The following is a 288358-nucleotide window of genomic DNA, read 5'->3' on the forward strand; positions in this document are numbered from 1 at the left end:
TTATTCATTATTATTTGTATATTGAATTGTGTAATGTGTAGAAAATATAAATGAATAGAGATATACGTACAAATAAAATGAATAATGACTTTGAAGAGAAGTAAATTGTAGGTGCAATTTGCCGGTTGTCCAGCAGGTGCCCTCATAACTCTGTCTCCTTACGATGCACTTAAGGCTTTACGATTACTCCAGAGCACTCGTAGATCCACTAAGATTTTCAAGTGCTACTTAAGTTACGATGCTTTTGGGAAACAGACCGTAATATTAAGATCAGTCGTACGATCATTTCTACGAACTTCTTAGGCTTACGATGCTTTTGGGAAACGCAGCCCTGACCAGTTAGTAATTTGCCTTCAGGTTACAGTTTTTTTTTTTTTTTTTTTTTTAAGTATAAACAGGTTTCTAATTTTATTTAGTTTTTTAAATAACGTATAATAAATTTGTATTTTAAAAATATTTCAGATTTTTTTTGTTCAAAGTGTTAAATTTGAATTTCTAATCATAGCAATTTTTATAAAACTAGTTTAAATGCACATTTGTAAATTAGCACTTTGATAAAATAGTATGGTAAGCATTTTCACAAAATTGCAGGAAATATTTTTGTTGCATCAAAGTGTTGTTATATCTGACAAGATTAGTTTTTAAAATGTCACAATAATGCAGTATTTGAACCTCAATTTAATAAAGAATGAAGCAAATAACAAAAACCAAAGGTCGACTTTTTTTTTTTTAAATAAAAAGAACCAACCCTTTCATTACGGACCTTAACCATAACTTAAAAATACGGATTCTGTTTTAAACTTTTTGTATAATGAGTGTATTCACAATATTTGTGGTAAATATTATTTGTGTTTGGAGCTCACAAGTTATGAGAGCGAGTGAACGATGGCAGAATTTTCATTTTGTGGTGAACTAACCCTTAAAATGCTAATCTGAGGCGAGCCGGTTCACCATATTCTCAAATTACGCCATTGCTTGACTGACAATTCATTTGCTAACTTTTAAATTATCATAGGTAAATATGTCGTCTGGGGAGTTTCCTTCAGATGAGATTCCTGCACAGTTCCTCGAGATGAAGGATCGTGTGCTTTAACAGTGTATTGGAAGGCCTCGTGTGGTTTGGATATTTGAAAGCAGGTTAACGTTGAGGTTTGTCGTTCTGTCAGTTATTTCATGTAAGAGGTGAGCACTGAGCATCGTATTTGCAACTTTTAACAATGAGAACCAGATTCATCCAAAGATAAAACACCTGCTCAGGAGGATTACAAGACACAGAAACACCGCATCTCTCAAACATGTCCATCACTGTGCTGTTAAAGAAGATATTCAATCTACCCGGGAAATATGACAGGAAAGTGGAATTGTCTTTTAGAGGTAAGTAATAAGCATGTGATATATAAATAATAACCGTGGGTCAAAGTCAGAAATGGGTTACATGAATCCAAACAAAAACTAACAAATTATGGTTATCTTTTTAATCTGTGGGTAATTTACTATTAGCCATTCACTAAAATGTTCAGTGTAACAATAGTTCACTTACTAATAAATATTGTCTTAAAGCCTATATTTAAATTAGATAAAAATCGTTTAATTATATGTTAAAGACTCCATTTAAAATGATAGTTCCCCTAAAATGTAAATTTGCTCACCTTAAAGTGGATTTTTCTTCTGTTTAACACAAAATACGATATAAGAAAAAGCTGAAAACCTGTAACCGCCATTAACTTCCATAGTGGGAAAAGCAAATACTATGGAAGCCAACGGTAACAGGTTTCCAGCTCTAGAAGAAAGAAACTCGGTAAGGTTTAAAATGGTAAGTAAATGATGACCGAATTTAGATTTTTGGGTGGACTATCCCAGGATCACAGTGCAGCGACAATAATTGTAAATTTTAATTTATATTTTTTTAAAATTTTGCCACTTTTCTTTGTCTTACATTAAGTACTTCAAATATATATAAAAAAATATTATGATCCTATGTTCATTTATATTTGTGAAAAGTACACTGGTCAGAATAATTATGTTTCATGTTTATATGAATATGTACCACTTTGCAATAGGGTTATATTACTTACTGAATGTACTAAAGAATGAATGATGCAATTACTATATTTAATTAATCTTTATTAACATTATTTAATAAAGGAAGTCATTCATTGTTAGTTCATGTTAACTCAGTGCATTGATGTTAACTAGCAAATTGGATTTTAATAATGCATTAGTAAATGTTTAACTATGATTAATAAATACTGTACAAGTATTGTTTACATTAGTAAATAGAACTAATGGGAACTTTTTGTAAAGTGTGACCAATACAGTGCTCAGGATAAAGGAGTACACCGCTCACAGATCTCTCTTTATTTATTTTTATTTTCTATAGGATACTTTACATGAATATATTAGTGCATACACATTAGATTAGTCAGTACCAAAGCCAAATCTGGATCTATGATCCAACAAAATAATATAAGATGTTGGGGGGACATATTAAATAAACATTTAATAAACAGGAAAAGTGAAGAGAAACAAAAAAATACATTGTTTAAATTTTTTAGTATATATATATATATATATATATATATATATATATATATATATATATATATATATATATATATATATATATATATATATATACATACATACATACATACATACATATATATATATACATACATACATACATACATACATACATACATACATACATACATATATATATATATATATATATATATATATATATATATACATACATACATACATACATACATACATACATACATACATACATATATATATATATATATATATATATATATATATATATACATACATACATACATATATATATATATATATATATATATATATATATATATATATATATATATATATATATATATATATATACTATATTTATACATATACTACAAATTTAATTGAATATTATTATACATTTCTTTTTATTTTATAGTATAGTAACATTTTTAATTTCTATAAATTTTAGTTTTGTTATATAAGAAACAATATGAAATATATATGTAGGAATTCACTTTCTTGAATGCCATATTAACTGCTAAATATGTTTGTTGTTGTTGTTGTTTTACTGTGTTTACAGGTTTTACTCACAAAACCAAGATTCTTCAGTGTGAGAATATAGCCATCTTCAATGAGGTAACTTGTACTATAGTGTGTTGTACTGTAGTTCATTTCACCACGGACTGTTTGCAAATGTATGTAATTATCACTACGGAATGGCTACAAAAAAACTCTACAAGTCATTTTAGCTCACATTAAAATGACTTTCAAACAAATTTAAACTTGTTCAATTAAAAAAAAAGAAAATGAACATTTCAATAACTTTACATATAACATTGATAACATTGATCCTGAACTACACGATCAAAAAAAAAAAAAAAGATTATTTATATACAGTTAAAGCCAGAATTATTAGCCCCCTGCATATTTTTTTCACCCAATTTCTGTTTAATGGAAATATTTTTTCAACACATTTAAACATAATAGTTTTAATAACTGATTTCTTGTATCTCTGCCAAGAGGACAGTACATCATATTTTAATAAATATTTTTCATTCATTCACTTATTCGTTCATTAATTTTCTTGTTGGCTTAGTTCCATTATTAATCTGGGGTCGCCACATCAGAATGAACCACCAACTTATCCAGCAAGTTTTTACGCAGCGGATGCCCTTCCAGCCGCAACCCATCTCTGGAAAACATCCACAAACACTCATACACTACAGACAATTTAGCTTACCCAATTCACCCGTACAGCATGTCTTTGGACTGTAGGGGAAATCGGAGCACCCGGAGAAAACCCACGCGAACACAGGGAGAACATGCAAACTCCACACAGAAACAACCACAGAGAGTCCAGACGTCAGTTTAACGTTTAATCCGAAAGGTAGCGCTTACTGAGCAGTATAGAGTTCCCTTTACTATTCTGGGGCATTAGGACCCATACAGACCACAGGTTGGGCGCCCCCTGCTAGCCTCACTAAAACCACTTCACGCAGCAACCTAGCTTTCCCATGTGGCCCCCATCCAGTTACTGACCGCGCACAGCCCTGCTTAGCTTCAGTGGGTGACCATGTGAGAGGTTCAGAGAGCTAGCTGCCAGCAAATGTACAGGAGGGTGAATCATTTTGACTTTTAACTGTGTATATATATATACAGTTGAAATCAGAATTATTAAACTCCTTTTGATTTTTTAAAAAACTTTTTAAAATCTTTCCCAAATTATGTTTAACAGACCAAGGACATTTTCACAGTATGTCTGATGATATTTTTTCTTCTGGAGAAAGTAAAAAAAAAAAATTTAAAACCATTTTAAGGTCAAAATTATTATCCCCTTTAAGCTATATATTTTTTTCGTTTGTCTACAGAACAAACCATGGGTATACAATAGCTTAATAATAATTACCCTATCCTGCCTAGTTAGCCTAATTAACCCAGTTAAGCCTTTAAATGTCACTTTAAGCTGTATAGAAGTATCTTGAAAAATATCTAATCAAATATTATTTACAGTCATCATGGCAAAGATAAAATAAATCAGTTATTAGAAATGAGTTATTACAACTATTATGTTTATAAATGTGTTGAAAATATACATAAACATACATAGTCAATATTTGAAGTGGATCAACGAGACGTGAACGGGTGTTGTTTAATAGTTCGATGTTTAACCTTTGATGAAAGATGATGTTTCACTTCAAACGTTGACTACTGTATATCTGTTACAGTTTTCATATATTTTAAAATATTATTTATGTTTTAAATAAGATTATTTTTCACCCATTACTTTAATCCGCAGTGAAAAGAATATATAAAGGAACATCATTTATTTATTTTTTTAAACATGTAACAATATTTATGTCTCTATTGCAAATTTGAGATCTGAGTGTACCCTTGATCGAAAAAAGTGTTCATTTCTAAAGAATTTCTTTGGACCAACCCTAAAATCATAAATGGTATATTTCCTCAGTGCAGCATTAATTTAGTACAGAGCAGGTGTCTCGACAGCCTTTTATAAAATGTTATATTTTCTAAATACTTTGCAAAATGTTGGGAGAAAAGCTGAAAGCAAAAACGCAGTTGCCCATTGCTATACATAGTGAAGCTGAAATCAGTGTTTGTGAATGTTGTGAGGAGATCTTCATGCTATCCCCACCTTCAGGCTAGTCACCAGTGCCAGATCTTGAACATTCCTCAAGACTTGTAAACAACCACTACTATGAGCTCAGATACAGTAATGAAAATAAAATATTTGACTAGTGGTCTGTCACGAGGTTATCCTTTAACTTAAGCTAACAGATATTATAATGATGGGAAGGACACGAAAGAAAAGCCGCTCATTCTGAGTGACGATAAATCAGCGCTGGCTTTATGAAGAGGAAGTCTTTTGGAGCTTTTCCTTTATGAAGAAATACATAGAACATAAAGAACGGAAAGACTTAACACACAGATGAATACAGGGCCAAAAATGAACTCAAGCAGCATCAAATGCGAGTAAAAATCTGGTTTTGTTGTGTATATAAAATGATGTTCTTCATCAGCAGGCTTTTTTTAGAAGTTTGTGCTTTTTTCTATTTTTTAGTATGTGAGTTTTATCGTGTCAATATAAAATCGCAAAAACTGTGATGTCATCCCGTAAACACATAACCAGTTGTGCAGGATCGTGATCTATTGACGTGAGCAGCTTATTAAAATTGTGCTTTCTGTGGCTCTGTTTGCAGTAAATCATCCACACTAAATACACAAAGAAAGATCGCTGTTGGACTCACTTACAAGTTATAACGTGGTTTTGAAAACTATTAATGTGTAAGTTATCATCCCAACTTTGAAAGGATGATATATAAATCTGTTCTTTTGTGGTTTCCTGCTAAAATAAAAGTAACAACATTACAAATGATATAAACAAAACATGTATTTTGTAATTTTACTGTTATAATAATAATAATAATAATAATAATAATAATAGTAATAATAATTTCATTTGATTTATTTTAAACAAAAAAATACACTTAACTAAATAAAGTGCTCAGCATAATTGAGTACACCCCATTTTGAAAATAAATATTTTTATGCATTTCTCAGTGAATATAGGCGATGTATTTTGGTGCATTTAAACAAAACAAATTTATTAAACAGATATATTTATTAAAATAATATTTTAGTCAACAAATGTTTAGAATTTGAAAGATAATCCAATTAAATTCAAGTCAAATATTGCAAAAATAACAAATTACAACCTACAAAATTTAAACTAAATTTTCAAATTGTTTGCTTCCCTTGATTTTTCCTATTTTTTAAAATTTGTATTTAATATTTTTCTATAACATATAATTTGGGCGTACTCGTTTTTGGACTGTTATCGTAAGTTATTTTGTTAGATAAGCTCCAGATTTGGCTTAGGTACTGACTAATGTAATGTATATGCACAAATATAACATTGTATAGCTTCCTATTAAAAATATGAATTTAAGATTTATGTGAGGAGTGTACTTATATATGCAAGCACTGTACATCAATCGTCTATGATTTTTTTACTCATCTCTTCTTTTTACATGTGTCCTCTTTCATCCTTTTGGCATCTTTTACATATTATATGGTTAATTCATCATCTCTTTTTAACACAGATCCAAAACATGCATGATACTGCAAACAGCCATCAACTGAAATTTTCTCATACCTTTCTCATTTTGTTCTTTTTTACAATCACATCTATCCATCAACATATTCCATTAATAATATATTTCATTACATTTAATACATTTTTGCAGTCACCTCTGTTAATCAATGCATTTCTATAATAGTATATTCTTACACAACATTTTAAATTGATTACTATCCTGACATAAAAATAGTAATACTAATAATTATAATAAGTAGTAATTTTTAGATGCTATAAAAATATTAATTATTTTATACATTGATACAAAAGGGGTATAAATATTTCCCAAGTGCTGTTTAACATAGAAATTTTAAACTTAAAAAAACTATTAATAATGTCAATAACTACATTTTGAATAGCTAAATTCTTTTGTTTTTGTCATAATGACAGGACACAAAATGTAGCTAGTTATGTTGCAAGATACTAGTATTCAGCTTAAAGTGGGGTTTCAAGGCTTAACTAGGTAAGTTAACTAGAAATGTTAGGTTAATTAGGCAAGCTTGTTCTGTAGACAATCGAGAAAAAAAAACGTTTAATAATATTGACCTTAGCAATTTAATATGTATTTTATTTATTCCAGACAAGCAAAAAAAATAATTCTATGATAATTTATACATAATTCAGAAATTCTGTGAAATGTATTTTGTATTTTTGTGTTAAAAACCACTTATTAATATTTGAAAAAGAATTAAAGAATAAAAATTTCACAGGAGGGCTAATTATATTGTCTTCAACTGTATGGTGCAAAAGTTTTTTTTTATTACTAATGAAACAAACAAAATAAATTACAAATACTTTATTGGCCATGAGTGTGTGTAAATTACTTTACATCACAAATATGATACATTATTAATAAGCAAATAAATACTATATACATAAAATATTTCAGATTGTTTTGACAGAAAAGCAATATGCCACAGTTCCTTCTTTCATTGAATGAATGAATGAATAAAGGAATGAAGGAAGGAATGGAAAAGCGAATGAACGAGTGAACGAGCGAACAAACAAGTGAATTTCTTTTTGTGTAGCATTTCAGATGGCCTCACTATGGGAAGGTGGAGAGGGATGAAGTTCTGTCCATCAGTGTATTCAACTGCAGTAAGATGTTCAGCAACAGGTCAGAGCATGAATCAGCCCTTACACTGAAAATATCCATTCTAGATTTTACAGCAGAAGGGAAATGAGAAGATTGTAAGACTCATAACGTGTAACACATGTTGTTCAATGTATAGATTAAATCAGAGTGCTGTATGTATGTGTGTGTGTTCAGACTGCTGGGGAAACTGGTGATCAGCCTGCAGCATGTGGTTTCTGTGGGTCAGCTGATCCTCCGAGAGCCTCTAACAGACGCTCAGCACAGTCTGACTGATGTGAGTGTCTCCTGACGCATATGGAGGTCCAGGAGTGCCAGTTAATGAATGAATAATTTAAGATTAAATTTAACAATATAAAATATGTAAGATAAAAAAAATAAAAGAGTCATATTATGTATTTAATTGAAACATAAAAATGTATGAATAAAAAAAATAAAATTACTGTTACCATCACAAAGTGTTGTTATTAGATAAAAAATACCTCGTCTACATTTTTATCTAACATTTTTAGAGAACTTGTATTACAAAATGTTGTTTTACCTGTATTCCTCTGCAGTGACTTCCTTAAATACAGCTGCTGATATTGTATGAGTGCGTGTTGCTCTTGTGCTGCAGATGTACATTGAGCTGGAGGTGAAGTACAGTCCTCTTCAGGGAGCAGCAGGAGGCTGGGACAGTCAAGACTTCATCAGAGAAGAGGACAGCGATGGGTTAGCAACAAACTACACATTTCAATCTATTCATCTGGTCATTGTTTTTTTCTGTATTTCTCTGTTTTGTCCCTCTTTTCATCTTACTTCGTTTAACATTTTTACTTTCCAATTTAGGCAAGTCTTTCCTTCCATCTGTTCAAATGCTTTCCTTTTTTCCTCTCTTTTCCATCCATTCTTCCACCCACCTAATCTCTTTTTCCAATCAATCAATCAATCAATCAATCAATCAATCAATCAATCAATCAATCAACTTTGCCTCCAATAGTTCATCCCTCCTTGGCTCCTTCCATTTATCCTTCTTTTCTTTTTTCTTTTAATGTATTATTACTTCTTACCTTTTTTCATGGTTTGTCAATTCATTTCATTTTCTCTTTTCTTTCACCACTTCCTTTTATTTCTATTAATTCATTACTTAATGTCTACCATTTTTCTTTATTCTAATTTTCTTTATTAGCATCCATCCATCCATCTGTTTATCTGACAGCTCACCTACACTTTTACCTCTTAATCCTCTATTTCCTTCCTTGTTGCTTGCTTCTTTCCTTCTTTCAATCTTTCCTTGTAAGAAGGAAAAAATCCACTGATCATTCTTGAGAAGTTTCAGCAGCTTAATTGGAGTTTACCTGTGGTAAATTCAGTTTATTGGACATGATTTGAAAAGGCATACACCTGTCTATAAAACGTCCCAGGGTTGACAGTGCATGTCAAAGCACAAACCAAACATGAAGACAAGGAATTGTCAGTAGACCTCAGAGACAGGATTGTCTCGAGGCACAAGGCATGGGGAAGGTTACAGAAAAATTTCTGCTGCTTTGAACGTTCCAATGAGCACAGTGGCCTCCATCATCCGTAAGTGGAAGATGTTTGGAACCACTAGGACTCTTCTTAGAGCTGACCGGCCATCTAAGCTGTGTGATCGGGGGATAAGGGCCTTAGTCAAGGAGGTGATCAATAACCCGATGGTCACACTGTCTGAGCTCCAGCGTTCTTCTGTGGAGAAAGGAGAACCTTACAGAAGGACAACCGTCTGTGCAGCAATCCACCAATCAGGCCTGTATGGTAGAGTGGCCAGACGGAAGCCACTCCCCACCTGGAATTTGCCAAAAGGCATCTGAAGGACTCTCAGACCATAAGAAACAAAATTCTCTGGTCTGATGAGACTAAAATTAAACTACTTTTAGTGAATGCTAGGTGTTACGTTTGGAGAAAACCAGACACCGCTCATCACAGTGCTAATACCATACCCACAGTGAAGCATGGTGGTGACAGCATCATGCTGTGGGGATGTTTTTCGGCAGCCGGAAATGGAAGACTAGTCAGGATAGAGGGAAAAATAAATGCAGCAATGTACAGAGACATCCTGAATGAAAACCTGCATCAACAAAGTATTGAGCAAAGGCTGTGAATACTTATGTACATGTGATTTTTCAGGTTTTTTTATTTTTAATACATTTACAAAAATAAAAAAAAATCTGTTTTGACATTGTCATTATGGGGTATTGTGTGTAGATTTCTGAGGAAATAGATGAATTTAATCCAATTTGGAGTAAGGCTGGAACAAAACTATGTGGAAAAAGTGAAGCGCTACGAATACTTTAATATTGTCACAGTAATCTTAAATTCAGGCGATGCAGTAAAGCAGTAAGTAGTGCTGTCACCTCACAGCAAGAAGGTTGCTGGTTCGAGCCTCTACTGGGCCAGTTGGCGTTTCTGTGTGGAGTTTGCATGTTCTCCCTGCGTTCTCCCTGGTTTCCTCCGGGTGCTCCACTTTTCCCCACAGTCCGAAGACATGCGGTACAGGTGAATTGGGTAGGCTAAATTGTCTGTAGTGTATGAGTGTGTATGGATGTTTCCCAGAGATGGGTTGCAGCTGGAAGGGCATCCGCTGCATAAAATATGTGCTGGATAAGTTGCCGGTTCTTTCTGCTGTGGCGACCCCGGATTAATAAACGGACTAAGCCGAATTGAAAATTAATGAATGAATAATCTTCAATTCATCCCTTCTCCTATCTTTTTCTATCCATCCATTTCATAACTAACTGAAAATTCATTTGTAATTTTGTGTTTTCTCTATTCTGTTGCAGCTCTGAGCTTGTCATTAGAAACACCGGCTTCACAGAACCGAGGCAGGACATCTCCAGCACATTCCATTTATATACACTATCATATCCTTTATTCAGTGCATTCAGATTGATTTTCTTTAAATAATTCACAGCTCTTCAGACGGTCTGCGTCCTCAGCAGCTGGATCGTGAAACCAGGATGATCGGTCGCGGACTTTTGAAAACCGAGGACGAGAACGGAGATGAAGACGATGATAATGACTATGATGATGATTATGACTTTGCAGATATGGAATGTGCCAATGTGACATTCACTCCCATTTTGAGGTGCCTTTCAATTCAGTGTAAAACATTCCTTTAAATGACATACACCGTTATACTATTGAATTTCAGTGACATACAATGAATCACACATTGCAGAACTCAATCTCCCATTATATTTTAATATCTAGATAGACGAATATACCTTATATTCTTATATTTGAAACCTAATAAGAATGTTCGGTCACACTTTATTTTAATGTATAATTCACACTATTAACAAACAATTAACCAAGATTTTTAGCTCAATAAACTACTAATTAATAGTTAGTAATGTAGTAGTTGGGTTTAGGTATTCTATACAATTGAATTCAAAATTATTAGCCCCCTTTTATTTTTATTTATTTTTTATATTTCCCAAATGATGTTTAACAGAGCAAGGAAATTTTCACAGTATGTCTGATTTTTTTTTTTTTATTCTAGAGAAAGTCTAATTTGTTTTATTTCGGCTACAATAAAAGAAGTTGTTATTTTTTTATGAACCATTTTAATGGTCAAAATTATTAGCCCCTTCAAATGGATTTCCCCCTCGACTGTCTTCAGAACAAACAATCCTTATACAATAACTTGCCTAATTACCCTAACCTGCCAAGTTAATCTAATTAACCTAGATAAGCCTTTAAAAGTCACTTTAAGCTGTATAGAAGTGTCTTGAAAAATATCTAGTAAAATATTTACTGTCATCATGGCAAAGATAAAGTAAATCAGTTATTAGAAATGAGTTATTTAAACTATTATGATTAGAAATGTGTTGAAAAAAATATTCTTTCCTGTAAACAGAAATTGGGGAAAAATATACAAGGGGGGCTAATGATTCAGGAGGCTACTAATTCTCACTTCAACTGTACTTTACAAGTAATAAGCCAATAGTAAAAAGTGTGAATTGTTATTTAAACTAAAGTGTTAGTAAATGTTTCACAAGTAATACTGTAAAACTTATGTCTGTTTGTGTGTGTAGTCGTTGCAGGGCTCTAGCAAAACATGAGCTTGCTATCACACCTAAAGTGAAGTCTTTCCAGGTAAAACAATTTGATGAGGGAAACCTACTTACTATAGACAAAGAGTTTTGTAATTGTTATTTTTATAGCTGACTCTGTTTGATGGGAATTTAAAGAATCTTTTATTTCACTCTTTATTTTCTTCCCCTCAGGTGAATGTAAATGTGATTGAAGCTCAGAAACTGGTTGGGGTGAACATCAACCCAGCAGTGTACGTGACTGTTGGAGACGAGAAAAAGCACACAGCTACTCAGAAATCTACCAACTGTCCATTTTACAATGAGGTAACCGATTACAAAGATTTCTAATTTAAGAATCTAAAACTTAGATTAAGCTTCTCTCTGATTGTTTGTCTCTTTGTTTTGGTCCTCAAGAATTTCATGTTTGAATTCCAAGAAACACAGGATGTCCTCTTTGATAAAGTGATTGAGATTTCTGTAAGTATTTGCCGAGACAAATTAAACAGGCAAACATTGTGTGAAAAGGATTTTATGAAACTCCCCTTTATGTTAAATGTCACTGACTGCTCTGTTGTTTAATCCTTTGATACAGTGCACTTATTGTGAGATTCATGTATTTAGATTGTACTTCCTACTCTCAAAAAAAGACATTTGCTGTTTGTTTAAACTACTTATTTAAATTGAGCTGAAACAACACATTATTGAGTTTTTGGAGGGACAGCTTAATTGTTTTATGACCAATCTACTTAAATTTGTAAAAAAAAAATAATAAGTTAACTTATTTCCCTCATGTTGTTCTAAGACAAATCGATTGTGTGGAACCCAACATTTTTTTACAGTGTATTTTTTAACAATATTACATTTTTAAACTTTTTGTTTTTTAAAGAAAAAGAAAATTTACATACAGTACAACAGTAAACATTACAGTTTTCTTTTTACTATTTTTGTTTTAACCAAAGCCCCACCCTCAAGACCTGAACATGCCAGGGCAGCTTAACACAATAATTAGGGTCAAATATAATAATTACATAGTCTGAAGTCATATGTTGTAACAACAGTGGTGATGAAAAAAATTAAATAAAATAAGTGGGCCCCAATAGCCTAGTGGTTAAGTGCGCTGACATATAGCACCATGGTGCTCACGGCGACCTGGATTCAAATCCTGGCTTGAGGACCTACGCCAGTCCCTTCCCTCTCTCTGCTCCCCATGCTTTCCTTTCACGCCCCAAGTCTGGGGGAAAACAACATGGGCATAATAAACAGAAAAACAAATGTGTTGGGGTTGTGGATTTCCCAAACAAAATAAAAACTTAAGGCAAAAGATCCCCTTCGGTCAACAACCAAACTCGGACACTGCATTGAGAGTTATGGAATAGGTTTTTTATAAAAAAAGTAAAATTTTAAATGAGCTTTTCTTCAGGGTGGCCACAGGCCAAAATAACAAAACGAATCTGCAAAGTAAATGAACTAAATTACCTAAAAATATTTAAAGAAAAATACAGGAAGCTTACCTTTCTCCCTAAAAATAAACATAGTCAAAAGTAATCAAATAAATAGGCAGGCCACCCCTACAAGCTCAAACTCTCAAAAGAAGTTAAACGTGTGAACAATGTGAACAGGGGTAAGGGAAATCCAGGAGCTCCACTCCCAGCTACTGTCGCACCACAAATGAGCTCCTCGAACTCTGCCGGAAGTTCCTTTTTATATAGGCCTCCGAGACCAGCAGCCAATCAGAGCACGAATCACGCTGGAATGGGAGTGCATAGGATAACAAAAAAAAAACAACGAAACAACAAAAAGCAGGACAAAGAAAAAGACACATGCAATGCGCAATAAAAAAAAAACTTTAGCCTAAGCACCTGGCTGTTCTCCACTATCCTATCCCAATAAAAGGTGAAAAAAATTTAATTTAAAATATCAATAAAGAAAAAAACTGGGAGAAGAAAACAATTTGCAGGACAAACTACATTAAAGACAAAACACAATGGAGCATGTACAATAAAATATAAATGCTGTACAATAAAACATGATTACAAATATTTTTTTTTCAGAAACTTACACTGAAAAAATGCAGAGTTCCACACAGCTCATTCATGTTGTCCCAACACAAATCGATTAAGATAACTTAACACTTTAAACAAATTTATTTGGGTCGAGCATTAATTAAGTTGTCTCAGTGAAATCTCAAGAATTGTGTTGATTCAGCTTATTTTAGTTGAATTACTTATAACTACTTAGTTATAAGTAGTTTGATCAAGCAAAAAAATATTTTTTTAAGTGTACAGTTGGTCAGTATAACAAATGTTTTCCTTGTAGTCATTAAAAAATAGGGTTTGAATAATTTGAATTACGTTAAATTATATAAAATTAGGTATTGTGTTGTCTTAAAATGAATATAAACATATGAATACATGGCATTTTTAAATTATTTGACCGATTGTCATTTCATCCAATGGTGTATATGCACTAGAATTTTTAATTTTAAATAAGCCAGCTCAAGTTCTCAGACCAGACAAGAAACACTGCATTAAATTACAATTTTAAAATATGGAAATTAGAAAAATATTTAGCAGTTTTCCTGCTGCTGCTGATTTGATCTTTCATCTCATTTTACACCTGAACTTCTAAATGCTGAAGTCATTTGAGTGCTGAAGTCTATTTAACTGATTATACTTTAATTACATTATAACATCAATGCTGTAAAAGGAACGGTCAAATTAACTGAACAGAACAACTGAACAGAACACATTAACAGAAGTTTATCGTTGGCTGAAAACCAACAGCTGTCCACATACTCCATTGATGCTCTATATGTGTTTTTACTTGATATTTAGAAGAAATATTGTCCGCAGAAAAAAAAAATTCTTTAATAATTTTTTATACAAATAATTTGTTTTCATCCCTGTTGTTATCACTAAAACAATATATGTACAAGGTATTTGTGTTCTCTTGATATCTTTCCATTCTTTTAGGTGGTTCATAAGAAAGTCCTTGCCTTTTTGATGACTCACATAGGATCCTTTAAGATTGACATCAGCACAGTATATCAGCAGCCAGGTACTGTAGCTTGATACTTATTAATATTTACCTAAACCAGCTTAGGAAACCATAAATTCTAATTGCTTTGATATACATATTACTACAAAAAAACAGCCTGAGTGTTCAGTGCACTGCTAAAACAGTAATACCATTCCCTAGGCATTTTAATGGCGATAATTATCTCATCACCAGTGGAGAAAAAGAATGATTATAGGTCTACTTAGAAACAGCAGCATTGATTGCAACAACTTAACACGGCTAATATATCTCCCAGATCACCGTTTTTACCAGAAATGGGCTCCACTCACTGACCCAAAAGATACCCGCTCGGGTATTAAAGGTTATGTGAAGTGCACAGTGAGTGTGGTGATGAAAGGAGACCCCATGGGCATGGCCAGCCTGGCACCAGCTGGCAGCCAGAACGATGACATTGAAAAGTAAGAGTTTGCTTTGTTTTACATGTCAGTGTTCCTCACTGCTCTTTACTGTAACAGAAACCCCCTGTAAATTCAACATAGCACAACATTAGAGACAGATTGATGGCTCCCTGGGTTAATCTGGGTTAAAACACCCACAATAGCGTTTCATTTTAACATTTATTTTCCTTATAGTCTGATGTAGAGGATGCCAGATTAGGTTTAGCTTAATACATTAAAATTTTGAGTTAATGTAACAGTAGTTCAACAAAAAATAAAACATTTACTCACTTTTTACTTATCATCAAGTGGTTTCAAACCTTTATAAGCTTATTTTTTTCATTGAAAGAAAAAGCAGATATTTTGAAGAATGTTGAAAACCAGTATGCATTGACTTCCATAGTTGTTTTTTTTACTATGGAAGTAAATGGATAAGACATTTTATATCTTCTTTTGTGTTTAAAGCTCAAACAGATTTGTGACAAGTGAATGAGGAGTAAATGATGACAGAATATTCAGTTTTGGGTCAACTATTGCTTTAAGTACAATGCACTTTTGTGTGAAAGTTAATCAATTGATATAATTTCATTGTTCTGTTTCACAGTGTTCTCGTAGACTCATTCCCCTGAAGTGAAGACATTAGTATTAAATATTTGGTTCTTAGGTTACTAGCATTGATGTGTTTGGTTTAATATACATTTTTACATGTCTTGTAGAAACCTTCTCCTTCCGAAGAGGATGCCATCCGAACGGCCCTGGGCTAAGTTTATCCTGAAGATCTACAGAGCTGAAGGTTTGCCCAGCATGAACTCTGGTTTCATGGGGAAGATAATGAGAGACAAGAAGGTCTTCCTTGATCCCTATGTTCAAGTTACATTCGCCGGCCAGCAGGTGATTATCTGTTTCTGCTCTTTATGTTAGCTATTTTGTTTGAAATATATATATAAAGGGTAGGTTTGGCTGTGCTTTATTTTGGTAGTCTCTTTTAGACATTCTGTTGACTGTAAAAGTAACTTCACTACTACATGTCATATAATACTAGAATGTATTCTGAACGTTTGACCTTCAAAATAAAGTGCTGGCAGATTTTTTAAATCTGTCAAATTTTATGTCTAATTAGAGCTGTAGAATTATAATATTATTAGAGGTTATCATCATTTTATTTAGACGTAAATTTAACAGAGGGGTGGCACGGTGGCTTGGTGGTTAGCACTGTTGCCTCACAGCAAGAAGGTCCCTGGTTTAAATCCTGGCTGTGCCAGTTGGCATTGCTGTGTGGAGTTTGCATGTTCTCCCTGTGGGAGTTTCCCAGTATTGGGTTGTAGCTGGAAGAGCATCTGTTGTGTAAAACAAATACCAGAATAGTTGTTGGTTCATTCTGCTGTGGCGACCCCTGATAAATAAGGAACTAAGCTGAAGGAAAAGGAATAAAATAATGAATGAATGAATGAATATTATTTAACAGTCAAAATTATTTTTAACTGGAGAAAAATTGTCGTAAGATCAACTTCTCATTTGTAAAACATTTTTAAAAAATTAAGTGAAATTAAAAGTTTGAAATGTTACTGTTTTTTTAGAATGGTATTTGGTTAATCCTATTTTTTTTGTAAATTGCACATAAAGTGAACCTAAAGATGCATGTAAATGAACTAAAAGGGTTATTATTTTATTATTTTTTATTACCAAATGCATTACTAAAGTTTTAAAACAAAATAAAAAGTTTTTATTTGTTCTAACATTCACATTATCATGGAAAAATAACAAGTTTTCAAAACTTTGAACTCAGATTTTCAAATACTATTCCTAAATGTGTTTTAAATGTGAAAAGGCTAAAAAAAATTATTATTAATTATTTTATCTGCCATTGACAGTAAATGATGTTTGATTAGATATTTTTTGAAACACTTCTATCCAGCTTAAAGTGACATTTAAAGGTTTAATTAGACTAATTAGGTTAACTAGTCAGGTTAGGGTAATTAGGCAAGTTATCGTATAACGATGGTTTGTTCTGTAGACTATTGAAAAAATATAGCTTAAAGGGGATAATAATTTTGACCTTTAAATGATGTTTAAAAAATGTAAAACTGCTTTTTCCAGAAGAAAAAATATTATCAGACATACTGTGAAAATTTCCTTGCTCTGTTAAACATAATTTGGGAAATGTTTTAAAAAGAAAAAATTCAGAGGTGGTTTAATAATTCTGATTGCAACTGTATATATCTTTAACAAATGTAGCACTAATAAACCTTTTACATAAAGTATTTTTGACATGTAAATGTACAGCTTATATACCCTGCTTTAAAATGTCCCCATCCTGAAAGATTTACGTTTTTTAAAATGGTTCTTACTTATATAAATCTAATAATTGTAAAATTTAGATTAATAAATTTAAAAAGCATATAAACATGTTTTTCATTAATTTTAAAGCACACGATAATGATCATTCCTATATTAAACACTGTCTGTCTCTATGGTCAAAGCAAACCCAAATACATTATGAGAGTTAAACAGGAAAAACCTTCTCACGATGTGTTTGCTTGTGCTCTTTCCTTGATATATGCCTAGATGGTACTATTTATACAGTCAAATGATCAAATGAAAACGCTTCCCATGGCTTTCTTTTCCTAATATTGTTCTCCTCACTGTGTTTTCATTCTTGAATTCATTTCAGCATAACATATAACCTTGTGAAATATCATTTGGTCAAACGCCACACACTTACACACACACCCTGATGGTGGTTTGTTTGTTAAATGGGCAGAGGTGTTCAGTATTTGAACTGTTCTCGGAGTCTTGCTACACAGGGAGTTAGCAAACATTTCAGCGCTAAATAAATCATTATGATGTCAGAGCTTGTCTTATCTGAGAAAAGTTCAAGTGAAGTCAAACCTGAACCCTCTCTTCCTCATTACAGCCTAGATAGATTACAGAACTACATAGTAAAATTAACTAAAGTTTAAACTGAATGTCTTTATATGTTTGACAGGGGGAAACGTCAGTCGATAGCAACACCAATGCTCCAGAGTGGAATGAACAGATATCCTTTATTGAACAGTTTCCTCCTCTTGCTCGACGAATCAAAATCCAGATCCTTGATGATGCCAACATTGGAGATGTGGCTGTGGCAACACACTTCCTGGATCTTCTTCAGATCTCCAATCCCAACCGAAATGGTTAGTTTAAAGGTAGACCAATGAAGTTTGAAGTGAAAGTCCAGCCAAAAATGCTAATTCCTTTACTAACTCATGTTGTTTCAATCTTAGATTATTTTCTTTCTTATTTTTAACATGTAAGAAGATATTTTGAAGAATGTTGGTCAGCTAACCCTGTCAGTTTTTATTCGCCTATTTTTTTTATATATTTTTTTTCAATTGTAAGGTCAAAAACATATTTAAAGCCAATGGGAATCCAAACTGTTTGGTTTACAACATTTAAATGATGTTGGGACAAAAGTAGCAGGATTTGCAATTTTGGTTGATCTGTCTTTTTCCATATTTGTTTCTGAATTTTTTAATTACTTATTCATAAAATGACAATTCTGTGAAAACCAATGATTCAGGATGTCCTTTAGTCAAAAAACAACTCAAAAATACATATTTTAAATGTGTTTTTGTTTAATTAATTGATAGTATAATTCTTAGACTTTTGTAGTTAATTTTTATATTATTATTGTTAATCTAATCTAATATAATTTACAATATATGAAGAAAAAATCACACATTTCATTTTTGAATGTATCAAAAAATTGGAGAGAAAACATTTTAGAATGAACTTAAAAATATTATTCCACATTTATAAGGAATAAAAACAATGTCATAAATATTTTGTCCATGCATCAAATCAATGGATGTGTTATGATAAAAACAGAAAAGAAAATGGAATGTAATCGTAATTGAATGAGGGGACAATTCCAAAATCAGCATTTAAAACAGGCAACATTTTTTTTTGTCTGTTTATTTTAACGTAAACTTATAAATGTTGCTATTTTTAACAAAGTCTAATGTAACTATCTTCTTTTTACCAATATTTAAATCAATATTATTATAGGAAAATTATAGCTTATAACTTACTATTAAATGTCTCTTGTAAATACAGAAATAATCACAGCCTATAAAACTAAAATACAGTCAAAAAAAGTTAAACTGGGTTCTCGCCTGAAACTAATGCGTTATAATTTTTTTTTAATCATTCATTCATTTTTTATTGGTTTAGTCCCTTTATTCGTCAGGGGTCACCACAGCGGAATGAACCGTCAAGTTATTCAGTATATGTTTTTCAAAGCGGATGCCCTTCTAGCTGCAACACAGTACTGGAAAAGATTTATTCACACACATACACTACGGCCAATTTAGTTTATTCAATTCGCCTATACCACATGTCTTTGAACTGTTGGGGGAAATGGAGCACTTGGGGAGCACACGAACTTGGGTAGAACATGCAAACTTTACCAACTGGCCCAGCCAGGAGTCGAAACCAGCAACCTTCTTGCTGTGAGGCGACAGTGCTAACCACTGAGCCACTGGGTTGCCCTTTAATTTTTTCTATATACTTGATACATTTTTTATTCTTGATGGCATTTTCAACTGAAAATAATCTGCAGCTGAAAAATCAATGCATCCCTAATTTTAGCATTAAATTCCTTCTGGTGACCTCACGTTTTGACTCTTTACTGAACAACTTTTACTTCATTACACATTATGCAACCTTCTTCCCATTTTCTTCCCCACCTACCAGGTTTCAATCCCACCTTTGGTCCTGCTTGGGTCAATCTCTACGGCTCCCCCCAGAACTCCACTCTGAGAGACATCCACCGGGACCTTAATGAAGGTCTGAGTGACGGCATCTTCTACAGAGGTAGAATACTGCTGTCGCTCAGCGTGGAGGTTTACTTCTCACCTACGGCTGTGGTGACGGAGAGCAAGGCCATCGCTAATGTCAAGAGCACAATCAGCAGGCTCAATCTGAAACGCAGGAGCCGGAAGTCCAAGGAGAAGAAAACGGGCAGCAAAGAAGGTAGTATCATACGATTAAGGAAAAATCAGTTAATTGATCTTAAAGTCTGCATGAAGTTGTAGCTGTGACCGTTTTTTTTTTTTTTGACATATTGTGATGCAATTTTTATGGAAACGGAAAATTAAATGCGAAAACAGTGGTCATGGTTTATTCAACTGGAAGCTGATTGGATGTAGTAAACATGGCATTTTATTCAGAAAGCTCGAAACCTGCTTCTCACCATTTCTGTTTGACAGTTGAAGGGGCGGGGTTAAGTATGTTAACCACGTTCAATACCTCAGACCGACATAATCTGAAAATTTTACTAAAAACAAACAGGAAGTGCATTTTCAGATTTTAATTTTAGATTACAAGGGGAAACAATCATTTTTTCTTAATGAGATGCACAGATGAATTGTTCACCACAAAACCATCAATGTGAGCTAACAAAATCATAATTTTGATTTCATTTTTTACTTTAAAGTTGCCATGAAACAGAAGTTAAGACTGTCATTTTTTTAATATTGTGACGTACATCCAATTGAAACGGTCCTGAAATTAGAAAAAAAATGTACGGGTGTTCAATATTTCATTAATTGGGAACTAATTGGATTATTGCATTAAAATGACCAGAAAAAAAGCTATTTCAAGAGTTTTGGTATTTGATAGAAGATTATAAACCTTTAAAAACATTTTTCAAAATAATGAAGTACACAGATACATCATTAATTACAAGCACTACTTTGTGAATGAAAAATAAAAAGAGTAAATTTTGATTTCATGGCAACTTTACATACTGACTGTAATCATTTAAATCTGAACCCCTAGTGGTACTAAAGTATTTTTTTTTGTGCTCATCGATGTTTTTTTAAAAGTATTGGCTCCAGAAATATATTTTCTTTACAAAGAAATTTGTTAAAAAATAGATTCATTTAAGCATTACAATCATAAATCAAACCAACTAACTATGAAATGAATCTCAGCTTTACAAACTTTGATTTAAAGCATAGAAGTACATGAAATTTGGACAAACATGTAAGGCCTAAGATAGAAATCTAAGGCCTAAGGCTTTAGGTACTGAAAGGCCACATGATTCAGAAGTTGCTGAGACTTTTATTTCAGCATATTGATGTATTTCCAACTGAAATTGAATATTAAGTTGTTCTTTTGTGCATCATTCTCTCATAGCAAACTAACGATAAGAGGGGCATGGTTAAGAATATTGTGACTGAAGTCGTCAAGCTGACACCAATAGAGAATAACCACCACTGCATATGTAGAAGCAGATGATCAGACATTGGTTGAAGATTACCAAAACATTTTTTTCAGTGAAGTAAATTAGACAGTGGGCATCACTGTGGCGCAGTGGGTAGTATGATCGCTTCACAGCAAGAAGGTCACTGTTTTGAGCCTTGGCTGGGTCAGTTGGCATTTCTGTGTGGAGTTTACATGTTCTTCCTGTGATCGCGTGAGTTTCCTCCGGGTGCTCTGTTTTCCCTCACAGGTCCAAAGACATGCTGTATAGGTAAATTGGGTACGCTAAATTGTCCGTAGTGTATGTGTGTGAATAAGTGTGTATGGATGTTTCCCAGTGATGGGAAGAGCATTCACTGCGTAAAACAAATGCTGGATAAGTTCAATCTGCTGCGGCGACCCCCTATTAATAAAGGGACTAAGCCGACAAGAAAATCAGTGATTGAATTAAGTTAGACTGATTATGTGCGCCAGCGAAATAAACATTGTAAATTTATATTTTACACTAACTTTTTTTTTATCAGTGAAAGACTGTAAATGACACAATCAAGTAAAAAAACTACAGGAAACAGTTTTAAAATCGTTTATTTTTTTAGTGGAAAAAAATAAGTACAGCTTTTCCATACACAATGTTGGACTTTATTGGCCAGGTGTAACAACATTAGCCCAGCCAGGCATGAGGTTTTGGGGCGGAGCTACCTGTTTGTTCGACCAATGAAGAAAGTGTGGGAATTGCATTTGACAGTGGTGAAATAACTTATAGGGCCAATCCCAATTCTATTTTTGTACCTCTACCCCTTCGCCTTGGTCATTGAAACAGAGTGCGAAGGGGAAGGGCTTCAAAATTTACCCCTAAGAAATGGGACACCACCACAACACCTGGACATGCCTTCATATGTCATTGTGATCTCTTACTTCATATGAAATCGACGATCGCGACTGCTGTAATTATTCCAGTTTTTTGGTATTCATCTTTAGGAAATCACTGAAGGCAACAATATCATGTTATCATTGTGATATATTATGTCAATAAGCTTGTAACTGTACTGTGCATTTACACAGTGGCTATATTCATTAATGTAACAAACCAAAAACTACATTAACATTATAGCAGACACGGTAAAAAGCTCATACCCAGCCACTAGACCTTTCTGACAGGGTATTCGAGTGTGGGATTACTGTACAGGAATTACTATTAGGGATTATAGATAGCGAAATTTAGCAGTTTTAATTTTAGCGTTTTTTTAAAGCATGATGATGAAACATGAACGCTGTTATTAATGTATTAAAACATGTGCCTGTTTGTTGTAAAAATGAAAAATAATGACCAATTTGTCATTTGTGCTTCTCCTTACTTCCGTGTGCTGCCATGCTGCTGTTGTGAAACTACTATACAGGAGTTATTATTAGGGATTATAGGTAGCGAAATTTAGCGGCATTTGTTTTAGCAGGGTTTTTTAAAGCACGTTTTTTAAAATGACGTTAAAACACAAACGTCTTAATGAATGTATTAAAACATATGCTTGTTTTTTGTAAAAATTCATAATAATGACAAATAATACTACTTTGTGCAATTCTCTACTTCCGCGTGCAGCCATACTGTCGCTGTAGATAATGTATTTTGGGAAATATTCTTACCCCTTTGTTTCAAGTGTGGTCCTGAAAAATCTCAGTTTGAGGGGTATCTAGCCCTTCCACTTAGCCCTACGCCTTCAAGCTAAAGAGAATTGGGACACCCCTACCACGTCACGTGAATGTGCAAACTGAGGGGTAAGGGCAAGGGCTAAGGGGTAGAATTAGGATTGGATAATAATATCAATATGTAAAGTCAACTGTTTTTCACATATTGGAATTATAGATTCATATACCCCAATAAATGACAAGCGTTCTTTATTTATCAGTGCAGAGTCCCAGCGGGCCGGCAGAGGAATCTGAAGATGTCGGTGCTGAAGTACCAGCTGCCGTGACTGTGGAAGTGGAAGAAGTTCATCCTCTTCCTGAGGTCTGTGACCACTCTAGCTTGTTTAATATAATTAAATTGCCTATTTTTACCATTTTTTTGTATGTGTTTGTTTGTTTTTTGATTTTATATTGATTATCTTTTTATTGAATTTATGATAGCAACATTTAATTACTGTAACTGACACAGTTTGGGAGGGGAAGGGAAAGGCGCCATAAAAAGCATGCTAAAATTTATAAACTAATGGTGCTGTTAAATTATTGAAGAAAATTTTAAAAAGTGAATCATAAAAAACATATAATTAAACTTTTTATACAACAGTTAGTTCTGGATTTAGAGTACACTGTAAAAATTTTTTTGAGTCATCTCAACTTACGTCAAGCACAGTGACTGAACAATTAAGTTTTAAATGTCATAAATTCATTTAAAACATTGAAATAAAAACAAACAAATAGGAGGATCAACGAGTGAGTCGTAGAATTACTCACTTGAATCTCTTAAAACAGTGAATAGTTCCATGATGATTCACCACTATTGTGTGTGTTGTTTTAAAACTTGTGATTGATTTTCTCACTTGACTTGATTGTCTATTTCTCCTCTACATTCAGTATCACACTTGCAGTCATGCTGATGTTCGATGTTAATCACTGCTGTATCTGTTATTTCCTCTTGCAGAATTTCACTGGAGAGAAGGATGAATTTTTGTTGTTTGCTTCCTTCTTTGAAGTGACAATGATAGATCCTTCTATTGGCTCCAAACCTGTCACCTTTGAGCTCTCTATAGGTAAGACTAATCCAGTGCTATTTAGTATACTCTGTGGTCACTTTAGTGTAAATAAACTATTATTTTATATTTTACACAATTTGAGACATTTTTGTATTTTTCTTTTTATAATTAAAGGCTTAGTTTACCCAAAAGTTCAAATTACTTTTCGCATGTTCTCCCTGTGTTTGCGTGGGTTTCTCTGAGTGCTTCCTTCCCCACAAGTCCAAAGACATGCGGTATAAGTGAATTGTGTAAGCCAAATTGTCCATAGTGTGTGTATAGCCGCTTTTCCACTATCGTGCTGAATCGTTCTTTAAACAGAACTGTTCCATTCCGTGCCAAACCGGGCCAGACAGCACGGATACGGTTTCATTTTCCACTGTCGTGCTGCGACAAAGCTCTTTAAAACATTACACAAAACGCATCAGTAGTTGCCTTGGTAACGCAATGTAAACGGCTCCCTTTGTTCAACTAAAGTTAAATAAGAGCCGAAACTATTTATTTTTTTTTTTTCATAAAAGCAAAAGCAACCATGTGACTAAACACTGTTATGCCGCTCTATGAAATAGGGGTGCTAAATGTGCACCCTTATTTATTTATATGTTGCGCAGCTCTGGCTAAATTTTATTTGGAGGGAAAATTACCAAAATGTAACGTGATGATTAAAAATAATTGGAGGGGATATAAATAATATTTAAAATCTCTGAACATAACAGAAAAATAAACAATGATAAGACAACAAAAATAGTGCATTTGTATTATAGTGGCAGAAATATAATAAAAAAAAAAAAAATAAAATAAAATAAAAACACAGCACATAAATTATTTCATTTTTAACAATTAATTAAATTACACTGCGTTTTTATATCAAAAGTTGATAATGATATAAAATATACTACATTTTGATGGTAAAATGAAACCAGTTAAGCGATGGCTGTTATTTGTTTTAGTATTCAAACATTAAATAACGAATGCAGCAAGTGAAAATAAAAACGAATATGAAACAACACGTATATTGCAGGATTTAAAGCATTTAAAGCACTATTATATTTAGCAAAATGCTGCTCTATTATCTTTTTATTTTGATCATTTTATTTTTATTATAATAATTATTTTTGTGTTCATATTAACTAACAAGCTGTAGGCGAATTATTGCTAGACGTTTTAGAAAATATTTGCGTAGCTAGCCTATATAAAGATCACCACAAAAAAACTAAAACACAGAAACATACATGCCTCATAAATGTCATATAACTTATGTATAATTGAATCATATAATTGCCTATAGCTGAAATGATAAAAATGCTCATTTTATTTTTATAAAACATTTGTCAAAACGTATTGATATTTTTTGAGGAAAAGCAATTCTGACATTTAAGAATCCATATTTATTTAATTCATTCATTCTTTTGACTTGTTTATTAGTGCATATGCTATAATATAAATCATACAACAGTACCTTGGACAGTTACAGTGCCGCTCCGAAAAGCTTTCAAGCAAAGTCTTTTGGACGGCCGACATTACAACACGACGTCCTTCAGGTGGTCTCGCCGGTATTAACACGCTGTCCTGGCTTTGAATTAAAAAGTGCAATTATTTCCTCGTTGTTAAAAGAGTCTGCAAGTTCGTGTTCCATGGATATATATATCGTGATGTTGTTGTGGAATTTGGACATCGACGATGCTAAGCGTGACTTTATTCGCTTTATTCGATGCGCAGCAGGAAAAAAAGTCAGCAGCGCAAGTCGCTGGCATGTTTCTCCCAGATCAGAGCGAGTTTTGTGCTGTGAAATACAGCGCTGCGTGCAATAAACTCACATTCAGCAGGCGAAGTAGGTCTGTATTCAAGTCAATAAAATAATAACGTTAATGAATAAAATATCTTCGTAAGAATGTGATGAGTTATTCACTTCTCTGCCAGAGACTGCTCTATGCTCTCATCCCATACGATCCCATACGAACCACTAACATCATTAATTTAGGAAATCATCCACCCTTTTCAAACTGTATCGTTTAGACCTGGATCGTTATTTTATATTAAATGTACTGTAGTTTATTGAGGATGTCTGATGACTAGCGCGCTTCTGCTGAGCCAGCTGTGGTAGCTTAGCAACCGAGTCGCGACGTCAACACACATAATCTGTCAGCACAGTTCAGCACGGTTGTCTAACCGTGCCGAGAATTCCGGGCTGAGAACGGTTTGTAATCGTGCCGCGCCGTTCCAGGCTCAGTGGAGAAACAACCGTAACCGTACCGAAGTGTTCTTAGAACGGTTTGGCACGATAGTGGAAAAGCAGCTTATGTGTGCGAATGAGTGTGGATGGGTTTCCCAGTGATGGGTTGCGGCTGGAATGGCATCCAATGCATAAAACAAATGCTGGATAAGTTGGCGGTTCATTCCGCTGTGGTGACCCCAGATTAATAAAGGGACTAAAAGGAAAAGAAAATGAATGAATGACTAAAATGAATAATTTCACATAAATGATGAATTGTTTGCAGTAATAAAGTAGAGGTAATAGCATGGTTAAAACATTTTAATTTAATTTAAAACATTTGATATTTACTCACAAATGAGAAGTTGCTGATCAGTCAAAATATGATTTAAGAAAAAAAAAAACGCCATGTCTGTTTTATAAAACAATTATTATTATTGCCCAAACACACCTGGAATAAACTGTATTGATGTTTCCCAGTACTGGGTTGCAGCTGGAAGCATATCCGCTGTGTAAAACATATGCTGGATAAGTTGGCGATTCATTCTGCTGTGGCAACCCCGGATGAGTAAAGGGACAAAACCGAAGGAACATGAATGAATAACAACAGCAACTATGTGTTCACAGGGAACTATGGTAAAACAGCAGAGGTGGTAGTGAAGTCCAGCAAGAGCGGCAGTCAGGAGAATCTGGCTGAGGACAGACAACCACTGCTGGAGTCAGATGATGAACTGGAGAGAGATGAACTTGTGAACCCTCGAGACCAGTCCATCACAGCACCCAGAAGACCTCAACCCACTGAATATGACAGGTCACATGATCATCTCAGGCTCGACTGCTAATCATTTCATGCAGTGCTGTAAACAATTCTTTCTATCATTCAGATCTTTTAGTTGCATTCCCCTTTTTCGAGAGAAACCGTGCATCTTTGTGTGGAGCTACTTTGAGGACCACACTTTCAGATTCCACAACAGCAACTGGTTGTCCAAGATGGCCGAACGACTGGCAAGTCCTATTTAGCAGATATTACACTCTTCTCGTTTATGAATACAACATTTTAATATTCAGTCCCTCCAGAATTTTGTGTCTTGTGATTGCAGATTTAAATGCAAAGTTTACTCTTGTGTATTGTTCAAATTTATTACCCTTTCCAACATAGGCTCATTCTGAAAACGTAGCCCCATATACATTTCTGAAGATTGCAAATGATGTAGCAAGAAGTATGTGTGGCTGCATTTCTTCTTTCAATCAAATGCTACGGGATGGTATGACGCCGTTCCTTTTCGCACTTACCAGCTGACCGCTTATCTTGGTATAGACTGCTTTCACGGTGTTACTAGTTTGTCCAGTAGCTTGCATGTATGTCGGCAAACTTGAAACGCAGAGAGGAGTTAATCACGACAACGGTGTTTGAGTCTGGCAAAGAATGGTTCCAGAAAGCAAGTAAGACAAAAACCGAAACCAAAAAATAAATAAGTAAATAAAAGGTTGAGAATGAGGTAAAATATGAAAACGTGGTAAAAAAACAGGCAAGGGTTTTTCTTTTTCTGGATTGCTTTTTAAAACTGTCGGTTGGGTTTAGGGAAGTAGATGGATGGGTCAATCAGTGCTTTTGAAAATACTTTAGGTTGGGCTCAGAGTAGGAGGAGGGTGACTCAGTCTATTAGTCGGTTGACAGCGGCCGCTGGTGGATTTTTATGTAAACAGCAAGTGCAAATGGCACTCACGAGAGAAATTTGAGATCTGAAAAAGCATACTCAGCGGCCTCTGGTGGATTCACGAATACAAAAACTGCTAAAAATGTACCTCCTCAGATGTATTTGCAGCTCTCCAGAAATGTATATAGCGGTGCGTTTTCAAAATGAGCCTGGGTTGACCTTTTGATTATGTTTGTGTCTGTTTTACCCCATTGACTTCCATTATAATGACATTTTTTGATTGGCAAGCCTGAAGGGGTAAAGGTGCCAACTGATGATCATCAGTAAAAATTGAAAATTGTAGCTCTTCTCAACAGGGAAAACCTGTTAAATAGTGTCATGGCTTTGCAATCCAAAAATGTCGTTATAATGGAAGTCAATGGGGTCAAAACAACCAGGAAAATAACAATATGGTTAATTTGCCCAGGGTTTATTGTTTAGTTTTTGAAAAATTCCAAAGCATTTCCCCAAAATAAATGTCTGATTTGTCACCAAAAATTATTTCATTTGCTGAAATGCAGAGAAAGTTGTGGCCAAATTAAGACTCAATAGCCCCAGCGTGGATGAAAACATCCTGACAGCACACAAGAGCTTATCAAATTCCACCAAATATTTGCTTTCACTTTGACATTTTTGGTCACACTTTGTTTTAATGTACCATTCACGCTATGTGCAATGGCCAAATACATGAATTTTATGTGCATGACCACAAACGGTAACCAATTATAAAAATCCAAAATCAAACAAAAAAGGCTCAGGGTTAGCTTAAATAATGCGTCGATGCTCTTTGGGTAAGGGATTCATCATAATAAACAACAAAGGTCAGTCCAAGGCACTCTAAACAGAACAGAACAGCCCAACACAGAAACAGTGTCTTCCCTCAGGCAATCCATCTCATAAACACTTGATGATAGTAATTGTGGAACCAACATTACTACTTGCTATACACTTTTTACAGACATATACACCTTTTTAACAACACACTTTACATGCCAGTTTGCACATAACAGTTGCACATATAACGTTGTATACAGTAATATACTTGTACATACGCTCGTCAATTTGTATATTTGCATTTACTACTTACTTCTATTTTTAAAATATATTTATTATCTGTTTTTTTGACCTGTTTCTGTAATTCTGTTGCAATGAAGCTCTGTCACCAAAACAAATTCCTCGTATGTGTGAACACATCAGGCAATAAAGCTTTGTAATTCTGATTCTGATTCTAAAAATGTTGAAGAATATTAAAAAGCCTTTATTGATTTGGCTATTTCTTAAAATTGCCTTCAAGTGTGTGCTAAAACGCGTTGCCTTGGACTGACTTTTGCTGGTAATCAATTATATAAATTTTTTTTATTTATATTTTAATTAAAGTTCAGATTGAAATATCTCTAACTTCTCGATTTGCATTGTCTATTATTAGTTTGAAAAATTGGTGACAGTTTATTTTGTATATTTTTATTTTACATTAAAACAGCTTACAGTATATCATATATGATACAGCAGGCTTCATACGCTTAGGAAAGAAACACAGCCAGGCCAGGTTCTCCCCACTCACAGGCTGTTTCTCAATTCCAAGAACGCAGAGAACGGACTTGCGTTCTTGTCAAGACCAGTATCGGGAGACCACAAGAACAGAGAATGTGTCCTGTGAGAAATAGGATGCTGCATTCTTCCTGAAGGTCACATGACCTTTACGCAATTTTTAAAATGAAAATTATTTACACATTACAGCATTCATACAACATTTTTTTCGTTTTTTCCTGTTTCACAATATATACTATGCATAAAGACTTTACAAATATACGTTTCACAACATAAATAAAACAGATTTTAATATGAATTTCAGCAAATAAACACCCTTAATGTGTTCCTTTTTTAAGATTTTCATGATAATGTTCTGTTTAATTTAGGGAAACTCCTGAGATAAATGAGTTATATCTCTGAATTTTAATAATAAACCCATATAAAATGCTGGGCTTTTTCCCCCTTCAGTCGCAATGACCTCATGGGACCTCTAGTGCGAGTTCAGTGCTCAAGTCTGCATCCAAGCATCCTCGATATCAAGAACACATCCAGGAAGTTTCACTCGTTCTCTGTTCTTGTGGTCTTGAGTATTGGAACTGAACTCTGGCAGTTGATGATGATGTTACAGGAGAACACCAGGACGCAAGATCACTGAAGAACGCATATTGAGAAACAGCCACAATAACCTCAATCACCCTGATCACAGTCACCTGTCTACTAATCAGTCACGCACCTGCACGCCAATAAAACCCCTCACTGTCCTTTACTCAGTGTCCGGCCTCATCGCATAAGGCTTCACGGTTATACTTACCTGTTCTGTTCCTTGTGGTCTCCAGTGTCTGAGTCTCTCCTTCTCCTAGTGTGTTTCCCTTCTGGTCTCTTCTGGTTGTGTGTTTCTCTATATTCTACTCATTCCTGATCTTTACTTGTTCATATCATTCCTTTTAATATCTAAAATAAACTGTTGTTCTTACTCACAGCTGTGTCATCCCCCTTATGTGACATTTTCTCTATTTGTTTCTCTCAGTTTCCTAAAGATAAAATACAGTGCCCACTGTTTTGCAAATTTGACAATATTGTGTATATATTTCACAGCAAACATCATGGGTCAAGTAATGCCTCAGACATGGGTCAAGTGTTGCCTCATTTTTTGAGTAAAACTGCCTCAATCATTTAGGCTTCGAAAGTCAGAAAAATGTCCCTCAAAACCCTGGAGGAGCTGTATATAATACTTGCAATCACATCCATTTCATTTTTATTCTTGGAGTTCTCCAAGATTAATCTCTGCCCTACTTTCTTCAAGGAATATGGCATTGATGAAGTGGAGATGCTGTTGAAAAGATCGAAAATAAAGGCTAAAGAGCGTCTGGTGGATGTTGTTCTGGAGTTCTTTTCCTCTTGCAAGTAGGACACATTTGCATGATTTTTGTGTTGTGCGGCTGTTTCTTCCATTATGGATAACACAAAGCCTGTTCTCAATGGTCCTCAGGCAGTACAGCAGCAACTTAGAAAGGAAGAGGAATCCACGCCAAAACAACCTGGATAAATGCCGCGTGGGGCTCATCAAGAGGAACATTGTGAGTGGCTGGATTGATTTTGGTATAATAGAAGTACACCAGTGATGCTGTGGTTTAAGTGGGACAAACAGAGTATATTGGGAATGTCATACAAAAGGTTTGGCATGATATATTATTTAATCACTATATTATTGGTAAATTTGTTAATTTCATATTGTTATTTTCTATGCAAGAATTATGTAAGTAGTCATTTATTTGTGGGAAGGCATAGCTGACTTTTCAGCATCAATACTTCAGGCTTCAGTGTAACATGATCCTTCAGAAATCACTCTGATATCCAGATTCGATGCTCAGAAAATGTTTATGATTCTTAATGCGGAAAATAGTTGTACTGCTTCATATATTTGTAAAAGCACTTCATTCAAATTCATTCAAATGAGACTTTCTTTTAAATTACATTAATATTTGGTAACACTTAGGTTAATAAGGTTGAATTAGTTCATGCATTTACAAACAATGAACAATACAATTATTACCGTATTTGTTCATCTTTGTTAACATTAGTCAATGGTAATAAAGTCGTTCATGTTAACTCACAATGCATTATCTAACGTTAACAAGCATGAATAAATTTTTTATAATGCATTAATAAATTTTTTCAGTACAAGTATTGTTTATTATTAGTTCATTTTAGTAAATACATTAACCAGTGAAACTTTATTGTAAAATATGATCTAATATTTTTATTTGACAAGGATGCATTAAAATCACCATAATGAATGAATGATTGAGTTAATGTATTTTCAGTTGTGCTCGAAAGTTTGCACACCCTTCAGAGAATTTGTTAAAATGTGAATAGTTTTAACAAAATAAGAGAGATCATACAAAATGCACATTCTTTTTCATTTAGCACTGTTCAGAGTAACATATTGTATTGTACAGGTTTACATAAAGTTCATCACACAAATATTTAGTTGAAATTATTAAAATAACCCCCTGCAAAAGTTTACATACCCCTGATTTTCAATACAGTGTGTGTTGTCCTGATGATCTACAAGTGCTTTTTCAGCGTTGTGATGGCTGTTCATGAGTCTCTTGTTTGTTCTGAACAGTTAAACTGACTGCTGTTCTTCAGAAAAATCCTTCTTCTGCAGATTCTTCTGCGTTCTGGCATTTTGAATCTGAAGATCAAGTTTAGCACTTAATTTGTGTTTCAGGATGAATCCAAGTATTTTCTGTTCCGAGGGGCAGTACTAAATTATAAAAAGAAAGAATATTATTCTTATTTTATCCCCAACCTCCCGCTTCTGGAGCATCAGTGAGGGTTTAAACCTTTTAAACAGTAGTGTTTGAGTCCCTCAATCATCCTCTGAGCGAAAAGATGAAAACTGAAGAGTCTGCAGAACATGGAGGATTTTTTCTGAAGAATGGCAGTTAGTTAACTGTTCAGAACAAACAAGAGACTCGTAAACAACCATCACAAAGCAGAAAAAGCACTTGTAAATCACACACAGTATTAAAAATTAAGGGTATGTAAACTTTTGCAGGGGGGTTATTTTAATAATTTCAACTAAATATTTGTCTAGTTAACTATATGTAAACCTATTTTATGTACAATATCTATCTATCTATTACTATATTACCTACCTATATACTATATATATATATATATATATATATATATATATATATATATATACTATATATATATATATATATATATATATATATATATATATATATATATATATATATATATATATATATATATATATAACATATTCATTAAAGATTCCTTATAATGACCACACTTTCCACATAAATATGTAATCAATGTAATTCAATGTAATAATAGCATTAATAATAGTTGTGCACCAATAATCAAAACATTAAATGTGCATATGCTTTCTGAAAAATCATTAGACACAGGGGTTATTGCTGCTAAAAAAACATCTTTTACAGGAATAAATTAAATAATTACATATTTCTTTTTATATTTATTTATTTTATTATTATTATTTTTAAATAATTTCCCAGTATTTTTTTTTCTGTAGGTTTGTGATAAAAATCTGAAACCTCACATTTTTTTCCCCTGACAGGTTTTGCTGGCCAAGCAGACACTAAGAGTGAGAAAACGAGTCACCAGAAATACAGTTAAAGACCGACTAGCAGATCTTAGAAATATCACCAAGAGACTCCGCTTTCTGGCTATTGAGGTAATTCCATCAGTTTTAATATAAACACACTCTACATAAGTCTATATTTGAGCAGCAGATCTGTATGTGAATGTCTGTGTTGTGATGTGTCAGCCTCAGAGCACTCTGCCTGATGTGTTCCTGTGGATGTTGAGTGGAGGGAGACGTGTGGCCTACGCCAGGATTCCTGCACCCTCTGTCCTCTTCTCTCTGGTGGAGGAGGAGAAAGGAAAAGACTGCGGAAAAATCACTGCTGTGTACATGAAGGTGAAGCATTATATCACACAGTCTTCCTTTCTTTGAAGCAGTTTATTTGCTGTTTTCTAAAATAAAACTCACTGGTAAAAGAGGCCAACCTGAAGTGTTTTTGTTGATCTGATCATAAATAGACATGCTAATTATAGATATAAACAGGCTCTGAAAGTTGAGCTTTTCCACTTTTGACAAAAAAAAAAAAAAACGCATGCAATGTTAAAACAAGTCAAATACTCATAAGATCAGATTGTTTTTATTTTAGTGTTGACACTCATATTCCTTAACAATACAGGACAAGATATTGAAGCACATTGATTATAAGGGATTAAATCTTTGGCTTTGTAAGCTGGGTTTTAAAGGGGAAAAATATAAAGAGCAAAAGTTTTAACACAGACTAGAAACATTTTTAGTTTTGTAGCTATTAGAGCAGAAGCAAAACATTATCTCCTTTCATGAATGCTACATTTTAACAGTTATTCAGTGTCTATAGAAATACTAGAATAATAAATATTATGCTACCATAATAAAATCTCTATATATCACTAAAATGATGTCTCTAAAATATTTATATACTGTATATATTAGGGATGGGAAGATTCATCGATATGTATCGATACGCGGTCATGCGCGTGCACGATGCGAGTGCATCGGTTGAGCAGCAGAGGACGAATGAAATTTTGGAAGCAAATCGAGATGCATCGGTTTTTGCGAGATGCATCGATTTTTCCGAGATACAGCTTATATTTTTAATATAGAATGTATTTTTTATTTATTAACAAGTGTTGTCAACCTGTTTTTGGCGCATAATTTAATCGACCTACATAAAGTAAGCCTTAGCAACGGATTTGCGGATGTGTACACTCACACTACAACTCAGTGTATCAGGTGTGCGGATGAAGCTAGTGGAGCGCCCTCAGAAAGCGCGAGAAGCAAAACAAACATTTTATTCCTCACTGAGTTTTAAATCTAAAGTATGGCAAGCAACATTATGGATTTAAGGATGGACGACATGACAGGACAGATGCAATTTGCAAAATGTGCCGCTCATCTGTAAAATACGCGGGCAGTACAACTAATCTGAAATCTCACTTGAAGCGGCGCCACGGTGTTGTTGTGAAAGCATATTCCAGTGTTCATACATCCCCGGCTTTCGCACTGCTTCAACCAGCTCCAAAAGTGGTGAGAAAAGCATTGCAAGTTTTTTTTCCGTGCGCAACAGTTTTGTGCGCTCTACGCCAATAACGAATGCTATTGCATTGTTCATCTGCAAAGATATTCAGCCTAGTGTCACGGAGAACGAAGGTTTTAAACATCTCCTCCTCTTAATTTTTCTTTAATTATAATAATTATATTAATAATAATAATAATATTAATAATAATGATGATAAAAATAATGGGTGTCACGGTGGCACAGTGGGTAGTTTGACCACCTCACAGCAAGAAGATTGCTGGTTTGTTATATTTTTATTAGCCTGTTGTTTACAGTGATAGTGATGTTTCAAAGCAGCATAACACTGCTAGTTCACAACCTTAAGTTTTGAATATTCAGTGGCAAAATATCTTTGTAAAACTTGTTTTCATAGTTGAAAAGTTAAATCACAATTCTTGTTGTGCAATGGTAAACCTTTATGTTGAAAGAGTGCAAATATATATATATATATATATATATATATATATATATATATATATATATATATATATATATATATATATATATATATATATTTAATATATATTGCACTTATACATTCTGTTTATCTTGAAAATACTTAAATAATATGTGCTATATGTTCTAAAATGGCCCTCTACTGTAAACTGACACTCTGGCTCTGAGAGAAGAGCCAGTTTGTAAAAAAAGTCTTGGTTTTGCTTGGTTAATAAATAATCAAACTCATTCAATGGCACAGCATCCTCTTTCACATCATCTCATAAACTTGATCTAATAAGTTAGTGCTGAAATATCGCATCGTATCGTGATATGGGTGTGAATCGTATCGTGTTGCATCGCAATATGTCACAAATGTATCGCTAATATATCGGATCGTATTCTTTGTATCGAGATGCGTATCGGATCGGCATTATAGCTTAGATGCCCAACCCTAGTATATATGTAAGGATACATTTATAGAAATAAATTGATATTTAACTACAAAAGAGATTCTTGCAATTTAGTTTTCTTTTATACTCTTCCTACAGCAATTTTTACCAAATATTTTAAAGCAGCTCTTAAATTGGTGCATTTCTTGATTTTTTTATTGCACACATAAAATGATGAATGTTATACTATACAAAACATATGTTGTATATTCAGATTTTCCACGTGATGAAAATGTATGTATGAGAGAAGAGATGTTGTTGCAAGAGGCATGGAATGTTATTTGGAATAAATATTAGAATTGGACTTGAATTATATAGATATTAAAAAAATATATTTACACTGATAATTTGTGATAAGCACTATTCTATAAAAAAAGAAATAAAATAATTAAGTTATAATTATTATATAAAAAAAATAATATTATAATGTTGTATTTATTAATAATATATACTATAGTGCTTTAGTATTTATTAATAATATATTATATATTAATAATTAATACTAATAATACATAATTAAATAATAAATCATAATAAAATAATAAAAAACAGTTTAATATTGCATGAGTGATTCTTTTTTTTTAATTTTTAAACTCTCAAAAATATATATTGTTTTAATTTGTGTTTCTTTTCATTCTATAGACCCCTGGAGGGCCAGTGGGGGAAATCTTCGCCAAGCTAGAAGTCTATATGTGGCTGGGTATCACAAAGTATGCCAAAAACTGTGTCACCAGTCTTCCAGCAGAGTTTAGACCCATTTACGAAGATGCGACATCTGGTGCATCAATTCCCCGTAACATGCCTCCCACCAAATTAGCAGTGGAAGGTACTTCATCCAATACAAACACACTTCTCCATAATTTACCTCAGGCAGCTTCGAAAAACCAATATATTTTTACTAGGATGACATTTGAATTCATTTGCCCGAAAATTACAGTCCTGCTCTCTGTCTTTTCATCCAGACAGTCGTTACTTCCAGTTACGTGCTCACATTTATCAGGCGCGGGGCATCATTGCAGCTGATGACAATGGACTGTCAGACCCCTTCGCCAAGGTTGTGTTCAGCACTCAATGTCAAGTCACACGGGTGAGTTTTACACACACACACACACACACACACACACACACACACACACACACACAAACACACACAAACACACACAAACACACATATACAGTTAAAGTCCAAATGATTAGCCCCCCTGTTAATTTTTTTTTTTTAATATTTCCCACATCATGTTTAACAGAGAAAGGATTATACTCGTTTCTTTTATTCCTGTCAACGTAAAGCACTAATTACCATTGTGTGTAAAAATGTGTTATATAAATTAACTTGCCTTGCCCTAATTAAGTACTTTAAGCTGAATACTATTGTTACGATTTATAAAGTTGTCTAGGGGGAGAAAACATAACATTTAGAATACTATATTATTACTAAAGGAAATGGATGGAAATAAACAAGGACACACAATATAACACTGAAATTGTTTGTTCCTCTATAAGGAAAAATTATAAAGCCAACAAAGGAGAGGCATGTATGAGCTTTGTACAGTGGATTTGAAAATAAATAAAAGCAATCATAGAAATATAATCAAACCAAAAGTTACAGGGGGGAAAGGAACTAGAGTGGTGCCAAAGCAAAGAACTAAACAAAACCAACAGCCACATAAATTAGAACTCAACATCCCCTCTAAACTTATTAATAAAAATAAAAATGTGAAAAAGAAACTGAAATGGACGCCAATAAAGTACACTTCCAGAAACAATAAACAAAATTTAAAAAGCTGCGCTGACCCACTTACATAATGTTTCTGAACAATTCAAATAACTACGGGCAAAGTGTATGTTGCGTGACTTGTTAACCTATGCCTTTTTCCCCAAAAAGGAATGAGAAACTTATACCATATTAAATTTTAGTTGCTTAGACTTATTAAGAGACACGAAACAAATACAGAAACAGAAACAAACGTACACAGCACTGAACAAACAAGGCCTGCTGGTCAAATTTAAAGTCAGTGGACAGAAGCCTGATTGGTCAACGAGGAAATGTCCTAATGAGGAGTGGCTGGCTCGGGATCCAATCAGAAGATACCTTTGAAGGAAAAAATTGCGAAACAAATGGTAGATAGGGTGAGACAAAGAGCAAATGATAGATAAGGAGAGAAAGAGCGACAGAGAGGGAGAAAGCGACAAAAATCCAAACTCCCACAGTCCATAAAAACTAGTATCTTGAAAAATATCTAAAATGTTATGTACTGTCATCACAACAAAAGAAATCAGTTATTAGAAATGAGTTATTAAAACTATTATGTTTAGAAATGTGTTAAAGAAAATCTTCTTTTAAAGAGAATTGTGTTCAAAAACATATAAGGGAGTTTAATAATTCAGGAGGGCTAAAAATTCTGACTTCAACTGTATATCACCTCATGTGTCCCCAATAAAAAGCACTGGATATTAAAACTAGCTCATTTTCAATTCCAAAGAGATTTATTGTCCATTCGTGACAGGTCCATTAAAGGATCTGAATGGGCAGTGAAATGAGTCTTTCAGCTTTCATTGATTGCAGTTTTGTGTCTTGAGGGACTGCTAAAAGACTTTATCGTTTGTAGGTGATGGAGGAAACTCTGTCCCCGACGTGGTGTGAGTTACTCTTCTATGATCAGGTTCTGATGGAGGGCAGTAAGGACGAATACAGGGAAGACCCTCCGGTGGTCATCATCAACATCTATGACTACAACAAACTAGTGGGTTCTGTGTGTTTACTGCTTTTAAATATGTGATTTTTTGAGATTGGCCATAGTGTGTGTGTGTGTGTGTGTGTTTATAAATGTGTGAGTATATGGGTGTTTCCCAGTACTGGGTTGCAGCTGGAAGGGCATCCGATGCATAAAACATATGCCAGAATAGTTGGCGGTTCATTCATCTGTGGTGACCCCTGATAAATAAGGGACTAAGCCAAAGGAAAATAAATGAACGAATAGTCCACCTGTGTGTTCACTATATGTAATCTGAAACTGTTGTACTTATGAATATTTACTATACGCTATAATTCATTTGCTTTATGTGTGATGTGTTTGATTGTTGCATCAGGGAAGTCCACAAGCCCTTGGTCGTGCATTTGCCAGGCCAGAGCTGAAGTTTGTGGAAGAGCCGTATAAAAAACCCCAGCTGCAGTTTTTCGAGATCACAAAAGGCAAGAGTAAAGCTGGTGAAATTCTGGCCGCTCTTGAGCTTATTGAGCTGGATTACTCAAGCTTTGGAGAGGTGGGACCTGATTTCTCTCTTTAATTATACTGCAAAAGAAGAGGATTTAGCTTAACACACTCATTAAAACATTAATTTGTCTGTTTTAGAGCAGTGTTTTAGTGTAAAAATGTCCATTGTCAATCGGCTTAACAGATATGTTTATGTGTAAAAACTACATTTTTCTTTTATACATTTTAATAAGTACAGGTTATGATAAGTAATCATACAAAAGTATATTATATTATATTATATTATTTTATATTATATTATATTATATTATATTATATTATATTATATTATATTATATTATATTATATTATATTATATTATAGTTTGAAGGATAGCTGCAAAGTATGAGGAATTGAAATGACTATTAAATAGAGTCTGTTTTCTATTGTAATATAGTGTTTTGTATTTTTATATGCATTATAGTAATACAAAAATTGAAAGTTAAAGAAACAGTATTTATTTAAAATAGAAATCTTTTGTAAGATTATAAATGTACTAAAGTTTATAACAGGGAACACATATTTTCTAAAGACCAAGAATTTTTTTTTTCTCAATAAAGTAAATTACTACAGTTAATTGATCGTAAGTAATGGACAGTAGTTGTGGTAGCAGTATGAGGTTAAGGGATTTAGAAGAATATGTTGTCCAGAAGAAAGTATTCTTTATAATTACTAATAAATAGTCAAAATGTTACAAAATATACATGTTAATAATCAAATGTATGATAAAATATATATGCAGTGGTGGAAAGAGTACTGTAAAATTACATACTCAAGTAAAAGTACCATTACTTGCCCAAAAATGTGCAAGCAGAGTAAAAGTACCTGTTGTATATTTCACTCGAGGTATGAGTAAAAGGTTACCCTTTTAAAAGTACTCAAGAGTAGTGTGTATTAGCCTGTGAAAGGTTGATGCCTTTACATGAAATTTGTGCATGTGTGTGAAAACGTAACATTCTGTAGTGCATTTAGTTCTTGTTTAAGGCCATTTGGCGATTTCAGTCATCATACAGTAAACGAACATGCATCATCTTCTCATTAGAGACATGCTGTCTAAACAGTCTCTAGGTCATTTCTCTATTTCTCTTTTTTTTTGTAAGCGCCCAGGCCTTGAGGTTGTTCGGTATGATGTGATTTTTTTCCTGTTTGTTATTTGACTGGACAGGAATCACAAGACAGATTTTTCTACTTTAGCCAATCCTCATAGACAAGAAAAAATAAACCAGTGACTGCAGGTTGATGTAAAATAGTGGAGTAAAAGTACAAATACATCAATACAAATGTACTCAATGCAAAGTAAAAGAACACATTTTTAAAACTACTTAATAATTACAATTCCTGAGAAAAAATACTCAATTACAATAATTTGAGTATGTATAATTTGTTTCTTTACACCATTGAATATATGTTGCCCAATCAGATTTGCGCAAAAATCTTTATAAGTAATTAGGCTGATCCTATGATAGCATATACAAACAGTACATATACTCCTTATATTTAAAAGAAAGGTCACAACGACTTAAAGCCAATCCTCTGCCAACCTCTCTCTCTCTATATATGTATCATAAAGTTTTAAAATATGCCTTTTAAATGTCATATTTATGTGCTCTGAATTGATCTCAGCCAGCTCTGCCAGTGGATGTTGACCCCAAGGAACCACAATACATGGAAGAAGAATGCTATTATATCATTCCTGAGGGAGTGCGACCCGTGCTGAGGAAATACAGAATAGAGGTACAACCTTGAGCAGATATAAGCTGATATCAAGTCTTTAACTTAACAACAACAACAATCTAACACTAGATCTACCAAGGTAGGCAGCCATTCTGAGAGAATAATTGCAGTCTAATAACTTTACTGAAATAAAAACCATATAACTCTAGAACCGCGACTTTTCAAACATGCGCACTGTAAAAACTATCTGTTAAATAACAGGTTCCATATTTTGTGATTCACAAGTGTTTTCTGTTTATTTCCAGTTGTTAATTGCATTATGGGTTGTTGATCTCTGCTCTGTCCAATTTTGATGTTGAAAATTCAATTCTACAGTTTAACAAAGAGACTTTTATTGACATTTTAGTCATTTGAAGAAATAATATTTAGAGAAACTATTTAGTTTGTAAAATAACAGAAAATGTACTGGCAGCTTATTACCAGGTTTTTGTAACTTAATTTACAACAACAACCCAGACATAAAATCACTTCAAACTATTAAAAATGTCAATAAAATAAATTTAAAATTGGTCAAATTATAGTTGCGCAATATAAACAGCATATTATTTCAGCGTAGGCTACTTTTTTAGATATGTTCAGAAAAGTTTTTACTGTGATTTGAAATCATATTGGTGATGTGTTGTTAATTTCATACAAAGAAATTAACAAATATTGACTTTGAATTTGTGTCTACATAGATACAACAACAGGTTATGTTGTGGACAGTAAATTAATACATTAATTTATAAACATTATATTATATTTATTATATTAAGACATTTTAAAATTATATATTATATAATAATAATAATAATATAATATAATTTATTATATAAAATTAAATTATATTAACCTGTCATAAAATATCACATCTATTTATTGAGGGACTTTTGATTCTAGTAAGGGCTCCAAATGGATGGATGTAAACGCAAACTGTTTTTATCCACCAAAATATTCTACTCCAATCCATATTTGTTGCCATTTAGACTTTCGAAAAAAACACTTTGCCTTTCTCAGTAGCTCTTACACAATGGGCTATATGCACAAGGACTTTTAATTTTAATCAGCCAGCCCCTGGGCATCCAGTTAATTGTCATGCCATACAAAATCATTGCGTTTAAGATCAGGTTTCTTTAAAAACAGTGATCTTCACTGCCTGGCTGAGATACGATATAAAGTGGGTATCAGTCCAAACAAAAAGCATTGCATTAAATTTTACCCCCCCCCCCCCCATGTCTTTAAAATATGGTAATAAATCTTACCCCAGTATTTTTAATGGCATTTCTCTGCTAGCCTGCGACTAATGATGGTGCCTACATTTAAATGGTCTTTTTACGCTTTAACAGCGAAACTACTTAAGTCTGTTTAACTGATTATATTTGAATTACATTTCAACATCAATGCTGTAAAAGGAACCTTATGAAATTAAAAATATTCACATTAAGCTCTCACTGGAGTTCATCATTGGCTGAAAACACTAGCTGTGCATATAGTCCATTTAAATATTATTAAAAAACGATCACAAAGTATTGCTAAGCTTCACTCTAAACAACACTGGAAGATTCAGATATAAGTATGACTTATTTAGTAGAATCTAGTATCACTGCTATGATTGAAAAAGTGTAAAAGATCTTGAAAGCACAACAATAAATCAATATAGTTTATTCAAATATTAGATCAATTTATCACACAAAGAGTGTTCAAAATAGCAGCACATTTTCACCTTTTCCACAAGTTTTTGACTTTTGACAGTGTTTTGAACTCAAACTCTTAAATGACAGGTGCTGTACTGGGGCCTGAGGGGCTTGAAAAGGGTCAACCTGTTTGAGGTGGAGCGTCCTCAAGTGAGGATGGAGTGTGCGGGACAGATGATCGAGTCGGAGGAAATTCAGAGTTACAAGCTGAACCCAAACTTCAGTGATGTGGTTAAACACTTTGATGTTGTAAGACTCCCTCTTTTTAAAGTATTAGACCTTATCTTAAGAGCTGTGTTCAGAACAGGCTGCTGTACAAGCTTTGATCACATCCCGTCTCAGAATTACCAAGTTAAAAGCAAAGCCGGTGAGATCATGCCTTCTCTTGAGCTTTTTCATTTGAAAGTCTGATGTCTTTTTTCAGCTTGATTGACTGTGCAATAGGTGGTTATTATTGCATGTTATTTGGTGTAATTGGCAATTGTTTACGTGAGGTTTTTCCACTTTATTTCTACAAACATTAAATTACATTTTCTTGTTTAAATGAACTAAAAATAAAACTAAAATTAATGAATTAAAAAAATCACAATATTTATTTTACAAACAAACTTTCACAAAAATGAAAACAGAAAATATAAATTAAAAACTAATACAGTTGTATTAATTAAAATACTGGACTAATACAATGACATTAAAATAAATAATAAACTATTTAATAAAAAAATAATAATATACTATTTTGTATTTATTTTATAAACTATTTTGCTGTTTTATTCTTGAAATTAAAAAGTGAAATAAGGTTAAACATAAACGCTTATTTTAATTCTGTTTAGTTTTTTTAGTTTAGTTTTGGTGTACTTTGAAGTAAAATCTGATGAATTAAAAATAACAATAAAATTAAAATAGTTTAAAAGTACAACAATTTTAACTCAAAAACAAATGTGAAAACAAAAGAGAATTTAAACTACTAATAAAACTATAACAGTTACTTAAAAATAATAAAATAATAAGTTAAACTAAGCTGTTATGATTTAGTTTAAATTAATAATAAAAAATGATATATATATGCATTTATAAAGTGTGCTTCACACAGTTGAGTAGGCTTGACAAACCACTTGTAGAAACACTCTTCCATCTCAATAAAAAAACTTACTATAGCACCTAATTCTCTAAGCACTAGCAGTTCCTTTGTACAATTAGCACTTATTGTGTGCATTGCCTCTTCTTGTTGAATTTCTGAGATTAAATTGCTTAATGCAAATGTCTCATTATAAACGGAACAATGTTAAACACAACATATTAAACATTTGACGAAAAATTGACCTGCTTACTTCAATTGCATGCACTTTGCTTGAAAACTCATGACTGGTGATGCGTCCTCAGGAGCTGCCAGAGCTTGTGTACCTTCATCCTCCTCTCACCATTTTCGTAATGGAGCAGAGGGCCTTCGGGAGGCTGGTGCTGGTGGGAACTCATGTGGTTCAAAACCTTGTGCAGTTTGGGCCCAGAGACCAGGAGGAGTGGAAAGACGAGGAGGAGGAGCCTGAGGGTATGGAAACTTCTACATATGTTTGGGGTTTACAGGTCATAATAAAAGCATCTGCTGTTCTGATATTCATGCATTAATATTTTACTTTGTAAAAAGTGCACCAGACTCTCATGTTTTATAAAACAGAATGGCACTAAGCTTCTAAAATGAGAAAAGATACTGAATGCCAAATATGGTAACGTGCTTGAAAAGGTAATAACGCTGTAGATGATTTTTTGTTTCTTGTACAGACTACTTATCGTGTTTCAGTAGACCCCATGTGTGTTCATTTTGCTTTGCCTGAAAGTTTTTTTGGACTCTCTAAATCCTAATAAATATTGACTTGTATTTTTATGATTCACAGGTAACAGTTTCAGCTAATAAATATTTAATGTTATTCTGAAGGAATAAGTCATTCAGAATAATAAGTCTTGAATGACCTTAAGATGGGTAAACTTACAGCATATTTTCATTTTTGGTTGAACTCCCAAATGAAAAAAACACTATAGTAATTTATAGGAAATACTATAGTGTTTTGAATCATAATAAACTATAGAATATTGCACTAAATTATGTATATTATAGTATAAAACACAACTTTTTCAGTGATTTGAACTTTTTATTGAGTTTTCTTATTTGCACTTATTTGTATTTTTTAAATTTGCTTAAATCACTATAGTTGTGTGACCATAGCAACTATAGAATTAGCACAACATATTAATTATAGTACTCCACTATAGTATTGTTCAGAAACAGTATAGTATTTACTATACATTACTATAGTATTATTTCATCTTTGTGAACTCATTTTGATCCAAGGAAAAATGAATATTATATAATTTATCCACCCTCAAGCCATCTTGGCTGTATATACAGTACTGTTCTTCTTTCAAACAAACACAATCAGAGATATAAAACATAATGGTAACACTTTATTTCGATAACCCATTTGAGTATTAGTAGACTGTCTGCTTAATATCTATTGATACTGCTCTTTAGTCAGTCATTTAACTGACTATAAGAAACTTTGCAAGTACATGTCAACTTACACTAACCCTAACTCTAACCCCGACCCAACAGTCTAATCATAATCTAGTGAGAATTAGATGGCATGTAGCTGCAATGTAACTTAAATTCAACAAACTGCCCATCAAAATAAAGTCTGACCTAAGTAATATTTCTTAGTATTGCTCTATTGAATAGTGTCCAATTTGTTTAAGCTACTAAAAGTTTTCATCAGTCATTAAAGCATCTGTCCATTACTAAAGTAATCCATGGAAACTCCAGTTGGTTTATTAGTGCCTTGTAAAGCAAAATGATGGCTTAAAAAAAAAGTAAAAACAGATTCAACTGCTGTAAATACATTGAAATGAGAGTTAAATGATGTTTAACACAGGAATAGAGGCGGCCAAGGTGAGATTTGATGCCTTTCTTTGGTTTGGAAGATGCTTTGGCTTTACTGTAGATTTGTATTTGTGTATATCTTAAAAGGATGTGTTTGTATGTCTACCTGACATGCTTCAACTTAAGTGAAGTCATATGTTTATGTTGACCTACATCAGCGAGAGATGAAAAATGTACATTTCACAAGTTCCCTATAAATTATCATGAGCGATTGAAGTTTTGTCTGCTCGCTTTTTGCTTGGATATGAATGCACTCTGGGTAAAAAAACAAGCTCAAAAGATCCAGGCTGTGCAGTAAACATTTAACCCCCAAGGATTACAAGTCTTCTGAAATCGTCAGCTGTGACTGTTTCTGTACTGTTTTTTCAACCAAAATAGCTATATTTTGAACTTTACTGGTTTGTTTGTTGGATTTAAGTTGTTAATAGTTAGACAACTCTTTAAAAGTGTAATTATGCTCAATCATCCACACTTTCATTTTCATCTTCATCAATTGACACCATAGCTTCTTCTGCACCTACAGTACATCACACTTCAAAACTTGTGAATGAGAAAATGGCAATTGATATAACTGACTTTTGGTGTAAATATGGATTTTTTCTATCCTACAACACTGTAGAAAAACTAAAACAATATTTATAAATATAAAAAGCATAAAAATCCTTAGAAACAATCAGAAGAATAGAACAGAATCTCTGAATAGCATTGCTTAACTTTATAGCCTTAAAAAAGCCGGAGGCTGTGCACATTTTAAATGATTACAATTAAAAAAAGGTAAAGCAATGATTTAATATTGGCGGTGTCCCCAAAGTTTAGGCAGCCAATTGGTTGCCTTGCAGCCCTATCTTGGACTCAGACAGACTTCTGAGACAGCATATATATATAAACAGAGAGATTTTTTGTGGTGAATAAGTTAATATTTGCTCACTACAAAGACTAACTTCTCACTAGAAATGTCATCAAAATTTGAAAACACTGGTCAAAAGTGTACGTTTACATACAAATTGACACCCAATTGCTGCTTTGAAATGTCATGAAATGTTTAGCTATTATAAAAAACTGAATAAACAGCTTTGTGGAAAATTTTAGATCAAATTTTGAAGGCAGCATACAGATAGATAGATGCAAATTCAATCAGAAGAATGTATCTCCTGAGACAAGAAGTTAAGCATAATTTGGATTCAGATGTCCCTTGTACACAGCCATTGATTAATATATCCCAGCTTCCTTTGTGGGCGGCACAGTGGCTCAGTGGTTAGCACCATTGCCTCTGAAGGTTGCAGGTTCGAGTCCTAGCTGGGCCAGTTGGCATTTCTGTGTGGAGTTTGTATGTGTTCTCCCCGTTTTCACATGGGTTTCCTCCGGGTGCTCCAGTTTCCCCCCACAGTCCAAAGACATGCTATAAGTGAATTGGATGAACTAAATTGGCTGTATGGTATGACTGTGTGTGGGGATGAGAGAGTGTATGGGTGTTTCCCAGTACTGGATTGCAACTGGAAGGGCATCCACTGTGTAAAACATGTGTGACGACACCTAAAAAATTAGGGACTAAGCTGAAGGAAAATGTATGAATGAATGAATATATCTTACTTTGAAAGAGTGCATAAGTGCTTCCCAGAACTAGATTGCAGCTGGAAGGGCATCCACTGTGTAAAACATATGCTAGAGTAGTTGGCGGTGACGACCCCTGAAAAATTAGGGACTAAGCTGAAGGAAAATAGATGAATGAATATTTCTTCCTTTAAAATTTTTAACATTTTCTTAGTTTTTGAGACTTATTTAAAGGGGACATCTGACCTCAAAATAAAAATAACTATTTACCATTTACTCACCATGTGTTTTAAGCCTTCAGGAGATTCTTATTTCTTTTCCGCACAAAAGAAGATATTTTGGTAACCACTAGCCACTGTCATAATCTCCACTATAAAATACTATGGAAGTTAATGGCTACTGGTTTCTAACATTCTTAAAAAATGTCTTCAACAGAAAAAAGAAACCTGAATAAGTTGAGTAAATGGCAACATTTTCATTTTATTTTCACCTATATGCAATGTGAGATGCAAGTGTGGTTTTCCCCACCCATTATATTGATTGTCAGGCACCATGTTTCTATAAAAATACTTATACACATGTCCACAGAATTTTTTTTGGAAAATAAATTTAAATATTTGTTACAACTGTGATTTTTAAAATATTTTTTGTAAGTTTAAAAACGTTTTTAAAATGTTTGTTATAAAGAAAGTAAAATCGAATCGCCATGTAATTCACAAGCGATATTATCAGTAAACGCTAATATATATATATATATATATATATATATATATATATATATATATATATATATATGTGTGTGTGTGTCTTTGTGTGAGTGTGTGTGTGAGTGTGTGTGAGTGTGTGTGTGTGTGTGTGTGTGTGTGTGTGTATACAGTAAACAGCATTTGTGAGACTCAGAAAGGCTGACACAATCTCAGGGCAATTCGTAATTTTTTTATTTAGTGGCGAATTCGTATGATCTAATTTGTACAATTTAGTACGATTTGCTCATCACCTAATGACGGTTGGGGTTAGGGGTGGGGTTAGGTGCCACGCCTCCTTTTTAAAATCGTACATTTTCGTATGACTGAACTGTTTAGTATTTATAGGCTAACTTTAGCCACTAAACTGACAAAACGTAAAATACTTATGCTTCCTCGTGAGATCAGGCTGGAAAGGCTTGAATAAACTCTACCACAAAAACATGAAATAAACTTACTTGGTATTTTTGACTAATGAGCTGCATTTCAGCTTCATCTGAGTCCGTCACTGTGCTGTTTATCTGACTTAAGCCAACTTTTAACTGCGCACGACATTTGGACACGACTGTCGAAATACACCCCCTTGTGGAATTCGCACAGAATTTTCAGTGTTGTCGTGCACCATGGGAGTGAAGCTGATTCTCATGGTCTCCGAAATAATTTGCCATGGTTGAATGAATTAATGAATGAATCAATACTAGAAACTCAAATATTATTAGAATAATATAATAATAAACTCAACTGTTATTATACTAGAAGTTCAAATATTTCAACGTATCCACAGCTCAAATCGGATCTGAAATTTCCGCATACGGAGATGATCAAAACTCCATGCAGCTCCCGGACTGCTCTCCATTGGAAATTTATGACTTCCGGTCTGTCGCTTGTTGTTTGCAGTCGAAAGGCAGCTTTAGCGCATGATGAGAAGCAGTGATGCATGAGGGAGCGCTAGGCTGGGAGAAACAGTTAATTTTCATTTAAAGCCACAGTATACAAAAACAGCTACAGTATACTCAGACATCAAAATGGGCTTTACAGACACATCTTGGCGACACTAAAGGCTTATCTTACATCTTGTAAAAGGGAAAAGGTTACTTTTAACACCTATGTACATGTTAGTTATGGTGAAACTCAGGCAACATTCACTTCTAGGGTGAGCCAGTTATGGGATAATTTTCATTTTTAGGTGAACTGTCCCTTTTAATGTCAGTCTTAGAAACATTGCAACTACCTTGTCTGTTTTTTAAAACAAAACAACTCCTAAACATTCACTCTCAACTTTAGAGAAAAAGCCTCCTAAGAAGTCCACTCCATTAACCACTGTGATCAACATGGATTTGGGAGGCCTTCCTCTGAAGCACACCAAAATTCCCATCAACCCTCTCAACTTAGTCACGGTAAGCTTCTCCTTATTTTTCAGTTCACTAAAATGACCATGTGTGCAGAACGGTTTTAAAAAAAGCTACCGTCTTCCAGCACTTTTCAGAGATTTTACTAACCTTTTTATTCACCACCACAGCTGCCGTGTGGTCTTGGAGTATCTAGTCTGGGTGCGATGACGTTAGTTGGCTGCTTTTTAATGTTTGAAATAGCTCCTAATGAGTACTCAGCGCACATGTTTTAACCATCCACAGTCTGCAGTTATTAAATGTGAAGCCCTTTGCACCCATTAACCTGTTGATTACAGTGTGAACGTGCGCAGTGTGTTCCTGTAGCAGTTTGAGCTCCTGCTGTTCGATCACTCTGATTAATTGGGCAGCCCCTGCATAGCCAAGACTCCTGCTGACATCCAAATGGGACGCGTTCAATCATAAGTGTGTGCGTTTGGCTGTTAAAAATCTGTGTTTGCGTGCAGGCTTGTTTGCAAATAAAAGGGACCTATTATGCAAAAATCACTTTTAAGGAGGTTAAACACAGTTTTGTGGTAGCAGTTTGTGAGTATAAACAGCTTCTAATGGTAAATAATTATACATTTTATTTTTTATAATTGCACTTTATAAAAACACCCTGCAGAATCACTTTGATTGACATTCTCCCTTTGTACGTGTCATCAGAGGGGGAAAGCCCCGCCCATCAGTGACTCTCTCGATAGCATAGGGCGTTAATCTTGTTTTTGAATCTGCTACTATGCTGACATGTAGGCATATCTAGCTCCGCCCACTTTTAAAAAAAGGGCTGGGAGCACAATCTCATTTAAATTATAAAGTGACAGTCACTAAAATGGCTTAATTTGGATCAAAGCCTAAAAGGGATTGATTTAGAGTTATAAAACGTTATTTGGGTCTTTTTTTAAGCTGAACCTGCAAATACACACTTATGAACGGTTGAAATTGACATCAGAGTGAGTGAATGTTGGTATTTTAATGTACAGTGTTTCGTTTTTTTCAGTCTCCAATTAAAAAGGTGATCAAAAAGGAGGAGGAGTTAGAGGAGGAGCCACCTGAAAAGGAGGAGCTTGATTGGTGGTCGAAATATTATGCGTCTCTGGCTGAACTCGAAAAACAGGTGAACACTTACATTAAAGGATATGTAATACTGATTTGGGTACTAATTGTTAATTGAAGTTGTAATTATAATATTGTATAATTAAGATTATTAAAAAAAGTTTCACAATTTCAGTTATTCAACATTTTATGCTTAATGAATTACTTTGTAATTAATTGTGAAATCTACTAACAACTTCTAAGGGGATTTTTTTTAGTGTGCATTACTGTTTTACTTAATTGAAGATTTTGCAAATACAGTTTTAATACTTAGACAATAAATTCAAAATTATGAGAATGAATTTGCAGTATTACAAGAATAAAGTTGTAAAAATATGAGATAAACTGTGAAATTGTGAGAATTAAGTTATTTAAATGCTTATTTAGAGTTAGAAAATTAGTATATTAGTAATTTTGAGTTCTCAAAATATGATTTTATATGATTTAATTACAATTTATTTAAATTATTATTTGTTTATTAATATTTTTTTAAACATAGCACTAAGATTGCGTTATATATTCCTCAACATAAAAGTCTTGTTTCCCTTTCTTCTTTAGGAAGAGAAAGAGGATGACTTGGAAGATGGACAGGATGGAGGTATTATACATGTTAGCAGGATTAAATTGTGATCACTACAACAAATTCAGCCAAAATGGAAAAAATTGAGGCTTCAAAACTTGTTTAAACAATTTAGCTATGCTTAAAATAATCATCAAGCTCATTACAAAACAAAACAGCAAAATTAAAAAAGCAAAACCCATTTACTCTCCTGTGAGTGTGTGTAGATCATAGGTCTCAAACTCGATTCCTAGAGGGCTGCAGCTCTGCACAGTTTTGCTCCAACCAAGCGGCAACCTCCCACTCTCCCTCGTGAAACAAATATTCTGCTAGCCCTGGCTCCATAATAGAGCACATTTCTATTGACCCCCCTGTTAAAATGGCCAACTTTACAGCAGAAAAAAAGGTGTTTACAGCCTGGTACAAAGAAAGATTTTGTTTCATATAGCTTCATGAGAACTGTGAGAGGGGTTTTATTTAACTCATCCGTTTCCTTTATAATAAGTTATATTAAGCCTGCATATTGAAGGGCGTGGCCACTTGAGTGACAGCTAGGTACCACTGCTTATCATCTCAGCTGATTCCAGCTGATTAGCCGCTGAACTCGGCAAATACTGTATTTTTGTATTTTTGTTTCGTTTTATGTAGCTTTACACAGTCAGTTGCTTTTTGGAGTTATTTCTTACAATTATCAGATAATATGGCATGCTGTGTGCACTTAATTGTGCTCACAAACCATTTACATGGCCTCCATTTCCCAGGTGAGTAAGATTATACACTTATACCATCTCTATAAATGTATTTGTTTTATTTTATATAATTTATAATTTACTTTAGACTTGTAATGCACTCCAGAATCTGACAGATGGATTAGCTGTAGGCTCTAGAACTGTCATCTGAAATGTTGTCATACAGTGTTATGCCTGGATTTCATTATTAGCCTTGCATTTACTGACACAGACTACATTTGAAGCACTTTGAAGCAATTTGCGTTTTCCTCCTGTAGAAAAATGTCATAAGAGCATCGCTTAGTGGTTCAGTGAAATACAAAAGTGTTTTTAAAAGTCTTAACACTTAATTGATATATTATACAACCAAGCACATGTGGTCAGAACACAAACGAGTCGCAGATAATAAAGTATTAAGCAATTCTCCCTAAGAAAAGCCTGTCTAAACAAAATGCTAGCAGGCGTCTGTAACTCCTCTCATGCTCAGCCTCTTTGTTCTTATTTGGTATCCCTCGGTTGGTGCGATGAAGCGAACTGAAATGGCAACGCTTGGCCACGCCTACTGGTAGCTTCTTTTGCGTTCTTCAGAAACCTATGGGTGATGTCACGGATACTACGTCCATATCTTTTACAGTCTATGGCTCCAACCCTAATCAAACACAGCTGATCCAATTAATCAAGGTGTTCAAGACTGCTAGAGACTATTAAGCAGGTGTAAGTCTGAGGTGGTTGGAGCTAAACAATGCAGCTGTGGCCCTCCAGGAATTGAGTTTGACATCATTGGTGTAGATAAAGATAAGCATAAAGATAAAGATGAACTGAAACACAAAACAAAATTGCTTTAGAAATGACAAATTTAGCCAAATTAACACTGCTATATTTTTATAAGTCACCACTCTGCTGTCTTCTGCAGACCTCTTTGTAGTTGAATTGAACCTTTGCTTAATTAACAAACTTAACAATTATTGAATTGAAATTAATCAACACCAAGTTGTCTTTACATAAATAATGGCACTATATCGAAACGATAGGTGTTGTAGAAAGTGCTATATTAATTAAGAAGACTTGACTCAATGTATTAGTTAGCATGAGTTTAATGTCTCAGATGGAGCGCCGCTGACCATGTCTGCACTGGAGACAGAGGATGATGAAGGTGTGACTGAAGTAGATTCTCCTGCTCCAAAAAGGAAGAACATTTGCACCTTACAGGTTTGAAAATGTTCTATAAACTGCTACTTTTCAATTAATATGTGTTTACAGCGCTTCAACTCTTAAAGCATATTCCAGAATTCATTTCTGATGCTTTTTGTGCAATTTTAATTGCGTTCCTTCAGCTTTACAAGTTTGAACTGGAAAACGACTTCAGTCAGTTCATGGACTGGTTGCACATATTTCCTGTCTACAAAGGCAAATCTAGTCTGGAAGATGAAGAGGAAGATGAAAGTTCGAGATATATGGGTAAATATAAGGTAAGATGCGCGAGCTCACATGCCTTAGATCAACAGTGTGACAGCGTGCATGAAGGAAGCTGTGGATTAGAGGTTAAACCACAGCTGTGCTTCGTTGCAGGGATCGTTTCTTATATACCCCATTGCTCCTGAAGACGAGGAAGCGGACTGTCAGATCACTAACGGGATTCCCAAAAATACACCTATCAAAGTCCTTGTGAGGGTGTATGTTGTAAAAGTGGGTATAAAAGTTCACATTTTACAGTTCTATTTTGCATATACATGTTACATACTTATCAGGGATTGAAACTGCTTCTGAGCCAAATTTTAAAGTGTATCTCTTCTTAAGCCTCTCAAGCTGTAACAACCAAACTCTCATCAGAACTTCAGATTATTCTAACTTGGCTTGCTATAGCTTTTTTAATTAATCCGATGTACAGTTTTCTGACGATAATAATAATTATAAAAACTCCCCTTGACTTGCCATTGGACTAAAGTTTTTGAGCTCATACCTCCACGTCAAACTGTTGTACAGACTTGTGGCTGGGCTCATTTTACTCTGTCAAGAGAGCAGCCAATAAATGATGACTTTTTAACTTTGTAACCATACCCTAGCAACTAGTTACGTCACCCTATCAACCCACCGCATAGACTTTTATTGTAAAAATTGTAAAAACAAATTATTGTCTATTGTAAAAAAGTTTTATTGATCCGATCTTTGAATCAGAGTCACGGCTAGGTCAGTTGGCATATCTGTGTAGAGTTTGCATGTTCTCCCAGTGTTTGCATGGGTTTTGTCCATGTGCTCCGATTTTGCCCAGTCCAAATACATGCGCTGTAGGTGAATTGGATGAACTAAATTGACTGTTAGTAAATGAATGTGTGTGTGAATGTAAGAGTGTATGGGTGTTTCCCAGTGCTGGGTTGCAGCTAGATAGAGCAACATAGCTAGAGCATCCGCTGCATAAAACACATTCTGGAATAGTCGGCGGTTTATTCCACTCTGGTGACCCCTGAAAAATAAGGGACTCATCCGAAGGAAAATGAATGATTTAATAAGATCTTTAAATCAGAATATTGTCTTAAAGCTGGGCTGTTTGAACTGCCAACAATATTTTCAAGGCAGCATCTTAGCCACGCTTTAGCAACCATTTAGACAACAATAGCAACCAAAATGATTATCTTTGAATCTGAATAAAGGCAGTATGTTTGTTTTCTATCATTTGAAATGGCAGGCAGTTGTCTAGAAACCACCTTCAACACCCTAGCAAACAAGTAACCACCAAGAACAGCAGAGCAACCACTCTGAATACTTTTAGAACCACAAAACAACACCCTGTATCGTTTAAAAATATTCAGAGTCATCGAGTTGTAATAAGCAAGTGTTAATCTGCACCTTATATATAATCATACCTCACGTAGTTATAATTTCCAGATAATTTTATATTTCCGGTAACCTTTTTTTTTTAAAGATATACATGAAATACTAAAGAAAATAGCTGTGTCTAATTCTATACTTTTTTTATTTAGTTAGAAATTATAAATTTCTTTATCCATGATCCCTCAACAGATATTTTACTGACGTTAGGTAAATTTGCAAGTACTTTATTTACTAACATTAAACTTAACAGACTAGTAATACTCTATGTGTATTTTATTTATAAACCAATTTCAAGAAAAGTGCATGCTTATGTTTGAACACGGCTGGTCCAGCATTAGCTAATACATAATCCACCAATCAGTCAATTCCTCACTCACCATAATTAACCAGAATTCCTTACCTCAGTGTCTTCGTTTTTAAGAATCCTGCCTTCCACCCCTACTCATTTTTTCTTTCTTAACATGGTGGCACGGCGGCGCAGTGGTCAGCACTGTTGCCTCATAGAAAGAACGTCACTGCTTTAAGTCCTTACCAGGCTAATCGACGTTGCTGTGTAGAGTTTACATGTTTCCCCCGGGTTCCCCGGTTTCCTCCCACAGTTCAAAGGCATGCAACATAGGTTAATTGAACAAAACAAATTGGCGCTATAGATAAGCTCTAGCCAGCAGTATACTGTATTTCCACAGTAATTGTGTGAATTATAGCAGGGAAGTTCTTGAGATCCACCCGAGCTCAAACTTCCCTCTCACCCTTCAATCGGGAGGTAGCCCCGGGCTCTAGGATCTTTTGAGCTCAGGGCTCTCTCCCGGGACAGCATGTCAAATATGCTTTTTTATCAATCGTCAGCTGAGTGTGAACTCCTGAATGATAGTTGACATGTTTTTGACAAGTCACTTATAATCAAAATAATGTCTTTAGGGCACTATCAAAATAAATGTAACCATTTTCATTGATACTTTCTATGCATTTGTTAGAATTTGAACTTTTTCTTCTTGTGAACTCAAAGGCAACCAATCTGGCTCCCACAGACCCAAATGGAAAGGCAGACCCCTATGTGGTGGTGAAAGTTGGCCAGCAGCAAATGGACAGCAAAGAACGCTACATTCCTAAACAGCTGAACCCAGTGTTTGGAGAGTAAGTGCCATCTGTTCACAAGACAAATAGTAGACACCATTAAACCTTAGTATGTTAATAAGCATCAAGTAGTAACTGTAAAGTACAGATCCTGAGGAAAACTACTCAATTACAGTCATTTGAGAGTTTACAATGCATTACTCTACATCACTGACAATACCATATCCTGGTCTTTCCACAGAGTGTTTGAACTGACCGTGTCCTTCCCTCTGGAGACAGAGCTCACGCTGTATGTGTTTGACCATGATCTTGTGGGATCTGATGACCTCATTGGCAAAACTCGCGTGGACCTGGAGAACCGTTTCTTCAGCCGCCACCGTGCCGGGTGTGGCCTGGCCCTTCATTATGATAAGTGGGTAATGGTTGTGATGATGGTGCTGATAATGATTCTAATGATGATTAGTGCTATTATCTTTGTCGTGACCACTACTATCACTGTCATTATTATTTTTGTCAGATTCTGAAATTTCTAAAAGTTCATCAACTGCTTACTTTCACAGAGCTCTCGGCTGATTGTTTGCAGCTGCTGCGTTTTAAAAGACTGAGACAAATCAAGCAGTTTTTTGGCCTGATTTTCGTTTGACTCCACAGGTTAAATCAGATTAAGCTGTCTTGTGATTTCAGGGATGGCTATAATAAATGGAGAGATGCCAAGAAGCCCACTGCGATATTATTGGAGCTCTGCCGCAAAAATGGGATTCCTTCTCCGGAGTATCGAGAGTCTGAAGTTAAAGTGCTCAACAAGATCTTCAGAGTTCCCAACGAGGCTTTTCCAGAGGGTAGAAGTGCTATTTTATTCATTCAAAATAATGATTAGGAAGTGCCTTTATGTAAAACAAAAAGTAATGTTGTGTTCTGTTTTCTGAAAGGAAGTTTAGTTTTGGTCAAAACAGAGATACAGGAGCTGTAAAAAATATTCACATACTTTTATTGTTTTATGATATTGTTGAAAAAGTATAAATGATGGAGGGTACGAAGAGAGAACCAGGTCCAGGAGACTCAAAACAAGCAGAATTCTTTAATTGAGAAGTGTTGGTTAATCTGCAGTCATACAGCGTCTTTAAGTTGTCCATGTGTCCACAGAGCCTACTTTAGGTCTGCAATCTGCAAGTTCTATTACAAGTCTGAATTAAGACAAAGCTGTTCTGTCTATAATGTGTTCTTAAGAGGAGAGTAAACTGCCTTTTCAGGCCTGATCTCATCATGTTCTGGAGACAGAAACCGCCTGACCAGTTGACTGAAAAGAGAACACTTTGCATTACTTTGGAATATAAATTTATATTCCCACAATATTCACCCATGACATTTGCCTTTAAACTACTTAAAAGAAAAATATTTTTTATTTATATTATTATATATTTTTATTCTATTGTATATGCAGCAGGCACTTTATTTGGTACCCTACATCAGCTGTTCATTAATGCAAGCATTTAATATCTAATCAGTTAACAACTGATGGATTATACTGGAATAACTCAATGGATTTAGGCACAACATAGTCAGATGTTGCCAATATCGTACAGTATATGCTTGATGTATACATTACTAACATGATTTACCTAATGAAGGAATATACACACAAACTAGCCTATATTTAAAGTGGATCAAAAGTTTTTTTTTTTAATATTGTAGTAAGACAATAATCTGTGTTGTTCCATAGTCCACTCTAATCCGCTTCAAATGATGACTAATATATAAATATATATATACACATACAATAATTGTAGAGAGTTGTTTACTTCTCTGCTTCACTCTATGTCGGTGAAGTTAAACAGAAGAGTATAGAAGAGTACAGAAGAGGCTGTACAAGTCAGCCAATCAGATTCGAGAGCCAGACAGAACTGTTGTATGTATATACATTTACCGGCCACTTTATTAGGTACACCTGTCCAACCGCTCGTTAATGCAAATTTCTTATCAGCCAATCACATGGCAGCAACTCAATGCATCTAGGCACGCAGACATGGTCAAGACAATCTGCTGCAGTTCAAACCGAGCATCAGAATGGGGCAGAAAGGTGATTTAATTGACTTTGAATGTAGCATGGTTGTTGGAGCCGGTCTGAGTATTTCAGAAACTGCTGATCTGCTGGGATTTTCACGCACAACCATCTCTAGGGTTTACAGAGAATGATCCTAAAGGCTACAGTTTGCACAGGCTCACCGAAATTGGACAGTAGAAGATTGTAAAAACATTACCTGGTATGAAGAGTCTCAATTTCTGCTGCAACATTCAGATAGTGGGGTCAGAATTTGGTGTCAACAACATGTAAGTATGAATCCATCCTGCCTTGTATCAACAGTTCAGGCTGGTGGTGTAATGTGTGGGGGATATTTTCTTGGTACACTTTGGGCCCATTAGGACCAACTGACCATCGTGCCCTTACCTGAGTTTGTTGCTGACCATGTCCATCCCTTTATGACCACCGTGTGCCCATCTTCTGATGGCTGCTTCCAGCAGGATAACGGGCCACATCATAAAGTGTAAATCATCTCAGATTGGTTTCGTGAACATGACAATGAGTTCACTCTAGTCAAATGGCCTCCGCCGTCACCAGATCGCAATCCAATAGAGCACCTTTGGGATGTAGTAAAACGGGAGATTCGCATCATAGATGTGCAGCCGACAAATTTGCAACTGTGTGATGATATCATGTCAATATGGATCAAAATCTCTGAGGAATATTTCCAGACCCTTGCCATGAAGGATTAAGACAGTTTTGAAGGCAAAAAAGGGTCCAACCCGGTACTAGTAAGGTATCCCTAATAAAGTGGCTGGTGAGTGACACAAACTTGTATGTGACATGGGTATGACCTAGGCATTAAAATGATAAGGTAGTATATGAAGTCATTCCTGAGTCCTTGTAATTCAAATTTTCAAATTTCAAAAAAATTCCAGTCAAATTTTGCTACAGGTGTGTTGTGAAAGTTGGGTTTGGGGGAAGGGATACAGTAGGGTAAGGACAAATAACCATTTTTTTACAGTATAAAATACATAATTCTTATAAAGAGTCCTCATAAACCACCTAAACCAACATATGTGTGTATAAACAAAATGCTTCTGATGGAACACCATGTTTGATGTACTCTATCTGATGTGAGGTATACATAATTATGAATATATATGCTGTAGAGTTGCTGAAGAAGAATAAGAAGACAGAGGAGGACTACGCAGAGCTAGATGAGCACAAAGCTCTGAGTGTCCTGCATCGCTGGAAGGAGATGAGAGAGTTCTGCGAAGGAGCCTGTCCACTGGTTCCTGAGCATGTGGAAGTTCGCTCACTGCTCAACGCGGAGAAGCCAGGCCTCCCTCAGGTCAGACTCCAACACAACATACACAGCGGCTGGAGAGCATCCTAGGTCATAGCCTTTTTTGTCATAGATGTATTGTTTTTTGTTTTGTTTTGTTTTACTTTGTTTAGTTTTCTGTTTTCTTTTGTTTTTCTTTTCTTTTTGTTTTTTTGTTTTGTTTTGTTTGCCTTTGTTTTGTTTTGTTTCCCTTTTGTTTCGTTTTTATTGTTTTATATGTTAGTTCTTATTTTATAATTTTTTATTTTCTATTTTGTTTAATTTAAAAAAAAATCTTATGTTTTATATTTCACTTTTAGATATTTTTGTATATTTTATTTTTATCATTTATTTTGAAATAAAATAAAATAAACAATTAGAAAATAAAATAAAGATCATTGGAATGGATATATTTAAAATATAGTTCAAAACACTCTTTTATACGGTGTATTGTAAATTTTATGTCCTCTATTTTACTAGTTTTTTTACTGAATGTCTTTCCTGAGGTAAATGTAACTCGTTATATGACATTCTGCATTTGAAACACTTATTCAGTGAAAAAACGAGGTACAATATTTCAGTAATTTGTACTGATTCTGTCAGTATACCTTCTAATGTTCATTCAATTTTAAAATCTTGTCATAACTATAGTAAATTTGCTCTTCGTCTAACTTCATCTCCTCCCTGTTCTTTTTATTGACACTGAAATCTGATGTCTGATGCCACAGGTCTCGCCTTCTCTATCTCAGCTTACATGAAAAAGTGATTAGATGATAATTTCATAGAAGATTGGCTGACATTGATTAGACAATAGACTTTGTGAGACAGAAGACCTCTACTAGCAATCATCAACTAAGAATTGTGAAATACAGGAAAACACTGATTTTCATGATATGTTGGAAAATTAAAAATAGAAGTGGAATAGGACTGTTTTTGAAAGGAAAAACTAGATGTGCGGTCACCTTATTTATGACCCATGCAATGTGTTAATAAGTGAACTTTTTAGGGTTATTTTATAATTAATCAACAGCCTGAAAGCCCCGCCTCCTTCACTGTATGGTTAAATCACTTGAGTACATGTCTCCCATACTTCACACTTCATTTTTTTCAGGTTATTTAAGTGCATCATTTGGGTATTTAAAGTGCCTTTTTCACTTTTTTTATGTGAACACACCACTAGCACTATTTATACCTAAAAAATTAAAGTTCATAAATACGTAAACATCTTACGTTACACATCTTATGGTCACATCTTAAGGTCACTTATCTCTGTTTGTCTTTTGTATGACAGGGTTATGTGCACATGTGGATTGACATGTTTCCTGTTGATGTTCCTCCACCACCACCTGTTAATATTAAACCTAGACTTCCAGAGAGGTAATCAAGATTATTTCCCTCATTATAATGAAGCGATACAGTGAACTTTTTAAAAAGTCATGCAATGTTACCAGAAAGACTAACTACAATGAATTAAAGATCTGATTTTCGTTTTTTTAACACAAAAGAATATAATTAGTCTGGTCTTTTTAATTAGCATCTTGCTGATGTGCTGCATTTGTGTAATGAGAGAATATTTATCCCCATGTGTCTAGTTATGAGCTGCGTGTGATCATCTGGAATACTGATGATGTCGTGCTGGATGATGTCAACCCTTTCACTGGAGAGCCTTCAAGTGACATCTATGTTAAAGGGTCAGAATAAACAAGAAATAAATAGCAGATTTTAAGATTTAAAATCTCTCCATTGCATTTAAAATTTCTTCAATCATTTTGCAAGATACTAGTATTCAGCTTAAAGTCGAATTTACTAGGTTAATTAGTTAACTTGGTAAGTTTGGTTAATTAGGTAAATCATTGGCAGAGCCAGATGGAATCTGCGGACGTTTTTTGCTATCTCTGCAGAGAATTTTGGTAAAAATCTGGATTTCTTCTGAATTATTTTGGGAGGATCATAACTAAAACCTTAATATGTGAAATTAAAAATAATACCTTTTTAACTTTTATTTAATGTTTAAAATGCAAATCCAGTTAGATTCACTTTATTTGGTAAACAAAGCAAGTCTCTTACACAATATCTCTACTAAAACACAGAATATATATACAGAATTTATATATATATATATATATATATATATATATATATATATATATATATATATATATATATATATATATATACAGACTTTACAGACTGTATTGTACATAAATCAGATGAACATTTTCATATTAGTCAATATTATTACTGTAATTAATTAAAAAACTGAATAAATATGGATTTACACACATTTACGCAATTAAATAAACAGAATTAATAAAGGGCTAAAAATCTGCGGAATTCTGCAGATTCCTTGTGGGCCTAATCATTAGACAACAGTGGTTTGTTTTGTAGCCAATTTAAAAAAATCTTAAGGGGTTTAATAATATTGACCTCATAATAATTATTGAAAAAATATTCCAGTTAAACAAAAAATAAAAAGACTTTCCCCAAAAGACTTTTTCCAAAATATTATAGAAAATACTGTGAAAATGTTCTTTCTCTGTTAAACATCACTTGGGAAATATTTGAAAAAGAATACTAATTTCAAAGGAGGCCTAACAAGTTTGCCCTCAACTATACATATATATACAAACTGATTAAGTTAACTTAATCGTATTTACTAATTCAAGTAGATTGAACATAAAACAATTAGCTTGTCCCAAAAAAACCTTATGAATTGTAATGTTTCAGGTCATTTTAGGGTGTTTTCACACCTGCCTTATTTAGTTTGGTTAAATCGAACTGGAGTTCGTTTTCCCTTTTGATGTGGTTTGTTTGGGCAGGTGTAAATGTAGCAATCGCACTCGAGTTCTCCTCAAAAGCAGACAAAAAAAAACGTACCAAGACCGGTACACGTACACTCGGTACACTCTCAAACGAACCCTGGAGCTGTTCGTTTGTAGTGTGAACATGATGCGAACAAAAACAGACCCAATCGCAAAAAGTGCTGCATTTTTTGGACTAATACAACTGCTGTAGTCCAATGCGCTGTCCTATCTTATGGGGTGTGGAGAAAAATACTTGCTGACAGCGCTTTACCAACAATTTAAACAGTGAAAGAGAGAGGGAAAAACATTACCTGATGGATCGTTGGTAATATTTTCGGAAGATGACAATGTCGCAGTTTAGCTAAATTAATTCACACCTCCTCCTGAAGTGAATTGCGATGCGCCTTCGTTGTTTGCAATGCATTAAAACATTGTCTTCCAGCTGCAGCTGCAGCTTCATTCTCGAAATGTATAATTTATCTAAAGTAATTTATACGAACTATATTGTATATTATGACCAGGGATACAATCAGCCAGGGCAGTCGTCCCTCCAAACTAAAAAGCGACATTTTGTGTCTGCCGGTTTGTTTACTTGCAAGAGTTCCATTGGTATTTTCTCACATGGTAATTCTGACCAATCGAGTTTAGGAAATACGTTCAATAACATCTGGCCAATGAGTGATGTGGATTTTGTCACATGACTGCATTTTGGTTCTTTTCAACTGGTTCGGACCAAAGCAATCTATGTGGTGTGAAAAGAAAATGGCAGAAAAATGCTACAATGGATCATTTGGTCCTGACCAAATAAACCGAACCACAGATGTGAAAGCACCCTTAAATAATAAGTTTGAACAAACAGCAGTACGTCAATTGTACGTCAGTGCTACTAAAAATCACAATATTTGTATAAATATATCATGCATGATTAATTATATGAGGGAAATATAACATTTGCTTTATATTTTATATGCTCACCAGCTGGATTAAAGGTCTGGAAGATGAGAAACAGGAGACAGATGTGCATTTCAATTCCCTGACTGGTGAAGGCAACTTTAACTGGCGCTTTGTCTTCCATTTTGACTATCTTCCCACTGAGAAGGAGGTCATTTACAAGAAGAAGGAGTCTCTGTTCGCCCTTGAGGAGACAGAGTTTCGCCAGCCGGCTGTTCTGGTACTGCAGGTCTGGGATTATGACCGCATCGGCTCCAATGACTTCTTGGGTTAGTAATGTAGTTCATACACGAAATCTATGTATTGTCTATAAAAACATAAATTAATGAAATTCTTGTGGCTTAGGGTCCATAGAGTTGCGTCTTAGTGATATGGTCCGTGCGGTGAAAACTTCAGAGCAATGCAGTGTCAAAATGGCTAAAGACAAGGCTGGCCCTCGCTTCTCCATCTTCCGCAGCAAGAGGATGAAGGGCTGGTGGCCACTCATCAAACTGAAAAGCCAAGAGGATATCGAGAGAGAGGAGAGGGAGGCTGAGCAAGAGAAGAAAAACAAGAAGAAGAAGAAAAAGAAGTCAAGCAAACGAAGCCAAATGAAACCGGAAGATCTGCAGTTTGTGGACAACAGCGGGAACACCTTCCTCTTAATGGTACAAGCACTTAAATAGTAGCACATATAGTTTCTTTTTAAAGGTAAACTCACAGTTTTTCATTTGTTTTGTGGTTTTAGGGTAAAGTAGAAGCAGAGTTTCACCTTGTGACCCCTGAGGAAGCTGAAAAGAACCCTGTAGGAAAAGCGCGCAAAGAACCTGAGCCTCTGGACAAACCAAAGTAAGGAGATAAACATATTTGAGGCAAAAAAAGCTCTTGAAATTTCATAACAAAATCAGGCCAAAACAAGAGTTTTGAAACACCCTTTGGACAGCCATTGGTTAGATGTAGTAATACATGGGTGTGGGTCTGAGTCTCTGCCTTCTTTGATAGGGAAATCTTCTCTAGTTCATTTCAATTCAGTTTGATTCATGTTTATTTCTAGAGCGTTTTTACAATGTAGATTGTGTCAAAGCAGGTTAACATAAAAGTTCTAGTAAACTGAAACTGTGTCAGTCCAGTTTTCAGAGTTGAAGATCAGTTTAGTTCAGTTCAGTGTAGTTTAAATCCATCGATGAGCAGCTCCACAAGTCCCAAATCATGCAAGGAACAACCTTTACCAATTGATGAAAGTGAAGGAAAAAAATCTTTGTTCTGTTGTTATGAACCACAAACTTGTTTTAGGACTATTTGACATGAGAAGAACATTGAAATCAAGTAACTGTTCCGTTATCTTTTGCTTAATTTCAGCTTTTTGATTCTGTCTGATAACTATCAGTTTTAAATGATCAGGGATCAAAACCAAGTCCTGATTTTGACAAACGTTAAGCAGTTCAAACAAAGCACTCTTAAATTCTTCTAAACTGAACATTTTAAATTAAAGTGTAAAAAATAGTAAAAAACGAACAACAGAAATTTCAGCGTCCAATTGCGTCGAATATAGTAAAATAAAGCGAACAAATGACCATGTTTTTACCTACGCAGTTTGGAACTTTATTAAACTTTTTCGTAATGCTGGAATCAGAAGGAAATCAATTAAAAGATTGTTACAGTGTTTCAACTATTCATCCTAAATGATATATTCGAAAATATAATTATTATATAAGTCATGGTATGTCGAAATGAGTATTCCAATTTACCAAAGTTACCCGGATGATCTACTATTTCCGTTACAAATTCGAAATGCAGATTCGTGCGTAATCTAACCACTAATACCCACAATATATTGCGTGTTGGATGTAAATAGAGTGGAGGAACTATGACATCTCTTTGTAGGATAATCGGCTGCTAGTATAAAACTGGTTCCCTCGACAAAATCCCCATAGGCTTTTTAAAGATTGCAAATAATAAACTGTGTTCAAACACTGTTCATGACACTTACACGTTTTGTCTAGCCGGATAATCCTCACACGAAAACACAACTGTAAGCACTTTTGGATCTTAAATGCAAACGCAAGAACTAAAAAGCTAACATTAGGCTATAAACGGACTACAGTGCCCTCGGGGCGCTCGCCTGTGACGTCAGCACCACCCTGCTACAGACAACTTTCCAAGCTTATTTTTAGAAATATGCTCCATGACAAAGAGTTAATCTCTCTGTTTATTATATTATAATCCACGCAATATATTATAAACAAATAAATTCGCAAAACACATAGACCTACGTGCCTTTTGGATCTTTTTTTTACGTGGGAAATACAGTACAGTTTTGCATTACGGTTGTTGTAAAAGTTTTAAAGCTGTATGCATAAATGTGCCTACATAGTATTATCACAAGACATTTAAATAAGTGTATCGCTTGGTGCATACAGCCCCCTTACCTTAACAGATGACAGAAATGAGGTGTGTGGAACAGGTCTATCAAATGTCTGCAAGTTCCATCATTAACACAGAGCAACATTCAATATTCTTTTTATGTCACGAAGTACAGCGAAAAGCAGCCCATACAGTTACATCTGCTATACATTTTCAGGAGTTAAATGTGTTCAGATAAAGAAAAAAATGATGAAAAATCACTTGATCAATATAAAATGACAGGTAATATGTATGTAAAAACACAAAAAACTATAAAATACTATTCATGAAAATACTTAAATAACACAAAAATCCAAATACCCAACACAAGCGAGCTCGATGACGTATAATGTCTCTGACACTGCCTGTAGCCCTATTTAGCAACTTGATAGCAACCGTCTTATTAAAGAAGCGTAACCGATTTAAAAAATCAAGACTGTGCTGTAACTGATGTGTTTTATGTCGTAGAATAAAACGTGAAAGTATCTTGAGTTAGGGTTAGGGTTAGAAACCTTATTTAAACACTTTAACTGAAATCCCATTCAAAAAACCCATTGATTTTGGGACGAGGGAACCGGAACTGCTAAAATGCTAACTCGCTTCCGGGTTTTTGCATACAAATTGATGTCATAGTTCCTCCACTCAATTGTTTAGAACTACAAACATGGTTAAAAAGTGCTAACAATCTACAATCATGGTAGACTTGCGAGATTGACAATTCAGCGGGGAGGCTTTGGTAAGATGTTTGAATGGTTGGTAATTAATATCTTACCCAATTAAAAACATTTATTTTAGATTTTCTACATTATATTCCATCTGTAACGACAATGTGAAGTTTTATAAATACAAGTTTGGTCATTAACTTCTGAAGGCATAATAATTATGCAAATGCCTGAGGAGATTTCTATGCATGAAAACCCCCAAATGGCAGATTAACATGCTGCTGAATCACCAGTATGGTAGGGAATTAAATATGGAAGAAATGTGGATGATGTGACATGATGATTGACAGGGTATGTAACTAAGCAATAGAAAGGTTTGTTAATGAGGAAGTAGTCAATCCCAAAGCTTGCACAAACTACTGTTACACACTTTCTTCACAAAACATACCTTTAAGATGTTGTATAAATACGCTCAAAAGAGCTGAAATAACACATTTTTTTGGGGACAGCCTAATTGTTCTGTCTTCAATCCACTTAAAGTTGTAAAAACAATTAAGTTATCTTAATTGATTTCTGTTGGGACAACATGTATGAAACATGTGGAACCCAGCCTTTTTCAGTTTAGGCAAATTGGGCAAATCATAATTTTTATTTGGTTTCAGTGTAGAGCTGCTGTGTAAATCAACTTGAATCAACAAATTAGTGGGCGGAGCTAAAGAGACATGGCTTTTTCTTTTAAGGTGGAGTTTAGACACACTATTACATAATAAAGAAGCACATTCACAGTCTGTTGGCAGATTGGCTTCAGCATTATCTGGTTTTAGAAGAACGAAAAAGTTTTTAGTTCTGAAACTTGCAGGATTTTTTTTTTCTTATGTATTGTGGCCAGGGTGCGAATTACAGGGGAGTTTGAGTGGGATTGACCCCCTAATAAATGCTTGATCCCCCCTGAAGGACATCAAAACAACATGTATGGGGGGGTCAGCTCTTTAATACTGAGAAAAAAATTCCTCTGCTTTGTGTTTAAAATAATAATCTAATAATTAAAATGAATATAAAAAAATCAATTAATTTATTTATAATTAAATTAATAGCATAAATATACTTTTGACCACCCCTATAATCGTTCATACCACAGTGAATGCATAATCGCGCCAATCAGTCTGCAAGAAAAAAACACATTTAACAGTCAGAACCTGGCAGATCTAGAGCACCGATAGACAACATACTGTAACTATTTTTTTTTTTAAGTAAAGTCAAATTAGATGCATAGTTTGACGTACAGCAACCTGAGAAGACACAAATCATCCCACAAAATTCTGAAAACTTAAATACATTTTATTAATAAATGAGATGTAATTTAAATAAATACATACATTTGATTCACTGAAGCATGTTACAAATACTAACATTACCAAAAAAAGTTATAATTCACACCCTTACTGTGACCACTTGCATGTGAAAAGATGAAGTGAGTTTTGATTTCTCAGTTCATGACCCCTTTAATTGTAAATATTGTAATTTTTATAAATATGTTTTTGTTTACTTTAGCCGTCCCAAGACATCCTTCAACTGGTTTGTGAACCCCATGAAGACCTTTGTGTACTTCATCTGGAAGAAGTACAAGAAGTACATCATTGCTTTGATCATTCTGGTTATCCTGGGGCTCTTCCTCGGCCTCATCCTCTACACTATGCCGTCACACATCAGCCAGCTCATTGTTAATGGATGAGAAGGTGGAAACACACAGAAACACAGACAGACATAATGATGCCTGTTTTATGTGCACATAGGAATAATTTACATTCAATGGAAAAGCCATAACAAATAGAGCAAGACTTAAATTGTAGTTTAGTGCTTGATTTAGTGTACATTACAGTTCAGGTATTTTTTCATTGCATATGTTTTACACTGCGGATGCACTTCCAGCTGCAACACATCACTGGGAAACGTCCATACACTTTCACATTCACATTCATGCACTACAACCAATTTAGTTTATTCAATTCACCTATACCACATGTCTTTGGACTGTGGGGACAACCAGAGCACCTGGAGGAAACCCACGCGAACACGGGGAGAACATGCAAACTCCACACAGAAATGCCAACTGATCCAGCCAAGACTCGAACCAGCGACTTTCTTGCTGTAAGGTGACAGTGCTAACCACTGAGCCACCATGTTTCCTGTCATTAAGATCTTTTTAAATCAATAATTTTAATTAGATATGACAAAATATAACTTTAAAGTGTACTGTAAAGACTTTACAAAGACTTGTGTTCTTTTAAAGAGCCCTAAAAACTAATTATATTGCATAAATATTGATCACAATAATAATAATATTAATAATAATTATTGTTTCTTGACCACTAGCTTAGCATATTAAAATGGTAAGAAGTAATGGAAATTCAGCTTTGAATCACAGGGAATTTGTTCCCATAGAAAATGGGTTTAAATGTAAATAATATTTCATAATATTATTGTTTTATTGTGTTTTTATTTCAATAAATGCAGTCTTAACAGAAAAACACAAAATCTACTCCAACCTTTAAACAATAATGTAATTTCTAATGACACTATTGTTTTTATGTATAAATTGTTATATTTTAATATTGTTTTGACAATAAAATGATTTTATGATTATTAACTGTAATGGACTTATTACATTTAACACCATTTTTATTATTATTATTAGCAAAGCATACAGACTGAAATAACACACTTTATTAGGTACACCTGTCCAACTGCTCGTCAATGCAAATTTCTAAGCAGCATATCACATGGCAGCAACTCAATGCATTAAGGTATGTAGACATGGTCAAAACATTCTGCTGCAGTTCAAACTGAGCATCAGAATGGGGAAGAAAGGTGATTTAAGTGACTTTGAACACGGCATGGTTGTTGGTGCCAGACGGGCCGGTCTGAGTATTTCAGAAACTGCTGATCTAATGGGATTTTCACACACAACCATCTCTAGGGTTTACAAAGAATGGTCAGAAAATGAGAAAATATCCAGAGAGCAGCAGTTCTGTGGGTGCAAATTACTTGTTGATGCCAGAGGTCAGATGAGAATGCCTAGACTGGTTTAAGCTGATAAAAGGCAACAGAAACTCAAATAACCACTCAGCACAACCGAGGTATGCAGAAGAGCATCTCTGAACGCACAACATGTCCAACCTTAAGGTGGATGTGCTACAGCAGCAGAAGACCACACCTGGTACCACTCCTGTCAGCTAAGAACAGGAAACTGAGGCTACAAGTTGCACAGGCTCACCAAAATTGGGCAATAGAAGTTTGGAAAAATGTTGCCTGGTCTGATATGTCTCTCTTCGGATGGTAGGGTCAGAATTTGGCGTCAACAACATGAAAGCTTTGGGATTTGGTGGAACTGGAGATTTGCATCATGGATGTGCAACCGACAAATCTGGAGCAACTGTGTGATGCTATCATGTCAATATGGACCAAAATCTCTGAGGAATATTTGCAGTACCTTGTTGAATCTATGCCACAGAGTATTAAGGCAGTTCTGAAGGCAAAAGCAGGTTCAACCTGTTGCTAGTAAGGTGTACCTAATAAAGTGGCTGGCGATTGTATATCAATTCACCACTCTCCCCTTTACTCTCTTTAAACTAGGTATCCAATAAATTAAAGTTAACAGTAAAACTGGAGTACAATATCAAAAATAAGAGCTCAATAGAATACAAAATACACATAAGGCAATCATTCTGGGTCCAGATCATTGCTTTGTGCACTAAACATGGAGATTTTGTCAGCAACTGACAAGTCCATATCCTTAATGTACACATTTGTATCAAGTTCACTGGAGCTGTAGATAATTCCAACATTATAATGTTCCGAAGTTGTACCAACTGTTCGTACATGTCCAAGTTATGTGAAGGAAGCCAATGCTGTGCTACATAAATAGCTCTCTGTAGCTTGGTAAGATTCAACACAGAATCATCACTAAGTAATCATATGGAAGGATTCATCGGTATACCATCGGTATATTAATATCAGGATAATCAATAGCATCCAATTAAGATAGGATAGGTTAACGCACACCTCATTACAAACGTTTTGCACTGATATATCTGATATAACATTTTTCATATCTGTGAAGCCATTGTGCTATTTTAGATTTATGATTCATATTCTACATTCACACCTTGCAAACAATTCGAAAAAAAAAAGAGATCCAAACTCATTCATATAACCAGGAACATTTCTCCAGCATCATTAGATGACATTGACCAGCCTGCTACAACAATTCTGTTTGTCTCATGCATAGTAATAATATAAAACACGATACTAAGTGCCTTAATGATAGTAAATTATGTGTTTGACTGTCTTCACTCCAGAAAACAGCGCTCTGGCTTACACTGCAGTACATCTAAACCCACTCGTGTGAGATAATTGCCTGTGATATAGAGAAGGGTAATTATATAGAATGCATCATTGAGGCTTGACTGTCACTTGGGAATGAAACTAAAAACAGCTAATGGACATGCAAATGATCTCTTAATTTTAACCACCGTTTCCATGGTTATCCTCAAAAACTGAACTGACGAGTCTATGTACATCTGTAGGCTATATAGCTTAACATTTGGAATAGATGTAACGATCAACCTTAAGACATTGTTGAAAATACTGTATCACGTGAATTAATATGGAAATGATCTGAATTGCCATCAGCATGATGTGCCGCAGGACTTTTTGTGAGGAGATCCACTTGATGTTCATCTCAGTTGTAATTTGACTGTCAGTTTCATTTCATCAGCTCTCATCAGCTACTGTAACTTTTAGGGCGAGTGAATGAATTTATGGAAAAATTTAAATAATCTGGCTGATATTATATACGCTTGAGAGATTCAGTTTCTTTGTCACCCCTTTATTCTTACTATAGCCAAAGTGTTCATGAAATGCAGTTTTTGAAACTTTAGTTGGGCAAATTTCAAATGTTGTGCAATTTTTTTTAGATGTCTGTGTTTCTGTATGATAACCGTCTGATGTTGTTTAGTAAATAGTCACGTGTGTTGTGTGTGTGTTTTAATGAAGGTACTGTATTTTGGGCTGCTCAGTGTTTAGCGTGGTGACCTCACAGCAAGACAGTCTATGGTTGGAGTTCACACTGGGCCTATTTATATATACATTGGTATAACATACAATAAACATTTGCAATAAATGACAAAGATGTCATGTTTTTAAGATGTTTATATTCATTTGAACTTCAGAGGAGTTAAGAAATCCATAGTTGTTCGAATAACCATGATTGTCAATCACAAGAAAATAAAAACATTTTTTATATTGACCAGCTTTAAATGCTATAAATGGCAACATTTTTATAGAAATTTGAAGTTTAAGTTTTTTTTTCAAGTATATATTTTTATTTGCTTTTTCAAAAGTTAACAATACAGACTCCTCTCTGAACCACCACCTTATTGTGGTGGAGGGGTTTGAGTGCCTGAGTGATCCTAAGAGCTATGTTGTCGGGGGCTAATGCCCATGGTAGGGTCTCCCAAGGGAAACAGGTCTTAAGTGACAGGTCAGACAAAGTGCGGTTCAAAAACCGCTTATGTGTTCGATAACATCAAGAACTGTGACGTCGCCCGGTATGGTGCAGCCGGGGCCCCACCCTGGAGCCAGGCCTGGGGTTGGGGCTCATATCCGTGGGAAAAAACCTGGCCGGCCCTAGCCCGAAGGAGCAACATGGGACCATTCTCCCGCAGGCCCACCACCTGCAGGGGGAGCCGTAAGGGGCCGGTGCATTGTGGAATGGGTGGTGGTCGAAGATTAGGACCAAGACAACCCGATCGTCGGGCACAGAAACTGTCTCTTGGGACATCCACATCGAAATAAGTCAGCTGAGGTGGCTCGGGCATCTGTTTCGGTTACCTCCTGGGTGCCTACCTAGGGAGGTGTTCCAGGCATGTCCCAGCGGGAGGCGGCCTCGGGGAAGACCCAGGACACGCTGGAGGGACTATGTCTCTCGGCTGGCCTGGGAACACCTCTGGACTCCCTCGGAGGAGCTGGAGGAAGTGTCTGGGAAAAGGGAAGTCTGGGGTTCTCTCCTAAGACTGCTGCCCCCGCGACCCGGCCCCGGAAAAGCGGCAGAAGATGAATGAATGAATGAATGAATGTATAACAATACAGAACATTGAAACTAAGTAACAAACAAACAAACTAAAGTAAAACATACGCACACAGTATATAAAAATAAACAAATAAAGTAAAAATATATACAGTTGAAGTCAGAATTATTAGCTCCCTTGTTTATTTTTTCCCAAATTTCTGTTTAACAGAGAGGATTCAACACATTTCTTAACATGATAGTTTTAATAACTCATTTCTAATAACTGATTTTTTTTTATCTTTGCAATTAAAGATGTTATCAGATCTTTATAAAGCAAAACAAATATTAGTATTTTATACAAACCCTTACATACAGTACACTGTCAAAAGCGCTTAGTTACTTTACTTAAAAAGGAAATCCTTTGTCTTAAAGGGATAGTTCATCTAAAACTGAAAAAAAGTTTGGAACCACTCAAGGGTGGGTAAATAGTGAGTAAATATTGATTTGTTGGGTGAACTATCCCTTTAAAAAGGACAGGTTAGTAAGCTTAATAAACGTTCTCCCACTTCTCTTTCTGTAAAACTACTGTCCTGTCAAATAAAGGCAAAAATGATTTGGGCCTGTTGGTATGTGTGTGCCGTTGTGTGCAATGTTTTGTATATTTATTACCACCTCAGAGAATATTGGGGGTCGCGAGTTAGTGGCATTGTTATTATGGGGGTTACGGTCTGAAAAGTTTGGGAACTGCTGCTTTAGATTAATGAAAAAAAAATATTGAACTTAAAATGATTAAAAAATTTTTAAATCTGTTTTAATTAAGGCCAAAATAAAACAAACGAGACATTTTCCAGAAGAAAAAATATTATAAGAATTACTGTGAAAAAATTCCTTTCTCTGTTAAACATAATTTGGGAAATATTTGAAAAATAAAATACATTTTCACTTCTGTAGATGGCTGTAAATGTAAATGTACCTTTTCATCTGAGTCATTCACAGATGTGTGGTCTTGCTAAAGTTATCAGGTTTCATACCATTCTGACGAACTTAGGATTATAAAAAAGATTTATTTTTTGTCTGAAATGGCCAGACAACACCAGAGGGTTACGCTAGACACTTTTGACAGCACACAGACAGCAGGCGTCCCGCCAGCACGATGTAAGGTAGCGTTTCTGTTGTGAATGAACAGCTTGGGAATGTGCAGCGGGGGTCACATGGCTCTCTGCAGGGCCGGTTTGGGCTTTCTCGAGTAGAAGCATGCCCACGGCTGACTGAGTGAAACTCTAATCAGAGGTGACAGCTGGGATAGGTGACTTCCAGGCTTTATTAATGATGCGCTATGGTTATGCTCTTTTCTACACTCTTAGACCAGGAGGAAGGGAGTATGTGGCTTTAAATGCCCTTATGAATATATATATTTTTTTATTCTCTGTTGTCTTAAATATCAGCGGTCACATTTGTTTCATTTGTAACTGGATGAATGAAAACACATTGACTGAATGCATCAAAATTAGCTTGAAGTGAAACAAACAGTACTAACCAGGAGTGGACAAAAATTCAATAGTATCTGGATGCAGCCTTTATGATGCAAGCTGAGACTGCATTACTCAGCGATGCAATGTCAGACACAATGCACTCAAATGGAGCTAGTGACGTCACTGTGACGGGTAGGGTTAGGGGTGGGGTTAGGTGAGCCCATTAAAAAGCATTGGATGCAGCCCAGATTGCACTGCACCAGGTCTGCAGCCAGACCCCTCTCCAAAAAAATTGAAAATGTATTAATTCATTCATGTTCTTTTCGGCTTAGTCACTTCATTAATCAGGGGTCGCACAGCGGAATGAACCGCCAACTGGATAAGTTGGCGGTTCATTCTGCTGTGGTGACCCCTGATGAATAAAGGGACTAAGCTGAAAAGAAAATGAATTAACGATTTGACCAAAACACAAACACACACAAAAACAACATTTGTAGCCACCTACTGGTATAATGTAATCAACAATCACTGGATAAATCGTAAACTAAAGATTGTAACAAATCTGTTAAATCATGAACAAAGAATTCAAAACAGGAACAAAGAGCATTTAGCACCACCTACTGGCAAAACTGGTAAATGGATAAATGGGCTATATGCACAGCTAGTGTTTTAAAGCCAATGGTAGACTTCCGGTGAAAGCTTAAGGTGCCTTTTTTCAATTTTAAAAGGTTGTTTTTACAGCATTGATGTTATAATGTCATTAAAATACATTCAGTTAAACAGACTTAAGCATTGATTTAGTTGTTCAAGTGTAAAAAACTAGATGTATGACCGTTGTAACCACTAGCGCCCGTCAGTACCAACAGGCTATAGCTCAGAAATTCCATTGAAAATACTGGCGTAAAATAAACTGTCATGTTTTAAAGAAATGGCGGGGGGTAATGGAATTTAATGCAGTGCTACTTGTCTGCTCTGAGACCCACTTCATATCGTATATCTAACAGGCAGTGAAGGTTGCTAATTTTTAAAGAAATCAGAGCGTAAACGTGACAATTTTGTAATGGAAAGACCGTTCACTGGAAGCCCTTGGGCTGCCTGGCTAAAAAATTAAAAGTCTGTGTGCATATACTGTAGCCCATTCGTGAACAGACGTATCCAGATGTTATTAGTTTGAAAGATACTAGTTATTCACTAAGACGTGAATAAAAATACTTGATGTCTCAAAGTCTTCAATGGTATTCTGTACATTTAAAGTCACCTGTACAGTCATACAGCGTATTTATTTAGTTTTTTTTTTTTTTTTTTTTTTGACTTATGTGATTAATTACATTTAGAAAAATGTCAACAAACAGCAAGCAGCAAATGTCATTTGTCATCTACCAGGTCCTACTTACAGTTTTTCTCAGTGGCTTTGGTGCATTTCTCACAACACTAATTACATTTGCACAAGAGTTAATGCATTTCTTAAAACAATACAAACTGCAAAAGCACGTCACTTGCTTAATATGGATAGCTCATCCCTCAAAAACAAGTATTCATGTCAATGAAAGTGTCAGTGTCATCAAGATGAAAAGTCCTGACACCATTGTTTATAAACAAGATAGTCAAATGAAGTTTAATGAAGTTTAATGTCCAATGCAAAAAAAGTCAGATTTTGGTGACACTTCCTGAAAATGCTCAAGACAGCACTATATACTTATTTACACAGCCATTTGAAAACTACAGTAAATATTGACATCACTGCATTTAGTGAGGTATCTGAGTACAAGACACTGAATATGTATGTTTCACATTTTTACTTCATTTGCTCTTTGCAATTCTAATTTATTCACAGCATTGAGCAAAAGAATAAATACACCCTTATTTATAATAAGCAGAAACTCTTTGGGTAGAGCTGTGCACAACAGTAAACAATATTGCAGTACATGTTGAAACTGAACCTACAACATACACAGGTCTGTAAATCATGAAGTTGATCAATTTAGAAGAAATTCTCAGGAAAAAAAAAAAGATTTTAAAAGTTTTATAAAATTTGCTTGACAGATTTCAACAATTTGTTGAACATTTTTCTATAATGACTCAAGTAATGAAACAAGGACTACACTGCAAAAAATACTTTTCTTGCTTAGATTTTTTGTCTTGTTTCAAGTCTAAATATCTAAAATTTCTTATATCAAGAAGCATTTTCAAAACAGGCAAAACATATTATCTTGTTTTGAGAGATAATATGCCAATATTAAGTGAGTTTTACTTTAAAACAAGCAAAATAATCTGCCAATGGGGTAAGCAAATTAATCTTGTTTTTTCTTTTGACGTAAGATTATTTTGCTTACCCCATTGGCAGATTATTTTGCTTGTTTTAAGGAAAAACTCACTTAATATTGGAATATTATTTCTCAAAACAAGACAATATGTTTTGCTTGTCTAGAAAACTCTTCTTGATTTAGGAATTTTTAGATATTTGGACTAGAAACAAGACAAAAAATCTAAGTGAGAAAAGCATTTTTTGCAGTGTATTAGTTTTATATGGAATGACTTTTCAGCATGAGGTTTAGTTAATTTTGACTGACATGACATAAGCAAATGATTATGTTATAAAACAGCAGAGTTGTATGAAAGCAATTGATGCATGCCCAAAAGCATTTGCAATTTGTTGGAAGGAATGGGAAACTGCTACTATGATGTGCACAAATGACTAATTGTTTTGAGAAATGTATGTGCTGTTGTGCAAATGTAAATAGTGTTGTGAGAAATGCACCAAAGGCACTGAGAAAAACTGTAAATTCATACACAAAAAAGAACATTTGCTGTTTGTTCAAAATAAACTGAGCTGAAACAACACAGTTCTTTAATTAATTAATTTTTTTTTTTTTTTTTGTGGGACAACTTAATTGTTTTATGTATAATCTTACATGTAAAAACTAATCTGTTTACTTAATTTCTCCCTGTTGTCCCAACACAAATCAATTGTGTGGAACCCAGCTTTTTTACAGTGTATCCTGTAATTGTTTTTTTTAGAATTTTATTTGATGTGAAATTATGAATCTTTATCTTTAGTTATTATATTATTATTAAATATATAGTACACTGAAAGATGATTCAAATATTTCAATGACCACTGAGATGATTCAAAGTTAAGTGGCTGTAAACAATATTATGTGTGTTGAATTTAAACAAACAAATGAAGTTATACATTACTCAATTTCATTTGTTTAAAATAAACCCATATATATTGTTTGCAACTTTGCAGAAATTAGTTTTTCAGTGAATTATTGTACATTGTCAGTCATTGCAAAACAGAAATGTCTAGTGGTGTGCTTTTTATGCATATAATTTATTGGTCACACTTTACAATAAGGTTTACTAGTTAATGTTAATTAATGCATTTACTAACATAAACAATGAACAATACATCTACTACTGTATTTGTTCATGTTAGTTAACGTTAGTTAATGAAAATAGAGTAGTTCATTGTTAGTATGTTAACTCATGGTGCATTAACTAATGTTAACAAGCATGGACTTGGATGTTAATAATGCATTAGTAAATGTTCAGTTATGATTAATAAATGCTGTACATGTGTTGTTCATGATTAGTTCATGTTAGTAAATGCATTAACTAATGAACCTAATTGTAATGTGTTACCAATTTTTTTGTCTCTACCCTACCACCATATCCGGTAGCTGCCAACATATTGACCACAGGAGATGCTTATAATAGTTCCACCGCTGTTAACCATCCCAGCCATTGATGTGCTTTGTGGGGACCGTGGACCAACTGCGCATGCGTACTATCGAGCACTCAGCGCTAGACTGACACTAAAACCCTCCTGTTTCCTCTTTATGAGCTTTCGCCACTATAGCCAAACACAAACACTGCCGCACTTTACTTTGCTGTCGTGTGAACTTTTCAGACAGCCTGACATTCTTTTAGCGACACACTTCCTCACCGACCGGACCATCCTTTTTAATGGGCTTGCTGTGAAACATTTTTCCTTGTAATTAGCGTTTTCCTCATTTTCCTCCAAAATGCCCGAGTTCATATCAGTGGATGAGTTTATCGCGGAGACTTTGGAGGACTACAGCTCTCCCACCACCTCTTCCTTCTACACCAAAATGACAAGTTGCCGAAATTCTGCCAACAATATCGAGGAGGTATGAAATTACGCTTGTATTATGAGCCTCGCTTCTTATTATGTCTTTGACAGTTGAGTTGTACGTCATGATGAATGAAACGAAGCTGTTCAGCCTTGTCCAGCATAAGAATCAGTTTAATGTGCTCTGTTTTATTGAAGAACTGCTTCGTCCACTGTGCATGTTGTATTATAAATGTTTTTTCTTGCTTCAAACATCACTCCGGCAGATACTGATGCTCTTTGTCTGGTTGAATCATCTGGATTGAGCGCAGTCTGTTTCCAACACCCCAAACCATGTGATTTCAAGCTAATCCTCAATTAGAGTATTGAAAATGGTTGTGGACATACAATAAGCGTGCTTTATAAATAGTAAAAATGATCAAATATCGCATATCCTCTCGTTTTCCTGTGGTGCAACTGAAAGAGGAAGAATATCGCATTACATTGCCCTTTTATATATGCATTTCCTTGTCGTTATTAGAAATTAAAACGTAGTTGTTTTGTTGTTTTGTAGTAACATCGCTCTTTACTCTATATGCAGTGCCTCTTATCGCCTATCCTTTACCCGTGCGTCAATACACGCTACTGCTGTATTATCACAAGCACGTGCCTTTCATCAGTGTTTAATGAGCTGCATAAACAAAAGCCGGCTTATGATCCATAGATCTTCTGGAGCTGAGAAACCAAGCCATGAATATGACCGTCATCATTTTTTCCTCAGTCTGGATCAAGCATCCTTTGTTGTTGTTGTTAAATCAGCCCCCCTGTCAGCCAATCATTGGCTTCTAGTTTTAGGGTTAGGGGTGGGTTGATTGGTTGGTAGAGATGTTGCTCCAGGACCAACAAAGGATGCTGATCCAGAACCATGTCCCGTTAGAGTAAATCACATTTTGCATGTGACTGAAAGCATAGTGCGTTTCACAAAACTACTGCATGCAACAAACACCTACTGTTAAATTCAACAGAGGTGTTGATAGTGCATAATAACAGAAAACAAACAAACAAACAAACTAACAAACAAACAAACAAACCAGCAAACAAACTTTAAATGGATAAATAAACAGATTGATGAATATATATTTTAATATACACACATTTTTTTCTTTTCATATATATTTTGCCAGTGGGGAGATGTGATATGGATTGTAACATTATCAATAATTTTTATAATTTTACATGTGTGTGTGTGTGTGTGTGTGTGTGTGTGCATATTATAATATCACTAATTAATTATATATTACAAATAATTATAATATTTAACCTATATAGGATATATGCTATTATACAATGTGTGTGTGTAAATTAATATATACAGTATATACAGTTAAAGTCAGAATTATTAGCCCCCCTTTGAATTTGTTTTTACTTTTTAAATATTTTCCAAATTATGTTAAATAGAGCAAGGAAATTTTCACAGTATGTCTAATAATGTTTTTTTTTTCTGGAGAAAGTCTTATTTGTTTTATTTCAGCTAGAATAAAAGCAGTTTTTAGAAACCATTTTAAGGTCAAAATTATTAGCCCCTTAAAGCTGTTTTCTGAAAGTCTACAGAACAAACCATCATTATACAAGAACTTGCCTAATTACTCTAACCTGCCTAGTTAACTTAATTAACCTGGTTAAGCCTTTAAATGTCAATTTAAGCTGTATAGAAGTGTCTTGAAAAATATCTGGTCAAATATTATTTACTGTCATCATGGCAAAGATAAAATAATTCAGTTATTAGAGGTGAGTTATTAAAACTATTATGTTTAGAAATGTGCTGAAAAAAATCTTCTCTCCGTTAAACAGAATTTTGCTAAAAAAAATAAACGGGGACTAATAATTCAGGGGGCTTATACTGAATTTACTGTGTGTGTGTATTGAAAGGAGTGGCTTTCCTTTTTTTTTCTGAAAAAGTTTTTGCAGTTATTCGCCTCATTTTCTATTCACACTCTAAAAAACAGATTATTTTAACCCAATTCTGGGTGTAATAGGGACTAACCCAACTGCTGGTTTAATTAAAAAAAAAAATTAACAAGACCAAATGTAACCAATGTTTGGTTAATCTATAATGTATAAATAACCCAGCATCTCTTAGAGTGCAATTATGCATTTTGTGCTCAATGTACTATTTTACTACTAAGTATTTATTTAAAAATTTGGATTTAAACTGTAAGTTAATCCACTTTTATAAATATTGTTATAGGATTAGTCATTCATTCATTCATTTTCTTGTCAGCTTAGTCCCTTTATTAATCCGGGGTCGCCACAGCGGAATGAACCGCCAACTTATTCAGTAAGTTTTTACGCAGCGGATGCCCTTTCAGCCGCAACCCATCTCTGGGAAACATCCACACACACACTACAGACAATTTAGCCTACCCAATTCACCTATACTGCATGTCTTGCAGCACCCGAAGGAAACCCACGCGAAGGCAGGGAGAACATGCAAACTCCACACAGAAACGACAACTAAGCCGAGGTTCGAACCAGCGACCCAGCGACCTTCTTGCTGTGAGGCGACAGCACTACCTACTGCGCCACTGCCTCGCCTTTATAAGATTAGTGTTTAAAAAAATGAATAAAGAAATATGAAAAAACACTTATTTTTAAATACAATTATTTTATCATACACCATTTAAAAAATAGGAATCTTGTAAAACTTGTTTTAAAATAAAAACTGTAGCCTATGGGCAAATAAAAACTATCCAGCTCATTCAACTTTCTTCAGTCAAAATGTTGCCACTTGACTAATTAAATTTTTCTTAAAGCCATATATAATTATTTATAATTTTCACAATTTATAATGGGATAGCAGTCAAAAATGAGATAAATGAGCTAATATAGGGGTCCAATTCTGGACTTTGTCAGTTGGGGTAGGGGGATGGGGGATTTTTTGAACCTGAACCCACAGGCCTGTACATATATTCTTTTCATATATCTTGCTGATGGGGAAATGTAATATGCATTGTAATAATTATCAACGATTTTATATTATTATCCATAATTTCTTTGAGTCAACATTTTTCAAAGCTACTTTTCTTTGTTTTACGATGTAGTTATTTTTATCTACTTTATATTTTATGCATTGTTTATTATAATTCTAAACTCTTTATTGAATGATACAAATATTTATCATACATATTTTATTTCTATATTTATTTTTTCCACAAACTATGTGATTAATGTCCCATCACAAATCTTTGACACATCATTCACCCTCTTCCTAATAGACTTGCTAAGTATTGTCTTGCTCATCATTGTATTTTATACATAAAGCTGGATTTATGCAAATTGGCTTTTGGTGGTATCAATTTTGGCTTTCATGTTTTGCCAATTTAGAGCATCCAGTGGGCTGCGCGTGGTAACAATTGAATGATGACTGCTTTAATAAGAGTGACAGTGGAATGTGAAGTAACTATGGTGATGACCTGGTCTGCTCAATACACAGCCATACAAATTGAACAGCACACTGAATTACATGCTTGATTGTTTGGGCTTCATGTGACAGGAGGAGACCCTTCATATATAGTGAGCTTTTACACACACACACAACCTCAGGGGGATTCAGGACAAAAGAGCTATAAGAGAGTCTAAGCAGTGGTCTGGTAGAGTCAGTATTTCATCTGAATCATTCATTAGCTTTTATACTGTAGCAAAAAAAAAACTCAGCACCATTCTCACTCTAGAATATTTTAATAAAGGATACCTTCATTTCATCAGCCTTATTCTAGATTTACAGCACATCTTGCTTCTTAGACAAACCCCTTAAAACGACTTATTAAGAGGGAAAACAGGAAAGTTAATACAAAAAATGACATTTGTCTGTACTTGTCTGCATGAGTTTATTTATGTATTGTTAGTATTTTTTTGTAAATAAAACATTTTAGGGCAAAACATAATTAAGATGCAATGCAAAACACTTAACTAAAAGTATGTAGTTATTTAAAGAGTGTGTGTGCGTTTAAATTTAAGTATATTTATACTTTATTGATAGTCACTAAATATACATTTGGAACTGTTTGTAGAAAGATAGATGTAATAAATATTAATATCAAAACATATACCTTAATATACAGTATATATATGAGCAATATCACACGAGTAGCAGTGCGATATGGCTGTTTAACGGCACTGGTGGGAGGCGTGCGTGTGCCCCCACCAGTGCTGATATACAGCCATATTGCACTGCTACTCGTGTGATATTGTGTTTATACAACAGTTTGACGGCATAATTGTGTATAAAAAACTAAATCAAACATGGAGAGTCTCAAAAACCCTTGTGTATGAGGAACTACTTTCTTCCGCCTTGGATTCAAATCATAAGCTGACAGTTAAACAGTTGAGCAAGCATCTTTTAAACTTTAGATCTGTAGTGTCTGCTTTTTCCTGATTATATGTGGGCAGAGTAATATACAAAGGGTAAAGAGGCTTTACATCACGGCTATCAACCAATCAGATTCAAGAACCAGACAGAACTGTTGTATAAATGAGCAATATCACACAAATAGCAGTGCGATATGGCTGTATATCGGCACTGGTGGGAGGCGTGCGTTGGCACGAGGCCGCAGGCATGTATGAGGACTACATTCGAGGCCGCAGGCCTGTATGAGGACTACTTTCTTCCTGATTCAAATCATAATCTGACAGTTAAACAGGTGAGCGTGCATGTTTTAAACTGTAGATCTGTAGTGTCTGCTTTTTGCTGGCTGTATGTGGGCGGAGTAATACACAAAGGGTAAAGAGGCTGTAGGGGTTCTGATATTGCAGAATACCGCACGGCTATCAGCCAATCAGATCTGAGAACCAGACAGAACTGTTGTATAAATATATATAATGTTTAGACTGCTTGTTTATTTTTTCCCCAATTTTTGTTTAACGGAGAGCAAATTTTTTCAACACATTTCTAAACATAATTAGTTTTAATAACTCATCTCTAATAACTGAGTTATTTTATCTTTGCCATGATGACTGTAAATAATATTTAACTAGACATTTTTCAAGACACTTTAATACAGCTTAAAGTGACATTAAAGGCTTAACTGGGTTGATTAGGTTAACTAGGCAGGTTAGAGTAATTAGGCAAGTTATTGTATAATGATGGTTTGTTCTGTAGATTATCAAGAAAAAATATAGCTTAAAGGGGCTAATAATTTTGTCCCTAAAATTGTGTTCAAAAAATTTAAAACTGCTTTTATTCTAGCCGAAATAAAACAAACATGACTCTCTCTTGAAGAAAAAATATTATCAGACATACTGTGAAAATTTCCTTGCTCTGTTAAACATCATTTGGAAAATATTTCAAGAGTTCACACTTAGCTGATGATTTATAAAAGCTTGTTTGGCATGCTGTCCCGGGAGAGAGCCCCGAGCTCAAGGGATCCGTTGGCAGAGCGAGAGGGGAGCCTGAGCTCGGTGGATCTCAGAACTCCCCGACTGCGGTAGCTAAGGGAACAGAGGGGTTAGACAAATGCTTGATTGTTATACGTGTTGAATGTCTTTGGATGGTGGGAGGAAACCGGGGGACCCAGGGAAACCGGAGAACCCAGGGGAACCCACGCAGACATGGGGAGAACATAAAAACTCCTCACAGAAACACCCACCGGTTCTGAGGGACCAGGGCCGGCAGTGTTCTTGCTGTGGGGCTCACAGTGCTAACCACTGGGCCGCCGTGCCGCCCAATCAGAGGTAAAGGAGGAGAATAGAGGAGGAGGGGGGTTTCTTCCAAACGAAGATAAAATGAGCTGAAAACTGTGGTTATTTATAGTAGCTTAGGACTCATATGATTGAAAGATATTGATTAGCAAATATATATATATATATATATATATATATATATATATATATATATATATATATATATATATATATATATATATATATATATATATATATATATATATATATATATATAATAGCATCACACAGTTGTTGCAGGTTTGTCGGCTGCACATCCATGATGCGAATCTATGGAACAAAATGAAGTGTCAAAAATATGTGATAGTACAAAAACACATTTCTTTTGGAACAAATAAATATATCTAAATAAAATGCATACAATTAATAATATAATAAATTCATATAATATAATTAGAATTTTATTGCACAATGTTTATACATTTTAAAATGCCCAAAATGTCACTGGGGCAGTACCTTTTCAAAAGATACATATTTGTAGTCAAAGAGTTCACAGTGGTGCCTCAAAGGTGCATAAAAGTGCCCAGATGTACTGTACCTAAAAAGTACCTTTGATGGACCATTATGGACCCTTAAGGTTAAAATATGTAACAGTAACAGCTCCAGTACCTTTATTTCTGAGAGTATATACTGTATATGATTAAATGTACAAATTAGAAACAGCTGTATTTCCAAGTATGTTTATGTAAACAAGGAATTAGTTTTTTTTTCGTGTCAGAAGTTTCCACAATGGAAGAGAATGACAGTGACGGGACAAAAACAGATAATAAAGGATTTTTTTAATAGACCCTTTTCACATTTCTGGGTTTCTCAGCAGCAGAAGTCGCCATGGTTGGGTAAACTTAGAGTGCAGTGAATGGGAGAGTACTACAAAAAAAAAATTTTTTTACAGTCCCATTTGCTGAAATAATAATAAAAAAACGCTCCACAATTGTGTTATCAAGACTTTCAGAAAAAGGAAAAAAATAGTGTCAGACTGATGATGGCAGCCAGAAAAGAGAAGTACTTCAAATTTACTGTCCTGTCCCATAGATGCTGCATTAGAAACTCCTCGCACAAGCAGTAAATCGTTTTTTGTAATTTGATGCAAAGATTATATAATACAGAGCAAATCCGTGCAAATGTCAACCTTGCCATGAAAAAAAAATGTTTTCACCAAAAAATGGAAACCATGTCTGGGTTTTTTGGGCAAGCAAGTATTTTAAAGCACTTTAGAAATACTCAAACATGCATCTGTTAATGTTTTCAAACTAATCTATTTGATTTACCAAAGTCACACAAGTGGCAATTTCACATCCGTCACATCCATAACGGAGAGACGTCACATCCATAACGACACTTTTTTCTCATAAATGTAAAAAATATTAAATAAAATAAAACCAATCATTTTTGTTTTATAGAGAACCAACTCTTATCATTTTGATTATCACTGTTTCTTTTGGTGTTGTGCAGTTTCATTCACAGATTTTCTACTTAGTATGTTGTATACTGTAAACTCACAGACTTTTTTTGTCACATCCATAATGCATGTTTATTTTCCTCGTTTTAAGTACAAAACATGTTTACAGATTGATATTTTTCTGGTCCTTTAACTCTGTGGTTGGTTATTCTGGAAAATATAAACAATATAATATTAACAAATACTTTCTCTGTGAATTTATGTTTTAAATTTATACAGCAAATGTCACATCCATAACACTGGAATTGCTCTTTTTTTAAATCAAAATATTTAGAACTTTAAGGTTATGATGACCAAATAAACATCATAACAGTCTTGTGAAAAGGGTCCATTATCATAAACCGATTTGAATACAATTTGAATAATTTTTGTTTTTTAAGTTTTCTCCCCCTAATTTTTGGGTTAACTGTGCCGTCTATTTTAAATCTTCTTCACCTACTCATTTAAACTCACAATAATTTTGATGAATTACCAACCTGATATTTGATCATACGAAAGAGGATGAATCGAGAAGAGGATAATAAAGCACAGATGCTTCGCTTTAATCTGCACTGACCTCAAGAGAGACAATGGGAACCCCACGCAATAATATAGTCAGAGTTTAGGTCATGTGACTTAATGACAAAGCAGGAACTGGACAGATTTCCCTCTTCTCTCATTAATACATCTAACACCTCTGCGATATCTCTCTTCAGCACAGCATGGTGCTTGAGCCTTCCCATTGTTTGTTTGCTGAAAGTAAATCGAAATGAGGGGCGATGTAGGATTAGCAGAGGCACCAGAGAGGAGTAATGAAAGATAATTGGAGTACTCAGATAATCTGCTGAACTGAAGTCTGTTGTGTTCCGCTTGTTTTTCCGTATAATGTAATCCAGGGTTACCCATTCATTTATTCAGACACCTGATATTACTGTTATCTTTGTTCTTGGAGAGTTTGGTGAGAGTATAAGAGGAACAAAAGCAATATGCTGTAGTAGGGTTTTTCCTCCTGCTCTGGTCTCTTAAAGAAACACACACATATTCTTTTACCCTTTATTAAAGTTTTACACAAAAGTATTTACATCAAGATGGCATGCAGTGAATCATATTGAACTTGTAGGACAATTACACTTCTGAAAGTATCTCTCTATTTTTTTCCTTTATTTAGTTTTACACAAAGTATTTACATTAAGATGACGTGAAATTATTCATATTAGACTTGTAGAACACTTATACTACTGAAAGCATCTTGTTCATGCACTTTTTAGTGAGCTTTTTAGCCTTTTGTACTGTAAAGGAAACATCCAGAGTATTATAAATGTTCTTTTGTCGCACTTTTTAATTACCTTGTGTCTGTAGATTTAAATCACAATACATATTTTCTGTTTCATTATACAATATATAAGTCTGTTTTCTCAAAAATGATTTTATTTGTCCTGGAGTGAGCTGTATACAGTAAATCTTCACTTCAGCAGCACTTGCATCAGCTTTCACATTTTTATTTACATCTATATTTAGATTTTTACCAAGGGATATGTGTCGCACATGTAATTAAGTTTATACAATTTATTTTCTTTTCAATTTATGTGAATTTAGCTGGCGGTTCCTTCCACTGTGGCGACCCCTGATAAATAAGGGACTAAGCTGAAGGAATATAAATGAATTTATGTGAAATTATTTCAGGCTGCTTACATTATTTTCATGTATTTCATGGATTATGGAGTGATTCACAAGAATTTTGAAGATTTTTGTGTTAGAAATGTGTTTTTAATGCCATTAAATAATGCTAAAATTGCCCATTTAAACAGCATATAAAAAGTTTTCAATGCTTTATGTAGTCAACCAACTGTGGAACTCTGGGGATTATTATTAAACAATTATTTGTATTAACCTGCAGTGACTTGCCTTAAAATAAAATGAATAGGTAGAAGTAATTGATACCCTATTTAACCTGACCCTGTAGCACTGATTCCCCAGAGATCCTGCTTTAATGCATTATTGTGAATTTCTGCAGCACTTAGTGTGATAAAAGCCAATTTGAGGCACTTAGTGTTTTTACAAACATGGAGCCCATTTTCTTTTAGATGCACAGGGTCTGTTCAACCTAAAGTTAACATTCTGTTATTGTTATTCACCCTTGTGCCACGTTAAACCTGTTTGACTTTAGTTCTGTCTGTTCTGTTGTGGTGAATGATTAATTTTTGAGGCATGCAAGGACACTGTTTTTCTCCCAGGGAAAAGAAGCTTTTAAGATTAGTTATGATTGTAATTAAAATGTGAGAAGCAGCTCAGAGGAATATGTTTACTGGCACTTTACACAATCAAGGGGATTTTTCTTTCTGGTGAACTGTTTCTGTAAAATTTGATAAATAACAAATTTTATGTGCTCTATAATATTGTGATGTGATTTTAATGATCACAAATAAAGATGATTATTTGAGCAATCAATGTTATGTATATATATATATATATATATATATATATATATATATATATATATATATATATATATATATATATATATATATATATATATATATATATATATATATATATATATATATATATATATATATATATATATATAAATAAATATTTTTTTGTAAATGAACCTGAAATTGCATGTTAGATACTTAATATTATTTATTATTATGCCTGATCATATATTATTAGAAGATTATTCATGCTGCCTGATGATTTCATTTAGTTTTTAATTTAATTGTAACCCTCTGAGTCACAATTCACGGTATTAACAAACTGTTAACTAACACTACTACTGTAGCTTAATAAACTACTAATTAGCTGTTTATTAATAGTTAGTGAGGCACAGGTTGGATTTAGGATTTGAGTGGGATTAGGGATGCAAAATAAAATCATACTTTGAATGAACTACTAATGAACAGTTAAAATCCTAATAATAGGCAGGTGTTAAGCCTGTAGTTAATAGCATAAATTTCAACCAAAACTAAAATGTTACCGATTTAATTTAATTTAATTTAATTTGCAGTAATTTAACTTAATAAATAAGAGATTTTTTTGATGAAAGTATTTTTGGGCATTCAGACATTTAATTCCAAATTTAATTGGTTATTATAAGTTTATCCCATATAAAAAAATTAAATAGTATTAGAAAAAATCTATTTATGTATTGAGACACACACACACGGCTAGAGGAAACCAACTAATAATATTAATTAGGGTTAATAATAATAACTGAAATAAAAAAAAATGTATTTGTAAAATCTAAAATAATCTCATATAAATTAAGGTCTGTGGAACAGAAAATACATTTATACAATACCACACAGAAGTCAGTGGGAACCCAAAGTATTTGGTGACTAGTATTTCTTAAAACTTGTTTTTAGTTTCTTAGATCCTTAGAAGAACGGTATGCCATTTCAAAACAACATGATGGAACAAAGATAATAATATTCATACAGAATTATTATATTTTTGAATATATATATATATATATATATATATATATATATACATTGCTGAGGAAATGGCATCAGCATATAGTTTTATTGACATCATGATAGATTTATGCTGTTGAGTTCATCTGAGTGGGTTTTATGCTATTTCTGAACATGTGCGTGTGTATGCTTGCACCCTGTCTGTCTTTTGATTACCATGAACACTATAAATAGCAGTTACCACTTTATATAAGCGGTCAGTTTTTTTCTGTGAGATAAACCAATGGGCTGTCCCAGATGCAAGTGAGAAAATGTGTGCGCTTACTTGCACATTCATAACCAGATTTGGATTCACAGAAGGCTATATTAAGTTTTACATTTAGATTTGCACAAATACACAGCGATACAATTTTTTTACAACAATCAAAATACTGAGAGTATCGTGAAGAAGATGTTTTAATGTTCGATTCAAGATGAAAACCAACATAACAAATAAAATACTTTGAATAAATAAAAGTATTATTATTTTCTAAAAATATTTCTCTCATGATGTTTAACACGGCGAGGAATTTTTTACAGTATATTCGATAATATTTTTTTTTCTGGAAAGTTTCATTTGTTTTATTTTGGCTAGAATAAAAGCTAATTTAATTTTTTTAAAACCATTTTAAGGTCAAAATTATTAGCTGGTGTTTTTAAGAGGGTAAACTAAAACTCTTCAAGTTAGAGAAGAACTGAACAAATCTTGTGAGATTAAGTATGCTGTACAACTAATGGATGGATTGCTGATGTAGATGGCAGGAAAATAAGACAAACAACATTAAAATAAGTCCCTCACCTACAATACTCCATTGGCTGTTTCAAATGCCTGAGAACCTGATCTGCAGGTGGGGTGAATAAGAGGAAGGATGTCTGCCTAAAGATGTCAAAATGTCACAATATATGAAATACAAATATTTAATAATACTCCAGTCTATACAGACAGGTCAAAAACTCCAGACTCCCGCTACACGGCAGCAGCAGGATATATACAGTATGTGTTTATTTGCAAAAACAGATATTTTTGTACTTAATATCATATTTTTATGTTGCGTAGATTATAGAAGTTTTCAGAAATCATGTTTTCACATTGAGTAAAAGGAGTTTAAGTACAAATTCTGTGAATGAAAAATTAAAATGAAGTCTTCCTATAGGCCTATCGCCCTTTTAAATCTAAGATTGCTAATAGGTTTAATAATCATTGAACAGGGATGATAGAAATTTAACTGGCCATGCTATAAATGTTTATATGGTTTATATTAAACCACAGGTTATCATCTTTAAGCAGGACTTTCTGTATGAACGTTGTGCAAAATGTATACTAAACTCAAAGAGAAACACAAGTTACCTTTGGGTTACAAGTCCAACTCACTAACCATTAGGCCACAACTTCCCCTAAAGGTGAACAAAGCTGCAGAGAAAATGTGTTGTTATAAAACATTGTTTACTTCGCAGAGTCAGTTAATGGTGAAGGGATTGATCCAATAGGCTCACTGATGCATTGTTAGCGAAGAAATTTTATGCTCCCTTTTAAAGAGCCCCTATTTTGCATCATAAAAGGTCATATTTTGGTATTGGGGTCTCCAACAAAAGGCTGATATGCATGCAAGGTCAAGTGAAACATGTGAGAGCCCAATGCAGGAATACAATAACGCAATGCAGTTAAACAGCAGCAGATTACTCTACTCTTAACGCTAACCCGAAGTCATAACAACGACAAACATTCAGTATTAATCCACACAGTGGCAAAAGTTGAACTATTTTGAAAATTGATCGCTCCTTGTGTGTGTAGGAACAGCTAATGGTGGCCATAGCAAAGACAAACGGCAGGGGATCGCGAGTACAGAAACGTATTTAAATAGGTAAAGGCAGAAGCAAGAATCAGAATTAGAAGCAGAATCAGAAGCAGAATTTGATTTTGGACACAATATGTGAATAGGTCCATGAAGGTTTAACCTGAGAGATACAGTACCAGCACTGATCTATAATAGATAAGTGATTACAAGCGGCGCAGGGCGATTATAACTTACAACACACAATTAAACACATATTTTGCAAACTACACAAAACAAGGCAATAATTTTAATTACACTTACATGTATGATTTGGAGGAAGAAGAAACTGGTCCATATGAACTGTAACAGTTACCGATAAAGTTCCTGTCAAAGTCTGACAAAGTCCTATACAAAATAGTCTCTGCTGCTCATTCCTCTAATAGCAAACAGTTGGTGAATCCCACGTGGCAGCGTAAATTATTGTATTAATCATCAGAAAAATGACATGAGCAAACAGCACTAGGTTGGCTATACTGTTGTATTGTTGTAACAATGAACCCTTTATGCCCCGCAGCGAAATTTCCATCTGTCAGGGATCATCATCTTTGTGTCATGATCAGTCCGGTGATGTTTTTATTCACTTAGAGCTGTGTACAACAGCTAAACTGTATGGTGGCCGAGAGAGCTTAACGCACTGCGATTTAAGAAAACACATGCAATTACACAAAACACCAGCAAATAAAGAAACAATCTTCTGACAACACACTTGTTGCAAATTGGTCACAACACAAACAACTGAAGAAACCTGCAGCAAATTGGTCAAAACACTTGCAAATATGCACTAACACAACGGGAATTTTTCTAAGAGACCCAAAACCATGACGGACCCTGCTGAGATATGGATGTATTATGCCTTGACTGTTGCTGAGTGAAGTGATTGGTGGTTTTTGAAAGGTGAGCTGTTTTTTGTTTATTTTAATATCCTGATTACACAACATAAATAAAAAAACACATTAATATCTCAGCAAGGTCTGTCATGTTTTTGGGTCCTCTTGAAATATTTTCGTTGTGTTATGTGCATATTTGCAAGTGTTGTGACGGATTTGCAGCTCATTTCTTCAGTTGTTTGTGTTGTGACTAATTTGCTGTGCGTTTCTTCAGTTGTTTGTGTTGTGAGAATTTGCAACACGTGTGCTGTCAAACTGATGAAGAACTGATGTTTTTTGTAATTGCATGTGCTTTCTTAAATTGCATCGCGTTTTGCTCTCTCGGCCACTGTAAATTTGACCATAGTGCATGTGTGTGAATGGAAGAGTGTGTGGGTGTTTCCCAGTGTTGGGTTGCAACTGGTAGACCATTCGCTGCATAAAACATATGCTGGATACGTTGGCAGTTCATTCTGCTGGGACCACCACTAATTAATAAAGGGACTATGCCGAAAAGAAAATGAATAAATGACTGAATGACTGAATGAACACATGAATGAATGAATGAATGAATGAAAATTTAAATGTATTTTTGCCCAGTTCCTGCTTATGATAAGGTTTGACGTCACTGTCATTGGCCATCAAATGAACTGAATCATTAATAGTCATTTTTGTTTGTAAGCACAGTTTGATTGCTTTGGCGGATTACTGATTTGCATGTAAACTAGGATAGCATGATTTTTCTTTAAGCTGATTATTACTAGTATTAGCATATTATATTGGTGTAAATGTAAACGTGCTCACGGACTGTTTCTGCTCATCTTTTACTCTATTGTTCTAGAAAGTGACAGTTGATGAATGTGAGGATGTGAATTCTATCATGGTTGTGTGGTGTTAGTTTGACTTTCACTTTTGGCCTTCTTGGTTAATGTGCTGAAATCCACAGTAAAGTGTGTGTGTGTGTGTGTGTGTGTGTGTGTGTGTGTGTGTGTGTGTGTGTGTGTGTGTGTGTGTGTGTGTGTGTGTGTGTGTGTGTGTGTGTGTGTGTGTGTGTGTGTGTGTGTGTGTGTGTGTGTGTTCATTAAGCACAAAAGATGGAGATAAACATCTGGTCGTGCTCCTCAATTATAAAATGCCTCCAAGCTCCAAACATGATTACTGCATGTCTTCTGGTGGATTCCTGGCATGAAGCTGTTATGTGTCAGTTCAAGAAGAAGCATTGTGTCTGCTTTGTTGTGGGGAAAGAATAAGATAGAGTATGAGGACAATGTTTTCTCCAGTGGAAAAGAACTAGCTTTTAAGATTAAATGCAGTTTTAATTAAAAAAAGGGAAGCAGTGCTATTGTCAGAATACTTTTGTTATGAGCACTTACGACAAAAATACTTTCATACCGACGATGGCATCCTTTTGTCTATGTGAACAACAGTTTAGTCACAGCTTTTACCACTATATCCGTTTAGATGAGTATTTATGGCTGGTCATCACTGGTCTTGTTCGATCCTTTCTATGTGTTCTGTGGGGACTTTCACAAGCGTTTTCATGTAATAGCTCTAAAAGCACACAAAGGCCAGTCAAACAGACCAGGCACCTCTGCTACCATAAAGAACAAAAGATGTGTGAGGTTTGCCATGCTGAGTACAGGTTTCTCACTCTGCCTAGTCAGGGGAATGTGAATGAGTTCCAGGTGAACCAGCACATGGGTGAATTGTTATTGGCACGGTGTACACATAACCGAGCTGACTGGAAGAGCTAAAAATAAGACAAGTCAAACATCCTTCATGCAAAATAAGCAGTTTGCCAAAATAAGTGTCAATATTCACACACCCTCATGTCCTTCTAAACCTGCATGGGTTTATTTAGTGGAATGCATTTGTATTGAAAGAGAATGGTGATTAAGTGATGTTTCAGGGATGATAAAATAATATGAACTACATAAAGCACACTGCGGGCGATGCAGTGGCGCAGTAGGTAGTGCTGTCACCTCACAGCAAGAAGGTTGCTGGTTCGAGCCTTGACTGGTTCAATTAGCGTTCTGTGTGGAGTTTGCATGTTCTGTTCTTCCTGTGTCCGCGTGGGTTCCACCAGGTGCTCCGGTTTCCCCCACAGTCCAAAGACATGCGGTATATGTGAATTGGGTAGGATAAATTGTCCGTAGTGTATGAGTGTGTATGGATGTTTCCCAGAGATGGGTTGCAGCTGGAGGGGCATCCACTACATAAAACGTGTGCTGGATAAGTTGGCGGTTCATTCTGCTGTGGTGACCCCAGATTAAAAAAAGGGACTAAGCCTAAAAGAAAATCAATGAATAAATGAATGAATGAATAAAGCACACTGAAAAATTAAGTTTTTACTTTAGCGCAAATGTTTCCTAAAAGGATAGTTCACCCAAACTGAAAATTCGGTCATTATTTACCTTCACATGCCACAAACACAATGCAGGCTCATTCTGATTACGTACAGCTATATACATTTTTGAAGAGAGCAAAATAAGTCCCAGGAGCTACGTTTATTTGCAGTATTTGTTTTTGCGAATTCGCTAGAGATCGCTGTGTATGCTTTTTGATGTCTCAAATTTCATGCCTGCTGTTTTCGTGTAAATCCACCAGTGGCCGCTGTTTACTGACTGATCGACTGACTGACCAACCTACCAATTCCCCCACCCTCCCCCTACACTAAACCCAACCAATAGTATTTTGAAAAGCACCTATTTTGATCCGCCCACCCGCTTCCTTAAACACAACTGCAGTGTTATGAATAGCAAGTCTGAAACAGTAAAGACCCCAGATTTGTACTACTTTTTCAGATTTTACCACATTCTTACCATTATTTACTTGTTTATTTTATTTTTTTGCCTTCTGTTTTTGTCTTACCCCCTTTCTGAAACTGTCACCAGACTCAAACCTCGTTGTCACTGTCAACCCACTCTGCAACTCAAGTCCGCCAACATACATTTGAAGTCAGAATTATTAGCCCCCTTTGATTTTCTTATTTAAATGTTTCCCAAACAATGTTCCAACAGGGCAAGGAAGTTTTCACAGTATGTCTGATAATATTTTTTTGTCTGGAGAAAGTCTTATTTACTTTATTTTGGCTGGAATAAAAGCAGTTTTTAATTTCTTAAACACCATTTTAAGGACACAATTATTTGCCCCTTTAAGCTATTTTTTTAATAGTCTACAGAATAAAACATCATTATACAATAACTTGCCTAATTACCCTAACCTTCCTAGTTAACCTAATTAACCTAGTTAAGCCTTTAAATGTCACTTTAAGCTGTATAGAATGAAAAATATTTAGTAAAATATTATTTATTGGCATCATGGAAAAGATAAAAAAAATCAGTTATTGGAAATGAGTTATTAAAACTTATGTTTAGAAAAGTGTTGAAAAAGGGCGAGGCAGTGGCGCAGTAGGTAGGCCTCACAACAAGAAGGCAGTGGGGTCGCTGGTTCGAACCTCGGCTCAGTTGGTGTTTCTGTGTGGAGTTTGCATGTTCTCCCTGTCTTCGCATGGGTTTCCTCCGGGTGCTCCGGTTTCCCCCACTGTCCAAAGACATGCAGTACAGGTGAATTGGGTAAGCTTAATTGTCCGTAGTGTGTGTGTGTGTGTGAATGTGTACTGTATGTGGATGTTTCCCAGAGATGGGTTCCGCTGCGTAAAAAACTTGCTGGACTCAGCAGTTCATTCCGCTGTGGCAACCCCAGATTAATAAAGAGACTAAGCCGACAAGAAAATGAATGAATGAAGTGTGGAAAAAAATCTTCTCTCCGTTAAACAGAAAATTGGGGGAAAAAATTAACAGGGCGGCTGATAATTCTGACTTCAACTGTATGTGTTGAGCTAACTGGACAAACTGGTAACAGTGGGAAAGCAGTCCACATGCAGGTCAGCTGGTTAGCAAGAAAAGGAAAGACATTACACCATCAACGGCCGCTGCTTTGCTCATGTAGCAGAAGGGGTGAAGCTTTCTGGCACTGATGTTGGATTACTTTATTCATTTTGGATTGTGAAAGCAAAATTCTCCTAAGAGAGAGATTATACCACCTCCCGATGGTGAATGCGGTTGTACTCATGGCAGGTATTATTTAGTAGTTTGGTCATTTATTTAGCTATTTTGGCTTAGTTACAAAAACATAAGTGTTCCATTTGGAATGACACTACATACAGTACACATACTATGCTTTTGAGTGTGTAGGTGCGTAAGTACATAGTGCATAAGTATATAGTGTGCCATTTGGAACGCAGCTATTTTGAGTATGGTATAAGTATGGAGCAGAACCAAATTTAAGATGAGCATTGCTTTTTAGGATGAATGTATTGTTTTGTGTCCTGCAGAAGAAAGCAAATCATAAGATTCTTAGGGTGAGTAAATAATGCCAGCATTTCCCTTATTTTTGGAGCAGCTATTCCTCAAAGTGTTGGCGAAATGATGGTGGACTCTTTCTCAGTGTCGTATGATTTCACATCCTGCCAGAATGTTTCTCAATTGTGCTATGTGAGGAGTTCATTACGGGCTCTCTGAACTAATAGCAGAGAATTACATTTCTGCTTCACACTACCATGTGTGACACCAATGAATATTAATTGCATATAATCCTTTTATGCTGGCATTTGACAGGCCTGTTTCCTCAGAGAATAAAAACAGCAAGATAAGACACGAGTGTCAGAGACACGGGTCTTGAAACAGGAAGAAGTCACCATAGAAACTGGGATTTTTTTTATTTTTAAAGGAACTTGATTTCATCAAGGCTAAGGAGAACAAAGAATCTAGTTAAGCTCAGTTTTCTGCATAGTTATGTTGCTGAGGTTTAATCATGTTATGGAATGGTGATACAGTAAAAACAACATGAATGTGATGATGAATGCAGTCAATATTTGAGATCAACACTGTCCCCACAACAGTTTTTATACAATATTCAAATTTCTACTATATAAACAAATATCACTTTTTCACTGTGATACTTTTTTTTATATAACCATGGCCTGGATGGATTTACATAACCACTGCGCTTTGTGGACATTTTCTGGATTTGTTTGTTATCAGTATATCGCTGCAAATATATTTATAGTTAGTTTTCACTAAAGAAAAAGATCTTCTCTGTGAGTTTATCTGAGCATTGAATCATCTTTAGTATATTACTAAGTGAACACAAGGAACAAGTTATGGCTGCCTGTTCTATTAATGGATACTGGTGAAACTATTTGAATTCTTTATATTTCCTCTTTAAATTAAGTTTAAGCATATCAAGATCTTGCATTGGTTCCACTACATAGCCCTGTTTCCTGTATTTTCCATACAAATAAAGAAAGGTTTTGCATTCCAATGTACTTATCTGTTGTTACTTTCAGTAGGAATTGGTTAACCAAAGTCCCTTTCAAGGAAAACCTAATCAGCCCTGTTCAAATGTGCCAAAATGTATCTCCAGCTCTGCCTCTACAATGAAGCACAGTGATTGATGGTCACTTTATGCTCATATTTAAATATTTGCTTACATGTGCATATTTTACAATACTCTTACAATATTCTCCACTTTTTTAAATTCGATTGTGTCATTCACATTGCTTTGTCTGATTTTGTCTGACTTCATATCAAAGTTTGCAGTGTTGTGATTTTCGTTGTACCTGGTTGGGTTCATGCCATGGTGAAATATGAGTGAAAAAACATGGTCCAGAAACAGAGCTGCTGATGAGCTCTAATATAATTTGGAACAATTTAGTTCTTAGTTCTAGTCTTAATTTTATATGGGAATCCAGAGCATCTAATTACAGCTTTTGTGGCGTGATGACTTAACCCATAGGCCAACAATTTATTCTAAAATAAAATACAGAGCTCACCTCTAATAAGCTCTGTATCAATCATATAATAGGCAATTCTGACTCTCCAATAATGACTGGCCAGCTTTAACTTTCAGAATTTAAATGTGCTAGTTGTCAAAAGTCAGAGTCAGTCAGGAGATTGGAAATGACAGATTCCACAAAATAAGTAAGGGATAATCAAGGAATTGCCATGCATTAAATTATTTTAAATGCATGATGTGAAAGAAAAGAACCAATTCATGGTTATGTGCCAACTTATTGACAAGTTAAAATGAGGTTTGCTCTTTGCAGTGCAATACTTGACCGAATTTCCATCAGTTGTGAAATGTTAGATCTCCTATTCCCCTTTTTGAATCAGACACAAGCAGAGAGAGAGAGAGAGAGAGAGAGAGAGAGAGAGCTTTCTAATAACTTCTAGTTGATCATTTGAAAAAGTTTCAGAAGGTAGATTTTTCCAAAGAATCATCTGTTGAACTGCATCCCAATCATCACAAATACTGCAGAAAACCTATTGGAACCCACATGCAGCCAAGATTCCCATAGAAATCAATCAAGTTTGGTAAAGGAGTTAAATGGTTTGGGGTTACATTCAGTACGAGGGTGTGCGAGAGATCTGCAGAGTGGATGGCAGCATCAACAGCCTGAGGTATCAAGACATTTGTGATTCCCATTTCATTACAAACCACAGGAGAGGGCAGGTTCTTCAGCAGGATCCTTCTCATACTTTAGCCTCTACATCAAAGTTCCTGAAAGCAAAGAAGGTCAAGGTGCTCCTGGATTGGCCAGCCCAGTCACTAGAATGAACATCATTGAGCATGTCAGGGGTAAGATGAAGGAGGAGGCATTGAAGATGTATTCCAAATAATCTTGATGAAATCTGGGAGTCCTGCAAGAATGTTTTCTTTGCCATTCCAGATGGATTTTTTATTATGTTATTTGTGTATTGCAGATATGTATTGATGCAGTTCTCCAAGCTCATGGGAGTCATACACGATATTATTATTTTTTTCACTGCACCATGGCTTTATATTCTATGCTGTACATTATTTCTGTCAAGTGACAAAACTTTTGTCTAAGTAGAGTCAGACCTTACTGTCCTAATGAAATAATTAAAAATCAAGGCATGATCATATTTTATTTTGGTAAGCGTAATCTAGAAGACTTTGGCTTTAATATAAGCCACTTCTGAACTAGAAGTCAAGTTATTATTTGTTGTTTTTAAAACTTGGATAGGCGACAAGACTTTTGTCAAGTAGTGTATATTGTAACACTGACTCTTCCAGAAAAATCTAAGTTGTAAAGTGGATTGCAGTCTTTAGTGGGTGTTGTTTTTATTCAGTTCATGTGCAATATAGCTTTTCCATGCACTGAATAATGGTTATTTGAAGTGGGAGTACTGAAAACACTGTTTTGAGTTTGAGTTGTGAGATTTACATTTTGCACCACTATTTTCCTGGAACAAGTGCAGCACTACATCTAATAAATGCACTGTTGTAGATAATAGGCTTCCCAGTTTGATTCTCAGTGGCACAAACACAACATGACAGCTGATCTCTCTCCATTTTTCTCAACTGGAGCAAACAAATGAACCTGCTTAGCCAAAGCCTCTTTTGGGGACATCCTCGATTCTTCAAACCAAAACCTTTGTTAGTTTAAAAGACTTTGGAGATTCTCTCTTGGAAAAGTGATTATGTTAAATCACCTGAATAGTAGATGGGTACCATTTAGTGCACTGCTAAACCAATGGGACATGAGCTAGAGAAGTGTTACAATCCTCAGAAAGGCTTCATTCTACTCCCGGAGGAATAAACTGTTTATCCTGAGTGAAGGGAGGGATAATTGGGATGGACATCCACAGGAAATACTGTTTCCCATTAAGCTGTGTTGATACAGGATTTTCATAGACTGTCACACTGTATGAAATAAAACCTGGAATCTTGTTTATAGGGCTCCAATGCCAAATGTTTTAGTGTGCATGTGTGTGTTAGTGTGTGTGTGTGTTATAAAAATGTGCCCTCACTGTTGTGCTAGGTGTAAATAGCTTCTAAAAAAGTGTCAAATTAGTGAGATTTTGCCTCAGAACAACATACACACTGTTGTGAAGCACACAAAGCAATGTATCATGTTCTCAGACGGCAGCCTGTAGACATGCTACTATGATGCCGGTAATTAATTTTTGCTTCTTTGCTCTGGCTTATCTATTGACAAAACAAACATACTTCATGCTTCAGCTGCTGCTTTATGGAAACCCAAGTGTCGCGTGGTACAAGTTTAGCTTAGAAAGTCCTGTTTCAGAGGGGAAACTCTTTCACAAGCCTTTACACGATTTTACAATCATTTCACGATTGCGTGTAACTGCTGTTTTTAAACAGGAAATGTGCTTCTGTAAGGAACTATTGAAAGTTCTGTGTCATTCTTTCTATGTTCTTTTATTGTATTTAAATAACATTGTATTTAAAATTTGAAATGTTTGCCTAGAATACACTGATTTGGGGTCAAACATTTTATGCTCACCCTGACCTTAAGAACAGACATAATGTATTCTTGTTAAATTAAAATAGACATTTCTTTTAAATAATGAAAGTAAACAAATAGATTTTTTAGTTTATGATTTCCTTGGAAATTTCAGCCATTTCACTTCAGACTACTCAAAATGTAAATAAACGTATGTTTGTTTAACTACCACAGTGCAAGTTTTTTAATGATTTTAAGAGATTCTGTCACATCGGAGATGCTGACAAAGGAAGTGCGGATCCAAACGCAGGTTTAAATGCAGAGATGGTCAGGCAAGCAACACAGGGGCAAACAGATGTACACAGGGAATCCAGAGTCGTGGTCAAATAACAGGCGATAGGTCAATACAGGTAGGCAGCAGGCAACGTAAACAAACAAACAAACATCAGTACACGGCAGGACAAGGCAAGGAAACTGCGTCGTAATGTTAACTAGACAGATAAACAAGACTCAGCACAGATATGTGTAAGTGCTCTCTTTATAGTCCATGTAATCAGTTCACGAGCGGCTTCAGCTGTGAGTGTTTGCAATCAGACAGGATCTAGGCCAGATGTGTGAGTGGTGCATCTTGTAGTTCTTTTGAGACAGGATTGTAGTCTGTGTTGTGAATGTTCTCCAGCAATCTATGAAGATTAGATCGCTGGTAATTGTGACAGATTTAACCATTCATTCATTTTCCTTCGGCTTAGTCCCTTATTTAACAGGGGTCACCACAGAGGAATGAACTGCCAACTATTTCAGCATATGTTTTATGCAGCGGATGCCCTTCCAGCCAAAAACCATTACTGGGAAATTAAATAATAAATAATAATAAAAAAATAATATTAATGCAATTTGAAAGCATTAATACATTGATGAACACCAGTCACCAGCTACAGAAAATTTCTTACTATTGTTATTTATCAGATATTTCTCAAAGTTTGACTCTAAATTATAAGCTTTATCATTAAAATCTGCGTTTTATTCACCAGTCCGGATAAATGTGCTGATATCTGCCGAATATAGTACATGAATCTCAATTTTTCCCTCAATGTTGATGACACCTTTATATTTTATGTTTTTTTTCTTTTAAAAGGCTTTGGATTCCGACCGCACAATCTTGCAGAAAATGAAGAAAGCAGCCAAAGCAAAGCATATCTCCGGTCAAGGTATAGCTTAAAATAACATTGACTCCACTGGATGTATTTGTGTTTAAATGTCTGAAAAATACCTGACAGGGTATCATTTATCGTTAAAGATACTTGGGTCAAGCCATTTAGTCAGAAATGCCAGTCTTCACTGAAATGCAGTAGTTGTTTTGTTTTAACGTCATGCACATCAGACTGTAAGCGGCATTCGTTAGTCTTTTTGATTATGTGTTAGTTCATTAGAAAGATTGACAAGGCATGCAAAACATTTCCTCCAGCCCAGGCACATATGAATATGTATGAAGTGGATGGCAAATGCCCTGTTTTTACAGTATGTGTGTGTGTGGGCCTGGCATTCATTTTATTGTACAATACAGTATGTGTCCATACAAGTGTACTGTACTAATAGCAGTATGTTTCGAACTTGTGGGGACATTTTTTCCTCATGAGGAAAACAGCTCATAAATCCTACAGTTTAAGTTTTTTCAAAATGTAAAGTGCTGAATATTCTTTTAGGCTAGGGTGTAGGGTCGGGGTTTTTTTGTGTAATAGTAATTTCATTTTGTTTACGGGGAAGGGTTGGGAATAGTATTTGTTTCTATTTTTTCTGTAAAACTATCCTGTTATTTCCATACAATTTTGATAAACAGATAAGAAAAAAAAAAAAAAAATATATATATATATATATATATATATATATATATATACATACATACAGTCTATACCGTATAAATATATTATGTCTAAAAAAAGTCTCCATAAACTTGAAAATCTCATGTGTATGTGTGTCATGTGCTTTTGAGTCAATACCCATGTTTTCTTCTCTACATTGGGTATATTTACTGTATGTAAATATAAAATATTCTCGCTCCAGACCACATATCACATTTGGAGTCATACATCAATTCCATGGAGAAGCTGGCAGTGAATTTCCGCAACAATGGAGAGCAGGAAGTGGCCTCTGCCTTTAATAAGTTTGCCGAATTCTCCAAAGAACTGCTGACGCCAATGAAGAACTTGGTAAGAGACACATGAAGCTCCGGGAAGGGTTTTCCACTTTCTGCATAATCCCGAATAGTTTTTAGCATTACTCACAGTTTGGACTTATAAGATAGGCCTTATCTGCAAACAGCTCGGCTTCTGCCCCAAAGTTTGTCTCAGTTTTCTGTCCTCAGGGCTTTTTTTTCTGGCAGGTTCTGTTCAATTGATTTTAAAAGTAACAGCATGTGTAATGACTAAATGTGTTTTGCCAGCTCACACACTTTCCATTTGAATATTTCTGTTTTATCAGTTGAAGAGCATGTTGCACAACGTCAACTTCTTCTTGGACTCGCTTGTAAAAGGGGATCTGAAAGAGGTCAAAGGTGTAAGTTGAAATCTATAATATAAGTGACTTATATATGCAATATCACACAAGTAGCAGTGCGATATGGCTGTGGCTGTATATCGGCACTGGTGGGAGGTGTGCGTTTCTCTAGCGTCCCACCATTGATGATATACAGCCACATCGCACTGCTAGGAGTGTGATATTGTGTCTATACAACAGTGTAACAGCATACTCGTGTGTTTATATATATATATATATATATATATATATATATATATATATATATATATATATATATATATATATATATATATATATGTATGTATATATATGTGTGTGTGTGTGTGTGTGTGTGTGTGTGTGTGTGTGTGTGTGTGTGTGTGTGTGTGTATATATGTATTTGTATATAAAGATTCTCTATAAATAAACTTCATCATGGTGGGGATTTCAGTGACAGCTAGAGTCATTTTAAAACACTGGAAAACTCCCAAAAGTTAAAAGAATGGGCCAGTATAATGACTAAAGCTTCGTATGAATGGTTACTTTACAAATTAGATAATAAGAGCAAAGCAGGGTTCCCTGTAGGTATCCCAGTGTGGGAAGACTTATGGTCTTATGTGACTTTGTCTTGTAAGACAATTTAAAACTACTTACCAGGTTATTTTAATAATATTGTACTTTTGTCCATAGTAACCACTGTATACATTCTGGCTTTACATTTAGTAGGCCACTAGTGATCATTTGTAATGTGTTTGTATGTGTTTGTATTATTTTGTCGTGTACCAGAAGAAAACAATAAAAACTTTAATAAAAAAAATAGTAAGATATTTCAAATAGATACTGATATTTCATTAGGGAAGATATTTCAAAATTACTTTTGTTGGGAATTTTGGAAAATACTGCTTTGTATACTATTATAGTGAATGATAATGGCAATAAAAAATATTACATAAAAAAGTACTGTAAAAGTACTGAAATAAATAAATACAAAAAAGTAGTTCTTTATTTAAAAACGAGATACTCTTGGTCCTTTATTATTATTCCTAGCATATCTGATGCAAATGCAGATGAAGTGTGCAGGTTATTTTCCCCAGAAGGCAATAAAACATGTGTTTTCTTCTTCTGCAAGATGAAATCTATTACATAGATCATTACCATAAGCACGGTGTTTAATGTGAGCAGATGGTAATGAGACAGATGAAGACTTCTCTCAGTTCTTTACCTGGCTTTTACTGTCGGATGATTTTGTTCTAACTCTGTTTTCATCTTTTCAGGACCTAAAAAAGCCTTTTGACAAGGCATGGAGAGATTACGAAAATAAATTGTGAGTGCTTTTTATAACACTTTAAGTGAGGAGAATTTCTAGCACTTGTGCCTTTGTTTTTGTCTTTTTAACATCCACTGTTGTGGTTTATTTTGATTCATAATGCCAGAGATACTGCAAAAGCTTCAAAATAAGAAAGAGAAAATTCATTGATTTTGATCATGACACACTCTCACTGTTTGTGTCAAACAACAACCAGTTTTAGAAACTGTGTAGGATTTATATTCTCTGTGCCTCATGTGTTGCATATTCTCTGTAGCATCACCATCACTTTCACCTTTTTTTCTAGTTTTCTCATATTTTTTCACAGATTGGTGGTTGTGTGGATCAGTATTTCACAACCTTTTTTTTTTGCAGTTTTTACCCTTTTGAAAGTAGAGTCTTATGCTCATTAATGCTGCACTTAAGTGTTTAAAATACAAAATAAGTACTTTTTTATTATTATTACAATTTCAAACAGCTGTTTTATGTCTATGCTGGCAAAATGTAATTTTCTCTAGTGTCACATGTCCATCCTAATTATTTCAAAATGCTTTTTATATTTGTTAGGGTTATTAATCTTCTAAACAGTTGTACAGATCTTTTTTTAAAGACTTTCCTATTTAATAGAAAGCATTTTAAAAATATAAATGTATAACACTGTAAATATCTTTACTACCCTTTCCCTTTGATCAATTGCATTAATGCATTCTTGCAGAATAAAAATATGAATTTCCTAAATGAGAAAATAAAACTGCAACCAAACATTTGAATAATCAGCCAATTCAAATGATATCTCTCGATTGAATGGGCATTATCAATGGTTATTAACTGATAGATATGGGCCAGTAGGGGCCATCTGCATCTACTTGTAGGCTCAGAAGGCTGTTATCATCTATTCACATGGTTAACCAGCTATTGATCACATATGGTTGCGGCCAGAAGTTAACGAGAATTATTTATATTATAGTTAAATTTCCCATTAATTGTATTTTATTAGATTCTACCCCTACCCCAACCCTAAACCTAATCATCACAGTAATGTAAAAACAGATCTAGATCTATCTATCTATCTATCTATCCATCCATCCATCCATCCATCCATCCATCCATCCATCCATCCATCCATCCATCCATCCATCCATCCATCCATCCATCCATCCATCCATCCATCCATCCTGCTTTTATTTATTTTTGCTTTTTTTAAAATCAAAGACTTTCTCCAGAAGAAAAAATATTATCAGACCTACTGTGAAAAATGTCTTGCTCTGTTAAACATAACTTGGGAAATATTTAAATAAAGAAAAATAAATTAAAAGGGGGGCTAATAATTCTGACTTCAACTGTGTGTAAAAACCAGATAACAAAATTTTAATCCTTAAAAAGCTTTTAATACTTTGTCAGTCATAATATATTCAATTTTCTTTTCAGAATTAACTGCACAAAGTTGAAACCCCCCAATGACCTTCTAACTTCCTGATCCCTGATTCTTACCACAGACCCTTTCAGAACTTCCTGTATTGTTATTTTACTCCTGCTAATTTCTGTTCTTCATTCAATTGTAATTCTAATAAGTGTCTCGCTTCACTTCTCTTATTATTCTTTTAAACCATGTTTCCAGTTTACTGTAATCCTGAATCAACCGAGCAACCATTGGTTTGTGTATCATATGCAACAGTTTGCAGTAGATCTGACCTTTACTGTCATGTGCTTTCTGAACCCTCCAGCACTAAGATCGAGAAGGAGAAGAGGGAACTGGCCAAGCAGTACGGTATGGTGCGCACTGAGGTTAGCGGAGGAGAGATTGCAGAAGAGATGGAGAAAGAGCGCAGGATGTTCCAGCTGCAGATGTGTGAAGTAAGAACCGCTCATGTTTGTGTAAACTGCTGCACGTGAACTTTCAATTGTTCTTCACCTTATTTTGAATGTCTCCCACAATTGCTTTACCTCCATTTAATGAAAAAATGATTACATTTTTTTTAAATGTACACTTCAGAATCAGCTCTTTACTTGTAGCATCTGAAATGGTTCATTTAAAGATTCAATCTCTTTAAACTCCATCCCTCTGAGAATTTCCTTTGTTCTGATTGGCCAGATTACAGCACATGTCAGAAATAAGACCTTTTTCATTGATAGGCAGCTACATTACACAATTTATGAAAGGTAAACTCTGGAAAAAGTTTATTAGGGACAATCAAAGTGTGTTATTTTCATATTTAGGTTGCAAATCAATTGTAACCTCTTCATTGCAGTGTATACTAATTACCAGTTATCCTTATATTAATGTTTTAGGCCCAGTTTGATTTGATTAGTATAGGCAAATTCATATTATTCATTCAAAAAGTACAATAAAAAGAAATACTGTGTTTTGTTATTATAACCAATGCAAATACATGTTTTAGTAAGCTGCTATAGAGGAACTTTTAAAAATTCCTAAATATTTCCCACTTTATATTGTGACCTTAACTAATATGTACTTACACTGAAATTAATCATTTGTTACAATGTGTGAATGCATGTTTTACATTGTACCTATGATTATTTAAATATCTGCATGTAATTATGTCTGTATTTAATTTCTGTTATTAAACTGTTGATCATATTTTACACCTTAACCTTCCCTTAAACCCACCTACTGTATATCACCAAACTTGTCCCTAACCCTACTCGTAGTTCACCTCAAGAGCACCACAAGTGTTCTGTGATACATTATGAACACATTTTTGATGCCAGTACATAGTAGTTAAGGGCATCTAATATAAGGGGGACCTCCATATCTAAATATCAGCTTCCTCAGCAATCTTGTGTGTCAGTTTGTTTTTACATCAATCAAAACTCTTTTGTTGTTTAGACGTGCATGAGAACTGGATTAATTTTGTGTCAAACTCAACGACAAGCACCAAACTTATCCAGGCCTCATTTATAACAGTGGCTTTTGAGGGTCAAAGATGCTAATGGGAAGCCAGTGAAGAGCGTAGTCAAATTTATGTACATTTAATACAAACCAACATAGGTTTGTGAGGGAAGTAAGACTGGGAAATACCACCGTCATTTCAGGATGTTCAGAATCAGTTCTTAGTTTTGGAAGACAATAACTCTTATTTATTGTGCTTTTTGAGTTTTGAAACTTTACAGACCGTTCACATTCACAAAAATCTGTATGAGATATTACATGAAAGATATCATCCAAAAAGTTTAATGGGAGAAGTTCAAGTTTAAAGGGACACAGCCAAACAGCCTAACAGCCATTGACTTCTATAGTATTTCTATAGTACTTCTATTGTATTTTTTGGTCCTACTATAGATGTCAATAGCTGCTTTTTAAAATTCATTTGTCAGTAAATCTTCCTCTGTTCTCAACAGAAGAAATTCATACCACTTTAGAACCACTTGAGTGTGAGTAGATGGTGAGAACATTTTTGCGTAAACTATTTTTTTAAATAGTACATAACATAACCTCTCCATTATAAATATAAATTGTTAACAAATTGTACGTATAATAATGATTTTGACCCCATATTGTACAGGTGATAAAACTAAATTTTACAGGTTATTATTATTATTTTTTCTTTCCTTTTTTTTCTTTTCTTTTCTTTTATTTTAAAATTTAAATTAAATTAAATTAAAAAATTATTTGATTAATTTTTTAATTAAATTAAAATAAATTAAATTTATTTATTTTTTTCTTTTAGAAATATCAGTGATCAATATCTATATCTATAACTATATCTATATATATATATATATATATATATATATATATATATATATATATATATGTATGTATATATATATATATATATATATATATATATATATATATATATATATATATATATATATATATATATATATATATATATATATATATATATATGTATATATATATTTTTTTCTCATTGCAACAATTTAGTTTTCACTCCCACTTTTAGTCAATTTCTGCTACATAAAAGTGTTAATTTAATCAAATTTCATCTGTTTTCCTCCCAAACAGTACCTGATCAAAGTAAACGAAATTAAGACCAAGAAAGGAGTAGACCTGCTGCAGAACCTTATCAAACACTACCACTCTCAATGCAAGTGAGTCTGTCAATAAACTGTGATTTGTAACTTCATCATGCATTTCTATGACTATATAAGAGTTCTTCACGTGAACAATTAAGTCAAGAAATGCTGTCCCCCACATGTCAAATAAGTTTTAATGAACCAAAAGGAGTTATAACATTGTAAAAAAACATGGCGGTCATAAATTTGTAAAAACATGGTATCGTAAGATATTGTATATAGATATATAATATTTAATGCGATGTTGCTGATGTTAAACATAATTTGCATATGTTGTCAAATGTTAAGGTGAGACACTATAGGCAAAACCACAAATATTAAGTGCAATTATTAATTTTGAGATGTTTGTGAAATATTGTCTATGTAAAAAAAAAAAAAAAAACTCCTATATTGAGCCATAAATCTTTACTTCAACAGCACTTACAGACTCCACAGTTCAGTTTTTTTCCCATATGTATTCTAAAGGGTTTTGCAGAGAGATTTGTGCATGCATAATATTATATATACACAACATTTTATTCTACAAAAAGACCAAAGATGTTTACAGATGATTTTTCACAGTCTCTTTTTATTATTTCATAATTCTGGAAAAAAACTGTAAACATCCAGAAAACAAACAATTTTTCTTTTTCTTAATTAATATCAACAAAATGAAGCAAGATTTTTAAACCTAATTTAATCCAATGTTGCAATGTATACAAATATGTACATTTCTCATTAATGTAAATATACATTAATGTATATTTTAATCTGTATAATAAATATAATCAATTAACTGAGGAATTATGGTGATGTTTTAACCATTCCCCTGTGTCTGTTACTTTAAATACTGTTATGACTGTTTTAGAAAACTGTTCTTCGGATCTGACCTAGAATGCAAAAATGATTTATAACTTCATCCTGCATTTCTATGGCTATATATCAGACCCTCAGACAAGAAAAAGCCATCATAAATCAAGAATATCAGTCTTTCACAACAGAGCAGTCCAGTGACATGAACTGTAGCACGACGAAATGAATAAAGTGATCCGTGTGCAGAAAAATCTCACAGCTGGGCTTGCTGGCAGCTTCAGAATCATGTGTGGCTTGACTGATTGCATTGCTTTATAGTCGCGTCCCTCCACGCTCGAGTCTGTCATGCTTTTTTGAGTCTGACTTGAATTTAAGAGTGAGGAAAAGCGTTGAAAGAAAAGCGGTTTGTTATGGGACCTGTAATAAATAAGGCTTTCTTGTGTCAGTTTCTTTCAGGAGTGTCTGGCTGCTACAGAGAAGCTGAAGCAGTACATTGATGCCCTCACAGGACAGCTGAGCGCAGTGAGTGATTCTTGCATGCCAATGATTGTACAAATGTATTCTGTGAATCGAATCGTAATTTAATCTCAATAATTAGCCACAATCATACTTGGAAAATAAAAGCTTAATTTGATTTATTCTTTTGGTTTGTTTAGGCTTTTGATTTTATTTATTTAAGGTTTGATATAAAAAATATCCTAACCTTAGGTGGTGGCAGGTTTCAACAAACCACACAGTGAAATAGATATAGAAAAAACAAAGTAAATAATAATAATAATAATAATAATAATAATGGTAATACTACTACTACTACTACTACTATTACTACTACTAATAATTATAATTATAATTATAATTATAATTATAATTATAATTATAATTATAATTATAATTATAATTATAATTATAATTATAATTATTATATTAATGTTATACTTCTTTTTCTTCTTCTTCTTATCATTATTACTATTATTATTATTATTATTATTATTATTGCTATTATTATTGCTATTATTGTTACTATCTATTATTATTATTATTATTATTATTATTATTATTATTATTATTATTATTATTATTATTATTATTGCTATTATTATTACTATATTATTATTATTATTATTATTACTATATTATTATTATTAGTAGTATTAGTATTATTACTATCATTATTATTATTATTGCTATTATTATTATTATTATTAGTAGTAGTAGTAGTAGTAGTATTGATATTATCATTATTTTTTAAAGGATATTTTAGTATTAGTAATATTAAATGTGAAAATAATGAGGGGCATTTTACTGACAATAAATATTATTTATGAATAAATGCAATACTTATTCAAAATTAACAATAATATTTAAGAATTGAACAAAGATTAACAGTTTGATATTATAATTGTTATTGTTCCGCTTCTTGTAAAAACAGTAATAGTAGTAGTTAAAACTAGATATATAAAATAAATATATACATTTAATAATGTAAATTGTTATTCTTTGTAAATGTTGCTATTAGTAGAATATAATAATAATAATCATCATCATCATAATAATAACAACAACACTAATAATGAAATTAAAAGTTATAATATTTTGTTATTGATTTATTGCACACCTCGCCCTGTAGTTCAAATCATAACGTGAAACCTAAAAGCAACACAGGCTCATTCTGAAAATGTAGCCCTATATATGTTTCTGGAGCTCATGAATTAAGTATCCAGAAGTATATATGGCTGTATTTCGTCTTTAAAACGAATGCTACGGGCGATATTACCAGCTGACTGGTTACCTTCGTGTGGACGGCCTTCCCGCTGTTACCAGTTTGTCCAGTTAGCTAGCCATGTACGTCGACGGATTTGAGACGCAGAGAGGAGTTGACCACGATGACGAGGTTCGAGTCTGGCGATGAACGGTTTCAGCAATTAAATAACAGGGTAAGAATGTGGTAAAATTTGAAAATGTGATCAAAATCAGGTGAAGGGTTTTCTTTTACTGGGATGCTTTTAAAACACTGTGGTTGGGTTTAGGGATGGGGGAGGGTGGGGGATCGGTCAGGTGGTCAGTCAGTTAATCAGTCATTCAACAGCGTCCTCTGGTGGATTTGCGTGAAACCGCAGGCATGAATGGCACTCACGAAAACAAAAACTGCAAAAATCGTAGCTCCTGGGATGTATTTTGCTCTCTCCAGAAATGTATACAGGGGTACGTAAATAAAATGCTCCTGGGTTGGTTGTTTAGTTCAAATTATAAAGAGAAACATAAAAATAGTTGAAATATAAATACAGAAGTAAAATACATTGTTATTGCTTGCTTGACAGCTCTAATTAATAGTTTTGCATTATTCAACCAAACTGACATTTCCATCATAAATTCAGAGAATTGACCATTTAGCAAGCAACAGCTCACTCGAGGAAAGGTCAGAATACCCAAAAAGGTGCTGAAATCCAAACTGACTTGAAATAATTCAGACAGATAACCTGTACATCATCTGTCAAGCCATATAATGAATTGTCCCCTGTGCGTGAGTGTGTGTGTGCGTGTGTCTGTTTATAGAGGCTCATCTGTATTCAGAGCACATTTCTCTAAGCAGCAGTGAAGCTCAGGATGAGCATGACATTGGCCCCAATCGCTCAGTCCATGCTGTCGGTGTATTCATATTTCTTCATATACCATCCCATAAGCAAGCTCTTTATTTCCAAATTGAAAAGTGTCTGGGATCTTTTGCATGCGTCATTCATTCCCAGCAAAACTGATCTTAGTTTCTCAGTGTGCGAACAGTTCATGCTGAGCAGTGGATGGCTTTTGGGCAATATTTCTGCATCTTTATGACATCCCATCATCCCTCAAGTCAACACAATTTTAGACATGCTCTGTATAGTCACTCCAGATCAATAGCTGTAGGGTAAAAATAGATGAGCTGATCATTTCAGTATGTGAACAACCACACCAGTGACTCACATTGCAGTACTAGGGGTGTTTGCTAACATTAAAGCCCCAGTAGATATTAAACTCCTTTCTGGTTCTTCCTTAAACCATCCTAACTTGGATTAAACTGTTTTAACTAGTTTGGCAAACATGCTGGTTAACTGATTTGACCTGTTTTTATTAGCCACCAATCTTCTAGCTCAAAAGTGTTTATAATTACACATAAACATAAAAGTATCTATAGGGTTTTTAATTATCATCATTCAAAGCAATCAAACATTTTATGCTTAAAATCTTGAACTAAACAAAATTTGGATTGAAATTAGTGTAATGTGAAACATTGAAATTAAATTACTAACTGTAAAATACTAACTGAACTGAATAAAAACTGGTCTGAGATAATACAAAGCATTTAGCTGGCTAATCTGGGGTGCATATCTGAAAACCATTGATAGTCAACTAAGGTCGCAAGTTGCATTGTTACAAAAATAGTTTGTTGATTTGGCGTTTCCCAAATCCATTGTTCCAATGAACATTCGCAAACTGTGTCGCAATTTTGTACGGATGCAACTACACCTCTCGGGCTGCAGTTAGAGGCATACAGTAGTTCTTGTTCTATTCCTAGTTATCCCCTCTATGGTCTAATCCTTTCAAGCGTTCCAACATTTAAACTTGGAATGATTAAAGAAAAAAACATCAAAGTCATCTCTCTTAGGTGTAATTTAGTTTCAAAGTATTTTTACAGTTCAGCTTTAGCAATATGTGCATCGCAGTGGCGCGGTAGGTAACACGATCGCCTCACAGCAAGTTCGCTGGTTCGAGTCTCGGCTGGGTCATTTGGCATTTCTGTCTGGAGTTTGCATGCTCTCCCCGTGTTGGCGTGGGTTTCCCTTCGAATGCTCCGGTTTCCCCCACAGTCCAAGACATGTGGTATACACTCAAAAAAAAAAAAATTGTTGAATGAACATGATTTAATCGTGGCACCCTTTATGCATCTAATCCAATCAAGTAAACCTGAACTGCTTTGAACATGTTGTATGAACAGAAAGCACATTTGTAGATAAAACATGGTTTTATTATGTCAGTCTAACTTCTTTGCAACTAATTGACTCAAAATGTTTGTATTGTGTTATTCTAATTAAAATGATTCTAATTTACTCAATTACTAAAGCTTTACTTTAACAAAATTATGTCTTGTTAAATCAGCTAGTAAATTTCTTGTTCAATATTGTTGTTTAAATTCATTCATTCATTCATTAATTTTCTTGTCGACTTAGTCCCTTTATTAATCCGGGGTCGCCAAAACAGAATGAACCACCTACTTATCCAGCAAGTTTTTTACACAGCGGATGCCCTTCCAGCCGCAACCCATCTGGGAACATTCACACACACACCCATTTCACACCCAATTTACCTGTACCACATGTCTTTGGACTGGGGGGGAAACCGGAACACCCAGAGGAAACCCATGAGAAGGCATGGAGAACATACAAACTCCACACAGAAACACCAACTGAGCCAAGGTTCGAACTAGCGACCTAGCGACCTTCTTGCTGTGAGGCGAACATGCTACCCACTGCGCCACTGCCTCACCCTGTTGTTTAAATTACATTTTTTAAATTACAATACTATGAAGCAAGATTTAAAATTAAGTAATTCAACACAAAATAGACAGAAAACATGTTATATATATATATATATATATATATATATATATATATATATATATATATATATATATATATATATATATATATATATCTTTTATTATAGCCTTTAGCAGGCACCAATCACATTTAAACAAATTTCTTCTTTAATATTCTGATAAAAAATGTTATATAATATCCAAAATTGTAAGATGTAATATAACATGTATAAGAAACATTTAGCCAACAAAATAACCTTGGCTCTTAAGAAAACTGATCCCCAAGCAATACCTGTAGGACGTTAACATCATTTTTTTTTACCAATTGAGTTTAAACAGCTTTCTTCACTTTGGTACTCCTATTCAAAATGTAAAAGTATAAAATGTATAGGAAACATATAGCCAACAACATAACATGCATAACATTCAAGCTCTTGGGAAAACCAATTCCCAAACTGTGCCGAAAACACGCGGTGATACTTCTTCTTGTTGTTTTCGTATGGTGAAATCTAAACGCACTACCGCCACCTACTGATATGCGCGAAGTGACTCTCCAGAGTGAGAGTTGTCGATTTGAAGCGTCTCAGTCTCATTGAATCAACATGTTCCGATCAAATTCATTTGATTATGGACTTCCGGTTTCGATATGAGCGGATAGCACGCGGTATAAAACAGCTCCGCACTAAAATCTAAATAAATTAAATCAGAGCATCTTTTAGTAATCCTTTGTCGTCAGGGAAAGGAACACAACTCGAGTTACAACTGATACACACAGAGTTGTTGGCTTTAACGTTATATTTGGAATTAAACATGCCAGCTAAACCTCGTAAAGCAACAGACCAGGCCGCGCCCGCATCGGACTCGGCTGCAGATGATACACCGGCCGAAAATACTCACGACACGGGTAACGCAGCAATTCTTAACGCAATTTCTTCTCTACGCTCAGAAATACATGCTATCAAAGCGGACATCGGCGAAATAATAGACGCCAAAATTGAACAGCTTGCCGTCTCGATACGAGGGGAACTCTCTACGTTCCAACAGGAGGTCAGCTCTGAAATTTCAGCGGTTAAAATAACGATGGATGAACATGCTTCAAAGCTGGCAAGCCTAGAAACCAACGCGTCTACTTCTTCTGATACGGTAATCAAGCTTGAACAAGATGTGGGCCGTTTGAAACAGGTGATAGAGCAACTCACGGAGAAATGCATGGATCTTGAAGGACGTAGCAGGAGGCAAAACATCCGTGTCCTAAATATCAAGGAAGGGGCCGAATCTGGGAAGAAACCGAGAGACTTTATCGCACAACTTCTAAAAGAGACATTATCGCTGGATAATCTACCACTTGTCGATCGTGCCCATCGTACATTAAGAAATCGCCCAGGAATTGAAGAACCGCCGAGGGCTTTTGTGCTTCGGCTACACTACACACACGAATTAGAAGAAATCCTGCAGAGAGCGGCTAAGATGCAGCAAGTTACGTTCAAAGGGCAGAGAATCAACATCTTTCCCGATTATCCTCCAGCGGTGGTAAAGCGCCGTGCGCTTTTCAAGCGAGCAAGGGAGCTTCTGAGGGACAAACCCGGTGTCAAGTATGGTCTACAGTATCCAGCAAAATTAAGAGTCACGTATAACGGCAAGGAACATTATTTCACGGATCCAGATAAGGCTGTTAAGTTTGCGGAAAGCTGCTTTGGGTCAGAATGACTGTTTTGAAGTTGTAAGGTGAAAAACAGATAAGTGTGATCACTCGTTAAGTCAACATACTCGGTTTTTACTCCTTTCTACTATTCTTTGCATACACTAAGATGTTCTGTAAGTCTCCTTAATGTGGAGCTGTGATAATTTTATGTTTGAAGGTTAGTGAATAAGTTATCTATGTAAGGTGTTTTTTGGATTACTTAATTTGTGTGTTTTCACTCAAATTACAGCGGTTCTGAAACGTTATATATTTAATTCATTAATTTATAATTTTTCCTTTTCTTTAAGTGTGTAAAATTTTAATTTATTAGACTTAGTCTTCGTCGCCGGTTCTGGTTGGATGGCGAGAGATTTATTTGAATTAGTGGGTGGGTTTGTTGTGGGAGGCCTGTTTAAGATACTTCTAAATGGTAAAATGTATGGTGATAATTATATAAATCCATTTAGTTCTTAATGATGCAGAGTAACACTGTACCAATAGGTAACAAACCAGGGCTTACTTTTGCTTCCTGGAATGTGAAAGGAATAAACCATCCTGTTAAAAGAAGTAAAATATTATCACATCTAAAATCACTTTCAGCAGATATAATTTTTTTACAGGAAACACATCTGAAATTAGACTCTAGGGTTAAGTTGAGGTGTAGGTGGATAGAAAACGTATATCAGTCAAATTTCTCTGTCAAAGCACGAGGAGTTGCCATTTTAATACGGAAAGGTGTGCCATTTAAACTTAATACATTAAAAACAGACAAAGATGGTAGATATATTATCTGGTGAAATTCATTCTCTCCCTATTACATTATTAAATATCTATGCCCCAAATTTTGATAATCCAGACTTTTTTAAGAAAGTATTTGATTTTATCCCAAATTTATCTCAAACAAATTTAATCATAGGAGGGGACTTTAACTGTGTTCTTGACCCATATCTGGACAGATCATCCTCCAAAAGAGCCCCTCAGTCTAATTCCAGAAACTTTTTAAACACCTTTATTAACAACTCTAATTTAGTGGATATATGGAGACTTTTTCACCCTGTCGAGAGAGATTACACTTTTCACTCACAAGTCCACAATGTATATACTCGCATAGATTACTTTTTGGTAGAAAACAAATTAATCTCTAACGTGGTGGATAACAAAATTCATGATATACTAATTTCTGATCACGCCCCTATAACAGTAAAAATTGAACTTGATGATTTAACATTATCGCGTCCTGTGTGGAAAATGGATCCTAGTCTAGTCAGCGACCCTAAATTTCATGACTACCTGATACTACAATTGGAAATATTTTTTGAAAGTAATAATACTCCTGAAGTTTCACCAGGTTTATTGTGGGAAACACTTAAAGCCTTCTTAAGGGGTTGTGTGATCTCCTACCAAGGGTCTAGAAATAAGTTGTATAGATCAAAACTTTCCGAATTGGGGAAACAAATTCACCAATTAGATAATGAAAATGCTCAAAATCCTTCATCAGAAACGTACAAAAAGATATTAAAATTAAGATACGAGTATAATAAAATTGTCTCAGATAAATTAAGTAAATCATTTCTTTTTATCAGACAGAGGTATTTTGAATTTGGGGACAAACCACACAAATTACTTGCAAGACAGTTACGTAAATTAGAAAATGATAAGACAATTCATTCGATCAACACAAAACTCGGAACTAAATGTACTTCATCTAAAAATATAAATAACTGCTTTAAAGAATTCTATTTAAATCTATACTCATCCGACCCCCGCATAGATTTGCAAGCTATGGATAAATTCTTAAACAAATGTAATCTCCCTTCTCTTAACCAAGATGACCGTAATCTCCTTAATAGAGATATTTCCCTTGAGGAGTTAAAAAACACAGTTAAGTCCCTAAAGACCGGTAAAACGCCGGGTCCAGATGGTCTACCCTCTGAGTTATATAAAACTTTCAGTGATATACTCTCACCTTACCTTCTTGAGACATTTAAGGAGGCATTAAAGAGCGGATTACCACCAACGTTCAATGAAGCAGTCATCACTGTTATTCCAAAAAAAGGTAAAAACACAGAGGAGGTGGAAGGATTTAGACCAATTTCTCTCCTTAACGTAGATCAGAAAATTCTGTCAAAGACACTCGCCAATAGATTAGCTAAATTAATCAGTGGTCTAATTCATACTGACCAGAATGGATTTATTCCTGGTAGGAATGTTTCGCAAAATACAAGGCGCCTTTTTAATATAATGCATCACTCCAAAGCTGCTCAAGAAAATCTGGTAATAATCTCACTCGATGCAGAAAAAGCATTCGATCGAGTAGAATGGCATTATCTATTTGCAGTATTAGAAAAATTTGACATGGGAGATAACTTTATAAATTGGATAAAGATTTTATATAAATGCCCTACAGCTCAGGTATTAACTAATAACACTTTGTCTGGTCCTTTTAATCTTCAAAGGGGGACCAGACAAGGATGCCCTCTATCTCCCCTGTTATTTGCATTGTCTATAGAACCCCTTGCTCAACATTTTCGTTCGGATCCAACTATACATGGTTTTAATACTTTAGAAACAGTTAATAAAATATCTCTATACGCAGACGACATTTTACTATACATAACAAAACCCCATATTACTATACCAAACGTTTTGAACACTATTCAATCCTTTGGCACATTTTCAGGGTTCAAAATCAATTTTGATAAAAGCGAATTAATGCCCATTGGACTAAAAGATCTGTCCTCAATACATTCCTCTCCATTTAAAGTTTCAATGGAAAAATTTACTTATCTTGGAATTGTATTTACATATAAATATTCAGCACTCATTAGTGCCAACTACACCCCCCTAATTTCCAAACTGCAAGCAAATATACAATTTTGGAAGACACTCCCAATATCTTTGTATGGTAGATTAAATGCAATAAAAATGATATTCTTACCACAGATACTTTACTTATTTCAAAATATTCCAATCTTTCTACCAAAATCCTTTTTTAAACAATTAGACTCAACCATTCTTCCGTTCTTGTGGGGATATAAAAATCATAGAATTAAAAAGACACATCTTTGTAAGTCTAAACAGGTGGGAGGTCTGGCACTTCCAGACTTTCGCCTTTATTACTGGGCTTCCTTCTTAAGTCTAATTTCAATATGCTTGGATAGCCATGAAGCCCCACCAACATGGCTCCAACTAATGTATGATCAGTGTCATTCATATAATCTAGGGGCAGTAATTCTCTCACCTGTAACTTTAGAAGGTTCGATTTTTAACAGCAGTATCTTAATTCGGAATATGCATCGCATTTGGAAACAGATGAAACACCATTTTAAGATAAAGTCAATTTCTCTTCTAACTCCCATTGCTAAGAATCCATCATTTATACCATCTACATTAGATGGAACTTTTACGCAATGGAAGGAAATGGGTGCACATACTGTAGGAGATCTTTTCGCTGATGGAAATCTAGCTTCATTTAACCAATTACAGCAGAAATTTAAACTCCCTCAGAATAATTTTTTCAGATTTTTACAGATAAGGAACTACATACATACCCATACGTCTTCATTGGATAGTACATCCCCTTCCATCCTTGACAAATGCCTAGATTGGTGTAAAGGTAGTAAAAAACCATTATCAATAATTTATGAACAACTACTATCTGTTACTTCCCCCTCCACAAAATGTTTTAAGGAAGAGTGGGAGAAAGAATTGGGAGTGAAAATTTCAGAAGAAATGTGGCAATCAGGTTTGGAGGATATTAATAAACAATCTATTAATTCTAGACATTGTCTTATTCAATTTAAAATAATTCATAGGTTACATTATTCAAAGAAAAAATTACATAGAATTTTCCAAAATATTTCACCTCTTTGTGACAAATGTAATTCATCAGATGCGGATCTATCTCACAGTTTTATTTTTTGTTCTAAGATACAGAATTATTGGAATGGAATTTTTGATGTGCTTTCCGAAGTGTTGAAGTTGCAATTACAACCAGATCCAATGCTTGTAATTCTGGGATTCTCTGAACAAACACATTTGTTGTCAAATGCACAACATAAAATGCTCTCATACTGCTTAACTACTGCCAAAAAGCTACTGCTACTGTTTTGGAAAAAAAAGGAATCCCCTACATGTAAACTGTGGCTTGGAGAAATTGCTTCTATGTTACATTTGGAGCGAATTAGATACTATTTGAAAAGAAAACTGGAACAATTTGACAAAATTTGGAATCCCTTTATCTGTTACCTTGAAAAAAAAAACTCATAATAATGCATCATTTCTGTAATGTTTTAACATGCTTTGTCATCATACTCTATTTTTCAAACAGGTCTTTGTAACAAGTTTGCTTGTTATGTGGGTGGGTGATTTTATTTTTATTTTATTTATTTAATTTTTAATTTTCTCCTTTTAATTTTCCTTATTTGCTGTGCCTATGTTATATGTGGACAAAATATGTAAACAGAATTAATTTTGTCTTGAATCTGTGTCTTCATCAATAAAACTTATTTAACAAAAAAAAAAAATTCATTTGATTATTTCTTGATTCAGTTTCAAATAACATGAATTAATCATTTAACATACGTAAACTTGATTTGTTCTTTTCAATCTGACAAATTTTTATTTTGTAAATCCAATACATGCCTAGTTGATTTTTTTGAGTGTAGGTGAATTGGGTAGGCTAAATTGTCCGTAGTTTACGTGTGTGTATTAGTGTGTATGGATGTTCCCAGTGATGGGTTACACCTGGAAGGGCATCCGCTGCATAAAACATACGCTGGATAAGTTTGTGGTTCATTCCACTGTGGCAACCCCAGATTAATAAAGGGACTAAGCCAGAAAGAAAATGAGTAAATGAGATTTAGCTGTCTTCATATTAACAATTGCGTTCCTTTATTAATGCAATTTGAAAACATTTATGCCATTTTGAACGCAGCCGTGGTTCATGGCGAAAGCTATAGGTGACCTATTAATTTAAAAGTGGAATTTATATTAGGTCTCCAAAGCTTGCGAAAACAAAAATATATAACATATGTTAATGCTTTTAATTTATAGTAGGTTATTTATTAAGAATTGTATCTGTACTGTATATGACATGGGCATGTTGGTTAGAACATTTTTGCAGTGGTTTGAAAGTTGTAAAAGTGGACTTAAAAAAATAAATGAATAAAAAAATAAATGAACTATCCTACTTAATAATAATAATAGTAATAATAATAATAATTATTGCTATTATGAAGCAGGATTTTTTTAATAAATTGCCTACACTCTCAGTAATAATGGTACTCAAACTTAACTTAACTTAACTTAGCCTTTTAAAACAACTTTGTTAATTGAAATAAAGTTAAAATAAAGCTAGTTTCCTGTTCTTAGCTGACAGGATTGGCACCCAGTGTGGTCTTCTGCTGCTGTAGCCCATCCGCCTCAAGGTTCCATGTGTTGTATGTTCAGAGATGCTCTTCTGCATACCTCGGTTGTAGCGAGTGGTTATTTGAGTTACTGTTACCTTCTATCAGCTCGAACCAGTTTGGCCATTCTCTTCTGACCTCTGGCATCAACAAGACATTTGCGCCCACAGAACTCCCGCTCACTGGATATTTTCTCTTTTTCAGACCATTCTCTGTAAACCATAGAGGTGGTTGTGTGTGAAAATCCCAGTAGATCAGCAGTTTCTGAAGTACTCTTACCAGCTTGTCTGGCAATAACAACCATGCCATGTTCAATGTCACTTAAATCATCTTTCTTTCCCATTCTGACGCTTGGATTGAATTGCAGCAGATTGTCTTGACCTAAATGCATTTATTTGCTGCCATGTGATTCGGTGATTAGACATTTATATAGACATATATTTATTTATACAGTTAAGGTCAGAATCATTAGCTCCCCTGAATTATATATATATATATACTTAAACTTACAACACTTACAACAATTTCTTGAATGTACAAATAATTTTTCTTTTCTTTTAAAATCCTTGATTTTTCACTGTTGAGCACAACAGAGTGCTTCTGTTTGCTTGGATCAGGCCTCATCAAGGTTACCAGCCTCCACCACACACTGACACAATCAGGGGTAAAATCAGCAGTGTAAGCAGCAGCTAACAGTAAATCCCGGTTAAGGACGAGTTTGTGTCTGATAAAGCAGATGACTTCTTTCAGCTGCACTGATGCTCTGAGTGACAGACGACTTAATGAAAGCACCATTGTGTCTCCCCAAAGCCACAGTAATCACGCTTAGAAAAACACGACTGAAGGAGCGAACATGGAGGAGAGGATGTGTAGGATGTGTTTGGAGGAATTTAAGTGTGTGTGTGTGTGTGTGTGTGTTTTACAGATCAAACATAAGCAGGATGAGGAGAAGAGACAGCTCTGTTCTCTCCGAGATCAGCTCAGACCGGCTCTGCTGCCCGAATTCAAAGAGGTAAACGATGACACTGTCTATTCACACCTCATTTCTGCTCCGTTTACACACACATTTTTCTGCACACAAATTTCACATGCCTGCTTTCCCTTGCTACGCTGCCAGCTGCTCAGTTTACAATTTCTAAACACGTTTTTCTAACACTTTCTTTGTGCTTGATCTCGCATGGTTTAACTGATTGCTTTTACTGTATGTAGGTTAAATGAAAAAAGGGTTTTAAGCATAAAAGTGCAGTGTAAATATTTACAGTATAAGGATTTTTGGGAACACTTTAGTTTAAGTTCCAATTCTCAGTATTAACTAGTGGCTTATTCAATGCCTATTATTCAGATTTTGGCTGATTGTTTGCACTTATAAAGTACATATATTATGTATGATCTTATTCTACCTCCCTAATCCTACTCAATATTCATTCATTCATTCATTTTCTTGTCAGCTTAGTCCCTTTATTAATCCGGGGTCACCACAGGGGAATGAACTGCCAACTTATCCAGCAAGTTTTTACGCAGCGGATGCCCTTCCATCCGCAACCCATCTCTGGGAAAAATCCACACACACATTCACACCCTATGGACAATTTAGCCAACCCAATTCACCTGTACCGCATGTCTTTGGACTGTGGGGGAAACCGGAGCACACCCACCCAAAAGCAGGGAGAACATGCAAACTCCACACAGAAAAGCCAACTGAGCCGAGGTTGGAACCAGCGACCCAGCAACCTTCTTGCTGTGAGGCGACAGCACTACCTACTGCGCCACTGCCTTGCCCCCTACTCAATATCTACTAGCTAAATAACTATTAAAAAGCAACAAATTAGTAGTTTATTTAGCTTATATTAATAGCTTATTACTTATTAGATAATACCAATAGTTTGGTATTTGATATACAGATATTAAAAGACTGTATTTAAGGATCACAGCACAGCCCAAAATTACAAATTAATTGTCATTTTAAATCTTAGTACTATGGCATATTTCAAAATGTTAAGCTTTCAACAATTTTTCAGCAGTACAAATATATAAATGTAGAATAAATTAGGGATGGGCGGATTGATCTTGAAGTATCAATATTTTTGCTACTGGGAATTCATCAAAAGGATCGATACTTAAGTAAAAGTCTTGATCTTTTCTGGGGGATTTTCTTACTGAGCGATCAGAGATTTTCGAATATCTCAATAATAATAGCGCCACATATTATATACATATTTATTTAAATAGAAACATGAATGGGAACTATAATATTCTTCCGCTGTATCTCCGCTAATAGGTCAGCGTTAGCTCACAGCACAGTAGTACAGACACCACACACACCCAGCGCAGGCTGTAAAACTCGAGAGCGGAGCTGTGGTCAACATGACTGTATGTAAACGAAATATAATCTAGAGTTATTTTATTTATATATTTTTTGTAGTTTAGTTTAAATAGTTTTAAATAAACTTGTTTATCAAATAAAATACAAAGTTTAGGTACACGTAATAATTGGGAGAGATGTACTATTATATATTTTCAAATGCCTGTAAGAGACCTTTAAGAATATATATTATATTTCTTAGATGACTCCCAAAGAGCATCAGCAATTAGAAAAAGAGATTTTTTTAATAAATGTAAAAAGAAATCATGTGTCTTGTGTTTTATTTAATAATAATAATAATAATAATAATAATAATAATAAAGGTGATAATCATAAATAAATCACTATAAAATATTTCATTAAGCCTAAGTATTGGTATTGATATCGATATCTGTATTGATGATAGTTGTCTTGAAATACTTGATATCGGATCGGAAACAAAAATATTGGTATCGGCCATCCCTAGAATAAATATGTAAATTAGTATATCTGTTATGACCAATGACAATGGAACAATATCCATATTTTGATTTCATTTTCACAAAAGTTGTTTAAAAAAATGCTTTACCTTAAAATTACTTGTTATAAAAATCAATTATAACATTCATTCATTCATTTTCCTTCGGCTTAGTCTATTAATCTGGGGTCGCCACAGTGGAACGAACCGTCAAGTTATCCAGCAAATGTTTTATATTATACAATATTTATATACGTTATTGAAAAACTGACATTGCAATATTTTATTTTTCTATGCTATATATTGCGATATTGGCTATATAATTTCACCAGATAAAATGAATATGTCTATTTGGAAAGAATTAATCATTTTCAATACATTGGAATGATTTTGTAAGGAAGTGCATGTAGTTGTATATTATATATTGTGCAGCATATCTTTGGACTGTGGGGGAAACTCGAGCACTCAGAGAAAACCAAAGTGAACATGGGGAGAACATGCAAACTCCACACAAAAATGCCAACTGGCCCAGCCAGAACCTGAACCAGTGATCTTTTTGCTGTGAGGTGACAGTGCTAAGTTACCACTGAGCCACTGTGTTGGCCCAAATCATAACAATACATAACTAAAAAATTAATAAATGATAACAATGTTCAATACTCATTTTTATGCAATGCATTTCACAGCTTTCCAGGAGGTTGTTTTGTCTTTTGCTAGTTTTGAGTAAAATGTAATATTTGTTTTATTATTCAAGAGGTTCAAAAACATTTCTTCCAAATTTTAAATTGTCATGTTAAGTTATTTTTTTTCCTCAGAAAATTACTATTGGTCAAATTAACAAATGTTTCCAATGTTTTAAATGAGAGTTATTCCGCTAAATTTATATAAAAAAAACATTGGTACAATCTCAGAAATAATGGTACGCAAGCTGTCACTGTGGTGGTACCTTTTCAAAAGGTAAACATTTTTACTTAAAGAGTACATATTGGTACCTCAAAAGTCTATATTAGTAACTAAAAATTTTAAAAGGAACACTTTTCTACTTTTCAGGTAATAATATGTACCCTTGAGGTATTAATATGGACTTTTTAGGTCCAATTTTGTACTTTTTGAAAAGGTACCACCAATGACAGCTTGCGTACATTTCTGAGAATGTACTGTGTGGAATATATAAAATAATTATAATCAAAAAAAGGCTCTAAATGACCGCAAAGTTATTTTACATTTGAACTAATTACCATCAGTAGTTGGCAGTTCATTCCACTGTGGCGACCCCTGAAAAATCACGGACTACACCAAAAGAAAATGAAGATCATCAGTTTACACAATAAAAAAGTCAAACAAATTGTTGTGGAAAAACTGTCCTGGCCACCTTTCCGACAGTATTTCTGCAGTGAAATATGAGTAAAGTGCAGCTCTGTGTTCAGTTGTTCATGGTATAGGACTGCAGCATATGTTAAACCCACTGCTGTGCTTTTTTTCTTTTCTCGAGGTCACACACCACTATTGATTCACTCCAGAAAAATCAATAACATTTTATGTTGCAGAACATGGCGGTACACATTATGTGTCAGGGTAATAAATAGATGGGATCTTATAGAGTTATTTGTTACTCCTATTTAAGTATTTACCATAATTTACCATAGTATGATGGACAGGGAACAGTGTATATTTGCAATCAAAATATTTTCTTTTTGCTTGGAAGAACGCCTGTTAACATATTAATGTTTCTAAATGCTTCACTGGCAAAATAGCAGTCCAGAAGAGTAAGTAGAGTTTTTAGAAGCATGTTACTGACCTAATTTCCTATAAACACTTGCATGTGAACTGTTTCTCACTTTTGTTGAAAAAAAGAGCGTGTGAAATATAGTGTGACATTCTCAAGAAGAATATAACAGTTTTCTGTCAAATCATGCTGCAGAAATGTCCAATTATCATGCATTTGTTTCTGAAAGCTGTTGATATTTGGAATCCTTCACGCTAAGTACAAGTTAGCCTGTAAACAGCATGTGGTCATCTTCCAACCATAATACACACTACATGTACACTTGTCACATAGACATCCATTGTTTAAATGCGATAACCACTGTGTATACTTGTTTGTGTGTGTTTTTAATAAATGTTTAAGTATAACTTGATATTGAAATTTTAAAATGTCCCTAAATTGTATTAATTTGAAATTTGAATTTATCACTGCATGCGTGGTGGTCAACTAATGTGCATTTCCTGCATGCGTGTGGTCCATTAATTCTTCTTCATAAGTGTGAGCCAGTTCTTCCTCTCAGTGTTTGCACCTCTTTGCATGACTGACCTTTCTGTGACCTTTTTTTCTTCTCAGCTTTGAGTAGTTTTGACTTTTCATTAACTCAAAATGTGACCTCTGTCATCATTGCAGCCCTTATTTCAGTGTAAAGTATGACATTTAAAATATGAAGTGTGCTTTATTACTTCCATGGAACACAAAGCAGATATTTTGTAAAATGTTCACAATGCTCTTTTTCATAGCATGAAAGAGAACTCTGATCTTGTCTTTAAGCTGGGTTTCCATCACCCTGTGTTAGTGCACATTTTGAAGTATTGCATGAGAAACCATTGATGGAAATGTCAATGTTTTTTATTTACAAATCATTTTTACGCTTTCTTGAGGTGGTTTTGGAAGAAAAAAGGTTCATGTGAATAATTGGAGATGGCAATGCATGCATACTGTATCAACATTGCACCCAAGTGAATAATAAGTGAAGTTTATTTATTAACTAGTTTCGAGAGAATCATGTGCTTATGATTGACAACGGCTAGACCCGCAATAATTCTCCAATCAGATGCTTCCTAAGTCACTATAAATGCCCATAGTCTTCCTAGCACAGTCTTAAGAATCCCCCCTTCCTCCCCGATTCCTCCCCCTTCTTCTTAGATTTGGCAGCACGGCGGTCCAGTGGTTAGCACTGTTGCCTAACAGCAAGAACGTCACTGGTTCTAATCCTTACTATGGATTCTTACTAAGGATCATGGAGGAGTGGAAAGCATGAGACTGATTCCTGTGACGCCCCATTGTCAAGTTCTTAGCCATCATTATTTCTTCCTCATACAGCAATTTGTCATTAGCCACAAATAAAACAAAATCGAGTTCTACCTGAACTCAATTTCCCCTCTCGCCCTACAAACAGGAGGGAGCCCAGGGCTCGAGAAGCTTTTAAGCTCAAGGATTACTCCCGGGAGAGCATACAAACCAAGCGTAAAATCATTCATCAGCTAAGTGTGGGCTCTTGAAATGTTGGTAGTTATTATATATATATATATATAAAGCAAATAACTTTTTGTTATTTAGTGCTTTCATGAAGGATAGTTCACCCCAAATTTAAAATCTCCCTACTATCTACTCACTTATAAGTGGTTCTAAACTTTTATGAATTTCTTTCTTCTGTTGAATGCAAAGGAAACTCTGCCATAAACATATAGTGTATAGAAACAAAAATGGAGTCAATGGCTGTTTTTCCCCCAACATCTTCCACTATATCTAATACTGGTAAATGAAAGAATAATAATATAACCGGATTGTGTTCAACAGAAGATAGAAACACAAATGGACAGAATTTTTCTCATAGCAGTAAACAATCCCATTTTTATCCATTTATCGACCAGTAATATTAGTGATATGACTGATCTAAAGTAGTGCATGGGACAAAATCTATTTTCAAACCAACAATATTTCCAGCAAAAAAAAAATGTTGAAGATGCTGTTTTAAATTGTAAAGAAATCAGTGTTTTTGAAACTAATGAAGACAACAGAAGTCAATGATTGATTTGAATTATTTAGCCTGACAATCTAAAATATATTGTGTTCAAAGGGGAAAAGGTTTTAGTTTTTTACTCAGACATTTAAAAAGAATATATTTTAGAACAGAAATCACAATACCGTAAAACCGTGATTTTTTTCCCCCCAAGGTTATCATAACATCAGAATCTTATACCAGCCCATGCCTAGCTGAAGTCCTTCCAAAGGATCTGTTATGAGCAATGTGAAACATGAAGCAGAACAAAAAAAGAAACTGTTTTAAAAGCAAAAGTTCTATTTTATCTGTTTTAGACTTCTCATCCTCTTTTATTGTATGAAAAAGAGCAACGGGAACATTCTGTTAAACTTCTCCTTATTTTTGTTCCCACAAAAGAAAGAAAATGATACAGGAACTACCTATTGTATGCAATTTTTCATACAAACAAGCATTTAAATTCCGTTGGGCATCATACAGTAAACAAACCATGAATTCCCCTTTTTCATCTTTCTGTTGTGCAGGATTCTCTAAGCAGACAGACCGTATACAGCATGCATCAGCTTCAAGGCAACAAGCAATATGGTACAGAGAAATCCGGCTACCTCTACAAGAGGAGTGATGGGTAAATGCATTTATGTTGTAGTTAATGGCCAAGATATCATCAACTTTGTGTTCCCAGATACAGCATTCTTCAGACATGACATACAATCCACACATTCATTTAGATTTTCTCTGATAAATCCCTTTAGAAATGCTCTGTTAGGCCTTCGTTTCACATTATTTATGTTTGGTGGGACACATAGTCCTGGTATTCTCTGTATAGCATTGTGCTGATTGAGGAGAATGTGATGTGGATGCTCATTTGTCTGCTAGGTTGAGGAAGATGTGGCAGAAGAGGAAGTGTACTGTGCAGAACTGCTATCTCACCATCGCTCATGGAACTGTGAGTGCTCACATCACCCTATAGCGCAGTTTCTTTCCTCTGCTTCTTTCTGTGATAGAATGGGGATACATCCGAGATATGAATTCTGTTCCTTGCTCTATAACAGGCTATTATGGACTGCAGCAACTTATTTTTGATAGGTACCATAATTAGTGCCTTTATTTTAATTTCAGGCATCAACTCTTTAGTTTACCAAACAAATATTCCCATACATGTTTGTAAACCATCTATGCATCTATTGGTCTATGCATACCAATACATAAAACATGCACACTATATTTAGCATTTTAGTCCTGGACTGGAAGTATTATACTTTTCTTATATACATACATGCTCACCGGACACTTTATTAGGTACCCCTTAATACCGGGTTGGACCCCCTTTTGCCTTCAGAACTGCTTTGATCCTTCATGGCAGAGATTCAACAAGGTACTGAAAATATTTCTCAGAGTTTTTGGTCCATATTGACATGATAGCATCATGCAGTTGCTGCAGATTTGTCGGCTGCACATCCATGAAGCAAACTCCCGTTCTACCACATCTCAAAGGTGATTTATTGGATTGAGTTCTTGTGACTGTGGAGGCCCTTTGCGTACAGTGAACTCATTGTTATGTTTAAGAAACCAGTCTGAGATGATTTGCCCTTTATGACATGGCATGTTATCCTGCTGGAAGTAGCCATAAGAAGATGGGTACAGAGTGATCATAAAGGTATGGACATGGTCAGCAACAATACTCAAATAGGCTGTGGCGTTGACCCGATGCTCAATTGTTACTAATGGGCCCAAAGTGTGCCATGAAGATATCTCCCACACCATTACACCACCACTACCAGCCTGAACCGTTGATACCAAGGCAGGATGGATCCATCCTACAATCCGAATATCAAAGCAGAAATCGAGACTCATCAGACCAGGCAACGCTTTTCCACTCTTCTACTGTCCAATTTTGGTGAGCCTGTGCAAATTGTAGCCTCAGTTTCCTGTTCTTAGCTGACAGAAATGACACCCGTGTGGTCTTCTGCTGCTGCAGTTCATCCGCCTCAAGATTAGACATGTTGTCCCTTCAGAGATGATTTTCTGCAAACCTCGGTTGTAACGAGTGGTTATTTGAGTAACTGTTGCTTTTGTATCAGCTCGAACCAGTCCACCCTTCTCTGCTGACCTCTGGCATCAACAAGGCATTTGTGCCCACAGAACTCGCTGGATATTTTCGTTTTTTCGGACCACTCTTTGTAAACCCTAGAGTTGGTTGTGCCAGTAGATCAGCAGTTTCTGAAATACTCAGACCAGCCCGTCTGGCACCAACAACCAAGCCATGTTCAAAGTCACTTAAATCCCCTTTCTTTGCCATTCTGATGCTCAGTTTGAACTGCAGCAGATCAGCTTGACCATGTCTACATGCCTAAATGCATTGAGTTGCTGCCATGTGATTAGCTGATTAGAAATTTGCGTTAACAAGCAGTTAGTCAGGTGTACCTAATAAAGTGGACATTGAGTGTATGTGTGTGTGTGTGTATATATACCTACAATAATTACATTCTAAACATTGGGGTGTCTACTGGTATTACTGTTTATGTTTATTAAATGTGTCTACTTCATATTTTAAAATGTAATTTATTTCTGGAATAGCAAAACTGAATTTTGAAGCTTAAAAACAATATTTACTAGAAGTTTTTTTCCTTAGTAAGTAAAATTGTGAATTTATATGTTTCATTCATTCATTCATTTTCTTTTTGGCTTAGTCCCTTTAATAATCCTGAGTAGCCACCGCGGAATGATATCCAGTGGTTTTATGCAGTGGATGCCCTTCCAGCTGCAATCTGTGGGAAACATCCATACACACTCATACACCCACGTACACTACCGACAATTTAACCTACCCAATTCACCTATACCACATTTCTTTGGACTGTGGGGGAAACCGTAGCACCCAGAGGAAACCGAGGCTCGAACCAGCGACCTGCTTTCTGTGAGGCGACAGCACTACCTACTGCGCCACTGCGTCGCAAATTTATATGTTCGTAATCATATATTTTAATATTTTAATTCAAGCATTTTAAAATCATTTGTTTATTTAGAGTCTAAGCTGAAGGAAAATGAATGAATGAATTTATGTATTTATTTTATTTAATTTTTAATTTTTATTTTTTTAGTTATTTGTTTTAATCACCTTTCACTTACTCATTTATGTATTTATTTTATTTTATTTATTTTTTTAGCTATTTGTCACCTTTTCACTTACTCATGTATGCATTTATTTATTCTACATTTTTTGTATTTTTGCTTATATATCTATTCATATTCCCATAATTATTCATATTTATTTTAATATTTTGATTTTACCTATTTGCATTATGACTGACCATAACCAAGACTGTTATTCACACAACAAAAACGAACGAGACATACACAAAGCTGGCAGACAGGCCTTTAGTCATACCATGTAAGTGATTATATTCTTCCTCTTCACTGCAGCCCAATAAATCACCAGCTAAACTCAACCTCCTCACCTGCCAAGTCAAGCCCAGTCTAGAAGACAAGAAATGCTTTGACCTCATCTCACGTAAGTAAACCACACACTCGCATCTATCCCACTCTTTTAAGTTATATAATGGACAAAAAAACCATCAGAGGTAGATTTTGGGAGCTTCATGCAGAGCTGAAGCGTAAAAACCCCAGGCTATTGGGGAGTGCATTGCTTAATTGTATCTTCATGCATCCATGCATTATTCAGGCCTCAGGTCTCCAGCGTCGTTATGACATCATACAAAAATCCAGACATATTTTGGGACACAATACCGAGGTCCTTGAACTTAGAGCAGGTTGTTCCTAAACACTATTTAAAGATTTGGTATTTGCACTTGAGCACAAATGATTTGTTCTTTCCTCCCACTTGTGTTTTAACAAAGGACCTCAAACCTGTTTTTATCTCCTGATTGTTTGCTGATTACACGTTAGCTGGTGCCAGCTGAGGATGAATTGTAAATTTGCAAGGAATAATGAGGGTTGTTTTATTTTCTTTCTTTTTTTTTTTAGATAATCGCACTTACCATTTTCTGGCTGATGATGAGTGTGATTGTGTGGCGTAAGTATTTCTTTTGTTTATTCATAGCAATAATTGTATGACACACAACCTGTTCAAATAGGCTGTTCCACCTTAGAGCATTAATGTACCTGAATGAGTCATTAATCATTAATGTGCAAAAATCCAAACAATAAATGATGTATAGCTGTCCACAAAATGTGTCATGAACTAGTACAGAGACATTATAAGTATATATGCATATTATGCGGGGCGAAGCAGTGGCGCAGTAGGTAGTGCTGTCGCAAGAAGACAGCAAGAAGGTCGCTGGTTCGAGCCTCGGCTCAGTTGCCGTTTCTGTGTGTGTGGATGTTTCCCAGAGATGGGTTGTGGCTGGAAGGGCATCCACTGCGTAAAAACTTGCTGGATAAGTTGGCGGTTCATACAGCTGTGGCGACCCCGGATTAATAAAGGGACTAAGCCGACAAGAAAATGAATGAGTGAATGAATGAATGCATATGATGCATAACATATTTCCTGTTGAACTAGAAAGTTTGAACTCCAAGTGGTTCATCGAGTTTTGTTTCTAGCTTTCTAGTCATCAAAGAATCCTTAAATGTTTGTTCTGCACAAAAATATTAATCAGCACAACTGTTTGATTATAGTAATCAGAAATGTTTCTATAGCATAAAATCAACATAATCAAGAGGCTTCTGAGGGATCATGTGACACTGAAAACTGGATAAATGGTCCTGAAAGTTCAGTATTAAATGAATTACAGAGTAATTCAGATGCAGTGGTGCAGTAGGTAGTGCTGTCGCCTCACAGCAAGAAGGTCGCTGGTTCGAGCCTTGGCTCAGTTGGCGTTTCTGTTTGGAGTTTGCATGTTTTTCCTGCGTTCGCGTGGGTTTCCTCCGGGTGCTCCGGTTTCCCCCATAGTCAAAAGACATGCGGTACAGGTGAACTGGGTAGGCTAAATTGTCCGTAGTGTATGAGTGTGTGTACGAATGAGTATGTGGATGTTTCCCAGAGATGGGTTGCGGCTGGAAGGGCATCCGCTGTGTAAAAACATGCTGGACAAGTTGGTGGTTCATTCCGCTGTGGCGACCCTGGATTAATTAAGGGACTAAGCCGACAAGAAAATGAATGAATGAATGAATTTTAAGGTGCAGTATGTAAGTGTGACACCCAGTGGTTGAACTAGGTATTGCATTCCTGGATCAGAAAAAACAAAAGCTCAGGTTATCAGATTGAGGACCAACAGAAGTGTGCCTGAATATCGAGCCTAAACGCTGATTTAAATCATGTTATATATTAAAGCAACAATATATCTCTATTGGGCGACACAGTGGCGCAGTAGGTATTGCTGTCGCCTCACAGCAAAAAGGTCGCTGGGTCGTTGGTTCGAACCTCTAAAAAATATAGCTTAAAGGGGCTAATAATTTTGACCTTGAAATGGTTTGAAAAAATTTAAAATACTTTTATTCTAGCCGAAATAAAACAAATAAGACTTTCTCCAGAAAAAAATAATATTATCAGACATACTGTGAACATTTCCTTGCTCTGTTAAACATCATTTGGGAAATATTTAAAAAAATCAAATGGGAGATAATAATTCTGACTTCAACAGTCAAGACATCTTTATTCCTGTAACATTGTTAGCACTTAATGTAGATTGTGTTAAAGCAGCTTTACATAGATGAAGACGAAAAAAAAAAGAATAAAAAGCCACAATATTTCACACGGAGATCATTTCCACTTATCTTGCTACACATACTCAGTGGTCAAGATTAGAAGTGGATCAAAACTTTTCATCAAAGGTTAATGAAAACTATTGAACAACAAACATTCCTCAGGACAATTTGGAAAAACATGTTGATCCACTTCCAATATTGACTACAGTATGTCTAAAAATAATAATAATAAAGTGTTATTCTGTAAAGATAACCTCAAAGATAACAGCCCGATCAAAAAGCCACAAAACTCTAATAGTACTCATGATTGTGCAGGCTTTTGAAAGAGAAATGCCTTCCTCTGCCAAACACTGATCTGTGTGCGTCTCACTCCACTCATGTGACTGTCAGATGAGAATGTGTGGATCCTTGCAGATAGCAGAGAGCTTGTATAATTTTCAGTTCACACACACACACATACGCACGCACGCACACACACCTCTTCCAATCTGACCTTTCCATCCTGACAGAGGAACAGAGCCTCTTTCTTGGAGAGAAAGAGAAATATGCAGCATTTCTTCCTCTGATACTGTACGTCTGTCCGTATGATGATTGAAGTGCATCTCATATCAGATCACAACCCAGCTTTCTGACTTTAGCTAAATGTCACAACTGAAGAGGAGCAAAGATTATTGATTTCTGCATTATATCACACCTTTTTAGAAATGAGGCTATTAACTGAATAGATGTGCTAAAAGTCTCTCCACTGTTTATAAAAGTCCCTAAGCTGCGAACTATGGGGTTTTCTCATTAATTGCTGATAAACACTCATATCTGGATCATGTTTAGTCACAAACAGGGCTGAGGAACAGTAACAAAATACATGTAATGGCTTTACATAGCCAATTTAAAATATTAAATTTAAAGAACTGTATATTGTTTTAATTGCATTTTAAAAAAATAGTAATAAAAGATCACAAGTTGCATCTGAAAAGTATTGTAGATTACTACAGGGATTACTTTTAGTTTTATTGTAATTTCTTCTAATGTTGTTAAAGTGGAAACAGCAGATTTCCATTCATTTGTGTTTCATGTCCTGTGAAGTGCTTTTGAAATCTGTGTTTGTTTAATGTTTGTTGTAATTTTAACTGGTGGCACAAAGAGTAGCTCCTCCCCTTTAAAAAACAGCCAATGGTATTTTGTTTTATCATAGCTCTGCCATTGAGAGGGGTTGAGATTAAGCGCATCCAATGAAAAGCAAATAAGTAGGCCTTAAAATGGGCGGGACATGTCAGATACTAGAAAGCCTTTGATTGGTCAGAAAATTTGATGAGAAACTAAAGGATGAGGTGACGTTAAAAAACAATCGTTGATCCATTTAAGTCAGGGGTGGCCAAACATTTTCTTGAGGGTTGATGTTGAGGGCTATGGGCCAAAGATAAACTGTATTGCATTAAATTTACCATGGGTAATTTCCTAATTTATTTGTGTATTATTTTAAAAATAACTAGAAAACGTTTTTTAAAACATTAAATAATGATGCAGTATAATGCAGTATATAATGTTTAATAACGAACTAATTATAGTAAAAACAAAAACTATCCCATTAATAACACAATGGAGTTCAATGCTGAATACACTAGTCAGTTTTATTCTTGATGCCACATGAGAAGGGTGATGCTATTTAGATCTGAAGTGTCTTGTCGCCATCTAACGGTTGTTTTTTGTTATTGCATCTTTCTAAAAATATCAGCTGGATATCGGTGCTGACGAACAGTAAGCAGGAGGCTTTAAATGTGGCTCTGGATGAGCGGAGGCCCAGCGGAGAGAACAGCGTCGAGGATCTGACACGAGCCATTACTGAGGATATCCGCCGCATGCCTGGAAACAGTGTTTGCTGTGACTGTGGCGCGTCAGGTGACAAAATACATTAAAGTAACATATTTTTCATATGCACTACGAGTAGTGTTTTTTTTTTTTTTTTTTTTAAGTATATTGGAATAATATGCAAATGCAGTGACCGTCATAGGTAAAATCTCAATATTAAATATTATTGAGCTCACCCAAAAAATTAAATTACCTGTTTGGAATTCACTCTCAGGCCATCAAAGATGTAGATGATACTTTTTCTACAGTGGTGCTTTTAAAAAAGGAATTTTTAGATGAAAATGTGGTCCATATATGCTCAAATAAAATATAAATGAAACTGTAAATCTGTGCAAGAAACAAAACATTTATTACAACTTTTATTGAATCAACTGATCGTTTTTCTTCCTAAGACTTTAATGTATCATCAGGAGCCAAAGGTATTCATTTTGTTTTGCATGTATTTGTTTTTTTCCCTCTCAAAGTGCTAATAGCCATTGAGCTAAAACTCCTCTTTAACGCTCTATACAAAAGACCCATATCTTATGTCTTTTCGGTGAGCAAATGAACAACAACAATTTCCATTTTTGGGTGACGATCTCTTTAGCTTTTGATACATTTTTGTCCTTGTACCTGTAAATTTGCAAGAAATCATCTATATACACATACTGCACTATAATATTATTTTTGCAAGCTTTAAATATTTGGATGCCTTCAATAAATACTCTATTTAAATAAAGAAACCAGGATCCTCTCTTGAATATATTTCCTAGCAAGTGTTTTGTTTAGGACCATCTTTTGTAATATTTTTCAAGGAATAATTTGCTTCATACCTTACTACAGGTATCTTGATGGGTTCTACGTATGAAGCCAATGTGCTCTCCAGGAAGAAAATTAATAAAAATAGACTTTTATTAATAAAATAAATACAGTGAAAAAAGAGAATAAAACAAATACAAGAACAAAACAAATCCTTTACTTTATTCTCTGTTAAGAATAAACGGCTTGAGACTTATAGTCAGGGCCAGACAGAGTCTGCGGATTTTGGGAGTATCATAACTAAAAACTTAATATATGAAATAAAAAAAAAATACCTTTTTTATTTTTATTTAATGTTTACAATGCAAAGTCAATTATATCCACTTTATCTGGTAAACAAAGCATGTCTCTCCTATAATATATCTACTAAAAGACGGAAAATATTACTTTACAAACTGTATTGTAAACAATCATATGAATAGTTTTGTATTAGTCAATAATATTACGGAAATTAATAAAAAAACTGAATAAATATAAATTTACACATATTTACAAAAGTAAATAATTAGAAAAAACAAGGGACTAAAAATCTGTGGAAAGCTGCGGAATTCTGTGAGCGCAGATTCCGTGTGGGCCTACTTATAGTATACAAAGTCTGATTACGCACCCTGCTTTGTATGTTCAAGCCTTTTTTACACTATTCAAACTTTTGACAATGGATAAACCTTTGATGTTATAAGTTCCATAAATATTTACTGCAGATTATATTCAATGTCAGGATAGCTAGTAGTATATCTCTAAACATGCAAATCAACATTTGGGCGGTTCTTCAGGGTTGTCCTCCAAAGTGGTAATTTTTAAATGGCGAATGAAGTCTTCTTTTAAAGAAAACGTTACCATGCTTCTTCTAGGTTGCGATTGTAGCAATTTGTTTGAAGTGTTATCTGGACCAAATCCTCCTTTGGCACTAGCAGATGGCTGCACTGTAAAAATTCCCTGTGAAAAAAATTCCCTCTAGATTTTACTGTAAACATCACCTTAGTACGTCACCACTGACCTCTTCAAACTCTCTGTCGAAGACATCTCTCGAGTCTCCTACGCTTTCTCTCTTTGCTAATAACTGTTTGTGTAAGCATAGGAATATCTGAATATATAAAAGTCAAGTTTTGTGTCTTTCACAATTAATGTCATTAAACCAATCAGACACTACAGCTTCCATAGTCCAAAATATTGCATTACATACAGATGATTTCTTGCAAATTTGCAAATAAAAGTGAGGTCAACTATCAGACATTAAGGTGTTTTTAGCAGACATTGTTTATAAGATAGCGAACTTAATATTTATTTTAAGCTGTGGATTTGGAGTTAAACAGGGTTATAAATGAAAATTAAGCAGCTGCTTTGAAAATGGCCCATTCTAGCATCCTGAGCTTGTCCTCTGTTCATCCTGTTTTTTTTTTTATAAATGCCTGTCCATAAATCAGGCTTAATTAAATTAAAACCTACTACATGAGAGAACAGCCTGCAGGATTTATGGCCATGTTTCCATTAAGAAGTGCTGATAATTTGGCTGGAGACTTCAGATTCTCCTCTGATGCACCTTCTGTCTGCAAAATACACACCGACCATTATTATTTTAGTTCCATTTGTAAATATCATAGTATTACACTTTATATACAGTTGAAGTCAGAATTATTATCCCCCGTTTGATTTTTTTTTTCTTTTTTAAATATTTCCCAAATGATGTTTAACAGAGCAAGGAAAATTTTACAGTATATCTAATAATGTTTTTTCTTCTGAAGAAAGTCTTATTTGTTTTATTTTGGCTAGAATAAAAGCAGTTTTAATTTTTTAAAACGCCATTTAAGAGACAAAATTATTTTATTTCGATAATCTACAGAACAAACTATCATTATACAATAACTTGGCTAATTACCCTAACCTGCCTAGTTAACTTAATTAACCTAGTTAAGCCCTTAAATGTCACATTAAGCTGTATAGAAGTGTCTTGAAAAATATCTAGTCAAATATTATTGACTTTCATCATGGCAAAGATAAAATAAAAAACTATTATGTTTATTAATGTGTTGAAAAAATCTTCTCCCTGTTAAACAGAAACTGGGGAAAAATAAACAGGGGGCTAATAATTCAGGGGGCTATTAATTCTGAATTCAACTGTATATTTATATACACTATATACACCATACATTTCTATATATTATATTTGTATATTTGGAAATGGTAAAAGTTTAGCAATTTTTTAAATTTCTATTTAATTTTAAATTTTTTAACAAGGGTGCATTTCTAAAAAAAAAATTACAGTGCATTTAGTTTTACTTAACAATATGAAAACTACACAGGAGTAATATTGATAAGGCTTATTTTTCTCAATTTCGGACTGTCTGGCAGCTGTTCATGAATTTTCTTTACACTCTTTTCTTTCAGATCCGAGTTGGATCTCTATAAACCTGGGAATCCTGACATGCATTGAGTGCTCAGGGATCCATCGGGAGATGGGTGTACATTATTCACGGATTCAGTCACTTTCTCTGGATAAACTAGGCACTTCTGAATTGCTGGTAAGGTTTTACAGTGATCGACAGATGAGAAAAAATCTATTCAGTTTTACTGTTTACTGTCACAGGGTGTCATCATTTTTGCATTTATGTGTAGAGAGCTTTTCACAGTTTGACAATATTGACAAGGTGAGATGTTTTACTGTAGGATAGAAAAAAATTCTGTAAAGTTGGATATTTTAGGCTTTTCAAATCCTTTTCAGTAAAATACAAATATTAATTAAAACATCCAAGATACACTTTGGAGGTTTTATTTTCTTTCATCTTTTTCAGTTTATCAACGTGTTTCTGTAGATTCAGTTACAGTGCAAATTTTTAAAGGCTGTTTTCTCAAAATGTTTTTTTCTCTTGTCCTGTATCATAAGTCTGCACTTACTGTACACTAAACTTCACATTTATATAAGGTATATGTTCATATATTACTTGTTTGCTTATGTACATCATTTTATTTTAGGTTATCTTTTAGAACTAAAAAAGATTCAGATTTTTCCCCAAAATATGTTAGAAGATTTTATATAAAAGACTTATAGTGTGATAAAAAGAGAATTCCATCTGTAAAAACATTTGACAAACAAGAATTTTGTACCTGACTTTATCAAGTTTTGTGCTAGAAATGTATGCAAACTAATGCATGTTTAATTATATAATACCTCATTTGCATACATAGCATTTTAAAAACCTTTTAATACAAAAATGTGTGCAATTAATACATTAATATAATCAGAAAACCGGGCAAGTATGCTGATGTCTATTAGTTATTTTTTAACTGTTCACTTGCATGTCTTACCTTAACCACAACCTGCAGATTTAGCCTTTTTTCTGTTTTTTTTCCCCTACAGCTGGCGAGAAACGTGGGAAATTTGGGTTTTAATGAAATAGCAGAGGCCAATCTCCCGAGTGTGAGTGTGAAGCCTTCAGCAGAGAGTGACATGTGAGTGATGAGCGACCTGTAATTGCTCTTCAAACGCCTGACAGATGATTCCTGCTACTCCCTTCCTGTAGCACCAGGTCTTTAGCATTTCCCATAGCATTCAAACCACTCATTTCTCTCTCAATCTTGAAAAAAAATCACCTGGACCAGCCGTGACCTCTCCTTACACAATTAACCTGTCTGCAGTTGGCGCTGAGCTTTTCAATTTGATTTAAATTGATCATTCATGGGAAGCATTTGAAAGTACAGGAAATTTCAAATGACTTTAACCCTTTAAGCTGAATGCTTTTTGATTTGCCCTGCTGGTTGTTTACACTACCATACTTTCCTAAATGAATAGTGATATTTTTTGATTCTGACTTAAATAACATCCATATTTCTGTCAACTGCTAACTTTGTTTTACTTATATGGAAAAACAAATTGGTGACCACATGGAAATTCTCTGTTCGTTTGGATTCATATATTATGTCTTTGTTTAGAACATTTTTTTTAACATTTCTGCCTAAAATGAAAATTGGCCAAAATGACAAAAAAAGATGTTTATTAAAAGATGTAATAGTTTTTAGACTACACAATACCAATCTTTACAAAACCAAGAGCTAAAAAAACATTTATTCTGATCAGTTGTCTAAATAAAATTTATTCTGATCAAATATTATATATATTTGAAATTCATTTCCATTGCATACATATTAGCACCTGTTTTAATTGGCAATCATACATTTTTCATTGAAAATCATACAAATATAAACTAGAAAAGTATAAACTGGTCAAAAAAATGTTTTAATTACTATTATTTTAAAGATTTTTGTAAATATATTGGAGAGGAATATGTTTGTTCGATTTAAAATAAAAGCAATTACAATATAATATAATATAATATAATATAATATAATATAATATAATATAATATAATATAATATTCATTCATTCATTTATTCATTTTCCTTCATTCATTTATTAGGCTTATTCAATTCACCTACACAACATGTCATTGGACTGTGGGAGAAACCGGAGCACCTGGAGCAAACCACACAGAAACATAAAAAGCGCAGGTAGTACTGTCGCCTCACAGCAAAAAGGTCGCTGGTTCGAGCCTCGACTGGGTCAGTTGGCATTTTTGTGTGGAGTTTGCATGTTCTCCTTGCGTTCGAGTTGGTTTCCTCCAGGTGCTTCGGTTTCCCTCAAAGACATGCGGTACAAGTAAATTGGGTAGGCTAAAATTGTCTGTAGTGTAACGTGTATGGCCTCACAGCAAGATGGTCACTGGTTCGAACCTCGGCTCAGTTGGCGTTTCTGTGTGGAGTTTGCATGTTCTCCCTGCATTCGTATGAGTTTCCTCCGGGTGCTCCGGTTTCCCTGAGATGGGTTGCAGCTGGAAGGGCATCTGCTGCGTAAAAACGTGCTGGATAAGTTGGCGGTTCATTCCGCTGTGGCTACACCTATCAATAAAGGGACTAAGCCGACAAAGAAAATTAATAAATGAATAAACGTTTATGAGTGTTCCCCAATTCTCAAATGAATGAATGAATGATTAATCAGTAATTATAAACAATCCTTTGCATAGTGGTTAGTCTTAAAGGTACAGTAGCAAAATAGTGGCTCAGATTTTATCACTCAAAAAAAAAGCTGTAGATAGTAAGCTAAAACTATCTTGAGTTGACTTCAGGAAGACAAATAAACAATGAAATGTATGCGTAGCCCCTTTAAGGGCTCTGTCAGCTGTTGTCTGCTGGTGTCTGACATGGAGGCTCAGAGTTGGATTTTTCCAAATGTCAGTTGTCAACCCACATCTGTCCAACACACTACAAGAAACGAGATGAGAATTGCACTAATGAGAGCTCCGGAAATGTTGTCTGTTACAATCTGTAGCATGTAATGAGCTAGTAAGCATTCCAAAGATGTTGCTTTTTACAATTTCACTGGACGAAAACCAGAAACATTTTATTGCACATATTTTTTGCACATGTTTAATTTGACTACCACTTTTGGTACTCAATATAACAGAGGGTGTACTTAAATATGTGGTGTTATTCGCAGGGCTGTACGCAAGGACTTTATACTCTCGAAATACATGGAGTGGCAGTTTGCACAGCGCAGCGGCGGCTCACTGGAAACAAAGCGCAAATATCTGCAGGACGCTGTTCGCAGTCGGGACGTTTTCAGCCTGTTACAGCTTTACACCGAGAGAACAGACTTCAGCCTGTCACTGCCATGCCCTCTACAGGTCAGCTGTCTTATCTTAAAGGAACAACTCAGCAAAAAATTAATATTAACTTTGGTGTTGTTCCAGTGCCATATGCCATTCTTTCATGTTTTGGACCACAAAGAGTGAAATTTAATTAAATTTCCTGTCCATATAGTAGCAGTGAATCATGAACGGTCCCATCTGACGTGTCTTTTTATTAGAAGTGCTTAAGGAATAAATGAATAGTGATTTGAGAAAAAGAAAGCCAATTATAATGTAACATATTGCAAAAATTATTAACTTGATTGTCTGTGAATAAATATGGCTCGCTAAGAATATAATCACACAATTCCACTGGTTTAATAAGCCAAAGATGACACACAAATCTTTGTAAATACTCTATAAAAATATTTAAATTTCTTAGAACTCATATTGTCAGAATGGCAGCTCACAGATCTACACAATACAAATTGTACTTCAGAGTAGAAAGTAAATGGATTGTACCCCAGGCACAAGACCAAAAAAAACCTGCTCTGAAAGTTCCACTGAGCACAGAGGCCTCTATCATTTGTAATTGGAAGATGTTTGAAACCACCAGGACTCCTCCTAGAGCTGGCCGGCCATCTAAGCTGAGTGATCGAGGGAGAAAAGCCTTAGTCAGGGAGGTGATCAAAAACCCGATGGTCACACTGCCTGAGCTCCAGCGTTCTTCTGTGGAGAGAGGAGAAACTTACAGAAGAACAACCGTCTGTGCAGCAATCCACCAATCAGGCCTGTATGGTATTGTGGCCAGACGGAAGCCACTCCCCACCTGGAATTTGCCAAAAGGCATCTGAAGCACTCTCAGACTATAAGAAACTAAATTCTATGGACTGATGAGACTAAAAAACCCACTCTTTGAAGTGAATGCCAGGCGTTAATTTTTTTTAGAAAACTAGTCACTGCTCATCACCAGGCCAAAACCATCCCTACAGTGAAACATGTTGGTGGCAGCATCATGCTGTTTGGATGTTTTTCAGCAGCAGGAACTGGAAGACTAGTCAGGATAGAGGGAAAGACGAATGAAGCAATGTACAGAAACATGAAAGCCTGCTTCAGAGTGCTCTTGACCTCAGACTGGGGCGACAAGGACTAGCAGGACAATGACCCAAAGCACACCACCAAAATATCAATGGAGTGGCTTCACAACAACTTGGTGAATGCCCTTAAGTGGCCCAGCCAGAGACCAGACCTAAATTCTATTGAACATCTCCGGAGAGATCTGAAAATGGCTGCACACAGTTGCTTCCCATCCAACCTGATAGAAATTGGGCAGTACTGCAACGAGGAATGGGCAAAAATTCACCAAGACAGGTGTGCCAAGCTTGAGGCATCATATTCAAAAAGACTTGAGGCTGTAATTGCTGCCAAAGGTGCATCCACAACGTATTGAGCAAAGACTCATGTACATGTGATTTTTCAGCTTTTTTATTTTTAATAAATTTGCAACAATTAAAAAAAATCTTTATGGGGTATTGTGTGTAGAATTTTAAGGAAATAAATGAATTTAATCCATTTTGGAATAAAGCTGTACTGCCAATGCACTTAGAAAATGTCCCATAAAAATATTTCATTCTGTTAATCACTGCCATAATAATAATAATAATAATAATAATAATAATAATAATAATAATAATAATAATAACAATAATAATAATAATAACAATAATAATAATAATAATAGATCAACACCAGGGTTTGTGTGTGATGACTTTATTTTCTTTTTTTGAACTGTCCTTTTAAGCACATGAATATTTTACCTACTAGTAGATGTTGGCTCTTTCCTTTTTTAATCATTTAATTGCTTATTATGTTGCAACAGGAAAAGGGGGAAACTGCACTACACCTTGCTGTCCTATTGGCTGACAGGACGTCCCTTCATGTGGCTGACTTCCTCTTCCACAACTGGTACAACAGCTAGAAATAAATAACGGCATTGTTATTCAGTAAACGTGTTGGTTATCTGCATTCATAGCATTTACAAATAGGCAAGATGATAGTTTATTTGTTGTTTAAAGTAATTAAACCGCCTCAGAACTGTTACAGAAGGCCCCAAGTGGCATGCTAGAATATTAGCATTTTTATTTGTCTAAGTCTTATTATCATGTATTATTGTATTATTATTATTATTATTATTATTATTATTATTATATATGACTTTTTCTAAAGAATAAGATTAGTATTCAGTATTTACAATATTTATAGTATTGCATGTAAATGTTTTCCATTAATTACGCTTTTAGACTTATTGAGTTAAATTATAAAATTTGCATTCGTGGTGTTGCTATTAAGTCAGTATAATATTTAATTAAAATATATGTAATTAAACATACAGTTGAAGAAGATATTTATAGCCCCTTTTTAACCGTCTAAAGGAGAGAAGATATTGCTCCACACATTTTAAAAATGATAATTTTATAAACCAATTTCTTATAACTAATTTATTTTGCTATTGCCATGATGACGTTACATAATATGTTTAAAGTGGAATTTAAGAACTTAACTAGATTAATTAGTTTAGCTAGGCAAGATTGGTTAATTCGGCAAGTCATTGGCCAACAGTGTTTTGTTCTATAGCCAACTGAATAAAATAATTTTAAAAGGGGGCTAATAATATTGACCTTAAAAAATTATTAATCCTAATTATTAATTGACTTATATAAATCTAGTGTGTGTGTGTGTGTGTGTGTGTGTGTGTGTGTGTGTGTGTGTGTACCCAGCAGACACACAATGTCATATGATTTAGGTATTTGGTTATATTTTGGTTGCAATGACAGGGGAGCAAAATACAATGTCAGTTTAACGTCAAAGGACGTCATAAGATGTCCATATAACATCAGTATAACAGTAGAAGTTGATCTTTGGTTAATTTTAGATTGTGGAATTAACTTACCATAGTCCAAAGTCATCTTAAAGTCCATGCAATGTTAAAGTGTAACATCAGTAGACTGTGATCTTTGGTTGGTTTAAATTTGTGGCATTGACTAACCAAACATCATATTAATGTCAGGATATGACGTCCACAAAACGTCAATAGGTAGCATCAGTAGACATTGATATTTGGTTGGTTTGAGGTTTTGGAAATAACCAACCAAAGTCCAACATCCTGATGACGTTAGGGTACAACGTCAATCTGACGTCGTGTTGACTTCCTGTGCCTGCAGGGTATATATATATATATATAATCTGAATAAGTCCTGAATAAGAAAATTATCATTTCAGTTTCTAATAATATTCTTACCATCCTACACTAAACTTACATGTAAATGTTTAAAAGTGCAGGCACATTGTTCATCCTTCCCAGTCTTCTGCAAAAAATATAAATTAAAGATTGTTGTTTGTTCAGACGTGGATTATCTGCATCACAAATGCCTTTCGTGCTTGTTTTGTATTTCAGTAATAATCTGGATGTTCAGACTATGAAGGGGAACACTGCTCTGCATTACTGCTGTCAGCACAATAAAACCGAGTGCCTTAAACTTCTGCTCAGAGCCAAGGCCAACACACATATCAGTGAGTGAGACCCTGAACACACAGCAAATAACTCACTGCCTAAATAACTTGTATACGATAATTAAGATTACATGAGCTGCATTGGCTGAATGAAATCGGCTTCATTATGTTTTTCTCATTCGGCTTGAGTTAATTACAGATGATGATGATGATGATGATTGTTGTTATAATTGCTCTTGTGTGATAGAGAATGATAATGGAGAGACAGGGCTGGACGTTGCTCGCAGACTCAAGCACTCGCTGTGTGAGGAGTTGGTGAGATAAAGAGCTTTCTGTCATGTTTGTTTTTCAGGGATTTTAAGTCCAGAGTTTGCCTTCTTTTTGTCTTTTTATATCAATTATGGTTCTTAATTGTAATAATAAAAGATATAATAATACATTTTATAAGTACATTAAAAATATTAAACATATTTAAAATAATGCATATTGATTAAAACATGAAAAATTAACATTATGCAATATTTTTTCTACATTTTCTGCATATTTTGTTATTTTGCTTCACAAATTTTTTTAGTCATATGTTATATGCTTATTCAGTCAAATTAAAAAAAAATTTCAAATATTTATCAAGTGTTATTTACCAAAGAGAAGATTTTCAACACACTTTATATATAACTCTACCAACTAATTTCTAATAACTAATTTATTTTGTACATTTTTGTGATTATGGAAGGCTCTCAGATATCTCATCGGCGATCAGTTGTGGCAGTCCACCATGACTGAATGAAGCATCCTGTGTGATTCATTAGTCTGCAATGTTAGCAACTAAAAATCATATCCCCAGAGACTGAAGGGAGAGGCTGACTCCAGCTACACATTTGAATCTCATCTGACTATATTTAAAATGACAATAGCTGTAGTTGTTTAAACTGGTTAATTATTGCAACTGTCATCTCTACAAATTGCAATAAATGTCATAGAACATTTATTGGTTGTGGTTCATGTTGTGTTCAGATCCACCAATCACAGAACGACCAGTTCAACATGCACGTGCACGTGGAGTATGACTGGAGACTCAGACAGGATGATCTTTACGAGAGTGATGATGACCTGGAAGACAAGGTGACTTTATTAACCACACCAATAATATCTTTATAAAACACTTCACCTAAACGACATTTGCTGTTCATTTACTCATTTACAGGTCAAACAAGACGAATACATGATTACAAGATGAATGCACTAAAGATACTGTGATACTGTGGTTCTTGGGGGTTCTGTCACTTTGAGAGTCAATAAAAACATCTAAAATCAAATCATTATTATGATTTAAAGAAGTAAAACGAAGATTATTTACAGTTGAAGTCAGAATTATTAGCCCCACTGAATTATTAGACCCCCCGTTTATTTTTTTCCCAATTTCTGTTTAACAGACATTATGTTTTCTAAACATAATAGTTTTAATAACTCATAACTAATCACTGATTTTTTTTATCTTTGCCATGATGACAAAAAATAATATTTACACTAGATATTTTTCAAGACATTTCTATACAGCTTAAAGTGCAGGCTTAACTTGGTTAGATAGCTTAACTAGGCAGGTTAGGGTAATTAGGCAAGTTATTGTATAATGATTGTTTGTTCTGTAGACTATCGAAATAAAATTTTGCATAAAGGGGCTAATAATTTTGTCTATAAAATGTTGTTTAAAAATTTTTTAACTGCTTTTAATACAGCCGAAATTAAACAAATAAGACTTTCTCTAGAAGAAAAAAATATTATCAGACATACTGTGAAAATTTTCTTGCTCTGTTAAACATAATTTGGGAAATATAAAAAAAAAAATTCTAAGGGGGTTTAATAATTCTGACTTCAACTGTATATACAATATTATTACCTTTACACCACAGCTTCAGCAACTCCCGAGCAAATTCACATGTTCCAATCTGGAATGCAAAGCAATAATTTTTCAGAATGCTAGTTTTTCATAAAATGTGATATATTTTACATGTATTATACATTACCAACAAAAAAGTGTCCTGTTATTATCTCTCAGACAATACACTGCACATTTCTTTGTCAAAGTGATGCACTCTTTATCAACTAAAAATAGCAAAGATCAGTGCGTAAGTACACAGAGTTGGACACACCTATAGACATCTCTATTTCGTAACATTCGTTAAAAACACAGAATACATGTGACCTGTAATTCGAAAGTGTATGTAAAATTGGACGTACAGTACATTACCTTACATATTAAAGGATAGTTCTCCCAAAAAGTAAAATTTTGCTATCATTTACTAGCCTTTAACTTGTTCAAAATCTCAAGTGTTTTTTGATACTGCTCTACACAAAGGAAAATGCTTTGAAAATGGCTGGTTGCTGACTTTCATGGTCATTTTGCATTTCAGAAGAAAAAAACAGAACAGAGGAAAGACTCAAAACCACATGAGGGAGTGTAAATAATGAGGTCATTTTTGGGTGAACTATCCCTTTAATATGTGAGGTAAACTTTAATTTGTGCAAATATGCACAATATCATTGTTATATTTTATAATCGTTATATAATTTTAATGAGGATGGGGCATCCTCAAAATACACATATATAATTGCTGCTGCCAAGCATAGCTGTTTAACACTGTTCTAACCTCTTCTCAAAATCTCTCATCTACTAAAGCATTCCATTGTTGCTGAAGCTTGCCCTTGTTATTGTTTATATTGTTTTTCTTTGATTATCATTTGAAGCCGGACAGAATCTGCTGACATTTTTTTGTTATTTCTGCAGAGAAAAAAAAAAAAACTGTGGATTTATGTGGAATGATTTTAAGAGTATATAGGAGCTAAAAATGTAAAACATAAAATAAAAAATACTTTTATTTAAGATTTTACAATGCAGGTCCTATTAGAAATTTTTTTTTGGTAAACAGGGCTACAGCTCTCATAAAATACATCAACTAAAAGAGACTATATTACTTTTCAAAATGTATTGTGCATAAGTTATCGAAACAATAGCATATTATTCAATAAAATGACTGAAATAAATACAAAAATGGAGTAAATATGTCTTTACACATTTACATTTGCAGTGTTGGTTAAAGATACTTTGTAAAAGTCAAATATTACAATCTCAAGCATATCCTAATCTTGTTAAAGAGTAAAAATAACATAACACATACTTTCACACTATATTTCTTAAAAAGTAACTAATACTTTGTTACTTAAAAAGTTACTTAAACTTGTAATATATAACTTTTAAAGTAATCTTTATCCAATACTTTACCTAAGTAAATAAATAGATTGAAGGATGGAAATCTGCAGAGATTTATTAGGCCAAAAATGTAAATGTTGATGTGTGACCTGCACATACCAATTGTATGTAGTAACAAAAATCTTCCAATTCGCATATATTATGTTCATACTGTTCCCATGATAAAATTCACATCACACACACAGGAATCATCTGGGCCCAGTTTGCCAGATCAAATTGGTCCAGATTTGGAACTCCCATGTTCTGATCTATATTACTTGTATGACAAAATTCAAAGTTTTGTAAAGGAACATTAGGTTGGATCACTGTGATCCAAATACCAAATTTCAGGATTACCAAATCCTGTTTACCAGAACCTTAAATGGAATCTACAGTGTAGCCTACTGGCCTGGCAAAGAACAACAGGTAGGCAAAATACCAGCGGCCAGAAACAGCTATTGTTTATCATAATGATAAGAAACAGAAACATTGTAATCAATAAATTGTTTGTTCTAATGGGCTGCACGGTGTTGCAGTGGGTGGCATGTTGGCCTCACAGCAAGAAGGTTGCTGGTTTAAGCCTCGGCTGGATCAGTTGGTTTCTCTGTGTTTGCATGTTCTCCCTGTGTTCACGTGGGTTTGCTCCAGTTTCAACCACAGTCCAAACACATGCGCTATAGGTTAATTGGTTAAGCAAAATTTTCTGTAGTGTATATGTGTGAATGTCTCCCTGTGTTCACGTGGGTTTGCTCCAGTTTCAACCACAGTCCAAACACATGCGCTATAGGTTAATTGGTTAAGCAAAATTTTCTGTAGTGTATATGTGTGAATGAGTATGTATGATTGTTTCCCAGTGATAGGTTGTGGCTGTAAGGGCATCCACTGCGTAAAACGTATGCTGGAAAAGTTGGCAGTTCATTCCGCTGTGGCGACCCTAGATTATTAAAGGGACTAAGCCGAAAAGAAAATGACTAAATGAATGAATGAGTTTATTCAACAAAATTCTGCTTTGTTATTGTTTTGTTGTTGTCGTGACATACTTAATTTAGGCTTTAAATATGAAGGAATTTATATATCATTATTATATTATATATAATATTATATATTATGTTTGTGATATGTTTGTCCAGAAAAACTGGACTCTGGGCGTTATGTTGCAAGGCCACAAAATATTGCTTCAGCACCCTCTGCTGTTTACAAAGTATATTTTAATTTGTCTACCATCTAAGTACACATAATTGTAGTGCTTATTAAAAAGCTTGCTTATTAAAAAGCTCAGACTGTATCATTACATTCCCAGACATGGAATTATTTATTTTTTTTTTGCCTGCATGTGTAATTTGACTCTTAGGCCCAATCCCAATTCTATTTTTGTACCCCTTTCCCAAATAGAGTGTGAAGGTAAAGGGCTTCAAAATTTACCTCTAAGAAATGGAAAAGGGTCTGTCTGCAGACTCGGTGCAAATGCACAAGCGTGCTTTGACCTGGTTCAAGGCAACTGTACATAATGTGAGTACGCCCTTTATGTGCTCACCCTAACCCTAACCCTCACAGTGACATCACTAGCTCCCCTGAGTGCATTGCGTCTGACATTGATCTTTGGGTGATGCAATCACAACTTGCATCTTAGGCTGCATCCAGATACTATTGAAGAAATGAGACAGCACTACAACACCTGCACACATCATCATATGTCATTGTGATCTCTTACATCATATGAGATTAACGATAACTACTGCTGTTGTTATTACGGTTGCGTTATTTTTTGGTATTCAGAAAATCAACGAAGACATATATCATGTTATCATAACGACCTAATGTGGCAATAAGATCGTAACTATACTGCGCATTTACACAGTGGCCATATTCATGTAAACACACAAAAACAACATTAACATGAACATCATAGCAGACACTGTAAAAAGCTCATTCCCAGCCACTAGACTTTTCTGACAGGGTGTCATCAAGTGTCAGAATGTTGAGGGACTGCTAAATAGGAGTTAATATTAGGGAGTATAGATAGCGAAATTTAGTGTTTTTTAATTTAACGTTTTTTTAAAGCATGACGAGAGAACACAAATGCGATTATGAATGTATTAAAACACGTGCTTGTTTGTTGTAAAAGTTTGTAATAATGACGAAAAAAAACTAATTTGTGCATCTCTTACTTCCATGTGCAGCAATGCTGTCGCTGTGGGGTAAGGGGTAATTTTCTTACCCCTTGGTTTTGTGTGTGGTCCTGAAAAATCTTAGTTTCAAGGGTTATCTAGCCCTTCCTCTTAGCCCCATACCTTCAAGGTAAAGAGAATTGGGACACCCCTAACCCTTTACGTGAATGCACAAAATGAGTGGTAGGAGAAGGGCTATGGGGTAGTATTGGGATAAGGGATTAAAGTACTGACATTGTCTTGCATTTTATGAACCATCAAGCTAAATATTTAATTTAAAGAGATAGTTCACAGGAACCAGAAAATTCTGACATCATTTACTCACTCTTCACTTGTCACAAACCCATGTGAGTTTCTGTTCTACACAAAAGAGGTTATTTTAAAAATTGTTTGAAACCAATAACCATCGACTTCCATAGTATTTGTTTTTCTGACCATGGAAAACAATGGTTACTTTCTTCAAAATATATTGTTTTGTGTTTGGAACCACTTGAGGTTGAGGAAATAGTGAGTAAGTTTTCATTTTGTGGGTGAACTATCCCTTAAAAGCTGTACTTATGAAAAAAGACCTACATTTTAGTAACTTAACAGCAAATCTCTATTTTTGGGTGAACTGTCCCTTCAACATACTTGCATAGAGAACGTAACATAACGTTTTTAATCAGGAGATGCATGATTGAGGTATAACATTAATGGACTCTGTTTGTAGACGGGCCCGGTGAAGAAGGAACGTTTAGGACGTCCCTTCAGCTTGTACCACAGTAGCTCTTCTTCTCATGCTGGAGGAGGAAGTGGTGGAGGAGGGCTGTTCAATGTGGGTCGTAGACTGGCGTTGGCCAGAGGAGATAATCGGAGAGAGGTTTACGCCAGTCCAAACTCACAGACGCGCAGCCTGGACAGTCCACCTCCACCACCTCCTTCATCACCCGCACCACCACTGCCACCCCGGGTCAGAGGTAGGAAAAAGACCACCTTAATCTCTGCTCTTCTGTCCTCTTCTCTTCTCTGTGGAAGCTTGTTTAGAATAACTTTGTTTTTGGATAATTGTGGGTTTTTACACTGTATTACAAAATATTGAATTCTATTTCACCATCTCAACTTTTTTACTTTTTGTCAGTGATGATTTTATTCATTTATTTATTTTATATAATTTTATTTATATTTTTTTATTTGCTATTAAATTTTTTTCAATTTGCAGGTTTTAACATAAAAAAATCTTGAGTTTACATATAGCGATTTTAACTCTTTATTTATTTATTTATTTATCATCTTTTACATATTTTTATTTGAAATTTTTTTAAATCTCACCATTTTGCAGATTTTTTCGTAGAATTTTAATTTAAATTTACATATAGCAATTTTGATTATTAATTCATTTATTCATTTTCTTTTTTAACGTTTAAAAATAATCATGAGTTTACATATAGCAATTTTGATCATTTATTTATTTATTTTATTATTTTATATATTTTTATTTGCTATTTTTAAAATCTCATAATTTTGCTAACTTTTTATTTGACAATTTTACCTTTAAAAATGAGTTTACAGTGCAATTTTGATTGTTGATTTTTATTTTGTAATTTTTTAATTTTTTATTTGCTATTTTTTTAAATCTCATAATTTTGCAGATTTCTTTTTACAATTTTAATGTTTAACAATAATCATGAGTTACATAATGCAATTTTAATTATTTATTTATTTTGTCTTTGTTATTTTTTGTTTGCTATTTTTAAATCTCATAATTCTGCAGATTTTTTGTACAATTTTAATGTTAAAAAATAATCATAAGTTTATATATAGCAATTTTGATTATTTATTTGTTTATTTATTTATTTTATCATTTTTATTTTTATGTGTTTAATTTGCTATTTATGACAATCTTATAAATTTGCAGATTTTTTTAACCTTTAAAAAATAATTATGAGTTTACACAATGGAATTTTGATTATTCATTTATTTATTTTGTCCGTTTTTATAGATTTTTTGTTTGCCATTTTTAAAAATTAATAATTCAGCAGATTTTTTGAACAATTTTAACATTTAAAAAATAATCATGAGGTTATGTGTAGACATTTTAATTATTTTTAAAGACTGAGCTTACACTTAGCAGATTTGATAATTTTCTTATAACAAATGTAATTCCTGAGTTTACAATTTAGCCTTACAATTTTGACACTTTTTTTCAGATTTTTAAAAGTTTTTTTGGAGTTTATCTCTCAATATTGGCATTTTCTCGCAGTTCTGAGTTAACATCTCTTAATTGTGACAACTTGCAAATTGACAAATTTTGAATTTGTATGAAAAAGGGTCAGAATTGTGAGTATATATTTATAAATACATGTATTTGCATCAACACCTTGCAATTATTATTTTTTTCTCAGAACTGTAAGAAAAAAAATCTGAATTGTGTTTCTGATCAAAGATCTGAGAAATATTTACTCAAAATTGTAAAAAAAAAAAAAGTCAAAACAGTTAAAAACAGTTGAATTTTTACATTTTACAATAAGCTTCCAGGCTCTTCTCTTCTCTTCTCTTCTCTTCTCTTCTCTTCTCTTCTCTTCTCTTCTCTTCTCTTCTCTTCTCTTCTGTCTTGTTTACACTCCTCATGTTCTTTCCAGCTCCAAACGTCCCCCCTCCTCCCCCTCCCATGAGCTCTCCTGACGGCTGGACGTCCCATGAAGTGAAGAGCAGTAAGAAACGCACCCCTCCTCCCCCTTTGATCATCCGACACAAGCGCACCTACTCTGAACCTTCCCCTCAGGTGCCCCCCAGCCCTCACTCCACGCGCCAGGGACCCGCAGGTACGTGCCACTCCTCCAAAGAAAAAGCCATCGAATCTTCTGTAATTAATGAATTAAACACGCCCGCCCCACCCCCAGACCAATATGTGAGTCATTTTTCATTTCACACAGTTCACTGATGAAGAACATGAACAACTCACTGTGTGATATAGTTTATATTGTGGAGCGATTTGCCCCTAAAATTCAAGATATTGGGGCAAAAATGCCCTCAGTGATTTTCTTATTTGCATAATAGGATTTTGTTTTACGCAATCTCTAACAATGGCTGCTTTATCCTGATTAACACGAGTGCAGATGTGATATTGACTTTATACAACAGCTCTACAGATGAGAAGTAAATATTCTGATATATGTTTGACAGTATTGTCAGTTTCTGGGAAGCACAGGGGCTCTGTGGTTAGCACTGTCGCCTCACAGCAAGAGGGTTGCTGGCTGGGCCAGTTGGCTATTTCTGTGTGGAGTTTGCATGTTCTCCCTGGTTTTCCCCACAGTCCAAATAAATACAGTATAACTGAATTGGGTAAACAAAATTGACCTTAGTGTATGAGTGGGTGTGTAATATGAGAGTGTACTGGTGTTTCCCAGTAATGGGTTGCAGCTGTGTAAAGCATATTCTGGAATAGTTTGAGGTTCATTCTGCTATGGCAATCCCTGGTAAATAAGACACTAAGCCAAACTTTTCAGCTTAGTCTATTTTTAGTAGTCAAAGGTCGCCACAGCTGAATGAACCGCCAACTTATCTATTATATGTTTTACACAGTGGATGCCTTTCCAGCTGCAACCCATCACTGGAAAAGTTTATAAACAGTTTTGTTAAAAATATTACCTATTAATCAGAAGTTCATCTCAAATCATCACACTGCAGTTTTCTTTCCGAATCAGTCAGTCAGTTTTGAACAAAGTGAATGAACAAATAAATAAGGCAACGATTTACTCTGTAAATATTCATCATTTATATTTTGTGTCTTATTTAAAGGATTCTTTAATTGAACAAAATAATGTCATATTTACATATAAAGAAAAATTAAAGACAGGAACCTCTGTCATCAATTATTCATCTTTATATTGTTTAAAATCTGTATTAATCAAACTGTTTTACAGAACAATTTAATGTTACAGGAAAATACTTTGAATATTTTTGAATTTACAATAAATAATAAGTAAATATGTCTAAATACCAATATAGATTCAACTTCTAAAAAAAAGAGCTTGGTCATCATAGTCTAAACTTTGGTTCGTATTATTTATTTTTAAAACTATTTTTAAGTGTGGGCGTCACGATGTCGCATTGGTTAGCACGTTCGCCTCACAACAAGAAGGTCAGTGGTTTGAGCCCCAGCTGGGTCAGTTGGCATTTCTGTATGGAGTTTGCATGTTCTCCCTGTGTTTGCGTGGGTTTCCTCTGTGTGCTCCAGTTTCCCCCACAAGTCCAAAGACATGTACTACAGGGGAATTGGGTAAGCTAAATTGTCTGTAGTGTATGTGTGTGAATGGGAATGTATAGGTGTTTCCCAATGATGGGTTGCGGCTGAAAGGGCATCCGCTGCATAAAACATATGCTGGATAAGTTGGCGATTCATTCCACTGTGGCGACTCCTGATTAATAAAGGAACTAAGCCAAAAATAAGTTTTCATGTGCAATTTTTTAAAATAAATTGCATTTTATTGGATGGATTGGAATTGATTGGATTTTATTTTATGAACCCTGCAGAGATGTTATTGCCAGTATTCATTATTTCAAATTTCTTTTATTAGGTTTTCTACATGTAATATAAATTACAACATTCATTTATAGTATAATTATCCTTCCATGTTGTTGTTAGCACTACTCCAAATAAACACTTCCCTCCCTTAATAGCCTATAACTTACCATTGAAAAAACTTAATAAACATAATTAATTAGTAAAAGAAGATAAACAAAAATGAAAATGAATAATACTGTACATTTGTATTTATATATTAATGCCCAGAATCAAGAGAGGCATTCCCACAACATGTGGATAAAATCCGCTGTTGATTGCTTGCACCTATTACATGCATCACTGACAGAGGGGTTTATTTTGGCAAGTCTAACATTAATATAGTAATTTTTTTACATTATAAAGTTACACAAATTTATTTTTCAATCCCTTTTTGCTTTCTGTATTAAGACTATGGAGTACCAACAGGTCCGAGAAGCTTCGGTGGTCCAGACTCACCTTTCCAGAAGTGTGTGTAAGTGCTTTTTAAAAACATAAATGCTGACCTTGATATCTGCTGAAAGACCCAAGGAAAGAAGAAACAACAACAACAACAACAACAGTGTTTTTATAAAAAGGCAACTAGTTATTTTGTAGACACTTTTACAGATACTTAAAGAAAGTGCCAAATGTGAGCTAAAGTGGCATTAAATAAAACAGAAATGCACACCATTTGGCTGGTAGTTTTATTGCAAAAAGCAAACATGAAATAATTATTTATTAATATTATCAACCCTAAAATAAATAGTCTGCCATTCAAATGTTTTGTGGTGAATAGGATTTTGAAAACCTTTTTAAACACATTTGAATGGTTTTAAATCATTTTTAATCTTGTTGTTTTTATTTTCTTACATTGATTATCTTTTATTTTCTTATCTTGTTTATGTAAAGCACTTTGAATTACCATTGTGTGTGAAATTTGCTATATAGAAACTTGCCTTGCCTAAACCGTTGTTGTTATTATTTATAATGAAAACTGTGATGTAATTTTTGACATTCAGACATCCATGTTGTTAGTAACTACCACGCTAATCATAACAATTTTCTGTTTCAGCTCAGGGTCTCCCAAATACCCCACATCCACTCTGAACTCCTTATCTGAGCTCCCAGAGCGAGGTGATTGTGCAGTTGTCTCGCAGTCTTTTCAGTCAGGTTATTTTAGCTTATCACGGCTCCATGGTGTTGTTGTTAAATGTGTCGTGCTCATAATCTCTGTCAGCAGGCTTTCGAGCAGACGGGGAGAGCGGCTCCTCGCACTTTCTGTACCAAACCCCTCAGCCCATGGGCAGTGCTGGACATCACACCCCGGGCCTATCGCCCACATCGCCTCGATCCTTCAGTCTGGAGGCCAACGGAGGCTCTTCCTCATCCTCCTGCCACTCTGCTCCGCACCCGCTGCCCAGAAAAAACCTGGTGAGGAGAATGACCTTCAGCACACAGTAAACACCATTGCTCTTACTTCTCTGCAGGAGATACACTCTTTATACTCTCCATATGCACCAGACACTTTCTTATTAATGCTCCATGCTTCTAAGAAAACATGGGCAATTCTGAGTGTACTTCACACTGGGGAGTGAGATGGATAAACCACCTGTAAAAAAACACACTCTGCCCTTTCTGTGTTCATGTACTTGTCTTTATGTGTGTATATTGATGCTCTCTGCCAATCTGTAGTGTTTTTTTTTTTGGATAAAAGTGTCTGCTAAATGATTAAATATATAATTTTTTATAGATTGCACTTTCAGAAATCAGGTTTTGTAATGAGTTCTCAGCTATATTTCATGTGCTGCTCCATCCATAGTAGTCAAGGCATGTTTACATATTGGTAATGATTTTCACATGATGATCACATGTTTATGATTGACCATGGCTGGTCCTGCATTAGATAACACGTTTCTCCAATGAGATGATTCCGAAGTCACTAAAAATAACCAGTTTCTTACTTCAGTTATCTTCGTTCTTGAGAATCCCCCCTTTCACTCCTATTCATTCCCCCTTTTCCTTAATAGGGCGCCATGGTGGCCCAGTGGTTAGCACTATTGCCTTACATCAAGAATGTTACTGGTTCAAGTACTTACTGGGCCAGTCGACATTTCTGTGTGTAGTTTACATGTCGACGCGGGGTTCCCCTGGGTTCTTTGGTTTCCTCCTGCAGTCCTAAGGCATGTGACATAGGTGAATTGACCAAACCATATTGGCTTCATAGATGAGCTCTTAACGAGCTGTGTATCTCTCCATAGCAGTCTCTAATTTGTCATTAGCCATAAATAAACAGCGGAGTTCTCGAGACCTACCTGAGGTCAAACTCCCCTCTCGCCCTGCAAGCAGGAGGGACCCCCAGGCTCCAGGATCTTATGAGCTCAGGGCTGTCTCCAGGTACTGCATGCCAAACGTGCTTTATAATCAACTATTAGATAAGTGTGAACTTATTATATTTATATCTTGAATGGTTTAAGCCAGAAATGAAAGTTTACTCACTGTTTATCATTCATTCATTTTCTTTTTGGCTTAGTCCCTTTATTAATCCGTGGTTGCCACAGCGTAACGAACCGCCAACTTATCCAGCAAGTTTTTACACAGTGGATTCCCTTCCAGCCGCAACCTATCTCTGGAAAACATCCAAACACACACTCATTCACACTCATACACTACAGACAATTTAGCCTAACCAATTCACCTGTACCGCATGTCTTTGGACTGTAGAGGAAACCAGAGCACCCTGAGGAAACCCACGCGAGGGCGAACATGCAAACTCCACACAGAACCAGCGACCTTCTTGCTGTGAGGCGACATCACTACCTACTGCGCCACTGTGTCGCCTACTCACCATTTAGTAAACTTTTAAATTATTCCAGCCCTTTATTACATTATTTCAAGGATTATATTATTTCTTTATTATATATTTCCAAAAATGTTGGTGAGTAAATTATACAATTTACATTTTTGGTTGAATTATCTCTGTAAGTTTGGGTCTGTTTTGAAAGAATATTCAATGGGTAGTTCTCCCAAAACTTAAAATGTTGTCATCAGTTACTCGCTCCTCACTTTCTTTCTTCTGCTGAACCTAAAAGTAGATTTTTCAAAGAAAACTTTGACTTGAAACAAATAATATTTGAGTAAATGATGGTAGAATGTATGTCTTTGGTTGAATTATCTCTGTAAGTTTGGGTCTGTTTTTAAAAAAGAAGATTCAAACGATAGTTCAACCCAAAACTGAAAATGTCATCATTTATTCACTCTTCACTTTCTTTCTTCTGCTGAACCTAAAAGAAGATATTATGAAAGAAAGTATTGACTTGAAACAAATAATATTTGTTTTTCCCCCTATGGATGTCAGTGGTTACTGGTTTCCAGTTTTCTTTAAATTACCTTTTTTTTAGTTTTAGCAGAAAAAAAGAAAGGTTTAAAACCATGTGAGTGTAATAGTGAGTACATTTCCATTTTTAGGTGAACTATCTCTTTGATTGCTATACATTATAATAGAAAATAATAAGTTATATAACAGTAAATAACTGTATACTATATATATATATATATATATGTATATATATATATATATATATATATATATATATATATATATATATATATATATATATATATAATATCATATATATAATACAATATATATACAATAGTTTTTATAACTTATTTCTAATAACTGATTTATTTTGTCTTTGCCATGATGACAGTAAATAATATTTGACTAGATATTTTTCAAGACACTTTTATACAGCTTAAAATGGCATTTAAAGGCTTAACTAGGTTAATTAGGTTAACTAGGCAGATTAGGGTAATTAGGCAAGGTATTCTATAACGATAGTTTGTTCAGTAGATTATCGAGAAAAAAAATAGCTTAAAGAGGCTAATAATTTTGTTTTGTTTTTGTTAAAATGTTGTTTAAAAAATTTAAAATTGCTTTTATTTTAGCCGAAATAAAACAAATAATACTTTCTCCAGAATAAAAAATTTTATGAGACATACTGTGAAAATTTCTTTACTCTGTTAAACACCATTTGGAAAATATTTAAAAAAGAAAAAAAACATTTGAAGGAGGCTAATTATACTGACTTCAACTGTATGTATATATATATATATATATATATATATATATATATATATATATATATATATATATATATATATATATATATATATATATATATATATATATATATATATATATATATATATATATATATATATATATATATATATATATATATATATATATATATTTATATATATATAATAACAAGCTATAAGTCATGATAAAAAAGTTAGTTATTTAAAAGTAAAAAAGTTGAAGTAGTTTGTTGATATGAAAAAATGCACATCAATAGTATTATCTAAATGTATAAATTCTATTTTATTATTTATTTTGCTCTCACAATTTACTGTAATATTCTTACTTATTATATTTGTATTTTTCTTTGTTACCATCACACACACATACTTGTTTTCTGTGTTGTCAGTTTGACCTAACTTTACCTCATTCTGTTTCCCGCTGTCATTTAAGTCCATTAGTATCCACTGTGTGTATTCAGTTAATTAACAGCCTGTCTATTTAGTTCCTGTTTTCCCTCTAATTCTTGGTTCCACGTCTGTGTTTCCAAGAAGTTGGATGTGTGTGTGTGTTTGAGCGTTTTACTGTAGCTTATTTAATGAGTGTGAAATCATCTTAGTATTTCATTTTTATTCCTGCAGCACATCTGTGACGCATACAACTTTTATTTAATTTTTATCTTTTAGTATAATATAAAAAATTCCTTTGGTCGCCAAAAATGATATTAAAAAAAGCAAATATAAAGTAATAACAACACAAAAAAACACAAGAGCAGTTTTAAATATTCCTTTACTAATGCAGTATTTATTACTACAGTATTTTAATCTGCTTATTTTTAGCTTAGAATTTCTTTACTCGCTTAACTAGAAGTCAGGTATTTCACCAGCTGTTTTACACATCTGCGCTGACCTACCAGCCCCAAACTGGCTGAAACTAGCCTAGTGTCCCCATGGAAATGCATGCTGGTCTGGAGGAATGTTATTTTACTTTATGTGTCTTTGGCTGTTAGAAAGACCCAGATTAATTTGGGCGGTTCTTGACATGTTCCACATACTTGTGGTTTCCCATCAACTAGCTGACAGTTTATTGGAAAATCAATATTGGTGTGTGGTTTTGAAACTTGTTGTTTTTGTCTTGTTGTTTAGATGAAGCCGAAGCTGAGGCGCGTTAAAGCCATGTATGACTGTGTGGCGGATCATCACGACGAGCTCACATTCAATGAGGGAGACGTTCTGGTGGTGCTCGGAGAGGACGATGCTGATTGGTGGGTAAGTATGACAATGAAACGGCTGATTGGAGCTCAGTTCAAAGAGCTAAACGGTGAGATTGACCAATCAAATTAAAGTATTCCAGAGATTGTTGTTGTAATAGAACGGTAAAGTCATAACTTTAGGTTTAAAATGTATTTAGTCACCCTCAAGTGGTTCATAACCGATCCCGATATAATTTGAAGAATGACAACCATAATAGGAAGAAAATGACTGCTAAATGACTGAATGTAAATAGAAGCCAATGGCACTTGTGAATGTCTGATATATATTTTTTTTGTTTATGAATGAACAAAAGCCTTATGGGAAAAAATATATACAGTATATAATAAAAAACTTAACTGATGCATTCTACAAAGGAATGACAAAATCATATCAGAAACAAAATGCTACATAAGGATGAGTTTTATTTTATTATTAGAAAATAGTGCACATGTATTTGTATACTTGTATTTTGAATTGCGATTAATTTTCATATATATTTTATTAAACTTATGTGTTTTGACAGATTTTGACTTCTATAATCAAACCCGTTATATTAAATTAATAGAAAATAATATATTTTATTAATGTAATGTGTATATAAAAAATATAATCAAACATGGAGAGTCTCAAAAACCCTATGAGGAACTACTTTCTTCTGCCATTCATTCACATCTGCAGCTGACTGTCAGAACAGCAGAAACCGTTGCTCATTTACTGTACTAACGTCACTTTAGAGCTAGTATTTGAATGATTCTCTAACGTAATGTCTAAAGTGATGACAAAACAGGGGGTTTTGCTTACATTTTAAGATTATAAGGCTGATTAGCATAAAATGACATCAGTCTAGAGACATTTCCCAGTATTTCTCTGATCCAATCAGGATATCACAATAATTAACCCTGAAAAAGCCAAAGCAAAACAAACACTACAAGTTTCTGTGGTATAAATATAGCACTACAACATACAGATGAAAGAATGTCACTTAACTGCCTTATAAGGATTTGTTCAGCTGTAGTTATTATCTTGCGTTGAAAAAAATGCTGAGTTTTTTATGCAGTCTACCGTCAACCGTCACTTTCTTTGGTCTGCTTAGACAGGCTGATGACAGCCGATGAACTGAATCTCCGAAATTATAAATATTTAAAATAGGCACTATCCTTATAAAGAACTGCATAGTTGCAATCTAAACAACTGCATTTTTGACTAAAAAAGCATCAAAAGTACATTATATTGTCCAACAGCATCAATATTTGTCAAACTGTAGAGTTTCCTCTGCTTGCCGCTGTATGTGGGTGGAGTAATACACAAGAGTAAAGGGTGTAGAGGCTGTAAGAGTGCTGTTATTTGCAGAATATCGCACAGCTATCAGCCAATCAGATTCAAGAACTAGACAGAACTGTTGTGTATGTATATTTATTTATTAATGAAATAAAATTAATAATAAAATTAATAAAATTATTATAAATATATTATTCTAAAATTAAATGTAAATATTAAAAAATTCTGAGGGAATCAATGGGATTTAAGGATTAAAAGCTGAACCGCATTATACATCCTTGTTTTACATGCCAGTAAATATAATAAATGTTTCATCTTTTATTCCGGCCATTATTTTCTTTTGTTTTTGCTCTTTGATGTTTCGCTGGCATAAATGTCTGGAATTCCTTGTTACGGTTTAAGATGGTTTTGATGAGGAAGCGGCAGGAATCTTGTTAGCCTTTGACAGACTCATGCTGTGAGTGCAGATGTAGCCCAACATCCCATGGGAGCAGATGGAACTGATCAGAGTAAAGCTCTCAGGGTCCATGTTTTATTTGGTCTCCATATCTGAGTCAGAGGGCCGTCTATACATCTCCAGCAGCCTTGCCTAATATCCTGCAGACGACTGTACAGGAAAAAAAGTCTCTGGGTGGCACATCAAAAGAATACATTACTATGGAGATTCATAGAGAAGCACTTTGCATTAATAGGGTGACCGGGTTTCTCACTGTGGAATATGTTATGGACACGTGGGACAGAGATAGAAATACTTTCCAGTCTTTTCCATTTTAGAGTTTTGAATCCTGTGGTATCTGTTTTCATGCTACTTGTATTTATTTTATTCATTACACTCTAGTATTAAAGGGATAGTTCACCCCACAAATATATAAACTTATATACATTTCTTTCTTCTGTTGAACACAAAACAATATATTCTAAAGAATGTTGGAAAAAAGCAGACTTTGACAATTAATGTAAGAATAAAGAATACAATGCTGTTGTCAATTCCAACATTCATCAGTATTTCTTCCCTTGTGTTGAAAGAAACAGATGAAATGACCTCAAACACTTTTGGAACAAGTGGAGGACGAATATTGAATTTTTTTAGGGGTGAACTGTCCCTTGAAATTTTTTCCAGAACAGTAATATTGGTGATATGATTGGTCAGATTGCCTGTCAATCAAAGATCCTCTGATGGGTCAGATATGAGTAGTGTGAAAAAGGAAGCAAGATAACCATGAAAAGCCTATTTTAATGGTTTTGGATCACTCATTTATTTTCTGTCATTACATAAAAAAGGAGTAGTGTAAACATTCTGCAAAACGTCTTTTCATTTTTGTTGTAAATGACGGCTGAATTAATTTTTTTGGGGTGAATTATCCCTTTAATTTACATGTTCTTGCACCTATTCAATAAAGACTAGCATACATTTTCATATTTTTTGATTTACCAGTAAAACTTTTAAACAATTAAGATAAAAATGAGATTTTTAAATAAAAATTCTGCCATTTTTTACTCACCTTCATGTCGTTCCAATTCCATGTTACACCTTTGTTTTTTTTTTCAAAACACAAATAAGGATATTGTAGCTGAAATCCAAGAGCTCTCTCTTTTCCTCCATAGACAGCAACGGTCCAGAGACATTCTAGAAAAGAAACAAAAAACAATGTGAAAACATTCCATGTGACTTCAGTGGTGGAACTGCAATTATACGCAGCTCCATGAACACTTTTGTGCGCTAAAAAAACTTTGTTGGCCTAAATCTTCACCGTTAGATTAGTGCACTTAAGTGTTCTTGCAGCTTTATATGATTACAGTTCCACCACTGAAGTCACATGGAGTATGTTTTTGGTTCATTTTCTGGACTCTCGGAATTGTTTCTGTCTATGAAGGATGAGGGAGCTCTTGGATTTCATCTAAAATGTCCTTATTTGTGTTCTGAAGATTAACAAAAGTCTCAGGGAATTAGAACGACATGAAGGTGAGTAATAAATAACTGAATTTTCATTTTAGGTTGAACTAACCCTTTAATTAAATCTCACTGGTATATTAAAAAAAATATCTTAACTGTAGTATCAAGAACATACGGTATAACTTGGATAACTCTTTCAAACATTTTTATTCTGTCATAGTTTATAATAAAAAGAAAGAGAAGTTTTGCAAAATGTTCACACAATGAAGGGCTCAAGGAATTAGAATGACACGAGGGATTCATTTTTAAAAAACTTTTATTTTAAGGTTTTTTTTAAGTACAACAGAAAAAAACAGACATTATTGCCACAGAATATACACACTTTGCAGGTAAATATAATAGGAATTGCCATACACGTGGGTTTAGCTGTTGGAAATACAAAATGTAGTGTTACATAGTATGTAGACATCAAAAAGTCCTAGAACAGTGGTTCTCAAACTATTTTTACCAAGTACCACCTCAGAAAAAAAATTGTCACTCCATGTACCACCATAATCACCAGTATTAAAATAAAGTAGCATATCAGTCGGTTCTTGTCACGTGACTCGCCGTGCAGCATTCTAAAAAGACGTTTTCAACTCGGCACGCCTGGAATATACATGCGCGTTGTGCTGCAGTACTCATCTTGCTAATCAGTTGGTTAAATTTTGGCACTCAAGTGACTAAGATGTAACAAGAGAAATTGGTCATATTTCAAAATAAAAGTTTTTTTCCAATAAATGATCGTACAGACTCAGATTATAAATAAAACGGAAATAATTAATGATTTTTTATGCGACCTGGTACCAATTGACCTATAAACCGGTGACGGTCTGTGTCCCGAGGGTTTGAGACAACTGCTCTAGCAAGTATCTTCTCTCCAAGCACCACGCACCTCTTTCTCTAGTTCTGCGCCAATTGAATTGATTTTTTAGCAGCTGATTATGCGATGCACGAAAGTAAACATTTTATGCACAGCGGTTTGATTGTAGGCTTACAGCCAATGCTGATCACATTGGTGCTATTGTGCAAATTAAATTCATTACTCAGTGATTCCTCCACGTACCACTAGACGTTAGCCCGCGTACCACTAGTGGTACACGTACCACAGTTTGAGAACCACTGTCCTAGAAGGTAGTGTGACAGTCAGTTTTCATGGCTGGATTTAGAATGAGCACGTTTCAGGTCTAACAATTCAAGAAAGGGTTCCCAGGTAGCAAAGAATCTTTGTTAGAATTGGACCTAATAAATCTGAGCCTTTCCAAGTGGATAACGGAGGCCATATCTTTTAACCAGGTTAGAAATAAAGGAGGTAAAGTACATTTCCAGTTTTTTAGTATGACCCGCTTGACCACAGTCATGCCTAGAGTAAAGGCTTGTTGGAGATGTTTTGGAAGGGTAAAGGAGTGTTCTGAAACAACAAATATAGCAAGCTCTGTGTCCTGTTGGAGGGAAATACTATAGACCTTAGAGTATAAATCAATAATGTTTGTCCAAAAATTGAACAAAGAGGGACAAAACCAAACTGTGTGAGCTGTGGTGTCCTCTGTAATTTTACACTTGTCACACATAGGTGAAACATTTTGTGTAATTTGGTTTTGGTATAGTGCAGGCGATGCATAACTGTGAACTGTATTAACTGGTGCCTACTGTTTACTGAACAGGACCGTACTGTAGTCAGCAGTGGTGAAGTCCTAAAAAAATAAGTGGTGTACTATTACTACCCAACCCAAATATTTAAAGTAGGCAAAGAAACGATTAAAGTTGTTTCTTTAATTCATTAGCTATATATATATATGGATGGATGGATGGATGGATGGATGGACGGACGGACGGATGGATGGACTGACAGACAGACAGACAGACAGACAGACAGACAGACAGACAGACAGACAGACAGACAGACAGACAGATAGATAGATAGATAGATAGATAGATAGATAGATAGATAGATAGATAGATAGATAGATAGATAGATAGATAGATAGAAATATATATGTAGATAAAAATAAACATACACACTAGCCTATACTCAAGTATTTTTCCATGTATTAACACATTAATTAGGGAAGTTTAATCAGCAAAGCAAGTGAGTATACCGAGGGTATACGGAAAATTGATCCTCAGAAGTCGTAATACCCAAACAGCTCATTGAAAAAAGTAGGCATACAGAGTATATGTGCGTATAGCCCCGACTACACCACTGGTAGTCAGGCGTTTATCCTATAGTTCCTCTGATATCTCAGTTCCAAGTTCATCCTCCCAAGCCAGTTTAAATTTCAAATTAGAAGTTGAGGCAAAGGTTTCAAATTTAGAAATAAGATGAATGGACTGGGGAGAATTCAAGAAGACATCAAAAAATACACGTTTATCAGGAATACATTCAAAATGACTAAATTTAGATTTGACACAGTGCCTTACTTGCAAGTAACGATAAAAATATTAATGTGAATGGGGTAAATTACATGAGGGATTGAATAAACCCTTTAAACTTTACTGTGAAATATGGGAAAAGCTTGTTTTCATTATTAGTACTGGTCATGATGGAAAGAACCAAGAATTCACTTTCTATTAGGTTTTGTAGGTCTTCTGTCATTGGTCAAAAATGCTTTTATTCAATCATTGCACTGCATAATGAACATCTTCAAACCTCCGTCTTCATTGCATTTACAGCTCATTTTCAAGAAAACCATTATAACATTAGGTTTGCATCCGCCAGCGTTTTCTTCAAATGAAACATTTCCTCCTTGCTTCTGATGACTTTAAGCAGAGCCTGTAATCTCTCTCTGTTTCAGCACGGCTACATCGAGGGCCAGCCAGACAGAATGGGCTTATTTCCAGCATCGTTTGTCTCCATGCTGGCCGAGTGAAGGCTGGAACGCCTCCCGCACAACCATCGGTAATGAAGAATCAGCAGAACAAAAGCAGCACTTACAGGCCTTCCTGCCGCACCGAGGAAAGAGTCTGCGGTTGTTCGGGCCCTCCGTGTCCCATGATTCATCCACAGTCCCATGATGTCCCATCCTGGATGCTCCCGAAATGTTCCAGAAGCACACACAGACACAGCATGAAGCGCATGCCGTTTATTTCATTCAGCTCCACTGAGATGTGAGTAATGGCTTCTGTCAGGTGGGGATTGAGGAGGTGTAATAGCAAGATCCTGTTGGAGAAATATGTTTAAAGCACAATACTTAGCTTATTTAGAGAACAACTTTAGAAATGTGAATTATGAATGTTGTGTGCTTGGGTGAATACCATTGGAAACACTCCTGGCTCTTGTTTTATTTACATTTGAGTCTTCTTTTTATACCAAAAACTTTTGCATTTGGCATTTTCTCCGCAATTTAGTTTTTTTGTCATCATTTATTGCTGTTGTTACTGTGTTTATGACTGTAAAAATTAAACAGTGCTTAATTTGGAAATAAACCATTCCCGGAACAAAACCAGGAAATAAAGGTTACCGTGACCGACGTCCTGTTCTCGGGAAAACTGAAATTGTTTGGTTGACGTCGGTCATGGTGATAGCGCAAAACAGCATCACATTTCTGAACGGTCTTTAATTATTCTGTTCCATATAAAGTTATAGGTCAGTCATGGATAATGAAAACATGAAGCTACAAACATAAATCGTTAAAACAATCACTTTTTAGTTCACTTCTCTATGATGTGCCAAGTGGAAAAAATAACTAAACGACTCACTCAGTCTAATTTTCAAGAAGAGCACACAATTACCTCTTCTGTCATTTTTCTGGCTGACTTGAGATTTCTTTGCTTCTGTCTCCTGCTATCCTGATCCATTGGCGCAGATTCATCTTCTCTTGATCAGGCTCATTATCAGATTTACTCGTGTTATTAAAAAATGAAATATGCTTGACTGCCATTTCAAATTTCTGTTAAAATAAATACCAGAATGCAAAACACGAATATCTGACATTTTTCAGAACAGTATCCAGCAAGATCCGGCTCAAATTAAGCACTGACATTAACCCTTATGTGCTGTTCGGGATGTTTTCAATTACTCTCTTTAATTTGGCCACAAAAGCAAATGGAAAGATTTTTGACGACAAATCCATTTTTGACACATCATAGAAAAATGCTTTGAAATAAAAAAAAAATTGAACAATATACTCTGGACAAATTGACTACCCTTTTGTTATGTTTGTTACGTTCTGTTTTTGCCCCATTGAATTTCATAGTAATGACATTTTTTGATTGCAAATCTCTGACACCATATAATCAAGCATTCTTGATTGTTGCCGGCTTTCCCTGTTGGGAAAAGGTACATTTACTAATTTTTTACTTTTGATCATCAGTTGCAGTGCAAAAAAAAAGCTTAGTTTCTGGATAAAAATAATATAATTATATGAAGTATAGTGTGTGTGTGTGTGTGTGGGCATGTGCAAGTGTGTGAGACAGACCTTTGCACGCTTACCTTGATATGTTTGAGAAGATAAAAAATAAGCAGCTCAGCTCTCTGAACATAGTAAACATAGTAAGTGTATTTCTGCACGCACACTATAATCTGCTGTTTTACTCTATAGAACTCATTAGAACTTTTTTTGCACAAGCCTATCTAAAGGGTTAAAGCTGACAACTGATGATCAACAGTGAAAATAAAAAGTTTGACTTCTTCCCAACAGGGAAAAACTCCAACAGTCAAGAATGCATGATTATATGGTGTCATGGCTTTGCAATCAAAAAATGTTGTTATAATGGAAGTCAATGGGGCAAAAACAGCCATGAACATAATGAAAGGGTAGTCAATTTGAACAGTTCACAAGGGTTAAATAAATAGCACAAAACACATCAGGATAAATTTAATCTCCATTATAGAACATCAAATAAAAGATATTATTGTGGCATTTTCTGAACAGTGAGGCACATTTCACTACAAATTCGCATCTGTATTTTAAAATGATTACTAAATTTGAATTCTCATTATTTCTTATTACTTCATTCATTCATTTATTTTATTTTCGGCTTAGCCCCTTTAATCCAGGGTCACCACAGCGGAATGAACCACCTACTTATCCAGCATATGTTTTACGCAGCGGATGCTCTTCTAGCTGCAACCCATCTCCATACACACTTATACACTATGGACAATTTAGCCTACCCAATTCACCTGTACCGCATGTCTTTGAACTGTAGGGGAAACCGGAGCACCCGGAGGAAACCCACGCGAACACGTGATAGAACATGCAAACTCCTCACAGAAATGCAAGCTAACCCAGTTGAGGCTCAAACCAGTGATCTTCTTGCTGTGAGGCAACATCACTACCTAATGCGCCACCTCATTACTTTATTAAATACAGTAATTTTTACGTAATAGCAGAATTAAAATCAAAAGATGACCTATAATGGGACATGCATAGCACAAAACACATCTGAGTTATATTTCACGAGATATAAAAAATGCGAAATTGAAATTTTAATCATTGTTTTTACACTCACCTGCCACTTTATTAGGTACACCTGTCCAAATCTCTAATCAGCCAATCTCATGGCAGCAACTCAATGCATTTAGGCATGTAGACACGGTTAAGCTGATCTGTTGCTGTTCAAACTGAGCATCAAAATGCGGAAGAAAAGTGATTTAAGTGACTTTGAACGTGGCATGGTTGTTGGTGCCAGACGGGCTGGTCTGAGTATTTTAGAAACTACTGATCTACTAAAATCTCTGAGGAATATTTCCAGAGCTGTGTTAAATCTATGCCATTAAGGATTAAGGGAGTACTGAAGGCAAAATAGGGTCCGACCCGGTAGTAGTAACATGTACCTAATAAAGTGGCCTGTGAGTGTATTTTGTACACTGTAAAATTGCAAACAGCATGACTTTTATTTATTTTTTCGATAATCAGGAAATAATTAATTATAAATATTGTTAAAAAAACTAACAAAACAACAGAACCAGCTCTCATTTCATCTACATTTAAATAAAAAAATATTTTTTTAGACAAACAATTGATGTTTTTAAACATTTCGATGTTTCAGAACCCAAAGTCTCTTTATCATTTATTTTTCATTATTGTATTAAATACCCAAAACTGTATTTTTTGCTTGCATAACAGAATAATAAAATACTTAATATATTATTTGTATATTAAAGTAATAAGAATGTGACTTTTTTACAGTAATGACAAGTTTGATCAAAAGTGTTTGAAACGTCAAAAAAAATAATAAATTGGGGGGAAAAAGTTCAGATGAAATAATGATGGAATAAACAGTTAAGTGGTTTATTGAAAAAACAGACCACAGATTAATCACAGGTTCAGACAAAACAATGTGAACACAGAAGCTTACGATGTGCACAGACACACACACACACACACACCTAGCTAATTTGGCCATTGAACTCACATTCAGCTGGACAGTCTTTGAGCATCTACAAACTCCTTAAAGTGCTTCGAAAGTACACAATTACACGTGGCAGAAGACATTTTCCAAATCATGTCACACCCAGGGAATATTAAATCTGTGGTCACATCTTGAAAACGTAAACAGAATCATAAAAATCAATTTGGCCACAGCTTTTCTTGACGTTAGCGCTCAACATAATCAGACTCCTCCTAAACAATTCTCCCAGATAAATTGGTGAAACTCTTCTCTTTTTGCATTATGTAGTCACTGTTGTGTATTAAAATGTTTCAGCTGAACATGAATGGGAAACTAGGGTACTGTGAGATATTTATGTATTGTATAAAAAAGAAAAATATATCTCTATTATAGGCTGTTTTTCTTGTATTTTTTATTTATGCAACTCTATAAAATATTTGTATTTTTAATACTTCTCTGGATTGCCAAAACTGTGACTTTTGAATTCAGTTATTTCTTATGGTTTATCCTTTGGTTTTTGTTTTTAAATAGATTATTAAAACACTCTTCCATGTCAAATTCTGTCTCGATTATCTCATTTCTGTACAAACTGTAAAAGCTGCTGATTGACGTGAAGCAAAGAACGCAAAGCCCAAATACATTCGAGAACATTAAACAACAGAACAAAAGTCCAGCTCAGCACATGTGTGAAAACACTCGGCAACAAGCATCGAATTTACAGCTCAAGTTTCGACATTGTCAGTCTTAAACCAAAATTAATTCGGAATAATCTCCCAACACAGTGATGAACTGCATGAAAATACAGCATCTGCCATATGCTGAAGTGTAAACCAGATGACAGGTCAATTAAAGGCCACAAAGACCAGATGCTTCACCCTATAGCCAGCTTTGGTCTAAAAATGTAAGAAAATTAAAGTGGTAACACACATACAGCACATTCACAGGAAACGCCACACTCTCGACTACAATCAAAATGTGTTTTCACAGCTCTATGTGATAAATAGCTCTTCCAGCATGTGCACCGGTTGATATTATTGACAGTATGGTTGTGAATCCTTCAACTATTGACGCAGGAAACATGTGGTGACCAATGGTGTCAGTGCATCTCTGTAATTGTCTAAAGCAGTGTTTCTCAACCACGTTCCTGGAGGCCCACCAGCTCTGCACATTCTCCTTGACCATACACACCTGATTCAAATCACCAGCTGATTAGCAAGGACCGAAAGACATGTAATGGGTGTGACAGACAAAGGAGACATCCAAAACATGCAGTGTGGGTGATCCTCCAGGAACGTGGTTGAGAAACACTGGTCTAAAGTAGTGTTTCTCAACCATGTTCCTGGAGGACCACCAACTCTGCACATTCTCCATGTCTCCTTAACCTAACACACCTGATTCAGATCAGCTGATTAGCAGAGACCGAAAGACATGTAATGGGTGTGAAAGACAAAGGAGGCATCCAAAACATGGAGTGTTGATGATCCTCCAGGAACGTGGTTGAGAAACACTGGTATAAAGCACAGGAGTCAAATCCAGCTCTTGGAAGGCCGCAGCTCTGTACAGTTTAGTTTTAACCCTAATTAAACACAGGCTTGTTTTAAAACCTACAGGTAAGTGTGCTGAAGCAGGATTGGAGCTAAAAGGTGCAGAGCAGCGGCTCTCCAGGAACTGAATTTGACACCTGTGGTCTAAAGCTAAATGAACATTTGTGAATGTCTTAAATACGCTACTCTGACTTCTATTGCTTAGTTGAGATTTTGAAAATGTATGCTGGGTTCACACCGAATCCAAAGTAAAGTATGTGCGAGCAGATCAAAGTTAATACAAACACACAAATAAAGGCCGTGAATGTGCAGAAATGGTCTTCAGCGCACATACAAGAAAAAAAAAATCTACTTAAGTGAAAAACAAAATCCCGAGTACTCTAGAACCCAGCAATACATTCCACAAACTTAAAATATGACCCATGCTGGCAAAATGAGACAAACAAATTTCAGCATGTATGATTGAACAATGAAGTTTTAAACCAGTACCTAGTAGCCATCTAATGCAGTGTTTCTCAACCACATTCCTGGAGGACCACCAGCACTGCATGTTTTGGATGTCTCCTTTGTCTGTCACACCCATTACAGGCCTATCAGTCTCTGCTAATCAGCTGGTGATCTGAATCAGGTGTGTGTGGTTAAGGAGACATGGAAAATGTGCAGAGCAGGTGGTCCTTCAGGAACATGGTTGAGAAACCCTGATCTAATGTGTTTCTTCAATATCATGGATAGAAGAATGTCAGTCTGTAGTAATAATAACAGTGTTCTAAAACAAAGGAAGATCATTTTGGATGTGCAATTACTTTTTAAAGCATATACATCATTAGGTGAGGGAATAACCTCAAATTAGGCATTATTTTGCCAGTAAGGGTCAGAAATCTTTCAATGCACTGCAGGTTGAGTTTTAAAGTCAACATGAAATTTTGGCCTACTCCTGAATGGCACACTTCAATGGTCCATGGTGCATTTCAGTTAAGATGTTAAGCCCAAAGTATACTTCAGCCTCATGCGACTGTCGATGCACATGGCCAGTTTTACAGTTCACAATGAAACACAAAACAAGTGTACTTGGTAATACTGAACATGGTTTAAACTGGGCCCTAAACTGACTTCATGTGCTTACATTTTATTGTTTACTCGCACTCATGTTGTTCCTAATTAGAACAAAAAAAGATATTTTGAAAAAAGTCCCAGGATTGGCCTCATTTAGTCTATGAATAAAAGCCATTGGGGTTCAAAAAGGTTTAAACCAAAGTGTTATTTTCTTTACAAATAATAATAAAGTATACGTTTTGGGTAAATCATCTTATTAATACTGCACTTTTAGCCCAAAATATACTTTGACTATCCGCAATGATCCACGAACTGTCCTTTTGACACAAGGAGTATCAACAGACCTCTATGCACACCTGCATACATGCGCAAAGGGATCGCCAAGATAGAATTGTCTACTAGACACACATTACAGCATTAACACTGAAACAGAATGCAAAAAACAAACCAAAAAAAAAAAGTTACATAAATGGACGGCAAACGACATCCTGGAAGACCACCAGCACTGCATGTTTCAGACGTCTTCTTTGTCTGTCAAATCCATCACAGGTCTCTCAGTCTCTCGATCCTGAAGGGCTCTTGTCCTGGAGAGTTTAGCTCCAACCTTAATCAAACACACCTGAACCAGCTAATCAAGCTCTTATTAGATGTATTTGAAACTCCCTGGCAGGTGTGTTGAAGCAAGTTAGAGTTAAGCTCAGCAGGACACCTATCCTCCAGGATCGAGTTTGGACTCTCCTGCATAAGGAGACCTGGAAAATGTGCAAAGCAGGAACGTGGTTGAGAAACACTGCTGTTAATGACTCAGTGCTGCCCCTGGAGTCTGGTCGAGCACAAAAAGGCATTTGTGCTACACATGTAGAAACTTATTTTATCTTTAAGCAGTAATGTGTGAGGTGGAATGAAATGCACAAGGCGAAGTACACCTGGGCCTTTAGTCAAAAAAAAAAAACAGAAGAGAGAGAGAGAGAGAGAGAGAGAAAAAAAAGTCAGTTTTCAGATTTTTTTCCATTCATAAAGCTCTCTTAAATGGTCCTTTTTGGATCACCGAACTGTATTCCAAATAGTCCGATCTGGTTATTTAACAGTTTCATGTTCCAATAAATAATAATAATAAAGTCTTGCATCTTTTTATCCCTCTAACTGTTGCAGAGGGCAAGTGGGACGCTTATTCATGTTGACTAAGATGTTAATGCCCTGAAATCTTTGTTGAAACATTGTGTTGCAGATTTGCAGAGCGGACACGGTAAGGCTTGTCAGAACACATTTAATAAGAAAGAAACACAAAGAGGCTCAGATCAAGCCAACTGGCTAACTGCTCGTCTTCTTCAAAAGTTCCAATGCCCGACTTGGGAAGAAAGGCAACATCTGTCAGTATTTTAGTTTTTTCCAGGCACATAACGGGTGAAATACTGTAAGAGTTCATTTGGTCTTGGACTACAGCTTGATGTCTGTGGGTTTGGTTCAGTGCAGTTCACAGTGGTCAATTAACGGCAGGGTGGATCACAGATCTGCGTCTCTTTGGCTTTCGTTCAGCTGCTGCGCATCCAGGCCCTGCATTTACAAGGCTTTAAGCACTACCGAGTCATTAAAGGCCACAATTACAGGCTCATCTGTACAGCTTGATTTTGCCCTCTGCGCTGAGTCTCTGAATGATCTCAGTCTCGAAATCAGCATTGTGGACGCCTGTTTTTCGAAAGGCACCTGCGTATCTGTTGTACTCCCAATAGTGGTGCCAATTTCCTTGAGCGTCCGCCCCGTATCCAAACACTGACACCTGTTGGGATTGAACACCGTGATTAAGTGTCTGGTGACGCACAATTGATTGCCTTGGCTGTAAACTCAAGTACAAACCTCGTCACAGAGATGCAGAGCAAATATTATGGCTACTATCCCAGTGGACGGGTATCTTCCATGACGCTCTGTCCACTTGTCGTGTGTGTACTTAAAGAAAGCTGGATTTACGACCATCACCTGGATGACACACAGAGGACGAAGAGTTAGGTGGATTCGTTTATAAATTTACGAGATCCAGCATGATTTATACTGACCTTGTCTTTATCAGCGTCTATACGGTTTTTCACTCTCATGTACGTCCTGTTTGGAACATACAAACTGGTTTAGCGATACGTTTTATGGCATTTGGAGTCATTTTGGTAACGTTTCAGAAAGAGTTTACATTTTAATCTCTCCAGTAGAAAGGGCGCTGGACAACCACTGCATGTCTTTCAGCTTGAAGGGAAGAAGGACGAGATGGACTCCAGGTCTTAGATTGATGGCGCTCTCTGGGTACAAGAAGTGGTGGGTGGTTCGGTTACCAACATCCTCGTCATAACCCACAGTTACAGCCTTATTCATTCTGTGAATAAACACAACAACTTCACTTATTGGTAAAGTAACTCAAAATAAAGATGAACCCTTTTTAAATGTCAGAGTAGCCCTGATTACGCCGGGTAATTGCATGTGTTTTCATCAATCTGATCACAATTGATCTATTCCACCAGATAATGTTTGTGTATAAAATATGGTAGCACTGTAGATCAGTGGTTGGCACTGTCACCTCACAGCCAGAAGGTTGTTGGTTCAAGTCCCAGCTGGGTCATTTGGCATATTTGTGTGGAGTTTGCATGTTCTTTTAGTGTTCACCCGAGTTTCCTCCAGGTGCTCCGGTTTCCCCCCCACAGTCCAAAGACATGGGCTATAGGAGAATTTAATAAACTAAATTGGCTGTAGTGTATGAGTGTGAATAAGTATGTATGGATGCTTATATATATATATATATATATATATATATATATATATATTAGTAATAAATTTTTATATATATATATATATATATATATATATATATATATATATATATATATATATATATATATATATAAAAATTTATTACTAATATATATATATATATATATATATATATATATAAATTTTTTTATTACTATTTATATATATATAAAATTTTTTTATTACTATTTATATATATATATATATATATATATATATATATATATATATATATATATATATATATATATATATATATATATACATATAATTTTTTTATTACTATTTATATATATATATATATATATAAATTTTTTATTACTATTCATATATATATATATATATATATATAATTGTTTTATTACTATTTATATATATATATATATATATATAAATATATATATATATATATATATATATATATATATATATAATTTTTTTATTACTATTTATATATATATTTATATATATATATATATATATATATATATAAATATATATATAAATAGTAATAAAAAAAATTATATATATATATATATATATATATATATATATATATATATATATATATAATTTTTTTTATTACTATTTATATATATATATTTATATTTCTAAATTATATATATATTTATATATGATTTAGCCTTGTTTTATCCACAACGTATTTGTTTGGATGTCTATTAGACATCTTTTAAACAAACAATGCTTGCTAGGATGCTAAATGCCAGTATAAATGGAGTCACTTCTAGAGGGAGTCAAAAATGTGAAGAATAAAGATAGCTCCACAGAGATTGTTTTCATGGGCACCCGTTTATCCTTTCAAACTTGACTAAATTGTTTGCCAATCAGTGTAGTGGGATTCATTCATTTTCCTTTGTATTAGTTCTGTATTTTTCAGGGCCAACTATTTTGGCATGTGTTTTACACAGCACAACCCAGTACTGGCAAACACCCATACACTTTTAATTTAGTTCATCCACTTCAATTATAGCGCAAGTCTTGGGACTGTGGGGGAAACCAGAGCACCTGGAAGAGAACCTCTGCAAGCACAGGGATAACATGCAAACTCCACACAGAAATGCCAACTGGCCCATCTGGGACTCAAATTATTGTTGTTGTGAGGCAACAGTGCTAACCACTGAGCCACCCCTGTAGTGGGACAAAATCTATCAACACCTATTCAAATGTTTTTTAAAGAGGAGGGTTCAAAGCAGGAATGAACTAAATTACAAGTAAAAAGTCTAAATCTTGATAACAGTGCAAGTAGGTCTCAGAGAGAAGTTTAAAATAAACACCACAATAGTTCATGACCCTTTAAATACCATTCTGTGGATAAAAATAAATAAATCTGTGTGTTAGTGGGAACTAAGTTTAAACACAAAAGAGCAGAAAACGCACCTAATAACTGTTGAGTGAGAATCTATCAAGGCTCCATATTTGGACTTTAACAGGTTCCCCGAGTTCCCAACAACTGCACACTTCCGGCACTGGTTCTGCCGTGGTGTTTCATCCTCATGTGGAGGGGAAATTATCTTAAACATCTTCTGAGTGACGTCTTTAATCGTTCCATCAGATGCCTGCAGAGACTATGCAAAACAACATCATAAACAAAACATACAGTTTAAACCAAACGATGCTGCTAAAACAAGGTTCCAAATAGAGCTTGGCCGATAAATGATATTATATCGAATCGTAATAAAATTTGTGTCATTATCAATGATAATCTCTGAACCTTTTTTACTCTATATTGATCTAAAAGCCAATCACACAACAGAAATGTGCAACAATGGGAATCTAAAGATGTGTTGATATTAGAGATGTACTGAATTTTTGGCCACCGAAAATTTATCAGCCAAAAATGTTATGCCATTAATTGGATCCTCTATTTTTTGTGGCTTCAGTCATTGTTGAGGGGAACTCTTTTAAATCTGAAAGCATTATCAATTAATATCGAAATATATATTGTTATTGTTCAATATGAAATGTAATTATTGAGACTGCATTTTTGCCATATTGTCCAACCCTAGTTAAACTCTCACTTAAAGTCTAGAAAATTTATATAATAAACATCTTCAAAACAGCCCATATGCCTTCAGTGGTTCAACTGAAATATTATCAAGTTACAAGAATACATTTGTGTGCACATTAAACAAAAATAATGACTGCATTCAACAAATGCTTCCCCGCAGTTTCAGGGCTCACATTCAGAAGAAACGGTTGAGTAAAGTTTTTTTTTATAAGTATTTTTGTAGCATAATAACATTCAGATTGAACTACTGGAATATGGTCTATTTTGAGGATCCAACATGTCTAAAACTTGCTGTCTATGGAGTAGTGCTGCACAATATATCATTTTAGCATAGATATCATAATGTGAGCATTCGCAATAGTCACATCACAGGAGTCTAGATTATAATACATAATTTTGCAAGTGTTTAAGGCCTTTGACTATGAGGATTTTAAAACCATTTAGGCCAAAGAAATTGTACCATTTGTAAATTTAATAACGATTAATTTTATCAAACTGTTTATACAATAGTGTTAAGGAAAACAAAACACTGTTTTTGTGTATCTTTGTCTTTATTTAATCTATAATTGTAGATTATTGATTACATTTTTGCAGATGCACTCTTACAAAATAATCTCAATCTAAAATTATTAATTATTTCCAAATAGAGATATTCAAGTCAAATTATAAATTATATTAATTATAAATATATTAGAAATGTTATATATATATATATATATATATATATATATATATATATATATATATATATATATATATATATATATATATATATATATATATATATATATATGTGTATATATATTCGCAATGTTAGATTTTTCTAATATCATGCAGCCCAAGCGGTAACATCCCACTCTCCCTTGTGAAGCCAATACAGAATTTATGCACGTAAGAAATGGCGACGGTTGGCCACGCCTACTTGTAGCTTCATTTGCGCTCTTTAGAAACCGATAGGTGATGGATAGTACGTCCATATATTTTACAGTCTGCGCTGCAGCCCTGCTATGGAGGATGAGGGAGCTCTCGGATTTCACCTAAAATATCTTTGTGTTCTACAGATGAAAGAAAGTGGCGGGTTTGGAATGACAGAATGAGTAATTAATAGCGTAATTTCCATTTTTGAGTGAGCCAACCGTTTAAAAGAGATAATCCCCCAACTATGACCTTTATATTATATAATTAAAAATATTGCTTTGTGCTATACAGATGGAAACTTGAGACGCTTGAGGCAGACCAACATCAGGCTAATTCAAGTGTGCTCTCAGTGCCTGCAAAAGCCTGAAAGCCTTTAATTAGGCTAAATTAAACCTTACTGAAACACATGGCAAGGCCGACAAACCTATTTGTGCCCTTGCTCCCAAGGGAGAATTACTTTTTTGTTTAAGGAAACCAGATAATGGCTGGATTTCGGGGGGGGGGATCCACAGTCATCGCTTTAATGATGTTTGGCAAACAGATACGATGGTAGTAAGTAAACTTGAGAGGTCTGGAATGAACCAGCTGTTGTCTTTCCCTGACGTGTCCGTTTGCCAGAGAAGTGCAAATGATATCTACAGCTATGATGATATGACTTTAGAGGCATGCCTGAGAATCCCGAGAGCTATTCTGTGCCTTGTTTGGAGAGGCCAATGGCTATCTAGAGACTTAAGAATAAATCTAAATCGATCTTTTTCATTCAAAGCAGAAACTGCAAAACAGATCCACTTCAGTGAGATCTATACACATTGTGAGTTTATTTTCTTTTTTTGCCCAATCATCATTCATCACGTATTTATCTGATCAGGTCTATGCACTTCTACCCAAATAGGATGCCAATACTGAGGCCTGTGCTCATTCTGACCTTTTCAACAGTTTCCATTTTAATCTCCAGTTTGAAAAGGTGAAGTGCAAACATACTTATTCAAACAACTATTCTTAATTCAATTCTATTAGTCACATGCTCTTTTAAATAGTTTTATTGGTTTAATATTTACTATTTTTTTCTCAATGTCTCAAAAACTTGATCAAAATCAACAGATTAACATTTTTCTCTCTTTTGTCCACACATTTTGATGAATAGGGTAAATAACATGGCTTGTATTTCTTCCTATACCAACAAACTTCTGGTGAATGATTAATGTGACTTTTTTACAATTTTATAAGGTTCCTTTTACAGCATTGATGTTGTAATGTAATTAAAACACAATCAGTTAAATAGACTTCACCATTCATTTAGTTGTTCAAGCAATAAAAGAAATGAAAAGCCATCAACATGGACGTGCCAGTCGGGATTAGCAGGCTTGCGCAGAAACTCAATTGAAAAGAACTGGAGTAAAATAAATGTTCATATTTTAAAGACACGGCGGGGAAATTTGGAATTTAATGCAGAGCTTCTTGTACAAGGGAGTGAAGATCATTGATTTTTAAAGAAAACACAACTTAAACGTGCCGAATTTGTAACTGCATATAGTTCACTGGAATCAGCTAATCATGAAATTAATCTAAACATTTCAAATGGTTTTTAGCCTTAGGGTGTATACAAACTTTAAAATTAAAACCAACTCTGGTGTTACTGCTCAGTTAAAAAGAAAGACAATTTTGTCATCATTTACTCATCCTTCACTTGCTCCAAACCTGTTGGACTAATTTTTTTCATCTGTTAAAACCAAAAGAAGATGTCTTAATTAGGCATGGGGCGATAATCCTTTTCAAGGTATACCGTGCTTTGGAAAAGTCAAGGTTTTAAAACTGCCAAAATTTCCTGCTATACCATTCCTAGGGTATGCATAACATTTTTTATTCACGTTTTTTTTGTTTGTTTTTTTAGTACAACAGCATCTCCAGCAGAAAAGATGTCCAAATATGTCATTTTAAATGTAAAGATATCTGTGTTTTTGCAACAAATGAAGACAGCACAAGTCAATGATCTGAATTATTCAGCCTGACATGTTTACTGCTCCAAAATAGTTTAAATGTTTGCCAAAATAAAATATATTGTTCAAAGGGAATTTTTTTCACCCAGACATTTAAAAAGAATATATTTTAGAGCAGTATTCACAATACTGTCAAACCGTGATATTTTTGTCAAAGGTTCATATACCAGCCATATACTGGCCCATGCCTAGTCTTAATTACAGCTAAAACCCTGTAAGTACTCTGACTTCTACAGTATGTGTTTTTCCTAATTTGAAAGAATGGTTGCATGTTTGCAGCTTTCTTTAAAATATCTTCTTTTGTGTTTAACAACCAAAGTAAAATGTAACTCCAAGATTTGGAACCACGTGTTGTGAGTAAAACGTAATTTTTGGGTGAACTATCCCTTTAATGCAGTTCATCTAAACAAGAGTGATTGTTTGCCACGCACTAAAGTTCAAATTGCATCAGACTAAAAAGATAGATCTCGGTTCACTTCCAACAGAGTTCTAGTCAAGTTTGGTTTAAAGACTAAAAACATAAACAAACAACAAATGACATGTCGCAAGATGCAACTATAGAAAAGGACAGAATGCTTAATCATAACTATTTCTTTTGTCAGAGTTACGTTGCCCATTGCAGTTAAGTAAAGGCATCAGAATGTCCTCTTCTAGCAGCAGATGTTTCTTTACGCAAGTCTTGAGTTTTTGTTTGGTTTTGACACCTTTACACATTTTATACACTCTTTACAAGTTCTTATCTTTAAGTTTGGCCTTAAAAATAAGTGAGAGAGCTAAACAGAACTTAACATAGTATTTCCTTTTTTACAGCAAAGGTTCCAAATTTCAACTGAACACATTCTTAGATTAAAAAGATAATTCACCCAAAAAAGAAAAATCTGTCATGATTTACTCATCCTACACTTGTTCCAAACATGTTTACGTTTCTTTCTTCTGTTAAACACAAAGATACATATACTGAAGATGTTGAACAGCCATTGACTTCCATAGTATGTTTGTTCCTACTTATATATATATATATATATATATATATACACACACACACACACACACACACACATGTATATATATATATACACATTTGTATATATATATATATATATATATATATATATATATATATATATATATATATATATATATATATACACACACATGTGTGTGTATATATATATATATACACACACACACACACGTATATATATATATATATATATATATATATATATATATATATATATATATATATATATATATATATATATATACATACACACACACACACACGTATATATATATATATATATATATATATATATATATACACACACACACACGTATATATATGTATATATATATATATATATATATATATATATATATATATATATATATATATATATATATATATATATATATATATATATATATATATATATATATATAAATATATAATCATTTTAATTGAACAACATAATTAAAGCTTAAAGTTTATACATCAATTAATATTTTTTATTTGAATTAAATTGCATTAAAATATTTATTTTAATGATTTGTGTTTGTTGGCATGAATTTAAGATTTGCATTATGAGTTTTATATAATTTCATATAATTTTGGTGTTTCATTTTTAATTTTTCGACTTTAACTGCAGTTTGACAGTTTCACTTTCACTCAGGAACATATTGTTCATTTCCCCGTGACAAACTGAGTTACCAGATGCAAATTACCAGCAAATACTGGTGGAAGAGTGTTGTTTTAATAGAATTTGATACTGCACGCCGAATGAAAAAAAAAAAAAAACTTCACTTCGCAGTTTGTGATGGTCCTTTATGGCAATCAAAAAAAGTAAATAAAAATTACTGTACATTGTAGATTCTTAATCAAAATATTTTTCTTATCATATTTAAATCGGAATACTGGTGTTCATTTAAACATCCTCTGAAAGTGCCACATGATGTCGCAAGCTGTCAAAGACAGTGCTTTAATGTGCCATAATGGCATTAAGTTTCAGAACCTAACCCTATCCAGAATGCCTTGTTATGTGTACAACTGAAGAAGATTGAATGCAAGTAAATGATAGGACATTATCATTTTGGGGGTGAAATTACAAATTATCCCTTTAAAACTAGCATTAACCATCATGTGCCTCTTACCAGCCACCACTTCAGAGAAAGTGGATCTACGTCATCATCTCTGCCGGTGAGGTAAGGTTTCTGTTTCTGATCATAGCGTTGGTCAAACCACTCTGACACACCTCTGTCTGCTATACATGATGTACAGCTACAGGAATGACCTCGTCTTGGCTCAGTGACGGGGTGTAACAGAGTCTGGTTCTTCACTGGTATCCTGACATCATGGTGAGTGGGTAAATCCGTGATGGGCACAACACCGGCCTTCTGAATGGTGTGAGCAGCTATCATTAAAAACAGAATAGCACCTAGTAAAGCGCCTAAGCACAGTTTTCTTCTAGACATCATGGTTAAGGCAGACTAAACCTCAGGGTGGATTTTCAGGAGGAAAAGATTTTAAAGAACCACCACAGTAACCGGAATTCACGTCTGGCTATTTCCTGTCAAATGGATTGTGGGTTTTATGGTCTGTAAGGAGTTGCTTTACAAAAACAAAATGACATGTGAGGTGGGAAATGACATGATCTTCAATCAATTGAGTTCATGACTGGATCTTAAAGGCTATTCAGTCCATTATGACCTCGTTCTGTCTCTCCGTCCTTTCATGATTTTGCAAAGTCAAAGCACAAGTTCTCACAGTGGAACATGCTAAAAGGAGACAGGCATGATATTTCTCGATCTTCAAAACAGGAAAGAAAATGAGCCGGATGACGAAGCAGGTTCACTTCCTTTCTGTTCAGCTGTAGGCGTCTCTGCTCAGATTTTAATCCTCATTTTAATGATTACCCAGTTTTGTTAAAGAACCCTGAAAAAAATTTAGAAAATCAAAAGTTAGATATACTTTTGTCGTGATCTCAATCTTCACTTTTTTTGACATTCATTTTACAAACCTGCTCTAAACGGTTCACTCATAAATCAAATTTTTGGTAACAAAAAAACAACTTAAATACTAGTAATTTTCTCATCCCAATATTGCAGAAGGGCTACTTTAAGAGGTTTTGGATTAGTTTTTTTAGCCACAGTCCACTTTAAATTAAGAGTGATTATTACACAGCTGTCTGGATTATTTCATTATGATTGGTCAGTAGCTACATTCCAAGGCATGTTAATCTGAGATGACAACCACTAAACTAATTCCACCAGCTCATACAGGTACTTTGACTGTCAGTGAATATGTTCATATCTATAATTATATATGCCTGTCTGTCTCACGGCTGTTTTTGTTTTGATGTTGTGACTGAATATGTAGGGTAGTATTTGCTCCATTCGAGACACAGTTTTCTTTTCTGTCAGCATTATATTTAAGAATTCATAAACTATTACGGCTCAGAACAATTTTTGTGACAAATTTTTATGTTTTGTGGCAAGTAGCAGTAAAATAAAGGGGATAAAGAACATCAAGGCAGTAGTTTTTGCAGAATAGAGCAATTCAGTCTTATACAACAGCTATCCAATTTGGACTGTCAGGCTTTATTCTACGATAAGACCAGTCTAGATGTACTTTATCCCTTATTGAAACAGTGTGCATGTGCAATGCAATGACACTACTAAACAAAATTAAATTCTATGGTGCTATTGGCAAACTTTCAGAAAAACATTTTTCAACCAATGCGTGTAATTTTTTCCCTGATGCCCTGTGATGAAATGGGCTGTCCAGTGAGATTAGAGATTTAGCTCACATGACTGGAGCTGCTGCAGTTGCTGAAAAGGATGAGAATGTAGAAGCGGAAGAAGAGAACTCAGGGAAAATGGCTGTCAAGTGTTTGTTATATATGGTGTCTGAGAATAGAGAATTGATAAATGTCACAGCAACTACTTCAACAAGAAGGTCGCTAGTTGGAGTCCCAGCTGGGTCAGTTGGCATTTCTATGTGGAGTTTGCATGTTATCCCTCTGTTTGCATGGGTTATCTTCCAGGTGCTCTGATTTCCCCCACAGTCCCAAGACATGAAGCATAGGTGAATTCCTAATAAAAATGTAAAAGTGTGTAAATGTAAAGAGTATATCTGTGTTTCCCAGTACTGGGTTGTGGCTGGAAGGTCATCTTTGCATAAAACATATGCCGGCCCGGAATAGTTGGCGGTTCATTCCGCTGTGGCGACCCCTGATAAATAAGGGACTAATCTGAAGGACAATGAATGTAGCAAACATAGCAAGTTCAATAATTTACTGTTGTCATAAGTATGATGCTGTAGATGGTTTGCGTTTATGGTGTACAATGGTCTCTCTTTATTTCCAGGTGTTACTTTCTAAAAATAACCCGCAATAGGCAAAATCCATTTAGTATTCAGCTTTATTTTCTACAATTATTAAAGAAATTGTAATGCTGTAAAGCCCTCACTACATACTTCTCTCATACAGGCATTAGCATTTTCACACTTTTCTCTCGTTTAAATACAAAAGTTCAAAGCTCAAAGTTCTTCATAGAAAATTGATAAGTCCAGTATTATAGAATGAAACCAAAGTCCAAAACCATTTTAACTTGATTTATTTATTTTGTAATGGCACCCTACAGCCGCATAACTTCTACCTTCCTTTAGCATGTCCAGAAGTTAAACTTTTCGTGCAATGGTTAGCATCCTCCTCTGCCTTTTGGGTGCTACCGCACCCAAAATCAACATCAATGTTGATGTTTCATCAACATTGTGTGGAGAAAACTTGCAAACATACAGTACAGCACTTCAGAGTCACACTGCTAGCAATCAACAATTTACAGTATGTAAATTTGGCAAGCTGAACACATTCTGACAATGGTCTACTACAGCCAGTAAGGATGTAGAGCACAATGCACTGTAGAAAAAAAGCAAAATTTTTTGCATGAAAAATATCCGCTAAACTGTGAGGCTGCGAAAAGTGAACCGCGTTATAGACTAGCGAGGGATCACTGTAGTTCCAAAAGCTATCTAATGTTAGTTATTTATATTGTGGGTGAGGTTAAAGCCAAAAGGAAAAAAAAACGATAAGACACATATGCAAAAATAAGAATGAGTGTGTAAAAAAAAATTAAATTTAAATTAAATTTAAAATTAAAAAAATTAATTAAAAAAATAACTGTTGGGATAGGCACATCTCTTGTACAGGCATAAATTTGCATCTGATAATATAGATGTGAATATATTTGCACAAGATCTGGAATTCTGCATAATTACACAATAGATTGCTGTACTGAATTCATCTTTACAATATTTAAGCGTGAAATTACTACAACATGGAAGGACTAATGGTAGTTCAAAATGAGTAACTTTCGCTGTTTAATTAAATTTTCATTTTAGTTTTGCAGTCTAATTTTATTTTAATTTGGCTTAAATTTGTTCAGACCTAAAATGAAAGTGCAAATGCTGTCAGTTTGTTTATTCCTCAAACTCACAGAATATGATAACATCCTAAAACAAAACCAGGAAGCGGTAGAAAGGCCACAGATGTTGCCTTCTGAAACAGCAGGAATGAGGCTAAAATTCACACTCCTCACCACTTCAGTGCAGAAGTTTAGCATAAATAAAACTGCACTGACTTTTGGTCCAATCGCACAAATGCAGCAATTATATTGCTTTGATTGAGTGTCAAACTGAGCTACTTCCACAACTCTCAGTCTGAAGCTCTGGTGCTTAAATAGTTTTCCTTGACAAGCATCCACTGAATAGCCACTTTACTATGAGAGAAAATAGCTACCCAGACCCCACAACTGATGTGACCGCAGAGCTGAAATATTATCCTGAGAAGGAAACAGGAAGTCCACGACTCTTGTGGAGGGTTTAGAGAGCTGTGTCTGGTAGAGCAGGGAGATGCTGGTAATGGCGTGGGGGATGTGGGATCAGCTGACATTCAGCTGATTCAGAAGAACCGTCTCTCCCTGCCAGACAGCTGTCTCACCGTAGACCAAACAGAATTACATCTCTGGCCGACACAGTCAAACCTACCTAGTCAGCAAAGTTGTGGTGCAGACGAATCTCCCCCACCATTCATTACTCAAAGTGAACTACGCTCAAAACCAAACGCAAGGAGCTTTTAAGTAACCAGAGCTGGAACAATCTCAATCACTTAAGCTGAGAAACAAGCAGTCTATTCAGAAAACTAATCAGGAGAAATTACAACATCTCCAATACACTAGAAAGACGTATTAGTTTGGACTTTAAACGCATTTAGGCCAGAACGATATTTGGACAGAGGGAGCCAATGGTGTGACGTTTTTCTAAAGATAACTATGATTAGATAGAGGAAATGTCAATGTCCTCATACCCTGCCAAGTTACCATGGCTCAACGCTCCTGCTCAAACTGGCTTTGCATTGGCCAAAGAAGAGATTAAAAACCGATGACGAAAAGCTGCTGTGTTTTTCATTTGTATAGTTATTCAGCTGCATCTAGGGGACTCAAAGCCTGATCTAATGCATTTGCATACCAATATGTTAAAGCTCAGAGCCAACGGTGCTCTCATATTACTGAAACAAGAGGTTCCCAGATTCCTGCCAAACTAGTCTTGATTTGATTGCTCACTGAAATGTGCCCTTTACTCAGCAAAAGGGACCCCTTTTCACAGGACTCCTGCCCACACTTTGTATGAGAGCCTTGAGGAACCTTCTGGGTTTGGAAGGCAAGCACACAGCGAGCAAAATGTTAGTTGCTTTAATATATAACTTAAATAATATATTAAATATAAAGCTATTAAATAGGGCAGGGCGATAAAATAAAATCGGTATCAACATTTATTGACCGAACACCATTGTCAATATAAACGTTTGCTTTGATTGTTCAGTATTTATGCTTTACCGTTGCACACAGTTTGTAACGTTTTATTCAAGTTTGAGAGTCTCTTTAACACTTATGTTTATTTTATTATAGAAATGAGATATTTGTTTAAAAATTATAGTTTTTGACTATTAAAGGTATTTGCCTTAGTAATGTTGGTTTAAATAAAGTGGTTAAATACAAAATCCTAATATTCCTAATTTTATTATTAAAAAAATTAAATAATTATCAATATCAAATTATATAAAACATGAAATTATATATGAAACACCCAATTTTCATATTGCAGTATTGTCTGTTTCTTACTTAGCAATCCTTCAGAGTTTTGAAAACATTAAAACATTTAAAATAATATAAACGCATTTATTCCATCTTAATATTGAATTAAATAGTATCAAGCAAAAAAGATTCAGTATTTTTATTTTGCAGCTTAAAGTAAAGTAATGTCACTTAACCAAGTTGCTTGGTTAGATTTTCATTACCAGTGCAATGTTGATCCTTCACCACAAGGCATTTTATTTTACAAATATTGTCCTAACAAAATATATATCAATGAACAGCCTATTTATTGAATTTGGGCCTGCGGTATTTGGGTATTGGGTCTGTTTCAGTAAGGAGGTTCAACCAACTCGGAGTTTAAACTTAAACTTAGATTAAAACTCAGAATTTTTGATTTCAAAATAGCTGATCTGAATTGGGTCAATCAACTTTGAGTAGACCAACTCAGAGTTAAGCGTGCACACCGTGCCTACAAAAAAGCATTATCAATGGAGTGCTAATATTACTAGTGACCATGGCAACATCTGGGAAAAAAAAAAAAAGCAAAATATGAACAAATAACGTATTTTAAAAAGCAACACCAATGCATCAGTGAAACAGAGACAGTTAGCGAGGGAAAACATAGCTGCTCAAAATAATGTGTAATTTTACATCTAAGACAATTAAATATTTAAGCATAATAAAAAAGTAATGTATGTGTGATGTTTATAAATTTTTTTATTTTTTCCCACTTTCATCCATCATCAGTTTTGAAAGATTTAAAAGTGCACTTGTGTGTTAGCCTCTATTATTGATCAAGTGGTAGAGGTTAATATGACATTTTGAATGTAAGCAGAACTAAAAAATTGTTTTAAAACGAATAATAATCCCATATTACAGAACATGCGAAGGACAGTGAATTTAACCTAATTATTTATTAAAAAAAGGAAAAACCATTCACATACATGACTTTGTTCTTTGTGTGACTGAAATGTAGACAATAGCTGTTTCCATCCAAAATTATTAATTAAATTTGTGCAAAACTGGAATATCACACTGCAAATAAAGCAGTGCTTCCATCGAACGAGCAGTTTATGCGCATCTTTTCTTATCGAATATAACATTTATCCTACTCAGTTATGCGCATGTTTTTTTATGCGTATTTTCAAAAGATGTGCATCATGACGTTTACATCAATCGTTGAAAAAAAGGCAAGAAATACCACTTCGTCTTAAAAAAAAAAGAGAGACGACGACAAACAAAAACTAAGAGTTTAGAGAATAAAAGCTGCTCCTGACCAGGTTAGGTTCACAGAAAAAGGTACTTCTCTGTCAGAAACAGGCTCGACTTACCCTGCTTTCTCCAGTTTGACAAACCTGCCATATTGAAACGGAAAACCCAGAGTTTCTCTCATTTCAGGGTTCAAATACTCTGAGTTTTTACTTAACCTCCTTTCTGAAACAGGGCCCAGCTGATGTATGGATCTCAGTAAAAAAAAAAAAAAAAACTAAATAAAACTTGTGAATGGCTTTGTGATCCCATCCCAGTCACTATTTTGATATTAAATAAACAATTATATTTAGTGAAATCTTTAATATAATATAATATAATATAATATAATATAATATAATATAATATAATATAATATAATATAATATAATATAATATAATAATGTTCAGGTAGGCACAGTGGCTCACTGAAGGTCGCTAGTTTGAGTCCTAGCTGGGTCAGCTGGCATTTCTATGTTGAGTTTGCATGTTCTCCCCATGTTCGTGTGGGTTTCCTCCAGGTGCTCCGGTTTCCCCTACACAGTCCAAAGACATGCGCTATTCACCTTATTCTTTGCAGCCTTTTGAATCTTTTTGGCTTGAATCTTCCACTCTCATTTACTTACATTGATTTTAAAGGGTCAAGAAACACCAAAACACATTTTTTGAGCCGTTGACAGTCGTATATGTGTCCCACACGGCTAAAAACACTATTAGGGCACATATATCTCACTAAAAAGTGAAAATTGTTTGTTTTTGCATTATTTCGAGCAAATTTGTACTTCTGGTTTGAAACGAATTTTTGAAGCTGCATCACGGCCATGAGATCTTAGCGTGTATTCCAGCGTGTAGACTGGACGTCTGTACCTGGGTGTCCCATATTACGTCTCTGAGTGTGCTGCATTCATTCATGAGTAAGGCTTGGTTCAAACCAATCAGCGCGTTCCATTATATATGCGCTGCAACTTCATTATTAAGCATGCTAGCTTTCTTAGACTGTACCTGAAACAGTGTTCAGACGGCAGAGAGACAACACACGTCGTGTTGCCAAAAGTTGTGGGAAAAGAATAAGAATTGTTTGGAGATACGGGTCACCAAAGTTGCATTTCATAATGTGAAGGTTTCGTTTTATTTTTTCTCTATAAGAGCGCTGTTGGACTCACGTGTGGACCCGTGTACGCAATGTGCGGCAGAAATGCGTTTGTTTGGAACATTTTTTACTCGAGAGCATTTCTCATCAATGGTGAGATCCGGATTTGCTGTTCGTCTCCTTTAAAAAAAGACGCGCCTCCAGTATGTGATGATTGTCCTGTCTACAGATTTGGTAAGTGTGTGCAATCAGTGCCCTTTCTTTGTTTTCATTCAGATGGCAAAGTTATAGTTCGTATGGTCAGCAGTACTCTTTCAGTGTTTAAAGACAGACCTTAGTCAAAATGATTTCCAGTCTGTTAATATCACTACAATAATGAAAGATCCGCTGTAAATGCTGCACTCTGAGTGTAAACACATGAACACTGTAAGCAAACTTTTGCCGACCGTCGTGTTGAATTTTCGCCGCATTTTGTGACAGGATAGTCTACAAACACACGGCTTTCTGACCAACTGAGTGCATCTGAGTTACAGAGAAATGCAGAGGCTTTTTTTCTCTCATACGACGTGTGGTATCAAACATTTCACCGTCATTAAACACACTGTCTTTCTCCCCTGCGTGTGTGTGTTTGTTTTTCCTCTGTCCTCAGCGCGTGCCCAAATGTCAACTCCAATTTTCATTCAAACCCTGCCCTTTTTCCCTCCCCTGACACTCCCACCCAAACAGAGCTAGACACACCCACTTTCCTGACTTTTTCCAAACTAGAGGTTTAAAAACATCCTGCTGAAACGGGGGGTTTTATGACCCTTTAAGATGTTAAAAACAGCTTAAGGCTAATTTATACTTCTGCGTCAAACGCCGACGTATGCTACGGCGCTGACGCATTGCCCTTCGCCGTCGCTGACATGCACCTCTCAAAAAATGTAACGACACGTCACAACGACGCGTAGCGCAAGCTCTGTGATTGGTCCGCTTGGTAGTGCTGACGAGTCTGGGCGGGACCGAGAGCCGTGTGAATGGTGCGAGCCCGATGGAGCGATTGTTTACAAGTGTGGAGTCCCGTAAAGGAGCTCCGGATAGTTAGTTTTGTTTGGCGTTTACCTCATAGTTAAAGTTGTTGCACGTCCGCCGGTTTCTGCCTCAAAATGAGCGAGTTTGAGCCACTTGTACATCCCGGAAGTGTTCAGGAAAAGCAAAACAGCACCGAAGAAACTCAACACAGAGGAACATAAACACCTCACTGCCAACTAGCATTTCGGAAGTGTTAATGCAGACCCACAGAGACAGCGCGCAGATGTATAAATGCACAGCTACGCGCGTTGCATGCGCCGTGGGTTACACCGGTCACTTGACGCAGAAGTATAAACCAGGCTTTATTGTTATGCTTGAGGTTGCAAACTGTTATTTTCTTATTATAGTATTCTGCTTTGTCTTTATAGTCATGGAAACACTTGTTTGTAGAGCAAGTAGTTTGACTGTTTTCTATGGTTTATTATTCCTAGTAATTTCTCCCATAGGCAACTGAATCGGAAGTTCTAAAACAATTGCAAAAACGAGCATACTTCTGCATTGATAAATAAGTTCAATAGGTGAATTGAATAAATTAAAGTAGCTGTAGTGTACAACTGTGTGTGTTGTGTTGTGTGTGTGTGTGTGTGTGTGTGTGTGTGTGTGTGAGAATGTAAGTGTATGAGTGTTTTCCAATACTGGGTTGCAGCTAAAGGGCCATCCGCTGTGTAAAAACATAGAATAGTATAGTCGGAATAGTTGGTGGTTCATTCTGCTATGGTGACCCCTGATATACATAAGACTAAACCATAGAAAAATGAATAAATAAATGAATAACATAAAATTCTGAAATATCTTCTCCCTGTGTGCTGAATATGTTGGTTAAGTAAAAAAAAAAAATCAAAGATAAATAAAACCGCTGAACTTGGCATCCAAGATGTTAACTGCTGATTTGAATCTAGCCAACTAATTTTTGCATCACCTTGCATTTTACAGAAACATACCTGACTGCCAGTTTGAACAATGTGTGTCACTGGGGTTTACTAAACGTATGTTGGTGACAGCAGAATTACACAAGACTAAAATATGCCCTGGAAGCAATGTCCACAGTCTGTCATTTAAATTAAACAAACAAGTTTATTGTACAGAATATAAAGAGTGTCTGAGACTTTCCACTGAAATTTAACGCCAATGAACAAATTAATGGAAAAATGAACAATTACGACGCAGCGATCTAAACTGCTGAGGTGCTGAGAAACCCTGCTCTAAAAGATTTGCCTTGGAAACCAGCCAAAGCTTTTTAACTTGCAGAGGCGTGAGAGGCTTGTTTTGCCCAAGGCATGTTAAAGAGTCAGGCCATGTTAACACTACAGTGAGAGTTTCAAGTGAGGTGTGGAGTGGACGGCTGAGGGTAGGGGGCTTTTAGAGTTTTGCATTTCCTGTGAAGATGCGTGTGGTGTTGCTCCCTTCTCAAAAAAAAAAAAAAAAAAACACAAGACCACCATCCCCCACGATATCACTCTGCACATAGCACACTTATCCGACTCTCTGATAGCCAGAATAACTTTGAGAATGCAAAACAAGGGGCCTCTCATTTCCTTTTGGTATGCATTTGTGAACTCTTCTAAAAACAAAAATAGACACACGTACAACATGTCAATTTTAGTGGGAGGAGCACTATACAGTTAACTGTTACCCTACTGTATACAGTACAATAAAATGCCATTTTGCTGTAAAATATTGTGAAAAGGTTTTCAAAAGTAAAACATGAATTATATAATTATGTTTCTAGTGTGTATCTCAAATTCAATTTACAAAACTTATTTTGTATACAGGGAAAGCAGTTTTTTGTTATACCTTATATAACAGTGTACCAATGTAGTTGCGCTGGTCTATGGTGTCATTTTCATAGATTAGTACCATAATAATTTATATTTAGTGGTTGTCTTCTGTAAATCACGGTAAACACATTTTTTTTTTTTGCTAACAAAGAAATTAATAAGAAATAATTATAATATTTATTATTATTATAAATATACAAAAAATATGAACAGAACATATGTTTAAATATGAACAGAAAATATGTTTAAAAATAATAACAATGCTCAAAATTCTTACTTTCAAATAAATGTAAAACTCCACATGTTAAAGTTTTTAAAAATTAAACCATAAACTTTTCATTTTAAACAAAACATTTTTTGTACATTGCACAGTAAAATATTGTTTCTGTTGTTTTGAAAGAATAAGATTAACATTTTTAAGTTATAAATTAAAGTCTGTTTCCCAGTGATGGTCACTGCTAGAAGGGCCTCTCTGCTTAAAACATATTCTGGATAAGTCTGAGGTTCATTACGCTGTGGTGACCCGACCCCTGATTAATAAAGTGACTACGCTGAAAAGAAAATGAATGAATAAATGAGATTACAGTATGATTAAATGTAAATAGAATATAGACATGTGCACTTCTATTACTTTAAAATGTTATCTATGTTGTTGTTCTGTTATGTTGCACTACATAATTTAATGTCAAACAGTAAGAACTACGGCGGCAGAGAAAGCTTAACATGCTGCAATTTCAGAAAACGCATGCAATTACAAAAAACACCAGCAAATTAAAAAAAGACCTTCATGTGAATGACAGCACATGTGCTGCAAATCCTCACAATGTAAGCAGATTAAAAGAATGCGCTGCATTTTCACACAACACAAACATTGATAAAACACGCTGCATTTCTAACAACACAAAAACAACAAACACAACGGAAATGTTTCAAGGTGACCCAAAGACATGACAGACATCACTGTGCCCTGCCTATTGGTCAGTGAAGTTGTAGGTGATCTTTGAATTTTTTTTTTGTTTGTTTATTTTGATATGCCGATCATTGTGTCTTTAGCATTTATTAGTCTAAATAAACATGACATAAATTGCCAGGTCCGTCACGTTATAGGGCAGGGGTGTCAAACTCAATTCCTGGAGGACCGAAGCCCTGCACAGTTTAGTTCCAATCCTGCTCCAACACACTTACCTGTAGGTTTCAAACAAGCCTGAAGGACTCAATTACTTTGATCAGGTGTGTTTAATTAGGGTTGGAACTAAACTCTGCAGAGCTGCGGCCCTTTTGGAACTGAGTATAACACCTGTTCTTTAGGGTTTCCACTCCATTGTGTCGTGTAAAAATGCAGCTCGTTTTTTTTTAAATGTGTTTGCGTTGTGAGAATTTGCAGCAAGTATGCTGTAAAACTGATGAAGATCTTTGCTCAATTTGTTGGCATTATTTGTAATTGCACATATTTTTTCTTAAATTTCAGTATGTTAAGTTCTCTCAGCCATTGATACGAACTCTAGTAAATACAGTTGACCAAAAATATGTCATAATTTACTCATCTTCCACTTGCTCCAAACCAGTTTGAGTTTCTTTCTTCTGTTGAAAACAAAGGAAGATCAACTGCAGAATGTTGGAAAAAGCAGTTATTTACTTCCATAGTATGTTTGATTCCTAATATGGATGTTAATGGATGCTTTTTTTATAACATTCTTCAGAAAATCTTGTTTTGTGTTCAACAGAAGAAACAACAGATTAGAATCATTTAAAGCGCGAGTAGTCTAAATGGTGGAGAAATGTTCATTTTGGGTGAACTTTCTCTTAAATCACGATCACAACTTTAAAAAAAAAAGACAAATTTTAGCTTTAACTGTAACTATACCCATTATACAGTGTTGTGGCACTGCTACGCCGGTCTACATTTTAACTTTTATAGATAAGTACAACCATGTTAAACAGAAACAAATTACTTGCAAATTACCAATTCGTAAATTGCACATTAAGCCATGAATTAAAAGGTTTCCCAGTGATGGGTTGCAGCTGGAAGGGCATCCGCTGTGTAAAACATATGCTGGATAAGTTGGCGGTTCATTTCGCTGTGGCGATCCGATTAATAAAGAGACTAAGCCGAAAAGGAAGTTAGTGAAATTAAAGTGTTTAAATTTATATACAATATGGACATGTGCACTTTTATTACTTTAAAATGTTATCTATTTTGTTGTTCTGTTATGTAACGTTGCACTACATAATTTAATGCCAAACAGAAAGAACTTTAATATACAGTTGACCAAAATATGTCATAATTTACTCATCCTCCACTTGCTCCAAACCAGTGTGAGTTTTTTTCTTCTTTTGAAAACAAAGGAAGATCAACTGCAGAATGTTGGAAAAAGCAGTTATTTACTTCCATAGTATGTTTGCTTCCTAATATGGATGTTAATGGATGCTTTGTTATAGCATTTTTCACAATATCTTGTTTTGTGTTCAACAGAAGAAATAACAGTTTAGAATCATAGAAAGCGCGAGTAGCCTAAATGGTGCAAAAATTTTCGTTTTGGCTGAACTTTCTCTTAATCAAAACTCTGAGTTTGTAATTACAGCTTTCCACATCAAACATGCTTGGGGAGCCAATGTAACAAGGTTGATTTGTTTTTTTACTGCCACAACCAAGTTCACAACCCTTACTACCATACAGACTCTATTAAACTGAATCATTCAATCTGACATTTTGACCAGCTGCATATTCTATACAGGATGAATGAGAAAAATGTTTTGTGGTAAGAAAATTACCTCTGACAAACTAAAAAATTAATAAACCTCCATTCACACCCATCAACGAATATGTTGAACTACATAATATTTCTTAAGAAATATGGAAATAAAATGATAAATTACTAAGACTACACCTCTAATTAACCACTTCTACATTTCTTCGTTAGAGGGATGCGAGTCAAAACCCAACAACCTAGACTAAATTGTTGAGCTTGAACGCCAATTACGTGTTAAAAAAGCTACTCATGTAGGCATCTCATTGAGTTTTGGTACACTCGCGGTTAACGTCCACGCGACAAAAAAAGTTACTAATATGTTTTCTTCCCTTTTAAGCCACTGCACAAACTACAATTGATGTTTAGTGAACACTTTCGAATATCTAAGTAAAAGTTTTGCAAACATGGCAAAGTTACAAAAGACTTAAACAAACCGTTTCCCTTCAGAAGTTCAGCTCAAGTTGGTGTAAACTTGGTCGTCGTGTTCGACTCGAAATTAGTCTTGTAACACCAACAGTCGTTTAACAGTAAAGCATATTGGTGTTGCGTTAGCTAAATGTGTTATTTAAGAAACAAGTAGAGCGAAAGAAGAGCATAACTTTGAGATGGCAGCTTAACTCCGTTAACTCGCTTGAGACTCGCTCGCTCTCATCAGATTCTCCGGAGTAACATGTGTAGGCTATATTCAAAGCGGGGTTGATAAAGTTGAAACCGGTTTAGATCACATGCAGACCTTTACAAAGCGGGATAAGTTTAGACTACTTACCGCCCTGCTCTCCGCTACCGACTGTGGGCGAGTAAACGCAGAACCCACTATTGCATGTACTGAGGAGAAATGATGTCAAGCTTTACGTCCTGCGTCTGCTGTGTGTGTGTGTGTGTGTGTGTGTGTGTGAGAGAGAGAGAGAGAGAGAGAGAGAGAGAGAGAGAGAGACTTCATTAAAAGCACGTAAATGGTAAAAAAAAATAGCATATTAATTTGTTTATTGGTTTTTCGACAGAAAACTGTGTATTGGTTACAACAACCGTCGTTTTTTAATCTTAGTATTTTTTAGATCATGAACAGAACTTTAAAGAAACACTAAAATAAGGTTTGCCTGAGTCAGTCTTCTGAAAAAAGAGGGTCGCCCCTTAATGGGCGAGGGTGTTGCCATGTTGAAATCACATGACTGGCTGTTCTGCGCTATAAATTTAGTTACTGCTGCAACTAATGTTGTATTTTTGTGCTCTTGGAATTGTCGTAAATATTGGTGACAAAGGATGGACAAAAATACACTGAAATATATTTTAAAATAAAATTCCAAATACCTTAATTTTAAGTCCATCAAAATAAACTAGAAAATACAGCAGCCACACATGTATCAAAATAAATATATATTAAATAAATAAATACTGTATTTTTGTATTTTGAAAACACTACAAAAAATTTTACAAGGAAGCATGGCAACCTTCTATCAATAGGCTAATTGGATCAATCTCTTCACAGTTAAACTGATTTAGTGAAGTAAACTGATTGATAACAACAGCTTTTCTCTGAGCAAGTTTAAGTCAGCTTCTCTGCACCTCATTGACCTCTGTACATGAGGTATTCATAAAAATGTAACTTGTGTTTCTTCTTAATTTTAGTATAGGTTTTGTACAGATTTCATACAGAAAGTCCTGTCTCAAAGATGATCTCTTTAATTACTGTTAAATCCATTTAATGCAGATAATGAGTTGGAATATAGTAGTAAATCTCTTGATTGTGAAAATTGCCACCATCTCTTATAAGTCTTGTTTCAAACTTTTGCCACTGAAATTTTTAATAGTCAATGTAAAAATCACAGTTTCTGAAAACCATGAAACTCCAGTTTGTCTTTACATAAATCATGTATTTTTGCAATTGTACTCTTAAATACACAATATAAAACACAATATCTAAAAAAATTGCTATCGATTTTGCGGCCATAAAATCTGAGTTGGGAGTTTTTGACGAGAGTTGTATGAAAAGCAATTGATCCATGTCCAAAAGCATTTGCAATTTGTTGGAAGGAATGGGAAACTGCTACTGATTTGCACAAATGACAAATTGTTTTGAGAAATGCATTACCTGTTGTGCAAAAGTAAATAGTGTTGTGAGAAATGCACCAAAGCCACGGAGAAAAACTGTAAATTAGAATTGCAAAGAGCATATGCAGCAAAAATATGAAACATACATATTTAGTGTCTTGTACTCAGACACTGTACCTCACTAAATGCAGTGATGTCTAACTTTACTGTAGTTTTCAAATGGCTGTGCAAGTAGTATATAGTGCTGTCTTGAGCATTTTCAGTTTTTTTGCTTTGGAAAAATTACAGAGTAAACTGTCATAATGAAAACATTCATTCATTCTTTCATTTTCTTGTTGGCTTAGTCCCTTTATTAATCTGGGGTCGCCACAGCGGATTGAACCGCCAACTTATCCAGCAAGTTTTTACGCAGCGGATGCCCTTCCAGCCGCAACCCATCTCTGGGAAAATAATGAAAACATGACAAAGCCATTTGATCTTGTTCATAAACTTTTCATCTTGATGACACTGACACTCAATGACATCAATGCTTGCTTTTTAGGAATGAGCCATCCATTTTGAGCAAGTGACACGCTTTTGCAGTAATTAGTAAATAGTGTTGTGAGAAATGCAACAAATCGACTGAGAAAAACTGTAGCTCTGCTATCAAACACTATTACTTTCAATGACATTTTGAATTGTTAAAAACTAAATGTTTTCTGAGCTGGTCATGTAAACGATGTTATAATAACCAGACAATGAGCTGCTGTTACTTTTAAGTAATGCACAAATTGACAAAAATGAAAAGCACATATACGTATACAGAGGTATAATAGACAAGTGTTACCAAAATAAATGAATATGATACTAAATAAACAGTATGCAGTAAAGTTTAGTAAGAGCCAGATAAACATGCACAAATGAACTATAATTTGTATTTAATATACCTGATGCGATTAGCAAAACAAATGCGTAAGACCTTATATTTATTAATGCTTCAAAAAATCAACATTCCCCTCATTGTTTTTCACTGTGAAGGAGGCAGGTCTTGTGCAAAGGGAGCTCCGGGAAATGTTGAGATGTAAATCAAATACGAGAGAGACATAAAAATCTAATAGTGCTTATCTGCACATTTGGCATCCGTCCTGCATCTGGTTTGTGTGCTTCTCTAATAGCTGTCCATTGCTTAGTCAATGCAGCAGTTCTCTGACAGGCCACTGAGGCTGTTCGGACTGCAGTGTTTACTCAAAACGAATTAGCTTGACATTAATTGATTTGATAAAGCAGTGCAGCTTCCATACAACTGGACAGAAGGACTTTGTATTCTTATTATCAGTTCGTGTCTCCCAAGGTTATTTGCGCAGGAGGACAGGATGCACTTTTTTTTCGATTTGAACACAGACGTAGGCAAATAAGCAGTGCTTTACAAGAATTTAAAACAAAGATTATAGAGAAGGTAAATGTCATCTCTAATGGAAAGAAGCACTCAAATTTAACATGGTGATAAGAATGAATGTGGCCTGTTTTCTCAAGCGTCGAGACAGCAGTGAGTACATACAGTTTTGAAGAAGACTGCATGAACGATGAAAGATAAGAGTGAAGTGGATATTTTTCTTGTGCCCATCAGATAAAGCAGCCATTTGCTTCGCCTAGTTTTGCAGTATATATATGCTCTTAAAAATAAAGGCCCTTTATGAGGATTATTGACTCAAAAAGGAGTCTTTAACATCCATGGATACTTATTTATTACACAAAAGGTTCTTTATAATGGAATGTTTTTATAATAAAAATATATATACATCACTGGTCAAAAGTTTGATGTCAGAAAATTATTATGTTCATTAAGGCAGCATTTATTAAATGTAAAAAAAAATACTAAATAGTTAAGTTCATTCATTCATTTTCTTGTCAGCTTTGTTCCTTTATTAATCTGGGGTCGCCACAGCGGAATGAACCGCCAACTTATCCAGCAAGTTCTGCCCTTCCAGCCGCAACCCATCTCTGGGAAACATCCACACATACACACACATTCATACACTACGGACAATTTAACCTCCCCAATTTACCTGTACCACATGTCTTTGGACTGTGGGGGAAACTGGAGTACCCAAAGGAAGCCCACACGAACGCAGGGAGAACATGCAAACTCCTCACAGAAACGCCAACTGAGCCGATGCTCGAACCAGCGACCCAGCAAACTTCTTGGTGTGAGGCGAACATGCTACCCACTGCGTTGCCGTAAATAGTTAAATATTTCTTCAAATTTTAAATAACTGCTTTCCTATTGTATATAAAAAATTAACTATTACTCCAGTAATTATTGATTTTAATACTAACATTAATAATAACAATAATAATAATGCTTATTCATATTAGAGTGATTTCTAAAGGTGGTGCAGTGGGTAGCATGATCACCTCACAGCAAGAAGGTCGCTGGTTCGAGCCCCGGCTGGATCAGTTGGCATTTCTGTGTGGAGTTTTCATGTTCTCCCTGTGTTGGCGTGGGTTTCCTCTGGGTGCTCCGGTTTCCCCCACAGTCTAAAGATGTGGTATAGATTAACTAAATATGCTAAATTGGCCGTAGTGTATGTGTATGAATGCAAGAGTGTATGGGTGTTTCCCAGTGTTGGGGAACAACAATTATTAAAATAAATTATAAACTACTTTTGAACAGTTATTTTATAGTGCAATAACATTTCACAATTTTACAATTTGTATAGTTTTAGTGAAATAAATGCTGAGCAGAATAAACTTATTTTAAAACATTAAAAATCACACTTTCTAACCGGTAGTGTATACAGTTGAAATCAGAATTATTAGCCCTCCTGTTTATTTTTGTCCTAAATTTCTGTTTAACGAAGGGAGGACTTTAAATCACCTTTTAAACATAACTTTTATAACTAATTTCTAATAACTGATTTATTTTATCTTTGTCATGATGACAGTAAATAATATATGAATAGATTTTTTTCAAGACACTTCTATACAGCGTGAAGTGGCATTTAAAGGCTTAACTAGGTTAATTAGTTAAACAAGACAGGTTAGGGTAATTAGGCAAGCTATTATGTAACATAAGTTTGTTTTGTAGACGATCAAAAAATATAGCTTAAAGGGGCTAATAATTTTGACCTTAAAATATATATTTTTTTCTAATAAAAACAACTTTTTTTCTAGCCAAAATAAAACAAATAAGACTTTCTCCAGAAGAAAAAATGTTATCAGACATACTGTGAAAACTTGCTCTGTTAAACATCATTTAGGAAATATTTGAAAAACAAAAATAAATACAAAGGTGGGCTAATAATTATATATGTATATATATATATATATATGAAACATTTTCATGAAGGTTTTTGTAGAAACCTAATGGTTCAGAATTTATTTATTTTAATTTATTTTGTAATTTACTTTCAAAAAAACATGGCTTATTTTTATTTGTTTATTTTTGTATTCATTTATTTAATTATATTGAATTAAAAATCATTTTTATTTATTGTTTACTTGAGATAAAAACAACTATTTTAGTGAAATGTGCATGATTTATTTTTATTCTTTTGCAAAAGTTTTGCACATGTAGTATTTTCACAAAAAGATAGTTTAATTTATAATTTAAAAGTTATTTTGTACTTGTTTTATTTTATTTAAATTTTAATCTGTATTAAAACAACACTGTTGATGAGTATAATTGAGTATAAAAAAATGAGTATAATTTATTTGACAAACCATGTGCACATATTCTTTAGACCACACACTTTTCCTGTTTTAATTCGAAGCTAAATAAACAATGCAATAAAAATAGATTTCCCCTTCTAGCATGGCTTGTAGAATTCAGGTCACGGCATGGTTATAACTGCACCATCTTATTTTGCTGATTTTCTTGGCAGGGCAGTAAATCACAATATGGTTTGAATTAAAACTCAAAGCAGTATGTTTGTGTTCATGCAAATATGTGAGCATGTTAAGACATTTTATTTTATGGCAAACAACAAAACACACATCATCTAACAAAACGTTTTGTCAGACTTTGGCATGGATTCAATATAAACAATCAGAAAGCACACTGAAATTTGGACACTAGGCGAACAAATAGAGCATTTCTTTTGCAGTGTGACTGATCTGTAGTGAGTTGCGTATCCAAAGTATGCAGTATGCCACCAAAAAAAGAAAAGAATCTATCCATTTTATTTTATTTTAGCCTTTATTGGATTTTTGGTCAGGAATTTTACTTTATTATTTATTTATCAATAATTATTTGAATGGTTTTTATTCCATTGTTCTATTGTTTTTTTAATACATGGTAGAGCAGCATACACAACTGAGATAAAAACAAACAGACAGAGTTGTTGATGCAGAGCTTGCTGCAGATGCTTTTTGTTAATGATTTGCAGGCATGTCAAAAGGCCAAGGACTTGCCACTGAAGGACAATAATAAGCAGCTGTGGACTGAGCCAACAACTCTGAGATGCCCATATTGGACTGAAAAAGCAAAACGTGGCTATGTGAAAATGTGCAGCTGTGTAAAGCATCATAAACAGCTGCTAAATTAAGTAGAGGATACGGTTAATGAAGTCTCCATAGTCAGGTAAAGGATTTTAGAATGTTTTTATTATTTATGCATTTACCTTGTCTGAACAGTATGAAAATTTAATTAATTTTATTTATTTATTTTAGACTTTCTTTGAAGTTTTCAGGTCAATGATTTAATTTTTTTATTTATAATTATTATAATTATAATGTGTTTATCCATTAGTCTGTCTGTCTAAAATGTTTGTGGGTTTTATTTAATTAATTAGTTGATTAGTTGTTTGTTTGTTTGTTTATATTTATCAATTCATTCATTCATTCATTTTCTTGTTGGCTTAGTCCCTTTATTAATCCGAGGTCGCCACAGCGGAATGAGCCGCCAACTTATCCAGCAAGTTTTTTTACGCTGCGGATGCCCTTCCAGCCGCAGCCCATCTCTGGGAAACATCCACACACACACACACACACACACACACACACACACACACACACACACACACACACACACACACACACACACACACACACACTCATACACTATGGACAATTTTGCCTACCCAATTCATCTGTACCGCATGTCTTGCAAACTCCAGACAGAAACGCCAACTTAGCCGAGGTTAGCGACCCAGCAACCTTCTTGCTGTGAGGCGACAGCACTACGTACTGTGCCACTGCGTTGCCCTTATTTATATTTATGTTTATATTTATAATTATTTTTTATTAATTAATTATTTATATATCAAATTTTTTTTTTTAAGTTTTCAGGTCAAGGATTTTCTTTTTTTATTAATAATTATAATTTATTTAAATATCTCTGTCTGTCTGGAATATTTTAAGATTTTATTTTTATATTTATTTATATTTATTTTTATTTTTATTCTTTTTTATTCTTTCCTTTGTTCATTTATTTAATTTAATTTTCTTTATTTTTTATTTTTAGACTTTCTTTGAAGTTTTCAGGTCACTGATTTCCTTTTTATTAATAATTTAGATTTATTGATATACATATCTGTCAGGAATGTTTGTGGTTTTTATTTATTTATTTATTTATTTATTTATTTATTTATTTAACTCTTTTATTTTAGAGTTTTTTAAGTTTTGAGGTCAAAGATTTTAGTTTTTGTTTTTAATTGGCAACAATTATAATTTGTCTCTAGATAGGACTGAATGAATGAATGAATGACTATATATGACTCTGGAACTTTTTATGGGTTTTAATTTAATTTAATTTAATTTAATTTAATTTAATTTAATTTAATTTAATTTAATTTAATTTAATTTAATTTAATTTAATTTAATTTAATAATACATTTTATTTAATTTTATTTTAGCATAGTTTAGTTTAGCATAGTTTAGTTTAATTTAGACTTTCTTTGAGGTTTCCAGCTCAAGAGTTTCCTTTTATGTTTTATTTATTCATGTTTATTTATTTGTCTGACATTTGTTTGGGATTTTATTTTACCTGAAGCTTTTTTTAAAATCCAACACTCAGACAAGAACCGAAGTTATAATAAAGCAAACTACTATAACAAAGAACTATCCAGAGTGTTTTACTTTCCAAAAGAGTGAACTGAACTGCACTGTTTGTTTATCTACAGTCACTGCTTCATATTTCCTCATCCCATCATCAGTCATGGACAAGATGAGACAACCCTTATTGGGCAATAGCTGGTGTCCAGTTACATCTGACTTACAGACACGGATTTAACCACAAACTGTACTTGTCTCATAAATGCAACAGATATTTGCATAGAACTTGTGTCATATTAAAGAAGTTGCAACATGGGCTTCTTTGTTTAAGAAAAGTCAGACTGACACACTGAAAATAATCCCATGTCAAAACAATCACACTATTTCAGGGACAATCTGAGGTTTGACTGTCTCTGAATTTCAAGCAGAAGTATTTGTTACATGATAAAAAGAGATGGTGAAGAAGTCCAGGGGCTGCTTGACATTGAAGAGAAAGTAAAACTATACACAAAGGCTGTGTTTAAAAGGTGTTTTTCTCCTGAAGGAATATGGCTGTGCTCCCAGACATCTACATTTTACAGCGTTAAAGCTTCACTAATGAGTCTCTGTTCTATTTTCAATTCCTGATTCTAATAAAACAGGCTGTGTGCACTGAAATAACACCTCGCCCAAACCAACAGTAGGCACATTTACAGCACAATTCAGCTTTTCATAATTATATATGGGTTTGATATATGGATATTGATGCTATGTGGATTTTTCAGGCGGTATACAATGTCAAAGTGTGTCTTAAAAAGCTGTTCTAAATATAAGTGGCTGTAATTTCCATGCAAAAAAGAAGAAATGATATGCTTGTTTGCCATAAGTGGATATTGTGAATGTGTGTCTAAATGAAAATGTCAAAATGAAAGTTTGCATCAAAGCTGTAGGAAGTATAACCAGTACTTCCTTTTTAGTGTGGTTGGCATTTTGTTATAACACATCCCGCACACAGAGGTTTTGCCAACCACTGTGCAAAAAAAAAAAAAAAAACTGTTTAAAAAAGGGATAATTTATCAAATCATTTCATTTGATATTAAAGTTAAAACAAATCATCAGATTATCTTTTTTTATCAGAATATTATCCATTATCCATAAGCCAAAGAAATCACACAGATAGCATACAAATGTGGGCCTCTTTAAGCAGTTATGTGGAACTAGTGGTCTTCTTTCTATGGAGACAGATTAGACTCAATAATAATTCACGCAAAAGACATGATATACACATGCGTAACCAAATTCACGTGCATAAAATCAAATTCACGTGCGTAAAATATTTATTTATATTCACACAAAAAATTCCACGTGCACAAAATAAAAATACATTTTCATAAAATACGTTTCACAAATGCAAAACACTATTTGCAAATGTATAGGAGTGTACAAAAAGTTTTGAATGTTTAAAACTTGCGAGTTCATCCTGAATGAGAATGTGCTAATCCTCTTTCACGTACGACTCCCCCTGGATACATGTATGTGTATTATTGAGACTTTCCTGCCAGAGTCAGGGTAACTCGTACCTTTCAGCCAATCAGATGAGAGCTGTAGTCAATGACACCAACTCTGCGCTTCATTTGCGCAGACTGTTTCTCTCCAGCATGGCGAACGGAGAAAACAGCAGTCGGAGTTGCACTTTTTTTCATTTATTTAATTATTTGAACATAGCCTCACTCTTTTTATCCATTATTTTCTGATTCCATATTTTTCGGCCCAGACAAAATTAACTTGAGCCTAATATGGCCCGCCTGTACAATGACAAAAGCGGGCCAAAGATTCCAATTCATAAATGGACCATTCAAGGCAAAGATTTAGCAAAATGTAATCTGAATGTGAACCTAATGTGGCCCATGTGGAAAATTGTAAATTTGGCCCAGATTATAGAGAACAAATGTGGGCCACATTTGACAAAAATGTGGCATAGTCATTTAAGGGTATTCTGGGTATAAACCCAAAGTGGCTCACATGTGTAAGTGCAAATGTGGTCCAGTTATTATAAAATAAATGAGGGGCCACTTTTGGCAAATATTATACAGTAAGTTCTGGCTAATATGGCTGTGAGCCTAAAGTGGCCCAGAGAAATTATGGCAAATGTGGCCTAGATATCTTAAAACAAATGTGGGCCACTTTTGGTAAATATTCAGCATAGTAAACTCTGGCTATGTAGGGTGGACTTAAGTGTCTAGTGTGGGCCATATCTGAGCCAAAATAAAAGCAAAGTGTTGACCAGAATAGGGTTAGATCTGATTTATTTGGTTGAATTCTGGCTGATATGTAGTATTGCCATGGCTTATTGTGTCCCAGTTCTGGCAAACAGGAGCATACCCCTCAAGTGCCATCATTCCATGAGGTATGTGGCCCAGATATGAGTGTTTGGTGTGGGCTGGATTTGGACCTCATGAATTTTTCTTTATGGGCAGACAAAAATCTGGGTCTGAACCCAAAGTGGCTCACATGTGTAGGTGCAAATGTGGCCCAGTTATTATAAAACAAATGTGGGCCACTTTTGGCAAATATTTAGCACGGTAAGTTCTGTCTAATGTGGCTGTGAGCCTGAAGTGGTCCAGATGTGATATGAAAAATTGGACCCAGTTATCTTAAGACATATGTGGACCACTTTTGGCAAATATGCGGCACAGTAAGCTCTAGCTAACTTGGTTGTGAGCCTAAAGTGGTCCAGAGAAAATATGGCAAATATAATGGCAAAACTTTTGGCAGATATTCTGCACAGTAAACTCTGGCTATGTAGGCTGGATGTAAGTTTCTGGTGTGGGCTGGATTTACCACATAAACTATGCTATTTGGGAAGGAAAGAATCTGGGTCTAAACCCAATATGGCTAACATGTATAGGTGCAAATGTGGCCCAGTTATTATAAAACAAATGTGGGCCACCTTTGGCAAATATTTGGAACAGTAAGCTCTGGCTAATGTGGCTGTGAGCCTAAAGTGGTCCAGATGTGATATGACAAACATGGCCTTTCTTAATCTTAAGACCTTATTTAATACTATGAATGTAATAAATACTACTCCAAAAATTCACATTATTCAACTTTTTTGGGTCATAAAATATATAATTTCGCTCATAGTAACATGCCACTCTGTACTGTGCTGCATCTATTTTGTGATTGGTTAAATTGTCAGTTTCACAATTACCTCCATTTTACAACCACTTGCACACTCCCTTCTGCTTTTTACTCTGCTGTTACTCCTTCATATGCTTTGTCTATGGTATTTGCTTTAAATTCCTCTTTAAATGTGAGGCACCATGTACCCCTTCCTTCATGCATGTAGCTGCACATATGGAACGAATCAAAGTTTCCACTGGGCTTATGGTAGAGCTGACCCAGCAGCTCTCATCACTGGAAAACCTGAGGTGAAGTTTGGAAAGGAAGTAAATGACCTCATAAATCCATAGTATGTCTGTCTGCTCATGTCTAACACACACACACACACACACACACAGACACACACACGTACGCGCGCGCGCACACATACACACACACACACACACACACACACACACACACACACACACACACACACACACACACACACACTAACACACACACAGCTTTACAGTGGTTAGGAATTATGAAGTGTCTTTTTCATTCTCATTCTCACATTTGTCAGAGTGCAGCTTGAACATTTACTCTAAAAATGCTAATTGTTTTAAGCCAATGGTGAGCGAAATGTGGACAAAGTCAGCTGTTGGGTTAAAACTAAATTTTTAACAGTTAAATATGGGTTTGTCCATATTTAACCTAAAATTGGATTGAAATCTCAGCATTTTTAAGAGTGTTGCATCATCCAAATGTCATAACAGTGGGTAGCGCTGTTGCCTCACAGCAGGAAAGTTACTGGTTCGAGCCTCGGCTAGGTCAGTTGGCATTTCTTTTTTATTTTCTTTTTTTTATTGGTGTTTAACAAGACAATACATCATCGTATAAAATACAACATAGGAAAAATTACAGATTGCCATATTTTTCTTATTTTTCCACTATGCCCTCAAAATAAAATAAATAAAATGTATGAATTATAAACAAACATATCCACTAAAAGAAAAAAATACAAATATAGAATTGTCAGTTGGCATTTCTGTGTGGAGTTTGCATATTCTTCCGTGTTGGTGTGGGTTTCCTCTGGGTGCTCCAGATCCCCAACGGTCTAAAGACATGCGGTACAGGTGAATTGGGTAGGCTAAATTGCCCGTAGTGTATGTGTATGCATGAGAGAGTATGAATGTTTCCCATGAGTTGTGGCTGGAAGGGCATCCACTGTGTAAAAACATGTGCTGGATAAGTTGGCGGTTCATTCCGCTGTGGTGACCCCTGATTAATAAAGAGACTAAGCCGAAAAGAAAATTAATAAATTAATAATAATAAAAATAATAATAATTTAAAATAATAATAAAAAAATTATGAAAATAATTCATTTATTCTTTTTAAATCCATAATTAAACTTAACTTAAAATCAAATTAAAATATAATGGAAAATAAAAATATATATATATATATTTTTAGTTTGATCAAAAAACCTTCTATGTATTCTTTCGTTCATTTGTTCATTTTAAGCCACACATGGAAACTATACAGGTATCAGTATTAAGAGATAAATAATTAAGGTCTTCTCATAAAGTTTATATATGGTTTTCTTGCTGTGAGGCAATATAATATAATTTAATATAATATAATATAATATAATATAATATAATATAATATAATATAATATAATATAATATAATATAATATAATATAATATAATATAATATAATATAATATAATGTAATGTAATGTAATGTAATGTAATATAATATAATATAATATAATATAATATAGGTGACGCAGTGGCGGAGTGGGTAGCACGTTCGCCTCACAGCAAGAAGGTCACTGGGTCGCTGGTTCGAGCCTCGGCTCAGTTGGTGTTTCTGTGTGGAGTTTGCATGTTCTCCCTGTGTTCTTGTGGGTTTCCTCCAGGTGCTCCGGTTTCTCCCACAGTCCAAAGACATGCGGTACAGGTGAATTGGTGTAGGCTAAATTGTCTGTAGTGTATGAGTATGTGTGTGTGGATGTGTTCTGGAGATGGGTTGTGGCTGGAAGGGCATCCGCTGCGTAAAAACTTGCTGGATAAGTTGGCGGTTCATTCTGCTGTGGTGACCCCAGATTAATAAAGGGACTAAGCTGAAAATGAATGAATGAATAATATAATATAATATAATATAATATAATATAATATAATATAATATAATATAATATAATATAATATAATATAATATAATATAATGTAATATAATATAATATAATATAATATAATATAATAATCATTCATTCATTAATTTTCTAGTTGGCTTAGTCCCTTTATTAATCCGGAGTCGGCACAGCAGAATGAACCGCCAAATTATCCAGCACTTTGACATCTCTGGGAAACATCCACACACACTCATACACTACGGACAATTTAGCCTACCCAATTCACCTGTACTGCATGTCTTTGGAAACCCACGCGAATGCAGGGAGAACATTCAAACTCCAAACAGAAACGCCAACTGAGCCGAGGCTCGAATCATCGACCCAGCAACCTTCTTGTATAATATAATATAATATAATATAATATAATATAATATAATATAATATAATATAATATAATATAGTATAGTATAGTATAGTATAGTATAGTATAATATAATATAACATAACACAACACAACACAACACAACACAACACAACACAACACAACACAACACAACACAACACAACACAACACAACACAACATAACATAACATAATATAATATAATATAATATAATATAATATAATATAATATAATATAATATAATTTATTTTTCCAGAGATGGGTTGTGGCTGAAAGGGCATCCGCTGCGTAAAAACGTGCTGGATAAATTGGCAGTTCATACCGCTGTGACGACCCTGGATTAATAAAGTGACAAAGCCGAAAAGAAAATGAACGAGTAATGTAATATATATTGGGCGACATGGTGGCTCAGTGGTTAGCACTGTCGCCTCACAGCAAGAACGGATTTGAATTCAGGCTGGGTCAGTTGGCATTTCTGTGTGGAGTTTGCATGTTCTCCCCGTGTTTGTGTGGGGTATCCTCCGGGTGCTCTGTCTGGTTTCCCCAACAAATACAAAGACCTATGTGGGCAAAACCTGTTTTACAATACATACCAAGACTAACAATAAGGCTATCCGTACCCTTTTCCAAAGAGAACTTATTACTGTACCTTATTCAATCTTATTGGATGTCATTAAAGGATCAACTGATTTGCTGGAAAAAAGTGTGGCTGTTACCACAGAAATATTATGTTAGAAATAAAATTAAAGAAATATCTTATAAACTCCTCCACATATTTTATTGAGCAAAACATTATTTACAAAAAATTTAAAGTTGGATTGATGTAAATTGTATTTTTGTAGTGAATATGAGGAGACTGCTTTACATTTATTTTGGCCTTGCTCATACTCAGTCAACTTATGGAGTGAGGTGCAAAAATTTATTAATAAACAATTACAGTGTTCTAAACCTGTCATTGCCGTGGGAAAATTTACTTTTTGCCATTTCTATGTACCATAATCAAGAGGAAAATTGTTTTTATTTAATTAATTATTTTGCTAACAAAATTTTACATTCATAAATGTAAATTAACCAATAGGAAACCGAATTTAAAGGTGTTGATGACTGAATTATGCTTATATATTAGTAGTATCAGAGACTCTCTAAATAAGAAAGCCCTACACACTTTAAAACTTTGTGAACTCAATGTTATTTTAGGTTGCCTTTTAAAATCTGGTATGGGGGCAACAGATAAAAATTAGCTGTTGTGGCTAACTCTGGCTACTGTTTATTAATGAGAACTGTCCCTGTTAAATAAAAAAATAAATAAAATAAGTAAATAAATAAAAACGATCAGCATCATCAGCTGCATAAATCTGGACAAGCTGTGGCAACCCCTTATGAATAAAGGGAATAAGCTGAAGAAAAAAATATTGAATGAATAATATATGGCAAACACACATGCTTCACGTGATCAAAAACACTTTAACTTCCTTAAAAACAATGAAGATGTCATTCTAAGTATAGTCGGAAATCTTCGTGTTTATTTTCACGTTTATACACTAGATACTGTTTAACAATATATCTAAAAGTACTAGCAATGAAGTATTTTCACGGCAATACACTAGATACTGTTTAACAATATATCTAAAAGAAGTAGCAGCAATAAAGTAACCTTTTTGTTTCTATCCGAGAGAACTACAAGCTCCAGTCCAGCAGATGGCAGTAACACACAACCGACCGTTCACACACACATTACCTACTTCTACTTCCGTAGCTCGCAGCAGCATCATTCATAGCAACGAAAACAGCGGTTTGTCTTCACAATGGCAAGTAGATTTTTACCACTGATATATGATCATACATGACTTTAATTGAAAAAACATTTTATTCACCACTTTATTTTTCAGAAGAGTTTTTAAATAGGTAAACAATGACTGCTGGGCGTTGTCATTTGCGAGATGGCCCTTAGTAGCCAACAATTTCTCGAGTAAACAAAAGCAAAAACACGACATTTTTTCAGTAAAGACTAATTTATTAATTTAACGGAACGTTTATCTTGAAGCATACTAACTATTTAGCCGTGTTATAAGCAGGTTTTGTGGTTTAATTGTCTGTTTTAATCTGTTTCAGGCCGAGGTGGAGGAGACTATTAAAAGGATTCAGTCTCAGAAAGGAGTACAGGGAATCATCATTGTTAATGCAGAAGGTATCTATTATTTGCCAATTAAGAAATAAGCAGATGTAATTGCGTGTTTTGGTTGAGCTGCAAACAATGTCATGTGCTTCAGTGCAGCATAAAACAAAGACATCTTTGTTGTTGGGTCTTTAATATGTCCTGTGTGTTTTCTCGTAGGAATCCCCATTAAAAGCACTCTTGACAACACGAGCACAGTTCAGTATGCTGCTAACATCCATCAGCTGCTCATGAAGGCCCGGGGAATAGTGAGGGACATCGACCCTCAGAATGATCTCACCTTTCTACGAGTTCGATCAAAGAAGAATGAGATCATGATTGCACCAGGTAAAGATACATTAGAGATGTAACGGTATGAAAATGTAGTATCATGATTATATTAAAGAAATGTATCACTGTTAAAAATACCAAATCATGTAAGACATTCCACCAAGTTTTACATCTGCATATGAAAAAACAACAAATGCAATCTGCAGTTTTTTTTGCAATCTCGTGGGTTCATTCTAAAACGCTTAACGTTGAAAAAGCCTAACAGGGCTTAAAGGGCACATAGTTTACCCCTTTTTATGATTTAATATTAGTATTATGGTTCTTCTGAGTGTGCCAGTGTAGGTTCAGTTCAAAACACAGTTCAGATGTTTTTATTATAGTGTGTTCAAAAGTGTCATGTTGGGGGCGTTTACACAGTTGCTGTTTTAGGCATGTGTTGCTTCACATGAAAATTAGTTTCGGCTTCCCTCCCAACGTAACAAGGGGGCGGAGCCAAGAGCTTACCCGCTCTGTGTTTGGCAACAGACAAGCAGACTGTGAGATGGAGCAGGAGTGAGAGGATCAGCATTCAGCCGTACATGTTCGACTCGGACAAAGACCAAGCAGAGAGTGTCTTTGTGTCTTTGGACAGTTTTACAGACAACTGTGTTCTAGTTTAAAGTGCCGAGGTTGTACACTGATACTAATAACCACGCACACTGAATTAACTTTGACTGCGACACCGGATGCGCCGCGACATGGCACACCAGACACTCTCTGTGGCGCGGCAGAAACATTAAGTGTCCCGAATCGTCGCGCCACGCATTCTAGAACTCTAAACACAGGCCTACATCAGGGTAAACACAACTGCGGCTGTTTGCGGCGCCCAGCCGCTGGCTTGAAGCGCCATTGTGTTTACCCTGACAGAAACCCACGCCCAGAACTCCAAAATGCAAGGCGCTGCATCAGCGTCACGCGACGCTTCTGGTGTGCGGCCTGCAGGCAACGCACATGAAGCAACGCGCTTGCACTTTTCCAGCTGCACCAAGTTAAGATCACAGGGAGCTTCTGCGACCTCGAGAAATGCAAACGGCTGAAGTTTAAGGTAGACGCAATGAAAAGTACACGTTTGCAAACCTACCTAAAGATACAACCAATAATTCCGATTAGAGCGATAATGTGGAGAATATTGAGCTTATTTTGAGCCTAATAAGCCTAACATCTAAAAATAGAGCAAGGGTGTTCCTTTAGTGATTTCTCTTTGACTCGCGCTGAAAATGGTGAACGTAAATCAACAACCTAAGGATATGATGACCCGCCTGTCAATCAATATTGGTGGGTGGGGGAACCGCACTCCTATGTCAAGTTGCGGTCGCTCTAAAAACCGCTCCAATTGGTCCACAGTTTTATGTTGTTAAATTGAAAAAAAAGGACTGGGTGTGTTTATATCACCCCAATATGACAGTCTATATACTATACTTACACACATGTCTGTCCAAACAGCTTGAAAAGTAGATTTTTTACCATAGGTGCCCATTAATGTACCCAAACATTCACCAGAGAAACTCATATTTATGTCAAACAGTACTTGTAATTAACACTGATTATTGTCAAAAGAAAGGCTTAATGTAACTTTACAACAACCGAGGGAAACTAAATGTTAAAAAGCCTCTTAATAAAATCTAATTTTATTTATAATGGATTAACCCTTGCTGTCAAAAGAATGTGCTTGTGCATGTCATTGACATTCCCACAACAGCATGGGGGAAAACGCTTGGCACAATAATGTTTACTTTAGCTGTGGAAATGGGGCTCTTTCTTTTGCTAGTAGTTGGTGCTAATCACAAGTAAAATTTGTCAAAAATTTTATTTTCCCCACTTGTTGTTAAGGTGCATTCAGCCACATTAAGATTTTTCCTTATAATAGACTTCAGTGGGGGAAGAAAACGCTTAACGTGATGTTTTTCACTTTATCTATGTAATTGGGGTTCAGTCTTTTTACAGTAGTTTAGGGTAATTCATTAATTAATTCATTTTCTTGTTGACTTAGTCTCTTTAGTAATAATGGGTCGCCACAGCAAAATAAACTGCCAACTTATTCACCATATGCTTTACACAGCGGATGCCCTTTTAACTGCAACCCATAACTGGGAAACATCCATACACTGTCATTTACACGCATACACTATGGACAATTTAGCTTACCCAATTCACCTATAGCACATGTCTTTGGACTTGCGGGGGAAACCGAAGCACCTGGAGGAAACCAACGCGAAACAAGGAGAACATGCAAATGGAGCCAGTTGAGGCTTGAACCAATGACCTTCTTGCTGTGAGGCAATATCGCTATCCACCACAGCGCCCCATATTCAAACGGTCTAATTTAATAATAACAACAATAAAAATTAAACAAAGTTAGGATAAGTTCAGCTAATTTGCCTATATCAACACTTCCAGTTCATTCGTGTTTGCGTGGGTTTCCTCCAGGTGCTCCGGTTTCCCCCACGAGTCCAAAGACATGCGGTATAGGTGAATTGTTGGGGTAGGGGTAGTTGTTGATAAAATACAATGAATGGGAAATTTAATAAATAATATAAATCATAAAAATTTAATAAGTAATATATTTTCATTACCTTAAGGCTTGAACCATATCTGATCTAGTAACAACCCTGATTTAGATCGATTTACATACTAATAAAATTTTAAATGTTATTTGGAAAAATGTAGTTTTGTTTTAGCAGTATATTATTCTTTTTTATATTACTCATTGTAATGCTATGTGTTTGTTTATTTAACACTTACTTATATGAATACTTTATTTTAAAATAATTATCCAGCTGCTATTTATTTATTTTTGCAAATTTAACAAGTTATTATTAAATTGTATGTATTAGCCTTATTCTTAATACAATGTTAGGCTTATTTTAATACAAAAGTATTAATTACTTTTATTTATTGATATATATGTTTTATTTAAGCCTTTTCTCTGAACATTTCACTGAATGGGTCCCCCGGACCTTATTTTGAAAAGCCCTGATTTAGGGTAAAGTCTAGATAGAAATAGGATACACTGCTGGCTAGAAGTGCGATATGCACATCAATATAGCAGCAATTTTAATGACACTGTATAACAATAATTAATATTTTTACATTACTGTTTACAGGTTTAGAGTTAGGGTAGGGGTTGATGTTTTGTTATAAATGCCATAATGTTGTACATTCAAGTCTATCTTTACAAAAACCAATTTGCGTGTTGTATTATTCTGTAATGTGCTATATAAATCTGATATCAACTAATTGTAATGATCAGAAATTAATCATATATTTACTCTGTTTTCTCCACAGACAAGGACTATTTCCTGATCGTCATTCAAAATCCCACAGAGTAGTCCTTCTAAGTACTTCTGAAGTATTTTTTTTTCTGTAATTACAGGCCAAAAGTGTTTCATTTAATGTTTCAGTGAGGTTTATATAGTACTATTAACCACATAACATTACAGGAAGTTGCTTCTTATCCTATTATAAAAATATGGTTTGTACTGCTCTTGCTTATCATTCCAATAGTTTGCCATATACTTAATTTATTGTTTTCTCATTCTCATTTTTGCAAGTACTCCAAACTGTTCATCATCAAAAAGCAAAAACATGACACTATTACATACTGTACTTGTTTGTGAATGCTAACAGGACAATAAAACAACAATGTATTTCCTTTTATTACTTTTTGTGGCTGTGTGTATTCATATTGAATGGAAAAGGTGCTTTGTTTTTTGCCATAATATAAATTTAGTTTAGGTTTATATAGAGAATTGAAAATGATTTCATGTTTAAAATAATTCTTGTAAATGGCTGCAAAAACCTGTTTGAATTTAAATTGATCGCAAAAGAAGAAAATATTTTTTAGAAATGTTGAAAACTCTTGACTTAATTTTGCATTTTTCCCCACTACAATGGATATCAATGGTTACCGGATTCCAACATTCTTCAAAATATCTTCTATTTCATTTAATAGGAAATATTAACCCATAATAGTCTAAAACCAGTTGAGGTTAAGCAAATGCTGAGTAAATGTTTAGTTTTGGTTAAACTATTCATTTAAAGAGGACTCTGTCTCTTTAAATCTGATGACGTCACGAGCTTTAGTATATTGTCTCGAGCTGTTTTGCTTACAGTGAGTCAGGAGCTCGAAAAGAAGCCGAGTCGACCGACAATTCAGCATATAATAACACGCAAACCCTTTAAACTACTTTTAACCACATTCAAGCACAGTTATGCCATCCGACAGACCCTTCAAACAACGACGGAGCTTCGGTAAGATGAGTTTTATTCGTGCCTTGTCAGCCGAAGTGTATTTGTTTATCAGGTTTGTTTTTGTCCCTAGCCTGCTAGCAACTGCGTGACACACTGTTTACATTCCTCTACAAAGCTCTAAATGCTTATGAGACGATTATAGAAATAAATATTAAAGTCTAAATGACAGTTTTTAACAAAAACCGACAGAGGTCAGTTGCTAAACAGTAAGCTAGCTTGGGCTTTTTTATAGGCCTTGTGTTTAAATTTTATCAGCTTTATTTTTTTTACAACTGTTGTGTTTGTAAATACGTATATAACCTTATATTTAACTTTTTACTTAGAAACATAGATGAATGACATATAGTTACAGATATGTAGCTAGATAAATGTGTTGTTTACCAGCTTTGTGAAAATGTGAGATCAACATTTCTTTTTTTTGACAGTAGTGTTTTTCTGTTACATTTGGTGTAAATGATGCATTTATATATTTAGAATATTTATTGTTTGACAATAACATTGAAGGAAAGGATGGACTGTACACGTGCTGTTGATATGATGCTGTAATATGAGCTCTTTCTCATAGTCCAGACTGTGGACAGGGTGTGGGGAGGGAGGAGCATAAAACCCTTGCATAATCTTCCTAAACATAACAAGTGCAACATAGATTTGCTGTTTCAAACACATCTGTAAGAGTCCGGGTCAATATGATCTGCATACAGTCTTATATTTGTCCAGCCTTTGGGATTATACAATTGACACGGATGACCCAGACATGACATCAGTAAAAATGACACACAAGTTAGGAAGCTTACCCTGATAAGCAAGCTGGATTTTTTTTAGTTTTACTTTGAAATATACTTGCAGTGGTAGCCAGAATGAAACACAAGTTACCCACATCATCACTTAAATAGATATTGATTTTCGACAAACAAAACATAAGTTAATTTTTACAATTTTATTTATTATGACATTGTTATACAGTTTCTTTTCAATGGCTTAAAGTAAAAAGACTGTTGAAAAAAATCCACTATTTCTCTTACTTTTATACTATTCAGGAGCCATTTGCACCCTCTGACAGGTAAAATCTGCTTCTTTCACTCCAAGTTCAAAGCAAACTCGAATGCCAAAGCATTTTAGAAATGTATAGAAAATAGCCTATGTAATATATTAACATAAATTAATAAAATAATCAGCAGATGAGAAATAAATGATAGAAAAGGAATAAAAACAGACAATGTCTCTAAAAATGCAAATCTTGTAAATTTTAATTACAAGATTAAAACGTGTAGTTTATTTAAATAATGCAAATGCGTTGATTAACCATTGTTGAGCTTTCAGAGTGATAACAAAAGATATTAAACCTTTTAACAGAAATTAATGTTTGTTTGTCTGTTATACTGTACATTATGGTGGAATAGGTTTGTAGAGTAGGGCATGTCAAACAACACATCCGCAATTATTTTTCCTCAAGTTTTTAGGAATGTTTATTGAGCGTTTCTGCTAAACAGGTTTGACATAAGCAAATTCAGCAAATGCTAATGCAGTGATTACAGTGTTTTCAGGAATGAGTCTTGAAAATATACTTACTGTGTATTTTGAATTTGGACTGTAAAATGTATATTATTCAGAAGTGTACCAAATTTCTGTTTGTTTTTTGTCTTTTCAGCTGATCGTTGCAAGGAAGTGCAGCAGATACGAGAGCAGCATCCTAATAAAATTCCGGTGAGAAACTAGTTTTGTTTTATGCAAGTGTCATAAATGAATTTAGACTTATTGCTTTAGCCTTATTGCTTTCAAGATGTCACTTACCTGTCAGCTCCGGATTTCTTTTAAGATCCTGAAATTTATTACTCTAAAACAATGGGCTTCAACTTCTATGAGGGCCTTGGGGTGACTTAGAATTATTGAAAAAGAAAAGATGAAGCTAAAGCAGTTAGAAATACTGCATTTATTTAACAAAGCATCAATCATTTTAAAGTGTGATTTCTAGACCTTGGAAATATAAAAATAAGTAATATTAAAATACATTGTTCTATGTATCCACAGCTCTAAACCATTATATGAATATATCAAAATATATTAGGAAATAATCTTAATTTTTTATTGTAATCTTTATCTTTAGTGAAATATATTAGGAAATATATTTCAAAGACAAGACATTCCATTCTGTCATCTGCATCAAATTCAGTATAAGTGATTTTTATATACAGTTCTCTCCCCAGTTTGAAAATTTTTGGAGGCGAAATTTTTTTCCCCATTTCTCGGTGCATATGGATAATATATATTGGTGCATTTGATCAAAACCGATAATTAAACAGATATTTTTATTAAAAATAATATTTCAGTCACAGAACATATTTAGAAATGAAAAGATAATATATTTAAATTAATGCAAAATATTGCAAAAAAAAATTACAAACTACAACATTTCAACAAAATTGTATATATTTTTTGTAAAAGTTCCTAAGGCTCCTATGGCTTCAGTACTGAATAAACTAATGTATATGCACAAATAAAATATTGTACAGTATCCTATAGAAAATATTAATTGAAATCAGACATTTGTGGGGGGTGTACTCGTATATGCTGAGCACTGTACATAAAAAGCATAGTAACTTTCTACTTTAATGTTCTACTTTAACATTTTGACATTATATGCTAAATGATTAGAAAATATTGATCTATAATCATTTAGCATATAATGTAAAAATGCAATGGCAGCAGCTGGCTTTATTGTAATAAAATGTATAAAAGAATAGGTGATCATACTAAAACTGCACTAAAATGATTAAAAAGAACATTTTAATGTCATGATCAAATTATTCTTGTTTAAATATGCCTGAAGATTTTTCAAATATAAACTATTGCACTGACTAGTATTTTAGATTGTGTCTGATAGTCACTATTGTATAATCTGATAAAACCTATTCTAATGTATGAACATTTGAAATCTATATTACAGTGTTGTATATTTGGTTTGTATAAATATATTTCAAAGGATATGTTGTCTAAAAAAAATGCTACTAGACCCATTTCAACACTTTTTCTTCTTCCAGGTGATCATTGAGAGGTATAAGGGGGAAAAGCAACTTCCAGTCTTGGACAAGACCAAGTTCCTTGTCCCTGACCATGTTAACATGAGTGAGCTGGTAAAGATTATCAGGTAAACATCCATAAATTCAGTGCCTAATTTTGACTTTGGAAAATTTAAATGCACAAAAAAACAGGACGTTGAGACTTATTGATATCAGCTGAAAGTCATGAAGAAATGGAGATAAACAGAAATATTTTTGTGCAAGTCACTGTAAGCAGTAAATAGCATTTACTTTAGCTGTATCCAGTTTGTTTACTTGTCTGATGGGGGAGGAGAATGCTATGCGGTTCCAGTTAAAAGTGTCTTCTGACCCCGTCATCAACAGGAGACTTTAGCAAAACTCTTTTCAACTGCTTGAACTTGAAAACTGTTTGCGCAACATCCACATTCTTTGTGGCGGGCTATTTTCCTATTTCTTTTGTGATGCTTGAATGTGAAAGCAAGTTATCTTTCCTCTTGTAAGATCAGTGTTGCCTTCCAGGTATTTGAACACAGACTCGGTCAGATGATCAGACTAGAGACACATGCTGCCGATCATACTTCATAATCCTTGCCTATGAGTCATGGCTGCCATATTATTTATAGATCAGGCTTGAAATCATGATTAAATTTTGAGTTCAAAGGTGAAGTTTCTGACACTTCACTGTAAAAATTAGGATTCTAACAAAATGCTAAGGTAATTTTCTTATGTGTAGTTTAACATGGAATTTTGAAGTTATCTTACTGCATATGTTTCAGTGAAATTATCTAATTTGATGCTCTCAAAAAACAGAAATGAGTTTAAAAAAAAAAAAACCTTGTCCATCATTATATTTTTAGGCCAGGTTTTCTTGTATTAATGCAAGCAGCATACATTTAGGCAAAAAGCTGTATTTGTATTGAAGTGTATTATTATTACCCCATTTCCATTCATAAATCTATTTTACACGTGGTGCAAAAAATAATTCCTCTTAGGACCTTCAAGGCCCAAATTACCCCACTGAAACCCATTAAAATGGCAGTATTTCATTCCAGTGCCATTTAAGTGCTTTTGTTAACAGGTTTCCATTTTGTTGGCAAGGTTTCTGAATTATAAAGTATTAGTAATAAAGTCTTATTATCTGACTGGAATGAAAAAAGTAAAAACTAAGGTCAGTGTAATTAGCCACCTAAAGAAATATATATTTTTTTAATTGGCTACAGAACAAACCAATGTTTGCATAATTAACCAAATTTACCAAGTTAAGCCTTTAAATTGTACTTTAAGCTGAATACTACTACCTTGCAAAATATCTACTAAAATATTATGTACTGTCATCATGGCAGAGACAAAAGAAATTAGTTATTAGAGATTACTTTTAAAACAGTTGTGTTTACAATGTGTTGAAGTTTATTGTGCAGACCTACTTTTATTTATTCATTTTCTCTTCGGCTTAGTCCCTTTATTAATCTTGGGTCACCACAGCGGAATGAACCGCCAGCCCTACTGGAATGTATGTAAAATAATATATTTACACTGTACAAAATGCAGGGTTCAACAAAAATTGCTTCATGTTGTCCCAACACAATTCGATTGTTAACTTGATTGTTGTTACACATTTAAGTGGATTGTATATAAAACAATTAGGTTGTCAAAAAAACCAAAGAATTGTGTTGAGTCTGCTTATCTCAAATAAGTGGTTTAAACAAGCAGTAAAAATATTTTTTAGTGTAGTTTTTTCAACAATAGTGGCAATATATAAACAATCTTAAAAAGGGTGCTAATGTAGTTTTATCATGGCTTTATTGGCTAATATTGTAGATCTCATCATGGCTGATATTGGTGAAAATTTTTTTTTTACATTTTTTAAAATATGATACTTTTATGATGGTATTTGGAAATATTTTTGCGCCCTGTGGACTTTTGTAACTTTTAACATTGACATGCAAGTGCTTAAGAAACTAAAGAGCAACTGTGGATTAAGCGGAACAGCCTTGCATTTGCCTTGAATGTGCATGTTTTAGTCATTATAATCAACTCTGAAATCTCTCGCAGGCGTCGACTGCAGCTCAACCCCACCCAGGCCTTTTTCCTTCTTGTCAATCAGCACAGCATGGTCAGCGTGTCCACCCCCATTTCTGAGATCTACGAACAAGAGCGTGACGAAGACGGCTTCCTCTACATGGTTTACGCCTCCCAGGAGACCTTCGGCTGCTAAACAGGCCGACTCGACCTTCGACAGGAACAGACGTCACCCAAATGCACCCGATTATTTAGCTCTGTCCCCATCATCACTACTCTGGTAGGAAATACATAAAAACCGTTGCGTTTTCTCCATTTGACACTATAGTGCAAAGTAAAGCACTAGTATAAACACTACACTGATATTTCACCCCATTTTAAACCTCCTACTTTTCCTTTAAAAGCTAAGCGTAGGTTTTGTATTTGGCTCCGTGACTTTTTTTCCCTTTGTATTTTTATTATCTTTAGGCGAATATGTCAAATAATAAGTAACACATGTTGATGTAAATAGGTAAGAGTGTGTGTGTTTTTTATTATTTAGGATTGATTTGTTTTTTCTGTTTGTTTGCTTGTAGTAAATAATAGCCTGTTACCAGACCGCAGTGGTGCTGGTGTAAGATTGTGAAAATCTTACAGAAGAATTAAGTGCTTATTAATCAAAACGCAGCATCATTTTCATTAAATCAACTATTAGACCCGTTTTTTTGGGTCCCAAGATAAAACTGAAAGGAGAACAATAATTGAACTGATCCGAAGAATTTCTGGGTGTAAAAAAAACCTCATTGATCACTCACTGTAAAATAAAGATACTGCCTGACGGTAACTGTACTGTATATGTGTGAGCCGGAAGAGCAGCAAAGATCTTTTGGCATACAGTATTCTGCAGTCACATCATTTTTAGAATAAACTGCTTTATTTGCACAATTTAAAAAAAACATCTAAGAGGACAAACTGTTCAACAAGTATAGCACATAATTATATTCTCTTTTATTCTTGATTTTTTTCCTCCTGTGTCACCATACGAGCTGTATGCCTTCTGTTAAATCTCAGATGAAGGGATCGTGATGCACTACTTCGCATGTTGGGTTTCTCAACCTTTTTTATATTGATTTATGCTATAGATTTGTTAATTATTTCAGCTTTATTTAAAGAGACTTTTTAGGTGTTTTCAAACCAAAAAAAAAAAAAAACTGAAATATGTCAATGGATGTTTGAAAAACAAGTGTGTGTATAAATCATTGTACAAAAAAAAAAGTGTTCTGTTGTTTTTTTTCTAAATGCATAAGCACTGATGATACACTGTTCAGTAGACCTGGTATGAACAACAAATCTAGTCTCAAAAATGAAAACTTCTTGAAGAACGTTTGACAAACACTTTGAATTGTAACACATACAGTATGTTTTATGCAAATCATGTGAAAAAAAAAGTGTTAAAGACAAATAAACATTTTACACTAAGAACAGTAACTATTAATATCACAACATATCTTTGCGTCTGTAATTCACAGATCGTTATAATTAATATCATACAATTATTTAATCATCTAAATGGCAATGAACAAATATGCAAGTATTTTTACTTTTGCTTTACAGCATTTTTGAAATAACTTTGTAGTTGTAATAATAACTAATATTGTTATAAATAAATAACTTTATTTTTGTCCTGTTATGAGAGAATAGGGCAGAATTCTATCATGCATACTATAGTATTCTGCACAGTGAAAACGCTACATTATTTCAAAATGGTGCTGACACTGGATAGTTTATTTCATGTCTTATGTGTATTGTTTTTAAATACATTGATGAAAATTTTGATGACCATTTTATAATATTTTGAATGCACCTTGATAATATTACCATGATCAAATTAGAACAATTTTTTAAATTACACAAAAAATGCTGGATTATTTCAACTCAATTTTGGATAAAATATGGGCAAAATGAACCACTGTGTTATTATAGGACCAAATAAAACCCAAAGTAAAGGTTTGTCCGTATTTTCCCAGTTTTGGTTAAAATAACCTAGCGTTCTTGTGTATTCGTTCATTTTCATTTTGCTTAGTACCTTTATTCGGCAGGGGTCACCACAGCGGAATGAACTGCCAACTTATCCAGCATATGTTTAACACAGTGCATGCCCTTGCAGCTGCAACCCAGTACTGGGAAACATCCATACATACTCATTCACACACATACACTACCGACAATTTAGTCTGTTCAGTTCACCTACAGCACATGTCTTTGGAAAGTGGGAGGAAACTGGAGCACCCCTAGGTAACTCGTGCCAACGAGGGAAGAACATGCAAAGTACACACAGATATGCCAACTGACCCAGCCGGGACTCGAACCAGAGACCTTCTTGCTGTGAGGCTATAGTGCTAACCACTGTGTCGCCTTTTTTAGAGTGTGTGTATATTTCATCATATTAACTCTCGAGTAAACAGGGTTAGACAATACATCCAGATTGAACCAATAGAAGACAAACTCAATAAAACAGTGAATAAACAGTCTGTGTGATATGGAGGAAGCTTTATTTTGTCAAGTTATTTTCACACCCATAACTGTAAAGTAATGGACAGTTTATAGATGTTTTTCCCTTGAACAAGTCTTGATTGTTATTATAAGCTTAACATAGTCTATACCTGAGTGGTTTTCAACCAGGTGTTCCTGTATGTTATGAACAGCACCGTATTTTAAGATAATACTGACCAACAATGTGTGATTCCGCAAAACAGAAACAAAAAAACAAACATAGGAAATGTAGCTTTAAGGCGAGACACTGCAGGCAAAACTCTGATTTGTTTTCTTAAACCTTACAATTTTAAGATTGTGGACTTTTTGGCTTTTGATAGTGTTTTTTTTCAGTCTAATGTAATGAAAACATCCAATGTATACAGATAGTCAGAATTATTAGCCCCCCTTGGATTTTATTATTTTTTTAAAAATATTTCCCAAAGCAAGAAAATTTTCACAACATGTCTAATCTAATTTTTCTTCTGGAGAAAGTGTTATTTGCCTTATTTCAGCTAGAATGAAAGCTGTTTTTAGTTTTTTAAATAACCATTTCAGGTCAATATTATTAGTCCTTTAAAGCTTTTTTTTTTTTTTTAATATAATCTATAGAACAAACCATCATTATACAATAACTTGCCTAATTACTCTAACCTGCCTAGTTAACCTAATTAACCCAAATAAAACCTTATAAGATAAATTAAATCAGTTATTAGAAATGAATTATTAAAACTATTATGTTTAGAAATGTGTTGAATAAATCTTCTCTCTGTTAAGCAAACATTTGGGAAAAATATACAGAGGAGCTAATAATTCCGACTTCAACTGTATATATATATATATATATATATATATATATATATATATATATATATATATATATATTAAAACTGTTTATATGTGCTGAGCTTAAATACAATGTGCATGTGTCTGTTGCTTTATTTTAAACGTGCATCTGTTGGCTCATTACAAACATACATGTATGGCAAATTTCACAAAATACACGTTAAACTAACAAAAGACATTTTAAACCTCTTTCATGCCTCTTCAGGGTGGCATTAATCTGTATATCCTGCATTTTGCATTCTGACAAGCTGTGAATGCTCCATTGTAATCCATGGCTTCCTGCTTAACAAAACTGCTCCTTAACTCTTTCAAAATAAAAGTCCCACATACATAACAACTTAGTTATATTAATAAAAATAAGGAAAAAATATGTAACTGTTGTGTATAATCTCAGCCCGGGGCGTGGATATTTATGATCCCATGTGTATAGCCGGAGTTAATGTTTTTGTTCCAAGTGGCCTGTTTTTCACTGGGATTTTACATTCTCAGGATTTACATGAGAATGAGGGAAACAAGTGTGTTTTAGACTCACAGTATGCCATTTTCATGATTTGAAGTTTTATTATTCGGCTATTCCAAGCTATAAACAGATTTTCATTCTAAGGCACCTTTAATATAATCATTGGTGGAAACAGTACTGAAATAACATACTTAAGTAAAAGTACCATTACTTGCCTAAAATGTAGTGCAAAGTATCTGTTGTAAATATTACTCAAAGTATGAGTTAAAAGACCTTTTTAAAAGTACTTCAGAGTAGTGAGAATTATTCTGTAAAAAGCTGATGCATTTACATGTAATTTGTGGATGTGTAAACGTAACATTCTGTAGTGCATTTAGTTATTGGCCAGCAGGCACACAACATCATTAGACATTAATATTTTGTTAGATTTAGGTTGTGTTGTCAGGTGACCAAAATTCAATGTCTAGTCAGCGTCTAAAGACAATGTTATTTTGATGTCCAATAAAAACGTTGATTTCAGGTTGTGTTAGAAAGTGACCAAAATCCAACTTTAAACAAACATCTTAAACTAATGTCATATTGAAATCAAATACTGACATTTATTCATCAGGTATGGCAACCGAAATCCAACATCTCATAGATGTCATAATGGTAACATCCACACAACGTCAAGCTGTAATATCATAATACGTTGATATTTGGTTGATTTTTAGGTTGGACTTTGGACATTGACGTCGGCCTGACGTTGGGTTCTGACGTCAACCCGATTTTCATTTCCAAACAAAATGAAACTTCACCACGACATTGGAGTACAACGTCAATCTGGCGTCATGTTGACACTTTGGGCTGCTGGGTGTTTAAGGCCATTTCCGTTTTTGTACAATAAACAAAATAATAAAGTAATGACTGCATTTTAAAGGAAAGTAGTGGAGTAAAAGTACTAAAAATGTACTCAAGGCAAAGTAAAATTTCACATTTTTAATACTACTTATTTAATTACAATTTCTTCCTAATTACAGTAATTTGAGTATTTGTAATTTGTTACTTTACACCACTAAGTATAATACATTAACCGGGAAAGTATGCTACTAACTATTTACAATTTATTAATTTTATTTCTTTTTTTTCACCATATTTACCTGCAGTGTCTTACCTTGTTTAAAATGAGTAATGTGTTTCATTCTAAATGATACGCTAAATGATTTACACAAACTATTTACAGAAATATGTGTCATTATAAATGAAAATGAGCTAAATGATTTAAACAACTATACACAGACATATAAACAAAGACAAATGCATGGCTAATCTTGGTCCCATTGCCCAACGTGGCTTGTTAGTTAGTGCGTATCATCCATTGACCATCAGATGGCAGCAATGTAACGGAGATTTAGCAGGAGATGAGCAGCGAGTTGGTGAGAGACTGGTGACTCTGTGATCTCTCTATGGTCTCGCCGTTAGACAGGATTTCACACGCGGCCAGTTCATGACAGAGAGCGTTCAGCACCTCTAAAATATGCGCTTTCCCTGCAGAGAAGACGTAGGCCCCGTTTACACTAGTGCGTATTAGTTTTAAAACGGCGTTTTAGAATGAAAACGATCCGCGTCCACACTCGCGTTTTACCCAGCGTTTCTGAACTGCTCTCCGTCCACACCAAAACGCTGAAAACGCACATCACGTGACCACACACACACACTTTGGCAATCGCTGGAGCCCATCTACCCAGATGAGAGCTCTGCTAGTCGGACTTCTCATCAAGCATCTCCCGCTGGATCTAATCTCACTATATTTATTAAACATGATATTTCATTCATCTTGTTGTCTTTATCTAACGACATATTCCCTGACTTTGGTCACTGGAATCTATTACTTGTTCTCAGGTAACGTGTTTTGGCTGAGCGCAAAGATAAGTTAATGATTAATGTAAGCACGTAGCCTACATTCTGTATATTGACTGATCGCTTGCCTTTATTTCCTATAATGTATAAACTTATTGTATGTTATACTTTTATAATGGCCATTATCGATTATTAAAACTGATATTCAGCAAAAGAGAGGGTGTGTTTCGTATTTTCACTGAAATTGAAAGGAGGCAGTTGTTATCGGCTCCGTTTTGTTATAAATATCCACACAGTGAAGATGACTCTCATGCAGCACGACGCCTCAACATTTCTGCTGTCTGTTAAGTTGTTAATATTAAAATAAAAATAGGCAGTTCCTTATATCAAGTTTACATTTTATTGTTGAGAAAGTGAAACAACGTAGCCAAGGTGATGTGAATGAAGTTATAAAGTACACTGTTCCCTGTGAAGATTGACGCGTGTCCTCGGTATGTTTTCCATATCAAACTGAGAAGAAGAGATGCAGCCTTGATCAAACTTGCGAAGTCTGAACTTACACGGAGAAGATTCAGGACTGAACTGTGTGTTAGGCTACTTAATATTGAGGAAAAGCCCCAATCAGAGAGGCGAATGTCTGCAGCCCCGCCTCCGTTTTCAGATATCTCCGTCTTTCCCCATCCACACTGAGACGGAGCTGCAGCGTTTTAGAATGAAAACGGCCTCTCCAGCGTTTTCGAAACGCTCCGTTTTCGGCGCTCGAGAACTCCGGCGTAGTGTGGACGGATGGCGTAACCGTAGCAAAACTTATGCGTTTTCAAACTAAAACGCATTAGTGTAAACGGGGCCGTAGTTTAGATGTTTGTGAAGTTAATTTAATCTATATGCAGCATAATGGGATCCAACTGCAACAAGAATGTGTTATAAACAGTACATGACAATTACACCTCTGTAATAAAACATGTTCAGTATTTAAACGACAAAATAACCTTTGAATTGTTTCATTTTTATATATTTTTTGTTCATGTTAATTTCAGTTAAACTTATTTTTAGTTTTAGCTGTGGTTTGCAACAGATAAAACTTATAAATACAAAAGAAAAGGTATACAAGACTATAATGCTGAATTCTGGCTTTATAACTAGAAATGTGACTTTATAATGCATAATTCTGACTTATTAAACTTGAATTCTGACTTTAGAAACCGAAATTTTGACTTAATAACTTGGAACTGCAACTTTATAATTTGAAATCGTGACTTTGTTACTCGGAATTGTGACTTTATAATTCGGAATTCGGACTTTATAATGCAGAATTGTGACTTTATAACTCGGAAATCTGACTTTGTAACTCGAAATTATGACTATAATGCAGAAATCTGACGTTATAACTCGGAATTCTGACTTTATACCTTGGATTTATGACTTTTTAACTTGGAATTGACAATTACTCGTAATTCTGACTTTATAATGCATAATTTTGACTTTATAACCCGTAATTCTGACTTTATAACTCAAAATTATGACTATAATTGCTACTTTACAACTTGTAATTCTGACTTTATAACTCGGAACTGCAACCTTAAAATTTTAAATTGTGACTTTATAACTTGGAATTCTGACTTTACAATACAGAATTCTGACTTTATAACCCTTAATTGTGACTTTATAACTTGGATTTCTGACTTTATGACTCAGAATTCTGACTTTGTAACTTGGAATTATGACTTTGCAATGCAGAAATCTGACTTTATAACTCGGAATTTTGACTTTATAATGCATAATTGTGACTTTATAACCCTGAATTGTGACTTTATAACTCGGATTTCTGATTTTATAACTCAGAATTCTGACTTTGTAACTCGAAATTATGACTTTGCAATGCAGAAATAATGCATAATTGTGACTTTATAACCCGGAATTGTGACTTTATAACTCAGAATTGTGACTTTATAACTCGGAATTCTGACTTCGAACTTGGAATTATGACTTTGTAATGCAGAATTGTGACTTTATAACCTGGAATTGTGACTTTATAACTCGAAATTCTGACTTTATAACTCGAAATTCTGACTTTATAACTCAGAATTCTGACTTTGTAACTAGGAATTATGACTTTATAACTCGGAATTCTGACTTTGTTACTCGGAATTATGACTTTGTAATGCAGAATTGTGACTTTATAACCCGGAATTGTGACTTTATAACTCGAAATTGTGACTTTATAACTCGAAATTGTGACTTTATAACTCAGAATTCTGACTTTGTAATTTGGAATTATGACTTTGCAATGCAGAATTCTGACTTTATAACCCGGAATTGTGACTTTATAACTCGGAATTCTGACTATATAACCTGGAATTGTAACTTTATAACTCGGAATTCTGACTTTGTAACTCGAAATTATGACTTTATAACTTGGAATTCTGACTATATAACTCGGATTTATGACTTTTTAACTCGGAAATCTGACTTTATAACTCAAAATTATGACTATAACTAGGAATTGCTACTTTACAACTCGTAATTCTGATTTTACAACTCATAAATCTGACTTCATAACCAGGAATTATGAGTTCATAAATCGGAATTATGACTTTATAACTCAGAACTGTGACTTTCTAATTTTTTATTTTAGTTTATTTATTTTACATTTTTAGATTCTGTGGCGGGTTTGGGCTTCCATTCTCCACTGTGTACAATTAATGCAGATTTTTGTTTACCTTTACATCATAGTTTATATTAAAACAATTTAAAGTTGTCCCTTTAGCAGCCCACTTCATGTCTAATCCTTCTGCCTCATTACATTGCATAGCAGGCCTGGTAAACAGTGAAGATTTTATAAGAGCAAAGCTGGTGTGTTAAAAGGTTTTGTGTCTCTTACCATGCTGAGGATCACTGCAGGACTCCAATGTGCTGAGTAAAATCTTTCCTAAAGATCTTCTGGACACGTTCTACAATAGTAACAACATGAAAAAAAAAAACACAAAGTAAGCATTAATAAATAATAATTACAAGACAAAACATTGTCACACCTAATGTTATGTTGAATAACAAATAATTGTATATTTTCTGAAGAAAACTTGAGTTCTGTTTGCAAAAACTACTTATAAAAGTGTTGCAGTGGTTGGAAGAGTGTTGCTATCTGGTTATTAAGGTTAATTATAGACTATAAGTTGGCAAAAATATAATTTATGATTACAAAAAACAATCCAATTAGTTCCCTGATTTGTCAGGGATCGCAACAGCAGAATTAACCGCCAACTACTCTGATATGTTTTACACACACACGGTAGGATCTTGCCTAGTACAATGCGATCCTGGATTAACATCTATGCTGATCCTGAAACATTTTTGTGGTAAAAAATGTAATCCCTACCCCTAAACCCAACCCTAACGGTAAAATATTCCTAAAATCAGAGAGGAATAATAGTTGGATAACAATCATGTGGAAGTGCATAAACCTTACCATAACCCTAAATTTAACATAAACTGTAAGCCCATACCTTAATTCTGACTGACTGATTGGAATACTGTTCCAGGATCAACATAGATATTAATCCAGGAACATGTCCTACTTGGTGAAATCAGGTTAAAGATGCCCTTCCAGGCACAACCCAGCTCTGGGAACTTGAATCCAGTGTTCGAGCAAATTTTGAGGTTTGCTCAAATTCATGAAAAACTCCAATAACAATGAAGGAATAAATTTATAAAATAACATTAGTATTAAATATATATATATATATATATATATATATATATATATATATATATATATATATATATATATATATATATATATATATATATATATATATATATATATATATATATATATATTTAAACAGTAAGGTTTCGGAAGTGAAAACAAATAAATTTTCCACAGGGGAAATTAGTTTGTTACAAACACTGTGAAACTATTAAGAAGTGTATGAAACAGAATAATTTTATTATCATAATAACTTTTCTGCCCTACAGCTGCAACAGGTTCAATGATATTAAACAAAATTGTATCTTTATAGATAACAAGGTAACAGTACTAAATAATATCATTGTGCCTGTTGCAGTCATGGTATAGCACCAAAATTCCTTGATTATTACACCAGAATGAGAGTATTCCTTGTCAAACTAACCTAGAAAATAGCAACTTTTAATTTTCCGTTGGTCTTAGTACACGACGCAACTACAAAATTGTCAAGCATTAAATTGGAAAATGATCAAAACTCTTTTTTAAATTTTTTGAACGAGATGCTAATGGTCTAATCCAATTCAATGATCTATGCTAAACTAAGCTAAAAGTGCTCCTGCCAGACCCAGAGATTTGCTTAATGGATTCAAAATGGGATTTAAAACTCTAGGGGAGATTTCAAATAAGCTTATGTTAAAAGAAAGTAGAATGTTTGTTTTAAACCACAAATAAATCCGATCATCTATTACTTTTACATGGAGGCATTTACAGTTGGATCACTGAATCTGACTGACCAGCTCCCGCAGCTGCTGGAGAAGCTGCAGCACATCCATGAGTTTGTCCTCCACCAGAGACAAACGCACCCGTTCTGTCTCCAGCATCTGCAGCTCCAGGTGAAGCAGCTCCGTCTCCTCAGCCTTCTGCTGCAGCTCCTGCACCAGTGCATCCCTCATCTGCACACATACACACACCAATGACCTTGAACACTTGTAAACATCAATGCTGCAAAAACACAATGAATTTCAGAATTTTTGCCAGATGTGCCGATAGCCCATAATTCAGCCGAGGCACATCATTTTTCAGACAGAAATAGTTGAGATATGCTTGTCTTCAGCCTGTCTGACCATATGTCAAAAACCCACATCTGCTGCCTGTGTGCACGTTAAGGCTCGGCCCAAACTGGTTATGCCCAGAGTTATTATTTTTTTTCCATGAAAGTGTGTGGGGCCCGTTTAAAAAACACTAGGATAGTTCATGTCTGGTGCATCGCAGCTGATCTGTGTCTAACAGCTCAATGTACATGTAATTGTGTGAGGCCTGGTGGTTTATTCCTGTGGTCATCTTAGACCAAAGTATACTTCGGTTTTTATGCTAGGGTTTGTTTATAATGTGTGTGACACACTTTCATCCTTAGCATGATACACAAGTGCTTATGGAAGGCCATGCAGGGTAGAAGTCTTTAAATTCAACATGGCAAAATTTGACAATGCACAAATGCTTATGGAAGGCCAAATGGGCCAAAAATCTTTCAATTAAACACAAAATGTTTATAATACAAAAAAGCTTATGGATGCCAAATGGGCCAAAAGTCTTTAAATTCAACATGACCAAATTTAATAATCCACAAGAGCATATGGAAGGCAATTGGGGCTAAAAGTCTTTCAACTAAACACATTTTTTTTTATACACAAAGCTTTTGGAAGGCCAAATGGGCCAAAAGTCTTTAAATTAAACATGCACAATTTAATAATACACAAGAACTTATGAAAGGACATGCTGGCTAAAAGTCTTTAAATTAAACATGCACAATTTGATAATGCACAAGTGCTTATAAAAGACAATAGAGGTCAAAAGTCTTTAAATTAAACATGACCAAATTTAATAATACACAAGAGCTTATGGTAGGCCAAATCAACCAAAAATAAAACATTACAAAATTTGATAATGCACAAGTGCTTATGGAAGGCAAAATGAGCCAAAAGTCTTTCAATTAAACCTGAAAACTTTTAGAATACGCATAAGCTTATGGAAGGCCAAATGAGAAGTCTTTAAATTAAACATGACCAAATTTAATAATACACAAGAGCATACGAAAAGACATGCTGGCCAAAAGTCTTTAAATTAAACATGCAAAATTTGATAATGCACAAGTGCTTATGAAAGACAATAGAGGCAAAAAAGTCTTTAAATTAAACATGACCAAATTAATACTATTATAATTATTAATACACAAGAGCTTATGGAAGGCCAAATCGACCAAAAACTAAAGATAACAAAATTTGATAATGCACAAGAGCTTATGGAAGGCCAAATGGGCAAAAAATGAAACAACTAAATTTGATAATGCACAAGTGCTTATGGAACGCAATTGGGGCCAAAAGTCTTTAAACACATTTTTTTTTTTTTATAATACAAAAAAGCTTCTGGAAGTCCAAATGGTACAAAAATCTTTAAATTAAACATGCAAAATGAAATAATACACAGGAACTTATGTAAGGACATGCTGGCCAAAAATCTTTAAACCCAGCAAAATTTGATAATACACGAGTGCTTATGAAAGACTGATAGGCCAAAAGTCTTTAAATTAAACATGCAAAATTTTATAACAGTCAAGAGTTTATGGAAGGCCAAATGGGCCAAAAGTCTTTAAATTAAACATGCAAAATTTAATAATACATGAGTGCTTATGGAAGGCAATAGGGGCCAAGTCTGTAAATTCAACACAGCATTTTTTTTAATAAACAAAAGCTTATAGAAGCCAAAATGGGCCAAAAGTCTTTAAATTAAGCATGCAAAATTTGATAAAACACAAGTGCTAATGAAAGACAATGTAGGGCAAAAGTCTTTAAATAAAACACTAAAATGTTTATATTACACATAAGCTTATAGAGGGCAAAATTGGCCAAAAGTCTGTAAATTAAACATGACTAAATTTGATACATAAGTGCTTCTAAAAGAACATGCCAGCTAAAAGTCTTTAAATTACACATGACCAAATTAAATAATGCACAAGTGCTTATGGAAGGCAAAAAGGGCCACGAGTGTTTAAATTAAACACGGAAAAATTATAATTCACAAGTGCGAATGGCAGGTCATGGGGCGAAGATTTGTTTATGTCATTTTAGCGTTTATTGTGATGGGACAATGGTTACACATGAAGCGAAGTTGGTGAAAGAGAAGGATGATGGGATTTTCTGTAACTATGTTAAATTTAAATCTATTTTAGAGCCTGTCATTTTATCTATTTACTTACATGTAAATATGTGTTAATAAATATCTTTATACTTTTTAAAATATTTATTTGTGTTATATTATGATTGAATTTTAGTTATTATATATTATTGAATATTTAAATGTTTAGATTAGTGTTGTAAAACAATTTTTAATGTAATATTTTCTTATTTGCTATTTACTATATGAGAGAACTGCGGTAGCTTTGTCTAACAAACAAGTCATTCTAATTGATTAAATTCGCATTTTATCCTTTAATAAAAGCTGAATTTTTTTTGTAAATTATTTTATTTGTTAAGTTTTTAGCTTATACTCTTAAAATCTTTCTGTAGAAATCAGCTGATCTAAAAAAAATATTTATGATTTTTTTTTTAATTCTGTGCAGAAAAAAAGCATATGCAGGTTCTGTCTGGCTATTTTGAAGAATTAATCTTCATGCATGCTATTGAATTACGTACTTTAAAAGGCTGTAATGTTACAGTTACATTATCTAAACAAACAAACAAACAAACAAACAAACAAACAAACAAACAAACAAACAAACAAACACATTATGAATGTCCACAGTCACCCATAATGCACTGCAATAATGACTATACAATCATGAATTACAAAAGAAAAATGCATAGTGAAACTAACGGACACGATGCCCACAAAATTATCTTCCATCCATTTTCCAAACCATGGTATTCCAATGTGGAAAAAGTGTAATATCAAACTATTTTAAATGTTGTTTTTAACAGAAATAAACATGCTACTGTACCTAAGATAAATACTTTCTGGCTGCTAAGTATCAAATGATTACTAAACAGCAAACGCTAAATAAAATCTCTCAATATCAGTGTCAGTGTTCACTCGCTCTATTCACAGGTGGACTATATTAGTGGACTAGTCTAGGTAATAGTGAATGAGAGTTCAGGGGTTGATTCTAATCACATTGGAGGTATGTTTTGTGCTTCAGAAAGGGCTGCTCATATAAACACACACATGCGGCTGGTGGGAGAGTGAGAGCTGTGGCTTTTCTTTGAAGCCCGTCATTCTCATAACAAGCGCTCGGTGGGCAAGTGCCTTGTAATCTAATTTTACACCCCTGCACCCGAAAGCAACCACGAATGTAAAAGTAAAACAGAACAGAAAGTCCTGGTTTGGTGACGTAAGGCATTTAAAGAGCAGCAGCAGCAGCCAAAGTTTATTTGGATGAACTTGTGCCCCAGAGTATGAAAATGTCTCATTAAGTATTTGAAATCTTTGATATGTATTTTAACTGCTGATTTACTGTGCGTGTGTTTTTAGAGTTTAATGTGATTCTCCTTTTCTAGCCTCCAATTCAGATATTAGATGTTATATTAGATAATTATATTAGTTTCTGTGGCAACTCTTATTCAATTCAAATATTTACTTGTTGGTCAATTCAGCTTTTTGTTCTCTTACAAAATCATTATTTCTTCATCGGTTTGACAGACTGTATGTTCCAAAGCCTCACAAAGCAAACACAAATAGAAAAACGCACTCTAAATCCCCACAACATTGACATAAATAGAAAAACACGCTGCAAATTCTCACAATGCAAACACAAATAGAAAAGTGCTGTAAATCCTCACTAAGCAAACACAAATAGACTACAATCTAGAATAGATGAATAGAATCTTATAGAATAGAATCAAATAGAATAGATTAGAAAGAAGACGTGTAGATGTATAGAATTTTGGGCTGTGGACAATGTGAAACATGTATTTTTTCTGATGAGTTCACCACATCCGGGAGAGTTACGGTGTGGAGAAGCCCCAAAGAAGTGTACCACCCAGATTATTGCATGCCCAGAGTGAAGCATGAGGGTGGATCGGTGTTTTGAGTGTGGGGTGTTTTTGAGGAGCGAGTCAGGAAAGGTTTTCCTCCACCAGTATCACGTAGTGACCTGGCCACTATTCTGTCAGAAGAATGGCTCAAAATCCTTCTGACCACTGTGCAAGACTGGTATTCGTCATTCCCAAGACAAATTTATACTGTATTGTCCGCAAAAGAAGGTCTTACAACATACTAATAAAGTATTTTGGTCTAAAACTAGGTGTTTCCGTTTAGTTTAGTGGAATGTGCATAACAGTTTATAAACTGACTTGAGCATTTTCAAGTGTTCTAGATCTCTCTTTTAAATTTCTATTTTCTATACGTTGCTTTACAATAGTATATTTGTGCAAAAACATTGCATTAGTCAGTGTCAACCTCAAAACCTGCAACTAATCTAGCAAAAAATAAATCAACTTAAGATCAGAAAAAAATCTAGAAAAATGACAAAACAATATTTAAAAAATATAAAATGTCATTAAAATTGTGTAGCTTGTAATTTTATTGTTGTAATAACTTCAGAATTTGAATGTAAATGTAATTATTTCTATTATTATTTTATTTTAATGAATATAACTGTTTTAGTTATTGACTATATACATATATACATATACTTATATATACAGTGGAAGTCAGGATTATAAGCCCCCATTTCAGTTTATTTTAAAATTATTTTCCAAATGATGTTTAACAGAGGTAGGAAATTTTCACAGTATGTCTGATAATGATTTTTCTTCTGGAGAAAGTATTAAAAAAAAACTATTTTAAGGTCAAAATTATTAGCTTTTTAAGCTATATTTTTTACGATAGTCAACAGAACAAACCATCTTTATACAATCAATTGCCTAATTACCCTAACCTGCCTAGTTAACCTAATTAACCTAGTTAAGCCTTTAAATATCACTTAAACCGTATAGAAGTGTCTTGAAAAATATTTAGTAAAATATTATTTACATGTCATCATGGCAAAGATAAAAAAAAATAAGTTATTAGAGATGAGTTATTAAAACTAATATGTTTAGAAATGTGTTGAAAAAAATATTCTCTCCATTAAACAGAAATTGGGGAAAAAATAAACAGGGGGCTAATAATTCAAGGAGGTAACTATTAATTTTATTTATTTTTACATTTTTTTTCAAAAGAGGGTGTACTCATTTATGAGCACTTTGTATATCATTGAATGCGGTGCAGTCATACCTGGTCTGTGTCCATCTCTGCCCTCCTGGCCTGACTCTCCTTCAGCTCCAGTTGTTTGTTGAGTCTTGTGACCTTCTCCAGCAACTCTAACACTGCCGTCTGGCTCTCCTCTGTGCGAGAATCTCCAAAATGAGACAACAGCTTCTTCACTGCCTTCTCATCACACCTGAGAGCACACAAAAAACATCAAGAGCCAAGAGTATGTCAAGAGTATTTTCCATCAAGTGAATGAAAAGCACTTTTATTTGTCAATGTTTCCAGAAAGCCTTTTATTTCCCCATAGATTTTATTTCACTCCAAAGTTAATTATGAATTCAGGGGGATGCGAAATCGAATAAAATGGATACTTTATAGTATAAAAATTAAAGTATGAATGTAATTTAGAGGTACTCGATCTATCATGCGTCAATTGGATGCGCACTTTAAAAACCCAGCTAAATTGTTAGGTAATTCAGTCTAGCCTCATGTACTGTACTTTCACATATTATTATCCACCTTTTCCCACTTTTTAAAAATTATAGAATACAGTTTGGGGAATGTCCATTTAAAAGAACTGAATGAAATCACTTTAAATGAGGAGAGTGATAAGGAGTGAGAGAGATACTATTGTTCATTAATGTCATATTTGGTATTATAACATGACATTACTGTAATATCACAAGCATATCTGTAGCTCTCAGGATTCTTCCAAAACATAGAAAGTATGATTTGTAAAAAAAAAAAAAGAATTAATTTTTCATAGCAAAGAAAAGATAAGCCATATAAAGAAGTTTAAAATAAGTAAATAAAACAAGAAACCAGGCATGTGTGGCATACATCTAAAAAAACATATACATATACAATAAAAATTTGCATTCTATAAATGAAATAATGTGTTGCTCACAATATTTCTTCACAGTAGCCAAGTCTCTTTTTGAATTCACTGTGTTTTGTTCCTTCAGATTATAGCATATATTATAGCATATTAGAGCAATATTTAATACATGTTCGTAATATTGCTGCGGAAGACTTTTTGGAAAGAGTTTTTGAAATTATTCATCAACTATTACATATGTAGCATTACAGATCTTCAATAAGTGACTGTCGCCTCAGAGCAAGAAGGTTGCTGGTTTGAGTCCTGGCGGAGACAGTTGGAATTTCTGTGTGGAGTCACAGCAATTTGTAACTCTTTGATTTAGTGGCTAATTCATATGAATTCTATTGTACAATTTAGTACGATTTAAAAAAGCATACATTTTCACAATTGTATGAGTTCAGCACTAAACTGACAATACATAAATACTTACGTTTCCTTGTGAAAACAGGCTTGATCACACATCAGTTTAGTGATAGGGTTACTTTATGGGTGTGTATTATTATATGGGGATATGTGTGTACCTGTCTCCACAGCAGGACAGTCTGGTGAGGATTCTCTTGACCTCGTCCACCTGTCTCTGCTGTTCTCCTGTCCATCTCTCCTCTTCTTCATCAGACGCAGCTTGACCCTCCACTGAACGAAACAGTTGCTCCTCCACTACACACACATACAAACACATTAAATATTGGATTATTAATTACATTTTATATATAATCTCAGATATATATATATATATATATATATATATATATATATATATATATATATATATATATATATATATATATATATATATATATATATATATATATTTGACTGAAATGGAATTTATCAGTATAAACTGGAATTACAAGTATGAGAAAGATAATTATATACAGTTGAAGTCAAGATTGTTAGTCCTTCTGTAAAATTTACAAAAAAAATCTAAATTGTTGCTTAATGGAGAGATATTTTTTACTAATTTCTAATAACTCATTCATCTTGTCTTTGCCATGTTGAGAGTACATAATATTTTTTCACTTACTTTACAAGACACTAGTATTCAGCTTAAAGTGTCATTTAAGACTTAACTCGGTTACTAACTAGGCCAGTTAATATAATTGACAAGTTACTGGTAAACAGTGGTTTGTTTTATAGAAAATAAAAATATATATTTCTAAATGAGGCTAATAATATTGATCATACAAAAGTAAAAACTCTTTTTATTCCAACGTTTCCATATTTCCTAGCAATATTTGAATATATGGCTATATAAGCACATTATAAAATTAAAGTTAACATATTTGAACATTTATGTACATATTTGTAATTCCAATGGTAGAAATATATAAATATACAGTTGAAGTCAGAATTATTAGCCCCCCTGAATTATTAGACTGCTTGTTTATTTCCCCCCCCCCCAATTTATGTTTAACAGAGAGAAATTTAGTAATAAATTATTATTTAGTATTACATTTTTAAACATAATAGTTTTAATAACTCATTTCTAATAACTGATTTATTTTATCTTTGTCATGATGACAGTAAATAATCTTTGACTAGATATTTTTCAAGACACTTCTATACAGTTTAAATTACATTTAAAGGCTTAAACATGTTAATTAGATTAACTAGGCAGGTTAGGGTAATTAGGAAAGTTATTGTATAATGATGGTTTGTTCTGTAGAATATCAAGAAAAAAATTTTGCTTAAAGGGGCTAATAATTTTGTCCCTTTTATTTAAAAAAATTAAAAACTAATTTATTCTAGCCAAAATAAAACCAACAAGACTTTTTTCCAGAAGAAAAAATATTATCAGACATACTGTGAAAATTTCCTTGCTCTGTTAAACATCATTTGCGAAATATTTAAAAAAGAAGAAAAATAATGTGAAGGGGACTAATAATTTTGACATATATATATATAGCAGTCATTTTTGCAATATTTCTAAATATATGCATAAATGACATACATAACCTGATACAAATCTTGTCAAATAATAACTTGACTTCTAGTTGATGATTTAGTATCAGAAGTGGCTTATTTAAAGGCAAAGGCTTCTAGATTACGCTTATTTTATCAAAATAGCTATGATCATGCCTTAATATTTATTTAATTAGGACAGTAAGGTCTGACTTAGCTTAAACATAAGTCTTGTCACTTAACAGAAATATTGTACAGTACAGAATATAAAGTCATGGTGCAGTAGAAGAAGCATGAATATTGTATGACTCCCATGAGCTTGGACGACTGCATCCATACATCTCTGCAATGACTCAAATAACTTATTAATAAAGTCATCTGGAATGGCAAAAAAGCCTTCTTGTTCAATAATGTTCATGTCTGGTGACTGTGTGGCCAATCCTGGAGCATCTTGTTCCTACTTTGGTTTCAGGAACTTTGTGGAGGCTGAAGTATGACAAGGAGTGCTATCCTGTTACAGAATTTGCCCTCTCCTGTGGTTTGTGATGTAATGGGCAGCACAACTGTCTTGATATCTCAGACTGTTGATGCTGCCATCCACTCTGCAGATATCCCCAAACCATGATTTTTCCTTCACCAAACTTAATGGATTTCTGTGACAATTTTGGGTCCATGAGGGTTCCAATAAGTCTTCTCCAGTATTTGTGATGATTGGGATGCAGTTCAACAGATGATTCATCAGAAAAATCTAACTTTTGCCACTTTTCCAAATGATCAACTAGAAGTCAAGTTATTATTTGTTGCTTTTACAACTGGGATTAATGACAAGACTTTTTTTCAGGTAGCATATTTTAAATTTATGCAATCCAAATATGAATTTGCATATATTTCCATGTAACATTTCAACAGGGATAGACATAAATCTGCACACATGTAGTATAGAATATTGCCTATTAATAAAAAAAAATTGCAAGTAGGAACTATTTCCAAACTGCACACCAACAGTGTCAAAAAGGCTTGTGCAATGTCAATATTTGTCTTACTGGTGTCGGACACAGTCTCTGCCCGTCCTGTTGGTGAGTGTCGATCCTGCTCTGTATCCAGGCAACAGCGGGACACCGTCTGACTGGCCCCATTATACCGTCTGTCCGGTTTGTGGATGAATGCAACTGATGTTTTAGACACTTCAGATCTGTGGAGAGTAAAATACAGCAAGTGAAGTAACAGGTCAGACATTAAAAACAGGAGTTCTGCTTTCAGGACATTATTGTGATGCAAAACTAGCAAGAAACAACAGTGCAGTGTTGATGAAAGTTACTTTAGAAAGTAATGCATTAAAATATTGAGACACTCACCAAACTATATGCATTACTTGGTTACTTTTTATGGTAAGTAATGCGTAGTTTTTTTTAAGTTACTTTTGTATTACTTTTTCTGACCTAGCTGTGGCTTGATCTCTTTCAGAACTTGCGGGGGGTTTTCTTCTTTTTCAAATAGAGGAGCTCTGCAATTAACTGTATAAACTGCATTTAACTTAAAAAAACACACATAATAAATGAATGCAGCATCTTCAGAGAACTTTCTGACCCCAGAGCTCTACATGCTGTATATACAGATTAATGACAGTTTAAAGCAATGTGTTTGCTATTTTGTACTTTTTGTTCTATTAAAAGTAAAATCACTGTCCATTCAAATAATCCTCTTTTCCTTTTCTTCCATGTGTTCAAAATAATGAGATTATTTCCAAGGCTCCGCTTTTTTCCTTTCTGACTGTTCCTGCATTCTCTCATTGCATGTTGGATTCAACGTGACTGCAGTCATTTTAATCCAGCAATTTAGTTTTTAAAAGCAAATGAACTAAACTCAAAGGTAACTCGCATTATTTAAAAAAAAAAAAAAGTAACTCAGTTATTATACCTAATTCTGAATGCATTGCTATGCTTCTACTTACATAATATTATCACGTCGCTTGTGGTACTTGTTATGTATTACCCCAACACTGTGTTTTAATAAATGTTTGATCATGTCCTAACATCACTGTATTGCATGCTGTCTACATATTTCCATTTGATCATTGTAGATAGATCCTACAGTGATAAAAAATGATTCTGTAAAGAAGTAAATACTTTAGAACAAATAAATAAATAAATAAATAAATATTTTTTCTATATAAGGTTTTTAGTTCTGGCACGAAAAAAAATGTAAAAATAAATTCTCTACAAATGAAACCTTGATCTTATATAGATATTTTACTTGAAATTGTTCATGTTTTACAATGATTAAATATCCAAGTAATAAAATCAAAGGCATAGTTCACTCAAAAATAAAAGTGTCATCATTTACTTACTCTTTACTTATTCCAAATCTGTTAAAAGTTATTTCGTAGAATGTTGAAAACCTGTAACCATTGACTTCCATAGTATTTGTTTTTCCTATGATCGATGTCATTGATTAAAATTTTACAACATTTTTTAAAGCATTTTTTTGTGTTTAAAAGTACAACAACAAAAAGACACAGGTTTAGAACAAGTCATGCATGAGTAAATTATGGGCTTTCATTTTGGGTGAACAACCCCCTTAAGTAAAATCTTCTTAAATGTATGAATGTATATACAACAATGGAACATTTAGCATTCTTCTCTGTTTGCCAGTTGTATTTACACAGTTTTTATCAGCGTTTTTGTTGTTAGGTGTAATATTTTCCCATTTTATGACATCTGGAGTTAATTTTCTACAAAAAAAAAAAAAAAAAAAAAACCCAAAACAAAACCAAAACCAAATTCACACGGAAAAAGCATTGATTGTTACAGTCATTGTGTATTGTGTTCCAAGTATTCAGGTCTCTGTGGTTAGTTTATGTGCCTCAAAATAAAAGATTAAAACAAGAATCTCTTGGTAAAGCATACTTAAAATAATCATGAATTAATCCTGAAAGTAACTACTCAATAACATTACTTGTACATAACAAATCAATATAATGCTATACATGAAGTTTACCTAAAAACCCTATTATACTTATCATTTTTTTACATGTCAACATAAAACACAGTATGCATGATTTTGATAAATGTTTAACATGCATCCATACCAGGCACCAGGTAACATTATATGACTTCAAAATCAACATATTTCAAGCATTTGTACTTTTGTCAGACAGCTATAAGCGAATGCAGTCGATAATGTTTCAGTCATTTCAACGCAACCGTTTCTCTTTCTAAGCTTTGCGACAGATGAAATGCAATAGGGGGCTTTCATGAATCAAAAGAGTAAATGCTTCCAGATGACAATGTCCTGCTTGCAGAAGAAAGAAGAAGAAGAAAAAAGCAAAAGCCTGCAGAAATCCATTTGCTCCAGTGTGAGCCGAAAAAAAAGAGAAGAATTTGAAGCCGGTTGCAGTCAAGCATAGATCCTGCTGCCATGAGGAGCCCTTCAGTGCAGAGCGGCCATAAATACAGCCCGTATGAGCCTACAAAATCATCTCTCAGTACACTGTGCTTTCGGGACACATATTTTAGGGTCAATATTTGGAGTGGGGTGTTTGAAGAGGGGGGTGGGTTGGCTAAAGTGTGTTTCAGGGCTCTCTGATGACCCACAGCTGCCGGAGGAGACAACCAGGGAGACCCTAAACAGGTCTGTCAGTAACACTGCTATAAAGAGAGGAAAAAAACATACTGACATGTGTGATGTTGTGGTTTAAGCATGGTGATGAGAAGGAGATGGTACATGCCAGAGGTGGGACCAAGTCATTGTTTGGCAAGTCACAAGTAAGTCTCAATTCATTGCCCTCAAGTCCCGAGTCAAGTCCCGAGTCAAGACAGGCAAGTCCAGAGTCAAGTCCCAAGTCAAAGGCAACAAGTCTCAAGTCAAGTCCAAAGTCCTATAGTTTGATTTTCGAGTCTTTTCGAGTCTTTTTAACAGAACAATGAACTGTAAACAGATTATGTATGGTTGTAAGATCTGTATTTATTAAACAAACCTTTTTTTATGAAAGAACATTGCTCAGATATATAAAAACACAAATGTAATTTTCTGAAAAAGTGCTAAACAGTGCTGCATCTTGTCTACACAGCACATTGCACAAGAACGAGTTCCACTACAATAGAGTCCATTTTGCCTCACATCACACAGAAATTGCAGGTCTACTGCTGTCTAGTACATTAAGTTTAGTTGTGCTATGTTATGTCTTCTGTGATCAACTTGTGATTAACTAAAACTACATAAACGACCTCAATGAGGCAGCAGTAGACCAACAACTCCTGTATGCTGCAAAGTAAAATTGAGTGAACTTGGTATTTTGTCAATTGAATCTCGTGTGTGCTGAAGAGATGAAGATGCAAATCTGTCTAGCAGCAATGTAAAATTGTGGCACATATTCTAAATGAAGTCGGCTACTTTATACAAACATTAACGTTGTTTTTCTCACATAACAATGAAGAACTTTGCTCTCTACCTTGTGTGACGCTTGTGCACCGATTTCCTCTGTGGACAAAACTGCTTGCGAGCTCTGAAATATACGCTGCTCACGCGCAAATTTTCTCGCTCTCAAATATGCACTGCTCACGCACACATTTTCCTGCGTGCTCTCAGAGATTATATACAGATTTTGAGTCTTGTGTTTACTCTTCCTTTCGTGCTTTTTTATATGATTTATATTGAGGGACTATTTATTAACAAAAACCAAAATACTAAAATAGACTTACATATTAAATTTTTTATCTAATAAACCATAACATTTTGGCTGTATGTTTTATGATGAGATATTTCCAGTTTCAAACACTTAAAGACACAGAGAATAGAGGTTGGATGTAAAGAATGTATTTTGTTTTACAAACATTTATTAATCATCCGAAAGGTGTACCATACTAATCAAATAAAAAAACATTTAAACAAAAATATAACTAACGCAAGCAGAAATGTAACTGTGATAAAAATAAGGAAAAACTTGATTAGGTATTATAGCCTACTGTACTATTCACTCTTTAAATAAATCTCACTATCAATCCCATTTTATCATGGCAACTAAAATAAAATGAACACGTCTCTGCTGTCTTCCACATTATTGATGAGATTGTGGAGGACATTTTCCATGTCATCCTCTTCATTTTGAGGAAAAGCTGTTCCACAGGGCCCCTGAACACATCTATTGGCATAGACAGTGTTTTGAACAGTACTATAGTAAAGTACTTTAATTAATTTGTTGGGGTCATATTATAGTTGCTTTGGTAACACAAGTGTAATATAAACAAATTACCCAGTGCTGTAGTTTTTTACAATATAGGGTATATTATACTACAATTCACCACACTTTACTGTAGAAAAACTACACTCTGTATTTTATTTTATCAGTTCACTATTCTTAATACTAAAGTATGCTGAAGCATTCATTAACAACTTGTAAATAATACTAGGCTTAAACATAGGCAGTATACCTAATTCTCAAAAACACTAGCATTTATTATAGAATTTACCTTAACCTCATAGTTTTTAATGTATTGTTACTAAATAGTGTAGCAATATATAAACCATATCAACATTCTGGAATAATCAATTTACCAGGAGGATCTCTGGAGAGCAAAAGCAGGAAAGGTTTGAGGCGCCAGTGTGGACAAAAGTCAAGCAAACGCAGTGAGACTGAATACGTGCACGAGAGACCAGCCAATCAGATTGAAGTACCTGCCCACTGGTGAAAGTAATGTCAGAGCCAATCAGATTTTTCTTTCTTTTCATAAAGAACGGGGTTCAAATCCCACTTAGGCACTTGTAAACTATCATTTTAGACCATTTTGTCAAAAATCCCTACTGAAAAAAACAGCTTGAACCAGCCTAGGCTGGTTTTAGCTGGTCGACCAGGCTGGTTTTAGAGGGGTTTTGGTCATTTCCAGGCTGGTTTCCAGCCATTTTCAGCCTAGTCTTATCTGGGCAGGCTGGGAGATGACCAGCTAAAACCAGCTTGACCAACCTAGCCAGGCTGGGAGCCCAGCCAAAACCAGCTATGTCCAGCTTAAACCAGGCTGGTCAAGCTGGTTTTAGCTGGATTTTGCTGGTCAATTCAATTCAATTCAGCTTTATTTGTATAGCGCTTTTACAATGTAGATTGTGTCAAAGCAGCTTCACATAAATGGTCATAGTAACTGGAACAGTGTGGTTCAGTAACTGGAACAGTGTGGTTCAGGTTTTAGTGTTTAAGTTCAGTTCAGTTCAGTTTAGCTCAGTTCAGTTTCCAGCCTGACCAGCTAAGACCAGGCTGGAAATGGCTGGAAACCAGCCTAGAAATTACCAAAACCCCTCTAAAACCAGCCTGGTCGACCAGCTAAAGCCAGCTTACCAGCCTAGGCTGGTTTAAGCTGGATTTTTCTGCAGGGATATTGTAATGTTTAACAATTTATTAGAGCCACAAATTATCTAAAACTTGTTTTCATGTTTGAATAGGCAATAAATGTGCTAAATAAATTAAAATAGAAATACCCACAGTGAAACAGTTATATAAATTTAAATATTAGTTTAAATACATTCATAGTGGTTTTAAATATATTTTAATATGTAAATATGTACTGAATAAAACAAGTCTTCGTTTTTAGTTTATTTAAAAACAATTACAAATGGAGTAATTCAACTCACAATTAAATGATCTCATTGAGTGATGGAATAATAAAGGTAAAACTTTAATTGAATGATCAGTCAAGTGTTTTCCAATGAAATCTGTTAAAATAAGAGTCCTACAAAACAGGAACAAAGACACTCATGAAACGAAATGTGATTGTCAATTGTATTTTTTATTAGATGGTTGGTTTTAAGTACCTTAAAAATAGTAGATAATCTTTAAATATACAGGGAGAAATACAGAAAAACAAACAAACAGAAATTCAACAATATAGATGCATTACATTACAATCTCACAATAAAAATTTAATTAAAAACCATATAGAGGAATAAAATATTGCTAAGAGGCATAACATCAACAATAATACAAATACTTTTAAGGTTTTAAATACTAAATAAAATTAATAGTATTAATCCAAAATATGAAAAAGGTAACACTTTACAATAAGGTTGTATTAATTAATTAAGTTTATCTATGTACTAATGTGAACAAACAATGCAGTGAAGTACAGTTGCAAATCATTACAGTATTCATTAATTAATGGAAATAAAATTATTGGTTAACCTTTGTTAAATCACAGTGCATTAACATTAATGTTAACAAGCATACCTTTAAATTGTAATTATGCAATAGTAAATGTTAAACTATAATTAATAAAGGTTTAAAAGTATAGTTCATTATTAGTTCATGTTAGTACATAGATTAACTAAAGAAACCTTATTGCAAAATGTTACCAAAAAATAACAAAACACTTTTTTCACAGTTTTAAGAGCTTTAAAAATAAATTATATATATCTAGTTATTATATCATGTAATTATTATTACTACTAATTAAATAGTTAGAAAATACTGTCAGAGGATGGGCAAAACACAAAAATAAAACATAATATGCGCATTGACACAAACGACCAAGTGCAAAAACATAAATTACAGCCATGTTCATTCATAATTATGTGAAATAAATGAGGAGAGGGTAAGTTTGGTTAAAAAAACTGAAGTTCACTTATGCACAACAGTAAAACAATGCTTTTGCACAACAGTAACACATTGCGAGTAGTTAAGTATCTTACCTTTGACAGGTGTTGTAAATCCGCTGAATAAAACAAAAGGAGCAGATCGCGGATGTGTTTATTTCACTCTCCGAGTCAGAATGAAAATGGCATCTTCAAATTTCCCGCTGGTACAAAAACACGGAAGTGCGCCACAAAGCGCTAGTGGTCGAAAGTATGCGCGCATGCTTTCTGTCACACACACACACACAGAGATGCTCCGTGTCAACATACTTTTTATCTTTGGGCTTTTTATAGAAAGTAGCAAGTCTTTACAAGTCAATAGGAGCAAGTCCAAGTGAAAGTCCGAGTCATTTATGTTCAAGTCCAAGTCGAGTTGCAAGTCTTTTCATATTTTGTCAAGTCGAGTCTGAAGTCATCAAATTCATGACTCGAGTCTGACTCGAGTCCAAGTCACATGACTCGAGTCCACACCTCTGGTACATGCACAGAGTTTCTAATTGGAGTTTAATTGATGTTGCGATGGAAAAATGTGTATTGTAAAAAAAAACACTACATTAAAAAAGAAATGTCGGATAAGTCCTATTTATTTTACTTAGAAAGTCTGATTTTAATGATAAGACTTGACATAGTATGTTTTTTTAATTATATTTATCTTTTGGACTAAAACAACAACAATAAAATCTACTAAAGCATGTGACAAAATAAACACATGAGTGCCTTCAAAAACAGTATTACTTTTTAAAATTATTATTAAGAGGAAATGCAATTAATCAAAGGTGATGTCAAAGTCTTATATTAGTTAGTATTATCAGTATATATTATTAGTAATTAGATTGCTAAGTACTTTACTTTGAAGTTACTTTTAAAACATATAAAATATATCTATAAAAATACAAAATAAACTCCAGCTCTTTTAGTAATTTAATATTCATTACAATGAAATACAATGGGTTGATCACTGCAGCTTGACATATTCAAAAGACTTAATAAGTTTGCCCAAATATTAAAAATCTCTCATCATTCACTTGTTTCAAACCTTCTTTTTTTAAACCCAAAAGAAGACATTTAGAAGAAAAATGGATACCTGTAACCATTCACATCCATAGTGTGCAAAAGCACTGCAGTGTTTGGGTGTTCTGTGTTCTTTGAGGCAATTAGTCTACCGAAATTTGTGTATTCCAAAGTATGAAGCTGATTGGTCAGTTCTTGTCACGTGACTCATATTTTTCAACTTGGTGCGCCTGGGAAATGCAAGCGCAAAATACGTGATATGTGAACGGCCCCGTAAGCAACTGCGCTTCACTTTACATTCAAAAGGTACCTTAAATCCCAATCTCGCACAAAAACATGTATTTAGCCTGTTTAGGCTGAGTCAAGCCACCATGTTTTTAGGTGCCGGTGTCTCCTTGGTGAAACGTAGCCTGTTGTCGTAGAATGCTTTCTGTTCTAGTGCTGAACAAGTTGCTGGTCGAGTTAAAAGCAGTCAAAATTTCTTTAGAGACTGGACATAGACTGCATTTCACAGCAATATTTTTGGTTTTTACGCTCGAGGAAATCAAAGTAATGTCTGTATATCCAGTTAAAGAAACAACCACTCTCATCAGCAAACATTTCAGATCAGGTCCTCAGCAATTTAAAAGCACATGTTCATTAACTGATGTTGTACCTGTATTTGTAACGCAAGTAATGCAATTACATTGACTTTAGTAACTGTAATCAAATGACAAAAATCTAAAATGTAATTCGTTACAGTACTGCGTTGCTCAGAAATGTGATTAGAACACAGTAATGCGTTAATGTGGATTGCGTAATAATTTAAGCCCCTATCCACCGTTAACAATTTTTGTTAATTTTGTAAATAGTATTTAACTGTAATATAACCTGTATTTTACTGTAGGACAGTTATGCAGTATGTTACTGTATTTTAAATTTGCATTGTGAAACTGCTAACACTTTATTTAGAGGGTCCAGTTGAGTATTAGTAGACTGTCTGCTTAATATCTGTTGATACTGCTCCTTCAACTGACAGTTAAGTAACTATAAGAAACTTTGCAAATACATGTCAACTTACAATAACCCCAACCTACTATAATATATAGTCTACTTATAATCTAATGAGAATTAGTTGGCATGTAGATGCAATGTAACTAAATTCAGGATCATCAAATTAACCTAAATTTACTGACATTTTACAGTAAAGACATATAAAAAGATAAATGGTGCTGTAAATGCAAATACAGTATTTTCGCTGTAATTGATTTACAGTAGGTTACTGTGTATTCTACAGGAAATCACAGTAAATCACAGGCAATCATCAACTCAGTGTATTAAAAATGATTTCTGAAGGATCACGTGACACTGATCGCTGGAGTAACGATGCTGAAAATGTTAGTTAATGTAATTCCTAACATGAATTATGAGCAATCTTATGCAGCATTTCAGGACTTACTAATACATGATAAAATCCAAAGTTGTCCTTGTTAACATTATTTAATGCAGTAAACAACGTTATTTTCATTAACTACCATTGACAAAGATGAATAAATACTGTAGGAAATGTATTGTTGATTGTTTGTTAGTAAATTCATTTAATGAACCATTATTATAAATGTTACCATTGCATCTTAAGATGTATTAAAACGCTCTATGTGAAATGTAAAAATGCTTATAAACATTAATATGTTATCTAAATGCAGTCTTGGGGAGAAAAAGAGACTTCTTTAATAAACATATTTCTGACCCCAAACCACTGATTGCACATTTGTATATGTACATGTTCACATAAATGACAATAATACACAATATGCCACATCTGCTCAATGTGAATATCAGTCCTGCTGAAGTGATTAAAAAAGTGTATTTGAGTAACACCGCAGACAGGACCTGCATTCTGTCAGAGAATAACAGATGAAGATGAGTTTCTGCAGAGCGGATGGATGAACGTTTACTGAGAGCAGTTAAACTGATCTCTAGACACCTGGGGTCCGTTCTTCGTACCTCGCTTAAATGATCTAAGATTATTTGGCAGATCCTGGATCTTTTAATCTTGATAATTTATCTCTCGCTAATTTGGTTCTTCAAACAAGTTCGCGAATCAGATTAGAATGTCTGGATGAACTGATCTGAGATCGCTGCGTGTGTTATGAAGGACAGATCTATCGATCCTCGAAATCATGATCAGCAATGCAACGATTGGCTGACGGCACAGCAGCGTAATGACATCATCTGATTAATATTCAGTTATCCATGTGAGCAAAATTACATCAAATTAGCAGTCGACGGTTTGTTAAATATGACACGCAAGAACTTTACACATTTGTTGTGAGCTGCAGGCTTTACTCTTTCATTTGTCAAGACAAGAGTATTCATCATGTATTTCAATGCAAATCAATGTATTTAGTTCTACATTTAGAAAAGATTTTCTTTATAGTAGCCGTTTTTTAATCGGTGTAAAGAATAACTGGTTGTTTACAAAAGCATTTTCATATTGGTAAAGGCGTCTGCAACTTTTGTGAAGCATCAAATCACTGGCATATTAACTATCAAAACATGTTTATGACTGCATAAATGTATAATTGTTTTTAAAAAAAAATTCACATATTGTGCATTTCTATTTTACACAATTTGTACTAAAGCAATCTAAAAAGTTCATGTCAATAAGTTTTCTCTTTGCACCAGATGGCAGTCTTTGTACTTTCATTTCGAGGGTGCAGATTGCATAAGTTTTATTAATATGTATAACTTTATTTATTTTATTAATGACTATAACTTTATATATATAGTTAAAAAATATGTACCATTTTACCAAGTGTATATAACTACTACTGTAAGAAAATATCAGAATTCGGAACATACTTTCTGTATTATCTTTGCTTGAACTGAGCCGATCTAATCCTGTTTATATGAATTGAACCTGCTTCCGATCAGGTTTGACCTAGCAGAACTGTTGCCATGACAACAACTCTCGGATCAGCTTTGAAGAACGAAACGATCCTGGATCGTGTCAAATCATCAACATCCAAATCCAGCTAACTGAGTAATCCACATACGAAGAACGGACCCCTGAATGCACTCCAGACTCTTGGAAAGAGCCTCAGTATTTGATCCAGCATCTCGCTTTCTGGCCCCTTCAAGCACAGACTGGGAAACAAGTCTGGTTAAAGGGAAAGTAGAATGGAACGGTTGCATAAGCGGTTATGAAAATACCATTAAAATGAAAATTTAAGGTCGGAGAATTTTTTTTTTTCTTAGAAGAAAATGCAGAGGAAGCCATGAATAATGATTTATAAAATGTTGTTTTTGGATATGTTGCATAATAATGATATTACGCTTTGTACCTAATAGATGTATATGTCATGATCATTCACTATGGCAATCATTTAGTACGGTACAGAACTATTCAAAAGCCTGGGGTAATAATAATAATAAAAATAATAATATTCATAGTAATATTAATAATAAAAAATTCTTGAGCTCCATTCTGGGCAGCATCATTGACCAGCAGGGTAGAACAGATATAGATGTAAGGGAAGAATCGGAAAAGCAAGAACCGCTTTCATCCAGCTCAAGAACATCTGGGCTTCGAGAGAACTTACTTTGACCATTAAGACCCATCTGTTTCACTCTATTGTGAAGTCAGTATTGTTGTACTGTGTCAAAACTCGGAGGATAACCAAAACTACTACGCAAAATTTCCTGATATTGATCAACAACTGTATCAGAAAAATTTTACCCATTCGATGGCCCAACAAGATCAGTAACACCGGCCTATGGGGTCAACCTGTCAACCCGCAATAGAAGCAGAAATCTGGAAGAGAAAATGGAGTTGGATAGGGCACAGCCTACATAAACCAAAATCTAGCATCACCAGAAACGCTATCAGATGAAACCACAATGGAAGCAGAAAAGAGGCTGCCCAGGAAACACCTGGCACTGTAACCTAGAGGCCGACACAAGGGTGGTTTACATCTGGAGACAAGTAGATAGAATGGGCCAGGACAGTTCCCTTTGGGGATCGACCTTAGGTGGCCCATACCCTGGAATTTGTGGAGGGCATAGGTAGGTAAAGTAAGTAAAGCCATACTGCCATATCAAAATGATTTATGATACTATTCAGGGTAGCATGGTGGCAAAGTGGGTAGTACGATTGCCTCACAGCAAGAAGGTCACTAGTTCGAGCCTTGGCTGGGTCAGTTGGCTTTTTTGTTGCTTTTTCTATCTATATGTTCTCCCCGTGTTCACATGGGTAAATTGGGAAGGCTAAAACGTCTGTGGTGTGTGTGAATGAGTGTGCATGGATGTTTCCCAGTGATGAGTTTCAGCTGGAAGGGCATCCGCTGCGTAAAACATATGCTGGATAAGTTGGTGGTTCATTCCGTTGTGGCAACCCCAGATTAATAAAGGGAATAAGCCAAAAAAAAAAGAAAGAACAAATGAATGAATTATATTTTTCAAAAGTCTAAGGTCAAAATAATAATAAGAGTGACGTAGTGGGGCAGTGGGTAGTACGATTGCCTCACAGCAAGAAGGTCACTGGTTCGAGCCTCAGCTGGGTCAGTTGGCATTTCTGTGTGGAGTTTGCATGTTCTCCCCGTGTTCACATGGGTGAATTGGGTAGGCTAAATTGTCTGTAGTGTATGAGTGTGAATGAGTGTGTGTGGATGTTTCCCAGATGGGTTGTGGCTGGAAGGGCATCTGCTGCATAAAACGTGCTGGAAAAGTTGGCGGTTCATTCCACTGTGATGAAAGGGACTAAGCCGAAAAGAAAAAAAAAAGAATAATAATAATAATAAAATATATTGAGCTCCATACCGCCATATCGAAATGATTTGACAATTCAAAAATCTGAGATTATAATTATTAAAAAAATAATATTAATATTAATAAAAAAACAAATAAAATTCTTAGGCTCTATAACGCCATATTAAATGATTTATGAAGGATGATGTAAAACTGTCATCAGAGAAATATATTAAATTGATATATTTTATCTAAATGTTCCTAATATATAACACACGAAAGAGTAAATCATTAATTTAATAATATTAATATTTAATATGATATTTTATTGTAAAAACTTGACAAACACATAAACCAGATAAACGATTTTAAAATATTTCTTTTACAGATTATGATGAGTATATTTTAGACAGACATTCTCCTCAACAACGTCAGAGAAATTGTTTCATAATAATTATCATTATCATTTTATTTTCCAGCCCTACCCCAACACACTGAAAAAAATGGTTATTGGATTTACTACATTTTAAGGTAAGTGGTTGCAAACAATTTATATGGGCTGCATTTAAATAAAAAAAACTACATGTATTAATGTTCAACTTAATTTGTTTAAATTTAGCCCATATAAATTATTTGCAATCATTTACCTTAAAAAATTAATAAATCCAATGAACTGTTTTTTTTTCAGTGTAAATATTAAAATACAATTTCCATCCTGTATTTTATATCACTATATTTCACACAAGAATTGAACTCAGCAAGTCACAAGTATCAACTTCAACATGAGATTTCTCAAGACCACATCTCTGACAACATAAGAGAAACTGAATATGCAGCACACAACATTAGATCCTGAAATACTGAAACATGCTGCTTTTATTTCACATTGTTCACAGAGCAAGAGAACAGAGCATATGTCTGTATAAGACAAACATAAAGCCTACATTTGACAGAACCGCCATCTGGCATACGTTAGCTTTCCAGTCTCTAATTCCTTACTGTTTTATCCTATCTCAACTGTTTTACAAACATCCACCATATACACAGCAAACGTATTATTTGCCGAACTACGACAGAATAGGAGGATCAAGTCACCATTTGTGAAGTGATTTTCAATCATGTTTCTTTGTGATCTACTCCAGTGCTTTTTCAATATAACTCAAAGCAGATTTTATGCTCAACATCTATTGAAAGCTAAAGAGATGTTTTGGGGTCTGAAAATGTCTTGATCTTCTTAAAGTGGAAAAGTGAAGGTGTATTGGGCATTTGCTGAATAGTCTGTGCAAGTGTCCACATATCTGAATTTATTAAATATGACTTTTAAAATGTATTTTAATGGGGACAGTTTTATCCTGAAGGTTTTGAGTGTAATTTATTTTGTACCGAGTGTGAAACAGATTTACAAAAAAAAATTTTGTCCAAAATAACTTACAATTGAGGAGGGATTCAGCGATTCAACAAGAAAAGAGAATACACACAAGAAGTGCTATTTATACAAAGAAACTTTGAGTGCTCAGAGAATTAAGTGCTAGAGAGAGGAGGGGGAGCTTCTTTCTACAGGTGGTTTGTCAAACCCACTCACCTATGCTTTTTATTGGACATGAAAATGGAGTTTATGAACAGGAAAGCGTGGGGAATGATCAGCAAAGGACCTCGACCCAGGAATCAAACTGGGGTCACCATGAGCTCTTCAGTTCCATATGTTGGTGCACTTTACCACTAGACTATTGGTGCTAACCAATGGGGTTGCTAGACATAAAGCTGTACTGGGGCACAGCTCCCCCTCCAAAAAAAAAAAATAAATAAATAAAATAAATAAATAAAATGGAACTAAATAAATAAATTATATATATATATATATATATATATATATATATATATATATATATATATATATATATATACAGTTGAAGTCACAATTATTAGCCCTCTGCTTATTTTTTCCCCCAACTTCTGTTTAACGGAGAAAAGATGTTTTCAACACATTTCTAAACATAATAGTTTTAATAACTCATTTCTAATAACTAGAATATTTATTAGAATATTTATTTTATCTTTGCCATGATGACAGTAAATAATATTTTACTAGATATTTTTCAAGACACTTCTATACAGCTTAAATTGACATTTAAAGGCTTGACTAGGTTAATTAGGTTACTAGGCAGGTTAGGGTAATTAGGCAAGTTATTGCATAATGATTTGTTTGTTCTGTAGAATATTGAAAAAATATTTAGCTTAATATGGCTAATAATTTTCTCCTTAAAATGGTGTTAAAATTAAAAACTGCCTTTATTCTAGCTGAAATAAAACATAAAAGACAGAAGAAAATTTTTTTTATCAGACATACTGGAAAATTTCTTTGCTCTGTTAGACATAATTTGGGAAATATTTGAAAAAGAAAACAAAATCAATGGGGATATTATATATATAATATGTTATATATGTTATAAAATATGCTATATTTTAAAAAAGAGAGAGAAAATGATCATTGTAGCGATGATGATGCTCTATTTAAATGGCTCAAGATGCCATCTTATGGTAATGATAAATGACTCGCAAAATGTTGTTTTTCATTCCTATTCCTGCATTTTTAAAAGATCAGACCAGGAGGTGGTGATGATCGACAGCAGTATTAGTTCAAAGACATTAAAAGCAAGTAAGATAGATTAAAACTATCGTTTAAAGCTGTCCAAATGTGACTGTTTATACACACAAACTGCTGGCCAGAAGTTCTTAGCATCCTCCTTACGCATACACACAAAGCATAAAGAGTTATATTGCGTTCTAAGAAAAAGTCTATAGACCCAAACAATTTAGTTGAAACCTGATTACATTGTTGAATTAAGTTAAAGTAACATAAAACCATTTTTATCAAATTATTTTTACAGTGCTGGAATTAAGATGAAGCTCACTGTGTTTAAAGCTATTGATTCATCTATAAAAGAGTCGACTCAAACTGGTTCAAATGAATCGTCGGGGTAATGAATCTTTAGCCGTGTTGGTGTGACGTCAATATGGAACTCAAGCCCTGCCCGTCTGATCTGTGCGCAGACCCGGAAAAATGGAAGCCCTTCACCCCGCCCACAAACAATGTGGAAAGAAAAAGAGGGAGACAAACACTATAGCAGGTCCCGGTTGAATCAATACTCTGTGCTCTGAAGTGTGAGGGAAAGTTTTCCCTACCCAAAGATGAGGCATTGAAGAGCCTCAGCCTTGTGCTGTGTTTTTGTCATGTTTTTGATGAGTGCTACAGCAATCTACATACGTACAACTAAGGATTTGTCCGCCGTTTGTTAAAGGAAGGATCAGAAAAGACTATTCATGTATGAGACTTTAAAGTACACAGATCATGGATCAGTTCCTTTCTCCATTTCACAAGTGTAAGTAACTTAAGTGTGTTTAAAATGGTTGCCTCCTTGTTTGGTCTAGTTTGCAAATTACATATTTAATTGCGTTTTGTTACTTGTAACTGCTCCACGCGGCTTGTACTGTATCTGGTTAACTCTTTATATTCCCATATCACGTCTAAAAACACATTGAAAACGTGACGCGTGCAGCTTTCTTTATGGATTTAAATGCATTTGTGAGCTCATGATCCACTGCTGTTTGTCATTGCTGTGGTCACCATCAGCTGTTGCTACACACTTGTAACGGTCAAGTTTCAAAATAGTTCAGCTTTTGCCACTGTGTCTGTGAATTAATCCTGAATGTGCATCGTGTTTAGGAATAGAGCAAAATAATGATCTTAAACTGCACAGCTTTAATGCACTCCTGCATTTGGCTCATACACACACTCTGCACTCTGACTACTTGAGAGTTGTTGATAAGCCATGGTGGGCATTTCTTTCTGTCTCACGCTGAACGCTGTAGACCAATAGCAACAGACTGGGTCATTGGAACAAACAGCACAGATTAGCCTCATGCAAAGGAGGGGTTTGGAAACAAATGAATCGCTGAACGAATCATATAGGAGTCGCTGTATCATAATCATATAGGAGTTTTTGTCCCCAAAATCAAAATATGACCTTTTTAAATGCATAGTCCCTGATACAGTGCAGGAATTATTCAATTTAATATCCCAAAATGCATGGATGGAAACCTAACTATTGAGTCCCTGCAAGATTTTTTCCCCCTTTTTTTGAACTTTATGGCAAGTTACAAAACCAAAACAGATGCAAGACAGAACTGTGGCAATGTGTCTCTCATTAGTGTGTGTATCACTTTGGGCTGGCCATCGCATCTCTGGCCTTGAACAGCTTTCAGGATGCTATTTTGGTGGTCAAGCTGCTAACAATAGGTTTCTATCTAGCGACTATATTTACACTGGACCGGAGTAATGTTGTAAAGTGGGGCGAGCCCAGCTGTTTGTGGTTTAGACATGCACTTCCTGTGTTTATTACGGCAGGACCTGAACTTCCAGACCCCCTCTTGCACCCAGTTCACTTGAGGAGGAATGAAGGCTCGCAGCAGTTTTGGAAACATGAGACCATCCTATATGCTAAACAGCCACATAAATAACAAGATTAGGACTGTTCGGATGTCGCGAAGTCCTTGATAAATGCTGATAAAGCCATCGATTTATCTTGAGACTACAAACCAGATGTCCTTAATTAAGACTAGACACATGGTAACATGATACCTGGTTAAGTAAGACTAGGCTGAGTCAGACGTGGAGCATGTGTGGATGCACAGACGCCGTTTTTCTTCCACAACAGTCTGAGACGCTGGAAATCACCTGATGTTGCTGGGGGTGTTTTTCTGGAAGTGTCTGGAGATTCCAAACGGAACCAGACGGTAATTAATCAGAGCCCGGAATCTTTGTTATTACGAGGGCAGACCCTGTAAACAGAGCTTTGAAGGAGGTTCGTCAAGTGTTTATGCGTCTTCACAAGTCATAAACATGAAACTGACACATTGGAGAAAAATCCAAATGGACTTTGGGTGGATTTAACAATCATTTCAGAATATTCAAAAGTGCTCACAAACAAATGGAGTAGGACAGTGCTGGGTAGAATAATTAAAAACTGTAGTCCTATAATGACTGCAAATTTTGTTGCTAAAATTGTAGTTAGGAAAGAATCTATATTATTTAAAATATGGGGCAACCAATCATCTAAAGCATGGGTCTCAAACTGGATTCCTGGAGGGCCGCAGCTCTAAACAGATTTGCTCAAACCCTAATCAAACACAGCTGATCCAATTAATCAAGGTTAATCAAGGTTAATCAATGAATCAAGACAGGCTGTGTCCGAAACCACCTACTATTCGGAAGGTACTGCATTTGAATTTAAACGTACTACTCAGCCGTTAGAAAAGTATGTTCTATACAGTATAAGTATGAATGGAATTTGGACGTACTACATCTGCCATTTTGTCATGGTCACGTGACCAACCCGCATCAGTTGCATTGCTTCACTCCCATTCATGAATTCTCTCGTGGGGCATCATGGAATAACACAGCACTTCAGAATCTCGCTGGAAAAAGTAAGTCATCCAGGTATATCTCGCATACTGATTTTCTATTTCTATGAATTCGGACATACTACTCAGCTCGCATACTGATTTTAGCGTGCTTTAGGATATGGAAGTATGCAGTTTCAGGCGCAGCTATAGACTATTAAGCAGATGTGAGTTGGAGGTGGTTGGAGCTACAATCTGCAGAGCTATGGCCCTCAAACAATTGAGTTTGAGACCACTGCTCTAAAGTATATATATATATATATATATATATATATATAAAAAGTACACTTTAACTACTATGAATGGAGGAAAATGCAACACTCAGAAGGCTCGAATGCTGCTTATGAAACAGCATATTTGTCATCTTTAGGGCTGGAATACACCCTGTCAATGCCAAACAGCTAGCACTAATGAAACTCAAGGTGTTGTCGCCTCACACTGGATCATGTCTGGACCAAAAAGCTAGGTGTGAACATTCTGAACAAACAAAAGCCAACAGAAACGAGAGCCACATTATGCGCCTGCACACAAGGACATGTCTTTCTACTCCATGGGGAGCAGTAATCTATTTCTATTTCCGCAGAGGGAAACTGAACTTCTGCCGTGCACAAAGTGTAAACAAAACAGCATTTAGTACCATTACCACATTATTGTCAATTACTATGGAGGGATTCACTCGTGCAAATATGTCCAATAATTTAATAATTCATATCGTTTGCAATAACTTGAGTGAAATGTAGTTAAAATACAGCCAGCCTCTTTGTGATCCTTCTTGGCTTGAATTGTTTACATGCTGTCACTTTACTAAGTCACACTATCGCTCTGATTCCTTGCTGTACAAAACAGTTCACATCCAGTCTCTCTTCAGCCAATGACTGACGGCAATTCGACATGCTGATTCTAGCCAATGAGCTCCAATATTAACCTGATAAGAGCAACAAGCCTGACCCAATGACCGATCATTGCTTAGTGTGTCCCGATCCTTATAGCTACACAGTTCTTTGGAGGAGGGATTTATACAGACTTGCTAGTTTGTTAAGGCAACTCATGTCATTTTTTGTTAGACTATTGTGTGCCTTCATTGATTCTGACAGGAGAAATACAAGACACCACATCCCATCCCATCACATATTGTGCTCTTTCAGTGTTGTCTTCAGTCTTAGCTGTGGGTTCTGTCACTGTTCTTTCAGACTGTCTTCATAAGCTTTAAAATGGTTCATTTCAAAGCAGGAAGGCATCAAGGGCATGTCCAAATCCAAATTGTCTCAGGAGGAACATTCTGGTCGAATTTCGAAGGCAGCATAGATGTATAAATGTAAATGTGTCCTTCTCTGCCTTTCGAGATCTGACAACCCTGTGCGTTTCACTTCTAATAGCTGAGTTAAAAAAATAAGCATGGCATCTTGAAGCACCACTTGGATATGATTTTGTTTGTAAATAAAAATTTTATCAATGTTTTACGAGTGGGGCAATAGGTAGTGCTGTTGCCTCACAGCAAGAAGGTCGCTGGGTTGCTGGTTCGAGCCTTGGCTCAGTTGGCGTTTCTGTGTGGAGTTTGCATGTACTTCCTGCGTTCATGTGGGTTTCCTCTGGGTGCTCAGGTTTCCCCCACAGTCCAAAGACATGTGGTACAGGTGAATTGGGTAGGCTAAATTGTCTGTAGTGTATGAGTGTGTGTGTGTGAATGTGTGTGAATGTGAATGTTTCTCAGATATGGGTTGCGGCTGGAAAGGCATCCGCTGCGTAAAAAATTGCTGGATAAGTTGGCGGTTCATTCCGCTGTGGTGACCCCGGATTAATAAAGGAACTATGCCGACAAGAAAATGAATGAATGAATGTTCTACAAATCTGATGGTGTTCGAAGGGGAAAAAATTGTATTATAGCAAGCAAATAGTTAACACCAATGCTCTCTCGAAATTTTTTCGAGGTGCCTTCCTGTACAAACACTGACTCCAGGGTCACTGACTGATGATTAGGCAGCAAGTCATCTTCTTAAGATTTTGGACATTGCCCATGTGTTTGTAAGGCACTATCTGGTTACCATTGAAGCAGCTGTAAAGGAGAGTGCTGTTGTGTCAATCTATGTGAAGTACCTGAAGCAAACTGATAATTTTTTAAAAATGTAATTAAGGCCAGGTCACTTCAGATTTTGATGCTGATTTGAAGTACGTCATTTAATTGCAAGTTTAGTGAGCTGTTTTTGAGATTTCAGGATTCCACCATACATTTAGACGGGAGTCTTGGATGAACTGCTCTGAAGCATTGCAAATATGGCTGCTGTTTGAAAGGATTTTCCTTTAAACTTTAATATAATCTGATTACTTTATAATATTTTTTTGAAATATACATTTGTTTTTGCCTTTAGTGTGATAGGACAGTATGGAAACAGAAAACAAAGTTGGAGAGGGGAGTGGGGGTTTGGGTTTGCAAGAACCGGGAAATATTCAAAAGCTGGGACTCGAACTCAGGACACCTGTAAAGATTTATACTTTTATACTTTATATTTTTCATTGACACTTTTAAAATTTATACTAAAATACTTTTGATCTATCTTGTTTATTACGCAGAATTGAATGGAGAAAACTTGTTTTATGTTGATGAAACAAGTTAACAAAAGAAACAGATAGAATGTCTAAAAGAAATACATTTGCGACTTTGGTTCATTTACACTCAAACACAACCATAAAGTTCTTAAACTGTAATGATGTCTGTTTCCAAAAGTGTATTGAGGGTGGAATACTGAGAAGTGCTGAAGGCAGGTGTAACAATAGCAAAATGTGTACATTTTAAAACTGTTGACTGGTGTTTCTGTGTAAAATAAGCAGTTCTGTAATCATAAAGAGTAGCTGTAATCTGATTATGTAATCTGGATTATAATTTACGACCCCATACTGTTCACAAAAGAAGCAGGAGGGGAAAAAGCACAAGCTGTTGAGAATGTTTCTCTCATAACTTGGCGAGTTTATTAGTGCTTAGGTCTGCAGAGCAAGAGTATCAGCTGGCCGAGAATGGGAGGAGAAAGGGAAACGTTCATAGCTGTGGAAAAAAAACTCAAGGTCTTGGAACTTTTTTCAATCTCTCAAAGTGCTTCAAAAATACTAACCAAAAACCCTGTCTTCTAAAGACAACATTTTTATGAGGTCTCTTTTAGTTGACGTTTCTTTACCTTCTTCAGGGGAATTTTCAAAGAAAAACATTCATTCCATCTGTCCAAGACCTGTTATTATGTGCTGAGGTACAACAGATTACCCGGACGCATATTACACGATTCAGCCGGCACACAGCTGAAATAATAGCTCTCTGAATAATAACTGATTACTTTTGAGTGGTCAAATGGCCTTCCATTGAACATGTCAGTCTCTGTGACGTCAGAAGAACCCAATAAAAAAGCACAGACCTGATGATAAATGCAACACTTTTCACCTGGTATGAATAGAGAGACATAAAGCACGTCTGAGAGCGGAGCGATAAATAAAAGTAAGATGGTGGAAATTCATCCCCACTGAACAAACAGCCGAGTGTTTGCCTCTTCCTCCAGATGGCGGCTCTTGTCCCCCTCCTCCCTCTTTTTGTTCCTCCTGCACCGTCTGTCTCTTTTGTCCTGAAGTCGGCCTCGCTGCGCTTCTCTTGGGGTCCAGGCTGAGGGCTTCGGTCCATCTTGGAATCAAAGATAGAGGAAACCGCCTCCGGGCAGGACGCTCACGGATGGTGTGTTTTTCATGGAAATGAACTGAACAGATCAGGTCTGTTCCCACCGCCTCCCCCATGGGACCCAGCCTCCATCTGAATCTCTTCCTCTTGCTTTATTAGGGCCAAAAGGGCTTCAGGAAACCTCACGCATTATCTGTGAGATCTGCACTTGGACTTTCTCTTATTCCGGGTGGCTGCAAAAGTCACTCCAGGGCCTGCATATCACGTTAATTGTTTTCCATTACACTACCGTTTAAAAGTTTGGCACCAAAAGTTTTTTGATAGAAAAAATATATATTTTTGAGTTAAATTAACCTGGGGCCGGTTGCACTAGCAGTGCATCAGTTAAAACGTAGCCTAGTATTGGCTTAAAGGGACACTAAGTTACAACTTGCACACTACTAAATATTTTTGTGTTGCACCACCAAAACTTAGTTTAAAAGTAATGCTACGTTCCAACTATATATTTACAGCAGCTTTCCCCCATGTATAACAGTAGAAAAGATAGGATGGCGAGATTAGTTTACATTGAGGACCTCAAGATCTCCCTCTACTTGAGGCCTTGTTTTCCTCCCAAATCTCGCATGTTTCAGTTTGTGAAAGAGGAGTTTAATTTTAAAAAGGAGTGTTGTGTGTTCATTTTAATTAAAGCGAGAATAAATTCAGGACTGAGTTTTTCTTCCTGCTCTTTTCTCTTTCATATGTAGGATATATAAAAAAATCAAGTATGTTTTGATGACTTTGTTAATTTCGAGTGCATTAATGGCTTGCGATGCAGGTGTGTTCGTCATCTGTTAGTCGTGACTGACTGTAATTTGTCATTTCATTTTCATAGGAAGGGCACATTCATAGCAGTTTATTGAATTAAATGCTTTGTATTGGATATTACGTCATTTAGTGCGACTATGCATGACTGTGCGGAGAGCTTACAACTACTAACTACGGTTTGCCTGAGAACATGTGGTGCAACTGAACTGAGAACAAATTTAGTTACAAAATAGCTAGTAGTCACTAAGCACCTAGTGACAACTTTATGTTCCAGTTTAAAAAAGAACTTATGATACGAACAGCTGGTCTAACCCTACCCTGAAGAGTAGAAATACTTCTATTTTAAATAAAGTGTTCTGTTGATAATTCTACTCATTAAAAAAACTCTGACATATTTATTTAATATGAAATTTAAGAAATTTAGTAAGAAATTTACAGCAAGAATGAAAAAAATTACATTATTAATAGCAAAAAAGAATTAAAAAACTACAAATAAATTTTTATAGGGCGACACAGTGGGTTGCCTCACAGCAAGAAGGTCACTAAATCGAGCCTTGACTGGGTCAGTTGACATTTCTGTGTGGTTTTATACATATATATACATATATATATATATATATATATATATATATATATATATATATATATATATATATATATATATATATATATATATATATATATTAGCCCAGAAATATTAGCCCTCCTTAGAATTAAAAAAAATTTTTTTTACTTCCTAAATTCAGTTCCCCTTCGGTTGGGGAACTTCAGTGCCATGAATGGGAGGATTCGGATCAGAAGCCGCTTATCTGGAGAGTATTGAACGGGCCAATGAATGAAATTAATTGGCAGCGTAAGCTTGCGCAGGTGTGCGACATCTGCAATTATCTCAGCATATAAGCACACCTGAAGCCAGCAGACGCCATCCTTTTCGCTTCAGATCCTTTCTGAGTGAGTCGATGAGGGTTCCTCTTGCTGATCAGCACTTCAGAGCGAACGAGTGTGTCTCCCGGTCCAGAGTGGGTCTTCGCGGTGGCAGACGGTCGAGCTGGGTTACTCCCTTGCCTGCGGTTCTTTGGGTCCGGTCCTCCAGAGCGGTGCGTATAGTTGCAACTTTCCTAAAAGAGCAACACAGTCGTGCAGCACGTCCTTTTCAGGATGGCGCTCCGACTGTGCGTTTCTGGATGCGGGGGTTTCCTGTCTCCGGATGATGGACACGATCACTGCATTGCATGTTTGGGGGTCCAGCATGTTAATGCAGTGCTCGCGGGCGGTTCATGTCGTCATTGCGATGCCATGACCGTTGCACAGCTAAGATCGCGGCTAACTTTCGCAAGAGAGCGAGCCACCCCAGTTGCCTCCTGTTCTAAAAAAGCAGCGGGCGCTCGGGCAGATCTGAGGGTTTCAGCGGGAGCTAATCCGCCGCCCACGGGCTCGCGGACCTCTCGCTCCTCACGGCGCTCCATCCAAGCTTCGGGTGGTGAGAGTGATCCGTCTAACCAGATGGTAGCTCTCACACTCGCTGACACCGGAGATCAGATGTCCTCCGCGGCATCGGAGGGTGGGCTTTCACTGTCCGACGAAGATCCGGACCCGCTCGCCCCCTCCGGGCAGGTGAGCGCTGTCAAATCGGATCCTGAAGCGGACATGTTAGCCGTGCTTTCCCGGGCTGCTTCGGCCGTGGGGTTGGAGATGGTTTATCCCCCAGCTCCGCGGCCGGACCGACTAGATGGGTGCTACGTAGAGGACCAGAAGGCGAAGCCTTCGAAGCCTCTCGTCCCCTTCTTCCCGGAAGTGCACAGTAGGCTCACGCAGTCCTGGAGGGCACCTTTCTCTGCCCGTGCTGCGAGTGCCTCCGCCCTCACCGCCCTTGACGGCGGAGCTGCCAGGGGGTATGAGGCGATCCCGTCAGTGGAGCGCGCTATCGCGGTCAATCTTTGTCCGCGCGGCGCCTCTACGTGGCGGGGTTTGCCCCGCCTCCCGTCCAAAGCCTGTAGGTTGTCTGCCTCCCTCGGAGCCAGAGCTTATAAGGCTGCGGGCCAGGCTGCTTCTGCTTTGCACGCGATGGCCACCTACCAGCGCTACCAAGCGCAGGCGCTGGCCGAGCTGCACGAGGGCGGGTCCAACCCAAGCTTATTACATGAGCTGCGCACCGCGACCGACTATGCTCTTCGGACTATTAAGTCCGCCGCGTGTGCGCTGGGGAGGACGATGTCCACACTTGTGGTTCAGGAACGCCACCTCTGGCTAAACCTGGCCGATATGCGCGACGTTGACAAAGTTCGCTTTCTTGACTCGCCCATATCCCAGGCTGGCCTGTTCGGCGACACCGTCGGTGAATTCACCCAGGAATTCAAAGCGGTGAAAGAGCAGTCGGATGCGATGGGCAATGTCATCTATCGGCGTGGCCGTAAGCCCGCTCCGCCCGCCAAGCCATCCACCTCCGCTGTTCCTCGCCGAGGGCGCCCGCCAACGAGTGCTGCCCCGCCCCCGCCTGCGCCTCCGGCCAAGCGGGCGCGGCGTTCACCTCAAAAGCAGGCAGCCCCTCCTGCCCAGGGCGCCGTTAAGTCCGGTAAACGGACCGCGAAGCGTCCCTGAGACAGGCCATCCGGAGAAGAGGAAACTTGCTCTTTCCCCGCTGGAGGGCGGGGCCCCGATAACAACGGTACTTTTCAGTGCCACCAAAACATCAGTAAAAGAGCACTTTTTCCCTTCCCCGGATGTGACTGCACGAGTTCTGCCAGTCCGGGACGCGCTGCCTTCCGGCTCGCAGACTCTACGTGCTTCGCCAGTGGCTCACGAGCGCTGGGGGGACGGTCTCCCTTCCCTCAGCCCTCCAGCCCCCTCTCCGGAGTCAGGGTGCGGAGCCAGAGCGAATCGCTCTCCTCCAGCTTTTCCGTGGGACCCTCGTGCTTCCCGGATCAGCACACCCACTCCGCGCTGCCCCACCGCTGGTACGTCAGCGATTGTAGCGATGGCTCCATTAGCGAGGGCTCTGCCTGCCTGGTTAGCGCGGGCCAGCCCCTCGCGGTGGCTCATACGCACAATCAGACTCGGTTACGCGATTCAGTTCGCGAAACGGCCCCCCAAGTTTACGGGCGTGTATTTCTCCAGGGTCAACCCCCTGTCCGCCCCTGTCTTGCGAGAGGAGATTGCTGCCCTCCTGGCGAAGGGTGCAATCGAGCCGGTTCCTCCAGCCGAGATGGAGAGTGGGTTTTACAGCCCATACTTCATCGTACCCAAAAAGAGCGGTGGGTCACGGCCAATCCTAGATCTGCGCGTTTTGAACCGCTGTCTGCACAAGCTGCCATTCAGAATGCTCACGCAGAGGCGCATTCTCCAATGCGTTCATCCTCGGGATTGGTTTGCAGCCATAGACCTGAAGGACGCGTATTTCCATGTCTCCATTCTTCCACGCCACCGCCAATTTCTGCGGTTTGCGTTCGAGGGTCGAGCGTGGCAGTACAAGGTCCTCCCCTTCGGGCTCTCTCTGTCTCCGCGGGTCTTCACCAAACTCGCGGAGGGTGCCCTAGCGCCCCTTCGGCTCGCGGGCATTCGCATACTCGGTTATCTCGACGACTGGCTGATTTTAGCCCACTCGCGGGAGCAATTGATTATGCACAGGGACGAGGTGCTTCGGCATCTCCGCCTACTGGGGCTTCAGGTCAACCGAGAAAAGAGCAAACTCGCCCCCGTGCAGAGGATTTCTTTTCTCGGGATGGAGCTGGACTCGATCACCATGGTAGCGCACCTCTCCGAGGAACGCGCTCGCCTGTTGCTGAACTGTCTGAGGGAGCTCGACAGCAAACTAGTGGTCCCACTGAAGTTCTTTCAGAGGCTCCTGGGGCATATGGCATCCGCAGCCGCCGTCACGCCGCTCGGGTTGCTCCATATGAGACCACTTCAGCACTGGCTTCACGATCGGGTCCCCAGACGCGCATGGCACGCGGGCACACACCGGGTCTCGGTTACTGCGCTGTGTCGCCGCGCCCTCAGCCCTTGGAACGACCCCTCGTTCCTACAGGCCGGTGTGCCTCTAGGACAGGCGTCCAGCCATGTTGTTGTTTCAACAGACGCTTCCAACACGGGTTGGGGGGCCGTGTGTCGCGGGCATGCGGCTGCGGGCCTCTGGAAGGGTGCCCAGCTGCATTGGCATATCAATCGCCTAGAGCTGTTGGCAGTGTTCCTCGCTCTCCACCGCTTTTTACCGGTGCTGGAGCGGCAACACGTGCTGGTCAGGACGGACAGTACGGCGGCGGCGGCGTATATCAACCGCATGGGGGGTATGCGCTCTCGCCGCATGTCTCAGCTCGCCCGCCGTCTGCTCCTCTGGAGTCACCCGCGGCTGAAATCGCTGCGCGCCATTCACGTCCCAGGCACGCTCAATCGTGCAGCCGATGCGCTCTCACGACAGCTGTTACGCCCTGGAGAATGGAGACTCCACCCCGAGTCTGTTCAGCTGATATGGGCGCGATTCGGGGAGGCCCAGATCGATCTGATTGCTTCCCCCGAGAACGCTCACTGCCAGTTGTTTTTTTCCCTGACCGAGGGCTCTCTCGGCACGGATGCACTGGCCCACAGCTGGCCTCGGGGCATGCGCAAGTATGCGTTTCCCCCAGTGAGCCTGCTCGCGCAGTTTCTGTGCAAGGTCAGGGAGGACGAGGAACAGGTTCTGCTAGTTGCGCCCCTTTGGCCCAACCGGACCTGGATATCAGAGCTCTCACTCCTCGCGACGGCCCTCCCCTGGCGGATCCCTTTGAGAGAGGACCTACTCTCTCAGGGACAGGGCACCATCTGGCACCCTCGCCCCGATCTTTGGAACCTCCACGTGTGGTCCCTAGACGCGAGGAAGACTTAGGTAACCTACCGACTGCGGTGGTTAATACCATCACTCAGGCTAGAGCCCCCTCCACGAGGCGCGCCTACGCCCTGAAGTGGAGTCTATTCACTGAATGGTGCGTCTCTCGCAGAGAAGACCCCCGAAATTGCCAGATTAGTGTTGTGCTCTCTTTCCTTCAAGAGAAGTTGGACAGCAGGCTGTCGCCCTCCACTCTCAAGGTTTACGTGGCCGCCATCTCCGCTTATCATAGCGCGGTAGCTGGCGGCACCGTGGGAAAGCATAACCTGGTCATCCAGTTCCTTAGGGGTGCTAGGCGAATTAATCCATCTCGCCCCCCTCTCATGCCCTCTTGGGATCTCGCCCTCGTTCTCACGAGTCTGCGATCCGATCCCTTTGAGCCACTCGAATCAGTATCTCTAAGATTTCTGTCCCTGAAGACAGCTCTGCTGGTTGCGTTGGCCTCCATCAAGAGGGTCGGGGACCTGGAGGCATTTTCGGTCAGTGACTCGTGCCTGGAATTCGGGCCGGATTACTCTCACGTTATCCTGAGACCCCGCCCCGGTTATGTGCCCAAGGTTCCTACCACCCCCTTTAGAGATCAGGTAGTGAACCTGCAAGCGCTGCCCCCGGAGGAGGCAGACCCAGCCCTTTCTTTACTTTGTCCAGTTCGCGCTCTGCGCATTTATGTGGACCGTACTCAGAATTTTAGATCATCTGAGCAGCTCTTTGTCTGTTATGGCGGTCGGCAGCAGGGAAGTGCCGTATCGAAACAAAGATTATCCCACTGGATTGTGGATGCCATTTCACTCGCTTATTCGAGTCGAGGTCAGCCGTGTCCCCCGGGAGTACGTGCACACTCCACTCGGAGCGTTGCATCCTCTTGGGCGCGTGCACGCGGCGCCTCTCTAACAGACATCTGTAGAGCTGCGGGCTGGGCGACACCCAACACATTTGCAAGGTTTTACAATCTGCGAGTGGAGCCGGTTTCCTCAAGGGTATTAGGTAACCCTTTGGTGATTGAGGAGACAACTCGGTAGGGTGTTGAAACACGCTTGCTGCGCCATTCTCCCTAACACGGAGGTACGTGTGCCTTTTTTATCTGTCAGTAAAGTTCCCCGTCAGGTGAGCCCTGCAGATTCCTCCGTGGCCCCCAGCACTGACTCAGCGGAGGAGTCACTTGCTGGCCCACTACGTTGTAGGTCTGCCCGCTGGTCAGCCCGCGTTTTGGGTATAGGTGCCTGCTATGCGTGATCCCCACTAGGCGATCCCATATGCTTATTCCGCCACGGTTAAGTCCCCCCCCTGGGCGGACCCGTGTCTTCCCTCTCCGCTAACCACTCTTTGCTATGCGTACTCCCCCTTTTTAGGGCTAGTCCATAGGTAAATTCTGCCATCTATCCCCCCCTTGGGTAACGGATGGCCTCCGCAGCGTCCTCCCTATCGGGATTGCACGCTTCCCAACGTACTGTCGTATTTCCTAGAATTATCTAGATGCTCACGACTTCCCAAAAAATATATCTAAATCCGTAAAACTTCTGTTGAAGTAGGATAAATTAGGGCCAGGGACACGTTGGAGGACCGCGCCCCCCATGATGTGGGTGCGTCACGCTTGCTTGACTATCTCCTCATCGGGGGTGTTGGTAAGGTGCAGTCATTATGGCGCTTTCCATATTCTCCCATTCATGGCACTGAAGTTCCCCAACCGAAGGGGAACGTTCGAGGTTACAGAGGTAACCCTTCGTTCCCCGAGGAGGGGAACGGAAGTGCCATATTCCGTCGCCATAATGACTGTCCCTTAGCTGTTTGAAAGTCTCTTCAGCTTAAAAGGATGGCGTCTGCTGGCTTCAGGTGTGCTTATATGCTGAGATAATTGCAGATGTCGCACACCTGCGCAAGCTTACGCTGCCAATTAATTTCATTCATTGGCCCGTTCAATACTCTCCAGATAAGCGGCTTCTGATCCGAATCCTCCCATTCATGGCACTTCCGTTCCCCTCCTCGGGGAACGAAGGGTTACCTCTGTAACCTCGAACGTTTTTTATTATTAATTATTTTATTTATTTATTTATTTTTTTATGTTTAATGGACAAGATAAGTAAAGAGAACTGACAGGAAAGCATGGTGCAGAGGGAGGGGAGGGATCGGCATAGGACCGCGAGGTGGAATTAAACTCGGGTCGCCGTAAGCCCCAGAGTGCATGTGTCGATGCACTAAACACTACACCACTGGCGCCGTCAAACTTATTAGCCCCTTTATGCTATAGTTTTTCGACAATCTACAGAACAAAACATCATTATACAATAACTTGCCCAATTACTCTACTCTGCCTAGTTAAGCTAATTAACTTAGTTAAGCCTTTAAATCTCACTTTAAGCTGTATAGAAGTGTCTTGAAAAATGTCTGGTAAAATATTATTTACTGTCATCATGGCAAAGATAAAACATATCTGTTACAAGAAATGAATTATTAAAACTATTATGTTTAGAAATGAGTTGAACAATTCTTCTCTCCGTTAAACAGAAATTGAGGTAAAAAAAAATTCAGGGGGGCTTATAATTCTGACTTCAACTGTATATATATATATATATATATATATATATATATATATATATATATATATATATATATATATATATATATATATATATATATATATATATATATATATAATTTCACAACACTACTCTTTGTGTTGTAATTTTGATTAAATAAATGCAGTTTATGAACACAAAGACTTCAAAAACAGAATAAAACAACGAGTGCAAACGTCTGATTGAGTTTGATAAAAAGGAACTGTGGACATGTAGAATCTGGAATGCATACAATGGCCAAACATTCAAAGCATATTTGTTTAAATTCTTTCTAGACATCAATGAAGTAATTATCATAACACCACATTACATTTCCGTATGTGGAATTTGGAGGAAATTGTGCAACTTAGAATGCTTTGATCGGACCAGATCTGTTACACCACACCTCTTACAGAAAAAAAATCAGATGTCAGATAGCATTTTAAAAATACAACATTTCCAAGATCATTACGACTCTGTGGAAACAGATCATTAGTTAAATAGTCAATCCATTCATGTGCACAATGAGCCTAATATTATTGAACATTGTTGTGCCAGATGGAGAGGTCAAAGCGGCAGGTGGAAGAACTGAGTTGAGTTACTAAACTGCCTAATTATTTCAAGACCTGCATTGATATCTGAATACAAAAAGGAGAAATTAAAAATAGGCAGGACACTCCATTTGTGTATTTTAAAGATATTTTGCATGCTTACCAAGGCTGAATTCATTTGATTAAAAAAAAAAAAAAGTGATAGGCTATCATAAAATATGTGTACAATTTTAAAGGGGTGGTCCAGATTGTATTTTTAAGGCTTGTGTTTATAAGTTGCAAAGCAATGTGTGCTTATGCTCCACTTGTAAAAAAAGAAAAAAAGAAAAAAAGAAAGAAATCTATCTTACTTTACTGCTACTCAGCTAACTGCTCTCTAAAATAAAATCTGCCAAGTGTCTTTCATATATATTCAGATCATAAGATTGTGTAAGTAATATTAAACGTTCACATATCTTTTGCGAGTTCGTTATTTGAGATCTAGAACGCATGGAAAGCAGTCGCACTGCAGCGCTGCTGAAGATTGTGGGTGTTTACAGCAGTTTGATGAATAAATATAAATTTGTAGCTAAATTGTTAATGGTGCTAAACAGCATTTCTCATTGTTTACATCCTTGTTTGCAAACCTTTAACGCTAGACACTATGCATGTAATAGATCAATTTTAACAAATAAAAATCTTACAGGTTGTGGCTCACAAGGCACAGTTTTATCTATTATGGTTGGAGCTGCTCCTGTTTTTAGCCAAATCCAACACTGATCTGTGACAGATTCTGAAAGCTCTCCTTTGTCAAATTCTAGCTAGATCTCTTTTTATAATTCTCTGGAACATAATTAAACTGAAGCTGCAAGCACTTCTCTCTTTGTGTCGTGCCATAATGGACCACCCTTTAAGATTTTTTCTTGTGATAAAAATACTAAATTTCCAACAGGCATCACTCCAGTCCTCTCTGTCACTTGACAGTGTTATTATAAAATCAACGAGTATTAATTTTTAGCATACATTTTTGTTGTTTTTAATAGTTTGAAAATACTTTATTTTGATATTTTCTGTTTTAATTTTCATTTAAGTTAATGTATTTTTTCCAGGATGTACTGGATTTACTGGTTATTTAATAAAATGTAAAATCTTAATATTTGTTTAAAGAAAATTCTGATTACATTACTTTCAAACAAATGTTTTTTTATTTACATTTTTTTTGACAAAACCTTTTTTTATTTGTTGTAAATAAAACTCGAACCTAACATTGCTTTCTTCAAGTGAGCTGTTAAAATGTGTGACTATTACAAGACTTGCATTAAAGTCTAAACAAAAAAAGGGAAAAATAGGCAGCAGACACTCCTCTTCCTCCAGATAAAAGGCATTGCTCTCAGTGTGAATGGGTCAGTCTGTGACCCGTGGAGCCTGACCGGTGTCCTCTTCACCCACTGGCAGCTGCATCAAAAGCTGTCCTCCAGCGTTTTTGTTTTCCGAGAGCTGTGTGCCCATTGGACGAGCTCTAGAGGTTTTTCAGCACTTGCCCATGGGACTTTCAGGCCTCAAAGGGAAACCTCGCTCTGATCTCCCACATACCAGTCAGAGCGGTCCGCACGTGGCAAAGATACAATACACGTTTACATTTCAACCCCCCATAAAAGAGCAGCTGAAACACAAGCATTGAGTGCTATGATTGCTTTCACTTTCAGATATATATATTTTTTTATTTAAAGCACAGGTAACTTTTTTTAAAATAAAATACTTTTTTCACTTCAAATCTATGATAAAGTGATAATGAATGCTGCTTCGTTAGAGTACTTTCTGATACTGATACCAACAGAAAGCTGTCAATCTGCTTCATTTAAAACAACATTTGTTTTATATCAGATGAAAAGATTAGAGAGATGACATTAAAATATTTTTGTGTACGTCAATAAGATGGAGGCATTTGCTATTTTTATATGATACAACCAAGGCCGGAGTGGGACTCCTTTTCAGCCCTGGAGTTTAAAGCCTCAGACCGGCCCACCTCAGTTGACGACTGACTATATTAAAATAAGGTCATTTCCAAATCAGTTTCTAATGGCACTATCACATCTTTTTTAACAATGTTCAACAATTCTAACATTATTATATGTCTTACCAATAAAAATGAACAAAATAAATAAATAAATTACCCATTCATTAAATTACTCAATGAGGTTCGAACCCAGGTCGGCAGCGTCATAATGCATCGTGCTGACCACTGGACTACAACGGCTTATATTAATGAAGTGAATCATCTGAGTTACATCATCATAATAAATAAAAAGAGCGGAGCTGCGGCAAAATAATGAATAAAAAGAGTGAGGCTGTAGTCAAATAAATAAATAAATGAAAAAAAGTGCGACTGCTGAGAGCAACAGAGTCTGGAGCTAGGGACACCGGCCCTATTAATTAGCCATTTATTGATTTAGCTGCAACCCTGGCTTATTGCGGATATGCACCCAGGTCTACATTCTGGGGACAGCGAAATATGTAACCGGAGGTACTTTCTCTTGCTGGTTCTCTTCTCACATGAATCCACTTGAGGGCGTGCTATATACTTCAGCCAATCAGGCCAGCTTGCTGTCGACTGACTGACTGACCCACCAACCCCCTTGCCTAAAAAAGCAACCCCTTTCCCCTTTCAAAAGCAATATGGAAAAAGTCGTTGAATGATTTCACCATGTTTTCAGCCTGTTTGTTTACACTCACAGGAAAAAAGGTAGAAAATCTGTCACTGGGCTGGTACATATCCACAATAAGCTTGTGTTGCTAATTTGTGTTTAGTTTTGTAAGTTATGATACAAATTTTGGTTCCAGTGATGGATTTTCTTAAAGAAGTCAATATGCTGTTTTGGTTCATAATAAATGTTTATTAATGATTATTGTTAATAGGTTGATAGGAGTTGTATTGCATATTTTTCTGGTTATATTGCAATAAAGGTTCTCTATTTGCATCAATGGTACCATGAAGAACCATTAACATCCATGGAAACTTTTTGAGTGCACAAAAGCTTCTTAAAGTGAAAAAGTTTTTTTTTAGATAATTGAAATGTTCTTCACACTAAGAAATAAAGTTCCTTTTAAGATACAATGACTGACATGTTCTTTGAGGAACCCACAATGGTGCTATGGCATCACCGCCCAAATGCCCTGTTTTGGAACCTTTAATTTAAAAAGCGTATACAATTAAAAGGAATAGGTTAATATTCTATATTGTATGTTTATCTAAAATATGCCACCTTTTTATTTATTTTTTTAAAGATAGAAGGATTATTATTTAAATTATTAGCATCAAAATGTTATCTGAACACACTGCAGTGCTTTAAAATGTACTGTATCTTGAATTAAAAGTCAATGACTTTAAAGGCAGAGTGAACTGGACGTTTATGCTGAGCTTTATTTCAGTATGATGTTGTATTTCCAGCCAAAATTGAATATTTAGTAGGGGGCGAAATTTATTTTTGCACTCCACGTTATATCTTTCACTGGCAGCAAATTAATGGTTTTAGGGGCGTGGCTAAGCATATTTCACCCAATCGGTCAAACTGACATCATCAGAAAGAAACTGCATTCCAGAGTGGAAGCATTTATTCATTCATTTTCCTTCAGTTTACTCCTTTTATTCATCAGGGGTCGCCACAGCAGAATGAATCGCCAACTTATCCAGCATATGTTTTACACAGCAGATGCCCTTCCAGCTGCAACCTAATACTAGGAAACACCCATTCACACTCATTCACACACACACACACACACACACACACACACACACACACACTACAACCAATTTAGTTTATTCAATTCACCTATAGCGCTTGTGTTTGGACTGTCGGGGAATCTGGAGCACTCAGAGGAAACCTATGTAAATACGGGGGGAACATGCAAACTCCACACAGAAATGGCAAGTGGCCCAGCCGGACTTAAACCTGCGACATTCTTGCTGTAAGGCGACAGTGCTAACCACTGAGCCACCGTGCCGCCAGAAGTGGAAGCAAATTGTTAGTGTTTGATTAAAGATTACCAAAATAGTTTGTTTTCATTGCTTTTGCATAGATTGAATTTTAACCTTAAGACTAATCATGAGTGCGAGCAAAACAAACACAGTAAATTCAGATTTCCTGTGGACCTAAATAACTTTGTAACATTCTACCACATTGCTTGCAGTGTAAAGAATAAACAAACAGGACATCAGCATGTGAGGTCTGTTTTCGGATATGCCTGAATATTAAAGAAGCACATCCTATAAGGAATTATTTACACTCAAACTAATAAAGCCTACAAATAGGAGCAGAGCCTCTTCAGCAGCATCCCAAATATTTGGTAGAGTAGTTTAGCGTAAAAACAAACAGGAACTTGCTTTTAAACATTAGTGAAGTAGTCTAATGTGGAGTTGTCTAAAAGCAGTAAGGGCTGGAGCTGTTGCTAGGATGAAGACAGGGAGTGTTCGTGCATTATTCTGCAGAGCGGGGAAACTGTTTGAAGATAGATGGGAACTTTCAATCTGTTTAGGTCGGCCTGAATGGAGCGCTCCTCAAATGTGTCAGCTCCATTGTGATCTGGAATGAATTATTTGGCTTAAGAGCATCAATGGAGGGGCCATAGAAAGGCTTTCTGGTAAAGTTCACCACACAGACTTCACATAGATTAGTGCAGCCTGGAGATATAAAAGTGAATGTTTGTTAAAAAAATGTTAACGTGTCTCTGCTGGTAACTTACTATTGACCATTGCAACATTTGGTAATATTTAAACTCATAAATCTGTGATCACACTACTTATAATCTAGTCAACAATAAAGATTCTAACTATATTAGCAATTTTTCTTAAATGCTCAAGTTTCAAGTCAGTTAGATTAGGGTTGTTTTTATAGTTCGTTATAATTTATTGTGAAAAAGATACTAATATTATTGGACAATAATATTGTTCCACTGTGCTATTAAACATTTTTTTTAGAACGACAGGGTACAGAGACTTATTTCAAAAATGGATTAAATTCATTTATTTCCTTAAAATCCTACAAACAATACCCTACAATGAAATTGTAAAAAAATTGATTTTTTTTTAATTGTTGCAATTTTATTTAAAATAAAAACCTGTAAAAACCTTGGCACACCTGTATTTGGGAATTTTTGCCCATTCCTCTTTGCTGTACCTCTCAAGCTCTATGAGGTTGGATGGGAAGTGATGGTGTACAGCCAAATCCTTCAATAGGATTTGGGTCTGGGCTCTGGCTGGGCCACTTAAGGACATTCACCGAGTTGTTGTGAAGCCACTCCATTAATATTTTGGCAGTGTGCTTTGGGACATTGTCCTGCTAGAAGATAACCTGTCGCCTCAATCTGAGGTCAAGAGCACTCTGAAGCAAGTTTTCATTCAGGATGTCTCTGTACATTGCTGCATTCATCTTTTCCTCTATCCTGACTACTCTTCCAGTTCCTGCCGCTGAAAAACATCCCCAGAGCATAATGCTGTCACCACCATGCTTCATAGGGATGGTATTAGCCTGGTAATGAGCGGTGCCTGGTTTTCTCCAAATGTAACACCTGGCATCCACTCCAAACAGTTCAATTTAAGTCTCATCAGACTAGAGAATTTAGTTTCTTTTGGTCTGAGAGTCCTTCAGATGCCTTTTGGCAAATTCCAGGCAAGGAGTGGCTTCTGTCTGACCACTCTACCATACAGGCCTGATTGGTGGATTGCTGCACAGATGGTTGTTCTTTTGTAACAATCTCCTTTCTCCACAGTAGAACGCTGGAGCTCAGACAGAGTCTGATCAGAGTATTGATCACCTCCCTGACTAAGGCTTTTCTCCCCCGATCACTCAGCTTAGATGGCCAGCCAGCTCTAAAAAGATTCCTGTTGGTTACAAACATCTTCTACTTAGGGGTGATGGAGGTCACTCTGCTCATCGGAACTTTCAGAGCAGCAGAAATGTTTCTGTAACCTTCCCCAGCCTTCTGCCTCAAGACAATCCTGTCTCGGAGGTCTACAGACAATTCCTTTGTCTTCATGCTTGGTTTGTGCTTTGATATGCACTGTCAACCCTGGGACCTTATATAGACAGGTGTGATTTCTTTCAAATCATGTCCAATCATTTCAATTTGCCATAGGTGAACTCCAATTAAGCTCCTGAAACATCTTAAGAATGACCAGTGGAAACCGATTATACCTGAGCTCAATTTAGAGATTCAAGGCAAAAGTGATTTTTCAGGAATTTTATTTTTATTAAATTTGCAACAATTTCAAAAAAATATTTTTTCACATAGTCATTATGGGGTATTGTGTGTAGAACTTTAGGGAAATAAATCAAATGAATATATTTTGGAATAACGCTGTAAAAAAGTAATTTTGTAAAAAAATGTGGTATAAAGTGAAGCGCTATGAATACTTTCTGCATGCACTCTAACAAAAATGATTTCTCAATATTTTGTCAATAAAATTATATTTTCTTCTGAATCTCTATTATTTGTTCCTAGGTATGCTGTTCCGATGCTAAGTTAAGTGTCATTGAACTTCAATGAACAATTTTAACTACAACATTTGGACTCAAAAGATGAGTGTATATCTATTTTTATTTTGTAATGTGAGTGACTCTAAAATGTCATCCTGCACATTGTGAAAATTACAATTTTAATATTATCATAAACAATAAATATCACAGGTTCTAGTTTGTAGTCCTGAAAAAATGCAATAATGTCTCAAATGAGATATTTCACCCAGAAAGTAAAATTTACTAGCTATTTACTCACCCTCATGTATTTACAAACTTTTAAGTATTTTTATGTTGAATGCAAAAGAAGATAATTTGAAGTATGTTGGTAACCTGAAAAAACAAAAACAAAAACAAAAAAAAAAAACTATGCAAGTCATTGGCTACCCGGTTTCTAAATTGTTCATACTATCTTCCTTTGTGATCAACAGAATAAAACAGATTCGGTACAAGTACAAAGCAAATGATTCCTAAATAAAACATTTGTGTGAACTATCCCTTTAATAAGAAAACATCTCTGTAAACGAGAACACTTTAAACTCCACACCTGCAGTAAATCCACTTTTATAAGCACTTCCAGGAATGCTGTCCCAAAATTATCATTCAAGAAATATGTAAACAATGATGACGCTAAGCTCCACAGCTTCTAAACGTAAAATTAAATGGTTGAGCGCTAGGAAAGTTCAATGACAGCCTAAGCATAAAACCCAAACTCCGAAATGACTGGCTTCCAGCAGTAGCTGTGCGTAGTTTCAGCTAACCCGAATGGCAGCCCATTTGCCACACACGTTGACAACCAAATGAACCCAAACAAAACAAGGTCTGCACTCGAGAAAGAGAACCACATCAAGCCAACCTAAATAGCATGTATGTTGGCACACGTCTGCATAATCAGGGCCAGCAAGATCTGGTGAAAGCCATTTTAACTCAGAGGAAGCTCAGTTTACTTTGAGTCAGATTATTTAAAGCTTCATTATGTAATGAGATTGTTTACTGCATTTAGTTTGGGTCATGTTACAATAACACATTAGAGAAAATAATAAGGCTGTCATTTCAAAAGTAACTGTATCACTACATCTGCGACAGCATAATAATGTAAGAGTCATCAAGAAACAAAAACTAACACTACTCACATTGTTAGTTATCATTGCTATTCTTGAGGTGAACAATCAATCTGTGTGAGTTAATCCACACACACACACACACACACACACACACACACACACACACACACACACACACACACACACACACACACACACACACACACACACACACACACACACACACACACACACACACACACACACACACACACACAAAGTTTGCATTGGTAAAATCTGAAGATTTGCTTCCCTCAATACTGAAAAAAATACTGAAGTAAAGTATATGGGAATTTTGATTTCATTCAGACTATCTAGGATGCACTCTACATATCAAACTGTTAAGTTAACATCCTCACTTTTTAGGACAGATGCCAAATTTTCCTGTTTTGACAGACTCTTTTACATTTCCCTCTGTAAAATCCCCTGGAACAGATGCCAGACTGTGGTAAGTGAGGATAATTTCTTCTTTATGTTTCATTAATGCTGAAGTAAGCTATACCCAATGTAAAAACAGATGACCTCACCGTGACAAACGTCTGTGGGAATACATGATCCCTAGTTAGGCCTACTGCACAAGCGCTGTCAAAACTGCATGAAACAGTAGTGTAGTACATAAGGTGTTTAATTTCACTCGTTTATGATCATGCAGTTGCAAAAAAACTGAAAATGTGAGAAATAACGTCAGAAAATTTGCTTTAAAAAAAAAGTCAAAGACTCTGCATTTGAAGGGAAAAATGGCAAAACTGAGAGATACACTCAAATGTCTGACTTATATCTATATTTAAGTTTCAAGTTGACTTGAAATTATTGCTCTTTTCTGAGGATTATGAGTTTATATGTCATAAATGTAATCATATTTTATAAAAAGTGTGTTACATCTTTACATCAAGTGTGTTGTTTGATCTCACAATTGCAAGAAAGCAGTTGTAAAATTTTGAGAAGTGAAGACAAAGTTGTGAGAAAACTGGCTTTCTTTTCAAATAAAATGTTAAAAACGCAAAATTTTGAGGAGAAAAAAGGCAAAACAGATATTCTCAAAACTCTGATTTATATTTCAGTTTCAAGTTGACTTGAAATCATTGCTCTATTCAGAGGATTATTAGTTCATGGTCCGTGTATCATCCGTTCATTTGATTATTCCTTTTATTACAGAAAACGAAACATAAGAAAAACGATGAATATTTCGTTTTTCTGTTTATTCTGTAGGCAGAAAAAACGGAAACTCATCTGTTATTCTGCTTATTAACTTAAAACGAAATATTAAAACAAACACAAAACCAAAACGAAATAATGAGTCAAAAAATGGTCCGTGTACGGTCCGTGTACGTTTTGTTCATTTGTTTTCCATTTTCAAACGGAATAAAGGAAATGGAGAAAACGGCCGTTTTTCCGTTTTTCTTTTGCTCACGAGAAAACGAAAAAACGAGATTTTGGCTGGATTTTCGTTTTTTGGTTTAGGGTAGGAAAACGGATAAACGACTTTAAAATTCATTTTACACATGTAGGCGGTGCTGAAACGCCCACTTTCCTCTAATTGGTCAACCAAATCTGCGCTCGTGACGTCACCCTCAAAATAAAAGCCTTACACGCAGGCTTTTAATTATTATTATTTAATTATATATATAAACAAAGTTTACATATTCTATCATTTGAACCACACACAGTTAGCAGGCTTACATTCATTGCGTATGTATAAATTAAATAAAAACGTAAATCAGCAGTATTCTTAGACATTTGTCATTAAAATAAGGTCATAGTTCACTGCCAAACTTCTTGCTGCTGTGCACCTGATGCTGAGCAAAGATAGCCATTTCCGAGCTGCACCTGGTTTACATGATTGTTTCAGAGCTATTGTAGGCCTAAATAATAGCCTACTCTGTAAAAAATAATAATTTATTATTATTATTATTATTATTATTATTATTATTATTATTAGGCCTATTATTATTAGTATTGTTATTATTATTATTTACTTAGTTATTCAATGGTTGTAAGAACACATTGGACCCTGCATGGGGCTATAATAAATGGTACCTTTTGTTTCTATTGGATTTTCTCCTATTTTAATTTAATATATGCCTTTAGCCTATTGTAAATATTTATTTGATAAGTAATACTTTTTTATTGTAACGTCAAAGTAGGCCTGTCTTATTATTATTATTTTTTGTTATTAGTTTGTCGTTGTTGTTGTTATTATTATTGTAGCAGGGACATAGCCACAGGTGTGGCAGAGTGTGCTGGTGCCACCCAAAGTGGCATCTTGCACCTGAAAATAGATGCCTTCGCGCTCAAGCGCGCGCAAAAAAAACTTGCACAGGCAAAAGTAATGATGAATGTGTTGAAGGAAAAAAAAAACATTCTAATTATTTGTTAATAAAATAGTGCAACATTATTCTCAGTCAGTGTAGGCTGAAAAAATTAAGATCGCCAGCATTTCAAGGGTGGTTTTATTTTTAGTTCATTGCTGTGACGCGCTATATTTCACTAAGGCTGCATGAGACTGCGCATCTTGCTTATTTTCTCTATTTTACATACAGAACATATCATACAGTCCAGGTTCTACCGTTCTAGTGAGTGTGGGGCATTGCTTTACAGTGGTAAAGTGGATTATTTCTTGGCAAATTCATAATGATTCACTTTGTTTAGTAATAAATTTCATAGTTATAAAATAACTACATTTCAAGAATATGTTAACACTTTCAACTATTTAGAATTATTTATTGCATCAAAAGTAATTTCAAAGTAACATTAAATGTACGTATAAACTGCTTAATTTGTGTGTGTAAACACCTAAGATGCAAAAAGCTTATTTAGACCAGAATAGGCCTACTAAATGCAACGGTCAATGTATGTAAACTTATGACCTAAAATGTCTTAAATGACTAAATTTAAGTCTTTTTAAGTTTTTAAATAATCTAAGTTTAACATAAATGATTTAAACTTTAAACTTCAAACTAACAGAGTATGGCAAATTAATTGTTTTTTAAATGGAGGTCAGGTGTCTATCTTAATTATAATTATTAAATATTATGACACTATAATTCAGTGGTGTATTGGAGAGTACGCACCTTTTAATTAATTAATTTTAAATAAGTGGTTTATCCTAAATAAAATGCAATGGGATCGGTGTGCAATGAATAGTTTGAAAACCCCTGGTTCAGACTAGATGCATACTGCCAGATGCATATAGTGCATAAAAAATAAAAAAGATAATTCGGTAAAGCGCGTGATGCGCGCAGAAATAATTAAGTTCTCTTTTTCTTTAATCAATACTTTTCCATTTGAGGAATTACAGTTATTAATAGCTTAGTCCTTATAAACGATCAGTTCATGAAATACACAATTTACGGATCAATGAAGAATAAGAAGAATATGCAACGCATTATGATCCTTGAATGATCAGAGCGCATTTATATAAACTATATATTTTATATAATCCATAAATATTAAAAAACATTATACATTTAAAGTAATGGAACATTATATGTTATAAAATCTAAACTATTATTTAGGCTACAGGCTAAATAAAGGCGCCTTTTCGGGGCTGTTCACCGCGTGCGTCAAAGAAAAGACATGACACAATCTCTATAAAAACTTGTTGTTTATTTACAATATCTAAAAGGATATAAAACATCTAACATGCATCTCCATTCTCAACGAGTTTCTGTGTTCTGCATCCTTCACAGACCGATGGTCTCATTCCGAGGTAATCTGTAAATATTCTCATTTGGTTCTGGCACATTCTTGATTAAAGGTGAAACTGACCGGCGCAACGGATGATTTGTCATCTAGGGTGACTACAGTTATAATACAGGTTATGGAACTATTTCACTTTAATTTCATATTATTATTTTATTAAACAAACAAACCAGTTTTTGTTTTGGCTCTGCATGCAGCATATTGGATCTTTGAAGCATTGCACTTCAAATGTTATTCCTTTTTTTTTATTGTATTTTAATATTTTTAATTATACAACACAAAATTGGTTCTAAACAGATACATTTTTCTATAGGCTATGATGAAGTGTATATTTTTGTTCACACAGGTCCTATACAAAACTGTGTGGATGGATGATTTGTTTCTCCGTGAAAATCACTCATTTAATAAGCAAAACAGGCCAAAATGTTGTTTAGCTTGCGTCAAACTGGATGGACAATTTACAAACATATTGAATACAAAGGCTGGTTATTTTATGCAATGAGGGACAATAGGCCTATTACAAATTAAAGAAAATTATTTGCATATTAAAACGAAAATATATAATACAACAACAGATCCTACCTCGTAAGAAATGACTTTAGATAATGTAAATAAGCATCAAGTTTTTTTTTTGAGATTGTGTGTCTAATTCAGTAGTGTAGTGTGTTCGCGTGGGTTTCCTCCGGGTGCTCCGGTTTTCCCCACAGTAGACATGCGGTACAGGTGAATTGGGTAGGCTAAATTGTCCTTACTGTATAAGTGTGTGTGTATGTGGATGTTTCCCAGAGATGGGTTGTGGCTGGAAGGGCATCCGCTGCATAAAAACTTGCTAAATAAGTTGGCGGTTCATTCCGCTGTGGCGACCCCAGATTAATAAAGGGACTAAGCCGACAAGAAAATGAATGAATAATGTGCAATACTAATTTAAAATACGTATCACTAAGCTTATATGTGAAATAGCAGGGCCCGCTGTAGCACTTTCTCAAGAAGAGCAAATGTCAAATTATTAGCGCAACGCACATGTAGCGAGCTTATCTGTTTGTCGGAACTACTAGACACAATTTTTTTATCAACTATAATGTGTTTAATTAGTTAATTTGAAATTTATTTCATTATTCCAGCAATAATTGTTGAGTGAAAGAATGCGCTAGAAATATGCATTGCGGCTCCCTTTATTGTACAGGCTTATTGCACTTAAACTTTTTTAGGTTCGGCTCTCGAATTAGTAAGGTTATGAGTAAATGTTATTTAAAATATTTAAAGCCTGCCATCTAGCCTACAATAACAGCAAATTTAATAATAAAAAAATAATAAGACAGGCCTACTTTGGCGTTGCAATAAAATAGTATTAATTATCAAATAAATAATTACAATATATAATTAAAATAGGAAGAAATAAATGAAAACAAATGGTACCCTTTGTTTTTATAGCAGGGCTAAAGTGTTCTTATTCTGGTTCTGGTAACAACTATTAAAAAGAAAAAAAAACACACCAAACAATAAAAACACTAGTAACTGATAATAATAATAATAATAATAATAATAATAATAATAATAATAATTATTATTATTATTATTATTATTATTATTATTACTATAAAGCCCTTGCTCTGAAACATTCATGTAAACCAGGTGCTCCTCGGAAATGGCTTTCTTTGCTCTGCATCAGGTGCACAGCAGCAAGAAGTTTGGCAGTGAACTATGACCTTATTTTAATGACAAATGTCTAAGAATACTGCTGATTTACGTTTTTATTTAATTTATACATACGCAATGAATGTAAGCCTGCTAACTGTGTGTGGTTCAAATGATAGAATATGTAAACTTTGTTTATATATATAATTAAATAATAATAATTAAAAGCCTTCGTGTAAGGCTTTTATTTTGAGGGTGACGTCACGAGCGCAGATTTGGTTGACCAATTAGAGGAAAGTGGGCGTTTCAGCACCGCCTACATGTGTAAAATGAATTTTAAAGTCTTTTATCCGTTTTCCTACCCTAAACCAAAAAACGAAAATCCAGCCAAAATCTTGTTTTTTCGTTTTCTCGTGAGCAAAATAAAAACGGAAAAACGGCCGTTTTCTCCATTTCCTTTATTCCGTTTGAAAATGGAAAACAAATGAAAAAAACGTACACGGACCCACGGACCGTACACGGACCATTTTTTGACTCATTATTTCGTTTTGGTTTTGTGTTTGTTTTAATATTTCGTTTTAAGTTAATAAGCAGAATAACAGATGAGTTTCCGTTTTTTCTGCCTTACAGAATAAACAGAAAAACGAAATATTCATCGTTTTTCTGATGTTTCGTTTTCCGTAATAAAAGGAATAATCAAATGAACGGATGATACACGGACCGTTCATATATCATAATTCATAATATATATCTAATTATATATTATATAAGGTGTGTTTTATTTCACTTGTTTTTGATCTCACAATTGCAAGAAAACAATGAAAATGATGAGAAATAAGTCAGAACTGTGAGAAAATGTTCTATTTTTCAAATAAAAAGTCAAAAACAGAGAAATGTGTTAAATTTCACTCGTTTTTGATCTTGCAATTGCAAGAAAATAATGATCATTTTGAGAATGAAGTCAGAATTGTGAGAAAATTAGCTTTTTTTCCAAATAAAAAAAACTAAAACTTAAACTTTTTTGGGAAAAATGACAAAACTGAGAGATACACTCAAAATTCTGATTTATATTTCAGTTTGAAGTTGACATTTTGAAATTATTACTCTGTCTGAGGATTATGAGTTTATATATCATAATTTATAACTATTTATCATTTTGAACAATCAAAAAAGTGGAAAGAAAATCTGAATTTTGAGACTTTAACTCAAAATTCAAACCTTTATTTATTGCAATTTTAAGTTGCAATATCTCACAATTCTGGCTTTTACCTCAAAATTCAGAATAACAAGGGAAAAAGTCATAGATGTGACATTAACTGCCTGAATTGCACTTGATTTTGCCCATGTAAGTAATATACTAACCTGTAGTACAGAAGCTCCATCTCGAGCTGCTCAATGTGCCTCTGCAGGACAGGGATGTGACTGGCTTTGGTCTCCAGCTCCTTCACTTTTTTAAGGCCGCTGAGCACAGCTTGTCTGGCTTCCTCCACCCTCTTCCTCATCTCCACCTGCTCCTTCTTTAAAGTCCTGTTACATTCCTCTAGCATAAGCGACGTCTCACGTGATATTCGCAGTTCTTGCTCCAGCTTCTGATTGAAGAACATGGCCTCCTCGACCTGTCCATCCCGGGACGCCCGGAGCAACTCCACTTCTCTCAGGAAACTCTGGATGTCCTTCAGACTACCGGAAATGTTGGGCTTCTGGACTGTTCTCCGTTGGTGGGCGATGAAACAGCCACCTTCTGGTTTATGTTTCGAGTGGCTTTTCCACAGGCCCACCTAAGAAACACCAAAACATGTCAGTGGAATGTTATATGGAAAGCACATCATTTAGACAACCAACGCTCATTGCTAGTATAAGTCAAAGCTGTCAAAGTGAGTTTGAAAATCTATAAAATACTCAACCCATGTTGTCGATTAAACAAGAATACCATTTTTGTTTATACCTGTACATATATATTCATATACAATGAATGACTGTATACTGTGCTATATTGAAAGCACTGTTGCCAGATACTTTTATCCAAAGTGACTTATGTACATTGCATTCAGGTACACATTCTTCAGTTCTTGCTTTCACTTGGAATTTAACCACGTCCTTTGATGTTTCTACTGCCATGCAAGCTCTACTCTACTGAGCTACAGTAAACAAATGTGATTTCTGGTTGTGAGTATCTTTTAATGTTTTTTTTCAGCTTGTGATGTTATGTTTGTACCACACAATGTCATAAGATGTTAATATTGGTTTAGATGTAAGTTGCCAGCGACTAAGGAAATTTTATTTTGATGTCAAATAATGACACGAAATGACGTTGATATTTTGTTGATTTTAGGATGTATTGGAAAGTGACCAATGACTGTAAAAAATATGGACGATGCGACAGCCCTTTTTCCCACTGAACGCCTTGAGGGCAAAACGCCTGCTTGACGGGCACAAACTGTCGCAAAAGACTGCTGAAATTGGAGCCAGACATGCGCAGAAGGATTGTCTGATGGAGCCAGAGGAGGAGCCGCGAAAATGAGCGGAGTCGAGCTTCCAATCAAACGCTTTATGTAAAATCAACCACGCCCCCCGAACTTCTCAGCATGCGTTTGCTGTCATATCAACACAAATGGATGTAATAACGTTAACAAATATGAGGGTTTTATATATTCAATCACGCCAGCTCCGGGCCACAGCGCATAACCTACTCGCGGCGTCGCAGGCTTATTCCGGCTCGCATGCGGCAGTGCCGGCTCGCTCGGCCGCCGCATCTGGCTCGATTGACTCGGGCTGGAATCGGGCAGTGAGTCCAGGCATCCGGAGTAGGTCCAGGAGAGGTAGTCAGTCTGAGCTCTAAGGGATAAGTCTCCGGCAGGCGAGAATCTAGCCGGAACTGTGTTTTGCTATCTGGGTGGTTAGGCGTGTATCAGCAAACTAATAAAGCCCGAAAAAAGCCCTGAACTTAGCGAATAAACAGTGTTCCACCAGGATCATGTATGTCAGAAACTATAGTTTACTGCTGAACTCATTTTGTCATGGTAAAATAACACAGAAATCGAATAATAACACTTCAGTCTCCTGCCGAAGCTCAGACGCGCTGCTTTGAGAAACTGTCAATCACAGCTGTCAATCACGATGACACGCCCAGCATTAAATTACTGCTAAAAACAAACTGTTTACAAAAATGAAGATCTGCACCTATTTCAGCACAATAACCAGTGCCTTAATCGACCAGAACCATCTTTCGGGACATTTTATTGCAAGTGTAATAATTTTTTTTATTTGGGCTCAAGTCTCCTTCATTAACACGGAGGAGGCGGGCTTTATGACTTGTACTGCAGCCAGCCCCCAGGGGGCGATCTAACGGCCGAGACCTTCACTCAAACGCAGGCTTGCGGCACACTTGAAAGAGACCAAAATCCAATGTCGAGCCAACATCTTAAACCAACATTATATTGGCCTCAAATACTGACATTTATTCATTAGATATGACAACCAAAATCCAATGTCTGATAGACATCATAGTGATAACGTCCACATAACGTCAAGCTGTAACAGCATTAGATTATTTTGTTGCATTTTTGTTTGCATTAGAAAGTGACTAAAATGCTACGTCTGTAACACATTAGACATTGACATCAACCAGATTATAATTTCAAAACAAATGCAATGTCCCACGATGTTGAACGTCAATCTGACATCAAGTTGACGTTCTGTGCCTGCTGGGTAATGGTTTTAAAAAAAAATTCCTGTACACTGCTGTATGCAGACCCCACACTTATCATGCATGTTCTGCCACCAATAGTCATATGTGGCCAAATTTGCAATCTGAGAAAATGTCAAAAGAAAAGATTGTCTCCAGCAATTAAATAAATAATAAAAATGTTACTATGACTGTTCATCTCACTTTCTTTGAATTGCACATTTATATCTTACAATTTTAAGTTATACAGTGCTCAGCATGTACAAGTACACCCCTCACAAATCAAAATTTCAAATTCATATTTTTAATAGGAAGCTATACAATATTATATTTGTGCATAAATCTGGAGCTTATCTAACAAAACAACTTATGATAACAGTCCAAAATCTAGTACACACTAATTTACATCTTATAGAAAAATATTACATACAATTTTTTTTAAAAAGAGGAAAAATCAAGAGAAACATTTTTTTTTAATTTAGTTGACATTTTGTAGGTTGTAATTTATTTTTGCAAAATTTTGCTTAAACTTACTTGTATTATCTTTCAATGTCTAAATATATTGTGTGACTAAAATATTCTTTTGATAAATGTATCTGTTTAGTAAATCTGTTTTGTTTAAATGCATTAAAACACATATCATATATTCACTGAGAAATGGATAAAAATATTTATTTTCAAAATGGGCTGTCCTCAGTTATGCTGAGCACTATATTCTATTGTTTGTGATAAATGAAAAAAATTAATTATCAGTCAACTATGCACAATGTTAAATCTGGAAAATCTAATATTATTATTTATCATTTTACTATACAGATTAACATATTTAATGTATTTGATTTTTATGACCAACAAAAGTTTGCAAATAAAACTAACTGGAACAGATTTTTCTCCAAACCTACCCATAGAAACAGTCATGACAGCTAAGTTAAGGCTCTGTTTCGGGCCTTAAGGAGATAGTTGATGAAAATTCTTCTGCTAGGCTACCCATCCATTCATCTACTTGTTCCAAATCTGTTTGAGCATCTATTTAGTGTTGAACACAAAAGAAGATATTTTGAAGAATGTTGAAAAAAAAACGTTTTTTTGTTTATTTTTAACCCAGAATTCTTTAGAATATTGTTTTGTGTTCAGAAGAAGATATAAAAAAAGGTTAAGAACTTGAGTTTTTAATTTGGATAAATCATACCTTTAATGCCAAATAGAAGGCAGTTTAAATTATGCCTGTTCTGACCCATAGAAACAAAATGCATTATGCAACCTCTGATTTTCTGACTTTCTATGCCTGATTGCCACTTTAGCATCACCTCCACAAATATATATTTAGCATTCAAGGGCGGATTTAACCAATAAGTAAGGTAAGCAGTCGCTTAGGGCCCCAGGAAATTTGGGGGCCCTCAATAAATACCTACATTAACTATAGCTATAAATGATACATTGTGGTTATCATATTTTGTTTGGTAAGGGTAGCTAACTAATAAAATTATATTGTAATTGTTTCATTTGAGCAAATTTTTCCCCACCCCCAATCATGGAGCAATCCAACGAGATCAAGATTTATTTTCTAAAACAAAACATTGTATTATTTTTAGTTTTTTTCTTTTATTTTTTTAAGTAAAATTAAAAATGAAAATAATATTGATTGACATAAGAAAAAGGCAGCATAAAAAACCGTAAGTAAATACAAAAGGTGTATAATAGGACTTTTGGACCTCATGTCTGCAATTGCTTAGGGCCCCCCAATCACCAAATCCGTCCCTGTTAGCATAATACAGTAAACAAAATAGTTGTTGTTTGATACATATAAACTGTTCTTTTGTTTTGCAATCAACATCACAATGACTTTACCTGCAAAGCCAGTGACCGCGCATCACTGCTCTGCAGAGCCGCCCGCATGTCCTCCACCAACTCCCTAAGACTGGCGTTTTCCTCCTCGAGTTTGGCTATCCTGTCCTCGGCCTCCTCAAGGGCCACGATCTCCTCGTAACACTCTCGTGTGCAGGATCCCAGCTGCCTACGACCCGACCTGTGTCTGTCTACTGTGGGAGAAGGCGTCTTTTCGCTTTCCCTCTTACTGGTGGTACCCAAAGACAGCAGCTTCTCGCGCCGCCTCAGAGGGCTCCGGAGTCTGATCTGCGTCTCTATGTGTTCGCTCTCCTTACCAACCAGCAATCTCCCATTCTCATAATGACATCCAGCTTTGGTGCTGAAATACCCGCAGAGTTTTGCGTGAAACTGCCTGAAGGTGAACTCTTTTGGTAGATTATCCAATATCCCCGCGCACTCCTCAAGATCACAGTCTTTACCGAGTCCTAAAATCTCGCAAAGAATGTTAAAATCCTCCGTTGGTATTTTCCCATCTCCCTGACAGTCTAGGTGATGAAATATCTCTTGGAGGTATTGATCCAGCCCGGTTGCGAGGACTATAATTTCGTTTTCCACTCCACGGTCTAGTCCGTAATGATACGCCAGGGTGCTCACTATCCATTGTGTCCTGCGCGCGGGTCGGCTGTATGGATCGCATGCGTCCAACTTTTCCATCCTTTTTTACTTCACAAGAATTCCATTTATAGAGGCTAAATGGATTAATGGATTCAGCAGATCCTCTAAGCATACAAACAGCACACCAAGTTCATGTTATCTGAACACCAGACCGCCCCACTCTTGTAGTAGAAAGTAACTCTTACGCTGTGCGCGTGGGGGCGTTGCCGTGAAAGGAGACCTGCCCACAAAAGCTTAACTGCTAGAGGAGAAAAAACTTTTGAAAAGAAGGCAAATCATTGTGAAGTTCTGTGGACGACCAAACCATAGCATAATTTACTAGAGACTCCATCTATATTGTCAGAAATGCAGCTAAAGTGCATTATAAGTTAAATTATTGTAGCATACAGGATAATATATCTTTAATATTTAATATAAATAAAAACACACTTGAATGACTAAAATAAACATTTCAGGTTTAAATACACTGATATAAGCTGCACAAGTAAATTTTTTGTCAATAACCAAAAGTTTTTTTTATGGGTCAAAATGATTTTTTATGCCAATAATTATTAGGATATTAGGTTTCATGCAGATATTAAGTAAATTTTGTACTGTAAATATCAAAACTTACATTTTAATTATACTGTGCATTGCTGACTCTGTTTAGACAGTTATTTTTTCTTGATATTGTGATGTTTTTGCGACCTCTGACCATAAATATTTTAATTCTAGACAAATATATTCCTATCCAAACAAACCAAGCATACGGACTTATTCATTTAGCTTATTCATTACTTATTCATTCAGCTTTCAGACAGTTCAAAGTTTTCAAAAGGTTGACCCGACTGGGCGGTATAGTGGTTCAGTGGTTAGCACTGTCGCCTTACAGCAGGAAA

At 35.1% G+C, this 288358-nt stretch overlaps 6 protein-coding genes and 1 long non-coding RNA gene across 17 annotated transcripts; 5 read left to right on the forward strand and 2 right to left on the reverse strand.

Annotated features, from left to right (window-relative positions):
- The first annotated feature begins 561 nt into the window (after nt 1-561).
- fer1l4 (fer-1 like family member 4) lies at nt 562-70683 on the forward strand. The gene is made up of 46 exons (XM_073916769.1): nt 562-1374; nt 3122-3177; nt 7726-7814; nt 7968-8067; nt 8407-8501; nt 10589-10630; nt 10720-10893; nt 11846-11906; nt 12038-12169; nt 12260-12322; nt 14818-14902; nt 15159-15321; nt 16017-16191; nt 18287-18473; nt 20035-20313; nt 23448-23548; nt 24182-24290; nt 27112-27295; nt 27369-27489; nt 31015-31115; nt 31201-31288; nt 33328-33444; nt 33538-33690; nt 36418-36601; nt 36738-36862; nt 38385-38519; nt 38866-39039; nt 40653-40763; nt 42524-42685; nt 43820-43985; nt 48947-49059; nt 50051-50167; nt 50704-50743; nt 52538-52641; nt 52767-52901; nt 53002-53118; nt 55268-55395; nt 55577-55747; nt 56020-56174; nt 58528-58709; nt 59974-60059; nt 60275-60373; nt 62465-62706; nt 62783-63084; nt 63165-63265; nt 67033-70683. The coding sequence occupies exons 1-46, from the start codon at nt 1296-1298 to the stop codon at nt 67211-67213; spliced, it is 6084 nt and encodes a 2027-aa protein (XP_073772870.1). The 5' UTR covers nt 562-1295; the 3' UTR covers nt 67214-70683.
- Nucleotides 70684-76869: 6186 nt separating this feature from the next.
- Nucleotides 76870-168457, forward strand: unm_sa1614 (un-named sa1614). Of its 7 annotated transcripts, XM_005169326.6 has the most exons (29): nt 76870-77177; nt 99839-99911; nt 100765-100910; nt 101182-101256; nt 102492-102541; nt 104248-104377; nt 106515-106600; nt 107824-107899; nt 119962-120048; nt 123610-123621; nt 126147-126247; nt 126499-126568; nt 129046-129133; nt 129607-129655; nt 133019-133182; nt 136336-136469; nt 137306-137397; nt 139439-139625; nt 141448-141533; nt 143023-143138; nt 143326-143393; nt 144093-144200; nt 149203-149449; nt 151112-151294; nt 153445-153508; nt 154088-154149; nt 154253-154446; nt 158245-158367; nt 164359-168457. In XM_005169326.6, the coding sequence occupies exons 1-29, from the start codon at nt 77052-77054 to the stop codon at nt 164431-164433; spliced, it is 3072 nt and encodes a 1023-aa protein (XP_005169383.2). In that variant the 5' UTR covers nt 76870-77051; the 3' UTR covers nt 164434-168457. The 7 variants fall into 7 exon arrangements, with proteins under 7 accessions (XP_005169383.2, XP_690372.6, XP_073772872.1 ...); XM_685280.10 differs by lacking the exon at nt 123610-123621; XM_073916771.1 differs by lacking the exon at nt 123610-123621 and having other exon boundaries at nt 154256-154446.
- On the reverse strand, nt 167786-194143 carry st3gal8 (ST3 beta-galactoside alpha-2,3-sialyltransferase 8). 4 transcript variants are annotated; one of them, XM_073915795.1, is made up of 8 exons: nt 194086-194143; nt 180385-181165; nt 174685-174872; nt 172676-172855; nt 172548-172593; nt 172351-172470; nt 170141-172273; nt 167786-169043 (listed from the first exon to the last, which is right to left on the reverse strand). In XM_073915795.1, the coding sequence occupies exons 2-7, from the start codon at nt 180706-180708 to the stop codon at nt 172106-172108; spliced, it is 1026 nt and encodes a 341-aa protein (XP_073771896.1). In that variant the 5' UTR covers nt 180709-181165; nt 194086-194143; the 3' UTR covers nt 167786-169043; nt 170141-172105.
- Nucleotides 194144-196742: 2599 nt separating this feature from the next.
- LOC141376612 (uncharacterized) lies at nt 196743-202356 on the forward strand. The gene is made up of 3 exons (XR_012387179.1): nt 196743-196893; nt 199736-199929; nt 201470-202356. It is a non-coding gene; the product is annotated as an uncharacterized lncRNA (long non-coding RNA).
- A 6342-nt stretch (nt 202357-208698) lies between these two features.
- Nucleotides 208699-213109, forward strand: dynlrb1 (dynein, light chain, roadblock-type 1). 2 transcript variants are annotated; one of them, XR_012386735.1, is made up of 4 exons: nt 208699-208775; nt 209080-209155; nt 209303-210585; nt 212310-213109. XR_012386735.1 is itself a non-coding variant. In NM_201188.1 (4 exon segments), coding segments are annotated over 4 exon segments (291 nt in total). In that variant the 5' UTR covers nt 208742-208772; the 3' UTR covers nt 212782-213109.
- A 473-nt stretch (nt 213110-213582) lies between these two features.
- Nucleotides 213583-220014, forward strand: map1lc3a (microtubule-associated protein 1 light chain 3 alpha). Its single transcript, NM_214739.1, is given in 4 exon segments — nt 213583-213703; nt 215352-215407; nt 216742-216848; nt 218794-220014. Coding segments are annotated over 4 exon segments (366 nt in total). The 5' UTR covers nt 213583-213663; the 3' UTR covers nt 218957-220014.
- Nucleotides 220015-221272: 1258 nt separating this feature from the next.
- Nucleotides 221273-287621, reverse strand: efcc1 (EF-hand and coiled-coil domain containing 1). The gene is made up of 8 exons (XM_002663789.8): nt 286827-287621; nt 282656-283071; nt 238173-238321; nt 235749-235884; nt 234372-234537; nt 228896-229054; nt 227298-227367; nt 221273-224104 (listed from the first exon to the last, which is right to left on the reverse strand). Exons 1-8 carry the CDS (start codon nt 287517-287519, stop codon nt 223968-223970), a joined length of 1926 nt encoding a protein of 641 aa, XP_002663835.4. The 5' UTR covers nt 287520-287621; the 3' UTR covers nt 221273-223967.
- Between the last annotated feature and the right edge of the window lie 737 nt (nt 287622-288358).

The sequence above is a fragment of the Danio rerio genome, chromosome 11 (genome assembly GCF_049306965.1).
Source record: "Danio rerio strain Tuebingen ecotype United States chromosome 11, GRCz12tu, whole genome shotgun sequence".
Lineage (NCBI taxonomy): Eukaryota > Metazoa > Chordata > Actinopteri > Cypriniformes > Danionidae > Danio > Danio rerio.

Bases quoted from the DNA above. Each gene is read 5' to 3' on its own strand.
- unm_sa1614 (XM_005169326.6), top strand. From the start codon at position 77,052: ATGCCCGAGTTCATATCAGTGGATGAGTTTATCGCGGAGACTTTGGAG. The intron at 101,257-102,491 runs GTAAGTTGAAAT...TCATCTTTTCAG, and splicing joins ATCTGAAAGAGGTCAAAGGT to GACCTAAAAAAGCCTTTTGA. The intron at 104,378-106,514 runs GTAAGAACCGCT...CCTCCCAAACAG, and splicing joins TCCAGCTGCAGATGTGTGAA to TACCTGATCAAAGTAAACGA.
- fer1l4 (XM_073916769.1), top strand. From the start codon at position 1,296: ATGTCCATCACTGTGCTGTTAAAGAAGATATTCAATCTACCCGGGAAA. The intron at 56,175-58,527 runs GTAGAAGTGCTA...TATATGCTGTAG, and splicing joins CAACGAGGCTTTTCCAGAGG to AGTTGCTGAAGAAGAATAAG. The intron at 60,060-60,274 runs GTAATCAAGATT...CCATGTGTCTAG, and splicing joins AAACCTAGACTTCCAGAGAG to TTATGAGCTGCGTGTGATCA.
- st3gal8 (XM_073915795.1), bottom strand. From the start codon at position 180,708: ATGATGTCTAGAAGAAAACTGTGCTTAGGCGCTTTACTAGGTGCTATT. The intron at 174,873-180,384 runs GTAAGAGGCACA...TGTTTTGCATAG, and splicing joins TTTCTCTGAAGTGGTGGCTG to TCTCTGCAGGCATCTGATGG. The intron at 172,594-172,675 runs GTAAACTCTTTC...TGTTCCAAACAG, and splicing joins TCTACTGGAGAGATTAAAAT to GACGTACATGAGAGTGAAAA.
- efcc1 (XM_002663789.8), bottom strand. From the start codon at position 287,519: ATGGAAAAGTTGGACGCATGCGATCCATACAGCCGACCCGCGCGCAGG. The intron at 234,538-235,748 runs GTACACACATAT...GTGTGCTCTCAG, and splicing joins CTGTCCTGCTGTGGAGACAG to GTGTGATGAGAAGGCAGTGA. The intron at 227,368-228,895 runs GTCAGTCAGATT...TTACTATTGTAG, and splicing joins TCCAGCAGCTGCGGGAGCTG to AACGTGTCCAGAAGATCTTT.